The sequence below is a fragment of the Pogona vitticeps genome, chromosome 4 (genome assembly GCF_051106095.1).
Source record: "Pogona vitticeps strain Pit_001003342236 chromosome 4, PviZW2.1, whole genome shotgun sequence".
NCBI classification, from domain to species: Eukaryota; Metazoa; Chordata; class Lepidosauria; order Squamata; family Agamidae; genus Pogona; species Pogona vitticeps.
Genome location: NC_135786.1, coordinates 196,101,672 through 196,313,349, shown reverse-complemented (window position 1 = coordinate 196,313,349; position 211,678 = coordinate 196,101,672). Strand labels below are relative to the sequence as shown.

General features: G+C 40.4%; 5 protein-coding genes across 20 annotated transcripts; 2 read left to right on the top strand and 3 right to left on the bottom strand.

Moving 5' to 3' along the window:
• The first annotated feature begins 3,810 nt into the window (after positions 1–3,810).
• Positions 3,811–34,834, top strand: LOC110089712 (kinesin-like protein KIF20A). 5 transcript variants are annotated; one of them, XM_078393753.1, is made up of 19 exons: positions 3,811–4,011; positions 6,131–6,256; positions 6,854–6,931; positions 8,073–8,192; positions 9,697–9,835; positions 9,928–10,112; positions 11,596–11,632; positions 12,031–12,204; positions 16,678–16,789; positions 18,831–18,902; positions 20,720–20,866; positions 21,490–21,655; positions 22,935–23,096; positions 24,447–24,586; positions 29,542–29,707; positions 32,205–32,310; positions 32,472–32,539; positions 33,273–33,392; positions 34,077–34,834. In XM_078393753.1, the coding sequence occupies exons 1-19, from the start codon at positions 3,997–3,999 to the stop codon at positions 34,344–34,346; spliced, it is 2,403 nt and encodes an 800-aa protein (XP_078249879.1). In that variant the 5' UTR covers positions 3,811–3,996; the 3' UTR covers positions 34,347–34,834. The 5 variants fall into 5 exon arrangements, with proteins under 5 accessions (XP_078249879.1, XP_072855042.2, XP_072855043.2 ...); XM_072998941.2 differs by having other exon boundaries at positions 11,596–11,692; XM_072998942.2 differs by lacking the exon at positions 3,811–4,011 and adding an exon at positions 4,761–4,892 and having other exon boundaries at positions 11,596–11,692.
• Positions 34,835–37,273: 2,439 nt separating this feature from the next.
• Positions 37,274–90,969, bottom strand: LYN (LYN proto-oncogene, Src family tyrosine kinase). Of its 10 annotated transcripts, XM_078393755.1 has the most exons (14): positions 75,480–75,545; positions 73,824–73,952; positions 72,012–72,057; positions 71,766–71,871; positions 70,828–70,926; positions 70,612–70,715; positions 68,038–68,187; positions 67,172–67,324; positions 61,442–61,624; positions 58,854–58,930; positions 42,701–42,854; positions 41,711–41,842; positions 40,247–40,299; positions 38,606–39,254 (listed from the first exon to the last, which is right to left on the bottom strand). In XM_078393755.1, the coding sequence occupies exons 1-14, from the start codon at positions 75,486–75,488 to the stop codon at positions 39,249–39,251; spliced, it is 1,401 nt and encodes a 466-aa protein (XP_078249881.1). In that variant the 5' UTR covers positions 75,489–75,545; the 3' UTR covers positions 38,606–39,248. The 10 variants fall into 10 exon arrangements, with proteins under 10 accessions (XP_072855039.2, XP_072855041.2, XP_020668613.3 ...); XM_072998938.2 differs by lacking the exons at positions 40,247–40,299; positions 75,480–75,545 and adding an exon at positions 90,870–90,969 and having other exon boundaries at positions 37,274–39,254; XM_072998940.2 differs by lacking the exons at positions 40,247–40,299; positions 75,480–75,545 and adding an exon at positions 90,870–90,968 and having other exon boundaries at positions 37,274–39,254; positions 73,887–73,952.
• A 9,057-nt stretch (positions 90,970–100,026) lies between these two features.
• Positions 100,027–130,535, bottom strand: TGS1 (trimethylguanosine synthase 1). 3 transcript variants are annotated; one of them, XM_072998934.2, is made up of 14 exons: positions 130,195–130,535; positions 126,970–127,034; positions 126,218–126,402; positions 123,630–124,452; positions 123,101–123,212; positions 122,481–122,567; positions 121,713–121,887; positions 120,161–120,488; positions 118,744–118,914; positions 117,774–117,917; positions 116,181–116,397; positions 115,144–115,222; positions 111,418–111,543; positions 100,027–102,291 (listed from the first exon to the last, which is right to left on the bottom strand). In XM_072998934.2, exons 1-13 carry the CDS (start codon positions 130,332–130,334, stop codon positions 111,427–111,429), a joined length of 2,643 nt encoding a protein of 880 aa, XP_072855035.2. In that variant the 5' UTR covers positions 130,335–130,535; the 3' UTR covers positions 100,027–102,291; positions 111,418–111,426. The 3 variants fall into 3 exon arrangements, with proteins under 3 accessions (XP_072855035.2, XP_072855034.2, XP_020668629.3); XM_072998933.2 differs by lacking the exon at positions 100,027–102,291 and adding an exon at positions 105,409–110,644; XM_020812970.3 differs by lacking the exon at positions 100,027–102,291 and having other exon boundaries at positions 111,242–111,543.
• A 5,583-nt stretch (positions 130,536–136,118) lies between these two features.
• LOC110089707 (DGAT1/2-independent enzyme synthesizing storage lipids) lies at positions 136,119–152,574 on the top strand. The gene is made up of 7 exons (XM_072998936.2): positions 136,119–136,414; positions 136,760–137,147; positions 141,498–141,662; positions 144,027–144,220; positions 146,332–146,392; positions 146,975–147,114; positions 149,891–152,574. The coding sequence occupies exons 2-7, from the start codon at positions 136,826–136,828 to the stop codon at positions 149,993–149,995; spliced, it is 987 nt and encodes a 328-aa protein (XP_072855037.2). The 5' UTR covers positions 136,119–136,414; positions 136,760–136,825; the 3' UTR covers positions 149,996–152,574.
• LOC110089705 (DGAT1/2-independent enzyme synthesizing storage lipids) lies at positions 151,526–175,632 on the bottom strand. Its single transcript, XM_020812972.3, has 9 exons — positions 175,412–175,632; positions 173,023–173,380; positions 171,621–171,785; positions 169,786–169,979; positions 169,499–169,559; positions 166,796–166,935; positions 157,711–163,138; positions 156,135–156,247; positions 151,526–155,127 (listed from the first exon to the last, which is right to left on the bottom strand). The coding sequence occupies exons 2-7, from the start codon at positions 173,351–173,353 to the stop codon at positions 163,034–163,036; spliced, it is 996 nt and encodes a 331-aa protein (XP_020668631.3). The 5' UTR covers positions 173,354–173,380; positions 175,412–175,632; the 3' UTR covers positions 151,526–155,127; positions 156,135–156,247; positions 157,711–163,033.
• Positions 175,633–211,678: the final 36,046 nt, after the last annotated feature.

The window sequence follows — 211,678 nt, the reverse complement described above, 5'->3', positions numbered from 1 at the left end:
TCACACACTGCTTTGATGAATGCTAAAAGTAAAACTGAATTTACTACAATGGTACCTCGATTTATGAACTTCCCTAGTTGCAAACGATTTGAGTTACGAACTGCTCCATTCCGCAAGAAGTCACTTCGATCTGCAAACGGAGCCTCTGCTTGAGAACTGAGGAAAAAAAAATTCCTGCCCCTTTTTTGACTTAAGTTCACCTTGGGTCAAAAGAAGAGAAAAATAAAAAAATTCACACCCTAGTGGTAGAGTACAGATTAACCAGCTTTGCATTAGTTCCTATGGGAACTAATGCCTTGACCTACAAACAGCGCTCGACCTACAAACGGAAAACAGATACGGATTAAATGGTTTTCAATGCATTCTAATGGGAAAGTTTGACTTGACTTGTGAACTTTCCGACCTGCGAACTTAATTCCAATGCGGATTAAGTTCGCAAGTCTTACCACTGTGTTTTGTCTCTTGAATGAAAATAAAAAGTGTATGAAAATTAGATTACTATGTTATATAAATCTTGCAACATTCTTATGTTGCAGTTTCAGCTTAATCTTAACAGTTAATTTAAAGCACTGGTTCTTAACCTTTGTTACTCAGATGTTTTTGGACTGCAACTCCCAGAAGCCTTCTCCATCAGCTCTGCTGGCTGAGGTTTCTGGGAGTTGCAGTTCAAAAACACCTGAGTAACAAAGGTTGAGAACCACTGATTTAAAGGATATGTAATTGATATTGGCAGTGGAGTTATTTACAGTAGATCTGTATACTTACTGGTTAGTCTTAAGCAGAGATGGGGGTATTTGTATATGAATACAAATACCCCCGCACAGGTAGAAATAATGAGGGTCCAGCCCCTTGGGACTGGCTGGTCCACTGCAGTCTCTGCAATCCTGTCCTGTTATAGTCTGTGTGTAGTAGTAGTCTGGAATACCTCCATCTCTAGTCAGAAGTGATAAAACCATCACTAAGATTGACTCTTAAATGCATGCAATAAAGAATAATCCAGAATTGGGTTGAAAATTCAGTCTTCTGTCTTTACAGCCAGCTTGAGTAATGGTAGAACAGGGAGTTCAGTCTTGACATCTAAAGGATGTTCATAGCCTCCTACATGTTCCCAAACTCAAAAGTTGGCAAACAAGTATTCAGAGATTGACAATATTTTCACCTTCAGATTATTTATTTTTCTGTCACTTTGCTGGTGTCAGTGGTTTGTACAAATCATTTTGTATTAGAGAAGAGTAATGTGTGATTCTTTAGCTATTGGACTCCAGCTCGGTATCAGACCTGGCCAGCAGTGAGCCAACAGTGTGAGATGGTAAGTATTTTAGCCCAGCATCCTTAGAACCACGTGTTAAAATAATCTTAGAACTGCAGAGCTGGAAGGACCCCATGGATCATCAAGTCCAGCTCAATACATACTCTGTATGTGATTCTCAGTGTGGTGTAGTGGACAGAGTAATAGACTAGGACTCTGGAGAACAGGGTTTGAGACCCTCCTTGGCCATAGGAACTGACTGGGGATGTGGAACTGGTAAAAACCACTCCTTGAATATTTCATTTACATTGAAAGCCTGATATAAGTACTGACTTGACACAGAACACATTCTGTATACAGTGAACTAGTTGCTTTGTATGATGCTGCAGCGTGAAGAAATGAAAAGGATAAGGCTCTAACATGGTCAACTTCCAAGAAATTATGGTAATAGGATGGTCAGAATTACTTGATGAAAGTCTGGCTTCGCTGTATTGAATTTTACTGCTTTGAATCTTGTGTGATTTGTCCATGGTGACACATGCCCTAGTTACAAATCAGCTGGATTACTGTAACATGCTTTACATTGGAATACCTCTGGAAAGTGTTTAGAAACTTCAGAGGGTCCAAAATGCTGCTGCCAGATTGTTAACTAGGGGTGATTACAGGGAGCATATAACTCCCTTGTTAAAGTAGCTCCACTGGCTACCAGTCTGATTCCAGGCACAATTTAAAGTGCTGGTTTTAACCTGTAAAGCTCTAAATAGCTTTGATCCAAGCTATATAAAAGACTGTATGTCCCTCTATGAGCCTGCCTGGGCTTTAAGATCATTGGGGGTAGCTGATGTGCTTGGTGGGGACATGGAAGAGGGCCTTTTCTTGCTGCTCCCTTTTGCAAGCAGGTAAAGACCTTTCTCTTTAGACAGTTTTTTTTCTCAGTGACCAGTAGTCTGAGGGGTTTCGTGCTCTGTTGCTCTTAAACGTGTTTTTAGTATTCAATTTATTTACCATTTTTAATATGATACTTGTTTAATTCTTTTAAAATATCTGTATATTGTCCTTTTAATGATGTGAGCCACCTTGGGTCATTTTGAGGAGACAGGTGGGGTAAAAATACTGTATTTTAAATAATAGTAGTAGAATAGAAATTATTCTAATAGCTGGACTTGCATTTTCAAACTTGAAGGATATTTTTTAACCTTTCCCGTGTGAGAGCCACTTTATTAAATAAAACTGTACAAATGAACCTCTATTCTACTACTGTTATATATGAGGCCCCTTTGAAAGCAGCAGAGCAGTTATGTCAACTATTGTAAGTCATTTGGTAAGTAACTGGGAGAGTCTGAAGTATAACCAGCGTCTAGAATATTAAATGAATGTCTGCAGTTGTGTCCAACTTCCTTAGTGTTTATATATTCCATGATTTGCACCTGCACATCAGTTCGTTTAGTTTTGTATACCATGTGGCTTGATAAAAGAATTGAAAGTTTGCACTGTATTTTACAATCTTTTGAGATGGAGCAGTATTACTCCAATACAAGTTTTGGAATGCTTGAAAATGGTTGCTTTTGTTTTCGCCCTCTAGTGGGTAACAACTGTTCACGGAGTTTTAAATGCCTACAGCAATTCTCAAGTCTCCCACTAAATAGCCTTGTAAACAACTGGCTTATCTAGATATGATGTTTTCATGAGGCCTTACGCATGATTAAAAGCACCTTTGAGGCTGGCTTGTGCAGTTTTATTTGATGAAGAGAAGAGGAGCTTAGCCTATTAAGGCAACTAAGCTGTTTCAAAAATACTCATTTGAGACTACATAATTTTCAGTTGCAGTAGCCCACTGAATACTGTGCAGGCTTTGGGGGTTACGCTGTGATTAGTCTCCTACACAAGAAACTACTATGTGTATAAAGTGGTATTTTGCTATCCTAAAACAGCTAGCATTGTAACATGAATGACCTTTCCAGTCACAGGGGAAACTACATGGCTTTCTCACATACTGACATTGCCATAAGACAATCCTTCTAGCTGGAAAAACAGTTTGCTAGCATTACTCTGACAATCCCACTTTCTCATAAAATAGTTCAGTCCTAAACCCTGGTGGGCATCCTGACTGCAAATAGCGACTCGGGAGTTGCTCGTGGTTTGCTGAAAGCATATCAATGCCAGGGAGAATAGGGCTTGTTGTTTAGTCGTTAAGTCGTGTCCGACTCTTCGTGACCCCATCGACCAGAGCACGCCAGGCCCTCCTGTCTTCCACTTCCTTCCGGAGTTTGGTCAAATTCATATTGCTGGCTTCGATGACCCTATCCAACCATCTCATCCTCTATCATCCCCTTCTCCTCTTGCCTTCACACTTTCCCAACATCAGGGTCTTTTCCAGGGAGTCTTCTCATGAGATGGCCAAAGGATTGGAGCCTGAGCTTCAGGATCTGTCCTTCCAGTGAGCACTCAGAGTTGATTTCCTTCAGAATGGATAGGTTTGTTCTCTTTGCAGTCCAGGGGACTCTCAAGAGTCTCCTCCAGCACCACAATTCAAAAGCATCAATTCTTCGGCGGGCAGCCTTCTTTATTTATTTTATTCTTTTTTTTTTTTCATTTTTTTTTTTTTTTTTACAGGGCACTGGCTACCAATAGTGAACATTCAGTAATCACTATGGATCAAACACCACTCCTGCTATTATCCTAGATTGGCTGAGTACTAAGAGGAGACAGTTAACTGATGTTTTGGTTAATTGAGCACAGCACCCTACATGCCATTTTCAAAGGTACTGCTATGGAGCTAATCATTCACATTCTCTTGAATAGACTCTGATATTTGAGTTTCAATCCAAACTAGCTAGTATGCACCTTCAAAGGGCAGTGAAGTACTTTGAGATATTCTTGATTTTGCTTTTTAACTGTAGTAATGTGTGAACAAATGCAAAAAAAAAGTTCAAGTCCCCAGAAAACAATATAACTGTTTGCAATTCTTCTGTTTTAAGAAGCCATTGCCACCTAGAGGTGTTTGACATGAGGCCAAATAGTATTCAGAGTTCCATCTGAAATTCAGATGAGTTACTATGTTTTAAAGCATGACAGAAATTAATGTTATTTGACATAGGTTTTCATGACTGGAATTCCACTTTTTAATTCATAGGTTAGTGGCAGGTGACAGGTCTAAACAGATTAACACAGGGTCAGAAAAAGTTTTGTTTAAATCTAATACAATAGAAGATATAGCCTCTGTTCTGATGGTATATATGTATGCACATGGATTCTAGTATATAGGGATTGGGCAGGATAGAGTAGGAGTAATCCACAGCAGTCAACAGCCTTTAATGGTTGCTGATTGATCAATAGCAACATGCCAGACTACTTGCATTTCCATTACATTTATCTTTTGCTCTCTGTTTCTGTACTGAAGCTACAGTTCATGCATCTGAAGAAGTGGGTCGTAGTCTGTGAAGCTAATACAAAATAAAACTTTTTATTCTTAAATGCACTGCAGGACTCTATGTTGTTTTTCTTGCAACAGACTAACATGGCTCCCTCCTTGAACTGCTCAACTAAAAATTAGTAGTACCATCAGAACATCATCTTCCCACTTGAGCAACTGAAGAGAGATTCAGAATGAGCAGCATTATGCAATTGTGTCTCTAATTTTCATGTAAGAGCAGAAACCCCTTCCAAAACAGGTTTGATCTAAGCTATGTGGAGGTACAACTCTCCCAACTGCTCTCCTTCTAAGTAATATAGAGGGTGGGATTAAAGACTGGGTGATGGTTATTAGAACAGATTCACCTGGCTCTTTTGAGGGAGGAGCCTATGAGTGTTTGCTAGACCACCTGTAGAAGGTACTTACCTTTGTTTATAGAGAGAATATAGAAAATCATTCTTTAGTGTTTTTAGGGCACTGATTGCAGTTCTGTGTGAAGAAATGCTGGGCAAAAGAAAATAATGTGTGGATAGAAAAATGGTATGATAGTAGAGACTAAAAATAAGGGAAAAGCAGAATGTATGTGTAGAAAAGGAGGGAAAGAATAATAGCTCAGTCCAATGTGTGTTTATTTAGAAGTAAGTTTGTTTTCGGTGGTGCTTCCTCGCATGTGTGCATGAGATTGCAGGCCAGTTGAGCTGACTCTGTGTATTGATAACTGAAACACTGAAATCTCACTCTGTAAATGATTAGGATGTAAGTAAGCCTTTCAATCTGACTATCAATAGAGAACAAGAAATATGCAGGGGGAAAATGTATATATTTCAAATATGTGACTGTGTAAATTCTATAGTAATTTGAGCCAAGTGACGGGTATATAGAAATTGTTATTCCATTTTAATACTGTGTTATTTGAATTGTTCAGTGTAAAATTGAAATATGACGGCCATGGAAAGACAGTTTGTTCAGGGTCAGAGCAAATAGTTAACTCTGCTTTACTTTTTATTTTTAGAATGAGGAAAGAGGGTTGCTAGATGATGGGTTAACATGCACAGCCACTCTTCTAGATGCTAAGGAGCAATGGTCTCTGAGTTCATATCCAATTTCTGACACCATGTGCTCATTTTGTAGGTTTGGGTGAGTCGCCTGTGTCTCTGCTACTTGCGCACATCTAAAATCAGTAGATACTAGTTAAAAATCAAAAGCTGTGATAGCTGTCTCAAGTAAATTGTGAAATTATGTCGCACACAGAGCAAGCTAATAGGATTAAATGGACATTAAACTTTGTTGGGCTTCATTGAGTCATAACTAATTTGTCCTCATTTCAGTCAGGCCCAACTGCAAGGAACTCAATCTGGATCCTTTGACAAAAATAGAAGGCATTCCATTCCCTCATCCCACCCGCAAATTGGTCTCTTGTTCTGCTTGGGGAATGTACATCTTTGCTATTTCTCTCACACATCTTATAGGATGGAAGGATGAATTGCCAGGAGAGACATGGAATGAGTACGATGGATTCAGTGTCTCCTGAGGATTTACCTCTGCAGACAGAACTGCCAGATGTATCCAGTGTGGGAGAACAGCAGGAAACTGAGGTTTGCTGTTTAGCATGCTTTTTTTTAGTGTTTTGAGTGTAACATACACTTGATGTAAAAACTATATTCCCATATCAAAATATCTTTTAAAAAGAGTAAAAAGTTGCATCACACTAATTTTAACATCTGCAAGGGGATGCTTTAGCTGGGATTTCCTGCATTTAGGGGATGAGGGTGGACTTAAGATCCCTCAGGGTTTCTTCCAATTCTACAGATGATTATGATTCTAATTAAAGTGACAGTCTTATGGAAAATTTTCTGGGGAGGGGACGCCAGTGAGTACAATGGGACTGAATGAACAGGGCATGATTTTGCCTTAAATATCCCAATGCTTGTAATTTACACTCCCATGTTGCTTGACTCTGGTATCTGCTTTCAAAAATGGGATTCAGAAATACAGCCTGATTGAAGTTGTCTGTCCTTTAAGAGAAGTTTTAAGAGAAAATGGAGTAACATTATTTTTAAGCACCGGAGGACACTTGTAGAAAACATGAGGAGAAGTGACAGGATCTTAAAAGAATGGGCATACTGCATGATGAAATAAGAAATTAGCTGGTGCTAATGCAATTATGCTTTCTTTTTAACATTATTTTTAAGGGACAGTATCAGCCACTGAAAGTATACCTCAGAGTGCGGCCCTATTCAAAAGCCGAGCTTGAAAACAATGAAGACCAGGTTAGTTGTAGAATACTTGTGGGGGAATTGGGTTCAGAGCTGCAACTCTAAAAATGGAAATTCTTCTACCTACTTTATCTTTAACAAGTTCTTAGATGGTTTCTCACTGCATGCATCACATACAAGAAGGAAACAGCACTGTGATTTGCACATGCGATCTTCCACCACAAAAGATTTTGGAGATAAAGTAGGTGAATAAGCAAAAGAAATGAAAATAGCCAGATACAGAGGTAGGCAATCTAATGTTCTTGAAATATAGTAGTATACAAATGCCATAAATCCCCACAAACAGGGTCAGGGACAATAGGAACACCAGTTCAAAAGATATGGAGGGCATTGGGTTGCCTACCTCTGTCCTAAGGTTTTTAGACAGCAAAATTATATTCCTCAGTTTGAGGGCACATTAGGAAGCAGGTTCTGCAGAACACGTCCACAATATCCCACTTTCTGGGAGGCTGTGATCCTGCTCCCGTGATCCCTGCTCGGCAAGGCCGAGTCCATGAAACACATGTTTTTCTATTGCCCACATTATGCAGTAGCACAAAATCAGATTATTATACCATTAATTGGAAACATCTCTGGTCGATCTTGTTTGTTTTATGTCTATGTTTGATGCTTTTACGTATTGCAGAGATTGTGTGGCTTTGGGTTGTCCACTTCTCTGTATGATAGATCTAAGGACTATAAATAAAGAATTCATTGACTACAAGGTGGCTTGTAAGGAGATCATCACCCCACTGATCAAAAATCAAATAAAAAAAAGACTTGAGTTTCTTGATATAGACTACAAAATCACTTATCAAATAGCCAGATTTTGTATGGCAATATTCAGATCTTGGAAATTCCATGGTAACTAGATTTTGAATTGTGTTTTAAATGCCAATTTTTTTATGGAGTACCTGAAATTTTGAAATGTTATGGTAGCTAGATACTAGATTTTAAATGGTTTTTTAATGTCAAATGTTTTCACAAGGTATTTGGAATTTTGGAAACTGTAAATGTCTTATGTTTTTTTTCCCTGTGTGACTGATCTAAGGACCGTAACTATAAACTGTACTGACATAAATATGTCTGTAATTTGGAATCTAGTTAGGAAATAATGTTTTAGGAAACTTACTTTGAAAATGTATGGTTTTTAAAGGAGTGTTTAATCATTGAAAATCAAGAGACAGTAACTCTTCAGTCACCTAAAGAATCGGCCACTATGAGGCCCAATGAGAAGAGGATAGGCCAATCTGCTCATCAGTTCACCTTCACTCAGGTTAGTTTCTTCCACTGAGTTCTTAAAAAAATAAGATACTTTTGTAATACCTGTGGAAAACAGACTAGCCAGTCTATCTCTATGAAAATTGTTCTATAAATATGATCTCATGTGATTTCTCAAATGTTCACTGTGGTTCTAGAAGACTATGGCAAATTTCCATGTTCCTATTAACTTTATTTAAACTTTTTATTCTTAGTAGTTTTATGTTGAAATACAGATGTCTGCGGATATATATGGTAGCATCCTGCCAATTCTTTTTATATGATCTTTAACCAAAAATGGGCTTAAAACTGAAACAATATATAGTTAAATGTTGTGTTATACATGTTTTTATATCATTGATTTTATTGGTATAGAGTGTAGCAGCAGCAGCAACAACAATTTGAAAACAAATTAAACAGCTGGAAAAATAAACCACTACATGGGAAACACCTGATAAATATTGATGGAAAGTAAGATCATAATTCAAGATGGGCATGGCTAAAACTGGAGACCCTTATGAAAAAAACCGAAGGCTTGATTTTTGCTGCACAAAAACATGCACTCTAAACCAATGCGATGAAAGCTAAGATCCAAGGAGTTAGTGCTAGCAGTAAATGTCAACTCTGCCAAGAAAAAGATATACCTGTCACACCACATCTGTGAATGTCCAAAGATTGCACAAAGAGATTACAAAGTTAGATATGATATAGTAGAAAAGTTAGTGCACTGGTCATTATGCAAATATATAGTTCCAGACCCAAACTGATCAACACCTTGAACATAACACACCAGACATAGTAGTAATAGAATGAAGAAATGTCCAGATCAATGACATTGCAATTCTAGGGGATGCCAGAGTTGAAAATATAGAATTGTAAAAACTAGCAAAGTACAGAGACCTGGCAATCGAAATATCTTGCTTGTGGATGACACATAGTTCAGTGGTCCTTGTAGTCATTGGGGCTTTGGGAACAATATCAAGAAATTTTACACAAGACTTACTATAAGCAGTTGCAGATCTCAGAAATCACAAAATCAGAGCTGCAAAAAATAGCAATATTAGGAACAACATACATACTGTGTCGATATTTAACAGATGCTTAGGTTTTTGGTTAAAACGTGTATCTGTTATATAATACCAGTCAATGTTCTCATAGTTTTGATTGCCTGTGCCTGGTATTTTTAATAATAATAATAATAATAATAATAATAATAATAATAATAATAATAATAATAATAATAATAATAATAATAATAATAATAATAATAATAATAATAATAATAATAATAACTTTCCCCATACTATAGTATGCCCCTTAGAATGGGAACCAAAACAGCTATCATTCCACTTCATGGACCAAACATTAACTTGATAGGAGGGGTAATGGCTGAGGTAGAAGGAACGTTAATCCTTTTCTAGTCTGATTGTGCTATGCATGTGATATCATTACATTTCTAGAAGAAGTGGGAATTCCATTAATGGATCTTCTAGTTATTTCTCCCTGTCAAACATATGCAGGTTTTTGGACCAGACACTACTCAAAGTGAATTTTTTGAAGGCACAATGAAAGAGATAGTAAAAGCTTATATTGATGGAATGAATGGGCTTGTATTTGCCTATGGTGTTACTAATGCTGGCAAAAGTTTCACCATTCAAGGTATATCATCCTCCTGTCCCTTTTTACTGGGGGAAAATACAAAATTCAATTTATAATGGCATATACCACACTGAAATTTACTATTTCTACAGGTTGTCCAAAAGATGGTGGGATCCTTCCTCGTTCTCTTGATATGATCTTTAACCATATCAGAAGAAGGCAGTATACAAAAATGGACTTAAAACCATGCTTTGGTAATCAGATCAAAAGGCTAAATGATATGCAGGTGAAGCAAGAAGAATCCATGAAGGCTGCACTTTTTGCTTCTTTGAAAGAGGTTAGTGTCAACCATTCTTCTATGCTCTATATTCTTCCATCCTTCTACATTCTTCTATATTATTAGCTGCACAAAAAGAACTAGCAAGCAGAGACAGTGTTAATCAAAACAGGACACACAACAATGGGCTCAAGTTACAGGAAGCCAGATTTCAATTGAGTATCAGGAAAAACTTGCTAACTGTTAGAGCGGTAAGACATCTGGCAGATATCCTTTGAACTGTATTCCTGCAATGAGCATGGGATTGGACTTGATGGTCTTACAGGCCCCTTCCAACTTTTCTATTCTATAATTCTTTGAAAACCACATTTGTTCCCATCTAAGCTAGTGAAGCCAAATACTGTACAACATTTCATAGTTATAGCAAATAAGCGAATTATAACAGTAAAGCAGATGGTCATTCCACTAACATGTCAGAGGCTGAAATCCTGTTCTGTAAATTATGTTGCATATGTCTCATTATGCCATCAGCTGTGGTAATTTTTCAGAAATGAAACATTTCTGATCCTTCAAAGATCCCAGGGCTCCTGTGGGATCCTCTTTACCATGTGGAAGGTGTTTGAGAAAGCGGGATTGGGGGGGATCTTTTATTCCCCAAAAGCCACATCAGGAAATTAAAGACTTTGCAGATTCTTTCTAAAGCAGTTTTAAATACAGCTCAGGTGAAGGTTCCCCTTGACAGTCGTGTCCAACTCTAGGGCGCGGTGCTCATCCCCATCTCCAAACTGTAGAGCCAGCGTTTGTTCATAGACAGTTTCCAGGGCGACTAGACACGGAACGCTGTTACCTTCCCACTGTGGTGGTACCTCTTTATCTACTCACATTTACGTGCTTTCAAACTACTAGGTTGGCAGGAGCCGCTAGGTTGGGACAAGTGACGGGAGTTCACTCCGTCGTGTGGATTCGATCTTACAAGTGCTGGTCTTCAGACCTTGCAGCACAGAGGCTTCTGCGGTTTAACCCACAGTGCCACCATGTCCTCTAAATACAGCTTAGAAATCTGCTTTTTGAAGAAAATGCTTCCTGGAGCCTATAAATTGCCTCTGTGGGTCATTATCCCATCATAGCATGAGTCTCAAATTCTTTTGGTTGAAGTGAGAAGCAGATTTTCATAATTAGATCAGAGATGGGCACGTTGATGGGGAAATTGTTGATATATTCCATTAATCATCAATAGCTAAACATCTGTTTTTATGAAATTCATGTTAGAACATCTGTTTTAATGAATTGTGCAAATTTTAAATTTCCATATAAATTTAGGCCACATTTCTACACCAAAATCCTTTTATTTGTTACATTTAGTAGCCATTTGTTTTTAATTGGAATTTGGAATGTTATTTACTCCCTGCTATGTATTTATTATTTGCACTCTATGAGCTCAAAGTAGTGTCCATGTCCCGCCTCCCCCCCCCCCCCCCATAATGTACTGTGACTAATAAGAACTGTAAGGTGATTTAAATGGATATTATTTATATCTGTCTAGGAAACAGAAAATACTTGGAAGCCTACCACAATTTCAGGTATACCAGAGTCTACTTCTCCTAGCTGCAACTCAGCAAGTCTTGCTTTGGACCAATTAGGTAAATTGTGAATACTCATAATTTAGAGAGAGAGAGAGAGAGAGAGAGAGAGAGAGAGAGAGAGAGTTGTTCAAATAGTGTAAAATTCTATGTTTTCTTGAAAACCCTAAGCAAGGGATCATGAAATATCTACTTAATATATAGCCATGAACAGAACAGAACTGCTGAGTGCCTCATATATCTGAAGTTCAAGGTAGTTAGAATTTGGAGACTGAGTCCCAGAATTCCTCAGCCAGCATATCTAAAAATAGTTCTGCTTTTTTTAAAAATTGTGTTCTGATTATTCTCTTTTCCATTCCTTGAACTCTGGTTAACAAACCCAAACTCTGGACTTGTAGATTCTGAAGCTTTTGACAACTGTCAGAGAACTCTGGCGTCTCTATGGGTTTCATTCTTTGAAATCTACAATGAATACGTTTATGACCTACTGGATTTACTACCAACATTGAAAAATCAGAAACGGAAAGTTTTAAGAATCTGTGAAGATCAAGGAGGAAACTCTTATGTCAAAGGTATTACTTCACATATAATTGACTTTTGGGCCTTCTGAACAACTTCCAGGCTTGTGTCAGTACGTCACCTGGTTGAATATTCATTTTGAACACTGGCTAGCTTCAGATATACAAGGCAGGTCTTGACAGTAGAGGGAGCTCCAGTTCTATTCTCATTGTAACTCCAGTGGACATAGTTAACAGAAAGTCATTCTGTTTAACAAGGTGTATTAAATTTTAATTATTAAACTTTTATTAAAGGCTTTCACTATCTTCAAAATACTGGGAAACTGCAGCTGTTAGATAGGTGGCCCTCTAATTAGTGGTAGACCATACGATTGTTTTGAGTGCCTTACTTCAAATATGCTTAGCTATTTGTTATCTAAGCCTGTGTTTCCTAAGCTTTAGACTTTTTCTCATATTGTCATTTTTTTATCCTTTGAGATACATTTGGAACAGTTCATAGCAAATGAACTGCATGCTCACAAATATGATAGCAAACATCTCATATTGTTCTGCCACCAATTTCTAATAACCTATTTCTTTGTTGATCACTAGTCATGTATTGAAGCCCCTCAATCTGATCTATGCTCAAACATTCCTGTAAAAGGGAAGACACAAATAGCTGTGACCCAGAATTGGGCTACACATCAATTCTGGAAATATGGCGGTGCTACACTCTCTCGGTTGTGATATCTAGTCACCTACAAAGGATACTGCCATGTACAGCAAGACTTATTTCCTTTATGACATAAAGGCCAGAAGCCAGTGGTATTTGCACCCGTGCAACAACAAGGAAAAAAGAGGAAGAGAAAATGGCTAGAAAGGAGACCATTTCCTAATGCCGTAACTGTTGTGAACGCCCATACTGTAACCTAGTCACTCAAAACCCATACAAGAAGCATCCTTCCACATTCACACACATACTATTCTAACAGTGCAAACTGTAATGAATAAATGCTCTTCTTCATAGTCTTTGTGAATCACCCATATGGGTTCATATTGTGCCTGTGTAAATGTCCTCAGAACCTTCTAGAGCCTAAAGAAAGTATGAGAACACGCCCTCTCCACCATGCTCCTCACCCTGCATCTAATTTTCAGTTTCCTTTTTGCCATTGCTGCCAGAACACCTTAGGAGTTTTTCTAGTTCTTTAATGCATTCTTCTCAAATCCTCATCAGTTTGTATATAGTTATAACTTACCTTGTCCTTCAATGCCTTTTCTCCTCCCCTCTCTCCCAATCTCTTCCTCCTAAAAAAAAAGTTATAATCGTTATTAGTTATAGAAGAGGGATTTTAAATGGATTGTTGTGCTCTGTTACATTAAATGTGTTTTAATATTGATCTTAGTTACTTTTTTTAATATAATACTTGTTTAATTTTTAAAAACATATTTATATACTTTAACTTTTAAATGATGTAAGCTGCCTTGGGACTATTTGAGAAGAAATATTTTAAATGAATAAATAAAATAAATAGTCATTGGTTAACAGACATTCCCACCCTTTTATGGCCCCAGTGGGCCCATATAAGAAATGCGTCAGTTGCAACAATAATATCCCCCTCACTGATGACACTCTAAGTGCCTTTGTTGACTGGGTGAGAGGCATTGAATGCAGAACTGTTAGATCTGCCATAAATTCACCAAGGTAGCCATAAAAAAAACAGCAGTTCTGCTTGAAACTTTACCTTTGGGAAAAGTCCTTACAGGCACCTTGGTTTCAAAGTTCTCCATTTGTAAAACTCCTTCCAAATAGTTTCTTACGGAGGCACTGCAATCCGACATTACCCCCACTAAAGTCTCAGAGGAGCTATCCATTCAAATACCACCTAGCCAGCAAATGACAACCTTTGATACTGAGGACAGGGCCTCAGTCTGAAAGTCTACATTGAAACCATCACCCTTGACACAGAAAAAGAGAAAAAGGCCTACAGATTTAGACACCCAACCTAAAAAGACTAAAACCAAGGAAAAAGAGTCATCAGATACCTGCTCATGAAGTTCTGCCAATCTAGTTGTCACCTCAGAGCAAAGACCCTCGTTTGCCTGAGCTCAGCATCTGAAGGAGAGATGTCCAGGGAATGGGCATCCTCACCTGCATTTAGCCATTCCTGGAGTGGTGCCAACTGACCCAGCAAACTTTGAGCAAGCTGTCATCACTTTGCCAGAGCCGGAGGACCACTCAGATCCAAAGAGTCACCTGCCTTCTGGGAGCCATCTTGGGCATTCTTCTCTGATCCAACCTCAATCCTTAAAGAGAAAGAGTCCTCCAGTGGGAAGAGACTTGCCAAGTGTTGATATCTGCAAACAGAAGAGGCAATGCACCCTCCTCATTACTTCTATGATGCTGTACCATAGTTCATCCCTGGCTGTTCTTGCCACTTCACTGCCAGTACTTGGCAATGCAGGGTGACAAAACCATTGGCCCATTTTGAGGCCTACCCATGTTCTTGCCGATACCAGTCCCCTACAACCACCAGTCATAAGGCAAGTGGTTTTGTAATCAACGTCACCTGAATCCAAACACTTGCACTTGGTTTCTAAATCAACTAATCTGAAGCGCTCACATACTGTACAATTTCAGTTCAAAGATTGCCCAAACAAAAGAGGTCCACTGCACTGACCACTCACATTTGGCGTTGAAATTGCAAAAAAGACATCATGCCGTGCACTAACACTTGGTATCAAAATCACAAGGGATCCTCTTGGTGCAGTGGTTAAACTGCTGTATTGCAGCCAAAACTGTGCTCACGACCTGGGGTTCAATCCCAGGTAGCCGGCTCAAGGTTGACTCAGCCTTCTATCCTTCTGAGGTTGGTAAAATGAGTCCCCAGCTCACGGGGGGGGGGGGGATGTGTAGCCTGCATAATTAACTTGTAAACCTCTCAGAGAGTGCTCTAAGTGCTATGGGGCGGTATATAAGCTGCATGCTTTGCTTTGCACCTGTGTGAAACCTCTCTGCTGTGTTTTACCAGAGTTTGGAAAAGTTACTGTTTTGGGACTGTAACTTCCATGACAAATGATCATGTTTGATGGGTCATCCTAGGGATTTTATTCCTCCCCCGCCCTGGACTCTACCCTTCTAAGTACTGCTTTTGCTTGCTTGGTATAGCCATTCTCACTGCCAGGTGCAAAAGGAAGGATAGGACTGCAAAGCTTACTTCATTATCTCTACTGAGAGGTTGATGGCTTTAAGGCCCAGGCCAAATGTGTTACTGATCATGCATTTAGCTTTGCCAAACAGACTTAAAAAAAAGTCAACGTTGGGGCTAGGAGGTTGGGGAGCCTTCACCATTTTTCATTGCTATAGCCTTGTTCAGATTGAGAACCCAATGCACACTATTTTCATCAGGGAATTGGTTCCACTAAAGGGATGTTGTTCCAATTGGGAACATGACAATTGGCCAGATGTTCACACACACCCATCCCATGGTTGTCCGATCTGGATGCTTTGGCTTAAGATTTTTAAATATTCGCAGTAACTATGACACTCACAGTGTCCGGCTATCACTTGTTGCTTCTCACCCCTTGTGCTACTTTGTTATTTTGCCTTTTATACTGTAAGACTGTAGATATCTATGATTGTCTTGTTTGTCTTCTTCTTTTTAATAATCTTATGTGAGTATAAGCTTCTATGGAAACCTAGGGATCAAAATCCTTGAAGTAAATAAATGCATGTTCAAGTATGATTGCCAACACTTTATATAACATTTGATTAAAGGCTTCAAGGAAATACAAGAACAATCTTGTTAATTATGACTAATTGTACACTATGGTTAGCATGGTAATTAGAAGAGGTACTCCCTTCAAAGGCAAAATACATTTGTCTCTCCCACCCCAAATGTCCTTCAGCTGTGTATTACAATCAATTTTATTGATTAGTTGGTTGATTGGTTATGACTGGTCATCCAGAAGTAGGTCTGATTGCTTAGGCATAGCAACTTTATAAGAGTGGTCAATCTGACCAGATGAGCGGGATATAAATCAAATAAATAATAATAATAATAATAATAATAATAATAATAATAATAATAATAATAATAATAATAATAATAATAATAATAATAATAATAATAATAATAATAATAATAATAATAATAATAATAATAATAATAATAATAATAATAATAATAATAATAACTTTGAAGGAATTTGTCTCTGGAGGGACAATTTTACCACCTTCCAATTGCAAAGTTAGCATATCACATAAGATATGCTAATTTACACATAATGGCATTTAAAACATAATTTTGATATCCTTTCCATATGGGACCTTCTCTTCTAAGCAGATGGCAGCAGTCCCTGTGTGAAAGCAACTTCTTATTCATAAGGTTCAGTTGTTTTGAACTCAGTGGGACTTCTGAGTATATACTGATAGTACTGTGCTGTGAAAGTGATACAATAAGTCAGTTCACAGCATGATTCACTAGAATAGTAAGATGGCTCCTTGTCTTTAAGCATACTAATTTTTACAACCCTATCTACTTTTCCCAGATTTAAAGTGGATCAACACAAAGAGTGCAGAAGAGGCTTGTAAAATACTTAAAATAGGCAATAAGAACAGAAGCTTGGCATGCACCAGGATGAATCAGCAATCAAGTAGAAGGTTTGCTGCTTCTAATTATGAAGATGTTCTTTTTTCTTGAGCCTGATATTATTATTAAGGCCACATTCCAGGTACTGTGCATTCAGTATAGGGCTTGTCAGCATGCTCTTCTCCATACAGCAGTCTTCTGAACCACATTTGGACACTTCAATGTTTCAAAACAGACGATTTCTTCTACAGCACTCAGAGCCCCGCATCAAATCAAAACTTGACGAACCTGTTTGATACATCCAAGTTGTTGGCAGTACCTGAAGGGCACAACAACATCCCACTTATGACAGGGAAGGGTGGGGAGGTTATTAAATAATGTTTTAAATATTTGCATACTATAGTTTTAAATTTAAATTTGTAGGTTTTTAATTGCGGGTTTTGATTTTATTTACTTGCCACCTTGGGTCCCCACTAGGGAGGAATATGGTATGCAAATAAATAAATAAATAAATAGATAGATAAATAAATAAATAAAGACAGACAGACAGACAGAAAGAATTCTAAATCTGTAGTTCTGTGAGGCACATCCAGAACTTTAGTGTACTTCCCAGAACTGCAGCACTAGAGGTCTCTAGCAGAGAATTTTAAGTAGTTGACAAAATGAAAAAGGTGTACAGGAGGGAGCCGTGGTAGTTAAAGTGGTATCACTACCATTACTGTGGAGTAGTATGGATGCACACAGTCTGTCTGTTGTAATAGACACTGTGTGTTGTGATGTTGTCTGTGAGGCAAACATACCCTTATATGATTGCCACTGTGGCCCATCAAGCCCTGAAAGTCTGTTAGTTTTCACAGAATATGGTCATCATCTGGCAATATCTGGCAATTCTTTATTTGAGAAAGATTGTTTGCTTTCAGACGATGACTTGTTAGTGTGAACACACTGCCTCAGAATTCATGGAGTTTAGTGAGGACCCAGATGACATTATCTTGTATTTGTATACTTTCCATGTTTTAACCAGCCTTTTCCCTACCTATTTCTGTTTGAAATATGGGGAGAGGGATAGCAAGTGATGTCCTTTGTTTCTTTACACAATCCTTCAGTTCTGAAGCATATACTACATTGGTGAAAAAAGCTAAATAAAATAAAAATAAAATAAAACCCATAATAAAAGTTCCATAACTCATAATTAGACAATACTGCTATGAGGAACAACTAAAATGCAACAAAATTGTAAGCAAGCTTTTGAGTTGGATATTAAACAAACAAATTGGTTTGAACATGTAGTATGGTATTCATAGCGGCCGCATTTGTTCATGGTACTAAATAGTGCTAAATTCTATAAAAAATACCTATAAAACGTTTAAACAATAATACTGTTTCTCATTTTTAAATGCATTACATTAGTCAATACCCAACTATTTCCCAAGGGTTTTCTCTGTTTGGGATATCACTGCTGGCACAGCCAAAGGCAGGGAAACAAGTCTTCAAAGCCAGACAAATTCCTTGTGATGCATGAGCAGAAAAATCTCACAAGCACTTTCCCTTTCCCTGGCAGTAAATATATGACATTAACTAACTCAATATGTAATAATTTGCTTCTCTTTCATGATAGCCAAAATCTGCTGCCTGAAGTTTCAGCCTCAGTGTCTGGTGACAAGAGTGACTCTCTAATACTAGCAAAGTTTGAGGTGATAAATCCTATGGGGAAACGATGGACTTTGTTGCATTTACCCAATTGATCTCAATAGTACATAGGCATACCTAACTTTCTGTATTCTTAGGGTTCTATGTGTATTAAGAATATTATAAAGTTTGGACATAAATATATGTTTCAGCTAAAGTCAAAAACTTTTTTTTGGTACACTAAATCAGGAGGTTAAGTAAGTAAGTAAGTAAGTAAGTAAATAAGAAAGTAAGAAAGTAAAGTAAAGTAAAGTAAAGTAAAGTAAAGTAAAGTAAAGTAAAGTAAAGTAAAGTAAAAGCATTTCATAGGTGTATGAGCCAAATGCCACTTCAGAAAGCTAAAATGGACAATACAGGAAATGTAAGACAAAGTAATTAAATAATAGCACAATAAAACTGAAGCATATATCTGTTTTCCTTCAGCCACAGCATATTCTCCATCCGTTTGCTCAGCCTGACTGATGACGATGTGCCCCATATTCTTGGAGTTTCTGAGTAGGTGTCTTCTCACTTCTGCTAAAGATAAGGCACATATATATGTATTTGTCTAGTGTGATTTCTAAACAATACATGGAAGGCAAACTAGGATTCTTCATCTTCAATAATTGTTTAGGGACAAGCAGCCACCACTCTCTCCTTGGAGCTAGCTTGGAGCTCCCTGATCCTGCCATCATTGTTTTATCACACACAAACAACAGAGAGATGAGCTACTCTATCTGGGATTTTTTTGTCTTCATGAGAACGAACACAAAAAGATCCAGATCCTGCCCTACTTATGCAGATAGAAAAAAGTGATGAAGGAAGAGGTGAGACTAGAGTGCACCCTTCATCACACGTGAAAGACATTTTAAGAATGACCAAATAGAGCTTCTTGTCTTTCTATTTATATTGAATGCCAATGGAACCATATCAGCCTCATCTATGTTACGAGAGTTTGTGCTTGATGTTCCACTTAGCTGTGCTAAGTGAAAGGTATGCAGCTCAGTGACAGAGCACAGACTTGTAAGAAGGACTCTCATCTGAAGACATGGACAACCACTAGCCATCAGTGTAAATACTACTGAGTAGGAATGGGCACCATCTTCAGGCAAATGTGGAAAATTGGACCAAATTGGTCATTTGGGCTATTCAAGGAAGAAGGATGGGGCAGAGCAAAAAGCTGCTGGTTATACTTAAGGCAGAGCAGTGTTACCATGGATCCTTCATGTTCCATCCAGCATTCATGATGTTAAAACAGTTTTAATAGAAAATGGCTAATGATTTGGAGGCAATGGAAATTGAAAGGCATTAAAAGGTGAAGGTAAGTGGCCATTGAACCTGTTGGGATTGTTTCCAACCTCATATGTTGCCTTTGAGAGGTTTGACTGGGAAGGATCTTTCTGAACTGGGATGACTGTCAATCAATCTAACAGTAACCAATTGTTTCTGCCTCAGATTTTGAAGAGAAGTACAGGATTTCTGTGCTGATTTGATCAGTATTTTCCATGTCATTCACACAACATAAGGCTTATTTCAGTTAGCTCTATGACTTTTCCATGTGTTTTCTTTTGGTACATTTTCATTCTTCCTGAAAAATCGGATGATTTTTGATTCACTTTGGTCTGACGATTTTGCTGGATAGCTCAGTGAATTAGGCAAAAACAAAAGAAAAATTAAAAAATAAAGAAAAATGTTATGGCACCGTGAAGACTGCTATATTTAAATGTGAGCTTTTATGGACAAGTCCACTTCTTTAGACACAAGAGTTGGACTACGTGACAAATACCTAATTAGTACTACTTCTCTACCCAGAAAATCCTGAAAAAGGACATGATGAGTCAGAATTGTTTTGATATCACAAAGTTATCATCATCATAATTGATCTGGGGAGTTTAATACTTTGGTGCTTCCCATTGTCTGAAAATGATGTCCATGACAGCCTCCTTGTCAAAAGTTGTTAATTTAAGACATGAAAGAGAGAGAAAATAAAATAAAAAGAGCTTGAAGAGATCTATTAGTGGAGTTAGTAATGTTTTTTATTTTTATTTTTTAAAAAGAGTCCTGAAGATGCAAATTTGGTAAGCTCCATGCGCCTTCATGACCAACCAAGAGAAGGTGGGTTGGAAGTTTTGGTCCATGCAGACCTCTTAATCTGAATCCAAACCATTTCTTCTTGGTTCATCACCTCATCATTTTGAAACAGGTTCAAGGCAGTTGCTCTATAGGGCAGATTTAGCTTTTTTTAAAATAAATTAATTAATTAATAAACCAGTGGTACTTAGTTGAGCCAGATAACTGAAAAAAAAAATTGATGCATCTATTAATTCGTACAGGCTTTCTCTGTGTGACCTGGCTGGATCAGAAAGATGCCACAAAGCACAAACTTTTGGAGATAGGCTCAAAGAAGCAGGCAACATTAATAATTCTCTCCTTATTCTTGGAAAATGCATTGCAGCCCTGAAACAAAATCAAAATCCAAAGTAAGTGACCAAAACAGGTCTTGAAACATTATTCTACTTACAATGCTTTAGGTCCAAACTATCGTTAATTAAGTGCATTTCCCATTTTCCTCAAGCAGAGAAAATTCCAGAGGTTGAGATACCGAGCTTCCCCCCCTTGATTATATGAGTATAAAAAGCATGTTGTTGTGTTTGTAATAACATAGTGTGTATTATTATTACAAAGATGGCAAAGCCACAAAACCTGCATCAGACTTCTAGTCTGAAGTATACATGGATAGAAATGTTTGCATTGTCTTGAAAATTTAGCCCTGGGGGTTGTTGAGCATGTTGTTTCTTCTCAGTGGTTGAAAAGCTTACTTCCTGCTTGCTTTCCTAGCCACTCCTCAACCCCTGCCCCCCCTTTTTTGCATTTTTTTTCTTTAAAAGATTGAAAGCCTATCTGATGTAGGACATCCTCATTTTCAATTTACGGTGGGCAGAGAGGAAGAAATGAGAGCAGTTGTATTAACAAAACTGAGCTAGAGAATAGCTATGCAATATCAAAGGTAAAGGACAAAATAGCAATAGCAGGTGTCTGGACCCATGCTTTTTGCAAATTATCCATACCTTGGTTTTAACATTCATACAACTTTCTTTTCAAGATTAAGACCAGCATACATTCCATTCAGAGAAAGCAAACTGACTCGCTTATTTCAACCGTTCTTTTGTGGCAAAGGCAAAGCTTGCATGATTGTCAACATTAACCAGTGTGCTTCTACATATGATGAGACGCTGCATGTAATGAAGTTTTCTGCTGTTGCAAAACAAGTAAGGAAGATTCTCTGTTCTTTATAATACACTAAAGATGCAATATATTTAACATCACTGTTGTGGTCACCTACTGTCTGGAAACAATCCAATTCATATGCCAACTTTTCCTGGCTGGGCTAGCTCCATGCTATGCAGCCAGAAGAATCCACATTTTTATTCCCAATAGAGAGCTTAGAGTTGCTTACTCCTTTTGGCCAAATTAGTTTAATGGACTTTGGGACATAATCCGGTGATATACAAAACTTTTTTTAATGAGGACATCTACATGTTCTCCTAATGTACAATCTTTCCATTGGTGTATTTAGATTTTGGCTAGAGTTAATTAGCTGTTCTCTTTTCTGAGTTGGATTAAATTCACATCCAGTCTGTGTGAAGGAGTGTGTGCACTGCATGCAGAAGAGTCTCAGGTTTGATACCCAATATCTCGAGACAGATCTTGGGTTAAAAAATTCTGCTTGAAACACAGAGGCCTCTGTCATTCAGTGCATTTGTGCGCTGCAAAGCTAAATAGTGGATGCCTGTTTTCTGTTCTTGTAGGAAAATGAAAAGGGAGCTGTTGCTTAATAGTTTTAATGGATATCCTTAATTTTATGTTAGAATGAAAGTTTCCAGGGTTTTTTTTTTAAACTTAGTTTCTTATAATAGCTGAACATTTTAGTCTCAAGTAAATTTTATATAAAGTGTGCCTATCTAAATGGGAGATACTATCACAATGTTCCTATACCTTCATTTGAAAAATAACCCGCCAATACAATTTACATTTTTTGTATCTAGCAACTGTTTTTTTCTTCCTATAGAAAGTGGTGGTTGATTTGATTTAGAATAAATAACAGAAGGATTTTTGCTAATGAGAATATTTCTGATCCTGAGTAATGAAAAGAGTTTATTCTTCATATTAAGTAATAACATGGCCACCAACAACTCTTTTAGATATAGATATGTCCCTTGGGTACATACTGCAACTGTGGTTAGAACAGTCCATTTTAAAGATTTTTTTTTAAAAAAAGACACCTTTTTTTGCTTTGTTAGCTCTTGATGCTGTGTGCACATGCCTCACTTCTGCTGCATGTGACCTAAAGCCTGAAATGCAGAGGCAGATGTACATTTAAAAAGGCTGAAATTGTGGGAAGTCAATCTGATGGTATAAACTAGAAGCCTGGGGTAGGCTGCCTAAACCTCCAAAGATGATGTTGGGTTCCATTTCCCTTCAGTCACAATCAGTCATGGAGAAACTGCTAATCTTGCAAGCCACTGTGTCCATTTTCATTGTTCCCAGGTCATTCAAACATTTCCACACAAAATATTTGATTATTTTGGGAGGGAAAGTAAGCCTACCGTACACTTTGACATATCTACTGAGCAACTTCCTGAGGACACAGACATCTCTTCCTCTTCTGAAGCAGAAGAGGAAATTGATATTACGATTATGAGCCATGAGGTAATTTCCAACTTTCTTTTCTTTTCTAAAAGAAATTTGTCCATTTGGTTTAACAGAAGAAATTCTGCTGATTGAATCAAATAGTTACCAAGCAATTTTTAAATCAGCATGGCAAATAAAAGGGTGTGCTGTATCTGAACTTGTGTTTAGCAGTGTTACCGGACATTTTTGCTTTTTATAAGAGACTTCTCAGAGATTTTCTGACAGGAATTTGTGGAACTCTGCTCTCTGGTGCAAGTTGGGCAACTTGCAAAGGCCCAGAGACTGTGTGCATCCATCCTTGGACCTTGGAGGGTCACACTCAGTCCTGCAATCCCAACCCCAAATTGTATCTTACCAAAAAACAACAACCCCAAAACAAAAACAGTGAAAAAGCCCTCTGCTCCCCTCTCCACCATGGCCAACTGTGGCATTTGCCCAGGTCATGAATATTCATATGATATCTGCATAGACCAATGGGAGTGCTGGAGGAGCGGAGTCATGAGATATATAAGACTCAGCAGGGGTGTGTGTGGAAATAGGGAGTTTGGGAGACTGAAAGAGTTTTAAAGTTTGGGCAGGAGAGTGGTGGTTGAGAGTGGATAAAGGAGAATATCTGTTTAAAAGTTAACATTGCTTGTTCTGTCAACACCTGTATCACTAAACAATTTCTATTTGGTTCTTTTAAAATTACATATGGCCTGGACCTCAATTATTAATAATAGGTAATGTGGCAGCTGAGGGGCACATAGCGTGAGCTCTTAGTCTGGTGAAACAAATGGGCCATGTGGGGATCGTGACACCAACATTTAAACAATTTATATAAAAACAATTATGTGTGTGGGGGATTTCATTGGTGTTGGGTCCCTCAAAACATGGTACAGTAGTGGTTTCCCTTACATCCACTACAGGACACAGATCAGTTGGGAGCCATTCTCTCCCCCTAGCCCTGAAAATAATAGTTGAATGCTTTCAAATCAATTTCAACTTATAGCACCCTTTCAAAGGTTACTCAGAAACAGTGTGCCAGTACTTCTTTCTTCTGTGAGCACTCTGGAAGTGTGCACCCTTTCCAGCGCTACACCAGCTGGTTCTTTCTCCTTGGAAAGGAGATTGAACGTCCAATCTACCTAACTCACTGACTTATTCAGTCAGTTTTCTTAATAATAATAATAATAATAATAATAATAATAATAATAATAATAATAATAATAATAATAATAATAATAATAATAATAATAATAATAATAATAATAATAATTTAGGGATATGGTGGGGAGGACATATGTTGCCCAGTCCTGTTCATGAACCATTCACTGTTAGTTTCCATTCCTTGTTTCTGTGTTGTTCATTTGGCTCACAATGCTGCAGGATCTCTTGAAAATGACAGAGATTTTAAAGGACAAGCTGACCGCAGAAAGACAAAGCAAACTACTTCTTGAGGTGCAGATACGCAAAGAGATGGCTGAAGCAATGTTTCAGCAACTGATGGAAACAGAAAAAGCTTGGAGGTAAGCCTTAGGATCTCTTACTTGGAAAGAACAGTACCTTATCAATTAATCACAATTAATACATGCAGGTTGTCCAGAGCTTATGTGGAGACCAGTATGATTCTGGCCATTATGACTGCAATTTAATGAAGAAAATTTCCCTCTTTGTACAATGTAGCTTTTAAGTTATTTTTCTGGTTATGTTAGCTCCTCATTAAATATTAGAGGAGAAATCTCATGTAGTTTGAGTGCTGATTTGTGCTGTGCCTCTCACAGCTGCCTCATTCTATAGTATGTATATGCTAAGAGCATAAGATGGCTGGGAAATAAGTATGTTATGTCACTTGGTGCAGGTGCATTTACTTTATTTCTGAACTTTCAGACTATATTGCTGTGCCTTTGTCCCAGGGCTTGAAAAGGTTAACAGGGAGTGGGGTAGGTCTAAAATCCAGACAGCATGGCCATGGTAATAGGGAGATTATTGGGACCTATATTTAAAAAAGAAAGAAGAACTCCGTATTCTGCTCAGTTCCACATTCAGTGGTTAAAACAGAATTTTTTGTGTGATTTTTTCCCCCTGAAAATACAAACAGTTCTTGATTAATTGTAATAGGTACAGGGAAAAAAATTGGTATCAGCTTCAAGTTCAGATTCTTCTTTGGACCTACAAGTACCTTCTAGGTATTTTTATGAAATGGCCATTCCTCTTCTCTTTACAGCATGCAGCACAGCCCTATGCATGTTTAATAAGAATAATCATTTGCTGTCAAGTCAGTTCTGAATTACGGTGACCCTTTTCAAAGTTTTCTAGAGAGCACTCAGAAGTAGTTTGCCATTCCCCTCTTTTGAGGGTGCCCTAGGACTGTGCAACTTGCTTCTGACTACACAGCCTCACTCTTCTCCGAGGAGGCACAGTGAGGAGTCAACCTCCTAACCTCTCACTTCTCAGCCAGATACCTAAACCACTGAGCTACTGGCTGGATAGATCCATTTCAATCTGGCTTCAGACCTGATTGTGGGATGGAGACTGCTTTTGTTTCCTTGTTGGATGATGACACAAGCTGGTTCTTCTCGCTGTAGGCACAGGGAATTGAACTTCCATCTTCTGGCTTTGCAGCCAGATATGTAAATCACTGAGTTATCCAGCTGGCTCTATGGGTTTACTCAGACATCAATATATTTTACCAGGAGCAATGTGGCTGTTTCCCAGGGTGAACTAGCTAAAAGTGACTAGTTGCTCCTTCACACCCTGATCTATCTCACATGGTTGTTTAGAGCATTGAAACTAGGAGGAGGGAAGTTGTGTATCCTCATTGGAAGAGGAGAGTAAGCTTACTGAGGAAACGTGGATATAAAGAACAACTTTCAGAACACAGCCAAAGAGCCCGAAAAACCCACAACAACCATTAGATCCCGGCCGTGAAAGCCTTCGTGAATACAAATGGAGAATGGTTGTTGTGAGTTTTTCGGGCTCTTTAGCCGTGTTCTGAAGGTTGTTCTTCCTAACGTTTCGCCAGTCTCTGTGGCTGGCATCTTCAGAGGACAGCACTCTGTGCTCTGGTGTAGCTGGCTTTGGGAGTGCAGTATTTATGGCTGTGAGATAGGTTTTTGTCTTTTTCTGTAGATAGGTGATTAGTGTGTATTGTTGTGGGTGCATTGTTGTGCCAAGGAGAAGAGATTATTTGTTCCTGTGGTTGATGGGTGTCATTAGCTGGTCTTTTGTGTGTAGTGATCCCCTGTCCTTGTGGCTGGGTAGAGTTTGTTGACCTTTTACATGCTGTATTTTTGAGAGCTGGGAGCCAAGTTTTGTTGAGCTTCACACTTTCCTCTTTTTTGTTGAAGTTTTGCTGGTGCATGTGGATTTCAATGGCTTCCCTGTGCAGTCTGATGTAGTGATTGCTGGTGTTGTCCAGTATTTCAGTATTTTGGAATAGAATTTCATGTCCAGTTTATTTCAGGGCTTGTTCAGCTCCTGCAAATTTTTCTGGATGTTTTAGTCTGCAGTGTCTCTCATGTTCTTTGATTCTGGTGTGGATGCTTCGTTTTGTGGTTCCAATATATACCTGGCCACAACTGCAAGGTATCTGGTATACTCCTGCAGTGGTGAGGAGGGTCCCTTCTGTCCTTTGCTGACCATAACATTTGTTGTATTTTTGTGATGGGCTTGAATACTGTTTGTAGATTGTGTTTTTTCAAAAGTTTCCCCATGCGGTCCATGACTCCTTTGATGTATGGCAGAAATACTTTATTTGTGGGTGGCTGTTTTTCTTCTTCAGTTCGGTGTTGTTTTCTTGGTTTGATGGCTCTTGTGATTTCATTTTTGGAGTAGCCATTTGCCTGTAAGGCCCAATTCAGATGATTGAGTTCAATGCTAAGAAACTGAGCTTCACAGTTCCGATTTGCTACCAGTGTTTTGATTATGCTTCTTTTTTGCTGTGGGTGGTGGTTGGAGTTTTTGTGTAGGTACCCGTCTGTGTGGGTGGGTTTTCTGTAGACTTTGTGTCCCAGTCGGAGGTCAGTTTTGTGTAGGACCATGACATCTAAGAACGGGAGTTGGCCCTCTATTTCCTTTTCCATGATGAAATTAGTATTTACATTTCCTTTTCTTTTAAAGGTTAAGTTTTTTATAAGTTTCATTTGGACCTTTAAAAAAAGAAGCAACTGACAATTTCTGGGAGGAAGCTTTCCATTTGTCTTTTTTTAAAAAGTGGTGCAGTTCATATTCTCTGCCTTATCACACACTTTAAAAAAATCCTTACTCTACAGCAGTGGTCCCCAACCTTGGGCCTCCAGATGTTCTTGGACTACAACTCCCAGAAGCCTTCACCACCACCTCTGCTGGCCAGGATTTCTGGGAGTTGAAGTCCAAGAACATCTGGGGGCCCAAGGTTGGGGACCACTGCTCTACAGAGCACTCCAGGGAGCTATAATGATTTTGCCAGTATCCTGAAGTGATTGTCTTATTAAGTCACTTCACAATATCGGCAAATTAGAGGAAGGCTCACTTTTGGTCCATTTCCATCAATCACATCTGCTGGAAATGGACCAAACCAGAGCAAGCCTACTTGCACCAAAAAGTAGAAGTTGCTGACAGAGGCTGAAAAAGTGTGAGTAAGGATGCTCTGTGGACAATTAGGTATACTCCACTGATTACAATGAAAGAATTGGGCATGCTTAGCCTTAGGAAAAGAAGACAGAGGGGTGATATAATAATGAATGAATGAATGAGCTTTATTATGGTCACTGACTAGCAGATATAACCAAATGTAACTATGACACAAAAATACAATGAAAAGTAGCATAAGGTAGCAATAATAATATCACATGTACACAGCCTGTTACAATATAACTAAATTAGATGGAGCCTTCTTAGTTTCACTGGACTGAGGAGATCAGCAAATAAATTCAGTAAACTCTGTTCCACCTCCAGTCTCATTGTCTTAAGTAGTGGAGCATATAGAATATAGGGTGGCCAGTACACATTATTACTAAAGCATTACTAAACATCTAGCTTTGCCTTGATGGGTGCACGGAGGGAATAGCGACACTTCATTGCTGCTGCACAGAACTTTGCCACTGCTATGATTATTTCAGACATCTTGTCCGAGAGTAAGAGCATGGCATAAAATTCTCTGGAACTCCCTTGAAAGTGTTGTAATATTGACTGGAGGAGATCCCTTGGAATGTCTCAATATCTCAAAAGAAGGAGCACTTTAAGAGGACATGATCAACACTTTCAATCTCCACCTCATTGCAAGGACATAATAACACTTTTCTAATAATTGAAAGGCTGTCATACAGAGGATCAGGCAGGATCTCTTCTCATCCCTGAGTGCAGGGCACACAACAATGGGCTCAAGCTACAGGAAGCCAGATTTTGATTGAATGTTAGGAAGGACCTCCTAACTAGAGATGGGGGTATTTGTATACGAATACCCCCACACAGGTAGACATAAAGAGGGTCCAGCCCCCTGGGGGAGGACCATCCACTCACCTATGCCATACTCTTACTTTCGGACAGAAAGTCTGATATAACCATAGCAGTAGCAAAGTTCTGTTGCTGCAGGGTCCACGCTCCCTTCCAATTGCTCCAGAGCTCGCAGTCTGCAAGCCACTCTTCAACCTTGCAGCGAGTCTCATCCTCCCACCTCCTGTCAGGAGTGGCTTGCAGACTGCGAGCTCTGGAGTGATAGTAAGGGAGTGCAGCGCCTGCAACAACAGCGGAAAGCGAGTGGATGATCCGGCCCCAGGGGGCTGGACCCTCGTTATGTCCACCTGTGCAGGGGTATTCATATTTGTATATGAATATAAATACCCCCATCTCTACTCCTAATTGTTGGAGCAGCAAGACTACGGAACCAATTACCTCAAGAGGCGGCGAGTGCTCCAACACTGGAGGCATTAAAGAGAAACTTAGACAACCACCTGGCAGATACCCTTTGATGTATATTCCTGCATTGAGCCAGGGGGTTGGACTTGTTGGCCTTATAGGCCCTTTTAAACTTCAGTATTCGATGAATCTATGATTCAGAATCATGTGATGGCTGTCAAAAGGAGCAAATCAACCTCTTCTCACAGCAAGTGGGAAATAGCAGGCTAAATGCCTGTCTGGTTGCACCCTCATTTACAGTTACTCTGCTTCTCTTTTTTCCATAAGCAGGAAGTGAGCAATATCCAACTACATGATACTTTGTCTTTTAACCAAGCTGACATTTGTATCTTGGCTGAGTTAGAAGCCATAACCAGAATTCCTGGTTCAAGTATAATGGGGGGACCTAATTATGTTTCCTGATTTTCTCACATAAAGGAGGACCAGAGCAGCCATATGTGGATTCTTGAAATGTATGAAAATCCTGGCTTACTACATTGAGATCTTAATATTCAAACTGAGCATGTGGTGTGAGATAATGGAGAAATGTAATAAATATGCATTTAAAAGTGTATTTTGCTCTAGCTACCTCTCTTTGCTAATCCAGTAAACGCTTAGAAGATCTCAAAGAAAGTTATGAGGAGAAGCTGGAAAGTAAATTTGAAATGTATAAGGAAGCCATAAAGAAGCATGCATATATGTGTGCAATGGAGCAAATTGAGGAGCACTATGTTCCAGTGGAAGAGTTCATAGCTGAACAAGCAAAAGTTGAGGTACATTTTGCCTTAAAATTGCCATGTTACTGGCATTGTTTCTAAGACATCATTGGAAATTGTTTTACAAGGTAGAACTGGCAAATCTGAAATCCAAAAAGTATTTCAGGTGTTGTGGGAGAGGGAGAGTAGCAACCTTGGTTACTTGGGATATGTTGCTCCAGTTAAAATGCTCATGTTAGAAGGTTATTAATTGTGTTCCATCAAGTAGATTCTGATTTATAGAGACCCTTTTCAGGATTTTCCATGTAGAGAACTGTTGCAATCCCCTATGAGGTCCCGATCCCCCTAGGCCTTCACGAGGTCCTCACTATTCTTTCTGTTTCGTTGCCACCAGATATTAATGCTTTAATATCAATTAAGTATTGAGACGCGTGTGCTGTCAGAACCTAAGTCTCTTATTTAATCAGGGAAGTTAATAATCACTAAATATTCTTGAGGTAAATTACAGGTTGCAAGTCACTTATATTTGAATTAGTTAGGATATTACTTCAAAAATCTTTTAACCCTCTGCTTCAATCTACACTATTACAGTTCTCTAACTCACTCTTTGTCCGCTTTTAAGCCACACACAGTCTCAGTCTCAGTCTCTCTCTCTCTCTCTCTCTCTCTCAGACCCCATCCACCAATCTTTTTATCCTGCTCCCTCCCCCCTGGCTCCGCCTTCCATTCACTCATTGGCTCCTGCGTCAATGTTCTGTGGTGATGGGCAGGTGAGGTCAGGGCTGTTCGCTACAAGAACATTCAGAAGTAGTTTCCCATTCCCTTTATCTGGGGGCGCCCTGGGAATGTGCAGCTTACCTGTGACTACATAGGCTGGCTGTTGTCCCAGGAAGCACGCTTGGGAACCAAACTCCCAATCTTGTTCCACAGCTAGATACCTAAGCCATTGAACTGTTGGCTAGACAGCTCAGTGAGTTAGGCATCTGGCTGCAGAGTCGGAAATTGGGAGGTCAGTTGCCTACTATGTGTTGCAGAAGAGCCAGCCTGTGTGGCCTTAGGCAAGCTGCACAGACTCAGGACAGTCTCACAAGGAGTAGTAAACTCCTTTTTAGCATACTCTACCTAGGAAACCCTGAAGAGGGCCACCATAAGTTATAATTGACCTAATAATAACATAGTTATTGTTACGTTTCTGGTGCAGAGTAAATGAAGACACTTTACCAGCTCTTCTTTGACGGTTATATTTACATATATGTACACTTATATACAGGCAGGTCTCTACAGCACATCTAGAAGTCTTCACACAGTCCGACAGCATGCGTGGCAGAAAATCACATCAGAAGAAGAGAACATATCACAGACACAGTCCATATTTATACATGATCTTGTCTCTGTCCAGTCCAATCGGGTTCCAGGTGACCTCATCTCTGCACCTGGGCTCTTTCTGGTTTCACCTCATTGCATCAGCTTAGGATGATTCAGCTTTTCTCTCATCTGCACATAATTGCAGCTCGTTAATGAAACATATATGGGTTCAGGCCTATAAAATTCTATACCCTGACAGTTATTATTATAACGGGATACTGTGACAGCTGTCATCTGAATACGCAAGGATGTGTCACATGAACAGGAATATACCCGAGACATTACAGACTTCCAGAGCTTTCTGCGACAATGTCCTACTTTATCTCTCTGTGTATGTATTATGATACATTCCTGAGAGGCTCACTTGTCCATCCCAATGATCTTCTGACCATTTCCTTTGTTGCCCTTTACACTGGCATTGCTATCCAGAATACCTGTGTTCAGTTACCTTCCTTTCTTCCTTTAAGTTCATCCTCAGGATTCATTTTGTCCAGGAAGGCTTCAGTCTTCTGCTTCCTATAAAGCCAAGAAAATATATAGTTGAAATACTGAAGATTGAATAGGCTGAAATCTGATTGCTAGTTCCTTCTGGAGTAAGCTAATTAAATTACTTGTCATCTAACAATTGATTCAGTGGATTTACTGTAGTTAAAACAAGCAGTTGGTTTTAGTCATATCTTTGTCTTGCTGCTCTCATTCCTTCATTCACACTTTCTTCTGTTGCTTTCCTATTTCTGTTCTGGTTTATAAGCTCTTCATGACAGGCAAATGTTACTTATAAAGTGATGTGTATACAGTATATTTGACACAGAAACAATGTTAAATAAATACATATTTTTTAAAAAAATACAGATTAATATATTAAGAATTTCAAACCTTTCTCAAAATTTTATAAAAACTAAGGAGTTCTTTCTTTGAGCTATTCATTTTATGCAAAAATAAGCTCTAGAGAGTAAGGCATATAGCACAACATACAGTGGTGTGTTTTTTTGTTTTTGTTTTATAAAGTGCTTCAGACTTCTTAAGGAATTAGGTCTTAAATGTGGTTTAACAGTTGCTTGAAGAGGTCTTGGAAGAAGAAAAGCTAAGTTAAAATAACACTAATAATTCTGAAAGGGCTTCTAGTACAATAAGAAAAATGTGCCTTTTATGTAAAATGTAAACTGATATCACATATTCCGTTGTTCAGGATAGAGAAATGAAAATAATCCAATTGAAACAAACACTTGGAGAACAAAATGGTTTGCTTCCAGAAAGTCCTAATTCAAACTCAACAGAAGAAAACATTAACCGAGGTAGGAAACTAATCCTATGCTCCTGAACCCAGGAACAAATGTTACTTTTTTGCAACATTAACAAGGATTAAGTTCTAATTATACAGTTAACATCTGTTTCAAGGTAGATTTTAACTATTGTCTAGAATACTGTTCAGACTTTTTTTGTTTGTTTTACACAGATATCAAGTGTAAGGCAGTGCAGAGGGCATCAGATGCTTTGCAGAGACAGTGTGAAGAAAAAGATGAGGTAACTATCAAAATCCTAGCTTGTGTTGAAAGGCTCCCAGTGGCTCTTGGTCTCTTAGATGATTGTCAAGACTGTGATGTGGCGGCCCTAGGTGAGAAACAAGCAAGGATGTTGGCAGGTCTTTGGGTCCACGTCCTAAGTCCGGCTCTGAGTCTTTAGTCCCAAGTCTGAATCCAGTCTTTGGCATCAAGTCCTGACTCCCAAAACCCAAGTCTATGTACCAATTAAAAATAAGCTCCCCCCCCCAAAAAAAGGAGGGGTGGGTCCATTCTGAGTCATGAGTCAAGTCTGATTCATTGAAAACAAACAAACAAAAAACAAGTCAAGTCACTGGTGAAACTTAAGTCTGACTTGACAGCGATTCCCACAGCTCAAGTCCCATCCCTGGAATCAAGAACATACACATGTGTAGAATGCTGTATCCAACAATAGTAGTTACATGGAAAGCTGACTGATTGAAAAACCACCTCTGGGATTGTAGAGAAAGGAGAATATGTTCTCATGAAACCTTCTGCCTGGGTTCAAGGGAAGTACAAAATGGTTATATGAGAGACAATGAATTAAAGTTGGTGGGCTTTTGAGGTGCTTCCCCTGTAACTTCACAATCCAATGTTTCAAATCCATAAATTCTTCCAAAAGAAATAAAGCCTTAGTTCATTGAAGCCTGCAATTAATAGTTATTTACCATAATGCCAATGCTCATAAATATTGTAATTGTAACTTGTTTTTTCAGTTAATAAAATCACTGAAGCTGAAAATACTGAAATTAAATGAAATGTTGCAAGATGCCAATGAAGCCTGCAGAAAATCAGTAGAAGAGAATAATAGACTGAAACAGGTGGTAAATCTTAAGGTTGGTCATGTGTCTAATAAATCTGTATCTAGGCTACCTATATCTCTTCTCTTTGCTATTTGTGATTCTCTGTTTCACTCTATTCCATTTTCTATCACTACCCCATCTAAAATGTGAAATTAACTACATATTAATTAAGATAACATATTATTAAGACAACAGAATAAGATTAACCCCCCAAAAAGCCAAGTCCATGATCTTTATCCTGTACAAATTCATTATAGCTTCTTAAGCTGTGGCCGTAAATCAGCCTCTTGACTGATGCCTTCCAAATTTGTTGGGCTAAAACTCAAAATGCCCTGAGATGTCGCTAGAAAAATGAAGTCTCCCTTATCTCAGAAGGGAAAGTTGGGTTTTGCGTGTATGTGTGTGCATGCATACACACAACTGGAAATTAGTAAATAAGAGAGGTTCTTTGCCAAATTTATAACTTTCCTTCTATGAAGAACTACTGGTAGAACACTTACGTATCACAGTAAGTATACCATCCTTTACTTTGCTGTTACAAAGGAATATTTCATCTTGAGTATAGATTGATGACTTCAAGAGTTCAACTGAAGACTCTTTCAGAAAGAAAATCTTAAGCATTTAAATTAGGATGCTTTGGTTTAGAAGATGTCAGAAGATTAAAAACAGTATATCTCATGACTAACCTCACTTCAAATACCTTTGAATGTGTTATAGGAACAAGAAGTGAGAGATCTTCAGAATGGGGCTAAGCATGGCCATGAGCTGGAAGCCACATTGTCTCGTCTACAAGAAGAACTAGATGAAAGCCGACGACTCTTAAACATAGAGGAGCTTAAGCATCAGAAATCAAAGAAATGCTTCTTTTCAAATTTGAAATACACAGTAGCAGATGCTTCTAAAATGCCCAGTACCAAAGAACCAGAAAAACCAGGCATCTCACCTACAGCTTTATACAGACTGACATCAGCCCATAAAATGAAATAACTTGGATTCTTTTTAAGCATATTAGAGCAGCTACTGAATTTGTCAAGGCAGTAGATGGGTGATTGACCACTGTTTTAAAATCAAGGGACAAAAGAAATGGAAACATCCTAGATGTCTCTAACTTAAAACTGAAGTGATATGCCAGCTTTTGTGTGGCAAATTAGCATGGACTCTTATTCTTTGAAGTGAAGGTAGACACTCTTCCGTTAATCTCTGCAGTAGGTACTCTTTTCTGTTTCTTAGTGCCTTATAACAGGGGAATAAGAGCACTTTTTAATACATCATTGTTTGATATGTGTTGTACTAGGTTACGTTTTGGAATTTTTTACTGTTTCAGAAATGCAGGTAATGTTCTAAACTTAAATGCTATCATCAAAAGAATGTTATTTCATTCTGTTACTGAATTTTTTCCTTTGTGAGTGGAAATAACGCAAAACAGCCATTTCTTATATTACTAATAAAAATGTTTTGTATTATTTGACAAGTGACTGCTAATAAAACTAAATGCTTATTATTTAGGGAATTAAAGTGTTACATAAGGTAAAATTTTAATGATAGGTTGACAAAGAATGTTTTAAAAGCTTTTCTTTCACGCTATGATTATCACAAGCTATTGGAAGATAATGACTAGGCCATAACCTCTTTCTTATTGTGTACACTCAATCTGAATCTGACTTTACTTCTGCTATTTTCCCAAGTTCGTACACTTGCTAAAACTGAGTTGCTATTTATATTTGAAATTTCAGTGAATTGCTTGAAAATCACATTGTGTGCAGTATGGATGAGAAAGCACCAGCCCAGTGTGTATGGATTACTTTCTGAAGAGAGTCTGTATGACCCCCATCTTCTCTTGTCAGAAAAGATGTGGAGCATAGGCATCTGATCTTCTTAGAAACCAGGGCTTTGAGATGCCTACAAGTAGTTATTGAGGAAGCCAGCTCCATATAATTCTTGCCTTTTGGAATATCAAAGCATGCATAAGCCCAGCTTTCTGTATGTAAGGCATGCCATTGTCCCCATTTACGACTGACATATGGCCCTTGAATTATTGCTACATGAGAGTGCAACAATGATGCTGTGAAGCTAGAGCAAATAAACTTTCTATAAGGCAGTTGTAAAATTGGGGGCAGTCCATCAAAACATTATAACTTTTAAACTAGTATTCAGAACAGTAAGTACAGTTGTAGCAGACAGTTTGCTCTTGCTCTGTGCCAAGCTTGGGAAAGTACAGGCAAAGGTTTTTTTGAATTATGATTTTTTAAAAGTAAAACTATTAACCCCCCTTTCAGAAATAGGTGACCTTAGATGTTCCCAGATTTAAAATAACTCACATAAATTGAGAAGACCAATCTTGCTTGGAAAATATGGGTGATCATCAACAGGTGTGATGAAACCTTTGCTTGGGGGGGGGGAACCAATTGATAGGGCTTATTTATCCATGTCATTAATCATACTTATGGGTGAACTGTCTTGAACTCTTAAACTCATTGTTCGTGTCTATGGAGAGGAGTGGCTTTGACTTTGAATTCAGATCCTGGATTTTGCAGATTCAGAGGATGGAGGTCTTATCTTTCTTCCCATCTGCATTAAGACCCTTCTTTTTGATGAAGCATGGTGCCAGCTAAATTTGATCATTGATGCTGCTCATTTGAAGCTGAGATGCTGTCAGTGGTTTAAGACACAAGGAGATGATTCATAAATTCTGGTATTAAGGAGGCTATGAAAATAGTTGACATATTTGCTGCTCCATTCATCTTGACACAGAACAAGCAACAAATCAGCAAATAGTGAAAGGTGGAGGGGTTCAGTTTAATCCATAAAACACAGCCAAGTAGATGCCCTAATTTAAGTCATTTCACTTCCTTTCTCAAGGTTCAAGAAAATCCCCAGTAAGCATCATTTTGCTATAAAAAGACCCATACTACACAAACCTGAAGGTGATTTAAAACCAGGTTTTGCAGCAAGTATCTATACTTCTCTCTCAGCCTTGTATCTAAATATGGATGTGCTGTGCTCCACTGTTGAACAGGAAAGAACACTGGCCCTGAACAGCATAAGAAGGGAATCGGGCTGAGACTTACTTTTCAATACAGCGGCCTGTATTGAACACCATTCAAATAACTTTGTTCATAAAAGCAATAAAGATCAATAAAGAAAACAGGATCCAAGATGGGATAAGGAAGCTATGTAATGAGAGGGGGGGGGAAAAGCCTGCCAGAAGAACCAAGTCTTCAAATTGTTTTTAAAAATTCCCAGTGAAGGTCCCAGTCAGATCTCCAGGGGTAAGGTGTTCCAAAGATGGGGGGCCACAGCCAAGAAGGCCTGGTTCAATGTTGGCGGAACGGACCACAGATGCCACCTGGGATTCCACGGTAAGCTGGGTCACGATGGACCCCCAAGCTGCGGACCACATTCTTTGTGCTGAGAGCTGCTGCCCCAAAAGAGAGCGAGCTTCCCAAACCACTGATAGATGGGGTGCCCACCCTCAGGACCTGTCTTGTCTGGGTTCAACCTCAGTCCAGTCTCCTGTATCCATTGCTGTCCAGGCCCCAGGCTCAATGGACGCAACAGCATCCACTGCTGTTGGAAAAAAGGAGATGTAAAGCTACATGTCATCAGCATGCTGGTGATACAAAGCACCACACCCCCTGATGACCCCACCTGGCGGCCTCATATAGACATTAAACAGTACTGGAGAGATGATCGATCCCTGCGGCACCCCACAAATGAGGAGCCACAGGACCAATACATTCTCTCCAAGCTGGACTTTCTGGGAACGGTCCTCCGAGAAGGATTGGAGCCAAGTAATAGCTAGGCCACCAATCCCCAACTCAGAGAGCCTCCCCAGGAGGATACCGAGAGAAACGTAACTAACAGGAATCCAACCTTTGTGTTAACAACTTAGAAGACAATTAAATCTTGCATGATTCAACATTTCAAGAGTGTTTATTTATTAAAATCAAGGTGAAACTGAAATAAGTATTTACATAATGAAGATCTGGTTACAGTCTGCAAACTGGATCTCTTCATTTAAAAACAGGAAATGGCATGTGTACAACAATAATATTGGTTTCTGCAGCGGAGCATAAACATTGTGATCTTCTATAGAACTTTAAAATTTAGAAAACCCCTTCATAACATTTTTTCAGTTCTTAGAGGAAAATAAAACAATAGAGATAGGCTAAGGCACTGAGTATTCTGGTGTCCTGTCATCCAATTCACAGCTTGATATCTCTCTTACTGGAACTGATTACAAGCCAGATTTTCAAGTACATTTTCCCTTCAACCTATGTAATATATGCAAGAATAGTTGTACCATTGCTGTGCTTTTTACATTGAACACCATATTAGAGATATGGGAATCTGCTACATAGCCAAGGATGAGAACACCAATACATAGTACCTGTACATTCAGAAAGCACTGCTGAAGACCATCCTAAAATGAAACCATCCTTTTCGACATCAGTTAACCACAGCATGTTTAACTATGTGTTTGAAACTGCTGCCTCCAAAAGGGCAACCTTCAACAGAAAAGGTTTTATTAAGACTATTAATACTTTAGTAAATGTTATCAATTTACTATTTTAAAAAATCTAAACCATGTAGAGATTTTTGTAGATTCATTGATTCCTGATATATATAGTTTTTCAAGGGCCCTAAGTGTAGAATCCAAAATTCATATACATTCATGCACAGATATATATGGATATAGGATTCTACATGTAAAATCTTTGAATGATAAACTGCTTTGGCATACAAAAAGGAAGGGATGAAATGTGTGACACATGACTTCACACCTGAATTACCTACTGAAAATAGGACATTATTTTTTCTAGTGCCCATTTACCACACTACATCAACATTACAATGAAACACCACATTAACTTCTTTAATCTTAACACTAAAATCAATGCAACAGCAGCCATTTAAAGTTTACCTTCCCCCCCCCCCCCCCAAAAAAAAATCCACCCTACATTTAGCAGGAGTAAAGGAAAGAACTTTCTGGAAGCTGAAGACCAAACTAGATGTTACAAGAGATATAGGCATACAGGTTGCCACTTTGAGGAGGTTGGGGGAGTGGTTAAACTTACCCTCCTTTGTTTGTGGCCCCATACATTCTATTCTTCATATCTGCAAGCATCTAAGAAAGGGGAATTTAGAGTGAAGAAATAGTGGAGAAAGAAAAAGATTATTCACTCTTTGCTCCCTATTATGACCTCAGCTAGTTTTCAGATAATCTTTAAACAGAACAAAGACTAACATGGGTTGTTCTTGCATCTCCTGTACAACATCTAGTTTGGCTCCATAACAAGCTGTTTTCAGGACGCATAATGTTCTTGGCCACTTGCTGTTAAGTTCCAATTATGTCATGAGCTTTTGTGTCTTTTCATTACAGTTGCAGCTCTGTCTTTCTATATCTGTTTGCATAGGGATGGCTTCTCTTTTTGATCTTTCAGTGATGCATCAACATTTGTTTTATTGAGAAGTTTATTTAAGCAAAATACAAAGAAAGCATCATCAGTAGAAGACTTTAAACCTTAAGCAGGCTGTTGATATTTTGCATTGTCTACTTGAGCTGCAGGCTTCTGTTCAGGAAGTGCAAGAGATACAGATGTCCCAGTGCATAAATGTAACTGGCTGAACCACATTGTCCTATTACGAGGTTTACACCAATCAGAGGAAGGCAGAGCAGTTCCTTCTTTCTCTAAGGCTGCTGCTGGTATTGTCCTTCTGTCGCTGTGTAGAAATCATCAAGGACACTTTGCAAATATTCAAATGTTGGTCTCTCTTCTGCTTTATCTTTCCAGCATGTTTTCATGATATCATAGAGCTCAATTGGGCAGGCTTCCATCCTTGGCATGCGATACCCACGCTGAAGAGCTACCATTACATCAGAATTACTCATACCTGTAAACAATACAAGCAAAACACCTTTCAGTCTGGTTTATTCAGCTGTGTCAAAGCTGAGCTTAGCTATAGAGTGACCACAAAAGATTCTAGAAGTTGCAGTCTAAAAAAGTAAGTTTTCCAAGCTTTGAGTAACAGCAAATTCATTTGACTTTGCAAGGGATGAGCATGCATATGCACATGGATGGGGTGTAGGTTGTTGTTCACCAACTAAAGTTTTGTATTTCCAACACCCGTGCACACCTAGTTCTTACACTGAGCAATTTTCTTTTCAGTCTGCAGATAAATCAGTAACAGAACATTTAGATCCCTTATTCCTTAACAAGAGAAGGAAAGAAGATTGAATAAATACCTTTGGAAAATTCATAGTCATGCTCCCTATTTAAACCAGCCTGCTATTAGACAGGTGTAATAACTGAACATAATTCAAGCAGCTCAACCTAAAGCAATGGTTGTCTGAGATTGCTCCTCTGCCTGATTATGTGTACACAAAGGAAGCCAAAAATTAATAATTTCCCACTGATGGAAGCCAAAGAACCAATCTTGAAAGCTGAGGGCAGTGGCTATGTTTTCAGATTATCAATACCTGTGCACTATCTACTTAACATGCCTACAAACACATTAAAAGACAACATACAGTATGCCTCCCGTTCCTACTTCCCATGTGAAAACTACCCAGGCATTTTATGCCTAGCTCTGAAAAATAGGCAGGCTAAACAACAGATATATTGTTCTTCATTCTGCAAAGGTTATTTTAGCCTATTAGGCAAGTTCACTTAGTCATTTGTTACTATCTCTAACTCTTCAAGAAAAGCTCATTTTAGAAGAAGGTCAGTGCATTTCAAGGCCAGTGTGGTCTGCAGACAATTTCATCTCAGGTCAGTTCAATTTTTCACTAAAGCTCAGAGCCAACCTTCTCTATTCTATCTCCAGTGTTTTCTTCAACTGTGAGATCTGGCACTGACACAACCCCTCCCCTCCCCAGTGCTTACTTTCAGTTTCCTTCCCAGATATGATACAGCAAACCCTTCTTCTTCTTCTTCCTCTTTTTTTAAAGCAAAGAATGTAAGTGAGCAGAATACTGTTGGTGCTGCCTAACAAGTCTCTCATATTGTACAAGCAGGACAGAGGCCAAGATATTCATTCATTCATTCATTCATTCATTCATTCATTCATTCATTCATTCATTCATTCATTCATTCATTCATTCGTCAAAAAGAAAATAACATCCTGAATAACTTGTAGGGGAGTGTCGGTGATGACTTTAAAGATATGCAGACACTCAGTCTATGGAGCCAACTTTGTGTTTGTGTGCTTCTCTGTGCATATATGTGCATTCCTGTAAGTGAAGAGCAGGTGTCAGAAAAGCAAGAGGTACATCAATGTTCCTCTTGTATTTTTCAAAGTCCCACTGTAACCAGCTTTCTACATGAAGAGTCTGAAGAGAAGAATTTAACAGATGGGCAAAGACATAGACAGTGGCGATTCTTTAGGAACCCAGATGTAGCGTTCATCCTGCTCATGGATATTTATGTTGAAATGTGCATGCACCAATAGGAGTTGGTGGGGGCGGAGTTAAGTGGGGGGAAAGAAAAAGGAGAGAGAGGGAGAGTAGGTGGTTGGGAGAGGAGAAAGGAGGTTGTTTAGTTGAGAGTTGATGACATTGATTTGTAACAATAAACAATTTCTACTTGGTTCTTAAATGATACATCACCTGGACCTCTGTCATTAATAGTGAACAAAGCTGATGTAATCAACTGGTGGCAGCTGAACAACACATAGTGTGCGCCTTTGCTTGGTGAAACAACCAAGGGCCACGTGGGAACGTGACACCAGGTTTCAAAACATTTAGGGCTTTGCACATTTAGAACCAGTTTTCAATTGGTCCTCAAAACTAACTAGGAGCAAGTGTTGCTCTTCCAAAACTGACAAGAATTTCAAAGCAATGTATCCCAATGAACAGCTTGAAAGCATGCTCTGAATCATTTGAGTTTTCTGGGAGTTTTCAAAGATAATCAAGTACAGTACAGCACATTACATCAGTCATTCCAATTTAACACCCCCCCCAAATTTTGGGCTAGCCATCTCTGTTTGAGAAGGACAGCAACTGGTGTAGTAAGGTGGTAAAATTTCATTAGTTACTTCTCAAAATTGACTGTGTGTTACAGTTCTTACTTCCTCTATACATGGATAGCAAAGTTATCCATATATAGAAGTGGGCCATGTAGCCATATACAAAGGATCTGTATCAGAGATGAAGAAAGTAACTTTTTTGGATGACAATTCCCTGAATAACCAAGGCAACATGGCCAGTGGCTAGAGCCTAGCATTTCCCTCTATTATGCCAATGTCTTTGACTGAAAAACAGCAACATTTAATGTCTGTTATGAACTATTTTTGCTACCTGTCTAAATAGAGTGCTGGTAAATCATAAGGCATTTTAAAAGTATACATACCTGGATAAGGGATTTTCCCATATGTAATGATTTCATACAGAAGAATTCCAAAAGACCATACATCTGATTTAATAGTGAAGGAACCATAGTTAATGGCTTCTGGTGCTGTCCATTTGATGGGGAATTTGGCACCTGTAGGGGAGGGAAGCATATTCTTTTCATTCTATAGCTGGGTTGTATATATGTAGCCAATTAAAACTAATCATGCATAGCTGAGCAACTGGAAAGGATTCAGAGGAAAACTATGGCAGTAGCTTGGGAGCAAAAGATGACAGCCTGCTTCACAGGACTGCCATACCAGGTGGCTGCTTCTGAAAAATGTTGGGGAATAGTTAGAGGATAGAGCAGCACATGGCATGTCCTGAATATGCTCAGCCCATTCTCAGGTGCAAATAAATGATGCTTTCCCCTCTCCAGTATAAGGTTCAGTTCTATGTGGGAAAGCATTCTCTTTTCGTTCAGTACAAAAGACTTGCTTTTTCATCCCACCTAGGACAAGCACAAACCACCTCTAAGCTGCCAACACTACCTCATTCCTCCCGTAATTGCTTCTGGTCTAACGGGGGGGGGGGGGGATTCAGTTGTATGTACAGATCCTTCATTTACAGTATATCCAAATAAAGGTCAAACTAGATATTAAAGAGAATGCCTATTTTATTTGGATAACAAGTTTTCCCACTAACAGTGGGATTTGCTTAGATACATGCCTCAGCAATCAAGTCTGCATATTAACCCCATGTTTTCTTTCACTTACTAATCACAGAACAAAGCATGCTAAATGCAAGAAGATACCTGGCTAAGGAAAATCATATGACATGAAATGCATCTTTCACCACTTGGGGGAGTGTTCATACCAAAAACATGACCATACTACCTAATTTAACCCACAGTCATGTGCGAATGCATATTACACATATTGTCTAATTTGACCCTGGAGGCTATTAACAGAATTTTTGTCCTGGAGGTTAAAATTATCAAAAAGATACAAACCTTCCCTGGCTGTATATTCATTATCTTCAATTACTCTAGCAAGTCCAAAATCAGCAATTTTGCACATAAGTGAGTCTGAAACTAGAACATTAGCTGCTCTCAGATCTCGATGTATGTAGTTTTTTCGCTCTATGTATGCCATCCCTTCTGCAATCTGCAATAACAAATGAACAGTCTTAATTTGTGTACTGTTTTTCTTCATCACTTCATGTTCACACAAATATTTTTCACCAATGAATAAAGTTTCTGGTGCATTACTTTCCACGTTTATGTGCTGTCTCTATGGCTATGCATATCATAGCTAACATATTTCTCACATCAAACATTATTGCTTGATGACAGGTTGACATACTATGTAGTGTCAAAGCATTCATGGATCTGTGCAAATTCACATTGAAAACCCTCATCTTCTTTCTCCTTTTGCCAAAAAGAACAAAAACATCAATTTCAGAGAGAAGGAGCTGGAATACAAAGTGTGGCAACTTTGGGCATGGATATAAACAGAGCAACACACTGAAAAAAAAATATTCCCAATTTTTTTCAAAGGGCTAAATAGAAACAATATAGAAACTGTAAATTATTACAGTATTAAATCACACTTCAGTCAGTCAATGAGACATTAAACATGGTTAACTTTAACACATAGGCTGAAAACCTATGGCTTGGTGTAGAGTTAGGTCCATTGAGATTGGTGGGAATTTGGTGAGACAACTCCTCTGTAGGTTCCATGGATTCAACTGATCTGCTCTAGTGGAAACTTTCTATACTAAGCAACGTGATTTCAGCAATAGATTCCAACAGAATGTGACTAACAGGCTAGATCTAACCTAATGGGTGCACTAAGGTCCTGGAGTGGGAAAATCAGGAAAATTGGAGCCAATATAATATTATACGAGGCAAAGTTTATAAGCTGGAAGACAAAGTGTGAATCAAGATGAAGGCAAACAAAAAGGGGGAAATTGTAGAGAACGAATTATGAGGCAAATGGTATGGGGAGGGGATGATAAATGGATATAGGCAGAGTTAAGCTCTGAAAGAGTCATTAAAATTTTATATGTCAAAATTGTAAAGCAATGCAAGAAAATTAGACAAATCACATTTCTATTCCATCCTACCTCAAAGCAGCTAAGGTACTGTACACTAAATCTCACAATATCCTTTTGCAAACAGATGGGCAATTTGGAAGCTTTCGAAGTTGAGTAAGGATGTGGAATAAATAAATGTCTCAGAAATGAAGAGCATATAATGTTTTGGTTAAAACAGTATCTCTAGAGCTTAAGACTCTAAACATTTTTATTATTATTTTTCAAACACATACACAATAAAATGAACAATGTGACATTCATAACTTTGTTAGATTTCACTTACTCTTTGTAACACATTAGAATACACAACATGAAAAAGCCATTAGGAAACCTGGTCATATAGACGACCTATGGCACAAGCTTAAGAAAACACCAGTGTGCTCCTGTCAAAGAAGAAGCTTTGCTTTAAAGCCTCCCCTTTAAATTTAATGAATACAGTAACATTGTTAATGATGACTAAAAGCATGCAGAATGGACACAACCACTGCTAGGTTTTCAAGACCTGTATGAGGGAAATATCTTGTTCATCCTGCAGCACTCTTCTAAGTAACCTGCATTCCAAGCAACCCATGAACATAAAAGAAAATGTTTATTTAATGATGGACATGTGTAAATGCTAACAATAACTATGTCTGAAATGGAAATAACCTTTTTATAAAAGCTTTCCACTCATCAGAGGCAGGTGGGTATAGTAAAAAAAATAAATAAAGGCATGTGTATTCCACAAATACAATTTTCATATTAGTTTTACAATTCAATTTTTTCCTTTTTTCAATTTTTCTAACATTTAAAGAGTTCTGCACAAACATAATACTGGACCATAATTGGCCAAAAATAAAAACAAATAGGATATTATTTCAGATGAAGTCTGTGTTCTTAGGCATTCACACATACACACACTTGACCTATCTACCTATCTACCTCCATCCATCCATCCATCCATCCATCCATCCATCCATCCATCCATCCATCCATCCATCCATCCATCCATCCATCCATCCATCCATCCATCCATCCATCCATCCATCCATCCATCCATCCATCCATCCATCCATCCATCTGGCTACTTTTCCTTCTGAATGGTTCACAGTTTCCTCAACACAGTGATCTTCTATGTCTCCACTCCAGATATAACTCAAGTCATTTTCTTGGACTATAGCTCCCAGAATGCTCCAGATACATGGTCAATGGCTAGGCTGATTAAGACAGTCTGGGCTTCATACCAGGGGTGTTGAGTCTCAAGCTTGAGTCCAAGTCTTTGATATCAAGTCCTGAGTCCCAAACCCCAAGTCAAAGTCCCTATTAAAAGCAAGCTTCCCCCCCCCCCAGAAAAACAGGAGTGGTGGGTCGGTTCTGTGTTGGGTGTGTGGGGGAAAGTCTAAGGCTTGTGAACCACCTATTTTTGGTCCCATCTGCCTGGCCTGTCTCACCCTCCCTCAACACTCCACTTCCCACCCTGTCAAAAACCCTCCCCCCTTGTTGCTATCTCCTCCTCCATTGTTTGTCTGCCTCTCTTGCATCTTCTGGTGAGCGTTGCAAAGCTTCTTCCAAGTTTATGGTGTCCTTCATTAAAAGAATAAGGACTCAAAAAGAAAGGTTACTTACCTGTAACGATGGTTCTTCAAGTGGTCATTCTGTGAATTCACACAAAGGGTTAATACCAGCGCCAGCGTTGGGCCTCTCGGAACGTTTTCTAGCTGCAAGAGAAAAGTAACAATGTTTAGGACTACCCCTACTGCGCACGCCCAGCCTAACCGTCCCTCAGTTCCATTTGTCCGCCATAGGCCCTCGAGTCATAGAGATGCCAGTGACAGACAGACAGAGGGGAGGCCGGGCGGGATTGTGTGAATTCACAGAATGACCACTTGAAGAACCATCGTTACAGGTAAGTAACCTTTCTTTCTTCATCGTGGTCTTCTGTGAATGCACACAAAGGGTGATTAGCACGCTTACTAACCGGATGGTGGGCTGTCACTGAAGAGCCGATGCTAGCACTGCCCTCCCGAATTTGGTCTCCTCTTTTGCCCTCACGTCCAATCTGTAGTGGGTTATGAAGGTAGAGGCATTGGACCACGTAGCGGACCGGCAGATGTCGGGCAGGTCGACGCCACGAAGTAAGGCAGTGGATGAGGCAACAGCCCGGGTGGAATGGGCTTTAAGTCCCTGTGGAGGATCTCTGTGGTTGAGCTCGTAGGCCAGGGCGATGGTAGATACGAGCCACCGAGAGAGCGTGGACGGCGAGGCCGGGCAGCCCTTCTTTGGGCCGAAGTAGCAAAGAAAGAGTCTGTTGGCCAGGCGAAAGTCCTTGGTCCTGGACACGTAAAAAGCTAAGGACCGTCGAACATCAAGCATGTGGAGCATGCGTTCAACATCAGTCGTCGGAGACGGAAACAAAGTTGGGAGAATAAGTGGCTGATTGACGTGGAAGTCGGAGACCACCTTGGGAAGAAAAGATACGTCCAGGTAAAGCATAACCTTGTCTTTAAAGAATTGAAGAAAGGGTTGGTCATGACGGAGAGCTGCCAGCTCGCTAGCTCGACGGGCAGAGGTGATAGCTACTAGGAATAGCGTTTTTAAAGAAAGCATCTTGAGGTCACAGGTAGCCATGGGTTCAAATGGGGCTCTGGATAGGGCGTGCAGAACCAAATGTAGGGACCACTGAGGGAGTGGAGGACGAACGGGAGGTCGGAGGTTAGAGAGACCCCTCAAAAACATCCTGACAGTGGGATGGGAGAAAAAACGGGAAGAGGGAGAAGCTCTGGGTTGGAAAAAGACAACCGCAGCCAGGTACACCTTGATAGTAGAGACAGACAGGTGGAAATCGAAGAGGTAACGGAGATACTGCAGAAGTGTAGACAGAGACACAGGGGAAGAGGCGAGATCCCTCTGCTGGGTAAATTTCAGAAAGCTTTTCCACTTGTAGGCATACAAGCGAGACGTGGAGGGCTTGATGGCGTTGGTCAAGACCTCTTGAATTTCTGGACGATCCTCCACGCCGTCAGATGGAGCGTGTCGAGGTCGGGGTGAAGGACTTCGCCTGCTTCCTGGGTCAGTAGGTCCGGCCATATCGGAAGGGTTACTGAGTCCACAGCCATGCTGACTAGAGTGGGGAACCACACTTGGCGAGGCCAAAAGGGTGCGATGAAAATGGCCGGAGTCATTGAACGTCGGAGTTTGATCAAGGATCTCTGTATCAACGGGATCGGTGGAAACATGTACAAGAGACCCTGGTTCCATGGAATCATGAACGCGTCGCCGAGCGAGTGGCGACCGAGACCTGCCCGGGACGCATACCGGGAGCATTTGGCGTTGTGAGGGGATGCGAACACGTCCAGCACTGGGGTCCCCCATTGGCGGCAAAGGTCCTGGAAGACCAGAGGGTTTAACTCCCATTCGTGAGTCTGATAATGAAGCCTGCTCAGAGTGTCCGCCACTGTGTTGTCCTCCGTGGCTACATGGATGGCCACAGGGTAGATATGATGACGGTAACACCATTCCCAAAGGAGGATGGAGAGATACAGGAGTGAGTGAGAGCGGGTTCCTCCCTGCTTGTTGACATAGTGCATTGTGGTAGTGTTGTCCGTCACCAGCTGAACTCCGCGGCCGCGCAGGAGAGGAAGGAAGGACCTGAAGGCCTTGATAACCGCCAGCAGTTCCAGGTGATTGATGTGGAACATGGCTTCCTGTGGTGTCCAGAGGGCGTGAATGGTGCGACGCCCGCAGTGCGCCCCCCAGCCGGACGGACTGGCGTCCGTTGTAACCTGAACGGTGAGACGGAGTGGACAAAAGGGCCGGCCAACCGTGAGATGGGGTGTGTACATCCACCACTGGAGCTGTCTGGTAAGCTCCGGGGTGACACGAAGGCGTTTCCGCTGACTGTCCATCATAGGGTCGAAAAGGGTGAGGAACCATGATTGGAGCGACCGGAGTTTGAGGCGAGCGTGCGCTAGCGCCGGCGTTGTAGAAGACATCAGGCCGAGGAGGTGTTGGGCGTGATGGGCTGTCACCCGAGCACCGGGGAGAAATTTCCTGATGGCTCGTTGGATCTTGTGTATTCTCTCTGAGGGAAGAAAGACTCGACCCTTTACAGCGTCCAAACAGACTCCTATGTATTGAACTGTTTTGGAGGGAGTGAGCCGAGACTTCTGTTTGTTGACAGTGAGACCGAGATTGGAGAGAAGATACAGGATGAACTTTGTGTCTTTCAGGGACTGCCTCCGCGAGGTGGAGACGACGAGCCAATCGTCCAGGTAAGGGTAAACGTGAATGCCCCTGAGACGAAGGTAAGCTGCCACCGGAGCCATGACCTTGGTGAAGGTCCGGGGAGCTGTGGACAGGCCGAATGGCAAGGCCTGGAATTCGTAGATTGTGTCCTGAAAGATGAACCGAAGAAACTTGCGGTGGTCGGGGTGGATAGTGACGTGAAAGTATGCGTCCTTGAGATCTATGAGGACGAACCAATTGTTGTTCTTCAGCAGGTGCATGATGGACTCTAAGGTGAGCATCCGAAAACGTCTGGGTCGCAGGTAAGTGTTTAGGAGTCTTAGATCGAGGATGGGCCTTATGCCTCCTCCGCTTTTTGAGACAGCGAAGTAGCGGGAGTAAAACCCGCATTGTATGTCGCGGGGTGGTACCGTAGAGATGGCATCTTTTTCCAAGAGAGATGATATTTCTTCCTCTAGCGAGGAGTCGAAGGGAGAATGAGTTATGAAACCTAGCGGAGGAGATCTTATAAACTCCAGCTGGTAACCGTGCTGAATAATTTTCAGAGCCCAAGTGTCGTTTGTGATGACAGACCAGTTGTGAAGAAACGGTTGAAGACGGGTGGTAGGTGGTGAATGGGTGAAAACGGGGGGCCGAAAGTCAAAGATACTGTTTTTGTTTCCTGCCAGGTGGTTTAAAGGGTTGGCGGCGATGGGGAGGACGAGGGCGGTATCCTTGATAGCCCTGGACAGAAGAAGAGGACTGGCCAGAGCGCTGCTGAGGTAGGTGCTTGTAAGGACGGTATTGTTGGGAAGATTGATACTGTCCATAAGATTTACGCCATTGAGGGCGTCGCTGTCTAGCTTGAGACTGAACAGAATAGGATTTAGCAGTTCTCTTAGCCTTGTGAAGGTCCTCCAAATGGGAGTCGGTCTTTTCGTTGAACAGCCCGGTAGCGTCGAAGGCGAGGCTCTCAACCTTTGACTTGACGTCCTCCATTATGTCAGCAGAACGGAGCCAAGCGTGGCGCCGGATAGAGATGGCAGACATGAGGACTCTGGCAGAGATTTCTGCTGCATGTCTGATGGAAAGACGTTCATACTTGGATACCGTCTGAGCTTCCTCATAGGAATTAAGAAAAGCTTGCCGGGTGTCTTCAGGTATCATTTTCAACCCCGGCAAAAGCTTGAGCCACAATTGTTTGTGATAGGCTCCGAAAACAGTTTGATAATTTATGACTCGAAGTAGCAAGGTGACAAGGGAGTAGATTTTTCTGCCGATGAGTTCCAGCTTTTTACCCTCCTTGTCAACTGGGGTAACATGGGCTTTAGCCGAAGGCCTTGAACAACTTGTCTCAACAATGAGTGAGTTTGGAATGGGATGCTTGAGCAGAAAATGAGTGTCAGCCCCATGAATCTTGTAGAAGTGCTCTGTGCGACGAGGGACGTTAGGTGTAGTCGCAGGCTGAGCCCAGAATTCCTTGATGGCCTCCATAACCACAGGCACAAAGGCTATACTGGGGGGAGCGGTACTGTCCTTCTTGATGTCCCCAAAGAACAAGTCCTCTCCGGGAGGCGAAGGGAGATTCAAGTCCAATTTGAGGGTCTTGGCAAGCCTGGACATCATCTGAGAGTAAGAAGAAAAATCCTCAGATGGAGAAGGGGCGTGAGTATCGCCAGTATCGGAAAGCACCAGATCACCCGGAGGTAAATCATGCGGTGGCAAGGGAGGGGGTTGTTCCTGGTCGGAGTCAGAAGACCGCTCCGTGGACACCTCATCTGGATCAGAGGAGAAGACATCCCTCTTCTTCTTTGGAGGGGGCTTCTCGATGCCGACCTGCGTTGTCGGGGGTCGAACTGGGACCACGGTTGGCGCCGAGGTGGAAGGGGCCGGTTGCGGCGGAGGGGCAACCGGTAACGCAGGAGGCTGGTCTCTGGGTCGAATAGCCCGGCGTCGGCGTCGAGGTCGGGTCGACTCCGAAGAAGAAGACACATATATGTACCGGATCTTTTTGCGGTACCGGTCTCGAGATGCGGATGTCGAAGACGAAGAAGGAGACCTCGAACGGTCGCGTCGACGTCGATGGTGCTTACGACGCTTAGGGCGGTCGGAATCCGCCGAACGGGAAGAAGAAGATCGACGTCGATGCTTGCTACGACGTCGATGAGAACGGTGCTTCTTCTTAGAGCGTTTACGCTTAGAAGATTTCGAGTCCGAGCGATCGCCAGAGTCGGACTGAGTGGAAGCTCGATGCCTCTTCTTTGATCGTTTCCGTCGAGGAGACTTCGACCTCGAGCGGCCGGAAGAAGGGGACCGACTCGGGGAGCCATGCTTCTCCGTGCGAGAACGTTTGCCTCGAGGAGATTTCGACCCGGAACGCACAGGTGATCGAGGTATCTTCTCTCGAGGGGATCTCGAGTCCGAGTGTATGGACGAGATCGACACGGGAGGCGACCCCTGGCCCGCAGGAAAGGGGCTATGTGGGGCAGAAGCGAGGCCAGTAGTGACAACGACTAACTGGCTCGGTGTCGGGGAAGACCTTCCCGAAGGCGGTATCACTTCAGTACGTCGAGAAGGAGGAGGAGCGGGTGCCTCGGACGAGGCCCCGAAGCGCCTCGACAACTCCTCAAGAATCGGTGATGGGATGGAACCCGAGCTCGGAGAAAGCGGGATGGAAGTCATTTTAAGCTGGGCGGCCGCCTTAGCTTTGGACGATTTCGACGGCTTAGCTTTCGGAGCCGGAGGCTCGGGGTTCGAAGCAGGAGCGGCCGATTTCGACGACGCGGATTTTTTCGACATTTTGGAGACTTAGAGACGACTGACTGAACAGGAGCTGCTCGAGAAGTGGAAGCCATTTCCCCCTCCGAGGGCGCCGTGGAAGACAACGTTGACTCCCACAGATGAAGTTTAAGGCGCTGTTGGCGAGCTTTGAGAGCGGCCTTAGTGAAGGCTTTGCAGTGTGGGCAAGCTTTGGGATTGTGCGACTCGCCCAAACAATACAGGCAAGTATCGTGGCCGTCCTGATGAGGAATTTTGCGGTCGCACACCACACACCTGCTGAACGGCCCGGAAGGGGACATAGGGCAGTAAGGAAACCGAAACGACAAGTCCTAGGATAAGGCAGAGCAGTCCGAAATCAGTCCGAATAAAGCCAGAAAAACACACCGGGTCGTCAAGTTGAAGGGAAAAAGCGCTAGGGTAGTCCGAGAGCGAAGCTAGGTCAAAGCCAAAAAATCAGATATATCGCAGTAACGCAGCTAAGACGAGAGGCTCCAAACCGCTAGGCGGAAAAATGGAACTGAGGGACGGTTAGGCTGGGCGTGCGCAGTAGGGGTAGTCCTAAACATTGTTACTTTTCTCTTGCAGCTAGAAAACGTTCCGAGAGGCCCAACGCTGGCGCTGGTATTAACCCTTTGTGTGCATTCACAGAAGACCACGATGAAGAAACATAACTCAGAAAAATGGGCCCAAGTTTTGTGTTGAGTCCGAGTCATTAAAAAAAAACAAAACCCAAGTCAAGTTGCCAGTAAAATTCAAGTCCTATTCAACAACAAGTCCTGTGACCTGAATCCCCATCCCAGTGTTATATCTCCCAAATGTAACTTTTAAACATTTCTGCTACATTCCACCCACTTCAGTGACATTTCTGTGTCACTAAACAGGTGTGAATAATCGATTATCATTAAGGATCTGGGTGGTTATTCACCACTGATTCACTTAGTGTATTTTCAAATACCAGTGAGACTTTTATTAAACTATGTTAAGCACTGTAGCAAGAGGAAGGCAGACTGTAATTGTTTGGTTTATACCTGCCAACAAATACTCCAAATACCATGTGAATGGCCTTCCAGGGCATTTCCTAATAACAGGGCAGAGAAGTCTGTTACATTCTTCTCTGTGGAGGCTACATTCAAACAAAAAAGGGCCAAAGACTTTACTATTTCTTCTCCACAGGCCCGCAGCTGACTCAGCTCTGCCTAATTCCTTTCCCCCACCATCCTCCATGGCCCAAACAATCCAAGACACCAGTTTCACAATGAGAAGCAGAGCTTCCTTATAAGAGCAAATGGACTTTCATTTCTTCTCTCACAAGGTTTCCTCAGCTCCCAAAGCTGCAAATCAGCTTGTGACTGACCCCAAACAACAGGCTCAATTTGCAAGTTGATCACATAGACACAGCAGGTTCGAAGGAACTGTGTCGCTACAAGGATACCTTTTATCACCTAACTGTACAGCTGAAATTTTGTGTGGTTTGCCCCTCTGCCAGCATCAAGGAGGGACTGAGAAAGGAGAGTACTGTGAAATGTAAGATTGCTGCTTGTAGAAGGGTGGCTGCAAAGAAATCAAGACAGCTCTGATCACACAGTTGTCCCAATTAAGAAACATGTGAATACAGTGAACTTGGCTTATAAACAGAAAGATCCCTAATGCGAAAATACCAGGAGCGGGATTTCATTTGGAAAGTTGCTGACTGGTATTTGTTAGAGACACAAGAACAAAAAGATTTCAGATCAGTTTTATTTCAGGCTTGAGCAGGGATTGACAGACTAAACAAGCATGGCTAGTAATGAAATTAACCCTACCCTTTATGTACATCAGTGATATTCTTATTAAAAACAATCAGAGGGACTAAAGCGCCACATAGCTGAGTTTTACTAACTTACAAAACGGTAGTTTTGCTATAAATAAATACCATACATAGGTGCACACTCTTTAAAATGTTGCTCAGGTACCCGTCTGCTTTTTGATATGCAGACCAGCATCTATAAAAAAGAAACTACACACTTTCCTTGTTCCTCTTTTTGAGGTTGAAGCAATGGAAAAATACTGGTGGCATTTCCCATCACACTGCCACAAGTGCGGAACATGCTTCTTGCAAAGAGAAATGTTGCACAAAAGCTAAGCCCCTATATCTCTCCATAAACCTTAAAAAGGAAAAAGGAAAGGCCTAGAAAAGGCTCAGAAATCAATTGGCCACAGGCCTTACTCTAAAAAGAACAGGCTGTCATATATATGCTTGGATGTGTTTTCTACATGCTATATATATATATAGCATGTAGAAAACACATCCAAGCAGTGAGGCCACCTACCCCTGCAAGCATAGAAGTACCTCTATAACTACAGGAAGGATCACAGACAACACACTGGGTCCCCCCCCCCCCCGACAGAGAAAGAATGGGCAGGCCTTTAAACTTATGTGTTCATCATAGCATAAAACACAGTATACACACACTTCAGATACATATCTAAGCACTACTATTGTCTGTTCATATCATCTGGCTTTCATGGGATGTTTGCATGTTTCCCATGCAAATGGCTGTACACTCTAGATATGCATACCACCAGAAACTATGTGTTATGAAATATGTCTATTTATGGATGCATCTTTGGTTTCCTCAGTACATGGATCTTCTTAGATGGGCTAGGTAAGGAAGCAAGGATGCTCTGCTTCTCTCCCATCCATGGTACGTATTTTAAAGATCCATGCCAAGATTGTCCTGTTTTAGGAGACAGGCGGTAAACAAATCTCAGAGCAAACAGTGCTAGTAGAAAATAACATTTCCTTTTTGTGTGTGAAGTGACTTTGTAGCTTGGGCACATATCTTCACTGATCCCCTGCTGGTGGCTCAATGACTGAGTGCAAATGTGTTTGTATATACCTTGTGATTATGGAACATCAGTGCCCTGAAAAGTTAGGAGTAAGAGGAGAACACTGAGGAGAGGGCTGGGGACCCCAGGGACTTAGGTATACCATATCATTTGGAGTAAGGCATGGGAAGGGGGCATGTTGTGGCCATTTCCACAGTAATGTGGACTAGAAGATGTGCCACCCACTCTTGTCTTTTTCAACTCCTGCCGTGTCATAAGAATTCAATTGTGTGACAGTACAAGGGTTTATCTTGGTTTCTGGTTTCAGCCTTGAAATGTCAATGAATGAAATGTTGCTGACTTGGCAACCTTATGATATGCAATATTTAAATAGAAAGAAATGTGTTATTTCATTTACAATTTTAAAAGTTCAGGAAGTGTGACAACAACAACGACAACAACAACAACAACAAAAGATTAAAACAGACAAGCTGCAATTTAGATGGGGGGGAGAGCAGGTCTATATTAGCATTTTCTAACTTCAGTGTAGGTGAACATACTACACAGTATTTCCTTCCACTCTATTCATTCCTGACCTTTGGAAAACCTGATTCATCTGAGTAAACAGTGCTATTTGCACATATAAGTAGACTTCAACCCTGCCCCCAAAGCCGCCACAAGAGGTGCTACTGTTTTGTTAATTCACACATAAACTAGCACCACTCTGCTGCAGCAAATGCAGCTAGATCATAGGGATTTTCTAAAGTATCTGGTGAGTACAAAAGCACAGCAGCCTTCTACAGAGAAGGACCTTTGCAAAACTAAAGCTCTAGTATATGAGCACACAGTCAGGAAGAATGGAACATACTCAGGAACTTTCATGTTTTATCAACCCAATTCCATTGGCATTTATTAACTAAAGCATTTATTAAATAAAAAGCAGTTTGTCTCTTTGACCATTCACTTCCATGAGAACTACAGTTGCAAATACATTTAGCTTTCTATATGTGCACATTTCTTCAACAGAATTATTGTATACAGTGGGCAAAAAATATTGGTAGAAATTTACACTGATAGAAGCTGATGATGTCATGAGCTATTAAAATTTCATTTAAATTACTTTGAAGGTCCATATTCCCCTGTTTCTGAGGCTCCTTAGGACTTCCTTTTGCCCTGGGAAATCCTTTGGGGGCATCAGGATGAGAGGGGAGCATTTAATCAGCAACCATCACTGCTGGATCACCATAAGTGGGATTGGGACTGCCAGTTGCAATGTTTGGCAATTAAATACTCTTCCCTCTTGTCCCAAGGCCCCCAAAGGCTTCCCTGGGGGGAAAAGGGGGGCCCTAAGGAGCCATGGGTTGAAAGAGATAGAAGCTAAATTGAGGAGATAGAAGCTTTTAATTAATTTAAATTAAATTAAAACAACACCAGCTGATCATGCCATCAGCTTCCATTAGTGTAAATTTCTACCAACAGGATTTGGACCAGCATATATAATTTGTAATAGTTTTGAAAATTTAAATAGTAGCAATTAAACAACAACAACTAATCCTACTGTGTATAAGCTATGGCTTAAATGAGATTCAAATAGAACTTATTTACACTACCAGACTCCTACTAAACAAACAAACAAGAAGCAAGCAAGCAAGCAAACAAACAAACAGTGGGGGAGGTAGCAGTATTTCAATTAAAGTATCTGCCCCTTGTAAGCCAGCATTTAAACTATCTAGAAAGCAAGCAGATAGTCATCTGAATAGCAAAAAGAAATATATTACTTCTTATCTAACAAGAGCCCTATTAATATGCTTGTGTATTTTTTAAAAAATTCTTCTAAAATTACAGCAGTGCATTTTCTTGTATTTCTTTTCTTTTAGAGTCAATAGCCTAGTATTTTTTTAGTCCTCCCATTTGGGTGTGCTTAGCCAGCCCAGTTATCCCACTCGGATTGGTATAGATTGTGCTAAACAGGGTCACTTTGGGGTGTCATTTGGGGTGATCAACCAGTTCAGGTAACTTTCCTTTAAAGGGAAAGAAAACAAAAACAAAAAAGTCCCTCTCTCTTTTCCTCCTGTACACTTAACCATCTTAAGAAATGGAAAGCTTCCTTGTCACTCCCTTCAAGGGGAAGGGACAGGAAGTTTTCTGTGGACCAAACCACGGGATAAAAGTTCATCTGATCATACCCAGAGTCAGCTCACATGTCCCTCTACCTCAATATTGTCTACAACACTGGTTCTTAACCTTGGGTTACTCAGGAGTTTTGGACTGCAACTCCCAGAAGCCTTCACCACCAACTGTGCTGGCTGGGGTTTCTGGGAGTTGCAGTTCAAAAACATCCGAGTAACAAAGGTTAAGAACCACTGGTCTACAACAACTGCCAGTAACTTGCAGAGTTTGAGAAGAGCTTCTCCTGTAACTGTCAGAGGATGATGAAAATGACAACAGAACACACAAATTCCACCACTGAATGATGACTCATCCCTGGTGGTATGATGCTGGCTAATATTGAGCTGGTACGTTCCCCATTTTCAAAATCATTTAACATACCATCTAAAATTCCGTATAAGCCCATTCCATTCAAGATCCCCCAATATTTCTGAGGATCTGCCCTTGTATCTTTTACACACAAAATACATCCGTTCTTGTATTTCCAGATATAAGGATAAGAGCCACTACATTATTATCCTTTCCCTGCAAGAAACAAGGCATTTTGTGGAACCCTGAATGAAAGATGAAGGGGGGGGGGATTTTTTTTAAAGCAAATTAGATGAAACTCTATGACATAGAGCAAAATGTATTTGTGTACATGGCTTTTTGATGATAGTTGATGACTGTCAAATTAAAAAGCCCTGGATGAGAAAAAGTATACAGTACTTTATCTCACTGTCACTTATAGGTGAGGAATCTCAAAGGGCTTAAACTTGCTTATCAAGATGTCTTATTAAATCAAGAAATTGTCTAATGTCACAAGAACAAAAATGTTTCACCAACTATTATTTCTGCCCTAGCACAAAACATGCACAGCACCGTGCCCCTAATTTGAGACGTAGAGATGGGGATAGCTACATTGCCTTTTACTACAAAAACAATGTGGAGTCTTATGATGCCATGGAGTCTAACAAGTTTTGTGATAAGGAAAACTGGTGTGATTAATAATAATAATTTATATCTAAATCATCACAAATAATAATTTATATCTAAATCATCACAAAGACATTTGAGAAATGCTGCTTTAAGCTACTGTATGTTTGGGTACAATTCCAAAAACAGAACTCTCAATTTCTGCTTAAAATTGTTGTTTTTTAAAATGATGAACCACCATGTTCATTTAGACATTTTAATAAATAAGGAAGATGAAGAACAAAACCCTAAAATTTGAAATGAGCCTAGATACAAAAGCTGCTGATATACAGTAGCACCCAGATTATTATTATTATTATTATTATTATTATTATTATTATTATTATTATTATTATTATTATTATTATTATTATTATTATTATTATTATTATCATCATCATCATCATCATCATCATCATCATCATCATCATCATCATCATCATCATCATCATCATCATCATCATCATCATTTCCCCAGAAAATATTTTGTTACTTTGATGACAATTTAGGGCAAAATGAGGTCAACATTTCCAACAGGAAATTAAGGTCATGTTCAAAGGATATTTCTTACAGGATGCATTACTCTGTAGGACTCTGCCCTGTGGTAAGCACTAGTTTAAAGGGAATTTTTGTTTGTTTGTTTCCAGTCTAACTGGAGCTTTCTTGTTCTCTGTTCCTTTTATTTTTATTTTTTTGTTCATCTGCTTGCTTTCAAGATGAACAATGAAGGGAGTATGTTGTAGTCTGACCAGCTGCTATTTGTTTGAAGGAGAATAGAAGTTATTTGCAAAAATAAGGACTACGGAACAGCTGGTTGAACTGCTTACCAAAGCTGTGTTCTTGCTCTCTATTTTATTCCTTCCCTGCTCTTCCCTTTCTCTGAAGTAGTGCTGCATACTTTTACTAAGGTATTTATTTGCTTCTTTTGTCAGTTTGGCGAAAGGGGAATGTAAATTATCTAAATCCCTTTCTAAACTTGCATAAGAGATAGAGTCATTTCCTGGTCTACCTTGGTTTATTGAACGCAAGGCTTCTCTCATCGTGTTTCGTCCTACAATTAGAATGTTTGTGACTATCCCATAAAGTCACAGCAACTGAGCTAATAATTAGAGGGCTTTACACAATAAAGCTAACTTTGTAGATAAGGATAGTTAAAGTTTCAGTAGATATTTTCAAGCATCAGACTGAGCTCAGTTACAACCAGCCATGCTGAGCACTGTGGTAGCTAGTGATACAGTTTTTTCAGGCACATTTCGCATTATTCTACCTATGGAAGACTTGCAACGGCCTCTTAAAAACTTAGTGCAGCTCAACCAAGCCGCAACTGGTAAGGCATCATATAATGTACTGACTACAATGTGCTTTCAGTTGTATAGTATAATGTACAGTAAGGCCCAGCAGTTCAGGGAGCTTTTTAAAAATTGCCATATGTGCATGCAGGAGAAATCCATTTAAAAACTAAGATCCAACTCCCAAAAGCAGATGATCAAGCCAAACATTTTAAAGCACATGTGCCTTAGAACATCAGACACCTATTAAAAAGGAATCACAAGTAAGGCCATGCCACATCTATGCCATATCATCAGTTTGAATGTCATTTACCACGGAGGGATGTGGTGGCACTGCAGGTTAAACCACAGAAGCCTCTGTATTGCAATGTCAGAAGAGCTGCAGTCGTAAAATCGAATCCACACAACGGAGTGAGCTCCTGTCGCTTGTCCCAGCTCCTGCCAACCTAGCAGTTCGAAAGCATGCAAATGCAAGTAGATAAATAGGTACTACCTTCGTGGGAAGGTAACAGCATTCCGTGTCTAGTCGCACTGGCCACGTGACCACGGAAACTGTCTTCGGACAAATGCCAGCTCTATGGCTTGGAAACAAGGAACACCGCACCCTAGAGTTGGACGCAACTGGACAAATTGTCAAGGGAAACCTTTACCTAAAGTGGTGACTGCAGAGAATGATTCATGGCTTTCCCCAGACATTCTGCTGCAACCTCATACAAAGACTTGAGAAAGTAAAGTTCTCTGTTGCACTATCAGGTTTTTATAAAGTATGCAGTCTGATTGCCTTTTAAAGCAAACAGGCATGGAAAGGATTTTAAATGTGCATTTTTCTAAATGTACACATCCACACACACATACACAATTTACCTGAGCTGAGAAATCAATGAGCTTTGGAAGTAGTAATTTTCCACCCTCTGTACTCTTCAGAAAATCCAGCAAGCTGCCTACGATAAATGATTGGGAAAGTGTAAGGCAAATTGGCAAGAAACAAAAATAAACCACAGATGTGTTCTAATACTTAAAAGAAAAAGACATACAAACAGCGATACATACATATTTTATGTTAGGAACATATACTTTATATAAAGTATACATTCCTATGTCTCATGTCACCTTACACTTACATAAAAATTCTAGTATTTTAAAGAGGATTTTTAAATTTGTGAACCTTGGAGACAGTTTGTTATTGTTCAGTCATTACGTTGTGTCCAACCCTTCATGACCACATGGACCAGAGCCAGCCCCTCCTGTCTTCCACTGTCTCCCAGAGATGAGTCAAATTCATGTTGGTAGCTTTGATGACACTGTCCAGCCATCTCATCCTTTGTCGTCCTTTCTCCTTTTGCCTTCACTCTTTCCCAACATCAGGGTCTTTTCCAGGGAGTTTTCTTCTCATCAGATGGCCAAAGTATTGGAGCCTCAGCTTCAGGATCTGTCCTTCCAGTGAGCACTCAGGGTTGATTTCCTTCAAAATAGATAGGTTTCTTCTCCTTGCAGTCCAGGGGAATCTCAAGAGTCTTCCACCACCACAATTCAAAAGCATCAATTTTTCATCCAGACAGTCAAAGGCTTTTGCGTAGTCAATGAAGCAGAAGTAGATGTTTTTCTGGAACTCTCTGGCTTTCTCCATAATCCAGCACATGTTAGCAATTTGGTCTCTAGTTCCTCTGCCCCTTCAAAATCTAGCTTGTACTTCTGGGAGTTCTCTGTCCACATACTGCTAATGCCTTCCTTATAGGATTTTTAGCATAACCTTGCTGGCGTGTGAAATAAGTGAAATTGTATGGTAGTTGGAGCATTCTTTGGCACTGCCCTTCTTTGGGATTGGGATGTAGACTGATCTTTTCCAATTCTCTGGCCAATGCTGAGTTTTTCAAACTTGCTGGCATATTTAGTGTAGCACCTTAACAGCATCATCTTTTAAGATTTTAAATAGTTCAACTGGAATGCCATCACCTCCACTGTCCTTGTTGTTAGCCATGCTTTCTAAGGCCCACTTAGACCACATCCAGCTTATCAAGTTTCATAGATCTTACATTCCAGTTCCTATGCAGTATTTTTCTTTGCAGCATTGGACTTTCCTTTCACTTTCAGGCACGTCTGCAGCTGAGCATCCTTTCGGCTTTGGCCCAACCACTTCATTAGCTCTGGAGCTACTTGTACTTGTGCTCCGCTCTTCCTCAGTAGCATCTTGGATGCCTTCCAGCCTGAGCGGCTCATCTTCCAGCGTCATATCTTTTAGCCTTTTGTTTCTGTTCATGGTATTTTCTTGGCAAAGATACTGGAGTGGCTTGCCTGTTCCTGCTCCAGGTGGATTGCATTTAGTCAGAACTCTCCACTATGACCTGTATATCTTGGGTGTCCCTGTATGGCATAGCCCATAGCTTCTCTAAATTACTGAATACCCTTTGCCATGACAAGGCAGCAATCCATGAATGGGTTGCAGACACTACTAAGAACTAATTAAACAGAGCAGCTTTTCAAATGCTATACAAACATTACTGGTTATAAAGGAATCAGCTGAGTCATTTAAATACGAAGCATTAGCTATATTTTCTCCAAATCCAAATTATCCATGGTTTGGTGTTATCTGAATTGATTCTCTTAGTAAACACAAACCTGAGTAGCATGAAATCTACATTCAAGGAGCTAAATTTATTGATATGTATATCTTTGATACGTATATTTGCATATTTTATTCCATTCTTCCCCAGGAACTATGCAGAATACTAGAAGCCTAAGTATTAGAAATACTTTGCAGTTTGTTATAGGGATTCTCAATGATAACAAATAACAACACATTAAATAGTTGCTGAAGCTCACTACAGCCAGTGCAATCATACCAAGAGTATGGCTTTGGAGTCATTGCTTTTGGGCAGAGGCTCACACTACAAGATGAAACTCCTATACTGATGTTAATTCTCAGACAACAGCCATGAATTGTGCTGCCCTTAATTGCTTGTATAGCCAGCGGTTTTGTCTTTATGCTAAGGTTAAGCTATGCTTCCCCAAAAAGCAACCTTGTCATTTTAGGTGCAGGTCTCCCAAATATAGTGAAAATACATGCCACAAGTGTTTTGCTCCTGCATTTTCTGTGGTCATATATTGGTATTATGGTCAAATACTAAGGAAAAACAGTATATTATATACTGCAGACCAGGTTGATTTTTTACTGTTTCAGAAATATAAATTGCAGCACAATTAGAATACACACTAATCTAAAATGCCATACAAGTGGGATCAAAATAATCTGCTGTTTTTCATAGACAGTACTGATTTGAACTATATCTTATACTCTTAACTATTGTAATGGGTTAAATAAAATGAATTTATTTGTGCCTAGATTAAATCTAAATATATCCTGGCACCAATTATATGCACCAGCTTCTGTTACATCAACTCTAGTAATGGACACATTCACCTACTCAAAAACAGGACTGTTCAATAATACTCACCTTTTGACATGTATTCAGTTATTATATAAATAGGTTCCTCCTTGGTGACTACAGCATACAGTCTGACCAACTTGTCATGTTGAAGTGTTTTCATGAGGTTGGCTTCTTCCAGGAATGCTTGCACAGACATGGTGCCAGGCTTCAAAGTTTTCACAGCTACTTTGGTATTGTTATTGTAGTAACCTAGATAAAAAGGGATTGTTATAATTGAAATCCAAAAGGGTAAACTGATGGCCAAAGTATGATATGTAAGAGATTGCACTGTGTATTAAGCAGTCCTACTCTAAGTATGAAAACATTCCACACTTTGTACTATATGCCCACCATAACTTTATATTACAGGATGGCATGCAAATATTGTAATTCCTTTTCAGAAGCCACTCAGGCAAATCCAATGTTATTCTTCTAACAGCACTGAGATTTGTTAGCCTTTCCACCTTGCAGCCCATAATGGTACTGAAAGTTTCCTGCCCTCCCTTCCCAAGCAGGTTTTTAGGGAAGATGTTAAGGGCTGCAGGATGGAGGGGGTTGTTAGTCACCCCAATTAAGGCAATGACACTTTCAGGTTACTGTCAACAGCAATCAAATTTATTATAGGCATATGGTTCTCATGCCCACATCCTTGTAATTTTCTGAAAAAACTGAAAAGAAAGGGATGAGATTTCATAAAATAAAACATAAGGGATCATTTCTAATCAAACAAGCCACACCTTTGTCTCACTGTTGGTTTTCAAATGAGAATAATCAAAGTCTTTAGGAAAGTAAATTCAACTAGATGCTTAAATCTGTCTCTTACATATTATTATTTACATTTATATTTTTATATAAATCAGGTTGCTAAATGAAGGGTAGCTGTGACTTTATAAATATAATGGAATTTTAAATCTCTCTTTAAATATCTTCTTGCAACATACTGAATTAGACTTCCTACATACTCACTCATTAATATAAAGGAACATAAGTGGAAATTATCTTGGTGTCTCATTCATTCATTCATTCATTCATTCATTCATTCATTCATTCATTCATTCATTCATTCATTCATTCATTCATTCATTCATTCATTCATTCATAATTTTACCCTGCCTTTCTCCTTAAAAAGGACCTACTGTGGCTTACAACATTGAAAGACAATATTTAAAGCTAAGAACAATGAGCCTTCGGGTCTATATATAAAACAGCAAGATTAATACTGTGATAATAGTATGTATGTCACAGTAGAGGCTGCTGTGGTCTATGATATCTGTGTTTTAGATAATATCATATAATATTCTTGCCTTTGAAGTTAAATCAACAGAGGTGGTAGTAGGGTGATTACATTTTATTTCAGATGACAATTGAAATGGTATATTTGACTGTGGATACCTTTTGTGGCAATCTTATACCCACTGAAGTTAACGGGCTTACACTTTGACTAGATTGTACTGCACTGCATTGGTAGGCCTAATCCAATGTTAACCTCCACATACTCAGTGAATCAATGCAGTTTACATATGTGCTGGACTAACAGTAGGAATGGGATATTTGTATCTTAAATACAGTACTTCCTCTCTTAGAATTTGACAAGAGCTCCTCCCCCAGCTGAATTTAGGATCAAAAGCCTGGAGCCAATTGCCATTGGAACTCACCATCTCATGCACCTTTGTGGGTCTCAGGGAAGATAGGTGCTCTCACAATACAGTAGGGCACTTTTCTTCTTACTCAATGGAGAATTGGTGTGGGAACAGCAGGGAAGGTGAGAGCGCTTCTCTACCTCTTACTAGTTTGAGGGCTTTCATTCCCATAATTTGGCCTCAGGGTTCTCAGCAAATTATGGAAATGGCAGTCCTTAAGACACAGATGTCACGTCTCTTGTTCCTGCTGATGCAGTGGATCTCATTTTTTTAGAGTTGACTGTTGCATTTAGACCATAGATTCTTATGAATTCTTCCCTTTTCAACCCCAACTTAACTTACACACATACGTATATGTAGCATTCTTGTCACTGTCCATTTCAAGAACAGGTTGTTGAAAGAGTGGTTTCTTGCCTATGGAGTCTCATGCCAAAATATATAAATGCTATAAAACTCTTTGCTAGTTTGTCTCAATAACAACAACTAATAATAATAATAATAATCATGTGCCATCAAGTCAATTCTGATTTATGGCAACATACTTCAGGGTTTTCTTGGTAGAGAGTACTCAGAAATGGTTGACCATTGCCTTCTTCTTAGAACATCCTGGGAATGTATAGCTTATCCAAGACCACACAGCCCAGCTCTTGTGAGATGTACAGTGGGAATTGAACTCCCAACCTCTGAAACCTAAGTCACTGAGCTGTCCAGCCAGCTGATGCAATAACTATCATTCTAGGAATTTTAAGCACAATAAATTTTCCAATTACCTTCCAATGTGACTTCATTAGGGCCCCTTCTCTTTTTAAATTATCTTTCATCTTATTATGTTTTCATTTCTGTAGAATCATTCTGAAACAAATAAGGCTAAATAAACCCTTCCCTTTGGGGGTGATGAGACCACTGATCATACAGGAACACAAAGACAACTAGAACGACATGCTTTTCATTTCCATGTTGGCTGTAATGCAGGTCTACCACCACGCAGTTAAGCTTTTCATATAGTGGGAAGGAGATGAAGCATGTAGCGTGGCTTTAACAGTGCAGTAATTTTACCCATAACGTAACAGTAACCCACAGAAGACCATGTTAAGCCAAATTTAGATGTCACAGAGTCTCAACGTAAACAAGAGGAAACATCTTGAACCAGAAACAGCCCCCTCTACTTTTGTATGCACACATGCAGGAACTTCCTGAAATGAGTTCTCTCTTCTGCCAATGATACAACTGTAACTAAATTCTGTATATTAACTCAGTATACAAAATGTTTCCATACTGGCTTATTAAACAGCAAATGCCCTAAGGATATAACTTGTTGACACTGCATAAGAAATGTATTTTATTCTGCATTATTATTATTATTATTATTATTATTATTATTATTATTATTATTATTATTATTATTATTATTATTATTATGAAGAAGAAGAAGAAGAAGAAGAAGAAGAAGAAGAAGAAGAAGAAGAAGAAGAAGAAGAAAAAGAAAAAGAAAAAGAAAAAGAAAAAGAAAAAGAAAAAGAAAAAGAAAAAGAAAAAGAAAAAGAAAAAGAAAAAGAAAAAGAAAAAGAAAAAGAAGAAGAAGAAGAAGAAGAAGAAGAAGAAGAAGAAGAAGAAGAAGAAGAAGAAGAAGAAGAAGAAGAAGAAGAAGAAGAAGCCATCAAGATGACTCCAACTTATGGTGACCCATTTTAGGGCTTCCTAGGAATTTATTTATTTATTTATTTATTCGATTTTTACCCTGCCCCTCTAGACAACGTCTACTCGGTATAGAGTATAGAGTACAGTGGTGCCCCGTATAGCGAGGTTAATCCGTTCCGGATTAACCCTCGCTATACGGAATCATCGCTAAACTTCGTTTAATGCGTTCCAATACCTTCGTTACTTACCTGTTCAGCGAGGATTCCAGGTGCCGGCAGCCATTTTCGCGCCTTCGCTAAGCGAGGGCAGGGCGCGAAAACGGCTGCCGGCAGCCATTCCCGGGCTTCCGGCGGCCATTTTGGAACCGCCGATCAGCTGTTCGGCGGCTCCAAAATGGCCACCGCAATACCCGATCTTCACAATGTGGGTTTTCCCCATTTGCGAAGATCGGGTATGTTTCCGTATAGCGATCCCGAAAAAGGGATCGCTATACGGAAACATCGCTATACGGTGCACTCGTTAAGCGAGGCACCACTGTAATCAGAAATGGTTTTCCTTTCCCTTCTTCTGGAGTCACCCAGCAGCCGTGCAAGGCTGATCAGATATTAGAGGTAGAGTGGCTCTATCAGGAGTTGTGATAGAGAGGTGTACTGTTTTCACTGCATTGCATAGCCAAATTCCAATTGTCATAATCACATCTAGAACCACTATAACATTTCAGACATACTTAGCAAACCACAGATGAAACCTGCTTTTCTGCTTTCAATTTCTGTTTTTTCAATGATCATACTACTCACTGTAGTTCACTCTACTCTGGCAGTAGAGTAAAAGCTATAATAATGGTTTGTCAGTGCAGATGTGCTTGCAAGCCATAGTTAATGTGAGCTATTCTCAACACAATCTCTCCAAATTATACTTTCAATGTTTGGTTGCCTAAATACTCTTAACCACAGTTCCTTTTTTCACTGTTGCTCTATATTGTTCCATTCTGTTTTGCAAAGTAGAATCTATAGAGTGCCTAACAAAAAATAATTTATTGGCTGAATTTTGTTGTTCAGTGTAAGAAAATCCAGCACCAAGATCCTGAGGGACTCTCAGTAGAGATTCTTTATTTATAATACAGGAATGGAGTGAAAGTTCCAATTTTTTCTTACACTAATCAACACAATTTCAGCTTCCATAGAATCATTCAGCTATTGATACCGTATTTTTCCATGTATAAAACAACACTTTTTCCTAAAATCATTAGAGAAAAAATTAAGGGTCATTTTATACACAGAAGGAGGCGGAGGCAAAGGAGCAGGTGTGCTTGGCCACCTCTTGCAGCTTCCCATTGACTGCTGCCGCTGTCGTCCAATCGCCTCCTCCAGTGCAACATGCCAGGGCTCACCTCCAGCTCATGTCCCCGCCTTGTCCTCTGCCAGAAGGGAGCCCACAAGTGGTGCTGGAGAAGGCGATCGGGCAGCGGCGGCGGCAGGAGGTGGCTGAGTGCAGCTGCTCCTTTACCTCCATCTCTGCCTCCTGCTGCTGCTCCCTCCGCCGCTGGATTGCCTCCTCCAGCACCACTCGCAGGCTCCTTTTGGGCAGGGGACATGAGCTGGAGGTGAGCCCCTGCAGTCACACTGGAGGAGGCGATTGGGTGTTGGAGGCAGCAGGAGACGGAGGTGGAGGAGCAGCCATGCTGGGCCACCCCTCATGGCTGCCCATTGACTGCTCCTCCGCCTCCAGCAAGGGACAAAGTTATACGTTGAGGGGGCTTATACATGGAAAAATACGGTAATTTTTCAAGATTTCTGAACCTAAATTTGTATATTTGTGTATGTCTATAAGGAATCACCGAAATTGCTGCAGCTGCTTGATAAAGTGCTCGACATATGCTGGAAGGGGAATTGGGCCCACATCCAGCATGCAGACAACAATTCATCAATCATCCACAGCAACTTTCACAAATCTTTTTTCATGTCCATAAACATCTGGTAGAATTCTGGCCGTTCTCTCCAAAGCCTCACACTATATTCAACAACTAGGATCTCAGCATATACATTTTATGCATCATTTCTAATCATTCATGTTGCTTTATTTTAGCCATATAGTATCTTTACAGTCTGCACTGTAGCAGCCCAAAAATGCAAGGCATTACTGATTGCTCTGGCCCATGGCCAATAAGAAAATAAACTAATTTCTAGATCTGGTCTTTGATATCCAAAGTATTTCTTTTGAGATGGAATCAGCATCTCAAGGGCATAAACTGAGCAATATATATTTATATGTATGTCCCCATGTACAGCCAGGGTATCGATCTAGCTAGGGTTTAGATGAGGCCCAGCTTTGGGGGAAAAGCATGCCATTTTAAAAATGCACCAATCTTGTCATTTTCCTTTACTGCATCACCAAAAGTGAAGGACTGACACAGCAAGAAAGCTAGTATGTCTAGTTTTATGGACATCTTATGCATGAGCATATTAAATGAAAATCTTACCCATCCAGACTTCTCCAAACTGACCCGCTCCAAGCTTTTTCACTAATTTTATTGAGTCCCTTGGGATCTCCCAGGCATCTTTATCCCATGGTTTCTGTGGTTTGGGACTGATGCATGCTTTTTCCAGTTTTCTGCACAAGCCATCTGGTTGCTCTGTTTGAGAGACAAATATCCAACATTTGTGCCTTTAGCACATCAATGAACATGTGCCCACCACATGTTTTATCCAAATTTCAGCTGTCTTCTCTAAAATTATCTTTACAATAAATTCTGAAAGCTCCAAACTGGGAAGATTGCAAGACAATTCCAGGATATTGTATATGGCACTTATTCTTCTATGTTGCTTTGAAGCAATGGATCTCAGGCCACAGATTCTCCTGCACTCGCGTTTTCCACCTAACTTCTAATGTTGAAACTTCAAACATCTATACTGAAAGCTACTATGCATGAACTAAGTTGCATTTCCTTAAATGTCAGCAGTGATTTTTCTTTCCCACAGAAATATGCTGATAACACTACCACAAACAATTACAATGTTCATAACTTTTTTGGCTTACCAGTAAGTCCACAGAGGTCTGTAAATAAAGCTTATCCTTTATAAGCAAAGAAATCTCATTTACAACAAAGTTGATAGTTTTTCTTACACTTAGCTTTGTTTCAGATTAATGCAAGCCCTGTAATTGGACCTCATTTACTTCCAGTTACCACCCACTGAGTAATTATACTGAACCTTCATGAATGTTCACATTTACACAAACAGCACAGTGAGTCAGAAATATATTTAAGTCATTTGAAACAGAGGGGTGTTTTTCCTTTCAATAACAGACAGCAATTTGATATATAATCCATTAAAACTGTTGGCTTACTTTGATAATGTTTGATCATGTCACTGATAGAGGGAAACGTAATTCTTGGAGATATGTAATACCCTCCATTGTCTAGACTTCTGATTTTGTAGTGCTTTACAACATCACCATGCTGTGCATCATGATCCTTGATGGACAGAGAATAGCTACCTATGGAATAAAAAAAAAGACTGAATTTCTTGTTATACGAACAAGATACATACAGGTACAGTGTTAGCATTTTTACTAATGTTTTCTGGCTAGCAAAATACTAAAACAAATATTATACTAGAAAGAGCAGCCTACTAGAAGACATAGTGTGCATTCTGCTTTGTTGTGGAGAAATGAACATTTTAAAGAAAACACAACGCATAACCAGAGATGTTATTTGGACAGCTTAGTGTTTGAAAACAAAGGAAAAGACTTTGAGTTCCATAGGTGTCTCCTGTATTTTTCCTATCTCTGATGTTACCACACTACCTTTTAGACCAGTGATCCTCAACCTTGGGCCTCCAGATGTTCTTGGACTACAACTCCCAGAAGCCTTCACCACCACCTCTGCTGGCCAGGATTTCTGGGAGTTGAGGTCCAAGAACATCTGGAGGCCCAAGGTTGGGGACCACTGTTTTAAACTTCTATACCACAGTCATGGACGTGGGGGCACTGTGGGTTAAACCACAGAAGCCTCTGTGCTGCAAGGTCAGAAGACCTGCAGTTGTAAGATCTAATCCATGCGATGGAGTGAGCTCCCGTCGCTTCTCCCAGCTCCTTGCCAACCTAGCAGTTTGAAAGCATGTAAAATGCGAGTAGATAAATAGGTACCACCACAGTGGGAAGGTAACAGCATTCCGTGTCTAGTGCCATGGCCATCTGACCCCAGAAACTGTCTACAGACAAACGCTGGCTCTATGGCTTGGAGACGGGGATGAGCACCACACCCTAGAGTTGGACATGACTGGACTAAATGTCAAAGGGAACCTGTACCTTACCATAGTCATTTTATGAAGCTACTTATTTTTCCCATCACATCACTGATTTCAGCTGCACTAACTACAAATATAATACCACAAACTCAGGTTGACTGTATTAATGCTTATAAGTTATATAAGTTGTTACATAGGCTGGCACTCCTCCAGGTCATATTCACAAATTACTACTACGTTCAAAACTGGCATCTGAGCTTGCTTTTACCTCTTCTCTCTCCTCCCATCCCCTTTCCCCTGCGTGTTGCATCTTTCAGGTGGTAAATCCACCATTATCTGCTGCACCCATGGACTAACTTGTTACATTATAAAATAAAACTTGTTGTGCTGTCATTACAAAAAAAGAAAAGTAACTCATTAAATGTTGCTTTTGAAGAAGTAGCTGTGTTATGTTTGTGCAAGCATATCAGTCAAACAGCAACAACAAAATCAACCACCAACAGACAGAAGTGTTGTGGTATGCACTATAACTCTTATATTTTAATGTGAGCTTTTGTGATTCAAGTTCATTTCCTCAGACATCAAAGTGAATCTATAGGACTGTCATGTTTATGCATCGCCCCATGACCATGTGAGGATACAGACACTGGGCAAAACGACACTTATAGCTGATTACTTCCAAATTCCAGCCCAGGGAAACATATGTTTTACATACAGAAATTGTCCACAGGTCTAAATCCTGTATCTCAGGTTTGTTTGCCTGAGACTTTGGGACAGCTGCTGTCATTCAGAGCAAACAATGTGGGCCAGAAGAAAACAACAGGATAAAGGCAGCTTGCAAGACAGATGCCAAACAAATGCTGAGTGAAGAAAAATGATGTCTCTTAAATTGTGGAATGGGCAATGGCTGTCGAGACATTGTTGTAATGCAAGCTGTTGTATTTTTCATTACTGCCTTTTACAGGTGTGACTAATTGTTAAACACTAGATTGAATTACATTAGATAAAACAGGTTTTTTTTAATATTACTCTGCTTTTCTCCAAATCTAGCATCTAGGCATATGTAATATATAATGGGTAGCATTCACTGTTGCATGAGCACTGTTGCATGAACACTCCTCCAATTTCCCTACATAAGGGGTGACTGCAGATGAGAGGGTAAAATTGCCCTCTCATCTTGCTAATGAAAGCCTTATGTCAACAGAGCACACTAATTGGATTTCACTCAGCATTTTCATCAGTTCTAGAAATCCTATATCAATATTTATATACAGGAGTTATTCTCACACAATATTTCTATCAAATGTAGCCATAGGTTTGATGTCCTGGCCTTCAGTGATATTTGAGAATGGTTTAATAAGAAGAATACTTCACACTTGTTTCTCTTTAAAATTCTGCTTATTCCTTCGGATAGCCAAGAATTCCAGTTTGTCAAGCCAATATTTAAATATTCTCACACAGGCTACACTTAAACACTTGGAAAATCCATATGTTCTGTGGTTAAAAATCTACTTTTAAACATTTAAAACTGGAATCATTTCATGATTTCTACATATTCTAAGTCCATTCACTCAAACCTTTTGAGAACTTTATAGCCAAAAAAGCTGAGGGTGAACTTTGCAGAAAGCTGAATTCATTTACTTTTAGCTCCAAAGTAATCCAGAAAGCCTACCTTTTAAGGTTTCACTCTCTCTGATAAGGAATGCCCCAGGAGCATTTCCTGGTGCTAGAAGTTGTCTTTCTGCATCTTTCCTTGTTATGTCTTTAAAGAACCATCTGGAAAGTATTGTGGGGAAAGAAACATTAATTTTCTTCTTCTTAAAATTGTAATGTGAAGAACAGCAGTCAACACTGAAGATCAAATATGTAAAATGATGAAGAAACCTACTCTTCTGTTTCTAACGTGTTGACCTTTGCGACATAATTGCTTGGGATAAAGCCTTCATTCCTGGTTAAAAGGGACCGAGCTCTCCACCATTCTCCATGCCTAAGGAAAAGAAAAGAACATAATCTAAGTAAAAGAGATTGACATTGATGATCTTCAGTAATACGTACAAAGGCTTATGGAAACCGTATGATGTTTCCAGACCTGCACAACAGGTAACAAGGGACTAAAACATATGAATACATCAGTAAACACTGAGAATCAATTTCTAAATCTGGGATCATAAAAGCATAACAACAACCAGCCTGGATCAAACCACATTTGGTTTGCCACTCTGTTCCTGCAGTAGTCAGCTAGATGACTCTGGGAAGCACAGAAGCAGCATATGTGTGCAAAAGCAACCTCTCAGCCATGATCCCAAACAACTGGTGTTCACAGGTATATTTCTTCTGATACTGAGATAATATACAGATTGATTAGTTGTGCGATCCTCCAGGAATCTGCCTAACCATAGCCATAGGAAGTCATCACCACATTTAATAGGGACTGATTTGACAAACTGGTTAGAATCCTGATGCTTTTCTACATAGATGAAAGGCAAAAGAGGTAACATTCATGCATTCTGAGATGGCAATTAGCAAGTCATGGCTAGGATGTTTGGGGTATTCATACCCAATGGCTTACTGTGTGATGAAAAATCCCAGCTAGGACTCTTGAAATATCAGCTACAAAACAAATAACAGTTACACCTTTTTCCTTCTACATCTGTAACAATGCAGCAGGATTGAACCCAGATGTCTGCAGCTCTACACCAGCACTATAACCACAGCACTATATTTTACATGTTAAAGGGATTAAAATAGCAAACACAATCCTCCTTACCAGCTTGTATGATTGTCTCTAGGAGTTAGAGAAGAAGAAAAACAGCTGTTTATACTTACTCCTCCAGAATTTCCATTTTTTCTCCTTTTTTGAAAGATAAATCATCTTCATGAATGCCATCGTAAGGATACAGGGATACTACAATATCTCGATGTTCATCATCATCTAATATAGAAATTCAAGGAAGATATTCCCAGTCATTTATTAATGCTTGTTATGTTAAAACTTGATATGGCAAATGATATTACATAATCAATGTTTTATATCATAACTATTATATTACTTGTTGCTTTTTAGAAACATACCTTCTTTACCAAATCTCTGACCTGGCAGAAGTACATCAACATTTGCCTAGAACAACAAGTAACAGTTAATTAATAATGGTTTACAACAACATCAAATGCATAGACTCATATTTATAAAATTAGCATTTTTTAAAACATAGTGACTACAGATTCTCCCTCCACCTTTTAGTTTTAGTTTTTAATGCTGGCTATTTGATCTTGGCCAACATTCAGAAGCCATTTACAGCACCTACAGTGAGGCTTTTAAACCACTGAGCACAGCAGTTTATGTACATTCAACAATTCATTCTAGAACAAAAGGTCATCCAATGAAGGCAAATACCTGTTGTTGGGGAAATGATATGTGTGTGTACGCACACATGCTGTTGAACTTACTTTGGACAAGATAAACTTTTGATAGCATCTACTAGGGCTCCTCCTGTGTTGTCATAATTTTGGAATTTACAGGAGAAGCACAACTGTCAGTAGCTATTTCATAAATGAAAAACAACAGATACTTCTCAGTATGTATCAACCAAACCGAAAGAACCTTTGGATTTAAAAGAGGTAACTCATTGCATATTTTGTTTTGTTTTGTTTATGTATACACAAATTGTATAGAGCTGAAGGTGGTTTAGTCTGAAGTCAGGGTGTGCACAGAATTTAAGACGGGTTGAAATTGTGCTTCGGGAATAGAAGCAGTCCCATGTCATTAAAGCCAACAGAAACCTGTGGCAAAAGCACAGTGTTCCAAAGAGCAAAATAAAATTTTGAGGGCTCTTCAGAAAAACAAACATGTGTTATTGCAGGTCCAGACCAGCCGGCACTTCGCTATATTGTGCAGCTCTTGGTTTTTTGTTTTTACCTCCCTATTGTTGGTTCAGTTAGATTCCTCATGAAAATTGGAAATTGCTCCTATATTATCTGGTAATCTATGTTCTCCAGTCTTTCTGTCAGCCCTCTAGTAAGCAGAGCTAGTTCCAGAATTAAAAGGAGCCTTCAGAAAAGGGATCCTAGAGTTGACATTTGTTTCTCTTCCATGCCCCTCTCACATAAGAATAAAATATATGCCCACTCAGGTTAACACTTCATGTATCTGAAGAACTGTGCTGCAGTCCACAGATCCTTAGGTTAAATAGAATGACTCTGACATTAAGCTACCAAAATACACTTTGTTGAGTTTGTTGCAACAGACCAATGGGGCTACCTATGTTGGAAGAGCAGGAAGGATTCACAGAAGGATTATGGTGTGTCTTCCCCCCCTCCCCCCCCAAAATAAACTTTAGATACACTTCTGGCACCTTAACAGTTGTCCATCAAGACAGGACATTTTAATCTCCAAGAATCATATCTTGTTGCAGAGTTCACATAGAACAAGACCTACGAAGAAGGCATTCTAACTACGACATTGTTACTTCAAGAGTTGTAAATGACATCCCTCAGTCTCAGCCATGGTTTTGCAGTTTGTTTGTTTGTTGTTTTGTTCTTTACAGGCAAAACTAGCTCAGAAAAAATCTGTCCCAACAAAGCCTTTTGTCACTGGAAAACCATTTTTGCCCCAATAAATGGGTGAAATTCTATTACTCAGCATAGTAAGTCACATGTAGAGTATGCTCATTGAATTAATGAAAATTACAGAGGAGTTGCCTCAAATTCCCACTGATGCCTTTGGCTTACTCTAATTGCAACTCACATTGGGTAACAGGATTTCAGCCAATGTAATGGATTTATTTCTTCATTTCTACATTCTTATGTTTTCATTCAGAAATTTAAGGTACGCCAGTCATGCTATGATCTCACTATTCAACATCTTCCCTGAAACTATCTACTTACTGGCCTTTGTTGTTTACTGGACGTTGGATCCCTCACATAAATAGTTCGTTCAGTTTTACGTACTGGTTGGCTCTTCTCATCTCCTGGCAGACTCTCTTTTCTCTTCGATTCTATACATCCCATATTTCCCTGTAGGAAGAAGAAGATGATTAAGCAAAAATGCTGTCTAGTTGAGGTTCAAAATAATACTTTTATTTATACCCCGCCTAGAGTGGCCTTTTAGGCCAGATGGGCGGGAGAGAGAGAGAGAGAGAGAGAGAGAGAGAGAGAGAGAGAGAGAGAGAGAGAGAGACAGACAGACAGACAGACAGACAGACAGACAGACAGACAGACAGACAGACAGACAGACAGACAGATAGATAGATAGATAGATAGATAGATAGATAGATAGATAGATAGATAGATAGATAGATAGATAGATAGATAGATAGATAGATAGATAGATAGATAGATAGATAGATAGATAGATAGATACTTTCTGAGTATAGCTTTCTGAGTTTCCTAACCACTACAGAAACTGGTCATGCTGATTGGTGGCCTCTCGGAGCCACAGTACAAATAAGTAATTTTTCCTAGTTCTCTAATTTATCATGTAAAACCTTACAGTAACTACCTGTTTCACCAGATGTGTGAGGGCCTTTCTTAGTAACAGCAACTAAATAGCAGAACTCTCTCTATAAAGGAGATTTGCCTGGCGCTAACACAAATACCTTTTAAACACCAGGGAAATTCACCTGTCTTCTTTAGACTTTCTAATATATTGCAGTCAATTTCACTTAACCAGATTTTAGGCAAAGATTTTCTATGCTATTTTATATTCATTTCTGAATGTACTTTACTGTTCTTATTTTATATCTTCTCCTGAGAAAGTTTACTAGGAATTCACTGCTGTTCTTCAGAACTGATGAATTTATTGCATCCTACTGCTCCCCCTTCAATACTTTGGCCATCTCATGAGAAGAGAAGACTCCCTGGAAAAGACCCTGATGTTGGGAAAGTGTGAAGGCAAGAGGAGAAGGGGACAACAATGGATTCACAGATGTTATGCTGGCAGAAGATGTATGTAACTGGGATTATGAAGCACTGAGTGTAAAGCTATTTTTGCAGGCCCCAGCAACTTCAGTTCCTCACCACCTCCCATATACCACACATTTATTTATGTATTACCAATTAGCCTCTTTGGCCCTTCCTTTCCCCTTTATCTCTACTCCTCGTTCCTCAGCCAGAAGTGCAACCATTGAGTTCCTGACAAATTTGAAAAATGGCCCTTAATCCCACTGAGATTATCCACTCATAATACAGCCCTCACTTTACAAACCAGCTAGGAGCATGATAAAGCCTTTCTGGTTTCCCCCACTAAGAAATGTTTGACAGTGCTAACTACCTCAGAAGGTGGTAAATTCTCTGTCATGGGAATTTTTTAAACACAGGTTAAAAGGCCATATGCCAGAAGTCTTAAATTATAGATTTTCTGCACTAGCAGAGGATTTACCAATATATTTCCTACATAAGCAAAGGGTAGATGAGCCCTGAGGTACTCTTACTCTAAATTCTATTATTTAAAATAGGTTTTATCAAGAAGACCTAATTAGTATCAAAGACACACACCTCTACAAATTTTAATCGACTTTGCACCCTCAGATATACTATACGTACAGTAAACATTTCCTTGTAGACTTCAGATAAGTGTTGCTTAATGCAGCAGTTCTCAGCCTAGCAGAAATCTCACAGCATTTTTCTTATCTCCCCCTTTCCCATTTATACCAGTAATATCTCCTGTGAAAAGTGTTTGTTGCAGCTGAAAAAGGAAAGCTAGAGATTATGGACATCATGGTCTGCTTTCTCCTAAAACAGCTAGCACTTATCATGGAGTGAAGTGAAACTTGCTAAAGATAGGAAACTGCAAATGCAGCAAAGAACATGAAGCAATTGTGGGAGAAGCAACAGGAAGAGAGAGAGAGAACGGAGGCAGCATGCAATTGCGGAAGAACCTGCACATGCTGAATTGAACTGGGCACAATGAGGATGTCACTCATACGTCTGCCCTGTTCATTACTTCCCTGCAGTCAGTTGTTCCACAAGCTTTTCTTCCTTCCTGGCTCCAATAATGGAATTAAGACAGGAACACAAAAATGTGTCTTCACAAAGATGGAGGGATGGTGATGCAGGAGTGTCCAAGGGTACAATGTTCTCTGCACAAATTTACAGTGACAAACTAAGACCTCATTTTATGTGTGCCTGGAACAGATATCCAAAACATCTAGGAAAACTTCCCTCATGTCTAACTCGATCTCAAAATAGGCACAATAAAAAATCGTTCATCCAGTTATTCTAGTCTTCTAAAACCTTTCTGTCTCTTGACTGTTCTTTATACACCATGTGTTTTTAAAGTCGAGGGGGTTTAACTGTAGTTCTGTCCAACTACAAGCAACTCACAGGAGTTCTGTGAGCATTAAAGGAAGGCAAGATGACAACAAAGGAAGCAATGTGGATGGGCAGATATCTGAGACAAAAACAGATACCTCTTTGACCACTTCCCCTTTTTAAGAGTTAGCTGCCTTTTAAGAGTGCTTCAAGAACAGACAATTGTCCCTGGAAAGAATGAAGTCTCATGGATATAGGATGGATAATCTGTAGCCATCCTTATCTTCCTGGACTACTACTCCCGGAATACTTAACCATTGGTTGTACGGGCTAAGACTGATAGAAAGTGAGGTTCTACAACATCAGACATGCCAAAGGTTCCTCATCTATACTCTAGACCAGTGGTCCCCAATGTTTTTGCCTCCACAGACCGGTTTAGTGTGCGGGCAAAGGGGCATCCGTGCATGCACGGGAGGGGCTGTGTGTGTGTGGGAGGGGCTGTGGGTGCATGGGAGGAACTGTGGGAGGGCCCATGCATGCATCTGCTCATGTGGGGAGGAGGAGACTGTGGCCCAGTCCTGGCAAGGCCACGGACCAGGACTGGTCCATAGACCGGGGTTTGGGGAGCCCTTCTCTAGGCCATCAACCAAAAAACTCAAGAGCACACCAACATAAGTACAATTGTATCTGCATTCATTTTCATTGACATATTGATCACATTGAGGTTATCACATTGGTTATTGAGGTTATCACATTGTCAGTCATGTATGGCCAACTTGGCCGGGGTCCAAATATAGATATCTCCAGTCCCCCTTTCCTTCTATTTTATGACATAAATTTTCATATCCTCATCTGGAACGCAGTCATACGTTCCACCTTCCTTTCACAAATAATCTGTACCCAAACCCTTTAAGCAGAAAGTCATGAGATAGAAGAAAACTTGAAAAATTCTCCAACCTGTTGTGATAAAACATACACAAAGATTTCAAAGAGATTAGGTAATTTTCTCCTAACATGACAACTACATTAGCCAATTATATTGCTAAACTATTTTACATAGCAACAATTTACGTCAAGCATACTCTAAAACAACCTCACTGTTAGAGGAAATGTCATACTTCATTAGGATGTTTGCACTTAGAACATTTAAAAAAAAGGAAGACAAAAGTATGATCTTGTTAAGTTTCCAGGGTATGGTCTGGTTGGACTAACACAATTTTTACAGGCAAATTGGCAGTCATTATCATCCTGATTGGGAATATCAGACAATAACAGTACTGTACAACTAGAAGGGGCCCCAAGAGACCAACCCTTTGCTGAAGCAGTAACCCTAAAGCTGAAGCATCCTGGACAGATGACTATCCACCTTTTTGTAAGAAACTTGAAATGAAGGAGAGTCTGTCATTTTTAAAGGCAGTCAATTGCATTTTCAAACAATTGCTAGGAAGTTCTTTAAAATGTTTAGGCAAAATTCCCTTTCTTGTAACTTAACTCCATTATTTCGGTGTCAAGATGTGAAATTTTGTATGTTTAGAGTGTTAAAAAATTAAGGAGGCTTTAGGAAAAGTTGCCTTAAAATATACATTATGCTTTAAAAATGAGTGTGGCATTCACCTTCATGTCCCTTGCCTGACTCCCCAAACACAGAGCACACAAAGGCATACTACTACAGTGGTGCCTCGCATAACGAGTGCACTGTTTAACGACGAATCCGCATAGCGACCTGTTTTTTACTATCGCTAATGCGATCACATTGTGATGTTTAGATAGGGGAAACATCGCATTGCGATGTTTTTAGAACAGCTGATCGGCAGTTCCAAAATGGCCGCCGGGTGCACAAAATGGCCGCTGGAAGCATTTTTGCGTGATTTCCTCACTTACCGAGGCGGCGAAAATGGCGGCCGGATGGAGGATTTCTGCATAGCGGCAAGTTTTCCTCCCATAGGAAATTTAATGCGTTCCTATGGGGTTTTTTCCATCCGTATAGCGATGTTTCCGGATAGCGACTGATTAATCCAGAACGGATTAACATTGCTATGAAGGGCACCACTGTACTCCCTTTTACCCCACTGCCACCAGTTGACCACTAAATCAACTTTAATTATGGAAGGATGAAGATGCAGGTCCAAACTTCATTGTCTTTTAAATAAAACATTTTTATTGATTACAAATGTCATTATTAATCATAGGTAACTTCTATTATCATCAATCTCAGCCTTCTATTTGTCATTACAGTTCTTATTCACTTTTCACTCTAATCACACCTCAGATCTCCCAAACTACCACACTCTATCTCCTTCTCCACTCACTCACTCTGACTTTCACTGACTCACTCTCTGACTCCGCCTCTTTTACATATCTCTCGGCTCCGCCTCTCAGCAACATTAGCCTGCCACAGGAATATTCATAACTACTTAACATAATAGGGGTGAACAGTACAATGAGGTTTGAACAGCAGTATACTAAAAGTTTACTAAAAGCCACTGCAAAACAATCAGCCAGCTCCAACCAAGCCTGCAAGCAAGGTCACTGTACATTGCTTAGCAAAAGAATCTTTCATGTCTGATAGTAGAACGTGCTTATACAAATGATAAAAAGCCCAAACAAAGGAAAGAATAGAAAGAGTATTAAAATAAGCACTTTTGCTTCCCAGTTTTCCATAGATGTAAGATTTCTGAAAGTCAACAACTTTATTTATGTGCATGTGGAACATACACGCAATGTAGATAGATGACGCCTGTAAAATTAGACAAGCAAAGTTGCCTGAAATCATTGCAACAATGAAAAGATCTATACCTTGATACCCAGATGAATTTAGATTTGATTGGAAACAATTGTCTGATTTCATTCTGATATTAATCCTTTCCAGGTTAAATGCCAGCTTTGATTAATGCAAGCTTCTGTTCCCCTCCCCTATAATTTTCCTGTAAAGTTCTATAAGCCTCTTAGGAGGATATTCAGACGTCAGACTTCCTGAACTGACATCAGGTCCGATCCTCTGGAGCTTCACAAAATAAGCTTGCTCCCTCTTTCATAAATATTTAGAGATGGCTCTCATGTCACCTTCTCAATCTTCTTTTCTGCAGGCTAACAATACCCCAAGTCCATCAATGAGACTTTGTACCTCTTGGTTTCCAAACACCTTGGCCACCTTCCTCTGGCATGTTCGATACCCTTCTGAAACTATGTTGCTCAGAACTATAGCATAGTTTAAATCCGAGCTCATAAGAAAGCTTCTACTAGAATGAGCCAGTACCTGACTAGATGGGTCATACTATTGAAAACATATCTATATGGTAAAAAGATTCAGGAAACCAGAGTATTTCCTAAAGATGGAGGTAGATGTCTATGAGGAATTGCATAGGCAGACATGATGAGTGTACATAGGTTCCAATCAAAGTATGAAACAAACTTTAGTGGTCACTAATACTTCATAGGATTCACGTAAATATGTGAAGTGCAAAGGATGCTATTTATCCATTTAGGATAGGTTATCTTATTCTCAGTCAACAGATGAGAAAACCCTCTGTGGTACCGGATTAGCCAACACCTGTCCTCTCTGCTGGTGTTCCCAGAAGAAGAAATGTGGAAATGCTCTTTGTAAAATTCAGCTACTGACCTCATGAATCAGGTGATTCTGAATCAGGTTTAGAGGCCCATCATCATTTGGGATGAATGAGTGGTAATTGCCTGGCCAAGGATGATTCACACTTAGCAAGGAGGGGGGCTCTGAACATGACATGGGAGTGGTACAGAGAAAAAGAATGGTTGTCTGTTTCTAAATTATTCATAGTTTTTTTTTATTCATAGTTTTGAGGGAGGCAGAGAAGAGGCAAGGCACAGGGGAGGTGGAGAGGAATAGCTGACGAGAAAGGCAAGATAAGGCACCAGCAGTAAAATGAAGTGGAGCTGCTGAGGAAGCAGAAGCAGAAAGTAGCAGAGTGGTGAAGAGGAAGAGGAAGAGAAAGAAAGAACAAGCTGTGTCCAGTGAGGATTGACCAAAGAGAGCTGCAGGGGAAGCACTGTGAATGTGGTCGCCAGAAGCACTATATTTTTGACCAGGCGGGGTGGATGAATCTGTCAGTTTTGCTTTCTTCTTTCAAAGCTCATGTTCTTTCCGTCACATTTATGAAGAAAATTGCAAACTGATGTAAATTCTAGCCAAATATGAACTGAGCAAAACTTTTAACCACTTGCACTGGCCAAATTCAGACAGTGCAACTGTTCCCAACACGGGGAACAGCACATTATACCTTCCTGCTATATTAAGATACAGAGCACTTCACCATAGTCTTTCGAGACTGAAGGATGCCTAATGTAATGTAATATTAAGATGTAGAGCTCATTAAGAAAAAGAAGAACCTGAATGCAGCACCACAAATGTGACTGAATACAAGGGGACTTAAAACCAGAATTCAAACACATTCTGCAGATTAAATGAATGAATCTGTTGGTTTCATCTTAGCTGCTATTTGATGACCTTTACTATCTCTACCTCCTAATTGTTTATTTTATAGGGACTCTGGTAACGCTATTTCCACAATTGCTATCCAAAATCCCTTTCTTCTAAGAACTGGATGTTCAGGGACTGTGCCTGGGAAATTTTCCTTGCCATACTTTCTCTGCTTCTAAGCTACAGTGCTTGGCCTTTTGTGTTCTGAAGCTGTCATAGTACTCCATATAGAGAGGCTACAGTGAGCAGAAGAGGGTACCCTGTAGGTCATCTTGACTTTTGTCATTCATGCTGTCAGTATTCAGGCTGCCCTTTGCTATGTAAAGCTTGGCATCCTTTTTCATGCTGAAAATGTAGGCACAATCTTGTGCAGCAATACTGGGGCCTTTCTTAGTGTTTTGAATTGTGAGTATAGAAGCAGACTATCCCACATTTATAAACAGGACATTTTTTGAAAAACTGATTATTTACTCAGGAACCTCTCCATGGCTCCCTAGCAAGTTTATGGCTGAGGTAAGATATAAACCGGGTGCTTTCTGACTCATGCTGTGGCCATCCTACAGGCCCACTTCTCATACAGTTGTGACTTCTGCACTACACTGTTCTGTGAAGTCACAGTTTTTGCCAAAACAAATCAACACCTGTAGAAACAAATGTCATCATCACCAGATGCCCTCAACTCCATTGCCATCGGCCAACTGCACTGCATGTTGAAGATTCCCCCTCACTAACAATGCATGCATGGGGCATCCAAACACCCTAAAGTGAAAAAGAAAAGACATAGTCTATTCTTGTATTCTAAAATAGGTCAAATCAACTTCAGAGTTTGAGATCCTTGTCTCTCCTCTGTTGTCACTGTGCTTACCTGAAAAGTAAGCATTTTGAAGATGAAGGTCTTTTCAAAGGGTTCCACATTAGATGGAACATTAGAAAATTGGAATTCTGGCTTATGTGAAGACCCTCCATGCATAGAAGGGTCTCTGTTCTCTGCAACTACAGCTAGTCAGGGAAGCAAAGTAACAAGAAAGGGGAAATTGCAAGTACACTCCCTTCCTTGTGTGTGGGTCACTTAACTTGTTTTCAAACAACTGAATAAAGCACATAATAACATCACAGTTTCCTGAATAAGAGTAAGACCTGGTTGTATACTAATGATTCCCCCAAGCCAGGGCTAACAATACTATATAGGCCATCTGGCTAAATTACTGCCTGAAGGAGAGGAATAAGATTTTTGCAAGCCAAAGATAAAACATTTGTACAAGAAGGGAAGCTGGAATATCAAGTCTACAAGAAGCAACACCATGTTCCCCAGCAACTTGATTGAAATACGCAATGAGTAACAAGAGCTTTTCACGTCATTTCTTGCTGGTATATTTGGATCTTTGCACACAGTGATTCATCACAGGTTCACATCAAAGCTAAACAACAGTATTTTGCTTTCAAATATTTTGCATCTAGTAACCTGTACATAGCTCAGTGGTTTAGGTATTTGGCTGCAGAGGCAGAAGATTGGGTGCTCAATTCCCCACTGTGTCTCCTGTTAACAGAGCCAGCCTGTGTGGCCTTGGGTAAGTTCCATAATGCAAGGGCACCCCCAGAAGAAGGGAATAGTAAACCACCTCTGAGTATTCTCTACCTGTAAAAGCGTAAAAAGGATCATCATAATCTGAAATGACTTGACAGCACATGATTACAGTATATTCTTCCAGAACTGTTCTCTAGATATGGCTCCATACTACACATATTGATATGGGAATGTGAAATTCCCCCTATGGTGTTGAAGTCAGCTGAAATGCTTCTGGGAGAGCTTGATCAGTAATTATTTTGGGAACTCAGCTGAATGCACTGAAAATGTTTGAAACTAACATTACCCTCCTCACCGCCCTGCCTTTTTTCTCAGCTCTTGGGCATTAGGCAAAGTCTATTCCTTTGACTTTCCATTACAAGACAGATGATGTTGAATACACTTTTGAAAGAACAGAGTTCTTCAACAGTGGAACACACTCCCTCTGAGTGGCTCTCTTTCATGGAAGGCTTTTAAACAAAGATCTGGTTGCCATTGGTCAGGCACGATCTAGTTGCAGATTCCATGCATCAGCAGTCACTTGGAAGAGATGACCTTAAGAGTTGCTTTCAACTTTACAATTCTAAGTTTTTATTATTCTCTGGCTCACTTACTGTCTTCTGATGTATCCTAGAAAATTTTAAATTGTCTTTTGAGGGTGTTTTTTTTTTAACTTGAACTTTTAATTTTTGGTGTTATTGTTTTAAATTTTTATTTGGTGTTCTTTGTGGTTCTTATTATATTTTAATGTTTTACTCTGCATGCTGCTATCCTGTGACAGGCAGAATAAAACCCTATGAATTAAAACAAAACCAACAGGCATAACATTACTTTGTAATCAAGAATGTGAACAAGAGCACAATTCCGAAGAGTTTCCACTCCTTACCACCATTCTGGAGAGGCTTCCCCACCCTTCTGCTGTCATTGACCTTCCCACTTTGCAGAGACATAGGAACCAATTTATCTTTCTGCTTTGGGAAGATAAGTTTTACCTTCTGCCATTATCTACAACCTAGGTGATATGAAGAACATGATATCATCCTATATCAGACTTTGAAATTTGAATCCCACGTTTCCAAAACAAAACAAAATTGCCAAATTCTTCTCACCAAACAAATGTTTCATAAAAAATACAAATAGAAAAATGTAAGGCACTGCTGTAATTGAAGCTACCAGTATCTACAATGACATACTGGAGGCGGAAAATACAACTATCATAAGCAAATATTTGAATTTATTTATTTTTCTCTACTTATAGGCTTTTCGTCTGCCTTTCTGTTTGTGTTTTATTATATACAATAAAAATTTTATTATATACAAAAAACCCAAATTAACGATGAAGACAAATACAGTAAAGCAGAATTTAAAAACAACAATAAAAAGTAGTTATAGAAACACTATAGCCTAAAGAGTTTAATAAATACATGAGTCCTTATTTCTGGCCCCACAATACTTGGTTTTCCGAGAAAATGAAGACAGTAGATATGACAACTTTTAATTCAGAAAATAATCCATATTCCTCACAGAAGACACCTTGTTACAAGGTGCCTCATCATTAGAATTTAATTTGAGAAGTGGGACTTGTATGGGAATAGATACTTCCTCAAATAACTTTCAGTCATGCTACCTGAAGGCACTAACTCCAAAGTTATACCATTACCAAAGAAAAAAAAATGATGTAACATTTATTCAGACAAAATGGTGGATATGTCTAAAGTGGCAAAATTGCCAAGACACATTGTTTAATGCATAACAGCAGAGAGGCTTATATTTAGGACATTTAAATCCTCTTAATTCCATAGTGGCTGAAGTTATATCTAAACACTGGATTTCCCCCAGTGTTAAAGAGCAATAATGAAAGCACAGAAGGAACTGTGAAAAAACATTACCCACAGCCACCTCCTTTGGCAGTTGCCTAGCATTATGGTTCTTAAGACAAAACACACACCTTCAGAAATAACAAAAATGACCAGATAATATCTTAAGTTGCTATCATGTATGCATCTCACACATTTTTAAAGCAAAAAAGGAGAATTAATCATATTTCTGGTAGCATGTTTCCCTCAGTTCAATTTGGAATTGGATCAATTTTTTAAAAAGTTCTGGCCTTCTAATTTGAATAATATTCATACAAATTATCAGGTAATGCTTCCAATGAATTGTAGTTTGGTTCCACCCACTCTACATCCATCCAGTAGCATCAATCATGACAAAAAGCTATCTGGAAGTTTAAATACTTCCTTTGAAAAATGCACAACAAGGAACATGAAAGAGTTTTAGATTTGTAAAAAAGACAGTGATTGGTAAATAAAAGTTTACTATGAAAAGTAGGGGGACGAGATATTGCCATAACATTTGGCATTCAGTTAGGATCATTTCTGTTTAGATTTTAAATAGAAAGCTGTTCATCAAACAGCTATCTTTTCACATCTCATACCAAATGATGCAATTCCATAAGAGAATTGCTGGCCTATGATGACACATGACTAAAATATAATGTTCCAATCTGAAGAATAACTTTGGGGAAAATTCTGCTTACCTCATACATTCATTTTTCTACTTCATTCCATTGTGTTTTTGTTCTATTCTATTGAATGTATATCAGTCCAACTACTTACTCCTTTTCATGGCATCCACAATCCCATAAGCAGCTCATGACTGTGCAAGGGAACACTCCCCAAAATATTGGGGTGAAGCACACACATACACATACAACCAGGTCCACAAGTTGCCACGGATGACTTCCTATGATCTCCATTTTAGTAGTCAAACATTTTGGAATGATGTTCAGTTTTGTGCATGTATGTAACTTTGCAGTCATACTCAAAGAAGTTCACTGAGGCTTACTTATGTAAAGTACAGGACTGCAGTCTTAAACATACTAGTACAGTGCAGATACACAATCTGCTGTGGCAAAGATAACCACATGCAGAGGAAGAGCGTCATTATGGCAGGTGACCTTGTAATGTAAAGAAAAGCTGAAACTATAGAAATACACTTTTCTACACAACCAGTAGGGATTCTCAGTGTGGTGTAGCAAACAGAGTGATGGCCTAGGACACTGGAGAACAGGGTTCAAATCTCCACTTGGTCATGGAAACTGACTGAGGGAGTGGAACTGGTAAAAGCCCTCCTTAAATATTTCACTTACCCTGAAAGCAATTTAAGGGTTGCTATGAGTCGTTACCAACTTGATGGCACAGAACACACACCACTGGTAAGACCAAACGAACTCTGTTGCATTTGGTTATCCTAGACATAAATCCTTTAGAATTTGGAAATATTACTTTTGGGGCCACCCTCTCCCGGAATCTCTTAGTTTCTAGATGCTGTAATCCAAAAAGTAAATTTTGCAAGCTCTAATGTGCTTCTGCTGTATTCCATCAAAGCAACCAAGAGCACACAATGTTTGAGAAGATTCAGAATGAGAGAAGCCTGCACTGCCAGCAACATCCTTCATTAGTGACATCTAAAAGAGATGGAACAACCTTGCCAGTGCAGCTCTTCCTCAACATGCAGGCCATATGCTCCAAGCTCTGCTCATATACAATAATCTCTTAGGAAACATACATGTGAACAAAATCCTGCTGTGGACTTTGGCACAATCCTAATTCCACTTTACCATTCTGCCTTCTGTGTCAGAACACACACATATACACATGTGCAAGCTTGCTTTATCTCCCCATCTTCCCACAAATCTCCCCCATCTTACTGTTCCCCAAGCTATTATATAGTGGCAGTCCCATTTGCCACTTGATTCCTTATACAGCACATTGCTAGTGATGGGAAGAATGGAAAGGAAATATTCCAACAGCCAGTGTTAACTGCACAAACAACAGACCTGCAGCAGAGTCCTAGGGACAGTTATATAACTTTGCCAATCAAGTCCAAATGATCCTCAGGGAAAGGAAGTCTTGTTGCACTTATCAGACTTAATTTTGGGTAAGGAGAGATTCTCTCTCTCTCTCTCTCTCTTCAGGGAAGCAAGGAGTAGAGCACATCACTTGCGTTTGCTTGGTGCGGAAGTTAAGAAATATAAAGGTTACATTAATGTGTCCATGAGCTAAGTTAAAGGGCGACCCACTTCTCCAAGTCAGTTTCTGTCTGGATCTCTAAGGAAATCACACCCACTCAAAAAGGAGAAGGTTACTATTTAAGCCTTAAGAGACAGGTCCTGCATAGTACTGTCAGTGTGTTGCTCATATCTTACCCCAAGTACCATATTCAAGGAATATATGCTAGTTGCACCCAAGGAGGGTTTTTTAAAATAAAGAAAATTATATATTTTTTTCCACAGTACATTGGATAAAAGACATTAACAGAGACCTCAAGCTTGCAGAAGGTGGCAGGAACGAAAGCCATAACAGCAGCATCAGTGAGTAATGACTATAGTAATAAGGCTTCTGGAAAGAGAAAAAGCATGGTCTCCACCACCTTTTTTGTGTGGAACAGAAATCATAGCGATGAGTGGCAGGAGCCACTGTGCAACTAAATATGCTTTCCAAATAGTGTACTAGCATCACTCCTAGTTAGACAAACAAATAACTGTCACACAATGATCTCAGAATACCTAAGGATATAGCACTGTTGAACCTAAGCAGGTATGGATAGACCTGAACACTGTTTGCCCGGAAACTCACTACACTTCCTGGGTAAGCCACTCCTGGGCAGAGGTGTGTAATGAGTGATCCTCCTGATGATGCTGGAATACACCTCTCTAGCCAGCACAGCAGGTGGTGAAGAATGATGGAAACTCAGAAGTTTCCTATTTTTGCTCCTAGGAAGCAGTGGACTAAAGGTATATGAAACACTAATTGATGTCTTTGTTCTCCAAAGTCATCTGTTCCAAACATGTTGGTTCCCTTTTGAGTGCCCCTCCAAAAAAAGGGGAAACATTTCTTCATTTTTTAAAATTTACTTTTAATTTTTTTTCATACTGTTTAGGTTTTAGAAAAAAATTATTTGAAAATTAAAAACAAAAAATCCATGTTTACCTAACTTTGTTCTAAGGCATTCTTCAGTCTCGAGAGACTATGGTAACATGCTCTGTATGGAGGACTTGGAACAGCATCTAGTGTGGCTGACAAGGTCAATTTGAGAGTGACAATTCCTTCCACACTAAAGACAAATACAATCTGTCCCCTGTCCAGTTCCCTGATTTTGCTGATTTCGGGACTGCCTCTTTGCCTCAGACTGCTGGACAAGAGTCTCTTCAAATTGGGAGAGGCCGTGATGCACCGCCTGCCTCCAGGCTGAATGGTCAGATGTCAAGGTTTCCCATATGTTGAGGTCCATTCCTAAGGCCTTCAAATCCCGCTTGCAGATATCCTTGTATCACAGCTGTGGTCTCCCTCTGGGGCAATTTCCCTGCACCAATTCTCCACACAGGAGATCTTTTGGAATCTGTCCATCAGCCATTCTCACAACATGCCCAAGCCAATGTAGATGGCGCTGTTTCAGTTATGTATACATGCTAAAAATTCCAGCTCGTTCTAGGACTACTTTATTTGGAACTTTGTCCTGCCAGGTGATACCAAAAATGCATCAGAGGCAACACATATGGAAGGTGTTCAGCTTCCTCTCCTGCCCTGCACAAAGGGTCCAGGACTCACTGCAGTATAGGAGTGTACTCAGGACACAGGCTCTATAGACCTGGGTCTTGGTATATGTCATCAGCTTCTTATTGAGACATCCTCTCTTTGTGAATCTAGAGAACATGGTAGCTGCTTTGCCAATGCATTTATCCAGCTCAACATCTAGGGAGAGAGTATCAGAGAATGTTGAGCCAAGGTACCCAAAGTCATGAACATCCTCCAATTCTTGCATGGACATGGTAATAGAGAGAGGTGAGTCCACGCCCTGGCCCATGACTTGTGTTTTCTTCAGGCTGATTGTTAATCCAAAATCTCGACAGGCCTTGCTAAAACGATTCATGAGTTGTTGGAGGTCTTCAGCAGAGTGGGAAACAATGGCTGCATCATCGGTGAAGAGGAAGTCCCACATGCATTTCAGCTGGACTTTGGTCTTCACTCTCAATTTAGAGAGATTAAAGAGCTTTCCGTCTAATCTAGTCCTGAGATAGACACCTTCTGTTGCAGTTCCAAAGGCGTGCTTCAGCATGACAACTTTGTATCTACTTGGTTTAACATTTCTTGCAGAGTAACAGTTAACTTTCATTTTTTCCCCACAAAGTTAGGTGGCAGGATCCCTGCTGTCAAAAAAATATAAGCTAACAGAAAACAAATTGAGAGCCTGTAGTGAGAGTATTGAGCTAGAATTTCAAAGGTCCGTGTTCTAGTCCTCAGTCAGCCATGAAACTCTCTGGGTAGCCTTGGGCCAGTTACTTTCTCTCAGCCTAATTAGAATAATGTCCTAAGACTAAGTAGGAGGATATGACAATTCACTCAACAACAACAACCAGCTATTACAAGCTTTATTTTTAATTGTTTTAGTTACTTGTTAGAAGAGATTTACTGAAGTAAGTGTAACACACACTGTCAACAGAAAGTCTTCACAGGTATCATTTAGGTTTCAGATAGAGTCACTACAAAGCACGTTGTGAGGACAGATGGCAGCATCCCATGTATGGGTGGAGTCTTGCACTAGAACTAGGGAGCCCAGAGTACAAATTCCCACTTGGCCATGGGAACTTACTTGGGGAGCAAAGGTAAACAACTACTTGGACATCTACTTAAAGGGTTGCCACAGGCTGGAAGTGACATGATAGCCTGTAACAATAATACTGTGTCAATATCACAAGGCTCTCTTTTATTATGTAGACTCATCAGCACTGGGAAAGCATTCCGATCTTAACAGGAAGACTGGAAAATGTGAGTGATCTTTACAAAGCCATTAAAACAATAGGTCAGATGCCCTTAAAAATTCATCAACACCACATGAGAGTGTGAATTAGATAAACTCCCTTCCCCCACCAGGCTAAAGGAAAAGCGAACCACTGCGAAAAATAACACTGACTTCCTTTTAACTAATGTACCATAACATGCCTTTTATCTAGTTTTCAAATAAAAGTTCCTCTAGAGGTCAGACGCACGGTCCATTTTGTATCCCACTTCCCTTTCTTAAAAAAGCTCTCCATATGGTTCATGTTATACTTTAAAGGTTTTAATTTAAAAAGGGGAGAGAGGGATGCAGAGGAAGGAAACGTTATCAGGTTTGGGGGTGGGGTGGGGTGGATAACAAATATCCAGCCTTCTCAATCAGAAAGGTCCACTGCTCCTTTCTCACAGTTGTAACTGAACTGCACAAGATACTTCGGGTACACAAAAACTCCTTGAAACAGGGCTGGAGGCAGGAGGAAAGGCTCACCCGAAGCCACCCAGGACATTTCCCAGCTGACCGGAACGCCAACCTCTAACCACTGTAGCCCACTGCCCCACGCATCCTCAAGACACGGAGGCTCTGATTACGTGTCTAGAAACAAGCCGGTGCCCCCACTTCCTTCTCTGAATTGGGAACCTCTTTGATGAAGCCTTTCTTTCCCAGAGAAGGCGGCAAAGCTAGTTCTGCTCACGTCGCTATAAGAGTGCAGCACTATTCACAGCCACAAAATGTCTGTCTGTTTAAAGGAAGAAGGCGCGCAGGTGCTCGGCGACGGGGGAAAGAGACCCGCTTCGCCGGCTTCCAGTGTTTCCCCAGCTCCTTCGAGACCCGTGGCAGGCATCCGACGGCGCCGCCGGTCGCGGGCGAGCTTCCCCGTCCTCCACGGACAAGGGGCTCCGCCACGCGCGGCTCAACCCGAGCGCCCCCCCGCCCCCGCCCCCAGCTCTGCGCGCGCGGGAAGCCCACGCGCAAGGACTTTCACCCCAGCCGGCGCCGTCCGGACAGCCGCGTCCCCGAGGGGAAAGGGAGAGGGCGGGGGTTGGGAGAGGAACGGAGGAGACTTACGTGCCGGAGCGGGGCAGTGCGACCTCGGCCACCCAAGTCCACTCGGTCGTTTCAGCCCCTCCCCCCCCCCCAAAAAAAGGCTGCGGGGATTGAGAGCCAGCGAGACCGACCCACACCCAGCCCGGCGCGGCGCGCGAAGCGACACCTTTTCGCCTCAGCGAGAGAGGAACTGAAAGCACGTCGGAGGAGGAGGAGAAGCGCCGCAGCGGCTCATGCTCCCACCGGCCAGCGTCGCCCTCCTGCGAGAGAGGAACTTGAGGCGACTTTCCACCGCCGGCGGCCGCAGGGGGCCCGAGAGCTGGCCGCTTACTTCCTGGTCGTGGGGAATTTGCATAGCACTACTTCGGGAAGGCCGGGTGGGTCCCTCCGACGGCCGAGCCGGGAGGGAGGCGGCGCGAGTCACAGGGGCGCGGAGGGAGATACCCGCCCCCCCTCCGTTTCCCCGCGCCATCTCCGAGGGGAGGCCGGCTGGGGGCGTCCTCCTGAGGGGGGGGGGACGACGACAGCTCGCGATCGGGAAGAACGGCCCCAACACGGACGAGGCGGTGGGGAGGGGACTTGGGCGGCGGCAGTGATTAACGAGGAGGTCAGTCCAAGATTAATAGCCGTCTACCTTCCTTGCATGGATGCCCGGTGTGGTGTGGTGGATTGAGGGACGGAGCAGGTTTCGGGAGGCTTGGACTCATGACTGCCCCGCCCCGCCCAGCTTAGCCACGGGGGTTGCTAGAAATCGGTTCCAATGTGAGGACACGTAACAAACCTTCCTTGTTCCGCAAATGAGAGGAATAATTGTTCTCGGATAGGTAATCCAGGAATCGAGGGTAATTTAGCAGCTCTTCCTGGTGAACGCAACTCTGGAGTCCAATTTTCTGTCATTATCAGCGTCAGGAGTTCGCTGACGCCAGTCCCGCACGTGTTTTCTAGAAATAAGGCGTCTGAAGGACTTACTCCCAGATAAGTGTAACTCCGGAGCTGCAATCTTAGTTATATCAGTGGACTAAGTGTGTTTGATTGTGGTTGCTTTGTCCCCTCGGCCAGGTCTCACTATGTCAGCTTTTTATCCCTATCTATGCAATGGAGGAAGCAGAAGTTTATTTTTAAAATAGGACTTTTTAAAAAAAGAAAAAGAAAAAATTAAAATTGCCAGCAGCAAAGCTCCTGCTCAAATTGGGAGATAGTAACAAGTGGGGTACCACAAGCCTCAGCCCTGGGCCCTGTGCTCCTCAACATTTTTGTTAATGACTTGGATGAGGGAGCGTGGAGAATCTTTTATCAAATTTGTGGGTGACACAGAATTGGATATTATAGATAATGCTCTGGAAAGCAGAAACACCATTCAAAAATGTCTTAGTAGTATTGAGCACTGGGCTGAAAACAACAGAACGAAAGTTAACAGAAATAAGTGCAAGGTTGCCCATGGGTGTGGGGCAAACATATAGTTACAACATGGGGGATGCTTGGCTCTGTAATTCTTCAAGCGGGAAGGTTCTTTCAATCGTTGTATATCAGAAGCTGGATACAAGCCAACAGTACAATGTGGCTACAAAAATGGAAATACTATTTTAGGCTGCATTAACAGAAGTATAGTTTCCAATTCCCATTAAGTACTAGTTCCTCTCTATTCAGCTGATTAGGCTTCACTCTGAGTACATACCAGGACCCTACACTTTAAGAAGGATGCCAAGAAAATGGAACAAGTTCAGAGAAAGGCAACAAGGATGATCAGGGGACTGAAAACCAAGCCCTGTGAGGAAAGACAGAAATAACTGGGATGTTTGGAATTAAAGAACCTCTTAATGAGAGTGAAAGAAGAGAGTGCAAAAAATGGTCTGAAGCTAAACATCAGAAAAACAAAAAACAAAACCTAAGATCATGGCCACTGGTCCAATCACCTCCTGGCAAATAGAAGGGGAAGATAGGGAGGCAGTGACAGATTTTACTTTCTTGGGCTCCATGATCACTGCAGATGGTGACAGCAGCCACGAAATTAAAAGACACCTGCTTCTTGTGAGGAAAGTGATGACAAACCTAAACAGCATCTTAAAAAGCAGAGACATCACCTTTATTTTATTATTTATTTATTTATTTAATTTATATGCCGCCCACTCTACCCAAAGGTCTCTGGGTGGCTTACAACAATTAAAATTCAATGCAATAAAATAAAATATTAAAATACAATTAAAATACAATTAAAATTGCCATCATTTAAGACCCACAGTTAATGTTATTTCAATTAAAAGCCTTCTGGAACAGGAAGGTTTTGACCTGGCGCCGAAATATCATCAGTGTCGGCGCCAGGCAAATTTCAGTTGGGAGGGCGTTCCATAGTCTGGGGGCAGCTGCCGAGAAGGCCCTTTGTCTACAAGCCATCCCTCTTACCTCCTTGAGGGATGGCTCTTTCAAAAGGGCCCCCTGGCTAGATCTTAACAGCTGGGTAGGCTCATATGGAAGGAGGCGGTCCTTCAAGTATCCAGGGCCCAAGCCGTTTAGGGCTTTATATGTCAAAACAAGCACTTTGAATTGGGCCCAGACAGCAACTGGTAACCAGTGTAAATTATACAGAATCGGCTTGATGTGCTCTCTGGCGGCCCCACCACTCACCAGCCGCGCAGCTCGATTCTGAACCAGTTGCAGTCGCCGGACCATCTTCAAAGGCAGCCCCACGTAGAGCGCATTGCAATAATCAATACGAGATGTTACCAGTGCATGTGTAACTGTCATGAGACTCCTCTCGTCCAGGTAGGGGCGTAGCTGGTATAATTTCCGCAGCTGAAGGAAGGCACCCCTGGCCACCGAGTCCACCTGAGCTTCCAAAGTTAGACTGGGATCCAGGAGCACCCCCAGGCTGCGGACCCTGTCCCTTAGGGGGAGTGTAACCCCATTCAGGACAGGGAAGTGGCCCTCCAACCTGTCCGGCGAAGCACCCACTAACAGCACTTCTGTCTTGTCTGGATTGAGTTTCAATTTATTAACCCTCATCCAGTCCATTATCAGGTCCAGACACGAGTTCAGCACAGAAACCGCCTCAGCTGGATTGGTGGAAAACGAGAGGTAGAGCTGAGTGTCGTCAGCATATTGCTGACTCCTCAGCCCAAACTTCCTGATGACCTCTCCCAGTGGTTTCATGTAGATGTTAAACAGCATGGGGGACAGTATCGAGCCCTGAGGAACCCCATGACATAAATGCCATGGGGCAGAGCAACTGTCCCCCAGCACCACCCTCTGGATACGGTCAGCTAGGAAGGAGCGGAACCACCGTAAAACAGTGCCCCCAACTCCTAACCCAGCCAGCCTATCCAGAAGGACACCATGGTCGATGGTGTCGAAAGCCGCTGAGAGGTCCAGGAGTATCAACAGGGTCACACTCCCCCTGTCTCTCTCCCGGCAAAGGTCATCATACAGGGCGACCAAGGCAGTCTCTGTACCAAAACCCGGCCTGAAACCCGATTGAAATGGATCCAGAAAATCCGTTTCATCCAGCAGCGTCTGGAGCACCTTGCCAACAAAGGTCCACATAGTCAAAGCTATGGTTTTTCCAGTAGCAATGTATGGAAGTGAGAGCTGGACCATAAAGAAGGCTGACCGCTGAAGAATTGATGCTTTTGAATTGTGGTGCTGGAGAAGGCTCTTTAGAGTCCCCTGGGCTGCAAAGAGAACAAACTCATCCATTCTGAAGGAAATCAACCCTGAGTGCTCACTGGAAGCACAGATCCTGAAGCTGAGACTCCAGTACTTTGGCCATCTTATGAGAAGAGAAGACTCCCTGGAAAAGACCCTGATGTCGGGAAAGTGTGAAGGCAAGAGGAGAAGGGGATGACAGAGGATGAGATGGTTGAACAGTGTCATCGAAGCTACCAACATGAAGTTGACCAATAGGGTCATGAAGAGTCGGACACGACTTAATGACTAAACAACAACAAAATTAGGCATGAGAAGAGAATACTAAGGTGAGATATGACAGCACTCTTCAAACACCTGAAAGACTGATGGTTGTAGGTTTTTTGGGCTGTTTGTTCTTCCTAACGTATCACCAGTCTCTGTGGCCAGCATCTTCACAGGAGAGGAGTCAGAACTTTGTGCTCTGGTGCAGTTGTGTGGGATAGTTGAGTGTTTCTAACAGGGATCAGCTTTTGTCTTTTTCAGGAGATTGGGTGATTATGGTCATCAGCGTCTTTTTTGTTGTGGGTATATGGTTGTCATAAAGGGGAGAGATTGTCACTGTGATTGATGGGTGTCGTTTGAAGGTTGGGTTTGAAGGTTGGGTTTTTTCAAAAGTTTCCCCATGCGGTCTGTGACCCCTTTGATGTATGGCAGAAATACTTTATTTGTGGGTGGCTGTTTTTCCTCTTCAGTTTGGTGATGTTTTCTTGGTTTGATGGCTCTTGTGATTTCATTCTTGGAATAGCCATTTGCCTGTAGAGTCTGAATTGAGCTGAAAAACCTACAAAAGCCATCGGATCCCGACCATGAAAGCCTTCAAGAATACCTGAAAGACTGTCATACAGAGGAGGGGCAGGATCTGTTCTCAATCATCCAGAAGAGCAGGACATCTAATAATGGGCTCAAGTTACAGGAAGCCAGATTTCAGCTGAGTATTAGATAAAATGTTAGAGCAGTACAACAGAGACACCAGTTACACTTGGGAAGTAAGGAACACTCCAACCCTGGAGGCATTCAAGAGAAAATTAGACATTCATCTGTCAGATATACTTTGATTTGGATTCCTGCATTAAGCTGGGGGTTGGGCTCAACTTCCATTATTCTATGTTTCTATTATTGCAATTTTTACACAATGTGCTATGGAACAGCTTTGCATTTTCTTTCTGTGTCCACTCATGCCTTATTTATGATGTTCTCCATGACTTTTTACATCAGCTAAAATATCACAACTTTAATGTGACCTGCATTCTTTATCTGAAAATTCCTTCTTTCTATTATACATATTTCACCTGGAAATGCACATTTTTTGGTCTGGTTGCATATGTATACAGATCTGTTTTACAATAAGGGCCAAATGAATTCTGTAGTCCCCATTCTATAGATAAGTATGGATTGCAGTTCTAAGTTACTTTGACTGCTGTAAAACAGTCCACTGTGATCATTGTGTGACCCTGGACATTTCTGTTTTTACCCCCTAGCTGTGGTAAAACAGAGCAAGCAGAGGTTTATCGTATAAGGAAGGGAAACATAATTAAGATTGTAAAACTGGAATTGTTAAACTTATAGAAGGAAACCATTTCTGAGGATGAATCGACATATCTTCTTCCCACAGAAATCTTGCATTTAGAATTATCTCATATTGCTAACCATTTTGTAAATAAAGGATGAGTTGCAGTAATTCCAGGACCATAAGAAACTACTTCATACTACACCTAATTAAAACATGGTACCAATCTTGTTATACTTGATAAGTTTTGATTGCTTAGGCCTCTGCAGGAAACACTTCTTAGGCATGCTAATTGACAGCAAGGTCTCAGTTTTTTAGAGACAGTATATGTCATATTATCAGAGACTGAGTACAAGCAATGAAGGGCTCTGTCATTTGTGAGCATCTCAGGCTCATTGATTTCACAATGCTGTAGGGAATGCTAGATCACATGTGCAAAACTGAAGTTGGTCTGATTCATAAAGGCAGTCCTTTATTTTGCATATTCAAAATTTCAAACATGGCTCAAACTCCTAGTGTGGACACTAGCATTGAAACAATTCCAGTCTTTGTGTGACCCAAAACAGAAGTGTAAAATAGACTGTGAATCAAGGTACAGTAAGTTAAGTTGTAGCCTAATATAGGTCAATAAAAGGTTGCTGTGATACATCATCCCATGGGGAAAAAAAACCAAAGCAAAGCAAAAGCAAAAGGCCCCAGGAAACTGAGGAAAAGTTTTCCAATATACATTATGTGATAGACTGACAGGATTGCATTCTCATACACTTGGAATGGTAGTCTATACAAGCAAATAAGTCTGAATCTTCTCTCCCCCACACCCCCATATTGCATTCCCAACAGGCTTCATGCTAGCTGAGATATGAACTTTTTCTTCCCGGTTTGGTGTGGCAACCACTGTAACAATGAATGGGAACAGTTGGAACTGGGGCTCCACATCTGATGTTCACCTCCCTTTTTAAAACCTGAAGTATGCAAGGAAGGGTTCTACTACCTATTTGATGCATTGTCAAATCAAGTTAATGTGTAACCACCAATAAAACTATTTTTCTTTGGATTTTGGTGTATTACTGCATTTTTGTAGTATCAGATTTCAAGAAGCCGGTGTAATAAAGTAGATAATGTGTGGGGCTAAGACTAAGGAAATCTGAGTTCAAATCTTCATTCATCCATGGAAGCTCACTGGGGAGATGGCAATAGTAAAGCAGTTAATATACCTTGAAAACCCTGTTAGGATTGGTATAAGTCAGAAGAAACTTGACAGCACATAACAAATTCAATTTAGAATGTAATGTTCTAATGCTTGCCAGTATATGAGAGTTAAAAGAATGTTATGAATATACATCAAATGGGAATAAACAAGACTAGGAAAAAGAGAATTTATAGGAAAAAATATTTTGAAAAATGTTACATTAGACACTCTAATATTCTGTTTCTTCAGCTTGACTCTCATTGACACAGCCTACCCATACTTTGTTTGCTTGTTTGACTTTTACCCTGCCCATCTAGATTCAAACGAATCTACTCTGGGCAGCTTACATTCCGAGCAATATAAAACAAGAATTGCTATATTTTTTGCTCTATAAGACACACTTCCCCCCCAAAAAAAAGTGTGGGGGGGAGGTATCTGCATCTTATGGAGCGAATACTGTAAAACAGCGCTCCCCAGGGCCCAGTGGGGGGATGTTGGGGGGAGCCTCGGAAGGGTCCGAGAGTGCCTTCCGGGACCCTTTTGAGGCTCCACCCACTGACCCACCCCCGTGGGGCCAGCCGGGGCGAAATCATGACCTTCCAGGACCCTTCTGAGGCTTGGAAAGCCTCAGAAGGGTCCTGGAAGCTGGTGATTTCACCACTACTGGCCCCGCGGGGGGGCAGAGGGAGCCCCTAAAGGGTCCAAGGGTGCCTTCCAGGTCCCTTTGGAGGCTCCCTCCATGCCCCTGCGGGGCCAACGGGGGCAAAATCGTGACCTTCCAGGACTCTTCTGAGGCTTGTAAAGCCTCAGAAGAGTCCTGCAAGCTGGTGATTTCACCCCCGCTGGCCCCGTGGGGGGGGCAGGGGAGCCTCCAAAAGGTCCAAGAGTGCCTTTCATGAGCCTTCGGGGGCTCCCCCCACCCCCCGTGGGGCCAGCAGGGGTAAAATCACAACCCTCCAGGACCCTTCTGAGGCTTGGAAAGCCTCCAAAGGGTCCTGGAAGCTGGCAATTTCGTCCCCGCTGGGGAAGCCTCCGAAGGGTCCTGGAAGACACTCTTGGACCCTTCCGAGGCTCCCCCCTTCTCCACCCACACGGGCCCAGGGGGCCGAAATTCCCAGAATATTTTTTTCTTGTTTTTCTCCCCTAAAAATGAGGTGCATCTTATGGAGAGGTGCGTCTTATGGAGCGAAAAATACGGTATGTGGAAAGAAGAAGAAAATATAGTAAAGAATCAGATGACCTGTCTGTGAGATGCTTGCATTCACACATAATTTAAATGTAGTTTTGAACAAGAATCATATTTATTGTTTTGTTCCTGTGAACTAATTCTATTTGACAAATAAAAAAAATATCTATATGACCTGCTAAGTCCACAATTACAAACCATCTACTTATTTTGGCCAGCTGACAACATTGTTTCTTTTGTGGAATAAAAAGGTTTGGCATAGTTTCAGCACTGGAAAAACAATGGCTTTTCAGTTTTAGAAAGCCTCAGGACTAAGTTTGGTTAAACAAGAATTCAGAGACGGAAAGTACTAATTTTAGGATTTCAGCTTCCAGAATTCAAAAGCCATTGGCCATGCTAGGCATAAGATGATCTGTACTGTAGTCCAAAAATCTCTGCAAGAATTATTAAATTATTTTTCATATACTTCACATTGTTGTATTTTAGTATTTATCTATGCTTTAGTAATGTTTTGGTAGGTTTTAAATCTTGTTTGGTTAATCTTTTTGCAGATTATTTACTTTTTGACTGAAATTCTGTTCAGGTTGAGAATGTTGTGCAACATGCCTGCAGAAGTGCTTCATGAGTATTATTTGTGTGTTGCTGTAATTTTCTCTACTCAAAGCTTTGGCAGCTTTGCATTATGCTTTCATAGCTATGCAACAGAATTCCAGCAGTTACATTTTATATGCTTGTTTTTAAGTTTAAACCACCTTGAGTCCCCTATATAAGAAGAAATGTGGTATATGAATGAATGAATGAACAAATGAATGAATGAACGAACAAACAAATGAATGAACGAACGAATGAATGAATGAATGAATGAATGAAAGTACCACAGGAAGAAATGTGTTCACCTTAAGTAATTTACCAACTAGCTTACCTTGTTTTGTAATTGTTCTCCAGGAACTATGCACAGGATTCCTTTGAAGTCTGATTGTTCAGGCATAAATGGCCTGGCTATTTCACCTCCAATGCAATGAAATGCTTTCAGCACTAGTAATCTATAGCTGATACCTGTTACTGCCCACAGAAAACTATATGTGGCTTTGTTGCTAGAAATGACAAATGTTTAGCAGTCAGAGCAGATACAGGAAATGGAGCCAATCCTTGAATCTTTCCTGGGAGACAGAAGTGCTGGTGTTTCTGTTCAAGCATGTATAAGCAACAACAGGGCCACAGAAAAGTGTGGCAGAACACTTGCTTCAGTAAGCAAGAAGTCTCAGATTCTCAGACCCCTGGCTTCAGTGAACAGGATTGTGGCAAGCCCTTCTCTGAACCCATGGCGAAATTCTGCCAGAAAATGTGGCGGGCTAGACTATGCACCACCATATTTCTTCCAATTTATGGCAACCTACTAGGATCTTCAAAGATTTGTGAGATGTTCAAGGTGTATTTTACCATTGCCACCTCCTAATGAGTTTTCATGTCCAAGTTCGGATTTGAACCCAGGTCTTCTGAGTCCTAGTCCAACTCACAGTCCACTTCACCACAGTGGCTCCCATTAGTCTGGGAATGGATCGTACTGAGCTCAGTATTCTGAGATCAGCCCTGTGCATGCCTCTATTGTCCCCTATGTTATAGATTGGAAGGACCAAAGTAATGCTGAGACATTATGGACCTGAAGCTGGCACATGCTTATAATGTATCCAAGGTTTTATTTCTAGTTTATAGGCTTATTTAATTACTGTGTTAAAATAATTAAATGGGGCTACCCCCATGGGAATGGTAGATGTTATAATTAGTGTATGACAGCAATGTATTTACAATCAGGTTATTTTATAAAGCTCGCCATGTTTTAATCTGCTTAAATCATCTCTCACGGAATAAGGAAGTGCACTTATTTTTGTTTGGTTTGTTGCTACCAATAATTGAGCATTCTTGAAATGGTTACCTGAGGTGAAATTCCATTATAAGGAAATAAATAAATGACCACTACTGTTGATTAGACAATGTAGTGTAATAAAATCACAATGAAGGATTACTGTTACAGGAAGCAAAAGCAAATATTTGAAGCCAACTCACTGAGTAAACTAAAGAGCTTTTAATGAAAAAGCTTTTAATAAGCCTCTCATGAAAGAAAGCTCCCCCCTCATGCTGCCCTTGTTTCCTTTTGGCTTCCCTATCTCTGTCTCCCTCATCCCTCATTTGTTGTCGACTGTCCCTTTTCTTTTTCCTTCTCTCTTTTTATCCCGTGTCACACACACCCAGTCCCCCTGTTTGTTCTTCCACACAACCCAGGTTCACTTTCGGGTATGACATTTACTTTTCAACCCTTTTCACTGCCACCAGAGGATTTATTTCTCACTCTATCAAAAATGACTCTTAAATCACAGTTATCCAATATAACAATGTTTATTTATGTGTTTATCAGTAAATCATATAAAGTGAATCATGGATGGTCTTATTTTATACATTCAATAAACTGTGCTTTGATAGCGTTTATATTTGCTTATGAAGAATCATTTTAATCAAGGTATTTATTCATTTCTTATCTTATTCTCTCTCTCTCTATTACTCTTCTTTAACACATTTCTGGTCCTAATTACCTAAACTGCTTCTATCCAATTGATATCCCTAACTGAAGTCCCTAACTGAAGTCCTTAACTCTAATTGATCTTTAACTGATCTCCATTCTCCTCTTATATTTCCTTGGTTCCGCCCCTCCTGTTCAATTGGTTGCTAAATCAGGGTTCCATTGTGATGGACAGGAGTGGTTACTGACCTGTCCGTCACATCCCCTTTTCTTGGACTGTCTCCTCCCCCTTATGCTCTTTCTTTCCCATTCAGCTCCTAGGTCCCCCCCCTTCACTTTTGGCAGGAGCTCCAAATGTTACCGTTTGAATTCCCACGTCCATAGTCATATGCATGGACTCATTGCTCCTTGTGGTTACTAGCAGGAATGGTGCACTGACAGGGGGGCTGGCCACCCTGCCCTTCTCACTTTTCTCTACTTTTCCATTTGTTACACTGGTTGGTTGGTTAGTTGGTTTATTCAATTTATATAACACTCATCTAGCCAATCAGTATTCTGGGTGATGTACGACAAAAATATTAAATATGTATTACATAATTACTACTCACCATTTATATGTACAGTATGTTGTATGCTAGAAGCCATAGAGTACTGATTGCTTTCTGTAACCTAACTACTATGTTCAGTCCAATGCTGTTGTTTGACAATGTAACCAATGACTTTGCGTGTTCTCAATAAATATTTGATTTCAAGTTCATGGGCTTATTTAATTACTGTGTTGTAGCCCCCATGGGAATGGTAGATTTTTTAAAAATTCATATGTACAAAGGAATGATAGATGTTTTAATTATTGTATGATAGCAACACATTTACAACCGGGTCATTTTATGAAGCAATCTATTAATGCCTGTAATGTTTTAATCTGCTTAAATCTTCTTTTATTGTATGGGGAGGTGATTTCTCCACTCTCTGAATAAGGAGGGCTGTCATCTTAACCATGGCTTGGGATTCCCTGCCCCTGCAATGATGTTAGCCATAAGTGACTCAGCACTAGAGCAGCCAGTCGACCTGGAGTTTTGTTTACAGCATACAGTCATTTTTAATGGCATTATGTGGTGCTTCTGGCTGAACCTACCTACCTACCTACCTACCTACCTACCTACCTACCTACCTACCTACCTACCTACCTACCTACCTACCTACCTACCTACCTACCTACCTACCTACCTACCTACCTTCCTTCCTTCCTTCCTTCCTTCCTCCCTCCCTCCCTCCCTCCCTCCCTCCCTCTCTCTCTCCCTCCCTCTCTCTTTCTCTCAGTAAGTATATAAATATTTAAAAAAGAATTAAACAAGTATATTAAAATGGTAACTAAGGTCAGTATTAAAACACATTTAAAACAATAGAGCACAAAAAAAATTAAAATCTCTCTCTTTTTGTCTTTGGTTCCACACACACAGGGCCCAGTAACGGCTGTCTTGAATGGCTGCTCTTTCGACAGGTATGAGTTGATGGTCGGGGAGAGAAGGATCCTTCCGAGGTTGGTAAAATGAGTACCCAGCTTGCTGGGGGGGGGGGGCAATGTGTAGCCTGTATAATTAAAAAATTGTAAACCACCCGGAGAGTGCTTGTAGCGCTATGGGGCGGTATATAAGTCCAATAAATAAATAAATAAATAAATAAATAAATAAATAAATAAATAAATAAATAAATATCAGAGCACAGATTGTGTCAAGAGTTTCATAGCATCTCCCACTATTTTGTTTTCTCAGTCAATAAACAAAATAGAATCAATAAACTATTACTTTCAGATCATGCCTGGGCCTGTATTGAAGAAATTCCTGGGACTGCTATCAGGAGAGGACAAGACATTGGCTCTTCTGAAATACTGTGGTAGGTGCATGGGTTTTGAGAACAATTTGGATCTGCAGTTTGCTACAATAGCTGGATCTGTTGAAAATGATTAATGGAGTTCAAAGTACAGTGGGCACTATTGGCGTATAGCTGTTCACTTTTTGGTCAGGTTTCTGTAACTGCCTGGTGTGCAGAAATGGTGGACATTCACAGAGGAGTGTTCTGGCAACATGATGAGATCCAGGTCATGCTCCAGCTGGTGGAGGAGAGCCTGTATCTTAAGAAAATAATGGTCACACTCCTCAAAGAACAAGACCTGTCTTGCAGCTCATTCCAAAACAGCTTTCTCAGGATATCCCAAAAATGTGGGTCAGGTTACATCCAAATTTAAAATCCTGAAACAGGCATTTAACACGACAGTGTCCTTTAAGCCAAGCCCCCACCCCATAGCACAGGTGTTTTTTGCAAGTTTATATTAGGCTATGGAACCTTGCTGGCAAGCCAAGACCAGAGAACTGCCATCTGTAATTCTTTGGTATAATGAAAACATTGGCATATAGCAGTAGTTCTCAAACTTGAGTATCCCAGGTGTTCTTGGACTGCAACTTCAAGAAACCCCAGGCACCACAGCTAGTGGTGAAAGCTTCTGGGAATTGCAGTCCAAGGACATCTGGGCTACCCAAGGTCAGGAACCACTGCTGCATGGTATTTTGGAGGCAAACTGTATTATATTGCCTAGGTAAACCACCTCCATTATCACAAATTGTATTTGTGGATCCGTTCCAATCAGGCTGTGCCATGGTACAGAAACGGCATTGGTCACCCTGCCGGATGACCTATTGAGGGAGGCTGATGGGCAAAATGTCCTTGTTGGTTCTCCTCAACATCTCAACCGTCTTTGATACCGTCAACCATGGTATACTCCTGGGGAGGCTCTCCGAGTTGGGGATCAGTGGTCTGGCTCTTAATATCTACATGAGGCCGCCGGGGGGAGGGCGTTATCCGGGGGTGTGGTGCCTCGTGTCATCTGTATGCTGATGACACTCAGCTCTACATCACCTTTTTTCCCATCAGCAGTGGATGCTGTTCTGTCCCTTGAGCGCTGCCTAGGGGCTATTCTGCAATGTATGCAGGAGAATGGACTAAGGCTGAACCCGGACAAGATGGAGGTCCTTTGGGTGGGCGCCCCTTCTATCAATGGTTTGGGAAGCTCCCTCTCTTTTGGGGGAGCGACTCTCACCACAAAGAGTGTGGTCCACAGCTTGGGGGTCCAACTTGACCCAGCGCTTGGAATCCCAGGTAACGTCTGTGGTATCCCCGCCCATTTACATCGAGTGGATTGCCCAGCTGTGCTCCTCTCTTGATGTTGGGGGTGCTCACCACACTTGTCCATGCACTCGTAGTCTCGAGATTAGACTACTGTAATGCACTCTACGTGGGGCTTCCCTTGAGATTGATGTGGAAACTTCAAATAGTCCAGAACATGGCGGGCAGATTACCAACTTGGGTGAAAAAAGGTATTTCCCCCACTCTGGCCGCCTTACACTGGTTACCCATTAGATTCTGCATTGATTTCAAGGTGTTAATGATTACATATAAAGCCCTAAACGGTTTAGGATTTCAATACCTGTCAGAGTGCCTTTTTCCACCTAGTTCTCCCCATGTCACTCATTCTAGCCAGGCTGGGCAGCTGAGGGGCTTAACTCTGAGAGAGGTCCGGAAGGAAAAAACTAGAAACCAGGCCTTTTCGGTGGTGGCCCCTTGCCTTTGGAACATCCTTACCCCTGAGATCTGTCTGGCTCCCTTGCTGGGATTTTTAAAAAATAAACTCTTCAGGCAGGCCTTCCCTCCTGACATTACTTAATTTCTTCCCCTGGTTTTTCCATCTTGGATTATATTTGCTTGTTTTTTTTTTAATTGATGTTTTTAATTTTATTACTTTTTTGGACTGTAAACCACACAGAGTAGATTCATCTAGATGAGTGATAGAAAAGCCAAATAAAGAAATAAATAAGATAAAAATGTGCTGCTGGTCATGTTTAATATCAGATTTCCAATACACTCAACATCACTATCCTGCTTCTTCAAGTGTGGCAAACACTGTCTCCTGACATAACTTGTGTGTGTATGATACCTCCTTCCCAGGTCATCTGTGCTCCTCTTCCAAAAGTGTCCTGAGTGATACTGCTATGCTGTTGCTTCTCAGATCCGGTATCTCAGCACAGGCAGTCTTGCCTCGGCTGGTTCATTCCACATTCTCTGCCTCTTGGAGGCACAACTTTTGTTGTGCACAAGGCAGCACCTTGTATATAGTGATGCATGTGTGGCACAGGCATTTCTCTACAGAGGTGTCAGGGAACCCATTAAATCACTGTGCAGGAAGCATTGTGGTGGTGATGGGGTGCTGCACCTATGCCAAGGCTACAGGAAGGCAAAGTAAAATCTGTCCTGAGCATTTGATGGAAGGCTGCTATGCTTGTGAATCAATCATGCTCCCTGCTGGGCAGTTCCTTCCCTAACATATTATTTCAGAAACCTGTGGTTCTCCTTTGTACCGTATCTTGCACCACCTGCATGTGAACTAAATTACCCCAGGCATGTGACTATTGTAAAAGGAACCATCATCGGAGGAAGAGGAGCAGGAGAAGCAAGAGGCAGAGGCTTAGGCAAAGGAGAAGGAACATGGGGAGTTGGACGAGTCAACATCTTGCTTGGCCTTAGAGGATGCTTCAGGATTGAAGGAAGAAGCTGAGGTGGTACAAAAATACTCAACTTTTGTAATGTAATGGACAAATCTAGTTGTGCATCCCTCAGCTAAAAATAATACAAACCATGTCTTCCCCTCCAGGTGTCTGTGTGGACTCTATCTCCAGGTGATGCTTGGCAGCTTTGCAGGGCAGGAGATGCAAGTAGCATTAAAGTAGTAAGGGTAGGCTTATCTTTCATTAAGCTCTCAGTAGTACACGTATCACAACTAAACAAGAACCCAGGTGCATCTCACTATTGTCCCAACTAGCCATGGCAGTTAGGGTTACTGCCATATAACCTGTCCGCTTAGTTCAGTGGGTTAAGCATTGTGCATACTTTTGTACTAGCACTCAGTACAACGTTGCAGGTAGAACATGACCACGTGGAAGGAACCCACGGTCATGTTTCCAGTACACCCAAGTACACAGGAAAACATTGACTCTGGCACATGAAATAAACTGGAAAACTTGTTGGAGGATCCAGCCCTGTGGAGATTAAGTGTCTCCTCACTTTGATTTTGTTATCACGGTGTTTTACAAACAATGGAGTTGGAACAGTCCACGCAAACAAACTCTGTGGAGGCCCTTGCTGAAAAGCTGGTGGCACTGGATGTCCAGGAAGGTAATCCGTGGCCTGTGTGCACATTTCCAGCCATACTTTATTCATTTTTAAGAATTATGTAACAGACACACAAAAGAAAAAAAAACAATAAATATTCAAACATAAACAACAATGCACTCCTTAAATTCATTATTCTTGGACACTATCATTCTTTACATTTTCCCTACACCCTGTGCCACTTTCCCCTTCAGGACTAGGTTCCATCCCTCTAACTTCACAATTCCTGCCACCCCATTTTTCTCCAGAAATACATGATTCTTCTTTTGTTTCTTCCCTTTAATCAGAACATGTTCCAGAAATAGATTTCTCTAAAATCATTATTTGTTAACATACCTCTTGTAATTTTCACTATCACAAGTTCAGTTATCATTAATTGCCATATTCCACATTTCTCTATACCATCCCCCCATATTGATCTGATTGTCACTATTCCAATTCTTTGCAAGTATTAACCTTGCCATAGCTACCATTGTGGCAACTAACTTATTTTCTTCCCTCTCGAGTTATCATTAGCAATGTTCAATATGGCAACCATAGGAGACAACTGAATATCAATTCCTACTACCTCTTAAATTCATTAAAAACTAAACTCAATTTTCCTTCTAATTTCACAAAACCCCAAAATATACATATACGTCCCTTTCTCTTTCTTACACCTCTAGCAGATACATTTTTTTATTATACAGTGGTGCCTCGCAAGACAATGTTAATTTGTTCCATGAAAAACGTTGTGTTGTGAAAACATCATCTTGCGAAACGCGGTTCCCCACTGGAATGAATTGAAATCTAATTAATGCGTTCCAATGGGAAAAACATCGTCTTGCAAAAATCATCCATAGAAAACATTGTCTTGCTAATCGCGATTCCCCATTGGAATGCACTGAAATCTATTTAATGCGTTCCAATGGGGAAAAATCATCATCTTGCGAAGTGCCACAGCGATCATAAAAACCAATCGTCTTGTGGATTAATCGTCCTGCGAGGCAATCATCTTGCGAGGGCAATAACCTAAGGATATCAAGAACCATGGGCATGGGATGGATAGGTAACAGTGCTTGCCAATTTATAAAAGGCATACATATTTGGAAATGTATACATAATAATCTATAACCTTGTTGTTGGCTTGCACAAGTTAGCTTCTAAAGAATCTCTCAAAGAAGACTTCTTGGGTCCATATTAATTTCTAATTTTTAAACCCCTTTATATGGATTATGTAAATATTTTAAGAAAGTTTGTTCTTTCTCCTCCTTTTCCCTCTTTCTTTGCTGAAACAAGAATCAAGCAATAAGAGATCCCAGCACACATGACATATATTCTTCTAATGGGCAGCTGCATATAAAGAGCCACTAAAAGTACATGCTCTGTAAGCTGATTGTACAGAATATAAGAGATCATCCTGTGCTTCTGAATTAGTGAGTAAATAAATTCCCCAATAAATGCCTGAATGACATAGTGCTTACCCAATAAATACATCAATAAATGCCTGAATGACATAGTGCTTACCCAATAGCTGCCAAAATTGGATCCAGTATTTCCACTTTCAAAAGGAATAAGGATGGAGAAAAAAGGGAGCATAGAAAGAGTGGGTGGCTGTGACATCTGTGTAATGGGAGAAGGCAACTGTTTCCAAGGTAAAGCAGGAAAGGTATACACAGAGGGCACATGCCCCACAGGACATTCTAGGAGGAAACCACCACCACCTGCAGTTATGTGTGAGAATGGCATGGGGCTCCACAATGTGACATGTTGCATGACATCTTCTCATGCACCTCTTGGTGCCCAAATCACAATTTTCAAAGAGGGAACAAACAGTCAGTAAGCAATAATGTACAGTGGTGCCTTGCTTTACGATTGCCCTGCCTTATGACGAATCTGCTTTACGACGATCTTTTTGCGATCGCAAATCAATGGTCTAAATAGGGGGATTTCGCTTTGCGATGATCGGTTCCCTGCTTTGGGAACTGATTCTTCGCAAAACGACGTTTTTCTAACAGCTGATCGCGGTTTGAAAATGGCCGTCGGGTAAATAAAATGGCTCCCTGCTGTGTTTAGGGATGGATTCCTCGCTATACAGGCAGCGAAAATGGCCGCCGTATGGAGGATCTTCGCTGGACGGTGAGTTTTAAGCCCATTGGAACGCATTGAAAGGTTTTCAATGCGTTTCAATGGACTTTTTATTTTCGCTTTATGATTTTTTCGCTTAACAGCGATTTTCCTGGAACGGATTATCGCCATTAAGCGAGGCACCACTGTATTGCAATATATTTTTCAATTCCTGGTCAGAAAACGTAGTACATTGATTATAATTTGGAAGATGAAGGGACTGGTGAATTACAGGAAGCTAAATCATCAGAGACATAGCTGCCTCCAGTTTTCAGCACTCAAGTGATGCGGTGCTAAATTAGAAGCAATGGGACATGAACTTGGCATCCAAAACCTGCCAAACCCCAGTTTACTCCAAAATGAGTTTTTTTTTTTAAAAGTACAACTAGAATTAATTCAAAATACACAAGGCACACATAGGTATTTTTAAAAACTCACTTTCTGATTGAAAAAAATATGCACTTAGCTATCTGGAAGATGAGTCATGGCAACCGGACTAATTTCTTAGTAGGCTGAAACATTTTGCTACTTATCTAAGTAGCTTCTTCAGCCAGTTCTTCAGTCAGTACTTGGATGAGTAGTGAAACATTTCAGCCTAATAAGAAAGAAGTCCAGTTGCCATGACTCAGTTTCCAGATAACCTCACCTGGATGACTGAGAATCTTCACAGATATATGCACTTAGCTGGACAATGTTTAGTTAGAGCTTTTTTATTTGATTCCAAGTGTACTAAACCTGACAAACAACAGGAGTATTATGACATGTAGTCAACCCCTCACTTTCAAAATTTAACAGCCATTTTGATTAATTTTTTTCAGGGTTTATGCCATTAATTTATGCATCCTAAGCAGCAAAGGAAGTCCTCTTTGGTTTCATTTTTTCTTTTTGTAAACATTTGCAAGGTAAAACATGAGAACTGATTACTGGTGGAGAAAAAAGAGTATTTCTTGAACCAGCTGGTAATGGCAATCCAACCTGTTAATAACCTGCATGAATGTGTACATAACTGAAGTAACAATAATAGTCCAGCTGCTGAGGGTAATGAGTAACATAATGAATTCCCTTAAAAACAAATGTTTCAAGCTCCTTTTTGGGGACCAAGTGTTTTCTGATCAATTGAGCTGTGCAGTGAATGAACAGGGTAGGAGTGAGGCAACATCTAACGTGAATGCTTGCCTTTGTGTGTATGGGCAGACACGTAACAATAAACAGTTTTTCTCACAGGTCTGATTTTAATTTGTGGCTCTACATGGTATTTGGTTGCCGTGTCTTTGCTCGCCAACCACAATGGGCAACAATCTCCACTATAAAAATAATATACACAGGCAGAGCTAAAATTATTGTGGGGTTTTCGTAATGCATTTGAAACATAGCTTTCTCTTTCTCTTCTTTTCCTTTTTTTGCTACCGCTACTGCAACAGTTTTCTACACATGCTTGTCAAAGCGGACAGTGAAGAATCTAAATAAAAACTGGGCAGCAGTGTCAGGATATCCTGTTGTATCTATCTAAACAAGTCAGATACATGACTCACCAAACTGTTTAATAACTGGTCTCTACTGTGCAGTTTCTTTTATTTAAAGTTGATACGCATATTGTATCTTACGTGCATGGATATTTGTTTATTTAAAGCATTTTCACCCTAGTCTTTAGCCAAAAAGGAATCTCAGAACAACTTATGTAAGATTCCTAAATATAAGACAGTCTCACCCCTACAGGCATCTCAGACAAAACAGAAACATGAAACAAAACAAAACAAAACAAAGAGTAAATAGGAGAAATAAGCAAGCCAGGCACCAATAAAGATAATTTAAATTTGTTATAATAGCCAGCTGAAATAGGCACAGCTCAAGAAGAAAAGGAGCCAAATGGAGCTAGTTTCTTAATGGAGCCCAAGCAGTGGCAAGGCTTCCCATCTCTCTCTCTCTCTCTCTCACACACACACACACACACACACACATACACACACACACTATTAAACCCAGGAAAGTTACTATTGAGGTTTGGAGGGGAACCTAGAACTTGGAGTCTACAGTTAACAAAGTTGCATGATATCAATGTTTATTGGCCAAAATCCTGTTTGGGTAGTTATGACATACAAAGTGGGTGACATAATCATCTGGCACTAGTAATATTTAATTAAAAATACTCACAAGCTTCCTCCCACCCTGATCAGGTTTCGGGGTTCTCTAAGGTTCTGTTTTGTAAATGCCTTTGGGAGCTTTGGGATGGGGAAGTTATTATGTTTAAAAATCACCATCAGATTGCTGGTGCTGGGACTGAGATTGCCAGCAGTGATATTTGACTATTGAAGGCTCCCTTAGACCTCCATCTTAAGGCTTTCAAAGGCTTCCCAGGTATGAGCAGAGAAGTGGAGGCACTCAATGAGAGTCTTCTTCCATATTCCACTGGCCCTCCATGAGTTCTTGCCAAAACTGAACAGTGAACACAGTCTGGAATTCTTCTCCTGGGCACTACCCAAGACTATATGTTCAAATGGAGCAAGGAGATGGGATAGATTTGGAACAGCAGAAAGCGAAGTGGGGAAAAGACTGCTAAGGAAAGTTCCTGCCAAGTAGAGAATACAAGGAACCTGGAGGAAGAGACAGGGTTGTTGGCAAGAAGGAAGAAGGAAGCCATATAGGGGGTTGGGCTGAGCCATATGCAAGTTTTGTGGCTTCAAAGCACAACCCTCCTCTAGTAGGGTATATTTGGGTTAAGCTGAAGGAGCACTTCAGAGCCAAAGTTAAACTATGTGAGATGCTGAAACAGGGACAGATAAACTGGGAGGAACTGACTGTGTGCTGGGAATCATTGCCTGTGCTGGGAAACCGTTCCAATGGCTGTACCAGTTGGCACAGGAAATCAAGTAAGATAAGGGGGAAGTTTACAAGCCATGACAGTGTTACACCTTGGACTATAGCTGCTTCTCCTGCTAATAGAGCTAATGCATTTGTGCAGAGCACTTAACTGTTCTGGTGGACAGGTGTTGTATATACTTCAAAATAAATGTTGCATTTGTTTTTAGACATTGACTCTAAGTTTTGTACTGAGTGACTGATGGCATAGGAGGGTTGTTCATGATCCCTGTCCTCTCAGAGGAGATATACTCCTTCATACCAGGGCAAAACAGAGTCCTGGGGACCCAAAGAACCTGAAACAGGAGGGAAGAGAAGCTTTGATTTAGATTTAATTAAGTATCAACCACACCGGGTGATGATGTCATCCAGTGTGCAACTATATGAACAGGATCATGGCCTTCATGTAATACATTAATGTCTCATGCACAGACATTCTGACGATTCACTCTCCATCACCTTCTTTCCCTTTTCTGGCACCCCAAAAAGCCTTCCCCTCTTTAATACCAATCCAAGTATCTTCTCAATTTTCATGTTCTTTTCAAGTCTAATCAACTTACCCTTTGTTTTGTCCCACAAACCTCTTAATGTTGTTTGATATTTAAAACACAACCTTCCTAGACTGTCCTCTTCCCGTAGTTACCATCTGCCTCTATTTCATCTTCTCTAAGCTCAAGCTTTCACCAATTCTACTCTGTTGGAACCTTTTAATACTTTAAATAAGCTTTTTATAGCCAAGTCCAGAATTTAGAATACACTATGCCTGGGACAGATAGATCAGCTTCTGATGCCAATACAAGTTTTGAAACATAATCTCTACATGTAGAACAAAGTCTAAATTATTAACAATCTTCTTCTCACTTCACTTTGGTTAGCACAGAAAACACCTTAAATTCTATGACAAAATATTTTATTGGTACCCACCACAGACACTGTGCGCCATTTCTTTCTTCAAACAACAACAAAGTATCTTAGAGCAGTCACTGATTTTAGAAATAAATGAATGGTAAAAGGATGATCTGCTGAAACTTCAGGATCATCTATTTGCACTGTAAGCTAGCTCACTCACGTGGACAAATCAAGGTACATCTTGTCTGATTAGGTTGCCAAAATAAGCAGTTATGGTCTTCAATCTGTTGTTCAGAAAATTTTGTTCTATCTCAACTTTCCCTCCTGGTCCAGCTAAAGAAGCAACCTAAAAAGTGATAATAATAATATTAACAACAACAGTACAACATCAAAAATGTACTACTATTATTATTATAATACTACATTCGAGAGACAGCCACAGCTGTAATGGTAAACAACATGAAAAAAAGACAGGCTTTTATGCAAGCAGAACAAGTTTAATCCTTTTGCTTTTTCCATCAGCAGCATATAATATATTTGATCTCATACAGGTGGGTTCGTCCTATGTCCACATGAAGTGGCACAGTAGGAACTGCCTTGAAGACAATGTTGTCTTCTCTGCCAACAAAAGGGGGATTGCTTTTTTGAGATATTTGTTCATTTATATTTGGTACACTGTCCTTCAATAAACTATCCAAGATAAGAAGAGCTCATGGAAATACCTTAAAGCAGTCCATTCAAATACTCACATGAGAATGTTTAAATGTGCTGACGCTTAAAAGGGACACTTTTAAAACTGATTCATCTAGATATCAAAACATTAAAGAGACTTGTGGCATTCCAAAAACTACTGTTTAATTTGACTTAAGCTTTATCCACAGCTTATGTGAAAAACTTTAGTTTTTAAAGGGCCACCATGCTATAACCTGATTATTGCTGAATGTTCTGAACCTACCACCTCCCTAAGCAGATTCTATCATTTCTTCTGTTTAGCAAAAGGATTGGTCAGACCAGGCTCCATATCCCACAGTACTGCAAGACTGAACTGTATTTGACCTCTGCTCACATGCAGTCTGATATATAAAAGAGGAACAATGTTCTATGCTGACAGGGCACATGGAATGACTGCTGCATTCAGCCAAATAAGAATTTCTAGCTACTGACTGATTTCCAGCAATTTTCTTTCCATATTCCTTCAAGATTTCAGCTGCAATTGACTGTTTTCATAGAATCATGAAGATAAAAGGGGCCTATCTGGCCAACGAGCCCAGACCCCTGCTCAATGCAGGAATGCAAGAAAGTAAATCAAAGGATATCTGCCAGGTGGTTGTTTTAGGCATGAACTTCATCTTTGATATATTATTTTTTAAAAATAAATGCACTGCACAGAGGGAAAAAGTTAAAAATTAATTTTTTTAAAGAGACAAAATCCTTGCATGAAAAAGTGAAATAGCCACCAAAAGCAGCTTTTGTCCTAAAACTTGTCTGACAATAAAATTCATTGTTCTTATTATGAAAACCCAATGAGCCACAAAGAAAACAAAGCAATAACCCCAAAACTGGTACTAGAATACTAGCTATAAAGATGGCAAAATAATATTAATAAATGATGCTAAGGAGGAACCACAGATTTCTGGAAGATGGGATGTGCAAAACACTGAACTGTACAAAAATGACAGTCTGGGAGGACCATCTCTGTATCTCAGAGAGAGAGAGAGAATAATTGAAATCAAAGTTTACAAGTTTAACTAGATATATACACTGGAAACAAATACAATAAATTGAAGGGCATGCTTAGTAAAAAAGTTGTGTTCACCAGGGCTGTGACACATATGAGGGCACATAATTTCCCTCCCCTAAATTCCAGGAAAAAGTGGTGTGTGTGTGTGTGTGTCTCATGGGTGCAGCTACCAATGAAAGGGACCAGGTCTTAAAGTATCCAAGGTTATGATTCCCTTTCTCTTTCTCTCCCTTTTCCAGCCTTTTGCTCCTTTCTGCCTCCTGCACCACACCGAGTGGGCGGATGCTGAAGGGACAGATTGCTCTTATAAAAACTTGATCCATTTACTGGATCAAGGACTGAAAATTAAGACAGAGAGTTGCATGATCTCAAGCTGAACAGTGCAAGTTGACCACCCTCTTCTATGTACTTTCACTTTACTTTACTTTTATTGAATTTATACCCCGCCCCTCTAGACAAAGTCTACTTTTGAGTAAACACATGAACTTGTACTGTGAAATCATCATGTTCCTTCAGGACAGTTGAAGTTTATCACTAGGCAGGAGCCGAAAGCTGAGCCAAAAGCTCAGCAAAATGCTGATGGCGGTGAGAAGGGAATTTATTAAGAGATGTGACTATCCTACAGTGGTGTCTCGCTTGACAAGGATAATTCGTTCCGTTGAAATTGCTGTTAAGCGAAATCCTCGTCAAGTGAAATGAAAAAGCCCATTGAAACGCACTGAAAACCCTTCAACGTGTTCCAATGGGCTAAATACCTCAGTGTCCAGTGAAGATCCTCCATAGGGGCAGCCATTTTCGGTGCCTGTAAAGCGAGGAATACGTCCTAAATCACAGCGATGAGCCATTTTGCACAGCGGGTGGCCATTTTAGAGCTGCTGATCAGCTGTTTTAAAATAGTTGTATAGCAAAAAATCGGTTCCCGAAACATGGAACCGATCATTGTTAAGCGATTTTCCCCATAGGAACATCATTTTGTAATCGCAAAAGCGATCACAAAAACTTCATCGTCAAGCGGTTTTGTTGTTTAATGGGGTAATCGTTAAGCAAGGCACCACAGTACTTACATTCCCCAAAAGGACACCCTCTACAGTTTTCACTCCTGCTTATGAGCAAATGATTGAGAACTATGGTCTAATTATAAACTGTAACTAGATATCTCCAAAGAACATTTAATTTTGACAAAGGGAAATAACTGGATTACACAACTCAATACAGCTAATTCCTTTTTGGGAATCATGCATTTTATCAGTTCCTGTTTGACACATGACTGTATTTTTAACACTCAGCATATATTCAATATATATTCTGATTTTCTTTTGAAGCTTTAATAGTCCTGGACATTACTGCAATACAGTTTGCTACATCCCAATAAGTTTCATTAGACTTTATAGAAATTTGGAATTGGACTCAAGTTCTGACCTAAAGCAGTCAATTTTTACTATGAAACTATAAAGAGCTGGAGATGTGATTCCAGAAAAGATGAAGGGTTATGTCCTAAGAAGATCATTGCAAGAACACTGAACATCTTTAAAAAATAACCAAGATTTTTTTAATTCTTATAAACTTGTGTGGATTAACGGTGTCATTTAAATGCAATATTACAATATGTGGTGCTATTAAATCCCATCATAAGCATATACAAATAAGTCTATGACACACTCTAGCCACAAACATTTGTTAACTTTGTTTGCATTCCCTTTGCTGGCTTTGTGCTTTGAAAAGAAAAACACGTTACTTGTAACAGGCATCTTCGCACCTGCAGACATAACCACAGCAAGTGTACCCCCAAAGCCAAGGATAGTTGCATGCTCTTAAAGCCAATTAATGTTTTGCATGTTTTACTTGTGAATTCTCTATTTCATTCTGTACTTCATTTTATTCCATATGTCTGAAGAAGTGGACTTGATCCATGAAAACTCATATTAAAATATAATAGTTTTTAAGGTGCCACATGTTTTTGTCTTATTTTGTTTCGCTTCGATTCTTTGGATTCTTTGGATTTTGCCTGATACTCATTTCTCTGATTAGCTTAAAGGACAGTTTTTCTGTCCTTTAAGTTTTCTGATGCTGTATCTTTTGGTATGACTGCTCCCTCTAGAGGGAAAAGGAAGAAACGAGGCAGAAATAAATTTGATTCAGGGACTTCCTGATTTGCAGCTTGTCTCCTAACTACCATATTAGGCTCTCCTGTAAATTACAACTTACCTGATCTACATCAGCATTGCGGGGAAGGAAATACACTATGTTGTTGGTAATCCTTTGTGAGACCTTGAAAATCTCAAATGTAGATGTAGATGTTAAAGAAGAAGAAAAAAAGGGATGAAAAGTTGCAACTTTTACTGTAACTACTCCCTAACATGGGGTAGGCAACCATTGGCCTTTCTTTTGTTGAAGGTGCAATGTGCTCTATATTAGTTCTGTCCTTGATGGCTGATTTCCCTTTTCTGGGGACATTTTTTTACTGGATTGGAATAGAAAGTTGTTTTGCTATCTCCCCTGCAGCACTTCCACTCTACCGCTTCGCAGTCTACAACCTTAATCCCAGACAAGCTACATATTCTCCCAAAGCACTCTTTCCACCTCACTCTTATAATTCCTATTTGGTCAGTAGATCTTAAATACAACACTTGATTGGTTTTAATGCACAGAATCATTAGCAGAGGAATTTATCTACAAGGCTGTGAGTAATGGGGGGGGGTTGTGGGTAGAAAGTAGTGACTAGGAGATCTGGATTATCCTAAAATAATGGTTCTCAATGTTGGGTAGCCCATGTGTTCTTGAACTGCAATTCCCAGAAATCTTCACCACCACCAGTGGTGCTAGCTCAGGTTTCTTGCAGTCCAAGAACACCTGGGTTTCGCAAGGTTAGGAACCACTGTCTTAGATGATTTCAGTAATAGTAACCATCTGGAGATTATTACATTATGTAGGTGATCCTGTTTTAGGACCAAAACTTAGATTTAATACTATCTCATAACTACCAGAAATTCTGTGCAACATTCAATTTCTTGAATATTTTAAATATTTTAAACTTTCAGTGTAATGATGACAACTAACAACTCAGATTACACTTTTCAGAATATCTGAATATTCTGCAATGCCAAACATTAAATGACCTTGCCACCTGAAAATGTATGGCAGAGAACTCCCAAATTCAATAAGAGAATTTATCCTGTGAGAAAGAATGGCATTTGCTTTCATGATGGAGAAAAACAGTAACAGTGTGACTTGGAAAAGGATATCCATCAGGAGAAATCATGGTCTGGACATCAAAGACTTCTGCAGTGGCATACTCAGGCCCACCCCAAGGAGGACTCAGAAATACGACATCTGCTTTTAATCTGGATGCGACCTTCATGAAGTCTCCACATATGAATTCAATCTTGTCAGCCACTCCATACACTGCTGCATTGTTCTGAGCAAGGCAGATCTTCCCAGGATCAATATCAATAGCAATTACTGGGAAATACAGACAATTTTTAAAAACCATTGCAAAAACACCAGCAAAGCATCCATGTTAAAGTATGGAAACAGTCTGAATTAGTGACTGATCTCAAAAAGGAACAAATTGCTCAGCTGCTTGTTTAACAGTTTAACATCTTTATTTTCAGTGGCTAGTATCCTGGTTCACTGGTGCAACAGGAGAGATCTCACTGGCAACAGCAAACTGCCGTTAATTGAAGCATTTCAGCTTTGATTTTGAATTGTGAACCAAGTTAAATGCCATCAAAACAGAAACTCTTTCATTAGCAGTTTTCAAAGAAGTACAGTGGACCCTTGACTTACAGACGGCTTGACTTACAGACTTTTTGAGTTACAGACTTCTCTGGCCGCAAAATTTAGGTTTGACTTGCAGCCTGAGAATTGACTTACAGACCAGAAAAAAACCAAAATGGAACAAAAACGGCCTGTTACGGGATTAATTGTTTTTCAATGCACTGTAAGTCAATGGAGACGTGACTTACAGACTTTTTGACTTGAAAACCGCCTTCCAATACGGATTAAGTTCTCAAGTCAAGACCCCACTGTAGAATCATAGAATGGAGAAGTTGGAAGTGGTCTGTAAGGCCATCAAGTCCAACCTCCTGCTTCATGCAGAAATACAAAGCAAAGGATATCTGCCAGGTGGTTGTGTAAGTGTCTCTTGAATGCTTACGTATATTAGTAGGCACTAATCTATGCAAGCATATCTAGACAAAGGCAAAAATGTCGTGGCACCTTGAAGACTGTTATAGTTAAATGTGTGCAGAAGTAGTGGATGTATCTATGAAAGCTCACAATGAAATACAGCAATTAGTCCTTAAGGTATCACAACATTTTTCTTTTCTGCTATTTTTTTGGTTTGGTTTGGATTTTTTTTGTTTTTTTTTTTGCTTTTGCTTTAATATTATCTGGATTGAAGCAGCATCAATTTACTGCTTCAGGTAAAATATCTCCTGTTGCACTAGCAGAGTTAAGAAAATACTGGCCTGTATATTTATACAATTATCTAACCAATGTGTATACTGCAAAATTCAAAGCTATTTTCCTTGTGCCTTAGGACTGTATTTCTTATGGAAGCAGTGAAAAGAAATATGACAAAACCAAAAATAAAAATGAAAAGCCTGAAGTATGCAATTATTAAGGAACTGAATGATAATCCATGAATGCTCGCAATGAAATAAATCTGCTAGTTTTTTAAAAATGCCACAATACTTTTGTTTTTACTTTTATTTTTATTATTCTTGCTGCAAAAGTGATACCTTTTTGAAAATCATGAATTAATAGGTCACACACACACACAGAGAGAGAGAAAGAGAGAGAGAGAAGCTCAAGTAGACAGCAGAAGCACTTACCTCTTTTTTCTGTCAGGGCAAACTGAATAGCATTTCCCCCCACACCACAGAATGCGTCTATTATGATGTCTGATTTGAAAGAGTGCCGCACACGGTCTGCAATGTGCTCTGCAATCTTCTCAGGAGTAACGGAAAACCATCCCTCTGATAAAAGAAAGCCACTGCTATAAATCTGAATTTTGCAAAACCGTCTCAACATAAACAGCTTTGATGCAGTGTACTTTACAGCTGAATCATACAAATCTATTCATGAATAAAAGGGGAAGCCTACTAGTCAGACCAAAGCTCTATCTAATTCAGCATTTTCTGCCCCACAGTGGCCAGGCAGATGCCTACATTCAGCACTTAGTGGCCCTGCTTGCTTATAACAGTTAACAACAGTTCCTGGGTTATCCTTACCTAGTAAGAATATGAAGCAGGCTCCTTTCACATGTAGGTAAAAGCAACGAGGAATGTACAGTTTACTGTAGGTATGTGTGGCCTTCCAATAACTCTCATTTTTCCTAACCACTGCATAGGTTGGTGAGGAGATTCATTGAGAAATATATGAAGGATCTTAAAAGTCTCCAGAAATGACATATTGTGAAAGATCCTGGTTTACTGCTGCCAAACAAAGGCATGTAACACACACAACCCTGGGTTATTGTTCACTTATAATCCTGGCTTGTTTGAAAAAAAAATAAACCAGGATCCTGGGTTCAAACATCGTTTCTTAATAAGATTTTTTTGGTTCATGTGAAACCTAGTAAACAGACTGCACACATTAGCAGCCTGCTTGTTCATAGTAAGCCAGGATAAGCCAAGTATCTTGGCTTACTATTATGTATGAATGCCACCAGCCAGTGACTACAGCATCAAGTGGCAATTTAAGCATATGGCAGAGTCATCACAGAACCTGTTTGCCATTTTAAAATGAAGCAGTTTTCAATCCAAAGTACAGTCAGGCAATGGCTTGCCACTGGGAACTTACCTCTGTCTAGCTGAATCCCCTCATCAAATCGAGAAAACAATCTATACCGCTGGGCCCAGTATTTAGCCAGCTCAGGATCAGCAGCTATTTCAGGAGGCAGAGATGGTTTATTTCTCTTTTTCTTCCTCCTGGTCTTCTTGTTTTCCTTCTTTTTTGTGGTACCTCCTTCACCTAACCATGAAAACCACACTGTGTGATTAGAACATTTCTCTCAAATAGTTTTAACAGCTATTTGAGAATACAGTTTTAACAACATTATTGCAGCAAAATGGAACTGTTTTTAGCACCCTTTTCAAGAGAGAAAAAGAAAATACAAAAGCCAATTATTTATTTTATTCTTGCTGCACCTTGAGTAATTAAATGAAACATTCAGTGGATGTTTATTTCTCAGAGAAAACGTTAGAAATATGAGCCCAGTCAATGAAGGAAATCATGGTATAAAAATCAAATAGATACAGCAACAAACATCAGCATGGAATTTTTTTTTTAAAAAAGTATTAGACCATGAAATAGACTTGAGAAAGTTAAAAGAATACAAACATCCAGCAAAAGCTGTGCACAAATAATACCTGCATTTATACAAATAAACTATTACAAAGCTACTCTTTCTGAAAGCCCTTTTCTTTGGACTGGAAAGATCTTAGCGACTGTAGGCTAGTGGCCGACAGCAGGTAATCCACTCCCCGGGGTGGGGGATTTGAGGTTATAATCTGACCCCACCCTCCAAGTGTTCCTGCTCAGCAATTTAGGACACAACAATTTAGTGCCACCTCCCCTCCCCAACACATGGAATGTCATTTCCAAAGAGGTCTGTTTTGGGACTCTTGCTTTTCAAGAATCAGGCACAGAATACACTGTTTGGTTTTCCAATTTTTTTCTCCCCTGCTTCGTGTTCAATTGTCTTAGAGGTGACAAGTGACATTCATCACGCTTCTATTTATGAAGCAGTCTTTTCTCTTTCTATAGTTACATTTTACTTGTTGTACTTTATTGTATTTTTATGGTAATTCTAATTATTTTAACACACACTTCTTCCTCTCTTGCAAGCTACACAGAGGACAGCTGAACATTGATAAATATTCCATTCCCCTGTAACCGAGGACAAAGTACTTCACTGATGCACTTTCTCCCTTCAACTTGAGCAAAAAGGAACAAAAAAGTAACCATGGCTGCACAGTCTTATAACTATTTTCTATGCTATTACATTATCCTAATGTATATAAAAACTGTTAATAATTTGTAATGTGTGCTTTAGTGGCTGAAGCGTTCAAATAGATAAAGACCGACCTGGATTGCTCCAGTCTGAACTCAGATCGCGTAGGATTATTAATCGTTGAACAAACGAACCTTTATCTCTTGGAAGACAAAGTGTATATGCACACAATTAATCTTGAATTCTTTCAAAATAATTTCTCACCTTCTGTTTCCATTTGCAGGTAATCTGGAATGTCCAAGGGAACAAGCTCTCTGCCCGATGGACATTCTTCTCTTCCTTCATCAGGCTTCTGAAAGTTACAGTTGCTTCCTGCTACTGCTAGGGTTTCCTTGCCTTTATTCTCAAGGCTGTTTCTTCTAAGTTTGCAAAAATCTGAACCCTGAGATATCACATCAGAGTTCTGGAAATCCAAATTATTTTGTGAGCTAGTGGCATTTTCTTCATCTTCTGAATCGCTGTTGGTAGAAATATGATGAATTTTGTCTTCAGATGTCTCGTCCTCCTCCACTTCTTTCAAGAAACTTTCCACCTAAAAATATCAAGTGATCACACAAAAAATCTGTTTAAAAATTGTTTTTAATTTTTGAAAAACTAGTTTTATGCTTTTTGATACAAGAAATTGGAGCATATTATACAAATAATTAAACACATTTATCTGAATGCTGAAAAGGCTCTCGTGTTGCTACAGCAAGGCAAAAAAAAAGTTTATTGGTCAAAAACCTGTTACACAACTATGGACACACAATTCAAGGTTGTGCCTGTGGCAGATGCTCTAATGGCAAGGCAGAAATATTATCCCTGAAGCCTTTCTACCTTGGCATTGTACAACTGATTATGCCGGGGACAAAGAACTGACTGTGCAACTGCAGAGCACAATTAGGGGTATAAAACTTCATGCAGGCATGAACAGGATTTTGCCCAATGTCAACAAAATACTGTAAATTCAAAACATTTTTGGCAATTAGCCAAAAAGCTCATGCCCCCAACAATTCATTGCAAATGAAGAGGCCCCTTCATTTACTTCCTGGTATTGGTAACATTTGCTATGATTTTCACAACTGTTTTAAACAATATGATTAGGGCATTATTTCAACTGCTTGACATTACAACTGGCACAAAGTCTTTATATGTATATTTACAAATTTATGTCTGTCTGTCTGTTATCCATCCATCCACACACACACACACACACACACACACACACACACACACACACACACAGAGAAGGCTTTCTTCTGTGTAAACTGGTCTTTGAAGTTTCTTTCAATACATATCGATGAATCAATTAAAAATGGCAAGCCCATAGAGCATTCCCCTCCCTCAAGAGAAATCACATCAGAGCACCTAAGTTTATCACAAATGTGCATTAGATATTAGACAAAGGGATGTGAAACAGTGTGCATTATAGCTATCTCAAATTCCAGCAATTCCATTCCATTCTCATAAATCTGGGTGTCCTGGTTCTCCACTTCCCATCCTCATAATAATCAGCATTCTATAGGCTGGTGATCATGCATCATCCTTATTGTGCTGTTTTGAGGGTTATCCCCTTCATGGTTTCCCTAAAAAAATTCAGATTTTTGCATACTTGGAAGAAACATTATGCACAGACAATAATAGGTGTTTGTGTAATGCAACTAAAACACAAAATTTAGAAAGCATATTATAATAAACAGTCAACAACTGAAAAAGAGACTTCTTTATACACTATGTTCTACCAAGGCTCTATGTCCATCACAGTTAAACAACTTACCTTGTTCAAAGTCTCACTCTTCTTGAACACCAACACTTCAGGTTCTTCAGTAAAAAATGTATGTTTGTTTTTGGCTTTGATTGTTCTACGCATGTCTAAAAACTTTGATTTAAATTTCATGTTTTTACTGAGATGAGTCACTCGTCTTTCACTGAATCCTGGAATGTTTCTGTATCTGAAGAAAGACACATTAAAGTTGACAACTACTGTTCAGTTCCAGGGATGGGGTCGACGAGAGAACAACAGAAAGCCTAAATTTGGTGAGAGGGGCTTCTTTTTATAAATCTTTATATTTATGATTTGAGTCTTCTATGCTTGACACCTTCCTTTAAAATGTGTTACATAAATGGGTACAGAATAGTTTAGTCTCAGCAGTCATCTTTACTTTTAGATACACACCAATACATTCTTACCAAACAGATTTCAAGATTCCAGAAAGATTTAATTTTGTATTAATATATTTTAGAAACAAAGTAACCTATGTAGAATCAAATATTTTAACAGTCCACACAGGAACTGTGTATGTCTGAGACCTTTTATGTACAATAAGCATGTGACTTTCATTCTATGTTACATTTTAGCACATTTGTTAAAGTTATATCTAAAGCTAGGGAAATAAGATGCCTTGAGTAAACAAACGTTTCTATGAGAATGCTAGTATTTCAATAATATCACAGGAAAAGGATGTCCCAAACACATAATGCCAATGATACCGCATTTAGCTTTTTTTTTTCTACAAGAAATGAAGGAAAACACTGCACTTATTACTTTTGCCCCGAGCCGTGCTTGAGCCCCAGAAGACAGCAAACCTTTTCTGGATCAGCCTGAGGATCTTCTTCAGCATCCAGTTCATGGCTTAAAAGAAACCACAGCATTTGTGTTACAATTTACGGCAAATGGGGGGAAAAACTTTTTTACATCTTCATGGCCTATTTCACCTTCTAAATTAAGAATGAAACAAATTTCAAGCAATTTAAAAACTAATATTCTTCCAATTCAAATTGCAACTTTTTCAGCTTATAGGATCACTTGAATATGAGCCAGTGCACACCACCATTTACCCCAAACTATCAAAATTATCTATGATATTATGAAAACTACGGAGATAACTCTTCACTTCTGAAGAGTGACATGACATGTCTCTAATTTAAAACAATGTTTTCAATAGAGAAGGATAATAGGCATGATATGGGAGAGATCTTTTGATTCTGCACACCACCTACACTACTATTTAAATGTAACATAAAAGCAGCAATACTGTATTTTGCTAGTCAAAGGCCACAAATAGGATAGCCCCAAATAAGGATTAAGAAACTTGTAGAACTATATGACATTCCTGAACTGGGGGTGGGTGGGGAGAGAAGGATAAGGAATGACTGATAACCTGCCTCCTCTTCAATTTGACATTTTTATGTTCAGGTGGCTGCTCGTCTTCATCTTCGCTAGAGCCTGATCCCCCACCTCCTATGGAACATGGTCTAGCTGGTCCTTGTGAATCTCCTGGGAAACACAAGTGCGGTCTTAATATACATCAAGTAAAACATTAGCAGAAAAACATCAGTTGGAAGCCATTTCCTAAATAACCTCATTTTTTTGTTTAACGTAATAAGCTGTTTATCACATAATCATTGTGTACCTGCTCCACCAGGCATATCCTTGCCGCCAATGTTGTTCTTTAAACATTAGGACCTGGGGGTAAATTCAAATGCTGTCCTTCTGAAGATCAAGAGAGTTGAGGTGGGGCAATCACAAAGTTCTTTTTTGCTTTCTCACAGAACTATGTAGTGCTATTACCATAAACTTAAAGAAAAACATTACAACTGAATGGAATATTTCTCTGAGGAAATATTTTCATCAGATATTTTCAGATGGAAATGTGGAAAGGTAATTTTTGAGTTTTGGACTCTGTGTACCAACCTGGCTGGTTTGAACATCTGTTTGCAGAAGACACACTTTTTCCCCTTATTTGCTCGTCAGATTTATTGGTGTGCCTGGAATCACAAGGGCAGTGTCTTTCAATGCTTGTTAAACTAAGTCCTTGATTACCATTAGTAACAACGTCTTCTGCTCTGCTTTGCTCAGAATTCAGATCTATTTTGCTGATTTCAGTAAGGATGTCATTACCACACTGACCATCATTTGGAAAAGGATTTTCTTCAAATATGGCAACAGAAGGGAGAGAAGGATGTAATCTTGAGTCCAGCATTTCATCTACGCCAGTATTTTGTGTTTCTCCTGCTTGCTGTACTTCCAGCGTACTTGTATCTGGACCACTGTTATGTGTACTGTCAACAGTCCAGCCCTGATTTGCCCAGTAGCAAAACTGTTCCCAATAATACCAGTATAATTCCTTATAATGTTCATCCCACTTTTCCTTCAATTCAGGATTATTCCAAGGCTCACCAATAGACAAAAGGTCAGCATCAACATTTCCCTGTTTCTCTTGCCAACTTTGCCATAGAAGTCCTTCTCCGTACTCGTTCCAATATGTTTCCCATTTTTCTTTCATATGCTCATCAAACAAAACTTCTTCATTTTCACAGTGTACATCACTCCTTATTCCCTTTTTAATTAAGGGCACATTATCAGAAACAGACTGGCTGTCATTATCATCGTCATCATCATGATCCTCTTCCACAGTCTCTTCCATTATTTTGAGAATATCTTTTTGTACCATCTTTTTCTTTTTCTTCTTTTTCTTCACTGCTTTGTTACGCCTCTTGCCAACATTCTCCAATGTCTGAAATGCAACGTGAAAGACAGTAAATAGCTATGCTAATTTGTGTAGGGAGCAATGATCTGTTTCAATACAACTTGGCTTGCTTCATTTATAAATCCATTCATTTATTTCTTAAAGTCTCATGATTCATGTTATAGCTTCATTATGATACTGTAGAACCAGGTGATCGCAAATAAGAGATGGGCTTAAACTGGAAAAATGATGGATTGGGATGGTTTATGGCTACTCATGAACCATGAATCATTTCCCCAGACCACAGAAATACAATCTGGTTCATGGTTTGTTTGTTTTTTGGTTCATATCTGGGGGGAGGGAAACCTAATGCCTCTCTGCCACCTGCTGACCCCCTTCCTACTGCCCCGTCACCTCCCTCCCTGGTTCTGCCTCCTCCTCCTTCTCTTCCTCCTCCACCACAGCCACCTTCAGAGACAGTGGCCAGCCTATCAGCTGATATGCATGCACATACACAGAGACAGTCAGCCTGGCTCTCCCTTCCAGTGCATGCGGAGACACAGCAGATCCTGCTCTTAAAAGGGAAGCCAGGCCTGTCTCTGAAGATGGCAGTGACAGAGGAAGAAAAGCAGGAGGTACTGGGAACAGGCAGGGAGGTGATGGGGCAGTAGGAAGGGGAGAGGGGGGGGGAAACGGTTTTCCGGAGGAAAATGAAGCACCAAGCAGAAAATGTTTGGCACTTCATTTTATTTTGGCAAAACAAGTTGCATGAACCGAACCACAAACCAGCCCACAAATCAACCTGCCTCATGTTTTTTTGTCTCCACCCCATTCATAATTCAGTTCGTGTCCATCTTTAATAAAAATGTTTTAGCAACCACATCATTTGCAGTTCTGCTATGTGATTTGGCTCACTCTTAGCTCAGCAACCAAGCACATTTTTGTTGCCTGATTTTTTAAATTCAAATCCAACTTTTATTAAACACCCCCCCCTTTTTTTCTTCTTCTTCTTCATTTAACTCTGGCACTAATTCTAGAGCCAGAAAGGAAATGAGATGCCTTCTGTAGAGATTTGTGAGAAATCTTTGCTTTTAATATAGGCGTGTATTTTCTAACATAGCTATTTAGGCTCATGCACAGAGAAAGGTCAAAGAATACAAGGCTCCTTTAGACAAAGACCAGAAAGAAGGAATAGCTTATAAGATTTATGAAATGATATACTGGATTTACAATATCAATGTTTCAGTTTCTCTAGAATAGGTTCTGATTGATGGCTCCTAGATTTCAGAATTGGACTGTACTAGAAGCCAATTTAGAAACTGTAATGCCCTAAAATACTGTGCTTCTGGATTTTCAAACAACGTTTGTTCCCTATTATCAAATTAAAACACCATTTGGCTCTTGCTTCAAATTATTTTTCAAGAGACTCAATTCTGATAATTCTTCCATCATTAATGAAGGTAAACATAATCTCAGTTATATTTATCTAGCAAATTGAAGCTGTTATACAGAATTTATATATATATATATATATTTATATATATATATATATATATATATATATATATATATATATATATATATATATATATATATCAACATAGCAGCCATTCCACACACTCCAAAGAAATAAAATTCTGCTCTAGAACTAATTAGCTCAGCTCTTTATTCCCAAAGCTAAACCAATTTTCCTAAATAAAAAGATGAAAAATACAGATAATTTGTTAATACTAGTTAATGTAAATAACTTTTAAAACATTTCCATAGCTTCAAAAGCACAAAAGAACAGAAACATTGGAAATAAACTGTTTACCACAAAAGTCTTATGCTTTTCCAGAGTGCCAAACTGTACAGGCAAGCCCATACTCTTCATGAGTTCAGTCTCTGAATCTATTTCAATATCTTCCAGTCCAGCAGCATCGCTGCTACATAAATCATTACAACCACAGATATGATGTTTTTCTATTTTTTCATCATCTTCAGTTACTTGATCTTCTCCTGTTAATACCAAATGTAAAATTAAAGAATCGCTTTTTAATTCCACCCTTAGCCTGTTGTAACATTTCTGATGCAGCAAAAGCACAATATTAAATGCAGCAGTCATTTCCCAAAATTACAGCGGTTAAACTACAGTACTGCAGTGAAGAGTCTGCTCGTGACCTGAGTTTAATCCCAGGCTCAGATAGCTGGCTTGAGGTTAACTCAGCCTTCTATCCTTCTGAGGCCTCTAAACTGTATAGCCAGCTTACTGTGGGGACAATGTGTAGCCTGCATAATTATATTGCAAACTGCCTAGAGGGAGCTTTAAGCATTATGGGGCAGTATATAAGCAGCATACTTTGCTATGTTTTTACATTTATTGAACCACAAACGTCTTCATAAATGGCACAACAGTATCTAAGAACTCAGTGTTTTTTGTGCAAGTCAAAATTGCACAAAGCATATAAAAATGAATATGAGACACAAACCCCCACAAAGAAACTAAAATGAAAGAGAAAACAAACATTTATGCCCTCATCATATCTATGTGAAAAGTGCTTTTTTTCCATTTAAGGAACATCTTACCTGTACTGTTCTCTTCCTCCTTGCAATAAAATCCCTTTAAGCCTAGTTTGTATAGCTTCCGATCCCTGGAAAAAAAATGAGTACATACATTACTATGAACATTGCCAATAAAATACTGAAATGAAATCTCAGTGAACAAGGTAAATGTGTTACCAAAAAAGCTTTCCTTGCACAACAGATTTTAATGTATTAGCCCACCTTAAGAGAGCCATCATGTGTTACTTGTGAGGTTACAGTAAATATTTCTCTGAAGGATTGAGTACTCATTGGAATGAATATTCAGCCAATTAGTTTATGTACAGTGAAGTAGGCAAACCACTGGCCTGATAACATATAATCCCCAAGCAGAAACTAGTTGCCGCATTCTGAACCAAAGGACATTTGCATACTTATGTATAAGGTTGTGCTTTGGGTAATACCTTTCCTATGAAAAATTATGAAGAAGGTGAGTTTCTGAATTCTAACAGATATGTTCTGCTTCTGGCTCCTTGAGTTGTAAGTTCACAAGGCAAGGATGGCATGAGGGTAAGGGCAAACACTTCCTTGGCATAATGAAGACTTCCAACTCAAAACTTCCAACATGAAAGCTAGCTTGTTTACAACTTTTGTATCCAGTACAATTACAGCAATATCCCAGTGTACAATCAACTGGCAGCCTGATGAGAACTATAAAATGAGCCATTGTTAAGTTGAATCCTATTTTTTCATTAAACTCAGTTTTAAAATACACTTTGGTTTATGGAGAATCTTCATGCCTTATAAATGAAACTACTGCTGTCTTCTTACTTCATCACACTGTCTCTTGCCTGCTTGAACTTCTTATTTCCCCTTCATGCCTCTTTACTCTTGCTTGTTTGCTCTCTTGCCCCTCCCTCCTTCCTCTCCTCTCTTGCTTAGTGATGTAAATGTTCCAAGTGGTTTTAGATTTAGGCATCCTTCAGTCTCGAGAGACTATGGCAACATGCTTTGAATAGAGATCTTGGAACAGCGTCTAGTGTGGCTGAGAAGGCCAATTTGAGAGTGACAATCCCTTCCACACTGAAGACAAATACAATTTATACCCTGTCCGGCTCCCTGATTTTGCTGGTTTTGGGACTGCCTCTTTGTCTCGGCCTGCTGGACAAGGGTCTCTTCAAATTGGAAGAGGCCGTGATGCACCGCCTGCCTCCAGACTGAACGCTTAGACATCAAGGTTTCCCATCTGTTGAGGTCCATTCTGAAGGCCTTCAGATCCCGCTTGCAGATATCCTTGTATCGCAGCTATGGTCTCCCTCTGGGGTGATTTCCCTGCACTAATTCTCCATACAGGAGATATGGTTTTGGACCACACAGCTCCTGGTTTTGGACCATTCAGTGGTTTTAAGTTTTTGGTTATTAGGAAGGGGCATTAGCCAATACTGACACAGCTGTAGAAGTGGAGGGTTGCAAAATTAGCTGTTTCAAGCTGGAGGTTCTCTGTTGCACCAACATTAAATAAGTGTTTCTAGAGATGACCATACTGTTTTTCTTCTGGTTGCTGTTGCTGGAACTAACACATAAAAGGATTCTCCTAAATTCAGGAAGAAGCCCCATGTTTTTGCTTCCAGATTAGGTAACAGAGAGTGAAAGGGCCCCAGTGAGTACCAGTAGCCTTACCCACTTGTAATTAGACTAAGCTGAATTGGACTCCTATGACTGAAATCTACAGGCATTAAATCATACTTAAGGCAAACCCTGGAAAAAACAATAGTGATTGGAAAAGTTGAAGACAGCAGGACAAGAGGGAGAGCAAGTACTGGAGGGATTGACTCCTTAAAGTAAGCCACAAGACCTGAGCAGGGCTCTGGAGGATGGAGAATTTTGGAGATTTCACAATCATAGGGTCGTGACTTGACCTCCGGTAATAACAAGGCAACTCTGTCCACTGATTTCTACCCAGCTCAAGAGCCACTTTTTTAAAAATACGAATCCAAGGCAGACTTTTCAACATCACAGTAATCCAGGTTTGTGCACCAACCACCCATGCTGAGGAGACTGAAATAGACCAATTCTATGAAGACTTACAACACCTTCTAGAACTGACACCAAAGAAAGATGTTCTTGTCATTACAGTATAGGGGACTGGAATGCAGAATACATCATGCGAAAGGCAGGACTGTATGAATTCCAAGCCAGAATTAAGACTGCTAGAAGAAATATCAACAACCTCAGATATGTAGATGATACCACTCTGATGGCAGAAAGTGAGGAGGAATTAAAGAACCTCTTAATGAGGGTGAATGAGGAGAGTGCAAAAAATGGTCTGAAGCTTAACATAAAAAAAAACAAAAACAAAAAAACTAAGCTCATGGCCACTGGTCCTACCACCTCCTGGCAAATAGAAGGGGAAGATATGGAGTCCATGATCACTGCAGATGGTGACAGCAGCCATGAAATTAAAAGACGCCTGCTTCTTGGGAGGAAAGCAATGACAAACCTAGACAGCATCTCAAAAAGCAGAGACATCACCTTGCCAACAAAAGTCCACATAGTTAAAGCTATGGTTTTTCCAGTAGCGATGTATGGAAGTGAGAGCTGGACCATAACGAAGGCCGACTGCTGAAGAATTGATGCTTTTGAATTGTGGTGCTGGAGGAGACTCTTGAAAGTCCTCTGGACTGCAAAGAGAACAAACCTATCCATTTTGAAGGAAATCAACCCTGAGTGCTCACTGGAAGGACAGATCTTGAAGCTGAGGCTCCAATCCTTTGGCCATCTCACAAGAAGTGAAGACTCCCTGGAAAAGACCCTGATGTTGAGAAAAAGTGAGGGAATGAGGAGAAAGGGACGACAGAGGATTAGATGGTTGGACAATGTCATTGAAGCGACCAATATGAATTTGACCAAACTTTGGGAGGCAGTGGAAGACAGAAGGACCTGGCATGCTCTGATCCATGGGGTCACGAAGAGTCGGACACGACTTAACGACTAAACAACAAGAGCCACTTTATAGTCGGGGTGGGGAGGAACTGCGTGGTCCAAAACCAAGAAAGGATGATACCTCTGCCCAGGTAAAACCCAGCCTGGTGAAGAGCCCTGCAGCAGCCTCGTTCCGGCTGCTTACTGTCACATTTCCTACTACTTTGACGTTACAGTGATGATCGAGTCCCCCGGAAGCCGCAGGAATCAAGACCCGCGTCCCTTCCTTCTCCCGCAGAGAGGTTCGCCGCGACCACCGCGTGCCGCCCCGACCCTCCCGGGACTCACTCGACGAAGACGCGGCTGCAGAGGCAGAGGATCGAGTCGGCGCGGCGGCGGCTGCCTTCCTCCTCCTCCTCCTCCTCCTCATCGCGGAACGCGAGCAGCAGTTCGGCCACCAGCAAGCTCTGCGGCGCGTCGCGCAACATCCCGGCAGCGTTGGTGGCCGGGGTGCCGCTGCCTCTTCTCTCTGCCCGCGGGAACGCTCGTTCTCCCTCGAGGCGCCCCTTAGCCGCTTAGCGAAGAGGCTAGACTGAGCGTGGCCTCCTCTCCCCGGCCCAGGCCTTTCCGGCGGAAACGGAGACCCGCGTGTTACAGCGTTAAGATTCCCAGGAGGGAGGGAGGCCGGCGGCTGGCTGGTCCGCGACGAGATGTTGACGCCTTTGGAGGGGGGGGGGCGGCGGCGAGAAAATGACTTTGGGCGAAGCGAAGAGAGCGGGGCGGGGGCGGGAAGGCGCTCTCCGCCTGAGTCACGTCGTTGCCTTCTTGCTTGTTGCGTCCTGTCCCCGGGACTCTTCCTCTGCGTTCCTGGAAAGAGACTGCGAATTTATTTTAAGTTTTATGTATCCATCTCACCACTTCGGCGGTGAAGGATATAGGAAGTAGAAAGGTTTGCCTGGGCTGTGGTTAGGGAGCAACGTGTCGTTCTCACCTCTACCTCCCCCCCCACCAAAAAAAAAAAGCCTTCAAAAGAAATTTCTGCCACACATGAGACTGTATCCCTAAAGTCCTTTATTATTTAGGACAGTTTCCCTTTTTCTGGCGTTATAAGAGACCTACTGTTTGGATGCCTGTCTTGAAACAAAGTCTTTGGGACCCCTCTGCCGCTCTTGCTCCTTCTTTCAGTTTCATATACGACAGTTTCATGGAGTTCCTGGATGGCAGGGGGTTGGACTCGATGGCCCCGGTGGTCTCTTCCGACTCTGTGATGCTATGATTCTAATACTACTTTTTTAAAAAGGGACGTGCCACATTAGCCCGGAAGGGTAATCTCTTAGGCTGCGAAGACATGGGGAAATGGTATGGGATTTGCTTCAAAAGTAAAGTAGATGCATTTGCATTTTCTAAACTGGTCACGCAGCACAAGCAACTATTTGAAGTCTGCCACTGGGAGCTTCATTTTTTTCAAGCTACAGCAATTTGAATGGTGTTTTCCCTATGTGATCAGTTGTTTTGTACTTCCAAAGGATAGGAGATGGGACTGTGGATGGCATTCTGGAGACCTGCCAAACTGGATGTGATTTTTTTTTTTTTGAACAGTGGTAGCACACCCACTTCAGCTATCTTTCTCATTAATTGCCTTAAAGTGTTAATTTTTTGTAACAAACCATTGAGTTTTGCATTAGATAATCTCTGCATGGACTACTGTATTTGAAACAGAAACAATCCTGACAAACTACAGTACACTACTATGTTTCTGCTGTATGTGTGTATGTGTTTGTATCTTATGGAGAACTTTTGAAAATGGTCCCTTTTCCTTAGTGCCATGGAGCCCCATTAAAAAGTCATCTGGCTTTGCACAGAATCAAAAAGAGAGAGCTGAGGATTGGCAGAGGGTGCAATTGAAGGAAGGGGGGCTTTTGGCTGTGGTGCACTGGCACCAAATGGCTGTAATGGACACTGGCACCAAAACAATCCACAGTCTCTGTGTGATCACCTAATCTGAAGAGAAGTGTAAAATCAAGCTGATCTGATTTGGCTTGCCAGTGTATTTACCACTTTAGAGATGTCTCCCCATCTGATCTAAAATGTCTGAAAGTTGTTTGTGGCTAGGGAATATTGCTTCTGTTCAAATGCACAGCTCCAGAGCAAATCTGTAGTACTGATCAAATTAACCCCTTTGCAGAGGTTCACTACTGCTATTTTGATACAGTACTACAGCATTTTTGTTACATTTTTTTTATTTAGTTAGTTTATTTGTCTCATTTATAGGCTGTCTTTCTCCTGATTATTTTTTTTGGGGGGGGGGGATTCAAGGTGGCTTACAGTGTCACCTCATTTGTATCAAGCCTATGTTTGCTGCATAGTAGGTGCACAGGGCCCCACTCCAGATCAGGGTCAGTGCACACAGGTGGTGGTGCTGGGAGTTTAAAACCTTGTACAAGGTATGGGAATGTGCTGTTCGGTGGATTTGCACCAGCCAGAATCCCACTAGGCTTATGTTCTCTGGTTCCTGATGAGGACACAAGGTTACTGTACTGTAAAAGGTTTCCTGTATAGATAGCAGATGGATGCTGCATGATACAGTATAGCTAAAAACAACAACATGCATATACTTACATATACCTTGGGGGAGCCCAAATGAGGCCGTATGGGCATGGGCCTTTAGCTCTGGAGCTACACAGATGTCTGACCCTCTCTCTCCATGGCAGAAAGACTACCACAGTTTAGACATCCAAGTTTTGTTTTTTTAAAATAACCTAGTCTCCCTACAAGGGACGTGGTGGCGCTGCAGGCTAAACCGCAGAAGCCTGTGCTGCAGGGTCAGAAAACCAAGCAGTCGTAAGATCGAATCCACATGATGGAGTGAGCGCCCGTCACTTGTCCCAGCTCCCGCCAACCTAGCGGTTCGAAAGCATGCAAATGCGAGTAGATAAATAGGGACCACCTCGGTGGGAAGGTAACAGTGTTCCGTGTCTAAGTCGCACTGGCCATGTGAACACAGAAGATTGTCTTCGGACAAACGCTGGCTCTATGGCTTGGAAACGGGGATGAGCACCGCCCCCTAGAGTCGAACACGACTGGACAAAAATTGTCAAGGGGAACTTTTACCGTTACCTTTTAGTCTCCCTAGCTTGAAACTAGCAGAGAAGAGTGGGGAACAACTATCCTCTCCTTGCAGAGAGGGGAAAACCTTTGTGTGCTGAGTAACACAAACTTCCTCTTTGAGCAGGTCACCTCATTGGCACGTTGATATTCATTGTTCTTAGCTTTAAATACTGCCTTTAATGATGTTAACCGCCACTGTATACCTGTTTTAAATGTTAAATATTGTGTTTCAATGTTCTAAGCCACCTTGAGTCCTTTTCAAGGAGAAAGGTGGGGTAAAAATATTTTAAATAAATAAAATGAATAAAAATAAAGGTGATAAACAACTGCTTTAAAAATTATAATAACAATCAATAAATCAGAATAGTGCTGAAATGTTGTTGAACTGTGACTCTTAACAGCCCCAATGAGCAGAGTCAAAAGAGTGAGGAATGATGGGAGTTGCAGTTTAATGTCTGCAAGACCATGAATGACTATCACCTCTTCCTAATTAATTATTTCCTGCCAAGTCAATTCTAATTTATGGCAGATCTCCATGGGTTTTGTAAGTATCAGATACTCAGACATTGTGTACCAGTCACTTCTTTGAAGGCAGGTGATTGGGGACCACACAGCTTATCCAAGGCTTCAGAAGTGGCAGGTGACCTTGCATCAGCTCCCCTCACATTGGGTGATCTGAGTTGGCTCCTCTTTTGAGAGGCAGAGTGAGAATTTGAACTCTGAACTCCCAGTTGTTCCAACACACAAGCTCTAGCCCTTCCTTTAGGGTCTTTGCAAACATTCCTAGAACAGGATGAGCACTGAGGGTGGATAAACTGCTAACCCGTAACATTTCTGTCTTCTTCTCTGGACTGGCATGTTGTGCTGAGACAAACTACCCTACGTCTTGTAGGTCCTTTACTGAAGCCTAGATACTGATTTATTGACAAGCTGTTAAGTCAGTTACAACCTACTGGGACTCTTTCCATTATTTTCTAAGTATGGACTACTTGAAAATTGTTTACTAATCCCTTCCTCTGCAGGCATTTTGGGACTGTGCAGCTTGCCCAGCTCCACAGATGCTATCTCTTATCCTACAAGACACACCGGGGAATCAAACTCCAGACTTCTGACTCTGCAGATTTTAATAAGGATTTTAGGACTTTATCTATTTGGAAGTGTGTGTGGTTTTTTGTTTGTTTGTTTGTTTGCTACCAGTCTAGATGAGCAGGCACTATAAACTTTTTACTTGTTAAAAATAATTTGGAGAAAATTCTTTGGGCTCTATTAATTAAAAATATACCAGGATCTTTTGTTGGAAAGAGTATTGGAGAATAATAAGTCGACTGATCTCTTCTGAGCCAGGTGGTAGAGTTAAAGGATTTTTTGGAGAATATGAGGAAATTAAAGAGTGTAATAACTGAGAGAGGAATTATAAAACTAAAAGATTGGGTAAAGAGGATGTGTGATAGGGAGGAAATAAGAGGTATTTTGGGAGAGGAGGGGATTTCCTGATGAAATATATTAACAATTGGATAATTGCCCTACCTTAATGTGGGGGCGTTCACTACCTTGGTACATGCGCTCGTAATCTCAAGATTAGTCCACTGTAATGCGCTCTATGTGGGGCTTCCTTTGAGGCTGCTACGGAAACTACAGGTGGTGCAGAATGCGGCGGCCAGATTACTCAGTGGAGTGAGAAAATACCAACATATCTCGCCCGCTCTGGCCGCATTGCATTGGCTGCCCATCCGTTTCCGCATCAACTTCAGTGTTGACGCTTACGTATAAAGCCCTAAACGGTTTAGGGCCTCGATATCTGGCCGAACGCCTACTCCCACCAAGTTCTACCCGTGTCACTCGAGCGAGCCAGGAGGTGAGGCTGACAAGAAATCGGGCCTTCTCGGCGGTGGCTCCTCGCCTCTGGAACAATCTACCTCCTGGGATTCGCGGGTCTCCCTCACTGGGTATCTTTAAGAAGCAATTGAAGACATGGATGTTTCGGCAGGCCTTTCCTCAAGACAATCCCTGATGTTCCTTTTCCTTTCCTCTCCACTTGTTTTTTTTTTGTAAAGTTTTTATTATTTATGCTGTTTTACATATGTATATTTTTATTATTTGATTATTGTTAGCTGCCTAGAGTGGTCCTGAATTGGCTAGATAGGCGGGATATAAATAAATAAAATAAAATAAAATAAACAAATAAATAAATAAACAAATAAACAAATAAATAATTGGACAAAGGAATGGAAAAAAATGAGCAAGGAGAGGGGAGTTCACTGATAAAGTCTGAGAAAATTATTGAAAATAGATAAATTACTGTGTTTTCCCAAAAAGGGTCTTATATTAATTTTTGCTCCAACAAATGCATTAGGGCTTATTTCATGGGATGTTTTTTTTTTTCATGTACAACAATCTACATTTATTGAAATACAGTCATGTCATCTTCTTCTGGTTGGTGCACAATGCTGCACAACGGTGGAGGGCGGGATTTCACTTAATTGGGGCTTATTTTTGGGGTAGGGCTTATATTACAAGCATCCTGAAAAATCATAGTACTGTAGGTCTTATTTTCAGGGAAACAGGGTAGACGTTTGTGAAAACAGAAAGGTCACTATAAGAGTAATATATAAGATGTTAGTACATGCAAAATGTAAAAGAAGTATGGCAAGGAGATTTGTAGCTAGAGAAACGGAAGATTGGAATAAAATGTGGTTTATAAGGGTAAGGGGAAAAAAAAAGAAAAACTGTTAAAGTTGCATGGAAATGGTACTTAACACCTGTGAAAATGAATTTAATAAATGAAGCAGCATCCAAGAACCCATTTTATACAATCCATTGTGCAAGAGAGGCTTTTCTCCTTAAAGAAACATGGAAAGTGATGCTTTTAGTATTCTTCGGCCAAATCGACCCATATAGAATGCCCACGCTATGGATCTGCTTCACCAAACGCTTTCACATTCATAACCGTATTCTTAAAAGTGCTACATCTCTACGTGCAAAGAGCAAAACCGTGTAACTTGGAAAGAGAAGCGTCCTCGGCAGCATCTTTCGGGTATCGTTTACGGAAGGCACGTGACGCCGGGGGAAAGAGCAGGCGAGGGCGAAGGGACAAAGCCGGCCGCGCGTTCGGCGACCGCGGCGCCTCTCTCTTCCCCCCCCCCCCGCTTGCCCGCCCGCCCCGCCATCCTCCAGCTAGGAAACGCGTAACGTCTCCCCTGCATTGCGGCATGTGCTGCTTCTGCCCCCTCTCGGCCAGGCTCTGCCCAATCCCAGCCGGGGATTCCAAGGAACCTGCGCAGGCTGCGCTCGGGCCCAGGCGTGGGCGCTGCCTCCTTCGCCGCCCTCCAGCCAGCCGGTCTCTTGGGCGCCCATGTGGGGATGGATGCCCTTCGGCGGGGCGGCGCCGGCACAATGTGATGGGAGCCGTCCTGGCTGAGGGAGCGTCGGTCTGGGGCCCCGTGTCAGCGCAGCCGGGCAGGTGATGGCAGGGGCGCGGGTGCCGCCGGACTGGCGAAAGGGGTGGGTGGGGGTGGCGAGCGGCGGGGAGGGAAAACCGGGAAGGGGGGGCGGGCGACCCAAAGCAAAAGCAAGGGGGCGGCGAGGGGTGGGGACGGGCTGTGCAAGAGGGCGGCTCCGAAGAGGATGCCCTTGCCGGCATCGGGTGCCCCTTGACTTCACTGGGACTTACTCTTGTGTAGAGATGCCGGGGCAACACCTCTGGTGCGGACTATTGGAACTGGGGAAGCATCGCCAAGGGAGACTGAGTTGCCGGGTCGCGCGGCGCCTGTTTTAATAATATCTATTGAACGTTTTCCACATTTAGGGCCAGCGTTAAGAAACTCCTTTTCCCGCTGAGTTGCTCTGTTTAATTTTCAACAGAAGATTAAAGATGATCAGCATAAGTGCATTTTATTCCTCCGGACAGGAAGATCTCACCTGGCTGATCGATTTCCTGAAGACATGGATGTATTCAGACAATTACCTGGGCAATTTTCCTGCCTATCCAATATGCCTTCTGTGGGTGCTGGCATCACTGGTACTCCTGTTTTCACCTGTTCTAGTCATTATCGGCTGCATTTACCTTTCTAATCTTCTCCTACATATTTACAAGAGACAATTCCATTTAAACGAAAATTATCTCAGCAAATCTTGGGACAATGGAAGAAGGACAGTGTCTTACCTTTGGGATATATATGGCAAGCTGTGTCATGGTAAGCACAGTTATCTTCCTCTTTAAACTTGCATGTTGTGTTCATCTAATATTTTTGTTTAAAGTAGTGCAGAAATAAATTTTAGGCATAATACTTGGCATTTGTATTGCACATGCAATTGTTCATAGCACTTTAAAAACATTCATTTAGCAATCCTGACAACAGTACTGTAAAGCAGATTGTGGTTATTCCCTGTTGCATGGGAGACACTGAAAAGGTACTGATTTCCTTAGGTTACTTGAATTGTAATTCCAAATGTACTTGCCTAAAATATGCCACATTGAAGTCAATCAGGTGCGCCTCTGAGTGGATACATATAGGATTCTGTACTTAAGATGCAATTATGTGCCCACTTACTTGAGAATAAACTGCATTCCACTGAATGCAGTGAGACTTACTTCTGAAGAAGCATATGCAGAATCTTGTCACATGTAGCTTTGGGGAAGTTGAGATCTGAACCAGGAGGACAGTTCCTGTTTTGTTGGCCATACTTTTTTAGTCAGCACAGAATACTGGCTTATCATTTCATGGTCTGTCTAATGGAACAGAGATGCTAAGCTGTTGTATGTTTTTTGGGCCATTTGGCTATGTTTTGGAGGCTTCTCTGTCAGAGTTCTAACTTCTGTCCTCTGAAGATGCGAGCCACAGAGACTGGTGAAACGTAAGGAAAAAAAAAAACCCAGAACATGGCCAAACAGCTCAAAAAACCTACAACAACCATCAGATCCCCGCCATGAAAACCTTCGAGAATACAGAGATATTATGCGATGAGTATATATTTATGAAGTACTTGCTTAATCATATAACTGCACAAAATCACTTCCAAAGAGGAAAAAAGTTTGGTTTTAAGCAAAAATGGACTGTTCAACTTATACCCTCAAATGTAAAGGAATTCAAATGATTGATCAGTCCACCCAACCTCCCATAGCTGGGCTGTATCATTATACTCTTCTGCTTTACATAAATGAATATAAGAATTGAACTACATTCAATATGCCAGCAACTTTGGAAAACTCAACAGCCAGAGATTTCAAGAAAAACATCTACTTTTGCTTCATTGACTATGCAAAAGCCTTTGACTGTGTGGACCACAGCAAACTATGGCAAGTCCTTATCTATGTCCTGAGAAACCTATACATGGGACAGGAAGCAAGAGTTAGAACTGGATATGGAACAACTGATGGTTTCAAAACTGGGAAAGGAGTACAACAAGGCTGTATATTTTCCCCTTCTTATTTAACATATGCAGAATACATCATGTGAAAGGCCGGACTGGAAGAATCCCAAGGCAGAATTAAGATTGCCGGAAAAAATATCAACAGCCTCCAATATGCAGATGATACCACTATGATGGCAGAAAGTCAGGAGGAATTAAAGAACCTCTTAATGAGAGTGAAAGAGGAGCGTGCAAAAAAACGGTCTGAAGCTCAACATCAAAAAAACTAAGATCAGGGCCACTGGTCCCATCACCTCCTAGCAAATAGAAGGGGAAGATATGGAGGCAGTGACAGATTTTACCTTCTTGGGCTCCATGATCACTGCAGATGGTGACAGCAGCCATGAAATTAAAAGATGTCTGCTTCTTGGGAGGGAAGTGGTGACAAACCTAGACAGCATCTTAAAAACCAGAGACATCACCTTGCCAACAAAAGTCCGAATAGTCAAAGCTATGGTTTTTCCAGTAGCGATGAATGGAAGTGAGAGCTGGAACATAAAGAAAGCTGACCGCCGAAGAATTGATGCTTTTGAACTGTGGTGCTGCAGGAGACTCTTGAAAGTCCCCTGGACTGCAAAGAGAAGAAACCTATCCATTCTGAAGGAAATCAACCCTGAGTGCTCACTGGAAGGATAGATCCTGAAGCTGAGCCTCCAGAACTTTGGGCATCTCATGAGAAGAGAAGACTCCCTGGAAAAGATTCTGATGTTGGAAAAGTGTGAAGGCAAGAGGAGAAGGGGATGACAGAGGTCGAGATGGTTGGACAGTGTCATCGAACCGACCAACATAAATTTGACCAAACTCTGGGAGGCAGTGGAAGACTGGATGGCCTGGTGTGCTCTGGTCCATGGGGTCACAAAGGGTCGGACATGACTAAACAACAACTGATTCTCAAAAGAGAAACAGCTTCTCTTTACCTTCACCTAACCCAATTGAAAACATCTATTTATTTATTTGTTTTCTAAACTGCCCATCTGAGCAATGGTCACTCTGGGTGGTGTACAACAGTAAACACTATGCATGTATAATCTAATCAAACACCAGTTGAAATTAATTTAAAATCAGGCGGTGCCTGTAGACATTAAACATTAAGACTTCCCTGATAGATTAGTGGGGCAGGACTAATAAGTAGTTAATGACAGGGTGAAATGGCAGGCCCGTGTTTGTAGATGTTGACACTATTAAAGCCTATATTTCATTTGAGCTCTTTTACATAACTAATTATGTGCTATGTAGGCAATACAGTAGCTAATGGGATTATATCATAGTTCTTATTTGGTGTAGAGAGTAAGGTAAAAGAAGAGTCCACCAATGTGCCCATGTTTTTAGTAGTTTTTCATTTGTATTTCTTTAGTTTTGGAGGTACAGTACAGCTTCCACATCAAATTTTTAAGCTTGTGTATATATAAAGTGAGCAATCAATATCTTGAAGGCATCACAAGCCAACTATTGTTGCCCAGACAGGGTGGTATCCGGAAAAAAATCACAGCCACTTGCAAGAGAGAGACAGCTGTGATGTAAGCATCTCTTTAAGAAACACATCCGTTCTGCCATAAGATGTTATGCTGCTCAAAGTTTTACCCTCAGGAATGCATTCAGACATGTTCCACCAAAAGCTGATCCTACCTAAAAGGGAAGAGGGTTAGAAGATCACAATTTTCTTTCTTCCCAAAATTGCCTCTGTAAATTTTATTTTGGATAAAAGGCACAAGGCGAGACTTAAAGATTTAAGAAGGAGGCAGGACTGAGAGGTACAACTGTAGCCTTAATGAAGAACAACTGTAATAAAAAGATTGTAAAACACGCAAACCAACAAACAAAAAACCAGAACAAGAAAGAGAGAGAGAGAGTACTACCATAGCATGCAAGGTTTTTTTAGCTAACATGAATTTGAATTTGTCCTGGTTGTGTAGAGTTGTGCAAGTATACATTGCACTGCAGAATGTTTTATGAGGCCTCTCCTAAGATACTACTTTAATTTGGGGGATACAGTTTCAACAATAATTTTTTTCTTTAAGCAGAAACTTTCTTTTTGTGGAGTTCTCTTGCCAGCAGGTCTAGTAGTACCTTTATGGTGTTTTGCCATTCAAATAGGCAATCTGGAGTTCTTTCTGATGTGGCAGCATGACAATTGTATGATAATGTCATATTTCTCCGCAACAGTTTTGGTGATAATTTTGTAAGTATTTAGGTGTTCATTGCAATGGAAGTGAAGAAGGAATTTCAGAAGATGTATGGCCCATGATGATCTATGCCTGCTGAAATTTCCTCTTTGCATACAACTAATAAAGGGACAGAGTCCTGTCTCATTTTTCATATGGCCACCCTGAAAGTTAGGTGGCAGACTCTAGCTCTGTTCAATTGTTGGCTTATCTTGCACTGACATCATGTTAGGCTTATCTTGCACTGACAGCATTTTCTCCATATGAGCAGGGATGAGCCTGCAGAGGAAAGTTTCTGCTCAAATGTAGGCTCTGTGCACAAGAATTCAGATTTATTTAGTTAGTGGAGTTACATACTGCCCCATTAGTACTGGGCACTATTCTGGGTGGTTAACAAATAATGCAATGAAAGAAACAACCAAGACACCGAATTTTGCAGGATCCTTGCTCACAAGTACAGCCTACATGCAAGAAGAAATCTCTCCTCTTCAATCTTGTCTCTGCTTGCATGGAGAAAATGATGAGGGAGGAGGATGGAGGCTTTCTGTCTCCATTCTGTGTGTGGATGACTTTAGGTGAGATAAAAACTGAGCAGGGCTATAGGGAAGTTCAAATTCACGCAGGATACAACACTAGCTACTCCTTCCGATTCCTCTGATGGGCAGTCAGTATCAGACTTTTGGATTCACACTCTTGAAGAACAAAAGTCCACCTTGATGTGTTTCTGAGTCCGTATAGGCTGCATGTGGATAATGGGCCCCAATCTGCTAATGACAATGTTAGGAGAAATGTAGGAGACCAAAGTCTTGGAGAAAAAACCCTGAGCGCTGAGTATTTAGACAGTGTTTTAAACATAGTAATTGTACGTACATTTAAAGTGAAAGGCACTTTTCATCTATTGCTTCCTGCTAATAACAGAGGCCTGTTGTATTAAAGGATAGCTAAAGCTCTTGTATTCTGTGTTTTGAACAGGTTATGAAGTACATGGGATGGACAAACTACCACAAGGACCAGGGCTTCTTGTATTTTACCATGGCGCTTTTCCTTTAGATTATCAGTACTTTGTGTCTAGACTCTATTTGCAGACAGGCAGATTCTGCCGCACAGTGGTTGACTACCATTTTTCCAAAATACCAGGTAAAATGTAGTGAGTTCATTAGCATTGTTTGTTTGCTTCTTTATTGTCATTTATATTTCACCATTCCTCTCATAAGAATATACTGCTCTCCTTTCCACATGCTTTGTTCCCGCAGTAATTCAGTAAAAGTGTGACTGGCTCAAGGTCACTTAGTGAGTTTTGCAGGTGAGAGAGAATTTGAACTCAGGTTCCCGGAAGCATAATCTAAAACTCTCATTTCCCACATAACACTGCAAGACTTCCCCCATTCTTTCTTTTTCAGCGTGAATAGTAGTTAAAATATCACATTGTTTAACTTTATGACGATGTGATGACACTTTGATTAGAAAGAGTGTGTGCCCCCCTCTCAAACCACCTATCTTCTCAGTCCCAATGACCAAGATGTAATTGGGGTTGGGATTATCTTCTTGGTCTTGATGACCAAGATGTACTCATTTTGGACTGAGAAGATAGGCGGTTTGAGAGAGGGGTCAGGGAGGCCATACATGTGCATATAGAAAAGCTCTCACTCAACAGGGGTGGAGGCCTTAGAGACAATCTGTCTCTTATTGATCATGCTGTCCTTTCATCCGTCCCCAGAAAGATCAGGATCACAAACACCAGAAAGGGTGGAGAAGGACTGCAGAAGTGGGATTATCCCTCATCCCCGGTCCTTTGTCCTTCTGAGCCTATTCAGACCTGGGAAAACGAAACCAACGTGGAGGATAAACTAGGGATTTCCTACCAGCTCTCCTCAGATTGAAGAAGCTACTTGGATGAGTAGCAAAACATTTCAACCTAACAGGAAAAAAGCCCAGTTGCCATGACTCAACTTCCAGATAACCACACCTAGATGACTGAAAATCTTCACAGATACACCTGCCATGATTTTTGCTGCTTCTAATTAAGTTTTAGGACCAGGATTTATCAGACCTACTGAGTTCCCATAGCTTGAGTGGTTTTATTCCAGCTGTGAATTACAACCCAATTTGTTGTTGTTTAGTCGTTAAGTTGTGTCTGTTTGTGACCCCATGGACCAGAGCACGCCAGGCCCTCCTGTCTTCCACTGCCTCCCGGAGTTTGGGCAAATACAACCCAATTTTTATTTTAAAGTCAGGACAAGGTCAGAATAACCCTAAATTCCCAGTATCACAGGGCTCTGAGTAGTTTGCATTCAGCACAGTCTCAGCCAGGTCTTGGCCATCTTGGCAAGTTAATGCTCTGTCCTAAATTGGGTTGTATTTGTCACTTTATGTCAGCTTTATGTAATTTGTAACTTTAAAGCCTAATGGCTGTGAATCTGGGCTGAAAAAGGATTGGATCTGGCATAATGCAGCTGCCCCCTCACTTTTTGGGGGGAGGGGTTCTTCTGTGTTTCCCTGTATGAGCCTTCTTAGCACTTAAGATCTTCAGGAGAGGCCCTTAGACCTACCGCCTTTTCAGGCACATTTAGTGAGGACAGGAGACATGATCTTCTCTGTGGCTGTTCCGAGATTGTGGAATGCCATTCCTTAGAATGCTAGGTCGGCCCCCTGCCTCTTGACCATCTGGTGAGAGTCTTTTTAAGATAGGCTCATAACAACTAATTGAGCAATTTTTGATTCTTGTCTTCTGGATGCTATTATTTTTAGGTGTATTTTAAATGTGTTTTTAAGGGGCTTTAAACAGTTTTAACTAAGTGTTTTAGTGTTATAGTTTGTGTCTTTAAGTTGGTTTGTTTATTAATAACTTTTGAGCTGCCTTAGGCTCTCTTTAATTGGGAGAAATGAGGCATACATGTGAAAATAAATTAAAAAAAACCCTGCAATCCTACATCCATTTACTTTGGAGTAAGTTCTGCTGAATTGAGTGGGACTGGCCTCTGAATAGACATGCATAGGATTGCACTGTAAATGCATGAAGTTTGCCAGCTCATCTCACCAAGGAGAGCAGTTGTGCTGACAGATCAGAGATCAACTATCACAAAAGTAGTTGTGCTCACCCAAGAACTTCTGCTCACTTCAAACCCACTATAGTTGGTATATCTTTTAAGTTTCAGTTGTGTTGTTGGATCATAATTGTTTGAACCACAGTTGAAGGCTTTCTCTTCTTTAATGTTTAGCCATTATTATACATCTAGATATGTGCTTACTTAGTTTGTTCTGCTCTGATACATAAGTGTTGGCCCTATGGTCTCCTTCCTTTCCACTTTCAGCTGGTTCACATGATTTGTTCTTGTTTGATATCAAAGATGTATAAGTGCTTTCTTTGTAGCTGAGGCTTTCTGTGCATAATTAAGCATAAGAGAAGGGGATTATTTTATTATGATTAAATGTGCAGAACACAAAACATCTCTTACATAGACTGTTTCAGTATGACAGTGTGTATTGCTGTCTGTCTTACAGGCATAAAGCTGTTTTATAACGTGCAAGGTCTTACACATGACGGAAGACTGGAATGTGTTGAAATTCTGAAAAAGGGTTACTTATTGGGCGTTTTGCCAGGTGGAGCCAGAGAAGCACTCTTCAGTGACCAGAGCTATGGTCTCTTATGGGGTAGACGCACAGGTTTTGCTCATGTGGCCAAAGATGCTAAAGTGGTAAGTGGTTATGCATTGTGTGCTTAAGAGATTCTCCAGAATAACTCAATGGAAATGTGTTTGCAAAAGATAAAAAAAATGAAAACTAAACATTAAAGCAGTGGTTCCCAGCCTTGGGTCCTTAGACATTTTTGGACTTCAGCTTCCAGAAGCTCTTGCCAACACAGTTAATGGTGAAGTCTTCTGGGAGTTGTATTCACCAACCACTGGCCATATTTTGCTTTGGATTTATGGAAGTTTTATTGCAGAACATCTAGAGCAGGGGTCTGATATGCTTTTACCAGGTATAGGATTTTCACTTTGGAAACATCATGTTTATACCAGAGCAACTGAGGGATGCAGAAGCCAAAACATTTTAGTAAAATATAATAATAATAATAATAATAATAATAATAATAATAATAATAATAATAATAATAATAATAATAATAATAATAATAATAATAATAATAATAATAATAATAATAATAATAATAATAATAAAATTTATTGTCATTGTAAGTATATACACAGTATACCCATACAACGAAATTCACAGACACCCAGAGACTAGACACATGCACACACATAAAATTCCCCAAACACTCCCCACCCACTAAAACATAAATATTTATGTTTGTTAGTCACTGTTGTAAGTATGTGGGTAGAAAAGTGGAGGTGATTAATATTAATCCTTTGAAAGTTAACACTTGCCATTTTCTGTTGTGTGCACATATTCTTCTGACCTTTATTAACTTGTTGGACAGGAGATAAAGATAAACAATATTCTCTTGTTTATTCTGCATTTTGAATTTCTCTCTCACACACACACACACATTGATGCTGCATTAGTATGGCTATTAGCTATTAGTTTCATGCTGCGTTGCGTTTTGTTGTTTTATTGTGATTTTGCTAAAACAGTATTTTATTTCATTAAAATTTAAGTGCCATCAAATTGATCCCAGTGTGTGGGCTGAAGTCTTGTTACTTACCATTGGAAGTTGCAACCAGAGTAGGCCCACCAGATCAGAGATTTGGTGAGTCAACTCCTTTGTAAGTTCTAGTGAATCGCTGGGACTACTCTAGTTGTAACTTAATAAGCTAAGCAATAGAATTTCAGCAATGGTGATCCTTCCCAGGGTTCCTAGTAAAGTAATCAGGAGTGGATACATGTCCTTTCTTCTGATGGTGCTGTGGAACCATGCAAGTTGCCCAAGGCTATACGATGGCTGTTCTCTTGAGATTCTCGGTGGGAAACTGAAATTCTGACCTTTGTGGATAGATGCTGGAACTGATTGAACCAATTTTTTTTCTTATTTTAAAAGGAACTCTAATGTCTAAGGAAAATTATTTTATGAAAAGCATAACAAATATAATAAATAATGGAATAATATAGTATGTGGTTCAGTTTTTACCACTGAAAATCACTGAGGCATACAAATTATTATCCTGATATAGACTCTTCCATAATACATAAAGGATTATTTTAAAGCTTTACGACATACTGACATGGAATGGAATGTCTTCATCTATTTCAAGTTTGCAAATAGGTTTATGAAGTTTCTTATTCATTATTCATGTTTTTGAGAGTATGGGTTGAGTTTATTGCTGTATAGAACTCTGACAGCAGGTTATTACTGATCCAATGTGTAAAGTGTTATGACTTTTATTAGCGACAGTTCATTTCAGTTTCTTGACAAGATGATGGCTGTGTTTTGATGTGAATGTTGTTGATGTTATTCATCTGATTAAATCAACGAGCAGCAGATTTTTATCTGTTCCCCACCCTTCTCTTCCACTGATATGATGAATTCTAATAACCTTATCTTGGCTATGTCAGAGAGAAGGAGAGGGGATTGAGGGTTGCAGGAGGCTGAATCTTATTCACAGAATGAAAAAAAAACCACACATTTCATTTTTATGCAAGGAAATCTGATAATAAATTATTTGTATTCCAAAAGTGCTTTTAACAGTGAAGTTTTTAGCATGAAGATAAAACATCCTCTTGTACCTGGATATACAATCCACGATATAACAGCTTTTTAAAGTTTACTATATTGATGCAGGGTCTTTAAATAATGGAGACTGAAATACAGCCCTAATTGTGGCTACTTTTCTCCCACCTTTCTCAGCCTGTCATCCCTATATTTACAAAAAATCTACGAGAAGGATACAGAACACTTGGAAAAATATGTAAGATGGATTCCACTTGCATCTTCCCATATGCTTATGCCTTTGTGCTAAACACAGTACACAGAAGCAAAACCTACATACTTCACTTAGACTTCTGTTTATTTGTGTTTAGAATTTTGGCCCTGGAATATCTGTGTTGCTGTCTCTCTGCTTTCATGTATTCTTCCTCCTATTCCTCTGCCTGTCTTTCTGCCTTGGGCTCCTACCACACTGTCTTAGCCCAGTTTCCTTTTTTCTGCCTTTGCTCTTCTGTCTTCCTGGGTGACAATATCCCTGCATTTCTTTAAGTGTCCAGTGGCCCTTGGTGCTTGCCCAATTGCCACAAATTTCGCTGAGCTGCAAGTTTAGCACACATTTATGTACATATTATCCCATTGAAACCCATGAGGCATAGATATGTATAATTAGGCATTGAATTGGAACTTTCATATTTATTACGCATGACAACTTAGCCATACATTTTTGCACAGTTATGTGTTAAGTGCATGGCCTTTGTTTATTTAACAGCTGGGTTACTTCCTAAGCCTACACTAAATTGCTATTTATCCGAAGATGAGCATGCTTTTATATTGCTGTATACAGGGCCCTTGAAGTGGCTATATGAAAGTACCCGGTGGCCAATTGTTCCAGTATATGGAGGGTTTCCAGTCAAATTCTGCACCTATGTAGGAGATCCTATTCCTTATGATCCTAATATAACAGCTGAAGAACTGGCTAGAAAGGTAAGTTTGGTATACTGATGAAATCTGGAATGTTCCTCTGAAACACTCATTAAGCTTTTGAACAAGTAAACAAGGAAAAGTTCTGTTTTTATTGCTTTCTTGCATGGCAAAAGATTACTTGACTGTAAGCTGTCAAACCCTATGAATTGATGACAATTTATACTTGATGGAAGAACTAATATCAGAATTGCCCTTCAGCACAGGAGTGGGCAACATGTGGCTCTCCAGATGTTGAATTACAGCTTCTATGATCTTTCATCTTTGGCTATGTTGCCTGCTGCTGATATCCAACAACACTGAAGCTGAAGCCCAGCAACATCTGGAGAGATATGTTGTCACTCCTACTTTACAATTTCTTAAAGTTTCCTTCCTGCCAACTTTCCAGTTTCCCCTGGGTGTGGATAATACAGTGGTGCCTTGCTTAACGATTGCCTCGTTAAACGAAACTGCTATACGATGACTGTTTTGCAGTTGCAAAATTCGCAAAATAGGCAAAATTTGTTTCCCGACGATCGGTTCCCTGCTTCGGGAACCAATTTTTTGCTAGATGATGTTTTTAAAACAGCTGATTGGCGGCTTCAGAATGGCCGCCCGCTGTGTAAAATGGCTCCCCGCTGTGTTTTTGGATGGATTCCTCGCTTTACAGGCACTGAAAATGGCTGTCCCTATGGAGGATCTTTGCTGGACAGTGATTTTTCAGCCTATTGGAATGCATTGAACGGGTTTTCAATGTGTTTCAATGGGATTTTTTATTTTGCTTAACGAGGATTTCGCTCTACAGCAATTTCGCTGGAACGGATTATCCTCGTTAAGTGAGGCACCACTGTAATGTGAAAGAACCAAGATGATAAATTCCTGTGCTCTTGCCTCACGTCTCTAAAGTGTCCTTATGAAGCCAGGCATTCAAGAGTGGGTTAATTTGAACACATGAGCAGAGGGAACAAGTTAACACCAACCCTTTCTCCTTGCTCTGTTCATCTAGAGAGTGATTATCTGAAGATTATCACCCTACGAGCAGCCTTTCCATGTGATCAGAAACATTGACTCTCCCAGTTGCGAATTGCATGTAGTCTCCATACTTAGCAGAGCATCTCTTTTTATAGGCTGTCACTGTGTGAAACCAAGAGAAAAATTCATTCTTAAAGTGCCCTGCCCATGCAGTGAGGGGAACATGGTAACCTCTTATCTCATGTGGTTCCTTTCATCATGCACACATAACAATCTACAGAGGGTTTTTTTCCCGTTTGGCTCTCCATGCGAACCAGAAACCAATTTTTGTCATGTTCTGTCTCATGTGGGGGCACCTTTGCAGGAATGGCCTCCCTCATTGCTGACAGAATTGCAAATTGAAAGCTGTGTCAGGGAAGTGGGGTAAGTACACGCCTCTCATGTGTGGGACACACAACTAAAGGAAAATTAAATAGGGCTAGAAAGGGTGCTGCTCCCTGCTCCCTCTATTCATGTGTTCATATGAATTCTTAATACTGGAAGAAGCTTTGTGAGCCTTTTAAAACACACATAATCATCCTTTGATTAAAATTCAGTGACGCCTCAGGAGGATGAGCAGGAATGCATTTTACAAGCTCAGTTTGACTTACTGTTCCTGGATAAGGGAGAAATTGAATGTCATTGGAGAAACCCTGGTTAAAATGAAGAGGAGAGAAAATGCCTCAAATTCATGCATGGGCAAAAAACAACCAAAGCAGAGAAAGAAATATTCCTAGGTCAACACTAAATTTGTCCCAGAAAATTATTAGCCAGCAACATCTTTACTCATCTGTAACTCAGTCATCAAAAAGGTCACTAGAGAATGGATGGAGTAAATCTAGGAAGCAGGTGAGCTGGTGACAGAGGCCTGGATAGGGAACCACTTGGACAAAGTGAAGGTATGTGGTGTCTGTTAGCACAATCCCACCCAAACCATTCTGCAGATCCCTCTCAGTGCAGAGGCTGGTGGGGCAATTAAGTGGTTCCTCGACTTACGAGCAATTCAAGTTACTGCCAGCTCCGGCCGCAAAATTTTGCTTTGACTTGTGACTGGAGCTTCGAGTTACGATCTGAAAAAAGGCAGGGAAAAAGGCAGGGAATTCAAACTGCTAACCATTGGTCAGCAAAAAGGCTGCTTCTTTGTAGCTCTTTCGCCCCAGCGGTTAGAGAGTGTCCATTCGGAGGAGGCTTTAGACTAGCTGGTAAGGCGCTGCTTTCTGGTTTTTAAAAACTGCATGTTCTGGGTGGGTTTTGCAGCATGGTTTTGGGTGGGGGGTTATGTTTCTGTGCTCTGATGGATCTCGCAGGTTTTTTTTTTGTTTTTTCTTGCGTTTCCAATGGGTCTTTCACGGTTTGTTTGCTTTGCTTTTTTTGCCCCCCCCATTTCCGATGGGTCTTGCAGGGTTTGTTTGCCTCTGTGTGTGTGTGTGTGTGTGTGTGTGTGTGTGTGTGTGTGTGTGTGTGTATTGCATTTCCAATGGGTCTTGCAAGGTTTGTTTGCTTTTAGGGGTTTGTAAGTCGAGGCATCATTGTACATTGAATTAGTATGTGAGGAAGACAATATGATGGAAATGGAAGGACATTTATCCATTCACAAATAATTTTTAAAAATTGTTAAAGAACTATAATACCCCTCAACTATTTGTTTCAATGCCAGTTTTGAAATTATACAGGTGCTGAAAATACATTACACAAGTGTTGCTCAGATATTTTCTTAGGGTGATATGAAAAAACATAATGAAAGTATTCTTTTTCTGTTCTTTCCACTCCCCAATAATTTATTTTTCAGGTAAAGACTGCAATAGAGGATCTCAGAGATAAACATCAAAAAATACCAGGCAGCATACGGAGAGCTATATTGGAACGGTTTCATAAACATCCAAATGATGATTAATGGGATAATCTGTTTTGAATATGTAGACATCATTCCTCCAAAATGTTTGCTAATTATTTATATGGTACATGGACTCTTTTTCTTTCTTTTTAATAGAGGCTACAAATTCAAAGTATCTATACCAAATATTAAAATAATGTACATTTGTCTTCTGAATCTCAGCAAGGTTGGATTCACGAAACTACTTCACTTCTGCAAGCAAGTGGAAAGGAATCTGGTCTTGCTCGTCTAGACTTTTGAGCAGACCACTGTCAGATGCATCTACAGCATTTTATATGAACTGATGGATTTAGTATCTTAGAGTCAAATTTGATTGACCTTATGTTTTATCAGCTCCTGAGTAAGTAGTTGATCTTAAAAACACATATTTGGAATAATAAGCCACCTTGTGTCCTTTTGGGACGTGGTGGTGCTGCGGGCTAAACCGCAGAATCCTCTGCTGCAGGGTCAGAAGACCAGCAGTCATAAGATCGAATCCACGCGACGGAGTGAGCTCCCGTCACTTGTCCCAGCTCCCGCCAACCTAGCGGTTCGAAAGCATGCAAATGCAAGTAGATAAATAGGGATCACCTCGGTGGGAAGGTAACAGCGTTCTGTGTCTAAGTCGCACTGGCCATGTGACCACGGAAGATTGTCTTTGGACAAATGCTGGCTCTATGGCTTGGAAATGGGGATGAGCACCGCCCCCTAGAGTCGAACACGACTGGACAAAAATTGTCAAGGGGAACCTTTACCTTTACCTTGTGTCCTTTTAAGGAGAAAGGTGGGTTAAAATATTTTAAATAAATAAATAAACCTGTTTAAATTCAGAAGCAATTTCAACTAGTCTGGTAATTCCTGCTGTAAAATATGAACAAAACTGACTCGACTTCTTGTGAAAGATTGCATGTCATCAGAGCTGAAATGTTAAGTAGTTATGTTCTGTTTGTATTAGTTAGAACTGCTTTGTACTTTGTTCTCTTGCATTCCATAACAAAAGATCTTATGGTTTACGTTGGCTTCCCTCTTTAGATGGTTTGTGGCATTGTAGGAATGGCAGCCTCCTTTCCTGTGCAAAGGGGCTGATGCAGGAGGTAACACAGGTAACAAAGCAGTGGCAGAATAGTGGAATTCAGTTGTGTATTCCATTCAATAGATCCTTAATTACTACCATAAAGCACATCATGTTGTGTTCAGCATGTCCCTGTACAGTTCTTTATGGGATATTGGTGGAGATGTGTAATCATGATGCAGCCATGATGAACTGAGTTTGCACTTTGCTCTGCAAAAAACACCATTCTGCTGTTATGTCCTTGAGTTATGCATTTTTCACTCACAAGTATGTCTGTGAGTGAAAAATGCAATACCTCAGCCCAATATCCGCTAACACTGATTCTCCCCCCCCCCAACCCCGCAGCCATGATTCAGGATGTGTGTTTTCCAATTTTCCTAGGGGTCTCTGCAGCATTCAATTACATGGGCCATGATATCTTTTTGGAAAACCTATCCAGATTGAGTTGGGTGAGGAGTGTTTATTTTTTTTAAAAAAAATTTTACTTGTAATTGGAGAGCTGCTTTCACAAGATGGCGCTAAAGCATCTCTGCTCAGCACCACGGCATTTATACTTCAGAGTCCCATACATCTCCATTTCGTTCTGCATTCTGCTTAGCAGAACATGGAATCAGCTGAGGTTGTTGGGGAATGTTGAGAGTTGTATCAACAGAATGCTAATTACACCCTGTCTTTTGCTTTCCCAGTCATTTCAGCCTGGGTGGACGATTGTCTGGCTCAGCCTAGACAAGGTAGAAATATTCTCAGTGGGCAGTTTCTGTGCACGCAAGAGTTGTGTACACTTGTTCTAAATGTGGTTGCACCTCATTTCATTCATTTGTTCGTTCGTTCGTTCATTCGTTCGTTCGTTCGTTCGTTCGTTCATTCGTTCATTCATTTTATTTCTCACTTTTCCTGCGAAGATGGGATTCATGTTAAAAAAGAAATGATATTAAAAAACAAAGTTCCTTGCTTACAGGGGCTCATGTACTATTCTGTGTCCCACTGATTGAATGTGTGATATGAACATATGGTACTGATACCTCATTACTATGGCTTCTGGTCCATTTCTGGGCTCAACTTAGAACTGCTCATGTGACCTTTACTACCCTTTTAAAGCTCAGGACCTTGGCACCTGAAAGGTCAGTTTTTCTTTTAAGAACCCATCCATGTGCTTAGAGGATTGCTGAGACCAGTTCCATTAACCATCAGCCATAGAGTCCCTTCCTAGAGAGGTCTGACATTAAGATCTTCCCAGCACCAGGCAAAAGCCTTATCATTTCCCCAAGCATTTCAAATTATCATGCGTTTATACTCACTGTTGTTTTATTTCTTTGATCTCAGTTTTAAATTTACATGTAGCTTAATGCAGTGTTGTTTTTCCTCTGTTACCTGTTGATGAATGATTTGGGATTTTGTAATGGTGTTATATTTTGCTGTTTTCACTTTATTTGGTTTTCAGTCCTCTAAGAGACCCAGAAAAATATTGTTACAAGGCAGACTGTCTGTCTGTGTACACACATATATAAAACAATCAATGGTTGCTTGAGTATGAGTTATGTATTATTATGTTGAAGATGCATTTCTTTAGTGCCACAATCCTGGACATACTCATGGATCTCTACTGCGTAGTTTGCACATAAAAACTTGGTGGGTATATATAATCCCATATAAACCCTATATATAATCCTGTATCACACCTGTATGTAATTTCAGTTAGAGTTTAAAGTCTGCTCATTATCACTTAACTGCATGAATCCTAGAATCAGAATTGGAAGGGATTCAGAGGTCATCTATTCCAGCCTGCTGTTCCTTGCAGGATCTACAATGAAACTACATGATCTTCAGTGTTGTAGCCATACTGCTTCTGCTCGCACATCTCCAGTGAAGGAGCTCCCCTCTTTCCAAAGAAGACTCACTGTAGAACAGTTCTTATAATTAGAATGTTTTTCATAATGTCCAGCTGCAGTTTGTTTCCCTGCCATTTCTTCCCAGAACAAGTTCTTGTCCTATTTTCTGCAGCAGGGTCTGTTCAGTTTTCTGCAGGATTCTTCAAATACAATCAAGTCACAAGGAGCGTGTTTTTGTGAAGTGTGCAGCAAGGAGCAAGAACTGGAGTGTTTATTCTAGCAGTCCCATGACCCTCATTTCCAAATTACAGTATAGTTGATTCCAGTACACCCTTATAAGCCATGTGTGGCTCTAAAAGAATGGCATGATGTTATATCCCTAGTCCACTTCTCAACTCTTTATTGCCATAATCAAAGATACCAAGGAAAGAAAAAGAGTTTTCATGCTTTATCTGTCCACAATAGCATCTTGTTCAATGTGTTACAGTCTTGAGTCTTAAGAAATCTCTGTCCGACAATTCTTTCACAGTAATCATCTGCACAATTTTGTTTGCATTGTATAAGGACTTTTATGTCTCATTATCTGGTACTCTCTGTGCTTCTGTGATCAACATCACTGCCTTAGAGCTGTCTGATTTTGAGTGTCATATGCCATTTCTATCAGGAATTAAATTGGCATCTTGATAATTTCTCAGGAGCATACACCTTGTATTCAGGTGGAATTCTCTTTCAGGGAAGTTTGTTTCTAAGTAAAATTGCAGGAGTTCAGTATGCCATTCTGCCAGTAGCTGGTGGCAGGAAGCAATACGACCTGAAGGATGCCTTATTTTCTGTATGTTCTAAAATGTACAGAGACATTTCTATACTTTGTAACAATCCGTTATTTGTCAGGCTACTCATCTCTATATTATTGTTTTAGTATTCTTGAATCAATTGCTCCAACAGTCACCTTTACTTTTAAAGGTAGAATTCACAAGATTGAAAAAGCATTTTTTGAAACTTCAGATGTTTCCACACATCATTGAATTCTTCTCCATGAAGTCAGTAAGAGAAATCATGTGCACGGAAACTATTGGCAGAGGAAAAAGCTCTGTCGATTCCTGGTTTGGGACATTTCATTTCTGTTTTGAGCTCCAAATGTGATCTGACTGCAAATTTCCTAGGCAGATTTAAATTCTTTTAAGTGCATGTGTTAAAATTCTAACTTGGTGAGTGTCAAACTGTGATAGTTAACAAACAGTGCAATCAAAATAGTGCCAAACTAGAGGATACATATATTATTATTTTTTGTTTTTACAGAGATGTTTTCTCTACGTGTGAAGGCAGTCTGTCTTTTCCTCTGATTTCCTGTATGTCTTGCATTTTGCATGCTTTTATTTATGATGAGTCATTGAAAGATAATCCTAGGGTTAATTTGCAAATCTGATTGCACAAAGGAAGTAAAAAATATAGGGAAAGCCTTTGTAATACGGAGTTTTACTCCAGACATTTAGAGAAGTGCTTGTTGTCTATAATGCATCTAGTCTGATGATTTTCCTCAGTGGAGCAGGCAATAAGTGTTCTTTCCTCAAATTTGAGGATTTTCCTCAGTGGGACAGTATTCTATTATGAAAGTATGCAGCGGAGATTGGAGAGGAATATGTTAAGAGTTATTTGTCTGAGAAACAACATAATACAGACAGTTCTTTTAAGTTGGTATTAGTGCAGCCATTACTTATCTTAGCAATGCCTCTGGGATCTATTTATGAAGACTCTGATATAATTCAAATGTGTCACTTAACATGCTTGCAGCTTACAATGGAATGGTTAACCACTTCTGAATACCCTCTACCTAGAAAACCCTGGAAAGTGTTGCCATAAGTCGGAATTGACTTATGGCAACCTTTATAAGCTTTTGCAGACCTGTCAGAAAAACTGCACATATCTCTTTTAATTACCTTGTGAGATACTTTGGAGGCACAAACAGCATTACATAAATGTATAGCATTAAATTGGAATATGATCTGTAAAAAATTCAGACAATACAGCTGCAGGGGCATTATGTTACAAAGGTAAAGTATTCACCACTGTTGCATCTGTAGCTATTTGAACAGCACCTTTTGTTTCTACCACATAAGCTTATCTGTATTTTCTCCAGAAATTTGTTCTCAAACTCCATCGGGGGCAATGGCCAGGAGATGCCCTTTCTTCAGAGGTTCCACACATTCTTCATGTGTAAGATCAGAACAGTGACTGATATGAAGTTTTATTTCCTAGAAATGACAATTGCATTAAAAGAGAATTACGTGGCTGGAGAAAAAAAGAATAAATGTCGTGTTTCCTCCAAAAATCTGAAACAAACAAACAAACACCCTTTGAATGTGTCAACAGGACAGATGAGGAATTCTGTGTTTGCCCTTTAGGCCCCTTGCCTGGGTTTGTGCACAAAATACCAGATTTGGTGGTATTGATGTCATGGTTTGGAGGCTTGCCTCAGTATTACTTCCTAGCTAATGTTTCGGCTTGCAGTAGCCTCTTCCTTCCTGTGGATGGTGGATCTACAAATTGAAATCATTTCCCCTAAATTGTTGATGGGCTCTGGGGAATTTTCTGCTATTTCAGCTATGGGCAGTACCATCCAGCAAGAGCAAATCAACCAGCAAGCAGAGGTGGCTGCTGTTTCTCTATGTGGCACAAGGAGCTCAATCTTTCCTGTCATAATTTCCATAGAGAAAAGAGCAGAATAGAGGAGGCGGGGGGGGGGTAGTCATGGTCTTTTCTTCCTTGCATTTTCCTCGGTCCTTCCTAGAAGGACTTCCTGGCTGGGAGTTCCTTTTGTTGTTTCCCAATGTCTGTTGCAGGTCAGGGGAAAAGCAAGATCGCTATTTACTAGTGACCGTTTTATCACCTGTTATCAATGGAGGGTTTTCCTTCCAAGTAAAAGTGTCCATGTCCTTCAAAAAATCTGTGGCATATTTCAGGGCTATCTGTGGCTCTCAAGCTTTCATGCATTCTGGTGAGATAATTTTGCTTCTGTAAAATGCAAACAACAGAATGTTGTGCAATGTAATATGAGAGCCATGAACTCATATGCTGAATATTCCAAGTTATAATGAGGATATTTCAAGAGACTAGGAAATTTCAAATGGCTAATTTGAATTGCATGAGGTACCACCCATTTCCATTTTAAAATAACTCTTAATGACTAAAATTACAGGACATTTTTTTGTACCTGGTAGATGACAGAGGGAGTGATTTAAAACAGAACAGCAAAATCTACCTGTGAGTCTATAGATTCTGTATACAAAGAAGTAATAGTCTATCACAACAGCTTCATGATAATAAGTGCAGCAGGTCCTTCTGGCAGATTTTCTAGTCCACAGATTTCATAACCTGTCAGTGGTATAACATGCAATGGCTTCAGTATGATTTCATGTATATGCTGATTTTATAAAACCTGATAAGAACAGAAAATAAAAAGACCAAGGAAGGCAAAACAGTAAAACTAAAACAGGAATTTAAATAAATGGTATAATCTTTAGCATAAAACAATGCTTTACTGTTTAAAACAACACTGAAAATCTGAGGTTCACATTTATAACCAAAAGTTCCTGTCTAATGTCTAAACGCTTGGCGTCTCACATCTAAAATTGCTGAATCAATTACACATCCCACAGTAGGAAAGATGCGCGCAGAAGGTGGTCCCAGATCTCAAGGCAACTGCTGTATTCTCAAGAGACTTTGATGCTTCTCCAGTCTCCAGGAAGGGAAGTCCATCATAGACTGTTCAGCGCCGGAGGAGGAGAAAGTTCAGTGTTTGCATGTGAGCCTTCTTGCTACACAAGCTCTGCAACCTTTGTGGAAAAACCTCTTGTGGGATTGTCACAACTTTTCCCAAAACGTAAGCATAAGGTAAGGCCTAACAGGAAGTCTGGGGATCACTGCTATTGCTGGGTGCATTTTGCTGTCTGGAAGCGAATGAATTTTCCCTTAGGGTGAGCATTACAATTATTTGCTATCATTGTTCATTTTGACTTACAGCAATCTCTACCAGGGTTTTCTACATATAATGTATCCAACTATGATATGCTAGTTCTTCCTTAGTGCAGCTTGCTCAAGGTGAGGAGACAGTTAACCCCATTAGCCCTACACTCTCCAGCTCCTAGGAGGCTTAGTGAAAATTCAAGCTTCCTGCCCCTCAAGCCAGGCATTTCAGCTCACTGAGCTATATGAGCCTGCTAACACAATCACCAAGAATCTAGTCCCACACATGCAATCCTTCTGCCCATTTCCATGATCGGCTGGCTAAGGTGAAGCAGTTTGGGACCCTTAGAAGCCCTTACCTGCCCTGCCGTTGTTGTGACCCCACACATATTTCCAAAACTCATCATGAAAGATGGGAAAAGAAGGAGCCAGTGTCTCATCTTGGAACTTACGTATTCTACAAAAGGAAACCAAGTTTGTAGAAATTCTGTTCATAGCTTTCCAACCCTGGATTCCCAATTGGATACATTATAAAAAATGGAAGTTTCCATTTTGTCAAATTGCCAGTTAGCACCTTATGAAAGCAGCTTTTGCTGTTGGCACACCATGCAAACTGTTTTCTGCCTTTGCTGATTCTTGCAAATTGTTGTCTGACCAGTGAAACAGATGATCAGAAGAACCAGCTCAGTCATGTAAAGGCAGAAGTTAAGTGTGCATGTGTGAAGGTCTACAATTTTAGACAGCAACATTTGGAGCCTGATGGGGAAAAATAAATCAACCTGTCACTACAACCCCCTTAGCACTCAAACTTCTCCTCTTAGGATAATACCAAAATATTACAGAAAGCAATGCAAACAGATAAAAAAAGTTACCTTAATAAACATATCTATTGTGTCAAAGAAGACAGGAACATAAAGAAGTGACTCTCCAGCTCCAGAATACTGTAGTTATAAACTGGCTTGAGTAGCTTCACCACCAGCAGCTACAGCCCACACCCTTTTTTTAACTTTTTTTTTCCTTTGGGAGAGCTTTGCAAGTGTTGACTAAGTTTCACTTAGTTCTTATCAGCCTTTACATTTTTATTCAGACACGCTGGGAGGGAGGAGCGAACACTAAGAAGTCACCAAACTAGAACAAGTTATACTATTATGCAACAGAAAGTTAATGTTGCCTCTGAGTACAGTTGTACTTGAAAGTAAAAAACAACACTTGTCTGTACCTCTTTTGAATATTTGTTTTCTTGTGCACTGACTATCAGGGCCACATCTTTTTTTAAATGGTTGTGTTGTATCTTAGAGTGTTACTGTTATTAATTTTTGAAAAGGCATTGTGTAAAAAGGACATTTTCTCGTATCAGACTGGGTTTGGCTTCACAACTTGGCTGAAGTTAGCTGGTGCAGGCTAAATAGTATTGCTTAAGGTTGGGTAGAGATCCTGTATGCCATTTAGTGCACTCACATGACATAGCAACCCTATATGTTCTCCTGTACCTTTTAGAGATTTTTTTTAATTGAAGGTTTCTTAGAAACAGGAGGATGCAAGATGGGGATTCCACCCCCCTTTTTTTTTAATACCCTGGGGATCCACCTCTTTGCTGAGGACAGAAAAATTGTAAAGAAAAAACAATCTCCCTCTTTACTCTCTCAGGTCTTTTCCCACTTCCAGGAAGAAGCCTTCATTTCCCCACCCCACTAAAAGGTGCCGTGCACTAGCACTGTTGTAATTGCTTCTTTTTTTTGCTCTCCAGGTGCAGAAAAAGGAGATTTTAAATTTCACAGTTACTCTGTATAATTCAGTAGTTAAACTGTCTGTTTAAACCACTAATAGGTTGTGTTTTAGGAAGCTAGTGTTAGAGTTTTTACTGATGTTTTATGTTTTATAGAAACTTGTGTTTTAAATTGCTCACATATTTTATGCTAGTTGGTCTTTTAAAATGTGTTTGTTAAAGTACGCTTCCATATATGCTTCTATATACACATTTTTAACACAATAAGCAAACATGAAATTTGAAATGTGCTCCTTTTTCAGTGTTTAATGCATCAGTGGCCATCATTTGTCTCATCTCTACTAAATTCTGTTTAAAAGCCTCCAGTGAAGGAGAGTCCACCAACAGTAGAATTCCAAACAAATCATGAAGTGCTTCCTAATGTTTAGGTGAAATTTCCTTTTTTCTTATTTGCATTCATTATTTCAGGTGTTACTCTCTACAGCTATAGATAGAGCTTACTCCATCTTACATATGACATCTCTTTAAATATTTGAGGATAACTATCTTCTTCAGGATAAACATACCCAGCTCCCTTAGCCATTCCTTACATGGGCTTATTTTCAACCGGGTCACCTTCCTGCAAACACTTTCCACATTATGAATAAATTCTGATATCACAAATGAGGTCTAAGGTAGAACTCAGTGATATTATTACATGACTGGATAACTAAGGGAGTTGGATATCTGGCTGTGGAGTTAGAGGTTGAGAGTTTACTTCCTTGTGCTTTCCAGGAGAAGAATCAGCCTGTGAAGCCTTGGGCAAGCTCTACAGTCCCAAAACATTTACTTTTTGAGCTAATTCTTCAGTTATTATATTGGGTTCATATGGAATGGCTTGGTCAATATGTGTCCAAAGTTTGATCGGAAATAGTTCACACATCAGAAAAACTGCATTCAGGATTTGTACAGAGGGCTGTCTCAGTGCTCCTGTATGTGAAATTAAGATAAGTGAGGGATCACCTGCTGAAACACTGCAGAAAAATATTGTGTTTAAAAGCAATTTGAGGCCCAATTAAAAAAATCAATACTAATAAACTAAAATAGCCTAAGATGTTCCAGAATTTACATGGAGACAGGAGCAAGTTGCTGTCAATGTTTCTAGCCTGAGGCACTTCATTGTACAAGGAGGGCAATTCACCCTCCAATTGTAGCATGAATTTGAAAGGTGTGTGCAATTAAAATAAGCACAACATCTTCTCCTGCCACAGTAACACTACAATGATGAATCCCAGAAATGTGGTGCAAAACAGCAACAGCAGAGGGAGCACACAGCCACTGGATGAAAAGCTCAGAAAAGGGAGAACAGTACCCACGCAGAATTCATGGCAAGGAAGCCCGCTGGTTGGAACCTGTGGAGAAATGCATTTTGGACCTCACAGAAAGGTGTTCCACACTCAGGGTCCAGACACTCCCTGCCCCCATTCCCTGTACAAGTGTTTGTACATAAATGTTGTTAGAAGCTTTCTGTTTGGAAACCACTACTAACTGGTTACACTAGAACAGCAGTCAAGAATACCAAACTACCACTCCATCAACTAGGACCACACACTTACAGCAAATGCTGTCAGGCTGGATTGCTGCAAGTGTTTTTCTGGTCTTTAACACCCTCCCTCCATGTACATGAAGTGCAATGAAGTGACTTGCTGGAACAGTTTCTCTTGTTTTCTCTTTTGCAGTACAGCCTCCATTTAATACATGGGTAGTACCTGAATTGTACTGTCTTAGTAATCTTCTTCCCACTTCACCTCCCAGACTACCGGCCAACAAATCTAGCTGAATTTCAGGGTACAGAAATATAGCACTTTTTTAAAAAAAATGCAAAGCTACCATACTATTGCATTGGAGGCTGGTCTGGTCTGTTCAAATGCCTTCACATCACTGATGCCTTACATCCAGTGGTGAAAATCTCTTCAGCCAAGGCCTTGCAATCTTATCACTGACAAAGGGGTAGTAACACCCACCCCAGCCCTGCAAAGACACTGTCCACAACACATTTTCCTGTTTTTACAAATACGTAATCTGTCCTAACTTTGTTCAGTAAAGACCAGTGATATTTTATTTAGTGCCATTGATCAAACAGTTTTATGCCTTGCTGGTTTTTGCGAAGGCTTTCATGGCCGGGATCTAATGGTTGTTGTGTTTTTTTTGGGGCTCTTTGGCCGTGTTCTGAAGGTTGTTCACAACCTTCAGAACATGGCCAAGGAGCCCAAAAAAACCACAACAACCTTGCTGGTTTCCTTAAAAAAAGCTTTACCACAACTAGAATTTTAGTAGCCTTGAATATCATTGTGTTTTTATTTGAAATTAGGGCTTACCTAGGAAAACTCTTGGGAACAAGCTTTTCCCAACCCATGGCATTTCATCTAGATTGCACTACATCTCTTATCATTCATTCCTGATCATTAGTCATGTGTTCTGGAGTTCATTAGCCTCAAAAGAATGAACTGTCTGGTCTGGAAGGATACCAGGTGGGGAAGATCGCTTCAGAATCACTCATAGGAATGTTAATGGATACCAGAGATCATCATGTCCAAGGGTACAATTTCACACCCCATTTTCCTTTTTATTTTTCACACTGAAGAAGAGACAATAGGATGAAGGTATGTGAAATAACAAGGGAGTATGCAGGATAATGAGTACTTTTCATACAGGATGTGGCAGAGAAGAAGTGAGGTATGGGATGAAAACTGGGGGAAGGACTTACCGTGTCAGCAATGCAGTCACAGAACATGAGGGCATAACACAGTGGTTGACCCACCCACACAGCACACCTGCATTAGGATGAGATAGCTGGGTGGGCTGGGCCATTTACATCCTTGCAGTTTCGAATGACACACCTTACAGGTCAAAGAATTTGTTGGCTGCATAATCACAGGCCTCTACAGGGATCTCATTTCCTAAGGGGACTGTGCCTCCTGCTTTCCTGTCATTGAGATCACAGAAGCCCCTTGGCCTTAGCTATTCACCTGCCATAGGCACTTTCATCTCATGGCCAAGTTATGGGCTTTGCACACATCAGTATAATCCTTGACACAGAGGTACATGTGACACAGCCGCCTTCTTTTCCTGTCCTTACATCCACTTTACCTCCATTCTCTTTGATAGTAGAACATGAATCGTATTTATGCCAAATGCACACAGGATCTTGGCAGCAAATTTGGGTAGTTTTAATGTGACATCCTCTGCCTTCTGTGCATTTCCTCTCTGTGTGCCTCAATTCATTTCAACTATTGCAGGGAATTTTCCAAGAGAGATTTCTGTATAGAGCTATTAATGTAGCACCTCTAGGTATTCTTATTATTCAGACCACAATGGGAACATAGTTGCATATTTCTGTAGGATCCAAGCTTGTTAAAAGTCATGTTAAAGACTTGACTTTGAAATGACTGACAGTGTCATACATTACACTGGCTGCATACAGTATTGAGTTTTATTCTTCAATCCACACTTTAGATGGCTCTGGGTTCTGCATATCTTCTGAAAAAGAGGACTGACAGTCTCGGCAGATCTAGGTCAAATTTATGTCCTGAGATCTTATCGTAGGACACACCCTCTACCTCTTCTGCTGTGCACTTCTGTTTTGTGTGAAGCATGTTTTCAGACTGAAATAATCAGTCTTGTACTAGTGCTTGGCCTTTTCTAAAAGAGGGATCACATTCTTGGAATCTTCTCTGAAATGTAGTTCAGCTCCACTGATGAGCAGTACACGTGGGGCAGTGGGTCTATAATAGCCTTTAGGGCTGTTAGGAAGGTGTTTTAAGAGTCAGACTTTCTGACCTGAGAGGTTTCCTAGGGATAGGACAGACATAGAAGGTAATGTTAACTGTTGTCACCTGGGTTGCTATCCTGAAGAATATCAACCTCAGTTGTGAACAGGCTTTGGGGAAAAATGGTAGGGATTCATGAGGCTACAGTTTCATGTTAAAATTTATTTATTTATTTAAAATATTTTTACCCTGCCTAAGAAAAGACCCAAGGCAGCTTACATAATCAAAGCACAGTATTAAAGCTAAAACAGTGAGTTATTCAAATATTTACTGAATTAATAACCTATTAAAATGTTCGGTAAAGCATTACTAAAACAGATTTAGACACAACAAAATGCAAACCATCTAATTTAAAAACCTTCCTTAGTGACAGCCTGTCACTAAGGAAAAAAGACAGGGAATGATGGGGCCAACCTGGCCTCCTATGGGAGGGAGTTCTAGAGTCTGGGGTAGTGATAAACAAGGCCCTCTCTCATATCCCCACCAAGTCCAACTGTGATGATGGTGCAACAGAGAGAAAGGCCTCCCTGATCATCTTAACTGTGTGGCAGGTTAATAGAAGGAGAAAGGGCCTTTGTGAAAGCTTGGATCCAAGTCTAGAAGCACTAACGAAAGTACTGCTGCAGTTCATTTCATTGCATACACAATTTATTATTCCCATTATTCGTCTTTGTGATGCACCTCAAAGCGTTCCCAAAGGGCTCTTAGTATACTTCCAGGTATTTTTTGATGTTTGTCTCGTAAAGCTTCTACTGCCTTTTTGGCCTGTTTGCAGGAAAAATGAACAAGAATGCACAGATTCAGAATCAAGTAGATGCTTTGGTAACAATTCTCTTTGTCCTTTCCAAAGATTTATCATCCTATGGATTCACCTTTTATGCTCATGGCAATCAGTCCTACTGTCTGTGAGTTAAGAAAAGATTTGCACATTGGAAAAATGATGCTTAATGCTGCTGTTCAACTTCTTAAGAGAAGGGGCATAACAATACAAAAATACTTCCAAATGCTGCTTCCAGAGAGAGGCCCAGTGATTATTTAAGTGCAACATCTACTTCCTCTGTGCCTGAAGAGGGCAGATGTACAAGGCTTTAAGATATAAATAAAAGTTGGTTTAGCAAACAGAGGATATGAGATGCTCTGTGCAATATTTTAACTTTGAAACTTCTGCCAGCCTTGAATCTGAGCAACCCTGTAGACAGAATTGGGGGCCTGAGCCAGTGGTTTTTCACTCTTCTTCCACAAACATTCACATACCTCTAATTTTATTCTTCTCCCCCATCCCATATATTTCAGAAAACCTCAAACCCATTATTTGAATAATATATATATCATTATCATTATTATATTTTAAAAAATTAATTAACTGTGATGCTCTAGAAAACCTTTTTAAAAGAGCTTTCATAAATCCTAAAACACTTTTTACTGGAAAGGATATTTAGGGAATTTGAACATATTGACCAGAATCCTACTGGTGCTTGTGTAAGATTGAAAAAATCATAGCAAATTGATGAGGTGCTGGGGTGCATTTCAGTTGTACGATTGGGCACATGATCAGGCAAGCAACTGAGATGTACCCTGGCACCCCAACAATTAGCAGTTAGCCATGGAAAGTTACAGTATATCACAGAAGTGAGCACACCCCCTCACATTTCATAAATATTTTAGTATATCTTTTCATGTGACAACACTGAAGAAATGACACTTGGCTACAATGTAAAGCAGTCAGTATACAGCTTGTATAACAGTGTAAATGTGCTGTCCCCACAAAATAACGCAACACAAAACCACTAATGTCTAAACCGCTGGCAACAAAAGTGAGTACACCCCTAAGAGACAATGTCCAAATTGGGTGCAAAGTGTCAATATTTTCTGTGGCCATCATTATTTTCCAGCACTGCCTTAACCCTCTTGGGCATACACTTCACCAGAGCTTCACAGGTTGCCACTGGAGTCCTCTTCCACTCCTGCGTGATGACATCACAAAGCTGGTGGATGTTAGAGGCCTTACACACCTCCACCTTCCATTTCAGGTTGCCCCACAGATGCTCAATAGGGTTTAGGTTTGGATACATGCTTGGCCAGTCCGCAACCTTTACCCTCAGCTTCTTTAGCAAGGCGGTGGTCATTTTGGAGGTTTGTTTGGGGTTGTTATGTTGGAATACCGCCCTACGGTCCAGTCCCCAAAGGGAGGGGATCATGCTCTTTTTCAGTATGTCACAGTACATGTTGCCATTTATGGTTCCCTCAATGAACTGTAGCTCCCCAGTGCCAGCAGCACTCATGCAGCCCCAGAACATGACACTCCCACCACCATGCTTGACTGTAGGCATGACATACTTGTCTTTGTACTCCTCACCTGGTTGCCACTACACGCTTGACACCATCTGAACCAAATAAGTTGATCTTGGTCTCATCGGACCATAGGACATGGTTCCAGAAATCCATGTCCTTAGTCTGCTTGTCTGCAGCAAACCATATGTGGGCTTTCTTGTGCATCATCTTTAGAAGAGGCTTTCTTCTGCGACGACAGTCCTGGAGACTAATTTGATGCAGTGTGTGGCGTATGGTCTGAGCACTGACAAGCTGAGCCCCCACCCCTTCAACCTCTCCAGCAATGCTGGCAGCACTCATACGTCTATTTCCCAAAACCAACCTCTGGATATGACGCTGAGCATGGGCACTCAGCTTCTTTGGTCGACCATGGCGAGGCCTGTTCTGAGTGGAATCCATCCTGTTAAACCACTGTATGGTCTTGGCCACCATGCTGCAGCTCAGTTTCAGGGTTTTGACAATCTTCTTATAGCTTAGGCCATCTTTATGTAGAGCAACAATTCATTTTTTCAGATCCTCAGATAGTTCATGGCTATGAGGTGCCATGCGGAACTTCCAGTGGCCAGTCTGACAGAGTGAGAGTGATAACACCTGCTCCCCCTTCACACCTGAGACTTGTGACAATAACAGGTCTCATGACCCCAGGGAGAGAAAATGGCTACTTGGTCCCAATTTGGACATTGTCACTTAGGGGTGTACTCACTTTTATTGCCAGCAGTTTAGACATTAATGGCTGTGTGTTGCGTTATTTTGAGGGGACAGCACATTCACACCGTTATACAAGCTGTATACTCACTGCTACTCATCATAGCCAGGTGTCATTTCTTCAGTGTTGTCACAGGAAAATATATACTAAAATATTTATGAAATGTGAGGGGTGTACTCACTTCTGTGATATACTGTATATCACTAGAATTCAGGCTATATTCATGTTGTCAACATAAAACACTCATGGTTGTTGTGGGGTTTTTTGGGCTCTTTGGCTGTGTTCTGAAGGTTGTTCTTCCTAACGTTTCACCAGTCTCTGCAGCTGGCATCTTCAGAGGTCAGGAGTCAGAACTCTCTCTGCACTCTGATGCAGTTTGTTTGGATAGTTGAGTATTTATAGCTGTGGATCAGCTTTTGTCCTTTTCAGGAGATGGGTGATTATGGTGATCAGTGTGTTTTTTGTTGTGGGTGTATTGTTGTGATAAGGGGGAGAGATTATCTGTCACTGTGATTGGTGGGTGTCATTAGCTGGTCTTTTGTGTGTAGTGCTCACCAGTCCTTGTGGCTTTGTAGAGTTCATTGACCTTTTTCAGGCTGTATTTTTCAGTGCTGGGAGCTAGGCTTCGTTGAGTTTTAAAATGTCTTCTTTTTTGTTGAAGCTCTGCTGGTGTTTGTGGATTTCAATGGCTTCCCTGTGCAGTTTAACATAATGATTGCTGGTGTTGTCCAGTACTTCTGTGTTTTGAAATAGATTTTCCTGTCCAGCTTGTTTTAGGGCATGTTCAGCTACTGCCAATTTTTCCAGTTGTTTTACACTGAGAGGACATGGTGGTGCTGTGGGTTAAACCGCAGAAGCCTTTGTGCTGCAAGGTCAGAAGACCAGCCATCGTAAGATCGAGTCCACGCGATGGAGTGAGCTCCTGTCACTTGTCCCAGCTCCTGCCAACCTAGCAGTTTGAAAGTATGTAAAAATGTGAGTAGATAAATAGGTACCACCTCGGTGGGAAGGTAACGGTGTTCCATGTCTAGTCGCACTGGCCACGTGACCACAGAAACTGTCTTCGGACAAACGCTGGCTCTATGGCTTGGAAACAGGGATGAGCACCATGACCTAGAGTTGGACACGACTGGAACCCTGAACCCTGTCAATGGAACCCTGAAAAGGACAAAAACTGATCCCACAGTTATAAATACTCAACTATCCAAACAAACTGCACCAGAGCACAGAGAGAATTTTGACTCCTGTCCTCTGAAGATGCCGGCCACAGAGACTGGTAAAACGTTACGAAGAACAACCTTCAGAACACAGCCAAAGAGCCTGAAAAACCCACAGTAATTATCAGATCCCAGCCATGAAAGCCTTCGAGAATACAAAACACTCACTTTTTCAGCCAGTTCATCAGCAGTTATATTTGGATCATATGGAATTGGTTGTCCAATATGTGTCCACAATTTGACTGGAATTAGTCCATATACTGGAAAGAAGATGGTCCGTGTTCTTTCATAAATCCATTTCATTATTCCTGTATATGAAATTAAGATACATTTGAGTTCATATAGCAACAGACTGTAGATGAAGTTTGTGTTTGAAATTATATATGTCTTGATTTTTATATTTGTAGATAACATTATACACTCCAGTATCAGCTCAAGCAATATAAAAGGCTGATGAGCTCATATGTCGAAAAAAAGGACAAGTGACCCTCTCTGTATTTCCTGAAATTCTGAACATTATTTTTGTGGCTCCAACACATGTTATAAAGAATTTGAGGTTTTATTACCACAAAATTGTAAACCGCCCGGAGAGTGCTTGTAGCCCTATGGGGCGGTATATAAGTCCAATAAATAAATAAATAAATAAAATATTATGGCTGCAGTTATGAACCTGCATTGTACGTATAGAGCTTGTTTCAAGGTAAGATTTCCCAGCAGTATCATTACTAATCACAGAGCATTTTCCAGCATAATAAAGCATATAAAGCTCCTGCCCATAGAATTTGCAACCATGCCATTGCTCTAATATTATGAAACACGTGAAAAATCATACATGAAATTTTCAGGGCGACAGATTCAGCCATGGCACTATATGGTAGCACAAACTGTCTTTCACAACACATCAGAAAAGGGTCAATATTATGAGAAAGATAGTCAATAATGTCAGTGATGCTGCTGTTGATGATTCACAGATTTTATCTACTTTGACTCTTTCATGGATCATTAATCTACTAGCAGGAGAATTCATTTCTCTCCTTATTTCAGGCATGAAGGAAAGAGCTGAGTGCTTCATTGGACTGTGGCCATCCAATCAATCAATCAATCAATCAATCAATCAATCAATCAATCAATCAATCAATCAATCAATCAATCAATCAATCAATCAATCAATCAATCAATCAATCAATCAATCAATCAATCAATCAAATGCCTTGTGAATAATCCAGGAGCTGCCTTATTAGATGCTAGAAGGATGTATTCATTTGTTTTTCTGAAATGATTATTATACAGAATTACTTGGAATTAACTATGCCCATGAAAGGAGTCCTGTGATATTAAATTGCCTTTGTGTGTGTGTGTGTGTGTGTGGGGGGGAGATAGGTTATAATCCTTTCTTTTAATATATAATAAATCTTAGCTCCTTTTCATTGTAATTTAATTTTATTAAGACTATTGTTAATACACTTTTCTACAACAATTCTTAAAAAAAAACAAAATTGAATGTTTGGTTTTCCACTTGAATGGATAAAAATATTGCTTGCCATCCAAAAAATTCTTTTGTTTCTTTGATATAATTTCTTTGCATGCTCTAATAAATTGTCAGTTTGTTAATAGGCCATTGTTTCAGAGAGGGAATCATTTACAGGAGACTCTGCCTCCACCTTATTATTGCTATGGCTATTTTAGCAGCAACGAATAGACTTAACAGCTCAGTATATGATTCATTAACAAGTCTTTTTGTATAATCCAAGAAAATTACCCTATGTTGGCAAAAGAAAAGGTGGGGGGGGGGGAAAGAAAGAGAAACAAACAAATATTGTGGTACTTCAAATACTAGCAATTTTATTTCAGTGTGAGCTTTCAGGATTCAAAGTCTTCTTCTTTAGCACGAACCATGCAGGATGATAAAATAAAATTCTTAGTCTAGAGACTCCACTTTTTCCCCCTTTTGTCAACCTGCTGAGACAGACTAACATAGCTACCTCTTGCTCCCTGATTTTGCTGGTTTCGGGACTGCCTCTTTACCTCAGCCTGCTGAACAAGTGCCTCTTCAAATTGGGAGAGGCCATGCTGCACTGCCTGCCTCCAGGCTGAATGCTCAGATGTCAAGGTTTCCCATCTGTTGAGGTCCATTCCTAAGGCCTTCAGATCCCACTTGCAGATATCCTTGTATTGCAGCTGTGGTCTCCCTCTGGGGCACTTTCCCTGTACTAATTCTCCATATAGGAGATCTTTTGGAATTTAACCATCAGCCATTCTCACAACATGCCCAAGCCAATGTAGACGGTTGCTGTTTCAGTAATGTACACATGCTAAAAATTCCAGCTCATTCTAGGACTACACTGTTCTGAACTTTGTCCTGCCAGGTGATGCCAAAAGTCAATCAAAATTTGCCAAAACCCCCATATTTTCAGAGAAGGCCAAGACACATGTAATGTATGTGTATAGTTCCAGCACTTGTCCATTACTGGCTGAAATGCTGTTACACAGTTATGCAACATGTATAACTTTTAGAAGCAAATTGTTGTAAATTAAGGAATCTCCATAGACATTTGTTTTACATTGAATCACATGACTTGGCATGCAACAGATAATGCTGGTGTGTTCCAAAAGTTACATCCTTTGCATAACTGCACAACCATTTGATTTCCATGTGAGCTTTCATGGATCAAAATTCACTTTTTCAGTTTGATGCATGAAAGCTCCAGATGAAATAAAATTTAATACTGCAATATTTCCTTTTCTTTTGCATGCTGAAATAGGCAAAACAGCTACTTTTTACGCAAAATCCTACTGAGTTAATTAACTAAATGTTTCTAGACTTGCATCTGAGAAAAACAAATTCAAAAGGATGTATGCCGTTTAACTTACTTATGCGACCATAGGTTCTATATCCTTCTCTGATATTTTGAGTGAACACAGGAATAATGGGCTAGGACAGAACAAAACATAGATATTGTTATTTCAGATTCAAAACATGAAGAGCAGACTCATGCACAGGAAGACGAGACCATTAATCTTAGTCTCTGTGAGAAAGGGATGGGGAGAGATAGAAAGAGAAAGATATACAGTAATTACAAAAGTTGCATCAGCTGTGAAGGGGAAATAAACTGTTGTAAAGCTCCTCCCATGGATACTAAAAATGTCATATGACTTACCACTTTTGCATCTATGGCTACTTGCGCAAATCCTTTACGTTTCCCCCACACAAGTTTGTACGTATGATCTCCATAGTTTTGCTCTCGAAGTCCACCTGGTGCAATGCCCACTAGATTCCCTTTCCTCAGAAGTTCCACACAGTCTTCTCTTGTAGGGTGAGAACAATAATTGATGTGAAAATACCGCTGTAGTCCTACAATAATAAGACTAAATCTCAGGTCCTCAATAAGGCAGAAGTGGTTTACAACACTATTCCTCCAGTTAAGAAAATCTGCCCAAGACATCAGATATTCAACAACAACAAGAAGAACAAAAGCAGAATCCATGTTTTTCCCCAACTGACCAGTTAAATAATAAAAAGCAAGCTAACTTGGCAAATGCAGACTGAGGGAAGCCCATAAACAGACAACCCCCCCCAAGTTTGTTTTGTTTCAATATAAGGCTTAGTGCTTTAGAGAAACTTACCTCACACATGTTTTTTTAAAAGGGTGGGGGGAGAAAATATATATATGTTATTATTTCCCACATATGAACAAGCAAATCGAAAAAGAGACTTTGATCATTTGCATATGAATGAATATATGGGACAGATTTGGGCTTATTCTCCTGCCCTTCAGTCCCTGTGCCAAATTCATGCAGGTATTCTCAGATATGACATGAGTGATTGCCATTCCCTTTTTTTGAGCATGGGAGCTGTACTCCAAACAAAACAAAGCAAAAAGGAATGTTTCCAAGCTCTGGATTTGTAGTTCTAGGTAGTCTCTTGTTTAGGCTTTAACTTTACATTCAACAGTAATAAGAATAATTTCAATCAGGCCTCACATTATATTCCATGGGTGCCAGAAAGCCCTGGAGTGACTTGTGTTGTCCTGGGAATTGACAAAGCACCATCTCAAAGACAGACAGTATTACTCATGGATTCTTCCTCAGTGCTCAGAGAAGGTGCAGAAGAGGGTGGAGATGTGAACAGCTATAGAATTTCTTTCTTTTTGTGGATCTCTGCTCCGTACTTGAGTTGGCAAATCTCAGAATCAGAAGCCTTGTCAGCTTGGCTCTAGGGCCTTCTGTGTAGGAATCCCCCCTTTCCTTTCTCTGCTTGAAAAGAGGAGAGATCCCTTTTCACTGCTCACTGTTTGGTCTCCTTGTCATTGTAAGATAGCCAGTGCACTCATGGTAAGAAGAACCACTTTAACAAGACATATTTATGTAGTAAGGTACTCAGGATCCTATTCCCTCAGTGGCTTTCTCTCCCTTCCAAAATTATCAAATGTTGTAAACTTTGTAACAGATGGAAATGACTGCAGCTGTAAATTGAAATATTTCAGGGAGTTCTGTGATTCTTTCCACCATGAGTTTCTTGGTCTTATCAAAGTGGTGCATCTGAGCAGAGGAAGGAAACATTCCCCATAGCGACTTCTGTCCCTTTTAAGTTCTGTCTCTCCAACCTCCTTTTTCACATCTCTTCTAATTTCCAATTCAATTAAGACAAATGATCTTGTAAGGTCACTGGTCTCTAGTTGCTAATTTCTTTCAAGTTTAAGTTCTGGTTTCCTATGTCTTAAAGGCAGTTGTTTCTCCATCCTTGGGCTATAGATACTCAGTATGGTCTTTTCACCACCTCTGCAAACTGGTCATATATTTCTGCAGAGAACTACTCTGAAGGCTGTGTGGTGTATATTGTCAGCACCAACCTATTGAAGAATCTAGATGGTAATTAGAAAGTAACAAGAGACTTATTGGAATATTCTGTAATGTTAATTACAGCCGATAAAAAGGCACCATTAAAAAGTACTGCTCATAAATAAAAGATATTTTGTTTGTTTGTTTGTTTTACCTGGCATATTGAAAAGAAGATGGTCTACCACAGAATAGCAGAATCTACCGGTAAGTCTATAGATGCGTAATACCAAGAGATAATAATCCACAGTTAAAGCTCCATGATAATAAAGCAGAATGGCCGGTCCTTCTGGTAGGTTTTCTATTCCACAGACCTCATAACCTGTCAAAGTACAACACACAATGGCCTCAGTAGGGTTTCATGTTGATACTGAATTCATAACAATCTGTATTTCAGAAGGATACAAAAAGATGTTATGAGGAAAGCCATACAACAGAACAGTTGTAAAAATAAAAACATTCCTTAATAAGAAACTTTAAAACATATCAAACATTATGCGTAAAATCTTTGAAAGTGAGAGTGGTAGTGACATTTGAAATGTTTCCCTGAACAAAAGATATTCCTCCCCTCCTCCAAAACCATTAAATTATATCCTGAGTCTTAAGAATATGAAGGAATTATATGAAGAAGGAATGAACAGCACACTCAGTTTAAGAAGATATCTCACAGATGGAGAAATTTTATTTGACAGTGGCTTTCTCAAGAGTGAGAGAAAACATCTTGGTGATTTCACAACTTTTTCCAGAAAACTTATCAGTGCCAGGGTATTTTCCCATTATTTTCATACTATATGTGGTGTAGTCAGCACACTGCTTCTGTGCAAAATCCATGCATTTTCCCTTGGTCAAACTAAGCACACAAAGACAGCAAGCATAATGGGATAGCTAATACATCACAGAGCTGCAATTATCCAATCAGGGGCTACTACTTTTACTAGACCATTGTCGCAGTTATAATTCTTGCACATTCACGGAAAAAATGCAAAATACATCCAAGACCACAAGGGGGAAGATATTTTACTATCTTATGTTGATGAGAAATTTGCTTTATGAGTACTGATAAACCAACTCAGGATTTACTTTTCTATTAAGCATTAGGGAAATGCCCAGAAATCAAGTGTGATACTGTTTGCTTTTAGTGTGTTACAAATAAAGAGAATTTTAAAGGTTAAGCAAAATGGAGAAAGTACAGTATGAGACAATATGAATTGAGCTCAGCAAAGCTTGTTAAACTGTCCTGTCAGACTATATTACTCTCGTATGTTCTCCCGGTTACAAACAGAATAAGATACATGATTCTAAGCCCCATTGCAGAAATGGCTACCAGTACAAAAGTCTGAGAGTGGTTATGTTCTAGACATTATGTATGGTGTCCGTGATACAAAGTACAATGCTTAGTTTCCTTTAATTCTGTTCATAACTGTATTGCTCAGGTTTATTGGGCTGCAGTTCTTGATCAAAATGCTTTGCTTTGTCAAAACATAGTGCAAGAATACTTGGATTCTCATAGTGTCAAAATTATTTAAAATTCAGCCTCTTAGGGATTAGAAGACGCTCACCATGTAATAACTTGCCAACAACATCTGACACAAGTGCCAACATTTTCCTTGGTTTTCTCCATTGTTCACTCTTGATATCATCTGGTAAGTCATAAAGTTTTCTACAAAAGGCATAATATGCACTGCCCATATAGAGCACAGAGAATGAAAAAAGTAAAGGATAATATAATACTATCAGAATTGCTAGCATTGTCAAAGGATATATCATGAAGTGCTGACAACCTTCTAAGAGATAAGTAGACCAGACTGGGAGTTGTAGCTCTAGAGTGTAGTTTGTGTTTTCTGCTGCCATCTTTGGTAAAAAAGAGAAATCAAATAATACTCTGTTCATGAAGAAATGCTGTCTTCACTTTTCTATCTAGCAGGAAAAAAAGAAAGAGAAGACACAGTCAATTAACTTGTAGTGTAATCTGAGCTGAGGTATCTTTTAGTTCAAGAAGGCTAAGCCCTTATTCACGTGTAGTCTCCCCCACTTAGTCTGGAAAATCTGCCTTGCTGAGGAACAAGAAAGAAAGAAGGAAAGAAAGAAAGAAAGAAAGAAAGAAAGAAAGAAAGAAAGAAAGAAAGAAAGAAAGAAAGAAAGGGATTTCTTTGCTAAATAGATAAGCATTCATCCAGTCTAGCCTATCTCTCTGACTGACCTCAGCAGAAGTGTAGTCATGAATGCAAAACACTCACTTTGCAAACTGAGGCCGTTTACTCACAGAAGATGCAGAGTAAATTGCAGTAATTATCTTGATACTCTAGGATCCAACATTTCATTCACCCACTCATGTCACAAGTAAGAAGGGGGAATGCCACAGGGTGGGGTGGGGATTAAGCAGATGGGAAGGCACAGTCAGCAGGATGAGTCCTTTTCATGCAAGGTATGGCAGAGAAGGTGGGATGTAAGGAAGAGGCTGTGGTCATGTGGTGATGCCGAGATCACAAAGCATGAATATTTAATGCAAGCATGCATCTACTTCCTTGACACCCCTAATTTGGGATTGAATGGCTTGTTTGGGAGGCTGTTCAAATCCTACTGGTGCTGAGTGATTCCTAATAGGCAAAATCATTCTTTTTGTAGCCGTACCTTGCCCTTCACAGGGCCATTCTGTTTCCCCTCCATCTGACTGGCTCCCATGTACAAACTGGAAAGAGCTATACCATGCAGTGGGATCCTCTAATTCAAGACCAAGTTGTAGATTACACCCACAAGAGAATCCTTTACACTTTCTCAGGTGTGTGAGTGTTAGAGGCCACTGCCTTCCTTGGCCTCATGCCCACCGTTTCTCCATTAAACCTGGCAATATAATATTGCATGCCCTGGGGTTGTCTTAATGTTTTGCTTTCTAACACTGTATATTCCCTCCCTACTTGCTTCAAATTATTCTGGATTTAAAGTACTAGAATATGTTTCCTTTCACACTTAAAAAAAAGATAGAACTAGCAGTGTAATACAAATAGGATTAAACTTCTGCAGGGAATTGTCAGCATGTTAAGGGTATGGTTACAGTAATTTCCATCCATTGTGTCTTCAAGTGTAGTCTGTTTTCAAAAAAGCCCATTTGAATGTATCCTATGGTATGTGCTGTCAAATTGGAAATGATTTATAGAGACCCTAATAGGGTTTTTAAGGGAGTATATTTTAAGGAGAGGTTTTATCAGTTCCACACACCCCGATGAGCTTCCATGGCTAAACAGGGATTTGAACCGAGACCTTCTCTGTCCTTGTCTGTTACTCTGTGCACCATACCACACTGGACATCATTCTGCATTTTACAATCTGTATTTTTCGTTATTTTGGATTCAGAATAATCTGCCTGGAAACACACTGTGCATTCACTGTTCTTAATACTAATTAATGTGTGCTGTTAAGTCAGTTCTTACTTCTGGTGACCCCTTCCAGTTTTTTTTTCAGATACTAAGTTCTCAGAAATGGTTTATAATTCCTGTTTTTTGAGGGCATCTTGTGAAGTTTTCGTAAGGCTAGACAGGCTGACTCTTCTCTCAGGAGGAACGGTGCCTCTCAGGAAGCACAGTGGCGTATTTAACTCCCAACTAATAAAGAAGTCACTGAACTATCTAGCAAGCCTTACTGTCTGTAGCTGTGATTCAAGGAGATGGTGAGAATGCGGCACCTTTAAAGTTAATTCATAAACTGGAGGGGTAAAACAAACCCTTCCCTGCTTCTCCCCCTAACTTCCACCTAGAAAGCTCTCTTCCAAGTAATCAAAGTATTAAATACAATTTTATAAACATAACACAAAATTATCTTAATAAAATGATCATCTTAAAGAAGCAGAATGACAAAAAAGAAAGAGAAATTCACCCCCAGTTGTTAGGAAAGATAGAAATTGCTTTTGATGAGCTCCATCACCATTACCAAAAGTGTATCTTCATCCATTACCTTTGTGTCATCCTTCAGGAGATGTCTGGAAGTTTGAGGTGTGGACTCAGTTTAGCTCTGGACTCAGGTGCCTTTCCAGTTTTCTTCTGTCACCCTAAGAGGTATTTATTATTGCATAATAAAACAAAATCACTCTGCCACCCTCAGACAGATATCTTCATTATGGCTTAATAAAGATCTAAGACACATTGCTTAGTGTCCACAGTATCTGTGGCATTGCTGAATAGTGACTTTTCTTTCTTTGCACTCTGCTGGAAACAGAGGGAAGAGCAGGTATTGGGAAATCAACTGAACCAGCACGTATATTACACAAATTTATAGGCATTGTATCCAGCTGTACTTGTCTTCGAAAAACTAGATTGTATCTTCATAACCTCTGACTGTTTATTCTTTTTGCCTTTTTTTTGCTGCACTGAACATCTCCATGACTCCTCTTGGTTTAATATATACGAGGTGTTTTGTAGTCTTAACTTATTTTTTTAAAATTAACTAGCCTTATTATTTAAAAAACTTAAATAAAATTCTGTACATGCTTGAATAATTTCTACCCCTTTCTCCATTGAAAGAAAATATAACATAGATTTCCAAGACAATCAGAAGTGATATAGGAGCCCTACCAGCTCCTATATCATTAGACAAATCTTAGGCCTGTGTCCGCACTACACAGCATTGGCATCAAGTCTCTTTCACTGGTCTAGGATGTACTGTAAGTCCTTCCCATTGCTTACTTTCTGTTGACTGATCCAGAGGTCAGCCAAGGGATCTGCTCCCTAATAAAGAGTTGCTAGCAGAAAACCCCTCCCTTCAAAAAGGGTATCAGTTATAGTGAGGAAACCCTCTCAAACTTTCTTCCTTTCAAGGATGTGGGGATATCAAAAGCATAGAGTTACACAAGATAAAGTGCTGGTACAACAAAAAGATGCAGCTTGTTGGAAAAGACATTCATGCTAGGAAAGAGTGAAGGCAGCGGGGGGGGGGGGAAGAGGAAAACCAAGTATTAGATGGATTGACTCAAGGAAGGAAACCACAACAGTGTATTTGCAGGATGTGATCAAGGCTCCTAGTGATAGAACATATTGGAACTCATTCATTCATAGGATTGCTAAAAGTCAGAGATTATTTGACGGCATGTGACAACAACAACAACAAATTTTCACTGAGTTGTACTCTGTGTGGAGGAAAATTCTGCAAAATTGCTATACCTCCTGCTATTGCAAGACTGGAATTATCTAACTCAGGTTCAGCTAGAACAATTGTACAATCACTTTAGTTAAGATTTTAGTCTGAAGATCCAGAAATCCAAAGTTGGCTTGCCTCAGTAATATTGGACAGAATTTGTAATGTTTTAACAGTTAAGTTAAATGTCGTTACTTAGTTTTGAACAACATTCTAGAAGAAAATACTGATGACGCTATTCTCGCCACTCCCTGGTGGGACAATTTGAGGTTTGGATCCACAAAATAGTTTTTTTTTATTCTTCACCATCTCAATCATTTCCAGATGCCCTGAACTACAAATTTTTCAGTCTTATTTCTTGCTTTTCAGATTAACACATCTGGGAGCTGCCATGTCAGGGAAGGCTATCTGAAAACATGGTATCTAACAAGCTACCAATGGCCTCTTTAAACATCTTCATCCCAAACTTTTCCATTTTCCTGGCAACATATATATTTTTCAAACACAGTGGTTTTTTATTTATTATTATTTTTATTAAGGTTAATAAGCCACAATGTTTTCCTTCCAGTTGTCTTTCTGTCTGCAGGTTGCCTCTGTTAGTTTTTATCATTTCTAATAATGAGTGTTATAGTGTAAAATAACTTTGTATAATATCCCAGCGAGCTAAAGTTGCCTTTTTGGGCTAGAGCTAAAATTCCCAAGTGGTATGGCCAGTCTGTCTGCCAGTTCCATCTACCTTATGAGATTATTGGTGAAGGCATGTACAGTACCTCTGCCCACTGAAGGAAAGACTGAGTTTCTGAATAAGGGCTTGTCCTAAAGATCTTATAATGTCTGTAGGCTTGATAATGAGGCAAGCTATTTAATTTAGGGGCTGAAAAAGTTAAAACAAACACCTTTAATTGTGCCTTTACTACACAACAGTGTGGAGGAGGAAACTCTTTTCCCTCATACTTCTTAACTAATGGATTGCCTGGAAAAATGAGCAGTTCAGCCTGCCTTTCCAGTTTTGGAAGTCACCTGAAAGACTCCCTGAAATGTATGACTTTAGTAGAGGATGGCATTTTCACTGGTTTCCCCATCTATCACCTGGAATAGATGAGGAGCTGAATTCTCGTTTGGCTTTCTGGCCTACATTTCTTGCTTCCTAATCTTCCTTATCATGTTTTGGAAAGAGGAACTGTCTGATTCAAGGGTGCGTTCAGACATACATCTTGTATTTGCAAAATCTTTGCTATTTCATTGCAAGCTATAAGAATAAGACATCTTCAGTGATTTTATGCCCAGATACAATTTTACTGAGTTTCATCAACAGAAGTGATCAGGAAATAGTTGTATGGGTGAGAAAAGGTCAGTTACTGCTCCTCCTTCCCCATTCATTCATTTTTCCAGTGTATGAAACATACTGATATTATTTAGCATTGCTCGCACAGTTTCATAGAATCAGAGAATAAAGAAGTTAGAAGGGGCCTATAAGGCCACTGAGTCCAAATCCCTGCTTAATGCAGGAATACAAGTTAAAGGACACCTGCCACGTGGTTGTCTAAATTTCTCTTGAATGCCTCCAGAATTGGAGCACTCACCACTAGGGATGGGCATGAACCAGTTCATCATGTTTCATCCTACTGGTGCTACTACTCCCCATTTTTATCTCTTTCTCCCTCTCCCTTCAAGTTCAGTTTAAAGTCCTCCTGATGAAGTTCTTCATGTTGTGGCCAAACACATTCTTCCCAGTCCTTGTGAGGTGCAAGTCATTTCTTGCTAGCAGTCCATCATCTAGAAAGTTTAGCCCATGATCCCAAAAACCAAATCCTTCACATCGGCACCACCCAAAACCTCAGCTATTGGGAGTGGAGCTAGCTGTGGAGACACATATGCATCGATTAAGACCATAGCATTGGGGGTGTGAGATTTTGCCTGCACTGTGATACAAATTACAGTAAGCCTCCTCTGCACCCATCTTCTATCTGAAGCCTGTTGAGAGATTACCTTTTTTGGCAGAAGAATATTTTGCCATGCTTAGCAACATGTTTTCTTACTAATTTCTTAGACAACTTGGGAAATGCTACTCAACAATGCGTGCATTTGTTTACAGTTTTGAAGTGTTAGAATTCACAGAAAGGGAAAGAATGAATGGAAACAGAAAATCCAAGAAAAAGTGGTTGCCAAGAGAGGCAAGAGAAATGGAGAGGCAGAGGAGAATCCACAGCATACGATCCACCTGTCACAGGGACAAGTCCTTTAACAAAGACTCCATTAATTTCCATCCATCCTGGAGAGAGTGCTACTTTTTCACTCTTTTCCTAAATGTGCTCTCTTATGAAGTGGAATCAAACTAGTCCGCTCATTCACTAGGGGTCTGAGGGAAATGAAACAAGGGGATGTGTGTATTGTAGATCTGTGGAGAAGAAAGCAACCAGTATGACGAAGTCACTGGAGCAACCCTACTTGGAAGTAAAGTGAAAATACTTATCTTTGGTAACTTAGAAAAATAATGGGTAAGGGAAGAAGACATATTAGAGATATACAAACAATTTATTGTTTTATAAAAATAAAATAAAAAGAGACTTGACACCTCCCTCCACATGAGAGAAGTGGTTCATCTATGAATGATGGGAAACATGAGGATAAATTAAAAAAGAGGTAGTTCCACCTGGCGTAGTGTAGTGGATTGAGTGACTGCTTTAGGAGGCCTGAGTTTGAGTCCCTGCTCAGCCATAGAAGTTCAGTGAGGGTGCGGCACTGGTAAAAGCACTCTTTAAATATCTCACTTACCTTGAAAGCCCTATTTGGGTTGCTATAAATCAATTCTAACTTGACAGCACATAACAACAAAAAAGGGGGATTATATACTTTCTTGGAGGCTTGGCCCAGTCAAGCCGGTGTTATATTGCCTATGGTTTCAGAAGCTATATCCTTCTATGTACAGTGGACCCTCTACTTACGGAATTAATCTGTATTGGAACGGTGGCTGCAAGTCGAAAAGTCTGTAGGTCGAATCTCCATTGACCTACAATGCATTGAAAACCGATTAATCCCATAATTGGCAGTTTTTATTCTATTTTTGTTCCATTTTGGGTTTTTTTCTGGTCTGTAAGTCAATTCTCCGGCTGCAAGTCAAATCTAAATTTTGCGGCCAGAGAAGTCTGTAACTTGAAAAGTCTGTAAGTCGAGCCGTCTGTAAGTTGAGGGTCCACTGTATTAATTGCTGGGGATCTCCACCCAGATGGAAGGCCAAGTTGCACTTACACTGCATTGTGGGATTTCCACAGGCAAATGGTGGTGATGTGCAAACAGAATTTTGGACTAAATAGGTTCACATGGCTTCATTTTATGCTCTTTGAGTTGTTAGGGTGAGGGAACAACACACTTTTGGTCTCCTGATTAAACGTAGTCAGACAGAAGAAGCTGGGAATAAATGCTTACTTTTACAGGACTCTGAATTCAGTCAAGCCTGTCTCTCAGCAGAGGTTGACTGCTGTTTCATCCAATAGTGAGCAAAGAAAGCCAGCCATTTCAAACCAAATGGACTAATCATTTAAACAATAGCTTGCTGTGTGGATGGTTATTGGAGATCAAGAATGAAGGTAGTCCTATATAGCTACATTAGAAGACAGAGGTTTACGACATCAAAGCATTCCTTTCCTTTCCTCTGGGGATCATAATACTGACACACCAAAGATAAGATATTTATGAAGCACTGTGAACAGCTGAAGTACATGGTGTACGCAAACACAGCATAGAACAGCATTTGTTTGTTGAGTCCAACAGTCATTTAACATTTATAGCAGAAGGACAAACTATGCAAATGAGCTACATAATAATAGTTCATCATAAGAACAGTAAAACCACACGGAAACATCTCATCATAACAATGGAAGAGAAACAGGTAATTATGGGGAAATGCCAAATATTATGATTACAGTTGATTTCTGAATTATTTAAAACAAAGCTTCAATCATCAGTTTACTGCAATATAACACAGTTTTTGTAAGTGTAATAGTGAGAAGACATTTATGCCACATATGTCCCAAAGACAAAGGAATTCCCTCTTCCTTTTCCCCATAACCAACTGGAGATTTACTGAGATAACCCCCCTTTAAATTAATCTTTTTTAATGTACAGAAAAATAATAGAAAGGTAAATTAAGCCAAGAATAGTTAAAACAGGTTAAAATAGGAGGATGATTGTGGACAACATCTATAAGATGGTATATCACATAGTATGTGAATTTCTCCAAGTAATTGTGGGAAAATATTTTTCTATAATTAATCAGGTTACTTTAACCACCAGATGATCAGCTTACCTCAGCGCCCAAGCTGTCTGATCTTGAAATTTACACGGATCATTTTAGAATGAAATGATGCAACTTGGAAACCAGGGGACCTCATTTAGCACTACATACAGAAACTATACACTGGTGCCCTACTTAGCGATTGCTCCGCTGAGTGATGAAATCGCTTTGCGATGGACTTTTGGCCATCACTGGAGTGATCGCTTAGCGATGTCCCCTATGGCTAAAAGTCGCTTTGCGATGATCGCGGGGAAGCGATCATGGCAAAGCGAACTTTTTAAAACAGCTGATCGGTGGTTCCAAAATGGCCGCTGCAAAAAAATGGCTGCCACTGTTTTGCTTCGCTTTAGAGGCACCCAAAATGGCCACCGCTATGGAGGAATTTTGCTTTAAGGTAAGTTTTTAGCCCATAGGAACATATTAAACACGTTTTAATACATTCCTATGGACTTTTTAATATTGCTTAGTGATTAAATCACTTAGTGATGTTTTTCCCGGAACAGATTAACATCGCTAAGTGAGGCACCACTGTACTGCACTTGATAAACAGTCATTACTCAAGCAGGTCTTACATTAAACTGAAATACTGGTTTACAGTTCAGTTTCCATTCTAAGAAGTTATTTTACTGAAATGAAGAATATCTGAATGATGATTTCAAAAATTCAAGACTAGTGTAGGCTACAATATTTGCTAGGTTCAAATCACACGCAGTGTACTTTCTTTTGTACAGAGCAACATTCACATGTGTCTAAATAAATGTGTTACAGTTAACGTACCCTGTAATTTTTGAGCTCTACTGGGTGGGGCACCATCTCTTTTGCATGGGGCTTTGCCCCTACATGCGTGCATGACTCCAGCCCCCCTGCACACTGGGTTCTGTCATGACCAGAACCTCAAGCCATAGCTGCATGGAGAAAGAAAAGAGCTGCACGGAGGGAAGCAGAGTTGTGTGTGTGTGTGTGCGTGCACATCCATCTTAGTGGAAACCTTGTTTACAGTCCATGAAAGCTTATGCCTAATAAAACTTGGTCTTTTAATGTACCACACAACTCCTTGTGACAGTGGCTGTAAAGAACAGCATGTCCTTTTATGCCACCTGAGCTTCCTGCCTGGAACATTCATACAAATGTGTTGAAGGCAATGGGGCTATGGAGGACTTTGCTGGACACAGAAGGAAGCCAAGCTGTCTGTAAACCAAGAAGCCGAGCATCTGAAAACTCTTCTTAACAAAGTGTTCTCTTCCCATTTCATGGGCCTATATTAAAATTTGTTTTACAACTGATACTGTCATTTTCTATGATGTTTATATCCAATTATTTCAGCTTGATCTCCCAACATTTCTTTGGATATGAATAACAAAGCTCAAGTGTAATGTATACACTGGTTAGTATATAGAAGGAGCAGCCATATTAGTCTGTGCAAGCATTATAGGTAAAAACAAAATAGAAATAAAAAGCAATAAAAGACAAGAACATGGTGGCACCTTAAATACTAACTGTTATGTTACTTCATCAGATGTATGATGGGAGCCATGCCTCAGAGGGATCCCATGTGGGGAAACTGTGGGGCAGGAATGGGTACTGGGGAAGGAGTAACATGGGACACCTCAATGGACACCTCACCGGGCAAGATAAGGCTGCCAGTTCCTCAGCTCCCCACAAAGGCAATCCACATAATCCAGGTTACAGCCTAATACAACTGGAAGCACCCAATGGAGCAAAGGGTTCAAGAAATCAAGCCAAGTCATAAGGCGCAAAGGCTAAGGACTTTAGCCCTAAAAGAACCTCAGTGATACATCTCTACAAATATAAAGTAAGGGGCTGCAGTGCACCAGGAAACAAGAGAGGAAATAATTCATTTTCTTCATGTAGATGGTCATAATGTTTCAAATAGGTAGAAATGAATCAGTAATGTTAAAACAAATGGGAACATTTGCCCCAGTATACAATATATACCATGTGACTGGGATTCAGTACACCAGATAGGTACTGCAAGTTAGCTTGAAACAGAGACAGACCTGCTTGCAAAACATGTCCTGTTTTAATGAGATTCCTCCCATTGAAGCAGAAGGTTAGTGGCCGGCCAGCGCTGGGGAGTGTGTCAGCTTTTTCCCAGTTAGTTTACTTCACTATAAGGTGTTCTGTGTGCAGATTGAACAGATAGGGAGATAACACTGAAACCTGTCAGACCCAAATATCTAATAAACCATTCTGTTTCTCTATGTTCTGTCCTCACAGTAGCTTTTTGTTCACAGTACATATTATGCATCAGGACAATTAAGTGGAGAGGCACACCCATTTCTTTCAGATGTAGCTTCTTATCCTACTGATTATGGTACTCCATGCTAGTTACTGTGCTAGTTACTTATCCCACTCTTAGTTCCTCTACTCCTACAAATTCAGTACAGAGTTGGAAATAGTTCACACACTGATAATGGTATCAGTGTTTACATTCCACACTTCTGCTCTTTGATCTCCTTGTCTGACCTGCCAGAGGCGGTTTCGGCAGCCCAAGATTGGTGGTTTTGTAAAAACTTCAACCAAGGGCCTATTTTGGTCTGTTTTTGGCCTCAAAACTGTGGTAGGATAGAATTATTTTTAAAAAACTTTTGTACTTCTATGCTACCTTTCTCCCCAAAGCAGACCACAAATCATTAAAAGAGACAAAACAAAAAACAATATACAAAAACAATATAAAACTATTCAACATGGCAGCTGTAGCAAGCCACTCTCAAGCCTCTACCAATCCAGGCCTCCAAGAGTGCTCACTACTTCTCTCCATAAACTGCTGCCACCAACCTATCCTTTAAATCACAAGGACAAGTGTTTCTTTCAAAACAAATAAAGTGTTTATTGATTACACAAAATAAAAGGAGTAAATCACAGGTATAAAATCAAGTTGTCAATCACTGTTTATAAGACACTAGCTCACACAGACTTTCCCCTCACTGACAGGCTCTTTCTCACTCTCAATCAATCTCTGTAATCACTCATCTTCCAAACTCAATCTGATCTCTTCTCACACATCACACACACCTTATATAACCCAGCTCCTCCCACTTCTGTACCACCCTCCGTCTTCTCATTGGCTGAGGTTCCCCTGCCCAGCTGTGACGGACAGGTGAGAGCAGAGCTGTATGCCACAGCAGCTGTTTTATTTTTTCATGGAGAGGGGGTTCTAGGAATCCTTGTGCCTTATTTAAGGCAAGGAAGCCATTGAGGGTTGGCATAAGATGGCCGCAGCCCATAGGGATAGGTGCCGATCCATCAGGTTAGTGAAATAGTAGCTAGCTTATTCACAAGGGAATAAGTCAGGAAAGTGTTAAAACACGGTGACATCACTATTACAAAGGAAAGCCTGAAGATGGTTATACAGAGATCCAAGACTGATCAAAGGTGGAGAGGAAATGACGTCTTGTTGAGGCAGCAACAGGTAGGATTAACTGCCCAGTGAGGGCAATGAGGACTTCCTGAAGGTGCATCCTTGTGGCCCTGGCCCCCTTTTTATTTACTCTGACTTTACCTTTCTTGCCCAGTTTCAGTTTATGGCAATAATGTAGGTAGGTTTAATTTTCCTGGGGCTTCCAGCAACTGAGTTTGACAACCATCCCTTCAGAATAGGGACAGCTACAGTCACGTCAGCCATGGGTTTGCCTAGTGGTTTCCAAACTATATGCTACAGTGCCCTGGAGCACTGCCAAATCCAGCCAGGGGCAGTGTGGAATGGAATCCTACCTGCCAACAATTATTCTTTTTAATTTTAAGATGGAGTCTCTGTTCTCCTACCACCACCTTCTCATCCCCTCTTATCATTGTCACCGCGGCCTTCTGTTTTCCAAACCTGGCCACAGCCCCCAGCCAGTCCCATGCAGTGAACAAGAATAACAGTGGATGGAGACAGTGGTGGTCAGACTAGCCCTGCAATTCAAAAGCATTAGGATATACACTTGTCTTGTGAACAGAAACAAAACTTATTTATTGAAGTGAAGCAGAATAAGTAATAACATAAGTTTTTCAAATATTCAGTATACTTAAGCAATTCAGTAACAATTCTCTCAGCACATAGTTCTTTTCACTTGCAATATCATTACCACCCTATCTACCTATTTTCCTAACCAGCTTTATCTCTCTGACAAACCCTCTCTATCTGACTACCCAGCCCTATCTCTCATAGGTTCATGCAAATCAGCTTATGAATATGAGTGACATGAGTGACGTGGGCGGTTGCCAAAATGATCAATCTATTAAAGTGGACCTATGGAAGCAAGAATTGATGGAATTGGACTGATTACTTTAAGCATCTGGACAACTTTCACTTGGGATACAATTATTTGATATCCGGGACATAATACCACAAAAAGAAAATTTTTGGGATGAACCAAAATCTACCGTTCAAACAATTCTAGAAATAGAGATATCCCACAACAAAGAGGTGAAATCATTCAAGAAACAACAACAACAACAACAACAACAACAACAACAACAACAACAACAACAACAACAACAACAACAACAACAACAACAACAACAACAACAACAAGGGAAGATAAGGGGAGGGAATCAGCAGACCTAATTAAAAAGAGCCTGGAATATCTATTGGAGATAGATCAAGTGTATAAAACATTCTCAGATGGTACAAGGGAGGGCAGAATTTTTAGAGAGTTAGAAATAAGAATTGGGAAAAGACAAACAAGAGAAGGAGTTACTTAGAAAGATGAAAAAGGAAAAAATATTAAGGTGGCCTTCAAAATTCAAAGCATGTATATACCTAACTTCTGAAATTGTAAGGGGGCATATCCTATATATTAGAAAAGGGAATTAAACTGAAATATGGGATCACTAATCAGGGTAAAGGCATAGCACAGTGGTTCTTAAGGTAAATTAAAGTTAGATATAATGATGAAGTAAAACAAATAGTACTTAATGAACATACATTAGATATGATATTGATATAGATATGATAAAAATGTGGAGATAGAAATGGCTAAACAATTATATAAAGAAAATCTGTATAAAATGCTTTAGATATCATCTATTATGTGTTAGGAATCTATTTAGTTATTACAGTGGTGCCTCGCAAGACAAAATTAATCCATTCCACGGTTAATGCCGTCTTGCGAAAATTTTGTTTTGCGAAGCAAGTTTTCCCATAGGAATGCATTGAAATTTAATTAATACATTCCTATGGGGAAAAAGTCAGAAAAAAAGTCACTTATCAGGTAGTAAGACCGAGTAGACCGAGCCCTGCTACTCCTTGGTAGCCCCGGTACAGCCTCACACAGCTCACACTGTGTGTGAGCTCACACAGTTCTACTGTGTGAGCAGAGCGCCAAACAGCTGCCCATTGGGAAGCAGCAGAGAGGCAGCAGCCATTTTGGAGATGTGGCAGCCATTTTGAGAGGCAGCAGCCATGTGGTCGCATCTCAAAATAGCTGCCGCATCTCAAAAATGGCTGCCGCCTCTCTGCTGATTCCTGATGGCCAGCTGTTTGGGGCTACCAAGGAGGAGCGGGGCTCGGTGTACTTGGTCTTACTACCAGGTAAGTGACTTTTTTCAGACTTTTTCCCCCCATAGGAACACATTAATTAAATTTCAATGCATTCCTATGGGAAACCCGTCTTGCAAGACGAAAATATTGCAAGATGGCCCGTCTTGCGAGGCACCAAAAAACCTCACAAGACCTGTTCATCTTGCGATTTTTTCATCCCACGAGGCATTCATCTTGCGAGGCACCACTGTATTGGTATAAAATACAAAGTGGGTCAGTTAAATCACCTCAGAATTATATAGATTTGAAATTATATAGTATTACTTTTATTATATAGAATTATTTTTATTAGGTATGTTATTAGAAGATTTTGAGAACATTTTACATTATGAGAAAAATATTATGATAGTAGTCAATATTGTACACTAAAATACACAAATGAATTGTTTAAATGTTTAAAAAATGTATAGTTTTTGAAAGGACAACTAAGAAGACACCAAGATGCAAAAAAATAAATGATTATAAGCAACCCACATAACACAATGTTTAACAAACATGAATTGAATGTACATACATTGAAAATTAATAAAATGTTTTTTTTAAAAGAAGGGAATTCTTATCAAATTTTCAGATGACACAAAACTGAGTTAAGTAGCAAATACTCTGGAAGATGGAATCAAAATTCAAAGAGATCTTGATAGGCTCAAGTACAATAGAATGAAATTAACAGAGGAAAAGACCAAGTTCGACAACTAGGAAAAAGGAGCCAGATCTACAGATGCAAAATGAAGGATACTTGGCTCAGCAATACTACATTCAAGAAGGATCTTGGAATGGTTGCAGATTACAAGATGAATATCAGCCAAGAGTATGATGCAGCTTAAAAAAAACACCACAAAACAAAACAACAAAAAAGGCAACACTATATTAGGCTGCATTAGCAAACGTATACTCTCCAAATCACATGAAATATTGCTTCTCTTCTACTAGGCACTGATTAGGGTCTTCAGTACTGTGTCCAGTTCTGGGCAACACACTTTGAGAAAGATGGAGACAAACTGGAATAAATTCAGAGGAGGGCAACAAGGAGGGCCTGGAAACTAAGCCCTATGAAGAAAGACTGAAAGACATATTTGCCTTGAGAAAAGAAGACTGAGGGGAACAGCACTTTTCAAATACTTGAAAGGTTGTAACAGAGAAAAGGGGCAGGACCTCTTCTCAGTCATTTCAAAGCAGAGGACACGTAGCAATGGGCTCAGAAGACAGGAAGTCAGATCGCAACTGAATATTAGGAAAGACGTCAATTGTTAGAACAGTACTGTACAACGATGGAACCAATTCCTTTGGGGTGAGTTCTGCAACACTGGAGGCACTCAGGAGAAAATTGGACAATCGTTTTCAGATATGCTTTACACTTGGATTCCTGCATTGAACTCAGTTGGACTTGATGGCCTTATAAGCTTCTTTCAGTTCCATCATTCTGCAATTCTAAGATGATTTTAGCAGCTTTTATCTTTCTTTGCTCAAGCATTTTGTCTGTTCCATTCCCTCCCATTTGTTACTATTTTTCACCTGTTTTTTTAATCTATGCATAATCTGCAGGCAGCAAACAGTCTAGCATTTACCTTATTATTAAGTGGGAGGATATATCCATCACAAATTATACATCTGTAAAGAATGTCAGTCACAGATCTGAGGCGTCTTTCACCAAATAAACACACTTCAAGGTAGTGACAGGCTCTTCTCTGGCAAAAGAACTGCTGATTTTGCCCTATATCTCTACTCCTACAGGGTTAGAGATTTGCTCTCTCTTTTAAAAATGGAACACTGAGAATCTGGGCCAGATAACAGCCTGAAAAAGTGTGGAGAGGCTTGTATATAAATAAAAGTGGGCCTCAGCCTTTGCTTCATGCTTTTAGTCTCAAGTTTACAGTGGATTGGAACCACTAGCCCACCCTGAAGAAATATAATAATAATACACAGGAGAGGCTTATAGATTCACCAATTTTTCTTCTTTTCAGGAGAATTTCTTCACGATCCAGTGCATACAAGATATTTGAGGGTGCATCTACACAGCAGGGAAAATACATTTTGCTCCAAGTTTATCTGCAGTTTTTAAAGCAAGTCCTTGGTGGTTTCTGTGGGTCAAATTATCCAAATGACAAACACATCGTTGCAGGAGCCAGCAGGGACAGAAGCAGAGAAAGCTGTTCAGTGTTTGCACAGAGTTCTAATAGTGGAAGGTGCCTTTGATATGAGGAAGTGTTAGTTGGTAATTTCCACTGGGAGAGTGCCTTTCAAGGTAAGTTATACCCCCCCCCCCCCGTGAGCACTCTTTGTATTGGATCTTCCAGTCAATGCCAACTTTAAAGCATTTTCTTTAAAAGAAGAAGCAGTGTTTGAAGGCACCTGGTTGAGGGGAACTGACATCCGCACAAGCACCCATTTGTATTGGGTCAGGGCAGGAAATGGAGAAAAGCGATGCTAGTGGAGCAAATTTAAACCACCCCTGGTGGCTGAACAATGAAAAGATGATTAGCCGAATTTAATTTGATTTCCTGTAGGTCAAATCAGATGCAAACAGTAAAGCAAATTACCAATGTAGATCCCCCCAATTGCTCACTCATGCATCTCCCTTTTAAAGATTCCAGTTTACAAAGATCCTGTTTGCATTGGGAAAAATTAGGGCTTTTTGTTCCTTTTATGCAATCATTACAGTTTTAAAAGGACTATGTTGTTTCAGGAGATGGAGACTTTGTGGACCTTGTGGCTGAAAACATAACTGAGAGACTACACGAAGGTTCTCTACTCTCCAGCTGTGTGCACCAGCTGACAGATCTCTCCCCTTAATGACCTTCTTCAGTTTTGGGATTGTCACTGGTGAGATTCAGCATGAGTGCATTCTATTGCACTGGAAATGAAAAAAGGACACAAACTCTCATTCTCCAAAAGAAATCACTTGTAAAATTGCTGTCAATGTCCCAACAGATTATGAATGCAAAAGCAGATTGGCATCTAGAAACAGAGGGGGAAAACATAACTATTTTGATAGAAGGGCAACATACATTTCTCTTCTTAAAACTCCCTTAGATTAATCTCAGTCAAGTGTCTGCTAAGCATAGAATATAATATTTCTTTAACTCTATAAACAGAACAGTTGTTCCTAAGCTTGAAGGTGAGTCCAGCGATAGGCAAACTATCTGCTCATAAATCTAAACTTCCCCAGATTTTCAATGCTCCTGGCTGCTTCTAGCACCAGTCAAGCCACATGTCTTTGCTCTTCTTATCCCATGACTGCCATAGTCCACTGTATTCATTCTAATTGGTCAGAGACAAATAGTAGCAGGCTTCCCATGGTACTAACTTATGTGATTCCACAGCAAAATAGTAAAGCTCTTGTGGTGCAGCTCTGACCAGAAGAGATAAAGGGAAGGTCTCTTTCTTCCAGAGGTGGGAAATGATGCTTTCCAGAATCCAATGTCTTCATTGGCTGTAGGATTCTGCTAGTCCAAAAAAAGAGTTTCTATCTTAATTGTCTGCAATAGTCACTGATGTAACTGCTGGGGTTTGGCTTGTTGGTAAAGTATCTCCTCCTGCTGGTTGGAGAATATCAATGCTGGGTTCCTTCTGCCAACTACTCTGAGAAAATAAATTGAGTTCTGGAGGAGGAGGAGGAGAAAAGGGTAGGAAGATGCAAAGAGACACCTTAGAGAGAAAGAAATTTGAAGAAAAAAAAGGACTTACTGTGTCAACACAAAATATATTTCAAAATCTAGATTTAGATGATGCTTTTATTAGACCGTCACCAAAAGGCTTTGTCACATGTACGAGCTTTCAAGTTTAGCATCTCCTACTGGGCAAGATACTACAAAAGTGGGGAGAAAGCTGGATTGCTTGGTCTTAAATCCTTCTTGTTAGCATATCATGTAACAGATGAAGCAGGCTGCTGACAATGAAAATAGGCCGTGTTGGGTGAGGCGATGGCATTAGATTTCAGTTGGAATAGCATGTAGAGTTATTCATACCTGGAAAGTTAGAACGATTTAACGCTCCTCTTCAGACAAAATTCATGCATAAATTTTATGCTTTCTTTTTCAAGCTATGGGTTCTTCTTCTGTTTGTGGGAAATGAAGAGCCACCAGTTCTTTATTAACCTATTTCAAACCAGACAATTTGGTACCTTAATGGATGCTACTGAACACTAATTTACGCTCTAGTTTCTCTCTGCTTTTAAAAAAGGCTGAAGCAGTGTTTCCAGTAGTGTGCTTCACCCTGGCTATGGGAGCAAAATTTTACAGGATCCTGAGGAAATGACCAACAAGCTCCAGGTTTACTTACAAGGTAACAAGTTTATTGAGTAACTTACACAGGCACCCAATAACTGGTACAGACAACAGCATGGCTCACAAGTCAACGCAAGAAGTCTAAACACCTATTGGGTGGAGCAAGCAACCTTGGTACATTTTTGCTGTTGACACCAACAAGCTGCAGCATACGTTGTTACTACCTTATACTTTGAAGAGTGATACAGGCATGTGAACTACTCCCTGTTCAGTTTCCTGCCATGATAAGCTCAGGGAGACATAGCTAAAGTATAAACAACAAACTCACAGGCAACAATTGATAAATCCTTCTGTTGTCAACAGCTTGCTTCACTTCCCAAAACCTTGTTAGGGCAACTTAACCATCCTTTGTGCATAACAATGTCTTCTCACCCCAGGGGTCAGATCTTCTTTGCCCTGCTATTTGACCATCAGGGAAAATAGTGTTGAAGTATGGTTGAATCATTGTAAAGAATGATAGTCCCTATCCAACAATATGCAATGCATGTGCCTAGAGCTTTTTCCCTATTCAACCCCTGCTTAAAGACAAATAGGAGAATTTCATTAAAATCAATCCCTTTTAGAGGGAAGCCTGCTGAGCAGTGAGATATTATAATACATACCCAGCAAACATACTGTTTTATAAGCTCTGTATAAACACATAGAAACAATAGCATTTTGTCATGGCTGTAAAGAGAAAAGAGAAAAAAGTATTAGCAGTTTGGACACATATACTGAGACATAACTCCTCTCACATGCTAGAATTTGTCTGCATTTTAATCCTACAATTCAAAAGCATTAGGATATATCAAATACATGTGTTATCTTCTGGCCATGCAAAGGCCACTCATATACCATGAAAAGAGTGCCACTTTAAATGGATGGCAACCAGGATAATGGTTCTTTGCATCACCTTGGATGAATATCACTGTTCCTAAGTGACAGTGCTGGCTGGATAGGTCAGTGGTTTGGTCGGGAGTTTGATTTCCCTACTTAATCAAAGAGCGGGTCTGTGTGACCTTGGGCAAGCTGCATGTCCCAGGGCGTCCCCAGAAGAAGGGGACAATAAACCACTTCTAAATATTCTCTACCTAGAAAATCCTTAAAAGGTTGTCATAAATTGGAATCAATTTGATAGCACTAGATGATGATGATGATGATGATGATGATGATGATGATGATGATGATGATGATGATGATGATGATGATGATGATGATGATGATGATGATTCAGCGTAGGCATCCTTCAGTCTCGAAAGACTATGGTAGCATGCTCTGTATGGAGGACTTGGAACAGCGTCTAGTGTGGCTGAGGAGGCCAATTCGAGAGTTACAATCTCTTCCACACTGAAGACACCAGTTGTATTGGCTCTTGCCTTTCCACTGGACCATTTCAGCGACGTGAAGAGGGGGGATTTGCTGCTTGGGTAACAGCCTATCCTCCATATTATTTTACCCAGGCTTCGTGCTCTGGAGAGGACACTCCAGCTTCGCATACAGCGTCGAAACAACACGGGAAGTAGCAGTTACCGGTTATAAGTCTCTGCTCAATTGGCGTAGAGCAGGACGCCAGGGGCTACTTCTGACGGTGGGAGAAGTCATTGCACCTCACTAGGTAGATACCGCCTGCCTTAAGCTGGGCAGCCCCCAGCCAGTAAGGTGCTACCTCACCACGGTCTGTTAACTTCACGGGGTGCGTGGGGTTTAGGGTGAAACCCCACAAGCAGATCGACAACCGTGCACCATGCAACAATCATAAGAAAACTTCTGCCCTAAAGCTGGGCACCTGGAATGTACGGACAATGACCCCTGGCTTTCCTGACTACGGCTTTCCTAACGACCTGCAAGAAATAGACGATGTGCGCAAGACAGCTGTCATTGACATGGAACTGAGCAGACTGCAGATGGACATTGTTGCCCTGCAAGAGACAAGAGTGCCAGACTCGGGATCTGTCAAAGAAAAAAACTTCTCATTCTTCTGGCAGGGAAAACCATCGAATGAGACCAGGGAGTATGGTGTTGGCTTTGCAGTCAGAAACACCCTTCTGAGATGCATTGTTCCATCCACTGTGGGGAGTGAAAGAATCCTGTCTCTGCAGCTCCACTCATCAGCAGGACCAGTAACCCTCATTAGTGCATATGCACCAACACTGTCATCCACTACAGAAGTGAAAGACAAATTCTACGACGATCTGGCAGCTACTATCAAAAAAGTCCCTGAAAGAGAGTCACTGTTCATTCTTGGAGACTTTAATGCTAGAGTTGGTGCTGATTACAATTCTTGGCCCACTTGTCTAGGCCGTTTTGGCATTGGAAAGATGAACGAAAATGGCCAACGCTTACTGGAGTTTTGCTGTTATTATGGTCTCTGTGTCAGCAACACATTCTTTAATACGAAGCTGCAACACAGTTTCCTGGAGATATCCAAGATCCAAGCATTGGCATCAGCTCGATTTGATCCTCACTAGACGTTCTAGCCTTCCTAGTGTTACGATCACATGCAGCTACCAGAGTGCTGATTGCGATACTGACCACTCCCTGGTGTGTAGTAGAGTAAAACTGCGAACAAAGAAATTGTATCACACGAAAAAGGAAGGAAGACCACGTATTGACATCAACAAGACTTGCGATCAAAGAAAAGTGAAGGAATTTGCCCAAGCACTCGAGGAAACCCTTCCAGGTCCAGCTAATGTAAATGCACCTGAACGATGGAAACACTTCAAGACCGCTGTGTATAACACCACCTTGTCCACCTTTGGCAAGAAGACCAAAAAGATGGCTGACTGGTTCAAAGCCCATTCGGAGGAGTTAATGCTAGCCATCGAGGATAAGAGAAGAGCTCTAACAGCATACAAAACCTGTCCTAGCGAGTACAACCTGCAAGCTCTTCGAGCCGCTCGTAGCCAAGTCCAACAGGCTGCCAGGAGATGCTCCAATGACTATTGGCTTCAGCTCTGCTCTCAGATACAGATAGCAGCGGACACAGGTAACATCAAAGGAATGTATGATGGTATCAAGCAGGCCTTAGGTCCATTACAGAAGAAATCTGCTCCCTTGAAGTCTGCTACAGGTGTGATCATCCAGGACCGAGCACAGCAGATGGAACGATGGGTGCAGCACTACTCCGAGCTATATTCCAGAAAGAATGTAGTAACCGAAGAAGCATTAAATAACATTGAGTGCCTGCCTGTCTTGGAAGAGCTGGACAGCGAACCAACCCTAGCAGAAATAAATGCGGCCTTGGATTCCCTCACCTCTGGCAAGGCACCTGGAAGGGACAACATCTCTGTTGAAGTGCTGAAATGTGGTAAGGAGATCATCACCACTGAACTGTATGAAATCTTTTGTCTCTGCTGGAGGGAAGGTGGAGTACCACAGGACATGAAGGATGCAAACATTGTCACATTGTACAAGAACAAAGGTGACAGCGGTAACTGCAATAACTACCGTGGTATCTCTCTTCTTAGCGTTGTAGGGAAGCTGCTTGCCCGTGTTGTGCTGAAGAGGCTCCAGGTGCTTGCAGACAGAGTCTATCCAGAATCACAGTGTGGATTTCGAGCTAATAGATCCACCACTGACATGGTATTCTCCCTCCGACAGTTGCAGGAGAAATGCAGGGAACAACAACAGCCGCTCTTAGTGGCCTTCATAGACCTTACAAAAGCATTTGACTTGGTTAGCAGGGATGGCCTTTTCAAAATACTTCCCAAGATTGGAGGTCCACCTCGTCTCCTTAACATCATCAGGTCCTTCCACGATGGAATGAAAGGCACTGTAGTTTTTGACGACTCAACATCAGATCCCTTTGACATCTGAAGCGGAGTGAAACAGGGCTGTGTCCTCGCACCAACACTTTTTGGGATCTTTTTTGCTGTCATGCTGAAGCATGCCTTTGGAATTGCAACAGAAGGTGTCTATCTCCAGACTAGATCAGATGGAAAGTTCTTTAATCTCTCTAGATTGAGAGCGAAGACCAAAGTCCAACTGAAATGCATGCGGGACTTCCTCTTTGCAGACAATGCAGCCATTGTTGCCCACTCTGCTGAAGACCTCCAACGACTCATGAATCGTTTCAGCAAGGCCTGCCAAGACTTTGGACTAACAATCAGCCTGAAGAAAACACAAGTCATGGGCCAGGGTGTGGACTCACCTCCCTCTATTACCATCTCCACAAAAAAATTGGAGGTTGTTCATGACTTTCTGTACCTTGGCTCAACCATCTCTGACACCCTCTCTCTAGATGTCGAGCTGGATAAACGCATTGGGAAAGCAGCTACCATGTTCTCTAGACTCACAAAGAGAGTATGGCTCAATAAGAAACTGACAACACATACCAAGATCCAGGTCTATAGAGCCTGTGTCCTGAGCACACTCCTGTACTGCAGTGAGTCCTGGACACTTTGTGCCCGGCAGGAAAGGAAGCTGAACACCTTCCATATGTGTTGCCTCCGACGGATTTTTGGTATCACCTGGCAGGACAGAGTTCCAAATAGAGTAGTCCTAGAATGAGCTGGAATTTTCAGCATGCATACATTACTGAAACAGCGATGTCTACGCTGGCTTGGGCACGTTGTGAGAATGGCTGATGGTCGGATTCCAAAGGATCTCCTATATGGAGAATTAGTGCAGGGAAATCGCCCCAGAGGGAGACCACAGCTGCGATACAAGGATATCTGCAAGCGGGATCTGAAGGCCTTAGGAATAGACCTCAACAGATGGGAAACACTGACATCTGATCGTTCAGCCTGGAGGCAGGCGGTACATCACGGCCTCTCCCAATTTGAAGAGACCCTTGTCCAGCAGGCCGAGGCAAAGAGGAAGTCACAAAGGAAGCAAAACCAGGGAGCTGGACAGGTGACAGATTGGATTTGTCTATTATTATTATTATTATTATTATTATTATTATTATTATTATTATTATTATTATTATTATTATTATTATTATTATTATTATTATTATTATTATTATTATTATTATTATTATTATTATTATTATTATTAATGACATATTCTCCATGTTTGAACCACAGTCATGTCGTGGTGGTATCTTCAGAGAATCTGTGTGGAGGCTCACTGACGCATAGAAATTTCCATGGATGCCAACTAGGAATGCCTACGACCACTTTCTGTCAGTAGGTGGTGCTGCTTCATAAATTTTGTTAAGTGCTTTCACTGACAAGCCTAGACATTTCATATTCTGCAGAACCCTGGATTTTGTCTGGATTTTCTGCAGGCTTCAATAAATCTGGAGCACTATATGGGCCCATTGGGCTGCCCCCCTTCTGAATCTTCACTCTGTTGAAGAACTGGCTTTGTCATCAATCAAGATGGGTTTGGGGTATCATCTACCTTGACAGCTCTGGTTTTGCCTCTTCGCTAGTCGTCCCCCTCACCTGGAGGGACCTGGTATTTTGTACAAGGTCTGTTGCAGAGTGAACTGCTTGCTCTTGGGCAGCGTCTCCCACTTTTTCCAGCAAGACTGCATCAAGCTGTACCTATCTCCCCCTTCTGGGTACCCCAGCATTCCAGAGGTCCTACATCTGCCTCCTGGAAACATGTTTTTTTTTTGCCCTGGAAGTCTTACCTTTGTCTTTTCCTTTTCCTTCAATGAAACAAGCTTTCCTTTCACACAAGTCTCAAGGTTTCTCCGGCTGGCCTAGCTGGCTGAGCATGACTCCCCATCTCACATGGCTTGATCTAGTGCTGGCCTTAGCATTCCTAAGATAATGCCTTTGTTCAGCCACGAGGCGTTACACAGTTGCTTCATGCACATTTCACAGTTGCTTCACATGCATACCCACTGTAAAGGGCTCCACATGTAGGATTTGTCTTAAGACTGAGCGAATAATGTCTATGCTGAGTTTCACCACCTCTTATCCTCTCAGCTTAATCTCTGCTGGTCTCCCAAAATCAAAACAGCCAAGGCAAGATTATATTGTCTCCTCTGTTTTTTTTTTTTTTTTGCTGTTACTGCTGCAACAGGGCTATTAGCTCTTGACTTGTGTAGTCCTTAACCATTTGCAGCACATCTATCAGAGGCACATATTGCTTTGGAACTGGGGAGCTTCCTTTTCCAGGAAAGCTTCAGGCTGCATTTATGGCCTCACATTGGTCTGTCCCACTGTCATGCTTTCCTTGTGATGAATCACCCTGACTGCCAGCTGCTCTGCTTTGTGTTTCCGCCCCTCTTTGGGAGTGAAGCTGTCTTGTAATGCTTCTCTACTTAACAGTCATAAATCCTGTTCTTTCCAAAGCTTGTTCTTCAGCTTCTCCGTTTAAACTTTTTTCCTAATTTCTTCTGCATAGCAGTTGTCAGGGCTGTTAACAGAAGACATGCCAGCAGTCCTGCACTCTGTCTATATCTGGCTGCCAGCTTTTCCAACTGCAGAGACTCAGTGACAGCAGCCAAACTAAGTGATATGCACTCTTTTTATGATTCTGGCTAGAGATGGCATGAACTGGGAAAATGACAGTTTGTGGTTTATCGCTATTCATGAATTACAAACCATGATTTTTCACAAACTCTCTAACAAAATGAAACTGTTTCATGATTTGGGAATTCCAGGACTGGTAGAATAGCACTGCATAAGTTAGAGATGCCAAACTACAGCGAGTCTTCAGCTGACTCTCCTCCCCACCCCGTCCAAGTTTGGTAAAGATTAGATTTGGGACATCTGAGCTATAGCCGGGAGTGTTTCCCCAAAGCATCCTGAAACGAACCCAAACCATCTTGTTTTGTGTGTGGTTTTTTTTAATTCATGGTTTATTTTATGTCCATCTGTAATTCTCGCCATCCACTGGTCCCCGAACTGATTTTTTTTTGGTGACAAGGCCCCCTCTTTCAGGCTGTGAACAGCCTGGGAGTCAGTTCTTCAAACTGACGTCCATATCCTCCTTCCTTTTGGGGTTGAACATGTTGTTTCCTTTAGGAGTCTGCTGATTTTATTGCACCACAGGTGTGGGAGCAGGATTTCAGAGGATCCTCAGGAAATGATAGGCAAGCTCCAAGTATACTTACAAGGAGACAAATGTATTGAATAACTTACAGAGGAATGCAATAGCTGGAACAGACAGCAGTATGGCTCACAAATCAACTCAAGTACCGTATTTTTCGCACCATAAGACGCACTTTTTCCCCACAAAACAGGGGGGTGGAAAGTCTGTGCGTCTTATGGAGCAAAGAAAACAGATTATATTTTCCTGTTTTCTTCTCCTAAGAAATTGGTGCGTCTTATGGAAAGGTGCGTCTTATGGAGCGAAAAATACAGTAGTTAAAACATCCATTGGGTGGAGTAAGCAACCTTTATACATTTTTGCTGTTGACACCAACAAGTTGCACCCGGGTAATACAGCATTACTACATCATGCTTTGAAAAGCGATACCAGCATGTGAACTACTCTCTGTTCAGTCTCCTGGTGTGATAAGCTCAGGTATTCATAGTTAATGTATAAAGAAGCTCATAAGCAGCTATTAATAAGCACATCATTTGCCTCTGGCTTGCGTCACTTCTCAAAATCTCATCTATTGTTCCATTTCTAAAGCATGAAAACACTGAAGAAGCTTTGCTGAGTCAAATAGAATGAAGGACAGAAGATCAAAATGGGCCCAACAAATACACATATACACGTGCACATAGACACACTATTTTTCACATCCAGCTTCTAAAAACCTTCCCCTGCCAGTTTGAAGTAACCGAACAGAAACAAAGTTCCAAAGGAAGCCTATGTTAATAAGGAAAGCTTTTTTTTTAACCTTTAACCACAACACAAACCTTAATGTTCAGGAAGTGTAGTTAGATCACACCCTATATATTTTCCATCACCCAGTTCATGCAAGGGTAACCTGAGGCATGAAAACTGGTGTTGCATAAACTTCCCTGTCCCTGAGCCCTACCATTTCATGAAAACTGATTGTTGCAAGGAGGTAACCCAATTCTAGCCACACCATCCTCTTCAGAGTGCAGCCTTTTAAAGCCTAATTGATTTGTTTCTGTGTGAATTTCTGCAGAAGCTCTGTCAAGAAGGATATTTTGCAAAAGTTCACAGAGAAATACATTGGTTAGCATTTAAGATATCACAACTTTGTTTTTATCTGTACTATATGCACCTTGGATTGGTGGCTGCACTGCATTAACATGAAGCCCCCCCCCCTGCCATTCCATCTACAGCAGATACCATTTGTGGTCCTTCATACCAAGAATATCAGGTGGCTCTTGTGTCTTCAGATGCAGCTGTGAAGAACATTCCTTCAGCCAAGATACTGATATAGTTCTTATGACAAGTGGGATTGTGAAGACGGACAGTTATTCAACACATATAGCTGCAGGAATCTGCCTCAGTTAAAGAAGTGTCAGTGCTGCTGAGCCTTGAGGAACTTCAGGAGAAGATTATGTGGGGCATAACGTAGACCTTGGCTATAATCCCAGGAGCAGAACAAATGCTTTGCACACCATACATGGCAGCGATAGGAAATCAGACAAGAAATGAAAGGAGGACAGTATACTATCACAGTGGGGTGATGGTTAAGTAAATCATAGAACTCTAGAGTGTGAAGGGACCCTGAGGACCATTGAGTACAGCCCATTGCCAATGCGATGTGCAGTATTTTTTTTCCAAATTTTTCATACCCTTTAATAGCATTTCATCAAATGTTTCAGGCTTGAGTGACAGCATTTCAGTTCACAGGGTAATTATTAAACAGCAGCACAAATCGGCTGTACCTGGGGCATAACTGTCAGTCATGATAATCCCAGTTGTCCTAAGAATTGAGGAGCTTCAGGAGAAGATCACATGGGGCATAATGTAGACCTTGCCTATAATCCCAGGAGCAGAACAACAAATGCTTTGCAGACCATACATGGCAGAGATAGGAAATCAGACAAGAAATGAAAGGAGGACAGTATACTATCACAGTGGGGATGATGGTTAAGTAAATCATAGAACTCTAGAGTGTGAAGGGACCCCGAGGACCATTGAGTACAGCCCATTGACAATGTGATGTGCAGTATTTTTCCCCCAAAATTTTCAGACCCTTTGATAGCATTGCATCAAATGTTTCAGGGTGGAGTGACAGCTTTCCAGTTCACAGGGTAATTATTAAACAGCAGCACAAATCTGCTGTACCTGTGGCATAACTGTCAGTCATGACAATCCCAGGTGTCCTAAGAATTATAAGAGTGCAGGAGCTTGATTGAACATCACGGGATATGAGTGAATAACAGAATAGCCCAGAGTAGTGGCATGTTCACTAAATGGATGAGAGTATAAAAAAAAACACAAACAAACACTTCACCAGCACCCTTTCATTGGGTTGTGTGGGTGAGTGGGAAGGCAGTACAAATCACTGCCCAGCAAAGTGCTTTCAGATTGCCCAGAATATTTCAAGCTACATAATCAAAGACCCAAAGAAGACACTCTGGTTTCTTCATTTCTCCCCACCTCCCAATATATTCAACATCAGCTAGATTCTCCCCCTCAGGGCCACATACAAGTACTCATCAGTACACCAACACTGTTATGACACCCTCTCAGGAGTTTCAAAATCGGTTCTGTTGTCATGGAAATATGGGTGGAGAATCTTTAGAAATTTGTTGCAGGTTTTTTTTTCAGAGGATTTTTTTTAAAATAGAAGAGTTAGAAAGATCTTTGCTGCTACTTTGGGGGCAGGGAGGAATATTAAACTGAATATGAATGAAGCTGTTCTATTTTCCCTGCTTTAGGGAGTCGTTACTTGGAGCATCTGCCAACACCACACAAGAAAGCTCAGTCGCTTTCATCTTACAGGTCTTTGGAGAATTTTCAATACCAAATAGCAGGACAAAGTTCCTCAAATGAGCCTCACGTCACAGTGGTTAAACTGCAGTATTGCAGCCAAAACTCTGCTCATGACCAGGTCCAATCCCAGGTAGCTGGCTGAAGATTCACTCAGCCTTCCAAGGTCAGTAAATTGAGTACCTGGCTTGCTGGTGTGTGTGTGTGAATCTGTAGCCTGCATAATTAAATTGTAAATTGCCCAGAGAGCACTTTAAGCACTATGGGGCAGTATATAAGCAACACACTTTGCTTTGCTTTTATAGTTGATTATACAGTACGGTATACTCATTTTATGAGGACAATCACGGAGCAGTGGTTAAACTATAGCACTGCAGTCAAGATTCTGCTCATTCTGAGTTCAATCCTGATGGGCCCAGGTATTCTGCTCGAGGCTGTTACAGCATTCCATCCTTCTGAGGTTGACAATTCAAGTACCCAGCTCCCTGGGGGCAGGGCAATGTGCAGCCTTCATAATTAAACTGTAAATTACAAATCTCCCAGAAGTGAGGCATCATATAAGCACCCCCCTTTATTTCAATGGAATTACAAGGATAACAAGAAATAGCCCTCCCTCATACCAAGAAGAAGACACGTGGACTCTCAACATCAACAGCGCAGGACTACAACTGCTAAGTAGTATTATTTTGCCTTTAATTCAAGCCGCAGCTGCCTCAGCTGTAACCATAAAACAGCAGCCAGATTATTATTTCCTGACTTACATTGAAGAGAGATGTGCCTGGTGAATTCCAGCTAGCCAAGAACTTTTGGACTTTACATCTAAGAGTAATCTTTCTGGCAAAATCCACCTTGCCATGAACTTTTGGATGTTAAGTTCTTCACACTGATACAAACCTGATGACGTGTTTTGATACATGGAAGTTTGTGTATTGTATGATGATTTTTTAAAGGATTATAAAGGCATCACCTATTTTTTCATTTGTATGTTATGTTAAAACTAAAGTTCCCTGTATGGAGGACTAAAGAAAGAATTGGTGTGGTTCATTTCATTGCATACACAATTTATTATTTCTGTTACCTGAGGGATTTATGTTCTTTATATCCTGGGGAGAGGGACCAGGAGAGGAGAGAGAGAGACCTCAGCCAGACTGGGAGGGCATAGGCAAACAGGGGGCAGACCCTGATGTCCTGGGCAGGTACAGCCTGTGGTTGTCATGCAGGAATGCTTCTTGCACATGTACCATTTGTTCTTTTTACCACAGACCTGGTTCCAGCCAGCTTGCTTCCCCTTTCTTGTGTGGAACTTCCTCCCACGCATGCAGTTTCTTGCTGACATAGAAATTTTGTCTCTTACAACTCTTTTGCAGGTTTGTATCAGGCTCACCAGCCCATCTTCCCTTTCAAGTCTCCATCATTTTTTTCAGACCTGGGGTGCTGGTCTCTCTGGAACCCATACATTCTGTCACTTATACTCCACTATTCGTCTTTGTGAAGCACCTCAAAGCATTCCCAAAGGGCTCTTAGTATACTTCCAGGTATTTTCTGATGTTTGTCTTGTAAAGCTTCTACTGCCTTTTTGGCCTGTTTGCAGGAAAATGGAAGAACAAGAATGCACAGATGCATTCATCAGAATCGAGTAGATGCTTTAGTAACAATTCTCTTCCTCCACAAACATTCACACACCTCTAATTTTATTCTTTTGCTCCCCCCAAAACCATGAGATTCACTATTTGGATGAAATATAGATCATTATTTTCAATTAATTGTGGTACTCTTAAAAAACAAAACCGTTTTTCATAAACCCTTAAACACTTTTTATTGGAAGTAACGCTTAGGGACTTTGACCCAAATCTTGCTGGTGCTTGTGTAAGCCTGATATAACTTCCCCTGACTAATTGTGGCAAATTAAGAAGGTGCTGCGATGCATCTCCATTGTGCAATTGGGCACAATGCAAATCAGATGCTCCCTGACATCTCAGAAAGTACCTTCAGCCACAGCAAGTTACACCACTAGAATTCATGCCATCTTCCTGTCATCAACCCTTGTTCAGCCAGTTCATCAGCAGTTATATTTGGATCATCTCAAATTGATTGTCCAATGTGTGTCTAGAGTTTGACTAGAATTAGTTCATACATTGGGTAGGGGAAAATCTGTGCTATTTCATAAATCCATTCCATTATTCCTGTATATAGAATTAAAGTACTGTACATTTGGAATCATACACCGAGAGACTGAAGATGGTTGTATTTTTGTTGCTTTTAAATCTGTTTTAGGAATGCTGGTCTTTAACATTTTAATATAGTGTTTAATTCTTATTAAATATTTTTGAATAATAATATTTAGCTTTTAATACTGAATTGTTGATGATATAAGCCACCTTGGGTCCTTTTTCACAAGAAAGGTGGGGTAGAAATATTTTAAATAGTGCTGCAAAATTATATTTCTTTTGCCAACATGCTGAAACAAAACAGCTATTTCTTTGGAAAGTCCTGCTGAGTTCAAAACGGCTTGCACATAGCTAAATGAGTAGAGACTTGCACCTGAATGAAACACATTCCAAAGGATAAAGGCCATTTAACTTACTTAGGTGTCTATCGGTTGTATATCCTTCATTCGATGGATGAGGAAAGAGATCTTGGTGTGCTGGTGGACAGCTCAATGGAAGTTTCAATCCAGTATGCGGCAGGAGTAAAAAAATGCCAATTCCATGCTAGGTATCATTAAAAAGGGGATTGAAAATAAAACAGCCAGTTCTGTTTTGTTTGATTATTGAAATGCTAGCAAATGTAATAAGGAATGATGATTTAATTGAAGGTATGGGTGAAAATAATAAAATAAAGATTAATTTATTTGCCGATGGTTCCCTATTGACAGTGAAAAACCTGTTGGAAAGTATAGATAGAATTAGAACTCATTTGAAAAAAATGACTGGACTACATGTAAATTGGCAAAAATCTGAAATAATGTTTTATCATAATAAATTAGAACAAGAAAGGTTTGCTGATAAATATGATTTTAAGATATGTATATCAGTTAAATATTTAGTTATAGATATAGTATAAGATACTAAAAAAATTAAGGAATATAATTATAATTAATTAAAAGAAGAAATTAAAAGGAAATTACAGGAATACAATAATTTAAAACTTTCTTGGTTTGGAAGGATTGCAGTGATAAAAATGAAAATTTTACCAAAAATCAATTTTTTTTATTTAGAATTTACCAAAACAGTTAACAGAGGATGGTTTTAAATTTTGACAAGGAATGATTAACAAATATTGTAATGAAGGGAAGAGAGCCAGAATAAATAAAAAGGATTGGTATAAAACAACAAAAAAGGTGGTATAGGTTTTCCAAATATAAAGAATTATTATTTGTCTAATCAGTTGAGGTTTATTGGAGAAATTATATATAATCCAGAAAGGTTAATTTGGTGGAAAATGGAATCATCAGAATTACAGGTAGATTTTGAAAAATACCTGTTTGGTATGGTCAAGAAATATAAAATAAGTGAAATTAATAACCCATTTTAAAGACAATGTTAAACATATGGTATAAATATAGAAAGAATTTATGTCCATTTAACTCTCTACTAGGATTAGTGACTAAAATAGAGAATTTTCCTGTCAATATGAAAGTTTATGCGGAATTATTTAAAGAAAAAAGTGATTAGATTGAAAGACTGGTTATATAAAATGAGATTGAAAGATCAAATGAATCAAATCCTTCAGAATAAGAATATTTCATGGTTGAATTATATGCAACTAAAAACATGGACTAATGAATGGGTAAAGAAATATAATAAAGGTAGAGAATACACAAAGTATCAACAATTTCTATCATCATATGAAGATATTCAGATGACTGATTCAGTAAAGGGTGCAATGAGTAAAATTTAGATTCCTGCTTGACTTAGAAGAAGAAAGTGAGAAAGAAGGATTGAAGTTAGTGTGGGAACAAGACTTAGGAAAAAAGAATGGAGGAAGATGTGGAAAATTAGGGTTTTAAGATTCATAGTGAGAATAAGAGAACAATTTTTAAAATTGGGCTTAAAAAGGTATTCAAAACTGACAAAACTGAATAAAATGAACGCTAGTTAACTGAATGTCTGTTGGAAATGTGAGAAGAACATTGGTACATACTTTCATATGTGGTGGGAATGTGAAAAAGTACAAAGATTTTGGAAACTAATCTTTAAATAACTAAATGACATATGTGAAAAAGATATAGAATTTAATCCTGAGATTGCTTTGTTATCAATATTTGAGAATGTGGAATATGATAAGATGACAAGAGAACTGATTACCAATTTGTTAACAGCAACTACAGCAGGGGTCAGGGAACTTTTTTACCTTTTACCCCCCCAAAAATTTATATACGCCAACATTAACCCTTTCATTTGAAAGGAAGGAAATCATACATTATTTGAATTCAAAATCTTATTGAATCTACACAGACTGTGTACCGAACTAGCAGGATATATCATCAGTATCAATGGCTGCCAGGCTATGTACTGAACTAGCAGGATGCACCAAATTTAATAAAGATGTGCACTATTTTTGCTGGAACACATTGCACACCAGCCATGGGGTGATATAGGGAGTAGTAAGGTGTCCAACATGCCTAGCAAGTTGCATTAAATTTTTGCTAGCTTGCAGAGGATTTAATCATCATTAATGGCTGCCAGAGTGGTTCTAGCAATGACGTGCTTGCTAGAGACAGCCAAGGCAGGGTTGAGGGGGGATTTTCCTACCACTTTAATCATTCTATGTGTGGTGTGCAAAAAGGAACAAACCAGGCTAAAGGCCATGTCACCCACCTTGGTGCCACAGCCCAATATCAAAGGACCAGTGCACTATTTTTTATCATCATCAATGGAAAACAGTGGCCAGAGGATTGAGTCTACTTCACAATCCCAAAGAAGGGCAGTGCCAGAGAATGCTCCAACTACTGTACAATTGCACTCATTTCACACACTAGCAAGGTTATGCTCAGAATCCTACAAGGTAGGCTTCAGCAGTATGTGGACTGAGAACTCCCAGAAGTACAAGCTGGATTTCAAAGGGGCAGAGGAACTAGAGACCAAATTGCTAACATGCGCTGGATTATGGAGAAAACCAGAGAGTTCTGGAAAAACATCTACTTCTGCTTCATTGACTATGCAAAAGCATGGCGGAAAGTGAGGAGGAATCAAAGACCCCTGCTTCTTGGGAGGAAAGCGCTGATGAACCTAGCATGACTTGTCAGAAAGATAAGCATAGCAAATTAAGTGTGGACTTTCACTACAAGCTAAATTAACCAAACAAAGGGTACTGTACTACAGTGATATCGTAAGAAGACGAGCTCACTGGAAAAGGCAGCAATGCAGGAAAAATGCAATGCAGTAGGAAAAGAGAAAGACTGCACATGAGATGGATGGACTCAGTAAAGAAACACACAGTCTTTTGTTTGGTGCTGCATTCAAAGTAGGACCAGGAGCAGAAAGACTGAGATTCAGATTTTGAGAATAAACTATGATACTCTTGTCTGCTTTGGGGATGAGAAATGGAGAAACGTGATTGCTATACACTTCAGACTTCTGCTGTTCTCAGCAGAAACTGCACAGCTAAATGCAGTGGAGATTAAATTTTAGAAGGTTCCTTTTTTGATGGTTTTATGAAAGAGTCAAGTCTCTCTCTCTCTCTCTCTCTCTCTCTCTCACACACACACACACACACACACACACAAACCCTTCCTCAATTTTCAACAATTAGTTGCTTCAGTTCAATATGTCCATTTCCTCTCATTATATTTAAACAAGCTTGTTTAAACACCCTTTCCCCCCTTAATTCAAGCCTTCCGTCCTCCTTGCCTCTGTTCCTTTTTTCTTAGGTTTGAGTCAGTCTCTCTCTCTCTCTCTCATACACACATACACACACCCACCGACCCACGCTCCCTCCATTTTACATACATTTAAACAAGCCTGATGAAGCTACCCTTTCCCCCCTTAATTCAAGCCTACCATTCTCTTTGCCTGTTACTTTTTTCAGTTTTAAGTTAGTCTCTCTCATACACACACCCTCCATCCATTTTCTACATACATTTAAACAAGCTGATGAAGCCACTTGTCACTCTCTCGCATGTTCCTTTCCTCCTTAATTACAGCTTTCCCTCGTTATGCGTGCAGTCACTTCTGGTGGAAGCAGTCATTCACAAGCTGGATTGACTGCCCGGGACTGTTCTACAGCTGTAACCAATCAAGCAGCCTTATCTCTGATCTCTGAAATAATGGATTTACAAGTGTCACAACCAAAGAAGGTAGCAAGGAGAGGTGGCTTCCAGTTTGAGGTTCAGCTGCAGGGAGTGGGAGTGGGGGGTGGGGGGTAGTGTTCTGCTTGTTACCCCCAGGATTTTCATTTTTACCCCATTTGGTGTACTTTACCCGTTCCCTGACCACTGATCAAGCTTCTGGTTTCCTACATAGCTGGAATATGAGCTGGGCAAATAGAGAGGTAATATGAATGTATATTTAGCCATACGGGGACAATAGAACTCAGAACATGTTGAGGAGGTTTGTGAAATTAAAAAAAAATGTAACTCTTCAGTGTAACTATGTATTATAAGGGTTTTTGTTTTGTTTTCTTTGTATTCATGAGATACCACAGATAATTAGATCAAGTTATTAAAATAAAAAAACCCCTCTGATTTATGAATGTGGGACATTGTATCCACTATTCAAAATGGCCTGGTACTGCATTGTCAGCTGTAAAAAGGATGCCAATTTTTTACCTAGCAAAGGGCAGGCTGCATTCTGACAACAGCAATGTCAGCAAGCAAGATGGTTTATTGAGGATGGTTCCCTTGTGCCCACTACCCTTCACAAGGAGACATCAAATGAATAAACACACACACACAAACACACACACAGTTAATCACTTTTCACTCAAACACAAAGCAATTTTCAAACCAAGAAGTAAGTTCTTTTTCCGCTGTGGAATCATGAGGCTTGAGTAGAAGTTCCATAATTCCTGCATGCTCACTAGCCAGAAAAAATACTTGAAATTATTTTGGACAACCACTCTCGGTGTTTATGTTGGCTTGGTTTATCTATTGCTTGGTTTATCTCTAGTTCACTAAACATCTTTATTTTTTGCATCTCTTCTGGCATCCAATATTATCTGATTTGAGCACACCTCCAATTCTTTAAATCTAATTATCTATAAACTGTCACATACAAAAAACAACAACAACCCAACAGAGGATATTCACTGATCAGAATAAGTAGTTCCATTCTACTTTAGTCATCATCTGCCAAACAATAAGTAGACCGAGTGTGCAACTCTGTTGTTAATGGTAGAAAATAAAATTTCCCCACAGGAAGGAGAAGAAAACAACAGCAACATTCTGTTCCCCCCCCCACTTCAAAATTAATTCCAGTAAGTACTCAAAATCATCATGTAATCCAGGGGTTCCCAAAGTGTGCACTTTGACTTCTGCGGTCCCTCCCACACTGCATCAAGGCGCTGTCAAACTCAACTAGCAGTGTGGCTGTGTTTTCTCTCCATTTCTTTGGCAAGCCACCACGGCCACACTGCTGTTGCTCTTCTGGCTCCAGTTCTCTCTTTTTTTGTGCTTCTTTGGTTCCTGCTCCACCCCGCACCCCTCGCCATTCCTCTTGCTCCACCACCGCTGCTGCCACTCAAGGGAGCTGCAAATTGGAAAAGTTTGGGAACCTTTGATAATCTTTAAAATACCACTGCAGCATGTCATGAAATTTTATCCAACTGGACGAACCCCAGCTGCTTTTCCATCATGGGGACGTCTTCTGTTATCCACTCTGACTGGAAATTTATGGTCACTTAGCTTTAAATTGAGCCTCGTGGCGCAATGGTTAAACTGCTGCTCTGCAGCCAAAATTGTGCTCACCCCAGGGATTCAATCCTAGGTAGCCAGGTCAAGGTTGATTTAGCCTCCCATCCTTCCAAGGTCACTAACATGAGTCCCCAGCTTGCTGGGGGGGGGAAGGCAATGTGTACCCTCCATAATTAACTTGTAAACCACCCAGACCATTCCTTCTCTCTCTCTCCCCCCGCCCGCCCCTCCATTTATCTTGGCTGACTTTTAAGGGTGCTTACTCAGGAATCTTTCAATTAAACAGGTTTAATTCAAAACAAAGCTTTAATGGGGGGAGAGCTTAGATTAGCATCTGACCATGATTTAAAACTGAGACCTGGACAAGAAAGAAGGCTGACCCAACCAAGAATTGATGCTTTTGAATTGTGGTGCTGGAGGAGACTCTTGAGAGTCCCCTGGACTGCAAGGAGATCAAATCTATCCATTTTGAAAGAAATCAACCCTAAGTGCTCACTGGAGTGCTGTCTTCTCAAGATGCCAGCTCCATGATCACTGTGGATGGTGACAGCAGCCACGAAATTAAAAAACGCCTGCTTCTTGGGAGGAAAGTGATGACAAACCTAGACAGCATCTTAAAAAGCAGAGACATCACCTTGCCAACAAAAGTCCGCATAGTCAAAGCTATAGTTCTTTCTGTAGAGATGTATGGAAGTGAGAGCTGGACCATGAGGAAAGCTGACCACCAAAGAATTGATGCTTTTGAATTGTGGTGTTGGAGGAGGCTCTTGAGAGTCCCCTGGACTGTAAGGAGAACAAACCTATCCATTCTAAAGGAAATCAAGCCTGAGTGCTCACTGGAAGGACATATCCTGAAGCTGAAACTCCAGTACTTTGGCCATGTCATGAGCAGAGAAGACTCCCTGGAAAAGACCCTGATGTTGGGAAAATGTGAAGGCAAGAGGAGGAGGGATGACAAAGGATTAAATGGTTGGACAGTGTCATCAAAGCTACCAACATTAATTTGTATGGATTCTGGGAGACAGTGGAAGACAGGAGGGCCTGGTGTGCTCTGGCCCATATGGTCACGAAGAGTCGGACACTACTTAATGACTGAACAACAGCAACAATGATTTAAAGGGCCACACCCTCTTCTTTTCTTTTTACTCCTAAATCTGTATCCAGTCCATGTCAGTTATGAAGGCATTCAGTTCTAATTCTGTTCTCGCCTGTGTCCAAATTATGCTGTGATATTATTTTTTAAAAATACACCTACTGTATGTTCACAATCATTTATACAGACAGCTTTCTGAACAGATACATTTGGCATGCATTTTATATCAAATTTGTATCTATGTTCCCACAGTTTTTGCATGTGTCTCTGCATGTAAACATTTTTGTGCAAATTCTTTTGTACATAATGTGTTCTCGAAGGCTTTCATGGCCGGGATCCAACGGTTGTTGCAGTTTTTTGGGGGCTGTTTGGCTGATTTCTGGAGGTTTGTCTTCCTAACCTGCAGAACATGGCCAAACAGCCTGAAAAACCTACAACAACCATCTTTTTTTTACACATTTTGTATCCATATGTGACCTGTTTTGGTTTGTTTGAAAATGTGGACCAAAATAAATTCTTCCACATTCACTTGAAGCTATAGTCATTGAGTCTGACTACTAAAATGTTATGTCCAAGCAGGTTCTTCCTCTGATCTTCTATTGTTCAAAATCCTTTAGCTCAGGTTCTGCCCCTTTGGGTTTTGGCATATAGGTCTGGGGGACCTGAAAACCTTACCAAAGGACTTTCTGATGGCGCATTTGCCATGGGCTCTTACAAAGGTGTCCTATGATGACTAGCTGTGCTTATTTGAGATCTGGTCTTTAGTCCATATGTCCAGACAAGTACCCCTGTTTCATTATTCTGAATGATGGAAAAATTATCTTCATCCTATGTAGCAAAGTCAGTCTCTCTCTTCTCTTTTAATCAGTGGCAGCAATCAAAAGCAGCCAGCCAATGTTAAGTAGCTGAAAGAATGTCAGATAAGGACTCAAGGGTTCTTGACCAAAACAGCTGCTGTGCCATAGAAACTAACCGGGAGGTGGCAACGGTGAGAAACACTCTTTGAGATCCCACATAATCTGAAATTAGGGTCTCCAAAAGTGGCTTCATGGCATATAACAGAAACAAACCAAAAAGTAAGGGGAGTGTGGCCACTAGCTGGACTAGGTAGTTGTGTGATAGGAAAACCACAGGAGTTGCAAAATGCTATGGAGCAATGTATTTATTGAGAAAATAAAACTAGAACATGAGTCTGGGTGCAATATCCTAGCAGTTTTGTAATAAGAGATCATGCTGCTTATGTAAGCATGCCATTGTACAAGCAGTATATAGCTGTTTTTTTCAGAGACATCCTTGTTTATGCAAGGACAATATATTGCACAAACAGTGCAATTTATAATTACTAGAGGGCTTATCCACTCAATAGGATATTGCCCACAGTCTTCCTTTTATCTTATGTGTCCCAGTAAAAGGGACATTGTATTTTCACAATGCAGGGGAAATGAAGAATGTATGAAATTCCTTGTGACAAGATGCATGGAAGATTTATTGTGTCCTGCCGCAATCTAACCTGTGTTAGAGACTATAAGGTAAAGGTTCCCCTTGACAATTTTTGTCCAGTCGTGTTCTCTAAGGGAACTCTAGGGGGCGGTGCTCATCCCCATTTCCAAACCACAGAGCCAGCATTTTTGTCCGAAGACAATCTTCCATGGTCACATGGCCAGTGCAACTTAAACATGGAACACTGTTACCTTCCCACCAAGGTGGTCCCTATTTATCTACTTGCATTTACATGCTTTCGAACTGCTAGGTTGGCGGGAGGTGGGACAAGCGATGGGCACTCACTCCATCACGTGGATTCGATCTTACAGCTGAAGATCTACAGACCTTACAGCACAGAGGCTTCTGCAGTTTAACCCGCAGCACCACCACGTCCCTTTAGAGACTATAGGTTTGTATATAGCCTATATTATAGGGTTAGAGACCAATTGCCTGAACAACTGCATATTGATCTTACTTCCTAAGTTTGAATGAATGCTTTCCTTTCCTCAGATCAAGCTCTGGCCTTATGAGTGGCAAAATTTGAAAGGCAGTTCTGTTTACCTTTTGTTTGAGTATTAATAGAACACCCCAGAATGGCTGGTGATCCTGGTAAAAACGAAGGAAGGACAGAATAATTGAGTTGGGAGGGGGTAAAATCTGTCTCACATAAAATCTCAAATGTTGAGAATCTTGAAAACACAACATTTCCTTCCTGTTTCTAACATCTAATATAATTAACAACTCCTTGCCTGTAGAAAAGAAACTTGACTGCATAAACATAGGGTCTGT

What these genes read in the sequence shown, in the direction of transcription:
- LOC110089707 (XM_072998936.2), top strand. Translation starts at nt 136,826, where the DNA reads ATGATCAGCATAAGTGCATTTTATTCCTCCGGACAGGAAGATCTCACC. An exon ending in CCATTTTTCCAAAATACCAG is followed by an intron (nt 141,663 to 144,026) that starts GTAAAATGTAGT and finishes TCTGTCTTACAG; the next exon opens with GCATAAAGCTGTTTTATAAC. An exon ending in TGGCCAAAGATGCTAAAGTG is followed by an intron (nt 144,221 to 146,331) that starts GTAAGTGGTTAT and finishes CACCTTTCTCAG; the next exon opens with CCTGTCATCCCTATATTTAC.
- TGS1 (XM_072998934.2), bottom strand. Translation starts at nt 130,334, where the DNA reads ATGTTGCGCGACGCGCCGCAGAGCTTGCTGGTGGCCGAACTGCTGCTC. An exon ending in CCTGCAAATGGAAACAGAAG is followed by an intron (nt 118,915 to 120,160) that starts GTGAGAAATTAT and finishes TTTCATGGTTAG; the next exon opens with GTGAAGGAGGTACCACAAAA. An exon ending in GGGGATTCAGCTAGACAGAG is followed by an intron (nt 117,918 to 118,743) that starts GTAAGTTCCCAG and finishes TTCTTTTATCAG; the next exon opens with AGGGATGGTTTTCCGTTACT.
- LOC110089712 (XM_072998941.2), top strand. An exon ending in ATCAGTTCACCTTCACTCAG is followed by an intron (nt 8,193 to 9,696) that starts GTTAGTTTCTTC and finishes AAACATATGCAG; the next exon opens with GTTTTTGGACCAGACACTAC. An exon ending in AGTGTGAAGAAAAAGATGAG is followed by an intron (nt 32,540 to 33,272) that starts GTAACTATCAAA and finishes TTGTTTTTTCAG; the next exon opens with TTAATAAAATCACTGAAGCT.
- LYN (XM_072998937.2), bottom strand. An exon ending in AAAATGGAAATTCTGGAGGA is followed by an intron (nt 70,927 to 71,765) that starts GTAAGTATAAAC and finishes TCTTTTCCTTAG; the next exon opens with GCATGGAGAATGGTGGAGAG. An exon ending in TGAATATACAGCCAGGGAAG is followed by an intron (nt 41,843 to 42,700) that starts GTTTGTATCTTT and finishes CCTCCCCTACAG; the next exon opens with GTGCCAAATTCCCCATCAAA.
- LOC110089705 (XM_020812972.3), bottom strand. Translation starts at nt 173,353, where the DNA reads ATGAACAGAGTATTATTTGATTTCTCTTTTTTACCAAAGATGGCAGCA. An exon ending in TGTTGGCAAGTTATTACATG is followed by an intron (nt 171,786 to 173,022) that starts GTGAGCGTCTTC and finishes GTACTTTGACAG; the next exon opens with GTTATGAGGTCTGTGGAATA. An exon ending in TCTTCTTTTCAATATGCCAG is followed by an intron (nt 169,980 to 171,620) that starts GTAAAACAAACA and finishes TTATTATTGTAG; the next exon opens with GACTACAGCGGTATTTTCAC.